Source organism: Euprymna scolopes, chromosome 21 (assembly GCF_053919585.1).
Source record: "Euprymna scolopes isolate OS-2025 chromosome 21, ASM5391958v1, whole genome shotgun sequence".
NCBI classification, from domain to species: Eukaryota; Metazoa; Mollusca; class Cephalopoda; order Sepiida; family Sepiolidae; genus Euprymna; species Euprymna scolopes.
Genome location: NC_136502.1, coordinates 40756498 through 41037233, shown reverse-complemented (window position 1 = coordinate 41037233; position 280736 = coordinate 40756498). Strand labels below are relative to the sequence as shown.

Genomic DNA, 280736 nt, shown 5'->3' with positions numbered 1-280736 from the left:
AAAAAAGATAGAATGAACATGACATTTTTTTGGTATTTTTTTTTTTTTCAGATTAGATCCACCTCCACAATTTTTTTTGAAATGACAACTTTTTCGGTTTGCGACTATACTGAATACGAAAATCACATTGAAATTTTGGAGAAATAATTAGTTATCGAGATATAAAAAGTTGTATTATGCATTGTATTCTTTGGCGGTCATCTTTTATACGCGCGTGCAGTGTCAGTCATAGATGAGTAGATTTGTTTATGGCGCACGCGCGTAAAAAAGATGGCCGCCAAAGAATACAATGCATAATACAACTTTTTATGTCTCGGTAACTACTTATTTCTGCAAAATTTCAATCCGATTTTCGTATTCAGCATAGTCTAAAACCTGTGTATGTCGGCATTTAAAAGAAAGTTGTGGAGGTGGACCTAATCTGAAAATTTACCCTTTTTGTTTTTTATGAAAATAAAGTTTCGAGTTTTTTTTTAACTTATTTAGTTTTGGGGGTTTGTATTACTGCAAATAGCAGTCTGTCCTGTCACGCATCTCTACCTAAAATGGTCTACCTTGCTCCGCCTTAACACTAGATATTGATATCAAGAATATTGCTCTAATTTTTTTTTTTTTTTTTTAAGTGCTCATTTTCTGGCTGCAACCTAACCACACGAAAGAAAACCATGTGATTGAAATTGATTATTAGGTGAAATTGACATTTAACGGTCCTGTAGCAGTCACAGAGAACTATTTTCTCTTGTGGATCAATGCCCCCCTCTGTGTTCTCCAGCCAACGGCTGACCAATCAGCTAACAGGGCGCATTGATTCATCTGGTCCCTATAAGTCTGGAGGATACGTCAGCCAGTCAGATCCGGACCGCCAGCGTAACAACATCTATTCTCTTTCTCTCTCGTCTCCTATCCACCGGACATCTTGCTATAGAATTAACAGTCTCGATTTGAGACAACTGCTATCCAGCGGGGGACGACACGGTACTGACTGACCTTCAACAATCTTAAAAGAACTTCCTTTTTATTCTTCCCTTTTAGCAGCCTGACCTGTCAGTTCCTGCAACAAATAAAATACTCTATATTGTTATTGTTTAAAAAGGAAGTTTCAAACTTCAAGTTTGTGTTTCTTTCGTGCCTTGTTCTTTGCTATAATTTATTAGGAAGGTAAAACAAATTGCCCCTCGCCTAAAGTCCCGTTACACTAATGTCATGCGCATCTGTTCAGTTATTTTTCATTTTTATTTTATTTTTTTCTTTATTTGCAGTGGGAGCAGTGTCAGAAACCGATCTTAATGCGTGAAAAAAAAATTGAATAATTGGACCTCCTATCTTTCAAAGTTTATAACTACTTGAAAAATGTAATTCAAACCCTAATTTTTTTTTCAAAGACCAAAATTTAAAAAAAAATAATAAGTTTAATAGCAAATTATGCAATATTTGTTTTTTAAATCGGTTCTCTTAAAAAAAGATTTGGAAAAAAATCAACGAAATTTTACTTACTTCGGTTATAAAAAATCGATATAAATTAAAAAAATCACTTACCTATAAAAAATACTATTGAATGTTTAGTTCCATTCTTCATTGTTCAGAATTTATCCATATTTATATTTTAAATTCCATTTAGTTTTTAAATAAAAGAATTTTTTAAACGACTGTTTGAAAAAAGTGCCATGACGCAACTATTTTTACGTCTTTAGCGAAAAAACCGGAAGCCGCCGTTTGTCCTCATTTAGACGTATGGATGGAACGAAGGCAGTAAAAACCATACGTTCGTGTTAGCCGTGTAGCCTTGTGCCTGAAGAAATATGTGTTCCCATAGTTTAAAAATAGTTAAATTTTACTTATAAGATTTTGCCTTTAAAAAAAAAAAACACTCAAGGAATTTTTTTTTCTTTTCTCAAAGAAATACATAAATTTTTGATTTATTATATTTTCATTCTCCTTTATCGAGTGAAATTTTTTTTTAAATATCTAAAAAAAAGAAAACATTGAATGAAATAGAAAAAATTATCATCATCATCCATTACTTACTGGACAATATAAGCAGAACATAGACTTCCAATTAAAAAAAAAAAATCAACGTGATTTAAAAAAAAAAAGATTTTACACTTTGGACTTTACAGGTAAATTTCTAAAAAACACTTCTTTTTTTGTTTTAATTTTTTTTGTTTTAATTTACAATATATTATTTATTGATCTTTTGTCTCCAATTTTTGATATATAAAACTTTGGTACGTAAATTAATTATTAAAATTTTAATAGACATTTCAAAATGGGGGGGGGTGAATTTAAAAAAAAACGTTTGTCTAAAATATTATATTTGGTTTATTGGAAAGAGCATAAAACTTCACATTGACCCTGAAAATATCGTAAAAATTTAACCAATAGAAAAATTGAAAGATTTTTAAAGTTTAAAAATTGAAAAAAAATTAACTCATAAAATTCAATTGATTTCATTGCGTGAAAAAAAATAGCTGCACGAAGGCATGTCGGCACTTTGTAAAAGCTGGGGGTTTTTTTTTAATAAAAAATAATATTTCTATTATTTTTTAAACAACTTTAATAATATTTTATTATGGAAGTATATTCCATAAAGAAAATAAACAACCCACTTTTAAAAGAGAAATTACGAGTTTTTTTATATTTTATTTGCAGTTTTGTGTTAGGTGTGTCAAAAATTCTGGTACACCTAGTGGAGTGCTAGGTGTATCAGAATTTTTGGAGAATTTTTGATCAGATAAAAGATCAATAAATAAAATATTCTAATTTAAAACAAAAAAAAGAAGTGGTTTTTGGAAATTTACCTGTGAAGTATAAAGTGTAAAACCTTTTTTTTTTTTTAAACCACGTTGATTTTTTTTTTTTTAAGTGGAAGCTTATGTTATGCTTATAATGTCAAGTAAATATCGGATGCTTACGACAATTTTTTCTATTTCATTCAATGTTTTCTTTTTTTAGATATTAAAAAAAATTCACTCGATAAAGAAGTATTAAAGTATATCAATCAAAAACTCATGTATTTCATTATGAGAATAAAAAAAAAATTTAAATCGGTCGACTGATTTTTTTTGTGTAACAGCAAAAACTTGTAAGTGAATGTGTTCATTTTTTATCTACGGAGGCCCAAAAAATACTAATTTTGGTTTACAGCATGCAATAGAAAGAGGCATTAATTATGTCCCTTAGATGTCACCGGAAGATAAACATGATGAACATCAGATATTTGTCTCTCTTTATTTGAACAGTGAAAAAAATCTGAGTTCACATTTTTTTTTTAATCCTTGTTTAAAAAAGTATTTTATTTAAAAATGGAATATAAGTATAAATATGGATAAATTCTTAACAATGAACAATGGAAGTACTCGTTGAATAGTATTTTTTATAGGTAAGTGATTTTTTTTGAATTTATATATATTTTTTATAATCAAAGTAAAATTTTGTTGATTTTCTTTAAATCTTTTTTAAAGAAAACCAATTAAAAAACAAATATTGTATAATTTGCTATTAAACTGGTTATTTTTTTTTAAATTTTGGTCTTTTCTCCTTTAATTAAAAAAAATTAGGGTTTGAATTACATTTTTCAAGAAGTTATAAGCTTCGAAAGACAGTAAGTCTAAATATTCCAGTGTTTACCACAAATTTTTACTGACGATTTCTGACACTGCTATTGGAGTACATGGTAAAGATGGCACAAATGAATAAACTAGGAAAAAATCCCGACGTTAGTTAAGTTTCCGACGTTTTTAGTTACAAAGCAATTTGGCTGAAGTGACGTCAGACAAATCAGTAGCTACGGATGACCAAAACTGTATAAAAATAGAACTTTTATTCCAACAGTCTTCATTCGATTTTACTAAATATGTATGACTTATTCCCGGTCATTGTACGACTACTGACTTCTCCTGCTGTTTGTTATTTAGAAACAACATGTAAAATTGCTTGAACCAGCAGCAGTCGAATGGGACAATTAGTTGTGCCGGGTTTTTGATTGTGCATAAAGGGGTTTACTAAAATTGTACGACTAATTATGCACGATTATTTGCTCCCGCTGCTGTTTTAATATTAAAGCAACTTTTACACGGACTTGTTCTGGGTTTCTCAACGCAAAAAAAAATCTTGTATTATTAAACTAAAAGATACTTATGTATTTTTGGTACTGCGCAGAAATAACTACGTTATTTTTTCGAAAGCCATTCTTAACATGGGTAGTGGAGGGTATTTTGTAACCATTCTATGCTTCTACCTAATAATTTAATAAAAAATAAATAAATAAAAAGATATTGTGGAATTTGAATTTAATATAAAAAATTTTTTTTTTTTTTTTATTAACGTGGTACCAAAAATTAAGCACCAAATAAACAATACAACGAATTTACTCAAGTTTCAGTCGAGGTTATTTTTGGCAAATATCTTTTTAGCTGCATACCTAAAGATATTTGACAAAAATAAACTTTTTTTTTAATATTCTCCCTTAAGCCATCTTCTCGCAAGTAAATAAAATAAAAATACAACTATTTATGTGTTGCGAGATATTTCAAATTTAGTTATAAATTTCGTTTCAAAGTTTTAGAATATAGTTTGTGTTAAAAAAATCAAAGTTAAAGGAAAAATCAATTGGGTTTATTTAAGATTTAGTTTGAAACTTTTTACTACAGTTTAATTAAAAAAAAAAAAATAGCAGTAGTCGAATCATATAATCTTAAAAAAATGTTGGAGAAAATTTTAAAAAATAATTTCCTTTACTTTTTTTTTTGTTTTGTCAGCAATATGCGCTGCTTGTCCATCCCGCAAAAGGTGTTTATTCCGAAAGCCGTTCTTAACATGGGGCGGTTAGGTAGGTGTATCAGAATTTTTGTAGGAATTTTTGACACCCCTAACACGAAACTGCAAATAAAATATAAAAAACTCGTAATTTCTCTTTTAAAAGTGGGTTGTTTATTTTCTTTATGGATTATACTTCCGAAATAAACTATTAAAGTTGTTTTAAAAGTAATAGAATTTTTTTTTAAATACTAATGAAATTAATTGAATTTTACGAGCTCAGTATTTTTCAATTTTTAAACTTGAAAAATCTATCAAAATTTTTCTATTGATTCAATTTTTACGATATTTTCAGGGTCAATGTGAAATTTTATGCTCTTTCCAATAAACTGAATATAATATTTTAGACAAACGTTTTTTTTTTTTTTAAATTAACACGTCCCCCATTTTCAAGTGTCTATTAAAAAGTAAATAATTAATTTACTCACCAAAGTTTTATATGTCACAAATTGAAGATAAAAGATCAATAAATAATATATTCAAATTTAAAACAAAAACAAAAAAAGTAGTGTTTTTTAGAAATTTACCTGTAAAGTCCGAAGTTTAAAACCTTTTTTTCTTTTTTAACCACGTTGGTTGTTTTTTCTTTTGTTTTTTTTTAAATGAAACCTTGGTCCTTGCTCCTTTAATTGAAAAAAAAATAGGGCTTGAATTACATTTTTCGAGTAGTTATAAGCTTGGAAAGACATGGGGTCGAATTAATTCACGCCTCCCATTTTGAAATGTCTATTAAAAAGTAAATAATTAATTTACTCACCAAAGTATTATATATCACAAATTGAAGATAAAAGATCAATAAATAATATATTCAAATTTAAAACAAAAAAAAAAACGTAGTGTTTTTTTAGAAATTTACCTGTAAAGTCCGAAGTTTAAAACCTTTTTTTTTTTTTTTCTGAAGAAAAAAACACGTTTTTTTTTGTTTTGTTTTTTTAATGAAACCTTGGTCCTTGCTCCTTTAATTGAAAAAAAAAGTTAGGGCTTGAATTACATTTTTCAAGGAGTTATAAGCTTGGAAAGACGGGGTGGAATTATTCAATATTTTTCACAAAATTTCTGACACACCTAGTGGTTAGGGGTGTTTATTCCGAAAGCCGTTCTTAATATGAGAAGGTTGGGGTGGTAATTCCGAAAGCCATTTTCTTATTTCAACCTCCTCATGTTAAGAACAGCTTTCGGAATAAACACTCTTTGCAGGTTGGACAAGTAGCGCACATTGACTTTTCTTTTTCTTTTTTTTTTTTTTGAGAAATGAATCAGTGATCATATCATAAATAAGTTATCATAAAAGAACTTTATGCAATATTATTTTTAAAAAAATAAAGAAAGAAAATAAAGACAACATAAAACAAAATAAGTTTTTTAAAATAATAGTTATTTACTTGCCTCCCCACGAGAGCAGTTAGACACTAATGTTTTATGTGGGGAAAAACTAGTTCCCCTAAAAGAGGCACACTGGATTGGAAATATTGTTTCCTTCAATCTTCAGGGATTTATTCTACTTTTTTTATAAAGATTAGTGCTAATGCAGAGAGTGATCCACGCTATTTTTTAAATCGTATTTCCACATTTAATTAAAGTTTTATATGTTTTTTTGGGTTTGTATTACTGTACACATAGATTCGAAAAAGTTGTCAAAAAACAAATATATAACAAATAAATGTTATCAAAGGCAAGATAAGTTACTTTTCTACCAAACTGGATATATTTTTGTGTTTTTATTCAATGTAACATGTTTATTCAGCTCGAAAACATGCAGTGTTTACCGATGTATTGGATAATTCAAAATGGCGCCAGATTCTCTCTTTAACACGGTAAGTTTGGGAAAAGGTGTTATAAATAATAAACTAGACAAAATACTATTAAAAAACACCGAATATATGTCACCCTATGTCACGGTAACATATAGTGAGCGAATTTCTTACAGTATTTTGTCTAGTTTATTATTTATAACACCTTTTCCTGAACTTACTGTGTTTAAGAGAGAGTCGGGCGCTATTTTGAATTTTCCAATACATCGGTAAACACTGTATGCTTTTCGAGCTGAATAAACATGTTACATTGAATAAAAACACGAAAATTATATCCAGTTTGGTAGAAAAGTAACTTATCTTGCCTTTGATAACATTTATTTGTTATATATTTGTTTTTTGACAACTTTTTCGAATCTATGTGTACAGTAATACAAACCCGTTTTTTTTTTATTATTCAATTGTAAGATTAAAGTACAGAATAGGTACAAAACACCCTCCCCATGTTAAGAATGGCTTTTTAAATAATAACGTTATTATTTCAGCACGGATCACTCTCTGCATGAGTATCAAAAGATTTTCTAATGTTGTTGTTATTGTGGTACAAAATTCAAATTTTTTAAAAAGTTAATTGTAAAATTTAATTTGAAAAAAAAAAAAAAAAAAAAACTCGGCTGAAAGTTGTGACTGACTAAATTCGTTTTGTTTATATTTATAAAGAAATAATTTTGTTTATTTATTTAGTTAGTTTACAAAAATTAAAAATAAAAAAGTGGCACACTGGGTTAAAAAAAAAGTCTCAATCTTTAAGAATTTACCAAAAATAATCGCGACTGTGACTAATAGTTTAACTAGTATTTTAATGTTAGTATTCAAGTGATATTTTTACTAGTATTTTAATAACATTTTTGCGTTGACGGACTTAGATCGCTCGTGTCAGAGAAAATATTTAATAAAAATCGAGAGTTTTCTTTCATAAATATCTTGGCACTTCTGCATGTTACTGACATGAGGTGAATGTCGTTTGTTAGCCAAAGAACATGAGTCGATAACTCTTTCTTTTCTAAAAGTGCGTGCAAACTAAAATTATATTTCTACAATACCTTTTTAGATAATCTTTCTGTACAAAAAAATATACATATTCTTAAACCTCTGTAAATGTTTCTTGTTTTTATATTTATTTATTTTGTTTTCAATTATGAATCACTCATTGAAAAGAAATGATATTAATACATTAAAATTATATTTGATGCATTTTTTTTTATTGAATAATTGTTTCTATTTGAAATTAGTTCACATAAACGCTAGGTGTCATTTATGTTTCGAGGAACATGGGCCGATAACTCCTATAAACGTTTCAGCTTTTTAAAATTCTATTTTGCTACATTGACAAACTAAAATTATATTTTTATACATTAAATCAGTCATTGAAAAGAAATTATATTACTACATTAAAATTATATTTGATGCATTTTTTTTATTGAATAAATGTTTTGATTTTCATATATTTTTATGTTATTTATTTTGTTATATATTTTTGCGTTATCGTAAACACTTGTTTATATTTGAGGTTCACATAATGGCCGCTAGAATCGAGCGGCGCTAGATGTCATTTCTCTTTCAAAGGGGTCGATAACCCGTCTCTTTTTCTAATATGGTACTGTTATGCATAAGTGCTCAAACAAGAATTTTTTGGCACTTCTGCATGTCAGTGACATAAAGTAAATGTGTGCATTTTAGTTTCATGAACGGTGGGACGAGAGCGTTTGTCAGGATTGATAACTCATATTTTTATTTTGATATATGTTATAGACCGACAATCTTACTGTGAAAAAAAAAAATAATTCTAAAAACAATTTATAAATATTTCATGCTCTTTACATATTTATTTTTTATTTTCAGTTATAAATCACTCATTAAAAGAAATACTATTAAAACTTTAAAATTATATTTTGATAGATTTTTTATACTGTCGCAGTTTCAAAATCACCGTCTCCATTTTTTTGTTTTTTTTTCTTCACCCCTACTGTTTTCTCTTCATCTTCCTTTCCTTAAACAAAGGACACAAAAGCTAATGCTTCCTAAACATATGAACAACATCCGGTTTCAGTGAACACATTCGCTTGCCCTTTCTTTCCGTCCTCAAAGCCTTTACGCACGCTGGAATTCAAATTTATCAAGTTTAACGTCAATAATTAAAACAATTGACTTTTTACTTTTAGATGAAATTAATTTAAATGAAATCAACAAACTCCCAAGCCACTTTTAATTGCAAAAATTTCGTTCTGGAATTAATTAGTCATTTGTTTATCTTATGGGAGCAACACCTCTAACATCACTCTGTCTAAATGAATACAGCCCGCCTTGGCGGAGTCAGATAAGATCCGGGTAGGGAGCAGGAGGAGGCTCCCGAAGTTTGACTGCTATCACCAGTCACGTCGACCGAATCCACCAGTTGAGGGATTCCTAGCAGCAGCAGCCGTCTCAGCAGCAGTTCAAACAGCCCTTCTCAGGGCTAACCAACCAGCCCTTATCAGCATTAATAAGTTTTTCTACCACTAATGTGATCCACTACTGCTTGCCTCCTGAGATCCACCAGCAGCGAACTTCATTTCACTCCAGCAGCTCCTGCTCACTCCTGTGACTTCCAGTCTCCAGCAGTTCTTGCTCACTCCTGCGACTCCCAGTCTCCAAAGGCTTTCCAGCACCTCCTGCAGCTTCCCGGCAACCTCGCCTGCGCCTTGCTCCTCTGGTCTACAACCTCACCTGCAGCTTGCTCTTCCAGTCTGCAACCTCGCCTGCACCTGGCTCACTACCGACTGTCCGTTCCTTAACACTGACCCTCCATTCTCAGTGTCACCTGTCTGTTCCTTAACACTGACCCTACGTTCTCAGTGTCGATCGTTCGTCCTTTCTTAAACACTGGCCCTACGTTCTCAATGTAGATCTTTCATCCGTACCTTAACACTGACCCCACGTTCTCAGTGTTTACCGTTCGCCCGTACCTAAACACTGACCCCACGTACTCCGTGTCCACTAACCATTCCAGATTCAGCGATCAACCTTAAACCACACACCTGTTCCAGACCTCCAGTCCTTAGTCTCCTGTAACGTGCGACCTTCCAGACAACCAGCATCCAGATCATACAATCTCAAACCCTATTTCATGCTTTCTTTACAAATAAAAGACAAAACCTCGTCTTTAACCAAACAACCTGTGTTTGTCATTTTTCTTTTGCTCTTTTGCCATTTACTTTTGCCCGTGTCTACCTTGTTAGTTGTTGGGTCGATTGTCCCTAGACGGCCGGCACTACAACAATACAATAAATGTTCTGATTTTCATATATTTTCTTGTTCTTTATTTTATGTGTATGTGTGTATATGTGTGTGTGTATATATATATATATATGTGTATGTTCTCAGTGTCGATCTTTCGGCCGTTCCTTCACATTAACCCTATATTTTCAGTGTCGACCATTCGTCCATTCCTAAACACTGACCCTACGTTCTCAGTGTCGATCTTTCGTCCATTCCTTCAAACTGATCTTATATTTTCAGTGTCGACCATTCGTCCCTTCCTTAACACTGACCCTACGTTCTCAGTGTCGATCTTTCGTCCATTCATTCACACTGACCCTATATTTTCAGTGTCAACCATTCGTCCCTTCCTAAACACTGACCCTACCTTCTCAGTGTCGATCTTTCGTCCGTTCCTTCACACTGACCCCATGTTCTCAGTGTCTACCATTCGCCCGTACCTAAACACTGACCCCAGGTTTTCAGTGTCCACCGAATGTTCCAGATCATCCAGACGCCCAGCTGATCATTCCAGATTCAGCAAGCAACCTTAAACCACGCTACATTTAGAGTACCTGTTCCAGACCTCCAGTCCTTAGCCTCCTATGATGTGCGACCTTCCAGACAACCAGCATCCAGATCATACGATCTCAAACCCTATTTCACGCTTTCTTTACAAATAAAAGACAAAACCTCGTCTTTAACCAAACAACCTGTGTTTGTCATTCTTCTTTTGCCCTTTTGCCCGTGTTTACCTTGCTAGTTGTTGGGTCAATTGTCCCTGGACGGCCGGCCCCGCAATAAGTGGTGACCCCAACGTGATACTTGACACGAGCAAATGGCTGGCAGAGAAGATGGCTGAAAATACAGATAAACCTTAGATCAACTCATCAGCTCCTTTCATACAACTTCCACCGTACAATGTCGTCAACACAAGGAGTTGGTTCATCCAACTTGAGGCGATATTTGCAGCCAGGAAAGTTACACGCCAAGACACCAAGTATGCCTCGGTGGTACAAGCCCTTCCTGAGACAGTAGTGAAAGAAGTGGAATACCTCCTCCTCAACACACCCAACCAGCTCCCATACACCCACCTTAAGAAGCCGTTCTCAAGCACATGGGACATTCGGATGAGGACGTTATTAGAGATCTATTCTCTAGTGTGTCTCTGAGTGACAGAACACCATCTTAGCTCCTGCGTCTTCTGAAAAGTCGCCACAAAAACCACACCATAGCTGAACCCATCCTCCTAGGCCTGTGGACTGATTGGTTGCAATCGAACATTACCCAAGTTCTGGCTCTGGTACCAGTAGATACATCTCTGGATATTATGGCCTATTCTGCCGACAAAATTTTTTCCCAGGGCCACCAAAGGGTCCACCAAGTCGAAACTCTCCCTCAAAACCCCACTCAACACTTTGACGAGGTGATAGCTCAGTTAAGAGCTGAGTTCCAAAACCTGAAACTCTCCCTATTCCAGATGTGACGAAGCCCAGCACCAAATACCCGGAATCAGAGCCTGGCACCACATACCCGGGATCGCAGCCGTACCCGCAGCTCAAGTCAGGAACGAAGTAACAACCCAGATGAATACTGGTACCATCAAAACTTTGGTGACCAAGCCTGCAAGTGCCGACCCCCCTGCAATCACCAGAAGACCCAGGGAAATGAATAAATGAGCAGGCAGTGGCGAAAACCCCTGTTGGTACACAATCACATAGTTGTCTTTTTTATGTGTGGGACCAGAACAATGGCCTAAAATTCCTAGTCAACACCAGTTCAGCCATCAGCGTAATACCACCCGCCAACAAATCCACCTTAAAACCCATCCCATTTCAACTTTGGGCAGCAAATGACGCTATCATAGAAACTTACAGGAACAAGGAATTGATGCCCAATATCGACCTCAGGTATGACTTCAAGTGGTTGTTCACCGTAGCAAACGTTAGAACACCCTTGCTTGGCGCAAATTTCTTGGCATATAATTTGGCTGTTCACATGAAGACGAGAACCCTGTCCGACAACACAACATCTCTCAAGATTACAGGGACTCCATCACGTCTGAACACAACTAAGATTAGCATGGCAACACAGCACGGCCCATTCTACGCAGGAATTGCGGGTTGGTACAAAGGCAATACCTAGCCTATTAAGCCTACTGACACTGGCAAACATCAGACACAAAACTACATCAAGACCGTTGGACAACCTGCATACTCATGGCCGCGACAACTCCCTCGTCACAAGTTGGCATATGCTAAGAAGGTATTTGAGTAGATGTTGGCGGACAACATCATCCATCCCTCAGACAGTCCATATGCCTCACCACTCCACTTGGTACCAAAATCCAACAGGGAAGTCAGAATCTGTATAGATTACTGGAAACTCAACACGTCCACTGTTCCTGCCCGGTATCCTCTCCCACATATTCACAGTTTTGCCTCGGGCTTGCAGGGGGCCTGTATCTTCTTGAAAATAGTCTTGACAAAGGCTACTACCAAGTCCTAGTCGCTCTGGAGGACATTCCAAAGACAGCAGTCACAACTCCTTTTGGACTGTTTGGATTTTTAAAAATGCCCTTTGGACTGTGTAATGCGTCCCAGACATACTAGAGGTTGATGGACAAAGTTCTGCGTTGTTTGCCATACATCTACGCCTACATTGATGACATCCTGGTGGCTAGTAGAGATGCCAATACCCACAAAGAACACCTAAACGAAGTGTTTCACCGTCTAAGACCTTATGGTCTCCAAATCAACCCAGACAAGTGCGAATTCGGTGCACAACATATAGATTTTCTTGGACACCACACAGATGCTCACGGAATCATCCCACTTCCTGCTAAGATAGAAGCCATCCAGGAATTTTCCAACGCCTACATCTATAAAGCAGCTGCGCCGTTTCTTGGGAATGGTGAACTTTTACTAACGATTTATCCCTGGATGCTCAAGCCTCCTCACCTCCCTAATAAATCTCCTCCTGAGGAAAAACAAAGCCATCAACTTGGAGGGTGACCAAGAAAAAGCATTTAAAGCAATAAAAACAGCTTTAGCTAACTTTACCAAGTTAGCGCTTCTAAACGAGAACACACGGACACAGATGCTTCGGATACTAGAGTGGGAGTGGTGGTAGAAGAAGAGTGTGGCGACCAACGCAAACCCATCGCATTCTTCTTCACAAAGCTATCACCAGCTCAGGCAAGATACAGTACCTTCTCGAAAGAGCTTCTGGCAATATATCTCGCCATCAGGCACTTTCCACACCTACTGGAAGGGCGGAACTTCACTGTCTTGACTGATCACAAACCACTGACAACTTCTCTGTCAAACAACTCCGACAAGTATTTGGCCCATGAAATCAGACATCTGGACTACATCTCACAGTTCACCTCTGATATCCAATGTCAAAGGAAGTAACAACACTGTTGCAGATGCCTTGTCCAGATCCAACATTAATACCTTAGAAGACAGCCCGCTCAGCCAAGACCTAATAGCAGAGGCCCAGGGATCCGACTCAACCCTCCCAAGAGTGTTGGCTAACACATCCCTGCAACTACAAGAGTTTCCAGCCCCTTTCAGCAACAGAACGCTATACTGCGATACAAAACTGGACCATCCCAGACCCTACATACTTCCAGTACTCAGAAGGCAAATCTTCAACCACCTTGTTACATCTCAGCAAACGTGCTACAGTCAAACTCACCGCTGATTGTTTTGTGTCGCCTAACATGAATACTGACATTCCTGATTGGGTATCAACATGCCTTGTGTGCCAGAAATGCAAGGTACACAGACACACGAAATCCCCACCAGGCACATTCACCAACCCAGACACACATTTCAGCCACATCCACATCGATATAGTCGGATCTCTCCCTATGTGCTAGGATTGTCAATACCTCTTCACCATGGTCGACCGTTTCTCCAGGTGGCCAGTAGCAGTGCACATCAAAGATACCTCAACTAAAACAGTAGCAAAGACTATCATTCAAGAGTGGATTGCAATATTTGGTCTGGCCGGCATCATCACCACCGATCGAGGTGCACAGTTCCAATCTTTACTCTTCCAGGAATTTACTCAACTACTGGGAGTAAAACACATCAAGATGATGGCTTATCATCCTTGCACCAATAGCCTCGTGGAAAGATTCCACTGGACACTAAAGGATTCCCTGACCACGAAACACCCCACCAGTAACTGGGTAGATGAGCTGCCTCTGATCCGTTTGCCATTCCGTAACTCACTCAAGGAAGACCTAGGTTGTACTCCAGCGGAAATAGTCTTCGGCACGGTAATCTCACTACTCGGCCAATATTTTGTGGACACTATTCCTAATCTCACATCTGCGAGTCCTTTCACTCAGGAACTATGTCATAAAATGGCCCAATTGAAGTACACACCACCCAGGCAACCGTCATCAACAGTCCACGTCCCACATCAGCTACAGGACTGTGAGTTCATTTTCATCCGAAACGATGTGCTAAAGAGACCACTGTACTCAACATACCAGGATCCCTTTAAAGTCTTGAAACGCTCAGAGAACCATCTTACCATCAACTGAGGAAATCGGCCAGACACCATTTCCATCGACAGGGCTAAGCCAGCCTTTCTGGAAAAAACACCACCAGGGACAGAAGTCTTCTCAACCCACTCAGACACCACACCCCTCCCAACAAGCATGCCGTCGCAGCCAACACATCAAGGGGTATATCCAACTCCAGTATTGTCCATCCCCTCAACTAGACACACCCGTTGAGGAAGAAAGGTTACCTTCCCAAGTAAATACAAGACTCTAGAGGTGTAAGCCATGTTTAGTTTCAGAACAGTTTCCGATGGTTCGTTGTTCTACACAAGCCCTGGGAGGTGACTTGTTTGCAGTAGACAGTTCTCGAGTTGGAATCCACAGAGCAAAAGATTCTTCCCATGTTGATACAAAGAAAACATGTCAAATTGCTACAGGAAGGTTTAATATTTATGGAGCAATTCTGTTTTCTGATTGGTTGGTAGTAGAACATGAATTAATTCGATTCGTCAGTTCCTAGCAGCATAGTTTATAAATAGAATCTCCCGACTGTGCGGTATCATACCCCATTATTAAGGCTGAGAGAGTTGAAAGGTGGGTGTCAGTTGTGCGTGTGTGTTGAGTGAGAGAAGCAAGTCTTGACTGGTTCTTGGATGTGCCTTAGGCAAAGAATTTTGGGTTGCAGAAACGACCGTCAGCTCTGACTCATTTTTTTAGTCCAGAGTAGGTCACAATTTAGGCAAGAATAGGATCATTTTTTAGGCTTCTGTGTTCATAACGTAGCTAGTGTGTGATAGAGATCATTAGGCCCCGTTTTAAGTTTGTCCCGTTTTTTTGTTTTTTTTTTTTTTTTTCAGCCCCATTCCCCTCTCCAATTAGGTAACAGATCGCTTGATTCGTCAGAAATGCAGGTTCCCTTTCGAAATTTTCGTAAGAGGTGTTGTAAATAAAGCGTTCGGGCCCGCATCACCTTTCGACTTGCGAATTGGCATATCTGCCACAGTTTAGCAAAGGGGGGGGGGGGGTCTTTTGTTACTAACATTGTAAATAGCCCATTCTAATTTTTGTACATAAAATTTTTATTTTCCCAAACCCCCCAATTTTCATGGGTTTAAATTAGGTTACTATGGTATAATGTTCTTATGGTGATTGACGAAGGATTTATACGCTGATGGATGTATAGTATGAATGCGGTATTATGGTGAAAGTAGAGTGAAAGTAGGAACAAGTTAGGTTAGATTAGTTAGCATTAAACAGCAAAGACCGTCCCTCCCCCTTCCCCCATGTTCGGCCTTGTGCCAAATTTTTCTTTTAATTTGTATTTTTATACGTTTTAAATGAAAACAAATATTTACCCCATTATATTAAAAAAATATTGTAACATCCCCCCTATTTTTTATAATCGGGGAAGTCCCTTTGGTTCATTCTGCTCACAAATAAATATATGTTTTTATATTTAATTATACATAACAAAATTAGAAATCATTTGGATCTTAAAATTTTAACATTTAAAAGACGCCATTTTTAAATGTTCAAATGTCAAACAGATATATATGTGTACAGAGAAGAGAAATAAAAGAAAATGGAATGTATTTTTACCTTAAATGGGGATGGGTATGTGAAAAAGAAGCTTCCTATGATACAATTTATCATCTATTATTTCAGATTCCGTGTGAATAGTTTTATTAGTCAATCATTTTCGACCAGTGTAGAGCGTTTCTTGCACTCTTCCATTCCAAATTTTTATAGTATTTTGCCAATGTATCTCCATTGATTCATCATAATAAGTCCTTTCCTTTGAGTAAAACATACATGAAAATAAAAATGTATGTTCGCTATTTTTAATGGAGTCGCCCTTTAAAGTCCTGTATCTACCTTGGAAACTCTTATGATTAGGTCGTCCACAATTATAGCAAATAATTTTTATACTTTTCTTAGGAGAAAATTTGTTCAAAATTGCATATCTATTATTATTTGATATTGATCAATTATCCAGGGAGAGGGCCTTGTCACAGTTTCAAAATCACCATCTCCATTTTTTTTTTTTTTTTTTTTCACTCCTGCTGTTTTCTATTCGTCTTCCTTTCCTTAAACAAAGCTAATGCTTCCTAAACATATGAACAACATCCAGTTTCAGTGAACACATTCGCTTGCCCTTTCTTTCCATCCTTGAAGCCTTTACGCACGTCGAAATTCAAATGTATCAAGTTTAACGTCAATAATTCAAACAATTGACTTTTTACTTTTAGATGAAATTAATTCAAATAGAATCAACAAACTCCAAAGCTACTTGTAATTGCAAAAATTTCGTTCTGGAATTAATTAGAGTCATTTGTTGGTCTTATGGGAGCAACACCTCTAACATCACTCTGTCTAAATGAATACAGCCCGCCTCGGCCAAGTCAGATAAGATCCGGGTAGGGAGCAGGAGGAGGCTCCCGAAGTCCGACTCATGTTACCAGTCACGTCGACCGAATCCACTAGTTGAGGGATTCCCAGCAGCAGCAGCCATCTCAGCAGCAGTTCAAACAGCCCTTCTCAGGGCTAACCAACCAGCCCTTATCAGGACTAATAAGTTTTCTACCACTAATGTAATCCACTACTGCTTGCCTCCTGAGACCTACCAGCGGCGAACTTCATTTCACTACAGCAGCTCCTGCTCACTCCTGCGACTCCCAGTCTCCAAAAGCTTTCCAGCACCTCCTGCAGCTTCCCAGCAACTTTGACTGCCCCTTGCTCCTCTGGCCTGCAACTTGCTCCTCCGGTCTGCAACCTCACCTGCACCTGGCTCCCTACCGATCGTCATTTCCTTAACTATGACCTTCCATTCTCAGTATCACCTGTCCGTTTCTTAACACTGAACCTACGTTCTCAGTGACAACCATTCATCCCTTCCTTAACACTGACCCTACGTTCTCAGTGTCGATCTTTCGTCCATTCCTTCACACTGACCCTATATTTTCAGTGACAACCATTCATCCCTTCCTTAACACTGACCCTACGTTCTCAGTGTCGATCTTTCGTCTGTTCCTTCACACTGACCCTATATTTTCAGTGTCAACTATTCGTCCATTCCTAAACACTGACCCCATGTTCTCAGTGTCTACCATTCGCCCGTACCTAAACACTGACCCCAGGTTTTCAGTGTCCACCGAATGTTCCAGATCATCCAGACGCCCAGCTGATCATTCCAGATTCAGCAAGCAACCTTAAACCACGCTACATTTTGAGTACCTGTTCCAGACCTCCAGTTCTTAGCCTCCTATGACGTGCGACCTTCCAAACAACTAGCATCCAGATCATACGATCTCAAACCCTATTTCACGCTTTCTTTACAAATAAAAGACAAAACCTCGTCTTTAACCAAACAACCTGTGTTTGTCATTCTTCTTTTGCTCTTTTGCCATTTACTTTTGCCCGTGTCTACCTTGTTAGTTGTTGAGTCGATTGTCCCTGGACGGCCGGCACCGCAACAATACAATAAATGTTTTGATTTTCAAATATTTTCTTGTTCTTTATTTTATGTGTGTATATATATATATATATGAACAAATGATTAATAAAACATGTTAAAAAACATCTTGAAAAAGAGTTAAAAACATATTTAAGTTTTAAAAAAGGAAACACAAGATAAGTGGATAGTCCACTTATCTTGTGCTTCCTTTTTTTAAAATTAAATATGTTTTTAACTCTTTTTCAAGATGTTTTTTAACATGTTTTATGAATCATTTGTTCATATTATAAGCTCTATTTCCTTTTCGGTTTTATTGAGCTTTTACATCTGGCTGAGTTTATTTTACTTGTAAATATTAACTCTTTAATATTTATAATATATTTTAAGTTTACCATTTTGATTACCTTGGTAAACTTATTGTAATTTTTATTTATATATATATATATATATATATATATATATATATATGTGTGTATATGTGTATATATGTGTGTGTGTATATATATGTGTGTGTGTATATATGTGTGTATATATATATGTGTGTGTGTATATATATATATATATGTGTATGTATATATAAGTGTGTATATATATATATGTGTGTGTGTGTATGTATGTATATATATATATATATATATTATATATACTTATTTATTGTTATATAAACATGCTCACATCCCGCTGCTACAAATAGCCACTTGTTTCAATCAAACAACAGATATCATCAGGCAGCGACTTGACTATTCAAAAGTTCAATGAATAATGGATTTTTATTTTAGGTAGGAACTCTTTAAAAGTTGGAGTTAAAAAACTTAAAACACAGAACTTTAATTATAAGATGTAAAGAGGGAGGGGCAATTTAAATAAAGTTAAAAGATTATAATGGAGAGAGAGTGATTAAAAAAAGAAATAGAGAAAGAAAATAAATAGAGAAAGAAAATAGAGAGAAAAATTATATATATAATATGGAGAGGAAAGGAAAAAAGATATAAATGGTTATTCTAAAGAGAATAAAGACTAGAAGGGAAAAGAAAGAATGATGAGATATAGTTAAAGAGAGAAAGTAAGAATTTGACAGTATATAGAAAAAGAAAAAGATCTGCGTGTCAACCAATTTATGAACAATTATACAATTCAGTAATGAGACGTTATTACAAATACAAACAGAAAATACAATCTAAGCGTTAGAAATGAACATGTCAAAAAAGACAGCGGATGTATCCAACCAACATATTTATCATCTCACATACGTCCACGAGTAATATCAACGCAGTTCAAACATACGTCTACAATTAATTAAGCCCTTTATACTAAATGATATAAGTTTAAAGTTTTTGCGTTTTTATTAAATAAATATATAAATAAAAGAAAAAATAATAATGATAAAACAATATTAAAATTATTAATAATAATAATGATAATAATAATAATAATAAAAATAATAGTAATAATAATAGAAAAAAAACAGAATAAAATTAATATTTATTATCTTTTTAATATAACATATTTAGCCATAAGAGGGGATTAAATAAATTAAATAGGACTAATAATTATAAATAATAATCTACTAATATTTATGTATATAATACATATATATATATATATATATATACATACATATACACATACATACACATACACATATATACATATATATATACACATATACATATACACATACACACATATATACACACATGCATATAAGTAAAGGTGTAACTCTAAACTATTAAATTGAAAGTTTAAGCTAGTTAAGTATAACTATAAAGTCATATTAAATCACAAATTAATACATTCAAGACAGTATTACTAAGAACATAGAAACAAGTACACTTACATATAAATATATAAATATATTCAGGAAAAAGAAGTAATTAAATGAACAAAATACTCAAAAGTAGCGACATACAGATAGATAGTAACAAAATTAAAAATAATAAAATATATATGTATATACCCACAGAGAACCAACAGACATACAAAAAAACATATATATATATAAAACATATATACAAAAAATACACAAATAAATGCACACAATCATATACTAATAAACAACAACGCACACACACATATATATACGCACACATAAATATGTATAATTCACATAAACTATATATATAGAAATACATATGAATACAAATTATTTGGTAAGAGTACAGATAGATGCATACACACATAAAAGCATACAAATGGATTGAATAAATATGGGAGGGTATACAAAATAATATAGAAATATATATATATCTAAGTACACACGGTCATAAAATAAACACATAGACACATACATATACACATAGACACGCAAGTATATAAGATAGGGGAAGTAAAGAATGAAACCAGGTGAGGAGAAAGTATATAAATAGTATTTTAATAAAATATAGAAATCAGTGACAATTTTAAATTTATTTAAATTTTATATCTAAACTAAATTACTTAAAAGATGGTTTTTATAATGTTTGCAATTAATTGAATTTTCGTGCTTCTTATTTAATAATTTATCTCTTTCTCTAAAAGTAAGTATAAATAATTTCTCATGAAGACATAGGTAGCAAGGTGAGTTTAAACAAGTGGCTATTTGTAGCAGCAGGATGTGACCATCTTTATATAACAGTAAACAAGTATTATCAGCTCTTTTTATTGAGCACTATCTAACAACCTCGTTGAATTCATTCGTCCATTACTTTTGAATATAAAACAAAACCCGAGTATATATATATATATATATATATATATATTTGTAGTCGTCGACGTACAGTCCTGTTTCATTGTATCACAACTCATCAGTGCCGCGAGACTAACACCTCTCCCAAGTCGAGGACTGAACCTAGAACCATCGCGTTGACAGTCAGCAAGTCTACCGATCGACCCATGGGAGTGGCGCCCGTAAATAATCTCGCCAAATGTCTATGTAAACAAACATCCATCCACCACTTATACAGTGCTCTAACCACTTTGTTTATAAACAAGGAGCGAGTGTCGCATATATATAGATGTATATATATAAAAGTGAAAGTGTCTGTCTGTCTACATTTCCCTACGCAATAACTCTGTCAATTTTCACTCTATAGACTCGAAATTTGATATACAGGGTACTGAGATTTGGGAAAATCTTTGTAATCTGTTTTCGGACAGAAATTTGGCTGTTAAGGGGTCTAAATTCAATGATTTAACCTTTGAGAACTCCAACCAACTCCGCCAATTTGGGGTATAAACAATTGAAATTTTAGATATAGGTTTCTTGGACATGGATCTAACTTAATAACTTGATTTGAGCCCAAAACAATAAATGTTAAGGGGTCATAATAAGGGTCAAAGTTTAAAAAAATTTGACCTCTGTGTAGAGAATAGGAACGACCATTAAGACGGGACACACAAAAGAGTGACACCGTCGTCTGATTAGTAGTATATATAGAGCACGCACGCACACACGCACGGGTAGAAGAACGACGACTACGACGATAGTCGACTCGGAAACCTTACATGGTGCTACGAACAGGATTTATTTTTCAACATAATTTCTTTTGCACGATTTTTGGAGTATAATGGCGTCAGGACAACATGACGACGGCCAATACATGCAGTTGATTCAACAACTAATAAATCTGCAAAGAGAAAACAATGAGCTTCGCAGAGGGAGTGCCTCGAGTCAGTCTAACACCAAGAAACCAGACCGGCCACGTATCGAACATGGATTCACCGACGCGGACTGGGCGCTTTTCATCGAGTCGTGGGCCCGATACAAACAAATGTGCGGCCTTACCGACCCTGTGGAAATCCGCAATGAACTAAGGACAGCCTGCTCAAATGAGGTAAATAGACTTTTATTTGACTTAGTTGGGCTTGGAACCCTCAATTCTGTCACAGAGGAACAACTCTTAAGGCATATACAGTTCATTGCGGTGAAAGGTCTACACCCGGAGGTGCATAGACATAAATTTCATAACATCAGACAACAGACGGGGGAGGGACCCACACAGTTCTTGGCAAAGCTTCGATCCCAGGCACGGTTTTGCAATTTCACGGTTCTGTGCCCCAACGAGAACTGCCGGCAAGCCGTAAACTATTCGGAGGACATGGTAGCTGGCCAACTCGTAGCTGGTCTGGCAAATGCGGAGTACCAGTGTAAATTGCTGGCCGAAGCAAATATTCTAACCACTGTGGAGCAGAAGCTTCACAGGCTGGTTAGTTTAGAAACTACAGAGACGTCTGCTCCTCAGTTGCAACGAGGCTCAGAGGGACATTCGACTTTTGGCCTACTAACAACCGAGAAAAAACCATATCGGAAGGAGCAGCCGCTCAAAACCCCTCAGAATAGTCCTTGTGAAGGGTGTGGGAGGACCTCACACCCCAGTGGGTTAAAAGGGCGGAAGAACTGCCCGGCGAAGGGGCTAAAATGTTTTAATTGTGGTGTCACAGGCCACTTACAAAGAGTGTGCCGGAAACAGGAGAGGTCGACGGCGGAGTCAACAAACGATGCCACACGTCAATCGAATATTTTCGGCAGCAGAATGGAGGGGGCACCGGCATGTTACAATCAAAAATGTAGAATAGCAGCAGTGCCACACCTTGCATGGAGCAGTGGTGGGTTCAGGAGAAGTCCCCCTGAGCCACCACCCTCATTAATGGTCGATGTGTCCCTGATACCAGAGTCCCAGGCTAAATTCGGGTGCGCTTTGGATAAGGGAGTAAGCCGTCGAAAACACCGCATCCAGGCCATTGCAGATACCGGTGCCCAGACGTGTTCGAGTGGCCCAGAAATATTGAAAATATTAGGGTGCACCAGCAGGATCTTGATACACACCACCCACAGGATACGAGGAATCACAGACGAACCCCTAGATATCAAGGGGGTGGTCCTGACTCAGATTAAGCTCGGTCAGAAGGAAACGCGACAAGTGGTCTACGTTTCAGAAAACACGTCAGGATTCTACTTGTCAGAATCGGCCCTCAAAGACCTAGGAGTAATCAATCGCGACTTCCCGCATCGAGTATCAAAGGCCGATTTATCGGCTTCAGAAAGTGGGACAGCACCGTGTGGATGTCCGAAAAGAGAATCCGTCCCGGACAAGCCAGCGAGGATCCCGTTTACCCCCACTGAAGATAATAGGGAACGGTTAGAGAAGTGGTTACGTGAACACTTTAAGTCCAGCGGATTCAACACCTGCCCCCATCAACCGTTACAAGTCATGGTAGGGAGGCCGCTGGATATAACTTTTACCCCGGGGGCGAAACCATCGGCCATACACACACCCATTCCAGTCCCTCATCACTGGAAGAAAAGGGTAAAGGATGATTTGGATCGAGATGTTGCGTTGGGTATTATCGAACCGGTACCAGCAGGCACACCTACGATCTGGTGTTCGAGGATAGTAGTCGCTCCAAAGAAAGACGGGTCACCAAGAAGGACGGTAGACCTACAAAAATTGAATGCAGCAACGATGAGAGAGACTCATCACACACCGTCCCCTTTTAATCAGGTGTCCGTGGTGCCTGCCCAAACCAAAAAGACTGTCTTGGACGCATGGAATGGGTACCATAGTCTGCCACTCTCCCCAAAAGCCCGGGACGCGACCACGTTCATAATGGAATGGGGTCGTTATCGGTATCTCAGGGCTCCCCAGGGTTTTCACGCATCCGGGGACGGGTACACGCGCCGGTTCGATGACATCACAGTTGACATGCCTCGAAAGACCCGGTGCATAGACGACACACTCCTATGGGACAGGTCCTTAGAATTGGCTTTCTGGCATACTGTGGACTATATTACCCATTGTGGTAAAAGTGGGATAGTCTTCAACCCTGGCAAATTTCAATTTGCTGACGATGAAGTTGAATTTGCCGGCTTTGTGATAACCTCGGACGGCGTGAAACCAACTAAAAAAATGACGGAGGCTATTCTCAATTTCCCGACCCCAACGAGCATTACTGGTATCAGGTCCTGGTTTGGTTTAGTTAACCAGGTGTCGTATACATTTGCACAGGCCGATATAATGGCCCCTTTTCGAGAGTTGCTGCGGACAAAGAACCGTAAATTTTACTGGGACGACACATTGAATAGACTTTTAGAAGAGTCGAAGAGGAATATCGTTCAGAAAATCGAAGAAGGGGTGAAAACCTTCGATATGAACAGAGCGATCTGCCTTTCAACCGAGTTCAGTAAGGTTGGCATTGAGTATTTTCTGTTCCAGAAGCATTGCCAATGCCCAACGGAATTAGGTCCCAACTGTGGTAAGGACCACTGGAAGATGATTTTGGCCGGGTCTCGCTTCACGAAAGATGCAGAATCTCGTTATTCCCCTATAGAGGGGGAGGCTCTAGCGCTGATTTATGGCTTGGAGTCTTGTAGGATGTTCATCCTGGGATTCCCAGACCTATTGGTCACCGTGGACCACCAGCCCCTAGTGAAAATTTTCTCGGATCAGATCCTGGAGAATATAAAAAATCCCCGCCTGTTCTCATTCAAAGAGCGGTCGTTGATGTACAGGTTCCAGATTAAGCATGTTCCCGGGAAACTCAACGCAGCACCGGACTGCACATCCCGATACCCGGCGCCGTCAAGACACAGCAGACTAAAGGGCACTGACACTTCCCAGCAAATCGAGGGGAGTATACAAGCATCCATCATAGCTGCATACGCACATGACCCCAAGTTCCGAGCGATCACCTGAGATAGGATAGTCGCAGCTGCAGCCACCGATGAGGAGTGCCAAACGTTGGCGTCATACATTCAAGACGGGTTCCCAAGGTCACGCCACAAACTACCACCAGAAATCCGGCAATTCTGGCCGATGGCAGACCAACTATATTGTCTGGAAGGGGTACCCATAAAAGGGGACAAAATTTTGATACCAAAACGGCTTAGAGCCGAGGCATTACACTCCGCCCATCAAGGGGCGAATGGTATGTTGGCTAACGCCAGACAACAGTTATTTTGGCCTGGTTTAGACGCCAGCATCCGACAAACAAGGGAACCATTAATGCCACCCATAAACCCGGAATTCCCATTTCAAAAGACAGTCACTGACTTGCTAGATATGCACGGGAAAAGTTACATGGTATACGCGGACCGATATACCGGTTGGATTGAGGTCGCACCACTACCATCAGGAAGGGCTGCAGCGGTGTGTAACGCCCTGAGGGTTTGGTTTTGCACGTATGGTGCGCCGGAGGAAATATCATCCGATGGAGGGCCACCATTCGATTCACTAGAATACAAATCGTTCCTAGAAGACTGGGGCGTAAAAAGGCGCATATCATCTGCACATTACCCCCAGAGTAATGGCCGAGCTGAACTGGCCGTAAAAACGGCCAAAAGAATGCTGATGGACTGCGTTGATGGCTACGGACACCTACATCATGATCGGGCAGCACGGGCGATGATGACTCATAGGAATACGCCCAGTCAGGACCTTGGATTGTCGCCGGCGGAAATGCTATATGGTCGAACAGAAAGGGGCCATCTCCCCGCACTTCGCAAAAAATACTGCATCCACAAGCGTTGGACGGAGACCAGAGATTTGAGAGAGAGGGCGATGGCGAAAAGGCACGTACTTAACAAAGAACAGTACGGCATACACAGCCGCCCCCTCCAACAGCTCCGAGTCGGCGAGTCTGTGCAGGTGCAGAATCAGGAGGGACCAAATCCACGACGATGGGCGAAAACTGGGAGAGTCGTCGAGACAATGGGTAACAGGCAGTACAGGATACGGTTGGATGGTAGCGGCAGGATCACATTACGCAATCGCCGTTTCCTCAGGAAAATCAAACCGGTCATGGATACGCCGGAGTATCCACCCACTCAACAACCCCATCAACCACCTCCCCAAACACCAAGAAGGGAGGACAGCAAACCACCGTGCAACATGCATGAGATGATGGAGGTGGAAGAAGCTGATTGTGACACATCAGAAACAGATATGGAGGTGGACCAAGATCCGATCAACCACAAGCCAATGCAGACGAGTCCGGTCCCACGACGCAGCATGAGGGTAACACGAGCACCAAGGCCACTTTCCCCTCAAATGCAAGGACCAACTCACTACTACACGGAATTCTCCAGTCACATGACCACAAAACGACGGTAGTGTGGTCACATTTTATATAAAGGGTATTCAGAGATAGGGCAAGCTTTTTAATCGGTTTGGGTCAAAAATTTGAGTTACCAATATATAAATGTATGTATGTATGTATGTATGTATGTATGTTTGCATGTCTGCCTAAAACTTTCGACAGAGGCGACGGATTTTCACAAGATCAGATTCATTTTAAAGCTTGACCCTTCAGACAACAAATGCCGAAAAATTTGTTAAAACATTAATTTCTCCACTCAACTGGGCACTTTTCTACAGGGAGGGGTCGCTTTTTTCGCCGCATATTTTCGAAAGTCGTCCCCTCTTTTCGATTATCTAGCCTTAATTTAAACCTATGTCACTTCCGGTTTGCCGGTGGTCGTAACAGCAAAGACGTCATATTTCGCCCCCCCCCCCGTTCTTTTCCTCCTTCGCGGTAAGGGTTCAAGCCTGCCTTCTTACTACCACTTTTTTTTTTTTTAGCTTAACACACACCTCCAAACACCCAGACAACGCCGGGCACCCATGCTAGTATATATCTATATATTAGAAAAATAAAATAAAATGTTTTTGTATCAATGTTTTTTGTATTTTACAATATACTTTTGAAAAAAAAAAAAAAAAAAAAAAAAAAAAAACTCTGGCAAACAATACACGGCAGACGCGGATTTCATGTAAAATGTTACCAAATTATTTTATTTTAATTCTGCGACGCCAGTGCAGAAAAAAAAAAACAATAATTTTGTAAAATGTTTTTCAAAATAAAAATATGTACAATATTTTTACATATTTTCGGTATTTTTTTACGACCTGCCCCAGCGAATTATGAACACAACATCCCCCAACCTCCCGATGTTAAGAACGGTTTTCGGAATAAACACCAACACCAACCAACACCAACACCACTAATCTCCCCATGTTAAGAACGGCTTTTGCGGTTGGGAGGGTTATTCTGAAAGCCGTTCTTAACATTAGAAGGTTGAGGGTGTTTATACTATGCTGGGTCAGGCCGCAAAAAAAAAAAAAAAATACATATTTTCTTTTACGCCAATTTCAAAATTTATTTTTAACTAAAACATGGAAGTCCTGTTTACATGCGGAACATTTTATATCAATGCTAAGTTTTTTTGACACCGGTTCCGGCAAACTTCAAATTGCCAAATATTTTGTTTTGCCTACATTTGTAAAATTGTTTGTCATGTTGAAGCGAGTATCCATTTATATTACATAAGCGCCACAGTATTAGGAACCACATTTTCATTATATTATATTTTGTTATAACGAAATAAATATCGGACGTCAGCATGAACGGGAAATAATTTTAAGGGGCACACTTGTTCGGCCAACACCGTTTACGAAAATCCGACTAAAAATTAAATCACCGTCCATATCCTCAATTATCTGTATTTCAATAACACTATGGCCCCTCCCAAATATCCCATAGAAAGGAACATGTTTAGATCATTGACTCTCGAATTTATTGAGAAAATGGAGAATATACCAGCTTTTATAGATTCTGCGTTGGTTGAAAAACTTTTCTTGTTGGGACATAAAAATGCAATCATGGCTGAAACCGATACATCTGATCAAATACGCAAAATAATTGAATACATTGAAAAGAAGTTACCATCGAGATCAGACATCTTCGTAAAAGCTCTACTCCAATCGGATAATGATTATTTAGTAGGAAAACTTCTTCCTGGGATCACGGACATTTCCGACGTCCGGAGACATTTCAATTTGGATAATAAACCATCGGCGATTAAATTTGAGGGAAAATATCAAATAGAAAATTTCCTCAACTTTCGAGTCCATTTTATAAACTATATGTCCGACATGCCAATCTTCATCGATCTCGCTCTCGCTGTTAATTTGTTGACATCTCAACACAAGGATCAAATCTGTTCGATAAAGAATCCCACTGACCAGATACGGCAAATGTGTGATATAGTAGGAAAGAAATTACCCTCACAATCAGACGAATTTATTTACTGCTTGATTGAATCCGGGAATGATTACCTTGTCAATTTGTTAGTAACTGGTTTCACAACGTTGGATTACTCCAAGGGAGCAACAACGAGTCCGGGTGTGGCCGGCAAATCACAAGCAGATGCGAATAATTGTTACGCGATGGAAAATCGAGGACGGGTTCTTATTATTGACAACGTTCACTTTTACGATGAGGAATATAATCGTGAGGGGAGCGAAAAAGACAGAAAGGATCTGGAGGAGTTTTTTAATGGATTGGATTTTGAAGTGATCGTCCAACAAGATTTAACAGCTGAGCAAATGGAAACGGTTTTAGACGAGCAGATTAATGACGATAAAGGTTTAACGGAAGATTGTTTTATCTTATTTATTTTGTCCCATGGCAGAGTATCAGAGATAATTGGTGTCGACATGAATACTATGCACTATTCTGTGATATATGAGAAGTTTAATAATTGTGATATGTGGAATGAGAAGCCGAAGTTAATATACATCCAGGCATGTCAACCGATTTTAAAAGATGAGGACGTGAAGGAAGAAGAACTTGATGCCCAGAAAGTGGAATCATCGATTTATCCCGGGGGTCACACCTATATAATGTATGCGACGATACCCGGGGATTATGCGATGCGGCACACCACAATGGGCTCTAGATTGATTCAATCTTTGATTAAGGTTTACAAGGAAAACTATTTAGAACAGGACGTCGAACGCATGGGGGTTAAGGTGAGACAACTGGTCTATAGGAAACCCGACAGCGAAATCTTGCAAATAGCAGTCTGTCACGCATCTCTACCTAAGATGGTCTACCTTGCTCCACCTTAACATTAGATATTGATATCAAGAATATTGCTCTAATTTAAAAAAAAAAAAAAAAAAAGTGCTCATTTTCTGGCTGCAACAACCACTCGAAAGAAAACCACGTGATTGAAATTGACATTTAACGGTCCCGTGGCATGTCAATGTCGTGCGCATCCGTTCAGTTATTTTTTAAATTTTATTTTATTTTTTTTTTTTTTTTACATTTTTTTCTTTATTTGCTTTACTGCACAAATGAATAAAATAAAACAAATTGCGATGTTAGTTAAGTTTCCTACTTTTTGTAGTTACGAGCTCATTTGGCGGAAGTGACGTCAAACAACTAAAAATATAACTTTTATTCACACTATCTTTATTTGAACTTCTGCAGAATTTGACCCGGATTCTCGGGAATTCCCCTCAAGCGTGGGTCGGCCGTGACGACCGGCAATCATCGGTTTAAGCTGAGCGTTGTTCAAAATGTTCAAACACTAAATTGATTTTTTTTTTTTTTTTTTGGCGGATTTGTACAACCATCACCCACATGCGTAATTTCTATACTGATAGGTTTTTTTAATTTTTTTTTTGGGGGGGGGTTTGTATTACTGTACACATAGATTCGAAAAAGTTGTCAAAAAACGGTACTAGTGCATGAGCTGGTCTGGGCGTGGCTTATCACTCGCTCGGATTTCTCCGTAAAATGACGTCACATGCTGCCATCTGACGGAGAAAATGGACGAGGGGTGGGGGTGGGGGGGCTTACAGAGAGAGAAAACGCGAAAAAATAAATGGCCGACAGGGGGGGGGGGCTAGCAGCGCAAAATACAAGTTTCCAGAATATTTCAACACGAAACTGCTTGAAAAATTAATTCTAGCATTTTCTTTAATTACTATAAAATTAATATAGTGGTAAAATTATTTAAAAAAAGAAAACAGAAGCCAAACCATTTCCAAAAAGGTCAAATTCACGAAATTAGCCATTAAAAGAATAATAAATGGTAACAATAACATTATCAATAAAATTTACTTTCCAACTTATCTGCATCATTCGTTGGTATTTTTAAGTAGTTTTAAGTGCTTTTTATTTCATATCGAATGTTAGAGCGGAAATGCCAAGTTCTAAAATGCCGTAAAACATACCCTGTTTTTTTTTTTTGTTTTTTTTTAAATAATTACTACTTTTTTAAATAGAAAAATGAATGATGCAGGTAAGTTGCAAAGTAATTTTTATTGTCAAATAATAACAGAAAAACTTACCGTAATTATTTTTCACATGCATGGGAGTCAAATAGAAGAAAACTTGTCGTAATGTTTCCAAGGAAAAAAGCTAAACAAAAAAAAAAAATGGACGACCGGGGGGGGGGCTAGCAGCAGCAGAAGCGCCAAATACAAGTTTCCAGTGCTTGAAAAATTAATTAACGAATAACACCGACCACTCTAATTTGTTTTTTTTTTATAGGTAATTGAGGTCGCTGACAACGAATCTGATAGTCAAACTTGGAGCAAATTTACCGTTTGCATGGTATTTACCCCTGAACCCACGAACTACTTTTGACCATTTTGCAGCTTCCGTTTATGCTACGCGCATACAGGGGGGGGATGTGATGTTGGGGGGCGCGCGCCCCCCAACATCACATCCCCCCCCCTGTATGCGCGTAGCATAAACGGAAGCTGCAAAATGGTCAAAAGTAGTTCGTGGGTTCAGGGGTAAATACCATGCAAACGGTAAATTTGCTCCAAGTTTGACTATCAGATTCGTTGTCAGCGACCTCAATTACCTATAAAAAAAAAACAAATTAGAGTGGTCGGTGTTATTCGTTAATTAATTTTTCAAGCACTGGAAACTTGTATTTGGCGCTTCTGCTGCTGCTAGCCCCCCCCCCCCCCCGTCGTCCATTTTTTTTTTTTGTTTAGCTTTTTTCCTTGGAAACATTACGACAAGTTTTCTTCTATTTGACTCCCATGCATGTGAAAAATAATTACGGTAAGTTTTTCTGTTATTATTTGACAATAAAAATTACTTTGCAACTTACCTGCATCATTCATTTTTCTATTTAAAAAAGTAGTAATTATTTAAAAAAAAACAAAAAAAAAAAACAGGGTATGTTTTACGGCATTTTAGAACTTGGCATTTCCGCTCTAACATTCGATATGAAATAAAAAGCACTTAAAACTACTTAAAAATACCAACGAATGATGCAGATAAGTTGGAAAGTAAATTTTATTGATAATGTTACCATTTATTATTCTTTTAATGGCTAATTTCGTGAATTTGACCTTTTTGGAAATGGTTTGGCCTTCTTTTTTTTTAATTTGGCTTCAAATTTGGCTTCTGTTTTCTTTTTTTTTTAAATAATTTTACCACTATATTAATTTTATAGTAATTAAAGAAAATGCTAGAATTAATTTTTCAAGCAGTTTCATGTTGAAATGTTCTGGAAACTTGTATTTTACGCTGCTAGCCCCCTCCCCCTGTCGGCCATTTATTTTTTCGCGTTTTCTCTCTCTGTACGCCCCCCCCCCCACCCCCACCCCCACCCCCACCCCTCGTCCATTTTCTCCATCAGATGGCAGCATGTGACGTCATTTTACGGAGAAATCCGAGCGAGTGATTAGCCACGCCCAGGCCAGCTCATGCACTAGTACCCAAAAAACAAATATATAACAAATAAATGTTATCAAAGGCAAGATAAGTTACTTTTCTACCAAACTGGATATATTTTTTGTGTTTTTATTCAATGTAACATATTTATTCAGCTCGAAAAACATACAGTGTTTACCGATGTATTCGAAAATTCAAGATGGCGTCTCACACCCTCTTTAACACCGTAAGTATGGAAAAAGGTGTTATAAATAAAAAAAAAAAAACTATACAAAATACTATTAAAAACCCGCCGAATATATGTCAACCTATGTCACGGTAACATATATTGAGCGAGTTTTTAACAGTATTTTATCCGGTTTTTTATTTATAACATCTTATCCCACACTTACCGTGTTAAAGAGAGAATAAGACGCCATCTTGAATGTTCCAATACATACATCGGTAAACACTGTATGGTTTTCGAGCTGAATAAACATGTTACATTGAATAAAAACACGAAAAATATATCCAGTTTGGTAGAAAAGTAACTTATCTTGCATTTGATAACATTTATTTGTTATATATTTGTTTTTTGACAACTTTTTCGAATCTGTGTACAGTAATACAAACCCGAAAGGGTGCTCACTTTTTAGTTATAAAGTTCTGGTAAATCAGTCACTCATTTTGTAACCAATAAAAACGCGGGTATATCTAAACCATAGAAAGTAAAAATGACATGAGCCTCTACCGCATTTAAGTCAGAAATATACTTGTTTTTCAAAGAAAAAAAAAGATAGAATGAGCATGACATTTTTTTGGTATATTTTTTCAGATTAGGTCCACCTCCACAATTTTCTTTTAAATGACAACTTTTACTGGTTTGCGACAATGCTGAATACGAAAATCACATTGAAATTTTGCAGAAATAAGTAGTTATTGAGATATAAAAAGTTGTATTATGCATTGTATTCTTTGGCGGCCATCTTTTATGCGCGCGTGCAGTGTCAGTCATAGAATCATAGATGAGTAGATTTGTTTATGGCGCACGCGCGTAAAAAAGATGGCCGCCAAAGAATACAATGCATAATACAACATTTTATGTCTCGGTAACTACTTATTTCTGCAAAATTTCAATGCGATTTTCGTATTCAGCATAGTCTAAAACCTGTGTATGTCGGCATTTAAAAGAAAGTTGTGGAGGTGGGGACCTAATCTGAAAATTTACCCTTTTTGTTTTTTATGAAAATAAAGTTACGAGTTTTTTTTTTTAACTTATTTAGTTTTGGGGGTTTGTATTACTGTACACATAGATTCGAAAAAGTTGTCAAAAAACAAATATATAACAAATAAATGTTATCAAAGGCAAGATAAGTTACTTTTCTACCTAACTGGATATGTTTTTAGTGTTTTTTTTTATTTAATGTAACATGTTTATTCAGCTCGAAAAACATAGTGTTTAGTAAACAGTGTTTACCGATGCATTGAAAAGTTAAACATGGCGCCCAACTCTCTTTGACACGATAAGTTTGGATTGTTATATATATATATATATATATATATGGTGCAAGTCTATAAATGGTCCACAAGTAATCTTCTTTACTATAAAAATCTGAAAAAAATCTTTATAATGTACGTACTTGTCACTGCATGAAGATGTCATATTCCAAAAATCACGTAAATCGATCAAGTAGGTTTTTTTTTATTTAAGAAAATCAAATATTATGAGACATTTTATCAAAGAAAACCTTCACACCATCTTGTTTTTGAATGATACACTGCTCGCGACACCTATTGGGAATGTTTGGAATATAAGACAGCAAGGGGCAGACAATCGATTTTCCACGCTATAGAAAAAAAAACTTGGAAAATTAAGACATTTATAAGTTTTTGAGGATGTTGAAAACGAAAATAACGTTTTAAATTCCAGCAAATGAGTAGTTTCCAAGATATGAAGAAATGTTAGTTTAAAGAATGTGGGGGAACAGTTTTCTATAATAATTTAACGCATAATGATCACCCACTTTATGGCCATCGCTAGTGTAAAACTTGAATTTACGCCGCTGAAATACACATTTGCCGAATTTTTGTTGGAGGAGCATCAACGTGTGGGTGCTCAATTTACGTAAAATTCTCCATATCTTGGAAACTACTCGTTTGCTGGAATTTAAAACGTTATTTATATTATATAAGTTAAAAAGCATGACGGACGGTTACATATGGAAATGTAAGTAAATCGTTTTGTTCCATTTGGAAGGGATCTTTTTTGGTAAAAAAAGTCACTTAAGAATAAAAAAGAAATTCTTATCTTATTATTTTGTTGAAGTATTGAGGCACCACAAAGAGTTATAAAGAAAGAATTGGGCGCAGGCGCACGTACAGTGTTGGATTAGATGAATTTCATCCGAGAAGGGTGCGAAGAGGATCTGTTAAATCATCCTATCATGCTAGGTGGCATTGATGAAACCACCAATGAAGCAAAAATAGTACAAGTGGATGAATCCTATTTCTTTAAAATAAAATACAATAAAGGATGAAGATGAAGAACGACATACAGGTGTTTGGAGCCGTCAAACTTGTGCAACTTAACAACGGTTGACAGTAGGGATCGGGGACACGTTATTCCCAATAATTAAAACGTGGATTCTTCCCAGTGTGATCCACGAAGAAAAACTTTGTGGATCCACAAGATCTAACGACACTCATAAACCATAAAAGGTTTATCGGCACATTCCAAAAATAAACTGAAAAGGGTAGGATCGAAAGGTAATTTTGGGATGCGTAGGATTGAATTTTTGCGGAGACACAGGAACAAGAAAGAAGTGTTTCCGCGCATCATCATATGCATCCAAGAACAATGTCTACTGTAAAATTAAACCAACATTTTATTTTTATTGTTCAATGTTTTTAATTTTAAATTATAAAATAAAACACAGTTAATCATTTTAAAACTTCATATTGCATTATTTCTTTTTTTATTTGTTAAACGACGTGGTTAATTTAAATTAAATTTTAATCACATGATTACATTTTCAATAATCACGTAAATGTAAACAAATCTCTGTTTACATTTAGCAATATACCAATGTCGACCAAACGAGTCCCTTTTAGTGATTATATGGCTTGAGGATATTTGTACAACTAAATGGCAAATCTGCCTTGTTTTTTGCGCGATCTAACTTAGCGATTTGCACAATAATAAAAATCATTTATTTGTGGGCGTTCGAAATGGTTAATCTGAAAAACATGCGAAGGGAATGCGGTCTTGTTTCTGAGCACATATATATTGACTGGAAGAACTTTCTCAGAGAAATTTGCCAGGAGTATTTCCTGAGGAATCCTCAGCAGATCGGAGGCCAAGGGCACACAGTCGAAATAGATGAGTTTCTCTTCAACCGGAGGAAAAAATAACGTTGGGAGAATCCTCGAACCACTCTGGGTCTTCAGCAGCTATGATACCACCAACAAGGAGGGTTTCTTGGTGAACATACCAAACCGAAACACCGAAACCTTCCTTGCAAGAATAAAAAAAATTATATTCTGTCGGAGACCACAGTCGTATCCGACTGTTGGAAAGCCTATAAAAAAGTTAGAGGAGAAGGATTGTAGCATCCGGTGGTGAATCATAGTTTGCATTTTGTAGACCGCATGACAAACACAACAACGAGCCATGACAAAGGATATGGAAGGAAACAAAACAGCGAAACAAGCAAAAATGTGAGACCAACCAGTAGCTTTTAGGTACATATCTAATTGAATTTATGTGGAGACAAAAATTAGGTACATATCTAATTGAATTTATGTGGAGACAAAAATTAGATACATATCTAATTGAATTTATGTGGAGACAAAAATTAGTTACATATTTAATTGAATTTATGTGGAGACAAAAATTAGGTACATATCTAATTGAATTTATGTGGAGACAAAAATTAGATACATATCTAATTGAATTTATGTGGAAACAAAAATTAGGTACATATCTAATTGAATTTATGTGGAGACAAAAATTAGGTACAAATCTAATTGAATTTATGTGGAGACAAAAATTAGGTACATATCTAATTGAATTTATATGAAGACAAAAATTAGGTACAAATCTAATTGAATTTATGTGGAGACAAAAATTAGGTACATATCTAATTGAATTTATGTGGAAACAAAAATTAGGTACATATCTAATTGAATTTATGTGGAGACAAAAATTAGGTACATATCTAATTGAATTTATGTGGAGACAAAAATTAGGTACATATCTAATTGAATTTATATGAAGACAAAAATTAGGTACAAATCTAATTGAATTTATGTGGAGACAAAAATTAGGTACATATCTAATTGAATTTATATGAAGACAAAAATTAGGTACAAATCAAATTGAATTTATGTGGAGACAAAAATTAGGTACAAATCTAATTGAATTTATATGAAGACAAAAATTAGGTACATATCTAATTGAATTTATGTGGAGACAAAAATTAGGTACATATCTAATTGAATTTATATGAAGACAAAAATTAGGTACAAATCTAATTGAATTTATGTGGAAACAAAAATTAGGTACAAATCTAATTGAATTTATATGAAGACAAAAATTAGGTACATATTTAATTGAATTTATGTGGAGACAAAAATTAGGTACATATCTAATTGAATTGATATGAAGACAAAAATTAGGTACATATTTAATTGAATTTATGTGGAGACAAAAATTAGGTACATATCTAATTGAATTGATATGAAGACAAAAATTAGGTACATATCTAATTGAATTTATGTGGAGACAAAAATTAGGTACAAATCTAATTGAATTTATATGAAGACAAAAATTAGGTACAAATCTAATTGAATTTATGTGGAGACAAAAATTAGGTACAAATCTAATTGAATTTATATGAAGACAAAAATTAGGTACAAATCTAATTGAATTTATGTGGAGACAAAAATTAGGTACAAATCTAATTGAATTTATATGAAGACAAAAATTAGGTACATATCTAATTGAATTTATGTGGAGACAAAAATTAGGTACAAATCTAATTGAATTTATATGAAGACAAAAATTAGGTACATATCTAATTGAATTTATGTGGAGACAAAAATTAGGTACAAATCTAATTGAATTTATATGAAGACAAAAATTAGGTACAAATCTAATTGAATTTATATGAAGACAAAAATTAGGTACATATCTAATTGAATTTATGTGGAGACAAAAATTAGGTACATATCTAATTGAATTTATATGAAGACAAAAATTAGGTACAAATCTAATTGAATTTATGTGGAGACAAAAATTAGGTACATATCTAATTGAATTTATATGAAGACAAAAATTAGGTACAAATCTAATTGAATTTATGTGGAGACAAAAATTAGGTACATATCTAATTGAATTTATATGAAGACAAAAATTAGGTACAAATCTAATTGAATTTATGTGGAGACAAAAATTAGGTACATATCTAATTGAATTTATATGAAGACAAAAATTAGGTACAAATCTAATTGAATTTATGTGGAGACAAAAATTAGGTACATATCTAATTGAATTTATGTGGAAACAAAAATTAGGTACATATCTAATTGAATTTATGTGGAAACAAAAATTAGGTACATATCTAATTGAATTGATATGAAGACAAAAATTAGGTACAAATCTAATTGAATTTATGTGGAAACAAAAATTCAGAAAAGATGCTTTTGTCTCTATCAGAAATCACATTTTCCAAAGCTACCCGGTTGGTTAGATTCCTTCCATTTTGTTTCCTCCGTCTCCTCCCTCTTTGCCTCGTTCGTCGACCGAAGTAAAGATTCCTTAAGAAATATCCTCATCTCTAGAAAAGTTCTTTCACCGGCAATGAACAGCCATAAAATAAATAAATAATAAGTTTTCTTGAAAAAACAAATTTTTTTTTTCTGTACTTTCATCTAACAAATTACGGTTTTTGTAAACAAGTTTTACTTTTTTTTCTTTTTTTTTTTTTTTTACATGGGGATCACCACTTATCAAGGCCCGAAGGCCACTCAGAGATAAGGGTTATTGCGTGTACAGTAATCAATGAGATAGTATTGTAGTAATCATTAGTATTGGGGGTTTTGATAGAGTGTCTTACTTAAGGGGGCGGTTTGTCAGGAGTTTGTTTATGTTGGACTTGAAGACGTCCAAGTTGTAGTCAGGTGGGAAATAGGCAAGCGGCAGAAAGTTCCACTGGCGTGCAGTTCTAAGAAAGAAGCTTTGCTCATGGAATCTACGTTTGGATTTAGGCACAGATAAAGAGTGGGGAAAATTATTGACAGTAGTTTCTCGTGACAGATTGGCGAGGGGGGGGGGGAGAGGGATTGGAGCTCAGACGAGCACCTGCCATGGAAATAACGATAAAACAAAGACATGCTCGCAACGTTTCTTCTGTGGGAGAGAGGTTGCAGGGAAGAGAAAGGGGCACCCCCCACTAAACCACAAAGTCTATTTTGTACTCTGTCAAGGCAGGATAGGCTGTTTTTAGCAGCTCCTGCCCAAATGTGGCAGCAGTACTCCATCCTTGGACGTACTTGGCTTTTATACAGATAGAGAATTGCATCAGTAGTGAGATAGCTTCTGGAGCGGTAGAAGGATTTCACCATTTTCCCAGCGTCCCTGGCAACAGATTTGATGTACGTGTTGCATTTCAGATCAGCAGTAAAGGTCAAACCCAGAAGCTTGTCAAAACATGGAGCCTCCCCAAGACGAGAGCCATCCATTTCAATTGATGCCAGACGGGGATCAGAGCGTTGGTGATGTAAAGATAGAAACTTGGTTTTGGATGCATTAAAAGTGACCAGCCACCTCTTCCCCCATTGTACCACGTGCTCAAGATCAGAGGAGAGAGAATTAGAGAGAACTTTGTCATTTACGGCCTTTGATGTGTTGCCATAGATGGTCGTGTCATCAGCATAGATGTCAACGAATGATTTAAGTATGTATTTTGGGAGATCATTGATGCAGATCAGGAAGAGAGTTGGGCCCAGGATTGACCCCTGAGGGACTCCAGCATTAATACTGTGGGCCTCTGATTTCTGCCCATCAACCACTACTCTTATGAACCTATCAGAGAGAAATGATTTAATGATTGAGAAAACATTTCCAGTGATACCGTAGCTGGGAATCTTGTGAAGTAGGCCCTTATGCCATATCTTATCAAAGGCTTTCGGTATGTCAAGAGCAATTGCCCTGGAAAGGAAACTTTTGTCAAGAGATTCACTAATACTATGTGATATAACCGTTAGTACATCTGCTGTAGATCTTGCAGAGCAGAAACCATATTGCATGTCACTAAGAAGGTTGTTTCTGTTGAGGTGGTTGACTACTTCTTTATTTAATATGGATTCCAACAACTTACTCATGACACACAGGAGACTTATTGGTCTGTACTGAGAGGGAGATGACTTTTAACCTGAATTCTTAAATACAGGGCATACTGATGAGGTTTTCCAGGGTGTTGGAAAGCACTTCTCCTTAAAGCAACGCTTAAACAGTTTTGTAAGTATGGGGGCAAGTTCTGGTTAGAGCTTTTTCAGCACTATAACTGGAATGCCGTTAGGGCCAGTTGCTTTACATATTTTCTAAAAAAAGTAAAAGACTATAAAAAATTCTGTTGACCTCCTCCAAAAAAAACTTTACTGAAAAGTTTTGAAAAACAAATGTGCTTGCACCTTACAATTTACGGTTAAAAAAAGTAAAACATTTATCTTTTCTTAAAGAAAAAAAAAAACTTTTGATAAATAATTTGCAAAAAAAAACAATCTAAAAACAAAAATTAAAAAAAAATTATATTCATTCACTTTGCGGTAGGTTTTTGTTATTTTTGATTTATTGCTTTTTTTATTGGGGGGGGGGGTTAGTTTGAAATTAGTCTGCATCTGTTACAGATGTTGTCAACTTAAACCGATGATTGCCAGTTGTGGAATGCCTGACCCATGCTTGATGGAAATTCTTTAGAATCCAGATCAAATTCTGCAATAGTATCAAAACTTTTTAACAAAATTATAAGCTTTATAATAAAAATATGTTTATGAACTGTTTTTTGTTTTTTTTTTACTTTTATAATAAAAATATATTATGGACTGTTTTTCAAACAACAGATGTGTAGGTAATTTTTTTATTTTTTACATCAAACATAAAAATAGAACTGCTATAAACAATATTTGTGAAGTGCTTTTTAATATATTATGAACTGTTTTTTTCTTTTTCAGTAATATATTTATGAACTGCTTTTTTTTCAGTAATATATTATGAACTGTTTTTTTTTTCAGTAATATATTTATGAACTGTTTTTTTTTTTTCAGTAATATATTTATGAACTGTTTTTTTTTTCAGTAATATATTTATGAACTGCTTTTTTTTCAGTAATATATTATGAACTGTTTTTTTTTTCAGTAATATATTTATGAACTGCTTTTTTTTCAGTAATATATTATGAACTGTTTTTTTTTTTCAGTAATATATTTATGAACTGTTTTTTTTTTCAGTAATATATTTATGAACTGTTTTTTTTTTCAGTAATATATTTATGAACTGTTTTTTTTTTTTCAGTAATATATTTATGAACTGTTTTTTTTTTCAGTAATATATTTATGAACTGCTTTTTTTTCAGTAATATATTATGAACTGTTTTTTTTTTCAGTAATATATTATGAACTGTTTTTTTCTTTTTCAGTAATATATTTATGAACTGCTTTTTTTTCAGTAATATATTATGAACTGTTTTTTTTTTCAGTAATATATTTATGAACTGCTTTTTTTTCAGTAATATATTATGAACTGTTTTTTTTTCAGTAATATATTTATGAACTGTTTTTTTTTTCAGTAATATATTTATGAACTGTTTTTTTTTTCAGTAATATATTTATGAACTGCTTTTTTTTCAGTAATATATTATGAACTGTTTTTTTTTTTCAGTAATATATTTATGAACTGTTTTTTTTTTCAGTAATATATTTATTAACTGTTTTTTTTTCCCAGTAATATATTTATTAACTGTTTTTTAATCAAATATAGAAATAGGACTTTTATAATGACACGTTAGTTAAGTTCTGCACACCTTTATTTACAAAGCCATTTGATTCATCATAAACATATTATTGGAAAAAAAAACAGTTCATAAATATATTACTGAAAAAAAAACAGTTCATAATATATTACTGAAAAAAAAGCAGTTCATAAATATATTACTGAAAAAGAAAAAAACAGTTCATAATATATTAAAAAGCACTTCACAAATATTGTTTATAGCAGTTCTATTTTTATGTTTGATGTAAAAAAATTACCAAGATGAGAATAATTGTCCAGTTAATCAAAATAATACAAACATCATGATGTTGTTTGTATACCAAGTGATGATAAGGCTGAACTTGCTAGCCATTCACCTTGGACTCTATCTTAGATTCCAAACAACTCCCTCTCAAATTTCTGAATTTCGGACTGAAGCTACACTTAATGAACTGATTATCTTCCCTTTCTAAAATCTTGAATATCATAAAAATTTGTGAAACTTTCAAAGCATATGATCACAATTTTATCCCTGCTATGGTATTAAAGAAACATTCTTCTTTTTTTTTTTTAAACATAGGAGTCACCACTTATCAAGGCCCGGAGACCACTCAAGTGTAAGGGTTGTTGAGTATACAGTAGTCAATGGGAAAATATAGTAATTATTAGTAGTGGAAATTTGGTAAATTGGATTACTTAAGGGGACGACTCATCAAGAATTTGTTTACGTTGGACTTGAAGACTGCCAAATTGTAGTCAGTTGGCAAACAGGCAAATGGAAAAGAGTTCCACAGGCATTTCTAAGAAAGAAGCTTTGTTCATGGAACCTACATTTTGGTTTAGGCACAGATAAAGAGTGGGAAAAATTATTGACAGTGGTTTCAGCTAGACAAGTGTTTTTCATGAAAGTTTGGTGAGGGAGGGACCATAGAATGGAGCTCAGACGAGCACTTGCCATGAAAATAACGAGGTTACAGGGAAGAGAAAAGGGCATCCCCCACTAAGCTTTTGAGCTGACCTTTGTCTTCTTCAAACTGCTAACAAATACTAATGATAGTTGGAAAATTGCTTCTATGCTACCTATATGATACTTTTGATAAAATCATTGTGAGATTTTCATCTACATTTTTTATTTGTGCCATTTTTCCTATTCATCAACTTGTGCCATTTGTATCGGTGCTATCCTTATGTAAATCCATATTATCGCACCCAAACTGATGGTTAGGGAAGGTCATGTGCCTTTTGATAACTTTTAACATTGACATATTTTTTTTATACTAAAGTTGTATCAGGATTTTGAACAATACAATACATTGTCAAGACCATTAAATTACATCCTATGATTTTATCAGTAAATATTTAGGCACTTGTTCATATTAATGATCTTTTAAAGCAACACATTTCAGGTAAAGACATTATTACATATGTGTCCTAGCGAAATTAATATAAATTTCAAAATTTACAAAAAATAGCCCAGTAGAAGATGGGCTAGATGTATTTTTAGTAAAAATTAGCCACAATTACGTTCAGTTAAAAAATATTGGAGTTAATTTAATTCAGTTTAAGTCAAGGGAAATAAGTCAGTTTGTTAGAGTGAATTGGCCGCATAATTCTTCCACATTAAAACAAAAACATACAGTAAAACTTGTCAAATCGATAAATTCCATTTTTGCTTGTAATTATTTTTCTATTGGATCATTTTTTTTAAATTTATACTAATTTTGACATGACATGTAAGTACATAATGTTTTCACCTGAAATGTGTTGGTTTAAAAGATCAATGTAAATAAGCACCAAAATTTATAATCACAGCATGTCCTTTGTCTCCCAAAACTGTTTCATTAATATTTTTTTTGTTGTTTTGTTCTTTTTTTTCTGTTTTTTTTTTTGGGGGGGGGGGGGGTATTGAAAAACAAAATAAATAAAGAGTTACGGACAAAAAATTAATGAAAAACAATTTATGTTGTTCCGCTTTTCATTTGTGACCTATTTGTGTTAAAGGTTCTTCTGCAGAATACAAATCGTGCTATTTTTTTTATGAGATATGGATTTTCCAGTTAAATTTAATTTTTTATAATCTTTTAAATTGATGCTCGTGCATTATAATCGCATATCAAAAATGCTTTTGAAATAAAATTTATTCTTATTATCACCACAAAAGATGTATTTTCAGTAAGAACGAATTACTATTGTGTAAAAAAGAACATTCTTTTCGATGAAATAAATAAAGGTGGACATGTACAATGCACACGCCTCTTATATATTTTTTTCTTTTCATCTTTGTTCACTTTTTTCTACCAGATTATCCAAGAAAAAAAAAGAAAATAATTCAATATTTAGAGATTTGAAGAGGAGTGCTCAGTTTCTAAATTTTGGTCCATAGTGTTCGCAAGAGAATGAATATTATTTTATTTAGTATTAAGTGTTGAGACATTATGTTGAACCAAGATGGCGGCAGTAAATCAAATTGGTGAAGAATCAATGCAGTCACGATTTCGAGTGTTAAGGAATTCCTAGTAACAAAGACGGTGACGAAGAATCAATGCAGTCCCGATCTTGAGTGTTAAGAGACAGAGGCCGACGGCGAACTAATTGAATCCAAAATTCAACATTTTTTATAACCATTTTTGAAGCTTCTGATTGGTTGATTATTATAACTGTGGTTATAAAAATGATCGTCAAAATCATTGGAGTCATACCCTCATTATAGTCAAAAATATTTTAACATTTAGCATACCATTTACCATATTTCTGTAACCAAGCCGAATTCACAGTGAATCTCATATTTTTTGTAATTTTATCTTGTGTAGATTCTGACTTTTAGCCAAGATATGCACTCACAAAAAGAAATTCAAATTCAAAAGGGGAAATGATGACATAGGTTTTAGAATCAGTTTCCAATAATCTATAACATTCAGATATTAAATCACAATGTTTGGTCATCCAATTATTCATCAAGTGCAGCTTGGTTTAAATCATTATCAGATTAACTTTATAATAACACTTAAATAATAATAATAATATTAATTAAATAATATTTCATAATAAATGACACTTAATAATTAATGTCTAGTAAGTAATAACTAGGGCTAGGACAACAGCATATTCTTTTCATTGTTTTGACTCTCGAGTCTGTATCCGTTGATATCTTATATGCTTTTGTATAGAGTGATGTGGTTCTCGGTTGATTAACTGTGTCGGATATATACTAGAGAGTCAAAACAATGAAAAGAATATTCTCTTGTCGTAGCCCTAGTAATAACAATAATTAAATAACACAATAATAATCTTAATAATTAAATAACATTTAAATAATAATTAATAATGAAATAATGCTTAAATGATAATAATAATAATAATAATAATAATAAATAAGGTATCAGTTCTGGCTGATAGTTGTGAAATGTGACAAAGGAGGAAAGGATCAAAGAGGGAAAACACTGTCTAGACCTTCACTGGATGTATGCAAAGAAGAGTGCTGAGACCTTGGGAATGTTTATTGCCACCAAAGTGAAGACCAATGATAAACAGTTGTTGCAATAATGCAAAGTCATTGGCAAAGATTATAAGAAGAGGTGAATAGTACTAGAAATCTGGGGAGATTTGTTGTCATCCAGACTACAAAGGACATGACCAGTTGTTGCCAATGAATAGTCACTGATAATCGCCTGTGTGAGAACTCCTAGTGAGTTACAAAATAAGGCACTCGAGTTTTAAAAGTTGAAAGTTTACTTTTAATTCGACAGAAATTATTCAATGAACAGGAGTGCTAGTTATAGCCCCACCGTGTGTGTGGGATACCAAGTGGTCTTCACCCCCTGACAACATTGCTAACCCCAACGTTTTTCTGTAGTCTTTGTCTTCTCTTTTGGATGTGTTGTCACTCACACTGGCAGCTTTCTAGAGGGTGCGTATGGGTTCACAAGTGTAAAAAAAAAAAAAATAAATAATAATAATAAAATGACTCAAAGGAAAAATATAGAAAACACATTCCGTTGGTGTCAGTTAGGCTCTGGATGTGTGTGTGACACCATTGTGAGAAATGGCACTCTAATCGCTAACTTTCACATCTTAGTTTCTCTGTCAATGACGAGTCTGTCAATTGATGTCAGCTCATCTCAATCTCCCAAAGTTTTTACGATCTTGTTCAAGCCGCAACCTGTCTTCAACAGCTCTCATTATCATCCACCATCGCAAATCTAAGGCCGTCCGCAAGCCACATCCAATCGTCAAAAAACTATTCCTAAAACTAACTCCAATCTTTTGTTATTGTCACACCTTGATTAACTATCCCATTTTAGCTTTCTTTTGTGTTCCTTTGTAAACAGCTTCTTGTCCATTGTTCTGCTGATAAACTTATTTTCTCATGTTTTTGTTGTTCCCTTTGTTCCCATTCACTGCCACACCTTGATCAACAATCCCATGTCATCTTCTTTTTGTGTTCCTTTGCGAACAACTTCCTATCTATTGTTCTGCTGATAAACTTGTTTCCCCTTTCTTTTGTCACACTTTTCTAGTTCTCCCACGCTTCCCAAAACGTGGGGGAGGGGGTCAATAGTATAAAGTACATGTATGTGTACAGAAAACAAAACATGGATGATATGCTTGTGATACTAAGAAAAAAAAAGAACACATTTAAGATTATTTTAAAAATGTTTTAATTATTTGAAATTTTAATGACAGACAATGTTTTCAGTTTTCAAAGAAAAATGTCAAAAGATGAAAAAAGAAGAGGGGAAAAAATAGGAAAAGAAAGATGAGAGAGAAATAGAAAAAAAAAAAAAGGAAAATCACAGTGCTTGATAATTCAATTATTCATAAAGCCATTCTCAGATTCACTGCTGTGGTAGCAGTATCAGAATTTTTGTAGGAATTTTTGACACCCCTAACACGAAACTGCGAATACAATATAAAAATCTCGTAATTTCTCTGTTAAAAGTGGGTTATTTATTTTCTTTATGGATTATACTTCCAAAATAAACTATTACAGTTGTTTTAAAAGTAATAAAAATATTTTTATTTTTTTTTTAAAACAGTAATGAATTTTCCGAACTCAATATTTTTCAATTTTTAAACTCAATATTTTTAAATTTTTAAATTTTAAAAATCTATCAAAATTTTTCTATTGATTCTATTTTTACGATATTTTCAGGGTCAATGTGAAATTTTATGTTCTTTCCAATAAACCGAATATAATATTTTAGACAAACGTTTTTTTTAAATTCACGCCCCCCCATTTTCACGCCCCCCCATTTTCACGCCCCCCCCATTTTGAAATGTCTATTAAAAAGTAAATAATTAATTTATGTTTAATAGGTTTATATATCACAAATTGAAGAGAAAAGGTCAATAAATAATATATTCAAATTTAAAACAAAAAAAAAAATCAGTTTTTTAGAAATTTACCTGTAAAGTCCGAAGTTTAAAACCTTATTTTATAAGAACACATTTTTTCTTTTTGTCTTTTTTTTTTTTTTTTAATGAAACCTTGGTCCTTGCTCCTTTAATTGAAAAAAAAAATTAGGGCTTGAATTACATTTTTCGAGGAGTTATAAGCTTAGAAAGATAGGGGGTCGAATAATTTACGCCTCTCATTTTGAAATGTCTATTAAAAAGTAAATAATTAATTTATGTTTAATAGGTTTATATATCACAAATTGAAGAGAAAAGGTCAATAAATAATATATTCAAATTTAAAACAAAAAAAAAAATCAGTTTTTTAGAAATTTACCTGTAAAGTCCGAAGTTTAAAACCTTTTTTAAAAAAAAAAAAAACACATTGTTTTGTTTTGTTTTTTTTTTAAATAAAACCTTGGTCCTTACTCCTTTAATTGAAAAAAAAAATTAGGGCTTGAATTACATTTTTCGAGGAGTTATAAGCTTGGAAAGATGGGGTGGAATTATTCACTATTTTCACGAAATTTCTGACACTGCTACTGCTGTGGTTGTTTTTGTTTCACGGCATATCAACCCTTTTTGGGTTGTTTAATGGCAAATACAGTCCTTTTGGTAAAAGTTTTTTTTTTTTTTATATCTTCAAATATTGATTCATGTTTGGTTTGGTCATTATGAAATAGGTTTTGCAAAGATAAAGAAAAGAAAAAAAATGTTTTGGTGAAATTTAGATCAGGAATCCAGCATTTTCAGACAGTCTGATCTGATAGCACCAAATTAGATTCATTGGAATAATACTGAAAGGCGTTTCAGATTTTAAAGGTGGGAGTTCACTTTTACCGCAAAGTTATTTTAGGATACAATGAATTCATTTTAGTTTTCAAATTTTATTTGCTTTTAAACATATACAGAAAAAAAAGGACTCTTCATTATTGTAGCAAAATTAAAAAATTGAAATAATGTATTTCAAGTGAAACCAATGCTATCTACTGAATTGTCATATCACAGTAATGAACATATCCAAAAATTACAAAAAAAAAACGATAAGGTAGAAAATAAATTATTAATGAAAATAATTTCCGAAGACAATTAGTGAAAACTGAGTTCTAATTGTAACAAAAGGGAGGTAAATATATTCTGAAAACTGAAAATCTTTGGCCAATTTAGCAAAATTTAATTTTCGCTAATTTGTGTTAGAAAACTGTTTTCATTAATACTTAATTATTTTACCTCGTCGTTTTTCATAATTTTTTGATATTTTCATTATTGGTTTCACTTGAAATTCAATTTTCGAATTTCGTTAAAATAATGAACAAAAACAAAAAAAAAAAAAATTTATTCTCCAAGATAAATGATTGTTATTCCCCATGATGATTTTTATTTTACATTATAATAACGAAAAAATATTGAATTTCAAGTAAAACAAATGATACATGTTGCAAGTAGTAACATATCCAAAAATTACAGAAAACGATGAGGTAGAAAAATCATGTTTAATGAAAAACAGTTCTCAATAAAGTCTAGAAAAACAATAAAATTTATCCAACGTTTTGAATTACGTTCATTACATGACGTAAGCAACAGACCTTAATTATCTCCCCTGTCAACTTACCTCTTAATTTTGCTTCATTTCACAAATTTCTTTTTTCATCAATAATTATTTTTCTATGTTATCGTTTTTCATAATTTTTGGATATGTTACTATTTGAGACCTGATTACATAGATACCATTTTTTTCACTTGAAATTCGATATTTTTTCTGTTATTATAATATAGAAGCGCTTTTTTATCTTTACGTGATTATTTAATGTGTGACATTAGCAGTCTGAGCTGGGCTAAATAATTTTTTAAGATAAATTATAGCAAATCACATTATTAAATTACCAATAACACGGTACAACAGCTAGTCAGAAGCAAAGTTTGATTTTTACTTTAGCTAATTTATCTGTCTAAAATATTTTTTTTAATTTAGTTTATTTTTTTAGATTTTTTTTTGAATCAAACAAATTGTTTTCACAAACTGAGCATCAACATTTCACGAGATGTTTATATTAAAAGAAAGAAAATAATCTTCTACATCATACTGGCTTGACGCAGATGTCATTTAGAGTTTATGGAGTCTGAGTAGTCAATTTGATTTATTGCTAAAATTCTATTTGATAATTTTCTATAATTGTTTATATTAATATTTTTCACTGATAAGTAAGTATATCCATAAATTTTTGTGCTATTTTATTTTAAACTCAATATTTTGCATGTACCCCAATAAAAATAAGCATCTTTTTACTAAAAAAATATCCGTTTCAACACCTTAGAAAAAGGGGAGAGAATTTTAGGTACTCCTGTTTTTATTAATAAAAAAAATCTATAAATATAAAAGCGAAAATGTATGTGTGTGTTCGCTTTTTTTGTGCGTCTACAAAAGGCTTCTTTCAGAGAAGCGGTCGGTCGGTTCACAACATTTTATATCACATATAAATCGTAATATCTCACAGTTAACAACGAAGCTCGCCTGTCTATTTAATTTGCTCGATTTTGGGAAGATAAATATTCACTATTTGTCGCTCACCGCATGTGGGTTAGTCTTTTTCCTATAACATCTTGGGGGTGGGAAAAAAAAGCGTTCAGCAGTAAATGAATACTATCCCGCAGTCAAACTTGACCTCATTAACTCATTAAAACGGGCACCTGCTAAATCCAACTAATTAAATAAATTCAAACGTGTTTCCGTCCGGTGGGACGTGTTTCCGTCCGGTGGGACAATGGTTAACATCGCACTTTCTTTTTTTTTTTTTTTTTCACACTTTAATTTACAACTTTGCCTCAACGGTTCGGGTTCGATCCTCATACTTACTTTTTTTTTTTTTTTAACCCCCCACACACCTCCAAACACCCAGGCAACGCCGGGTACCCCTCGCTAGTCTATAATATAAAAAGCAAAATGTGTGTATGTATGTGCAGGTGTTTATATGTCTGCCAAAAACGTTCGACACACACGATGGATCCTGACGAGATCGGTATCATTTTAAAGTTCGTCTCGGACGACAAATATTGAAAATTGATCAAAAACATCCCTTCACTCTCAACTAGACAATTTTCTACTAGGAGGGTGGGGGTGGGGTGGGGGGGTCGTTTTTTTCGTCAACATTTTCGAAAGTCATCGTCTCTGTTGGATTGATTAGCCTTAATTCTAACGCTCATGACTTTCAATTTCGCCATGGACCCATCAGCTAAGGCATTACGTTTTTTTTTAAGCTTCTTCTCCTTTGAGCTATGGGTCCAAGGCTGTTTTGTTTTTTTATTTAACACCTTTCTCCACCCAGGCTGTCTACTGTTGTTTTGAAAAAAAGAGAAAGAAAAGAGAAAAAAGAAAATCAAAGAGAAGAAAACGAGAGAGAGAAAGAGTAAAATTCTCCCTCTCTACAATTCAACCATAGACTGACCATAAATTGCAATTAAACTAAAATGATTATTCTTAATTTAAATTTTATTGTTTTCATTAGTTTCTTGATAAAGAGTGAAAATACTTTCGCTAAAAATTTACATTTATGAGGGGGGGGGCAGTAAATATAACAAATTCAACCTGCCATAAATTAGTGTTTTTTAATCAATTCCTTTTTTTTTTTTTTTTTAACTACTAAACCAATCTGAGTAATAATAATTCATTTCAGTATCAATAATTTTGATAATTCCAATAGAATTTAACTAAAATTTACTAAGAAAAAAATGGACTGAAAAGGCTGAAAAAGAAAATCACAAGCAACGTGATCACAGGATTGAATGCATTTCTTTATAAATAGAAAACGAAAGTAAAAGAAAAAAGAAAGAAAGGGGGAGAAGGAAATGAAGGAGATAAAGAGAGGATGGAGAAAGAAAACAGAGAGATAATAAAAGAAGGAGAAATAAAAAGAAAAATACATATTGAAAAAAACAAAGCATCAATGATTTTTTACATGTCCTTTTTGCTTTGAAAGTTTCACTTGAAAGAAATGATAATAGCCTTAATAATAAACTGCAGTTAATTGCAAATAACACTTTTGTATAAAATAAAATGCCATCAGTTTTCAAACGATGAAAACGATAAAGAAAAAAATTGCACAAAATCATGCAACTTGGGTTTTTAAAAAATTACCAATACAATTTAGAATTCATATAAATTTAATAAAATCATTGTCCAGTATTGGAAATAAAAAAAACGTAAAAAACTATACATGTGTGTGCATATATAAATCCATATATATATATATTGATTGATTGATTTTAATCTTTAAAAGGGGCATGACATGAACACTACCTCTCACTTTAACATTCAAATATTGAACTGAATTTAATCCATAGCCATTCGACACCAATTTAAACAGATTCCCATAATTTCAATTTGTTTTTAAAACCCCTTAAATTTTAGACATTTTCTAGAATCAAAATAATGTAATGGATTTTGATAAAAATTGGAATACGGATTCTAGACATAAGATTCATACCTTAATTTTAATCTTCGTAAGGGGGGCAGTAAACTGACATTCTGCTAGTTTACATATAAATTATAAACTTTTCAAAAAAGAAAAAAAAAAAATCAAACGTTTTGAACACAACTTAAAACATTTCATTCTCATGAAAATAGCTTACAACATCTAAAATAAACTATGCCCTAGTCTCAAAATATAAACTCACACTGAACGATTTCAATTTCAATGTTAAAAAGTTTAAAAATAAAATCCACTTTTATAACATTTCTTGATATGAGACTATAAAAACATCTTCATTAATACAGAAAATCCTCAGTGTTCTCAACAAAACAAAGTATACAGTTGAGCCATTCTTGAGCAATCAATAGATTTTCAGCTTTATGAGATCATGTCTATTATGAGATGAATTTAGAGAATGTATAGTCATGGAGCCATGAGAGTTAACTCCCTTTGAATTGAATCGAATACTTGTTACAATCAGTGGGTTGATCATGTGCATTGCTTGACAGAGCCGAATCTTTTAAGTAAGTGCGATCACAGTGCAAACACTAAACAAAAAAACCTATACTATTTCACCACACTGGCGGGAAGACTTCACTCATTATCGTACATCCTGACAAGTGGCATGCAAAAGGATCACGTGGATTGTATCCAGATGTAACTTGCATCTGCAAATGACAGCAGCAATAGAGAACCCATTATTGTGGAGGAAACAGATTCCAGATTATCTTCACAAGGTAATCTAGAAGAGAAACGTCACTAGTATTGACGGGCTGCAAATACTACAAAGCAGCAACAAGAATGTGTTACTATTATTTTGCTTCTCAGCAAGCTTCGTGCAGACATCAAATAGCTTCATCCACCACTGCAGTAATACAAGTATTGACACCGACATGTAATGCATAAAAAGCGGTTAGAATGTATGAATTGTAAAAGTCTCAGTTGGCAAATGGAGTTAACTCTTGTTATGGTCATATGACAATATTCTCTAAATTTATCTTTACAAGTTTCTGGAAAAATAAAAATTAATTTCTAAAAACTGAAACTAAGCAAGTTCCAAGGTCGATGAAAAGTGCATGACATGATTGTAAAGTTTGGAATTTTTTAGATGAACATTGATAATTTTTATTATTCAGACTACTCTTCCCATTTTGCATGTCATTCCCAACATTTCAACCGATGTAACTTTCAATCTTTAGGTGCATCATAACGCGGAAACACCATAAAAAAAATATCTATTATATAATCAACAGTTGTCTGCTTGTGTGCATGTTCAGCTAAAAGTAAAAAACTACAAAACAAAGATACACAAAGCTTATATATTCTTGATCACCATTGTCTTAGATAAATAATGCTTAAAATTTAGAAAAAATTATTCAATCTTTTAACTTAAAATGGCACAGGTTTTGTCAGAGGGGGATTCGGCTTTTCAGCCAATTTATCTACTAAAGGGAAGTAACTGATTTTTTTTTATCAAGGTGTTACTTCCCTTATGCTGACTCATCTCTCAAGAAATTTATATGAGAGTTGTCTGCGTGTATGTCCAGAAAGAGGAAGGCTTGGGTGAAGAGAAAGAGGAGGTGGGGCAGGAGAAAAGGAAAATGGAAGAGGCAAAAGAGAAAGATGGAGAGAGGTAAAGAGATAGAAGTTTTAATAGAAACACATATATATATATATATATATATAACTACTTCATTTACTCACATAAATTTAATATACGAAAGTATAGATTTATGCGTAAACTTTAAGTATTTACTTCAAAAGTGCTCAATACGTAGGTAGAGCTAGTTAGTAATTTATAAAATATATATGGCGACTAAGCTTAGTCGCCATATATATTTTATAAATTACTATATATATATATATATATATATATATATAGTGATGGGATGAGTTTTTTGATTTTGATATAATTACTAATTCTTTAAAACCTCTAAATATTTAGCTATAGGAGTTTTTTTTTGGGGGGGGGGGGATTACCATAAAAATCCACATATGTGCATCTATTTCCGCAAATGTAAAAATCCATGCAGATTTTAGTTTTACTTCTAGTTTAAAAATCAATAAATATCTATCGTTTTATCAACAAAGAAAAATTAAGTTTTAAACAAAAAAATGCAAAATAATGAAAAGAATCGTTTTTGGAATTGGAAATTAGGTTAAAATTTTTCTGATTTTAATACCAATACCACAAAAGTTCTGATTTTTCTGATTCCAATTAATTGTCAAAACATTAATATATAGTAATAAATAAGACAACACATCTAAAACAAGAATAAGTTTAAGCCTCCTAAAATTAATATTTGAATTATTTGCAAAGACCCATTATAACCAGTTTTAAGTAACAGTCTATTGGAGATTAAAGGCTCAATCCTCAGTATGGGCAAGGCTAAGATTAATTACGAATTAGTTAAAACTTCTATCTGGTCCTGTTTGATGGAACGAGAGCAAGCTAGCCGTTTTGACTAAACAAAAGCTTCCATTTGAAATGCAAGTTCGACAAGAGGCACCTGAAAATGTTTGGAGGTTACATCAACTGAAACATTATGAGAACATCACGAATGAGAATAATGGTCCGAATAATCCGATTAATACATGAGTAAAACGGAATGTTATCTCATTAGATGCTATAAAAATATGCAAGATTTTGGAAAAATTTTGTATCATTAAAAAAAAAATATATATATATTAATATATTCTTTGCAATATTTATGGTTATATTTTAAAGCAGCTACTTTTCAAAAATGGCTGCCAAATTTTATTACAACTAAAGACAGTAAATTAATCCAACCTATTTGTTTTCTGAGTTTTGTGGATTATTTTGCAAATCATTTTTTTTTTATTTTGCAAATCATTTTTTTTTTATTTTGCAAATCATTTTTTTTTTTATTTTGCAAATAATTTTTTTTTATTTTGCAAATCTTTTTTTATTTTGCAAATAATCTTTTTTATTTTGCAAATATCCCTAATTCTGATTAATGATTAGCATCTTCAAGCATCTAAAGATATAAACCTCCCTTAATCTTACCATCAACGACAATTGGGAATTTACTATCTTTCTCTGGTAATATGAAGGAAGGGTCTGGGGGGGGGGGGAATCATTGCCGCCTAGATTTAGGGTTAGTGGTAGGATTGAGGGAAGGCATATTTTATTTTGTAAGAAACAAATGAAATCAGACAGCAGACAGTATTTATTAGAAATTAAACTTTATAATAATGGCATATCCAATATAGGATACTGCTGAAGAAATTGTCTTTTATACGACAGAAATTTGTATGAAGTAATCCACAACAGTAAAAAAACAAATTGCAAAATAATAAAAAAGAGAAATAAAAAATCAGACATCAATAAATAGGGTGGATTAATTTGCCTTGTTACTTGTAAAATCAGACAAAACTAATCGAGAAGATTTGGCAGCCATTTTCGAAAGCCAACCACTTCAATATAACCATATTTATGAAAAATGTAATTATTATTTACATGATCGAGACTGGTGTCCACATTTTGATTATTATATTTACAATGTTTCGACTCTCCACGTACTGAACACCTGTTTAGAAGGCCGGTGCGTACAACAGTTGCAACGTTGTGAACATGACAACATGCCAGATAAAGACAACAGTCCGAAGCATGGAAATAAGAACCAAACTTTGTTTTTTCGATTGTGAAGTTCAGCTTCTCTTCTTGAGAAAAGTTTGTATTCGTTGGTCAACCTTTGTAAAGATTCTAAAAGTATTCAAATCTTAACTTTGCATGATGTACAAAGAAGACTGACAGTTTTCTGCTGTGCTGTCCAAATAAGCAGGTTTTGTTTTGAAAGATCCATTATAAATGTCGGATCAGGTTATCTGTTCAGATGTTGCACCAGGCGATCTGTATAGGTGGTGCATCATTTAGATGCTGGATCAAAGAGACTTGTGTTTCTTGCAATGGCTTTAACTGGCGTGTTTCCCTTTGGAGTTACAATTTGATGCCTCAGCCGAATCGGAGTTGTGACCAAAGCTGGCTTAATATGCACATTTTTTACATCACGGATGGGGGTTTTAATTATTTCACGGGGTAATGAGAGTTGGTTTTCTTTGTTACAATCTTGGAGAACTTGGCGTGGACTCGGACTTTTTTTCTCCACATTTATCTGAATCATTGGCAATTGTTCTTTTCTGTACTTTAAGATTGGAGCCGGGCTGAGAAAAACCGAATTCTCCTTTTCCAAGGAAATGGTTGCAGCTTTCACGAACGGTTGTGCTAGCTTTTTGTTGCTGTTGGGGTTGGTCCTATCACATTTTTGTTCTCGTTTCTCAAATTCTTTCCGAAGAAATTTCTGACGGATTTCAGCAACATTAGATCGGCATGCTCCATCTAAAGACCGGTGTCTCCTTTTATGAATCGGAGAGCGACGGAGACAGGTTTCGCTGATGTTCTTCTCCAGTAAACCCCCCTTGTATAAGTTGGGTGAATTCAAGCAGGCCTTTATCATTTGCTTGTATTCAGTCTGGCGTCGGTTTCCTGGGGTCTCAACGGCACCAATCACTTCAATTTTCTCTTCTGTTCTGTGTATAGAAAGTGGACTCGAAACCCTGCGCAAACGCAGACATTTGGTTGGCGTTGGTGCCGAAATGCAAGCATCTTCACTGGCATCAGTACGAAGAGAAGGCTGACCATTAGTCTCTAGGCACCGCGTCCACTGAGGAGATATTTGCCCATTTGTTTTTAGACAATTTTCAGCCGCATTTTCTGTTCTGTCGAAATGTCTCAACAGAACATCAGCCTTCGATATTGCCGGAGAAAAGCATTTCTGCTTCGGAGTTATTGGCTCACACACAAAGGAAGAGGATCTATGACCTTCTGACCCTTTAGGTTTGCTAGTCTGTCGGAGAGATGCATTCACAGATGATTTTCTTTGAAAGGGTTTCTGGTCAACAATAACTGGGGACGGACAGTACATCATACTTCCAGGTTGGATCAAGCGCTCATCAGAGACTTGGGCTCTTCTGAGGATTTTCTTTGTCTCTCCTGTCACCTTTAAGTTCGCAACAGCAGTCGGTCGATGTACAGTCTTTGTATCTGTAGCACTATATGAGCGTTTTTTGGATTTGTTATTAGTCATGCTGCTTCTATGATCGTGTTGAAGTCTATTCAGAGATGTGCGTCTCGTCTCGACAGACTGGGAGCGGGCGTGTAACCGCTGATTTGTATCATAGTTACACGATTTCAAGTTGTATTTATTTGAGCCAGTAATCATTTTTTTGTCACTTGAAGTAGAAGAAACAAGAGGAGTATCAGATTTTTTTGCGGCATCACCGACAAAAATAACTGTACCACCTGAAATAGTAGAAAATCCGTCATCGGAATCAGTGGTGTTCTCGTCACCATTGTCCGTTATCAAAGTGTTTGTTCTATTGCTTATGACAGCGGCTTGTTTTGGTTTTGCAGGGAAACTAAAAATCTCATCGTTTTGAAGATTTCTGGCTACAGATTTCACTGGCGTGTGATTCGCGTTAATCCAAGAATTGACATAATCAGTTGAAACAGGCACCATAGTAGCAGGAGCGGTAGGACGGGGACTGTAGCAACTACTTGTGCTGGAACGCCTCGGCCGATGTTTACCCATTTCCCTGACAGGACACAAGGGAGAAGACGACGGAGCAATGTTCTCAGATTTCTTTTTCTTCATGAATCTACGAAAGGGGCTGGCACTTCGTTTACGTCGCCGGCTTCCTTTTCCATAGTTGACAGACTCTCTACAACGACCAATTTCTTGAAAATCCGATTCTTTAGACATTGTCTCGAGGGGTTTAATTTCTTCCATTTTCTGCAACAGAGAATTAAAAATAATAAAAATGAGATTGATTTGATTATCAAAAAAAAAAAAAACAAAGGAAAATTTCTACTTACAAACTGAGCTTTAGAAATTTCTTTGGTAATATTAAGTTGCTGCAGAAGTTTTACTGATTTAGAATTTCATCTTGAAAATGAAAAACTTTTCTTTTTTTTTTTTTTTTTAGAAATTTTTATTCATAACAATAACAACCTTTGCTCTATAAGTTCTGCCGTCAACAAGATTATGTCTCGCTTGTAAAATTTGAGAGCTAGGAGAATATGTAGGATGGGGCAAGATTTTCCAACCAAATTCTACTAGGTTGGTTTTGTTCTATGGCATATCAACGCTTTTCAGGTTATTTAATGCCAAATCCAGTGATTTTGAAGAAAAACTTTTTAATAGAATATATTTGTTTTTTTTTAAGTCAGCTTCTATTTAACCCATAGTTGGGACTAGTGTTGGGACGATTCCAAAATTTTTTACGATTCCGATTACAGGAAAATGTTGATTAACGATTACGATACCAAGTACGATTCTGATTCTGAAAAGTAATATGGTTAAGCTCAAACATGGAAAAGTAAAGGACTAGTTGTTAAAACTGGAAAAGAAAAGGACAAAATAATCTAGTAAAAAATATAAATTTATAACTTAAAATATTGCAGCATTAAGATGATTATATAATGTTATAAATTGAATTTTAAAAAATTCTTAATGGTGCAATATTTTAAGTTATAAATTTATTATATTTTTACTAGAATATCTTGTTCTTTTCTTTTCCAGTTTTAACAACTAGTCCTTTACTTTTCCATGTTTAAGCTTAACCATATTACTTTTCATGCTCGCATTTTTCTATTGTAATCCATAATTTTTCCAGGCTTCCAGTAAATTCATTTGTTCTTTGTTTAATTTCAGCCTTAGTTTTTTGCCCCCATAAACATAACATATACATATGTAATAACAATGTACGGCAGTCGTCTGCTTTCAATAAAATCCCCTCAATTATCTCCCTTTCATTCTGTCTGTTTCACTTGTTACTTCTCGTTTCACAAGAGCGGTGAATTGGTAGCAACAGTAGTCACTGAAGTGACGTGGTTGCTATGGAAACCAGTCACAAAAAACGTTGCTCATCTCCTTACATTTTTTATGATTTTGAACACTAGTAAATTCATCATAACTTTTGTTTTACCGAACGAAAATTGAAAAATTTTTTTTTCACAATATAGCTGAGAAGGCGATCTATAAACTGTAATAATTGTTTGAAATTTAGTTGAAAATTGAGTGAACAGTGAAGCTTTAAAGCAGTTCTAAATGACTAAAACTGCCACTTAATCATATATTCAAACACTACTGTGTTTGAATGATATATATATACCACTGGGGGTGCCCGGCATTGCCCGGAGTGTTTAGAGGTGTAAAAGAACAACAAAAAAAATACTGTTAGTAGGCGGGCAGGTTTGAACCTATGACACTGAGATCTTGCCGCTGCGCTACGATGACAACGGAAGTGAAAAGCATTTAAATTTAGCGATGTCAATCAAAAGCTGTTGACTCACTGATAATTGGCGAAGAAATGAAAGTGCCTGGGGCCAGTCTTTCGTGATATTTATTTTCTTCACCACGAGGTCGTTCCCACCTCCCAAGTGTCCAAATAAATAGTAATTGTCTAATATGAGGGGTTTTCCACACAGTGATCCAAGCTAATTGTTTTCTGGACGTCCCTGGCACGAAGCCGGAAAACTGCCTTCGCTTTCGGTAGTTTCGCTTTGTTATACTAAAAACCCGAACAAACACGCGAGAAGGCAGAATACCGGGTATTCTATGAAATAAAAGTCGCTCAAATAAAAGATAGAGATGACCTCCTTTTGTAAATCGGAGATATTATAATTTAGAGAGTATATAAAAAGTTGTAAGGCTGACTAAATAAAAACAAAAGTCCAACTGAACATAAACATCAGCTCAAGCCCTAAAGACTCATCTGTCTCTGAGAACCACAAAAACCAACTTGACCGCGAATATGTATAGATATATATCTCTTGATTCATGCCACAAGACCATTTGATATTATCAACTTAAAAAATTGACTAAAAATGATGTCTACCATCTTATATAAACACTACTTTCAGAAAATCTCAAACGGGTCATAATCACAGCATGTGACATTGAATCAAAGTGAACATTACTATTTGAAAGACGTCAGCTCATTCTTGGACGGTCTTTCTTCACCTAACTAAATATTTCTCTCATTGCAGGCCCATTACAATTATGCACTCGACTAAACATGCAGCAATATACATTTTTACATAGAATTTTAGCACAAAATATATTGTATAAGAGTAATGCTGAAACTCCTTCAGAAAAATAAAAAAAAAACAAGTTGCTAATTCTCTTCACCACATGATTGAGTACAGAATTTCCGTTTATAATGTAGTTTTTCATTGACTATTATTATGGGGAAAATATAAAACTTACCTTGGAGTTTTTAGAAGCACAAAGAACTTGGAAAAAAGGTTTCCTTTTTACTTTCCTTGTTGGAGATGTTTTAATTCTGTGAAACAAGAAAACATGTTTTTTTTTTTTTAAATAATCCAAAAGCGAAGTTTTCTGAAAAGACAAACTCTTTAAAAATTCAATTCTGAATCAATTCCTATCCAGTAGAAATTATAGACAATCACACTTGGTCTTAGAAGGCTTTTAAAATATTTTTCAACAGTTTTGAGGACAAAAGATGTTTTCAAATTTATTTGAGGCACCCCAGAATGAGAAAGAACCAAAAAAGACATGTTTTCTCTTTTCCTTTATAATATTTTTATTTTTAGTTGTATTTCTTACGCAAAAAATCGAATATTTAAAAAAATACTTCTATCCAATACATTTTATACCTTTTTAAATTTGTGTGATCACCATCTCTAAACATATTTTTACTTAAATGCTATTTTTCATGTTTGTTTATTGCATTTATACATTTTGCTTAAAAAGTTTTATCAATAAAACATTTTTATTTTAATCTTCTAAATATATAAAACTCAATATATGTGTGCATGTGGCACAATGATGTAGAGCCATTTTTGAGGAGCCTCAGTTCCCCACATTTAGAGGCCTTATACCAGATTTTCCTTGTACTCAAGAGGAAACATATAAAACTGTTTTCATCTCAAAATGTCAGCCAAATATGGAGATTGCCAGATGTTTACAAATTGTCAGTGCAATCGAGGTACAAAAGTCAAGATTAGCTACATAAAATCTTAAAGTGTATTCTTACGTAAAATTTACCAAAGACAAGACTATGGAAACGTAACCGAATGTTTACGTCCACTGCTAAGGAGGTGATGAGGGCATATCTCACTTAAAAATTAAAATTTTGAATTTTAAAAGAAGAGATACGGAGAGAGGATGCAGTGAGAAAATAGTAAATATGAAGAAACCAAAAAAAAAATTAAAAAAAAATAATAAAATATAGCCAAAAATATAAGTAGCTCCCCTACACCTTAATACAAAAAAAATAAAATAAAAATAATAAAATATAGTCATAATTAGGGCTATGACAACAGAATATTCTTTTGCTTGTTTTCATTCTCAGGCATATATCCATTGATACCTTATGTTTTTATGTAGAGTGATGTGGTTCTCAGTTGATTAATTGATAAGGTGAAAAGAGCGAATCAAGGAGGGTTATTTAATTTATTATTTCAATTTTATTTAAAAGGTGTATTTTAACACCATGTACCTAAAATTCCTCATTTTCAGTTCAAAATTGAAAGAAATTTGAGCAGCCAATTTGTCTAGATCAAGTCTTTTCATCGACCATCCGAGCATTTTCCTCGGCAAGCGAGGAAATACTTTCTTAAAATCAACAAATGCAAAGTAGAGACCTTTCCTGGATATCATGTACTTTTCCTGCAGTTGACATGCAATGAAAATGTTATCCGCCTACCATTTCCTTTATGCTCATTATATTGTCGATGTGAGTGTATAAGATACTAGCAGGGAGACCCGACGTTGCCCGGGATTGAATGATGATCAAGTATTTCACACGCCTATATTTTTTTGTCGTCATTGAAATCTGTGAAATCGCCCAGAAGGAAGCTTCACATGCCTCCCTGCAGTAACTTAGTCCAAAATATGTTATTCGACATTGTACTCTAGAGAACCTACTGTTTCTTTTACAAAATTATTTTATATAAACTTCTTTCCAGTTAACGAAAACAAAAATATTAAGAAATTTATGTGCAGGGTTTGAACCTATAAACCATGTCATGCAAAATAAACAAAAACAAAAAGAAAAAAACATGTAAATTTTCAAGTCTTATAAAATTCTTTGCAGTTAATGGAAAAAGAAACATTAAGAAATTTACATGCAGAATTTGAATCTACAGACCACGTCATGCAAAAAAAAAACAAACAAAAAAAAAACACGCTCTTAATTTACCCACAGTAGAATTTTCACAGCCTGTTGTTCTATTATTGTTGCTAACTGATGATATAGAAACAATGGCTTTACCGATGGTAGATAAATTAAAGTAACGATTTTGATTATTGATAATTATCAGGGGTATTCTAAGACAAAACTTAACTTATACAGATTGATGTAGAAAGCACCATGGAAAAAAAAAAATCACTGCCAAAGTTATACACTAAAGTTCTGTAAATTTTAAAAGAAAATCTGTTCAGCCGTTTCGGAGTCTATAAGAAATGAACTCACATACACACAAAGTTAAATTCATATAATTGTAGAGATGCTCAAATCATTTAAATTATTTTAGTAATCCGAGGAGTCACTGTGCTCATGAAAAAGGACTTAAAATACTTGTCGAATATATCTGGTGAACCAAGTGCAAGAAAGATCAAGACAATTTCATATAAAGAGACAGAAATCTAAATTATTTCTTGGTGTCTCTGAAATAGTGGGTGATTTTCTGACCTCTGATAGGATGCCTCATACTCAACAAAAATAAAGAGAAAACAAAATTAAAAAAGAAATGTCTCTTTTCAGGACAATTATAAAATCGTCCTGAAAAGGGGGGGATTAGTCATTTACCTGTTAGGTGTATACGAGACCATGTTTGGCCTAAAATTATGATGATTAGACACATCTGTAACGAAAGAGAAAACAAGAATCATTTTCTGAATTAAATACTTATACAATAATATGCATTTCATGTTTATATCAACTTTCCTGCATGTTTATGGGGAAATTGTTTTTTTTTTTCTTTTAATTTTTTTTTTTATTCAATTTTCATCCCAAACAAGGCACAGTGCCACTTTGAAGTAGGGGTTATTATGGGGGATATAAGTTGCAGGGATACTATGAAGGGAGATGAGTAGCAAGATGTCTGTTCACATTACACTTGAACTTCTGTATGTCAGTACAGCTGGGAAAGTAGAATCCCAGAAGGAAGTTCCAAAGTTTAGCCATTCTGGGGAAGAAACTATTAGATTAGAAGGCTTTCTTACACCTAGGGATCTCTACTGTGAAGGGGTGGGATTTACCTGCTTGTCAGGTTTGTTGGGGGCATTCACGTCTAGGGGGTACAAGTGCTTGTAGTTTGTCAGAGCATTCACCATTAAAGTACTTGTAGAAAAGGCAGAGGGATGCAACATTTCATCAATGGGACAAAGGCTGAAGCCTAGATGACAGTTCAGGATCTATCAGGTTGGTGATCTCTTTTGAACCCTGTCTTTGCAGCAGCCTTGACAATGCTTTCAATGTATATATTCCAGTTCATGTTCCCTGTAAATGTTAGGCCCAGGAGTTTAAAGGAAGTACTTTTGGGTAATGTGTTCTTGCTATTGGTGGTAGAGCAGGTTTCTTGTAATTATTGAAGGAAACAAGCTTGGTCTTGGCAGCATTGAATGTGACCATCCATTTTTGTCCCCATTCCACTACAGATTGGAGGTCAACCTCTAGTGATTCTGCTATTTCTTTAGATATGTGTTCATTTGTTTTCTCCTCGTGCCTGTTATAGAGAGTGGTGTCATCAGCAAAATATGCCCATCTCAGAAACAATTTTATCAGGGAGGTCATTTAAGAATATCAGGAATAATAAAGGTCCAAGGATAGACCCCTGAGGTACTGCCGCATTTTTTTTTTTTTTTTTTTTTATAAAGGCATCACCACATTATCAAGGCCCAGAGGCCACTCAAGGATAAGGGTTAAAGAGTGTACAGTAGAAGTTGGTCAATATAGTAATCATTAGTAATGAAAATTTGGTAAATTTAATAACTTATATGGAACGGCTCATCAAGAACTTATTTACTTTAGACTTGAACAAAACCATATTGTAGTCAGCCGGAAAGCAGGAAAACGGAAGACAATTCCACAGGCGTGCAGTTCTAAGAAAGAAGCTTTGTTCATGGAATCTACGTTTAGGTTTAGGCACAGATAAAGAGTGGGGGAAATTATTGATAGTGTTTACAGCTAGACGAGTGTTTCTTGTGAAAGTTTGGCGAGGGGGGACCATAGATTGAAGCTCAGTTGAACACTTTCCATGAAAATAACGATACATCAGAGACAAACTCGCAACATCTCTTCTGTGAGATAGAGGTTGCAAGGAGGAGAAAAGGACATCTCCTACGAGGCTACGAAGTCTATTTTGAACTCTATCAAGGCAGGACAAGTTCTTTCTATATCATATTGTTTAGATGTACGGCCGTCTAGGACAACCTGGATTTTTCTCTTACATAAGAAGGATTTAATTACATTATGTATTCTTCCATATGATCTAATTTTCATTAGAAGACCACTGTGCCATACCCTGTCAAAAGCCTTAAATATATTGAGGGCTACTGCTCTACCCTCCCCTGTTTTGTCCAGTGTACGGTAAATATGTTTATTCAATTATATTTCACCTTTTATTTATGAAGCTCAAGATATATATATATATATATTTATATATATATATATATATATATACAGGGTGGAACGATAAAAGTGTCGCCCTAAACAAAACAATACTACAACTTTATTTTAAAACTTTTATCGAAAAAATCAATTCAGGTGGCTTGATTATGTAGTAAAGCTGACATTTATTCAATGTAGCCGCCTTCAACCTCAATCACCGCCTTGATATCGATCTGGAATTGGGAGCATGCCTTTTCGCACTGGCAGGAATTTCGCGAATACTCGGTGGATGGTGATGATCAGGCTGGTTTTGGTGTTGTGGGAGGTCATGTTGGTGATGTTCTTGATGTATGACTAAATGAAGTAGTCCAGCAGGTTCGGGTCGGAGGAGGAGGAGTGAGGTCAGTGAGAAAGGTACAAAGTTGTAGTACTCATTCTGAAGCCAAGCCTGGGTCTCTTTGGACTTGTGGGCCAGCATCATCCTGCTACTCTGCCAGCGACCACCTGATTACACCAGGGGATTACCACACTCTTCAGCATATCCAGGTACACTTTGGTATTGACTTTCAAGCCGACTTTGAAGATGTTAGGTGGCGTGATGTGGCCGTCACTTGAAACCACACAAAAGACGATAATCGTGGCCAGAAAGTTTGTTTTCATCACCCTGGGCACGTTCCTGTTATTCACGGCAATCCAGCGATGCATTTTGAGGGTGCTGGCAATGTAATAACTTGGATCGGTAGAGAGCAGGAGTTGTAAAGCAGTGCACCTCCGATCTCGCTCGTTGAACATTGTGTCACTTTCAGACATGATAGAAGGCTCCTATCGCTCTTGGGAGTTATTACACAAATGGCCAACTAGTAGATGGTCTGCAACAAAAAAAAAGAAAACAGGTTTTCATCAAATGGTGACAATTTTATTGTTCCACCATATATATATATATATATATATATATATATATATATATATACACACACACAAGTCCAATCATTGTAGATGGTGATTGATCTGATAATAATCAATTTCGATTTTAGTCATTTCAAAATGAATTGTTCCAAAATCAAATTACATCATCCCATCGAGTAAAACAGTACAATTTTAAATAAATAGATTTAAAAAAGGAGTATTCATTTTATTTATTTGAAGGCTATTCAGCTGACAATTTATGGAAAGGCAGAATGTTTGTTTAAAAAAAAACAATTAAATAAAGAACAGGCATATTTGTTTTATTTGAAGAATATTTAGCTAACAATAACATTTATACAAAGGAGGAGTCACTTCTTCTTAATACTATTGACCTTCAAATTTTTTCTTACTTCAAAACCAATATTTTTAGCAATACAAATTGATGGAGAAAGCATCATGGAATTTCAACAGATCCTGTTGTTGTTTTTTTAGTTTTAGTTTTGCCCCCCCTCCCTCAAATAAAAACAAAAAAACAAGGCATATTGCCACTGAGCATAAGTGGCTACTCTGATAGTAACCTGGGAGTGGATGTAAGCAGCAAGATGTTTGTTCATATTGTGTTTTCATTTCTCCATATTAGTACGGTTGGAGAAATGAAGTAGGAACGGAATTCAAAAGGCAAGCAGTCCAAGGAAAAAACTGAATAGAAAATCTCTGGCATCTAGGGAGCTCTACAAAGAAAGTGTCTGATTTTGCTACTATTTTGGAGGGTTAGGGGTATTTTTATTAAGCAGTACAAGCACAATAAGTTTGTCAGAGCATGTTTCATGAAGTACTTGCAAAAAAAATTACAAGGATGCAACTCTGTGGCGATGCGATAGAAACTAGCGCTTGGCAGTAAAATACTAGTAAAACAGGCACAGGGATGTGAAAATGGGATAACGGTTAGATCTTGTTTGATAGTGTGGGATCTATTAGATTGGAGACATTTTTCTGAACTCTGTCCAATAGAGAGACTAGCAGTTGATGCACCAACCCATATGTGATAACGATATTCCATGCATGGGTGAATTGTGGCGTTGTAGAAATATAGGATACTGTCATGCGCTAGTATTTTTCTAACTTGGTAGAGGGAGCCTACCTTCTTTGCAGCAGCCTTGGCAAGGTCTTCTCTATATTTGTTCCAATTTATGTTACCTGTGAATGTTAGGCCAAAGAGTTTGAATGTTATAAGAAGCAAACACGAGGGGGTTGAGCAATGTAGGGAAATATCTGAACGCCAAACCACTTCCGCTTTACCAGCACATTGCTCTCAATTTCTCTAGTAAGGAACCCGGGGAGGGGGAGTTGTAGTGTAGGGGGGGGGTCAAAATAACAGTAGGCAGTTTAGATGAAGGTGAAGAGGTGTTAAAAAAAAAATAAAATAAATGGTAGTAGGCAGGCAGGCTTGAACTCGTAACACGAAGGAGAAAAAAAAAAGAAAAAAAACGTAATGTTTTAACTGATGTTTCCATCACACAACTGGAAATCAAGAGCATTGAAATTAAGCATAGTCAATCCAACAGTGATGATGACTTGCTAAAATGTTGCTGAAAAAAGCAACCTCTCTTTGTACAAAACTGCCCAGATGCAGGTGACGTAGTGAATATTTTTGGTCAATTTTTCGATATTTGTCATCCGAAGGATCAAGCTTGAAAACGATACTGATCTCGTGAGGATCCATTGTGTGTGTCGAAAGTTTTTGTGAGACACACAAACACACATTTTGCCTTATATATATTAGACTAGTAGGGGTACCCGGCATTGACCGGGTGTGTCGAGTAAGGAAGCCTTAAAAAAAAAAAAAAAAAAAAAAAAAAAAAGTGGTAGTAGTAGAATCAAAACAGTAGACAGCCCGGGTGGAGAGAGGTGCTAAAAAAAAAAAGAAAAAAAAAAGAAAGTGGTAGTAGGCAGGCAGCTCGAACCTGTAACCCAAAGGAGCAAAAGTAGGTGAAAAAAAAAAAAAAGTGACATTTTTGCCAATGCGTCCATGGCAAAACCGGTCATCAAAATTAACGCTAGTCAATCGAAAAGAAGACAATGACTTGCAAAAATGTTGGCGGAAAAACTGACCCCTCCTTGTAGAAAACTGCCCAGTTGAGGGTGAAGGAATTAATGTTTTTGAGGGGGGGGAGGGTAGATCAAAACAACCCGGTTTAAAAAAAAAAAATGTTGTCCAGGTGTTTGGGGGTGTAAAAGAAAAAAAAAAGTTTTAGTAGGAAGGTAGGCTTGAACCCCGATGCGTTGACGTGAAGATGGAAACGAAAGGGGAAAAAAAGCTAGTCACCTAACCATCTCGGCCACAAGGGGAGAAGAAGTGATAGGTGTCTTAAGTTAACGTTTATAAAGTGAAATTAACAGGTGCGAGAAAGTTAAATCACGTGATGTTTGACCTAGTTTCTTCTGCCCCATCATTCGCTTTTCGAAGACGTGGTGATCGAAAAAATATCTTGAAAATAGCGCATAAAAGTCGGGCAAATTAAATACACACACGACCCCCGTTCTTAAGTCGTAGATATTATGATTTAGACATTATATAAAACGTTTTAAGGAGTGAGCCGACCATAAATCCCAGTGAAAAAAGCCTTTTGTGGACACACACAAACACATATTTTCGCTTTTATATATATATATATATAGATTGACAATATAAAAATTATATTCTTGAAGATCCATCTTGACCAAACAAATTTCCAAAGAAATATAATAATTTGAAGTAAAAAAAATTTGAGTGATATCAAAGTGTTCTGCTTGAAAAATATTAACATGTTAGTGAAACAGATTCAATAGGAAAATTAATCTATAATATAAATCTCACCTGTCTGTTTAAATGTATGTATGTATGTCTGCCTAAAAGTTTTGACAGAGATGACGGATTTTCACCAGATCGATATTGTTTTGAAGCGACCCTTCCGATGATAAATATGGAAAAATTGGCTAAAAACATTAATTCCTTCACCGTCAACTATGCACTTTTCTACAAGGAGGGGGGGGGTCGCTTTTTTGCCGATATTTTCGAAAGTCATCTCCTCTTTTCGATTGATAAACCTTCGCCACTTCTGGTTTGGTGATGGACGCACTGGCAAAGAGTCCACTTTTCTTTTCCCATTCTTTTCCTCCTTCACGGTATGGGTTCAAGCGTGCCTGCCTACTACCACTTTTTTTTTTTTTTGCTAAACACACACCTCCAAGCACCCAGGCAACGCTGGGCACCCAGGCTTGTCTATAAATATAAAAGCGAAAATGTATGTATGTATGTGTGTTCGCTTTTTCTGTGTTTCTACAAAAGGCTTCTTTCAGAGAAGCGGTCGGTCGGTTCACAACTTTTTAAAACTTTTTATATCATATATAAATCGTAATATCTCGTAATATAAATCGTAATATCTCACGAAACTCGCCTGTCTATTTAATTTGCTCGATTTCGGGAAGATAAATATTCAATATTTGTCACTCGCCTCATGTGGGTTAGTCTTTTTCCTATAACATCTTGGGGGGAAAAAAAAAAAAAGCATTCAGCAGTAAATGAATACTATCCCGCAGTCAAACTTGACCTCATTTAAAACGGGCACCTGCTAAATCCAACTAATTAAATAAATTCAAACGTGTTTCCGTTAGCATCTCGCGGTGGGCCAATGGTTAACATCGCACGTTTTTTTTTTTTTTTCACACTTTAATTTACAACTTTGCCTCAACGGTTTGGGTTCGATCCTCATACTTACTTTTTTTTTTTTTAACCAACCCACACACCTCCAAACATCCGGGCAACGCCGGGTACCCCTCGCTAGTCTCTTATATAAAGGAGAGTCGTGTTAGTGTGTGTGTGCTTATATGTCTGCTAAAATCTTTTGTCAGCCACATCTGACTGGGTTGAAACTGGTGCCATCTGAAAAGCAATGCCCTGGATGCATAATATGTGAAAATTAAAAAAAAAAACACATTAACTCTGAGGTGGTCAACTGGACAATTTTTTGGAAGAGAGACACACGGGCAATAAAAGATGCTCAATATCCGGAGAATAGCTTCTTTTTGTATTCTGCTGAAATATCGGATGGGGAGGTTGTTACATACTTCTTTTTTGGGGTCAATTACATTTTTGTGTTTTCATCCGTTCTTTTATTTTTGAAATTGTTGTGGGTCTAATGATGGAGTTGACATATAATAATGAAAATATCCTTAGTATAGCAGATGTGTCGAAGCGAAACTTCATGTTGACCCGGGCAACGCCAGGTATCCATGCTAGTTTTGTATATACAGGCAATTTTAAACAGAATGAATTTAACTTTCTTAACAAACCTTTATTTTTGGAGGTCAACTTCTTTGAAGATGGAGTATCCGGCAGCAAAGGTTGCTGAACAATAATGGCTTTCCTAAAATAGAAAATACAAAATTTTTAACGTCTTGACAAGAAAAATAAATAAATGTTATTTCTACATATTAATCAATGTAACCTCCACCCTTCTTCAGGTGCATCTTGGTATGTAACCCTTGATTAAATCCATGGGTAGGTAAGATGCGCTCTCATTCTGTCAGCCATGACTGGATAGAAGTCCTAAGAAATTTGCAATTGTATTTTAATAAAGCCTTCAAACTCTAGTAAAGTGTAACTTTCACAGAATTTTATCAAGTACTTTATCAATCACACCATGAGTCATTGCAGACAATTTTAGGAACTTAAACCTATTTTGTTTCTAGATGTACAATCTTATTACTTATTTATTCTATACTAATATATATATATATATATATAATTTGAGGTTGCTATTTTTCAAAGGTAGTGTAACCAGTGAAATATAAGGAGGTTAATACAGAAGTGCTCAATACGGAAGGAGAGCAAGTTATAACCCCTCCCCCTACAAACTCCATTCCCTAACACCAACATGAAAATGAATGAATAAATACACGGGTAAATAAGTAAATAAACAAATAGGAAAATAAATAAACTAACAAATCGGCACCCAATCAACCCTGTTCTCTGTACAGCTAAACTTCACCCTCATGACCTGTAAAAAAAAAAATTCTTTTGCTGAAAGTTGAATTTCATTTTTCATTAAGAATTTCACTTTTGAAAATAAACATTGTTTCCTGAAGAGGTCTCTAGTTACTAAATACTAGAAGACCAAAATATGCTCATGACTGTGTAGCAACAAATTACTGCTTATGTAAAGACAAATTGAAAATATATGAGAGGTGTGCAATAAGTAATGCCCCTGACCCACTTCCAGTTGTCTGATCTAGCTAAAATTTTGCATGTGCAATGATTTATATCTCTACGGGTTATGTGGTAAATTACAGCTCTGAACTAATTGTGGTTTCTGTTTTACAGGTGTTTGAACTGAGTCAGGTTGAAATGGAGCCTGTTGAATTGTCGAGCAGTAATCCGGTTTTTGTATTTGAAAGGACGCACACCACAGGAGACTTGATGAAATGAAAGAAACTTATGGTGATAATGCCCTATCATATGACCTTGTAAAACGCTGGCATCGTGAATTCAAACATGGCCGGAAGTCTGTGGAAACAGCTCACAGACCTGGTCCCCCACCCCTTCTGCTATTGATGAGGCATCTGTCTGTCAAGTTAAGGCTGCTATTTTGGAAGATCGGCGCATTACTATTCGTCAAATAGCCCAAGATGTCAAGATTAGTACAGGGTCTGTGGAAACTATCATTCATGACCATTTGCATATGCATAACGTGTCTTCCAGATGGGTTTCCAGGTTGCTCACACCATTCCAGAAGCGAGAACACGTCGAGTGCTCAAGAATGAATTTGGAGATGGGCCAAGAAGATGAGTCAAAGTTTTTCAAAAGACTGATTACACAGGATGAAACCTGGGTCCATCACTATGATCCAGAGACCAAAGCCCAGTCAATGCAGTGGAAGCACTTGGACTCACCACCTCCAAAGAAGGCAAGGGTGCAGCCCTCCACTGGCAAGGTCATGCTCACAGTCTTCTGGGACCAGGACGAAATACTGATGATAAATTTCCTGACAAAAGGTACCACAATTACAGGAGCCTATTATGCTTCATTTTTGAGGAAATTAAGAGAAGCTATCAAAATCAAGAGGTGGGGCAAGAACAGCACGTACTCTCCTCCTGCAGGACAACGCTCCAGTCCACAACTCGCATGTCGCCAGATCAGAAGCACGGGCATGTGGTTATGAAGTCCTCCCTACCCTCCTGACCTTGCACCCTCTGACTTTCACTTCTCCCCAGCCATGAACTTGTTTTTGAAAGGAAAGTGTTTCCCAGATGTTGATTTTTGAAGTCACGTCGTGGTTGGAGGACCAACCTGGGATGTTCTACAAAAACGGTCTCCAGAGCTGCATCAAACGATGGGAGAAATGCATAACTCTGGGTGGTTCCTATGTAGAGAAAGACTAATAACTGTGCCAAGTTTCGTTGCTCTACTGCTATGGGAAGTGGGTCAGGGGCATTACTTATTGCACGCCCCTCGAATATCTCCATCCATGCATAGTCTTTGAGCCTCCTGGAGGGGCATAGGCCATCTACAACTTTTTGTAGATGCTTTTGTAGCGACCGAGTTCTTTTTACGAGGTGAGGGTGCTGGCCCCATGCCCAACCTTCCCAGAAGGTACATACAGCGCCTAGCCTTCCCAAATGGTCACCCCTCTGGTACTGGCCAGGCTCAACGTTGCTTAACTTTGGTGAGAACCGGTGTGTCAACATGATTGTGCCATATATATATATATATATATATATATATATATATATATATATATATATATATATATATATATTAAATTAAGGTTTGATAAAACTTGATAAATAGGTTTGCAGATGTATGTAAACTGTGTAGAAGAGGAGACTGTTAGTTTGGTCACATTGAAAAAATAAATGAAAATTCTTGGGTTAGTAGATGTAGAATAATCAAGGTAGCAAGATTAGTTCACAAGGAAAGGTTAAGGAAAACAAGTGATAAGGATGGGTTTGAGAGAAAAAAAAAATAAAGATTTGGCCAGAGATAGGTTAGTTTTAAAGTTAATACTCTTTGAAATGTTGCTATTGATGCTTGTGTTTTCTGTATAAATGTCGAAGAATTGAGAGAAAGAAGGATAAATAAAAACCTGTCCAGTCAATTTCTGAAAGCACCACTGGTTAAGATTCAACCATGGCCAAAGACAGATCTCCTATGGACTCGATTATATATCGGCAATGCACGGCCCATAAATGAATCATATTACTTGATCATTGTGGACAGTTTCACTAAGTGGCCAGGAATCAAGTGCAGACATCAGACTGCAACAAATACAATAAACACACTTAATGAAATTTTAATTTATTTTGCACCCTTGAAAACTTTAGTTAGCAACGATGGAATTCCGTTCATGGGAAGAGAATTTAAGGAATACTGCAAATCGTTGTTCCTTGATCACATGAATTACAGAACGAGAGAAGTTACCCTTGTGTATTTAAAAAAAAAAGAAAAAAAAAAGGGGGTGCAGTTTAAAATCCCATTCAGATTCCTGAGTTTGAAAATGCTGTTTTAATTCCGTCGTTCTTTTTTTAAATCATTGTTTCCAAATTGATCTATTTCTAATAATTAATAAGTTTTGTTTTTGGAATCTGTGTTACAATAATTTTCCAGATAGCAAAGAAAAATCAGTATAAAGAAAAAGAAATTTTGAAAACGTACCGTTTTGACGCAGACAATCCTACGCTAGCCATTTCTCTTGGAGCCTTTCTTTTCCCAAGTATAACTGGAGTCTGCTGGGCATGTTTATCGTTGGAGTCAGTAGAGGTTTCTGGAAGTTTGCTAAGATCTGGAGAACTATGGCTCAAGCTGGACCGACTATTACCACTGCGATGCCAACGGGTGAAGCTGTGAGCAATTGTGCTAACAAAACCTTCAGAACGAAAATGAATAATCATAGGATTATAACATGCATTTCTTTCTTGTTTTCAGTTTTTAAATAGATAACCAAGAAAAAAAACAAAAAAACAAGTGATTTGCACTAAAAAAAAGTATTACAGGCAGGTTTATTTGCATTTAAGATATTAATCATTTTTTTTCTTACCTGACATCTTAAAATCTATAGAGAAGGAAGAGCATGTCCAGAGAATTAGTATATCAACCCACAATGGGTCATTTTAATGCCAAATCAAATTATTGGGTTAAATTTTATTGAAAAGTTTTATTACTTTAATGAAGTTTGAAATGTTGTACAGAATTGATTTTTTGCTGTGCTTTTTTTTTTCAGCTTATCAACACATTTAAAGCTATTTAATGATGAATCGAGTTACTTTAATAATTTTTTCAATATTTATTCATGGAATTAAAATTCATTTAGGATGATACCAATCAAACTTTCAGATTATTCTTGAGGCAACATCTATTTAATCCAAAGAAAGGATTCTGACAGATACTATAACTCCAGATCAGAGTGGAACTGAAAACAGTAATAAGGGGTCGCTATAATATATTCATGGAGTTTTCTTTTATTATTCATGTAGGGCAATCACAGTCATGTTTTTTTGTTTTCTCCGGGAAAAGTCTATTTAATCTATAGATAAAATACTGACAATTTAACAAGTAAATAATCATCATTCAGTTTTTGCACTTAAGTGTTGTGGGTACCCAAGACTCAAAGGTGACCAACATCTCAAGACTGATTTCAATGTGGTTCAATTTATAAGGTTAATGCTAGCCACATTGTAAGCAGTCAATTTAGGTTTTCCTTTGGTCTTCAACACACTCTTGTACCTGGGATATTCAAGCATGTTATTGAGTTGATGCAGGACGTAGCACACTGTACATGGCCAAGCCACCAGAGGTGCTAAACATGCAAGGCATCCAAAATCTCAACACCAAACTTCTGACAGAAAACTGCTAAAGTGATTCTTTCTTGTTTGTTGCTGATCCACCTGATCATGGCAAGATTATCACGTTGAAGCTGTTGCATGTAAAGAAGCGTTTGGAACTCGTGTATGACTGCTATACAAGATGGAGCAAACACAAGCGAAACAGATCTTGTCCAAAGTCCTAAAAGTAATGTTTCAATCTAAGGTTTAGCAGGAGGTCCTTGAACCTTCCCAAAGCAACACAACAGTATTGTCTATATATAAGAACTCCCAATGGACACCAATACGGAACTGTGTAATGGAGTTGGTCACCCAAATTACCAGATTCAGACTCTAAACCTATTACCCGCCAGCATCCCATTAATGAGACACACAAAAATATCTACATTTACAATTAAAAATTTTCCTTAATTCGGCCATTGATGGGTTAACATAAAATAAGCAATCTTTGAACACTTGTTAACATCATGCTGTTGACAATATGTAAACAATAGATGTTATACAAAAGATAACTTCTGTTTGCGGCTGTCAGTCCACAATGTTAGTTTTTTTGTAAGGAGGTGTTACCATCCTCCTGCATACTGAATTTGGTTTTCCCATATGGTCACGTATCTGATGCTGACTAACATGTAATAAGGTGATTGACATTTTTTTTTAAAGTGGTGAGTGAGTCCATTTTCATGCAAATAAATTGATTGGTTGTTTTACGGCATATCAACCCTTTTCAGGTTATTTAATGCCGAATCTATTTATTTTGAGGAACGATTTTTTAATGGAGTATATTTGTTTTTTTAAGTTGGATTTTATTTAACCCATAGTTGGGACCCTAACAGGTACTACCACTCTGGGTCAGAGTGGACCTGGGAGCAATGGCAATTAAAGGGTGGCTCCACACTCCCCAAGACCCGCAAGGTGGGGCCTTATCATCGGATATAGTTTTAGGTCATATCCAGGACTGCAAATAAATTGGCAGTTTCACTTTTTGTTACATGATCCTCATTTGGGCCGTTCATTGTCAAACTCGATCATCCATGTAAATGCTTTATATTTTAAGTTTCCAACATCTTCAATTATTTATAAATTATTTTGCTTTGCAAGCTTATATTTTTTTAAATAAACAATGGTGACTACTGATTAAAATCAAAATTTGGTCAGAGGTGAAAAGATTCCAGGTGATGGGATGAGGAGACAGACAGAGCCAGCCCTCCCGGGATGAGGTAGTTGGAGTTGGATGTTCAAGGAGGCAATTGAGTTTTCTAAGGGCTTGTAAGTCAGTTAAGCCAATGTGCTTCTCCAGTCAAGATGGGTCCTTGGGGCTCTTAGCTAAAGAATTGTGTTGACGGGACTTACATTTTGCTTTGGTCAAACAGAAATCTCTTTTGCAAGTCTGTTATTCAACCAAGGAAAACGAGAACCATTTTAACCTTGACATAAAAATAAATCTTTGTTAATTGTTTTTAAACTGGAATTGTGATTTTTTGTTTGTTGCAACACTAACTAACCCGAACAACAACTTGGGACGAGCACGGCCAACGCAGTCAAAAAACACATACATGTTCATACAGTTCTTGCACGTCCATCGTATTATTCTCATCTAATTTATCTCTATGCAACACATGTCCTCAACCCTCACTGGATATCTAAGGATCATGCATCCTAATATATCATGTCCACACACTTTTTGGTGACGCTGTGAAAGTATTCACCAGACAAACTACTTACCCTGAAGTGAACCACTTCGCCGTTCTTTTTTTTTCTGCCCACTTGAAGGCACTTTAACACTGTCTGGTTCCAAAACATTGCCAAAACAAGCAGTCATTGTCTCTGCTCGCTCAAAGAGTGAGGCAGAAACTAAGCCAAGATTCTTCTCTTCAGATATCAAGAGTTCCAGAAGCAGCGTCTGTAGTGGCAATAATTTCTCCTCCATACCAGTAACCTGACAAACAACAAAGAACTGACATCAGTTTCATTTGGCAATTGTTACATTTAATACTTTTTTGTTGATTTTGAGTAAAAACTGACGATGAAAATTTGAGTAGTAATACACATGAAAAAATTTAAATGGCTTAAAATATTTCAATATTGGTATATATCGAAAGAACTTGATAAGCTAAGAAAGAATCTTTTTAAATTTTTAAATTCCAATTAAAATCAAAGAAGTTATGACTATTTTTATGCCCTGCGTGTTTGGATATTTTCCCCTCTTTAAGACCATATGCGTTTTGTCACATTTTTTGCACTACTTTTTCAGTAGAAATGCTGTATCTTTGTTAAAGCACAAGACTAAGCAATGAAATTTGCCATATAAGTGTATTTTTGTGCAAGGAATCTGAATATGCTACTGAAAATCTCCAGAAATGAATGGTTTCCAAATAATCTGCAGTAAATTCACATAAATATGCTGCGATTGCTTAAAAATGCAACGTATTCATTAAAAGAAAAGAAGTTAGAGAACTCAAAGTTTAGTTGTAATGCATTTTATGTGCCAAAAACTGAAATCGAAATCTAGGATTGGTTAAAAATGAATATATTGCAATATTTCTTTGGTATTATTGTAGTACCCCTCCCCATCTGACCACCTCTCCAAAATATGTGATTCTACCTTTATAGAAAATTGCATGTGAATAACTTGAAAAACTTTAATAAAAGATAAACAAAAATTATTTTAGAATTTAATGTAAAATGATTTCCCATTTTGAATCATTCGAGCGCTTTAGGGCAGTTACCCCCACCCCCTTTTTCCTATGATAGATAAATCCTGGACATATTTTTTTTTGTTTGTTTGTTTTCTAAAAGGCGATTATGCATGGTTTTAAGAGGGTCTTTGTGCAATTATGAGAAGGTAGGGAGGTTGCCACTCTGATTTTGGGTTAATGATAGGCTAAGGAAAATTATGTGTGAACATCCTGAAGACTTGTTAGAAACAAAACAAAAACAATTTTAGAATTTAGAGTGGGGGTTGGTTTCACATAAATGTAAAATAATTCACCATTTCAAGACGATCCTAGCGTTTTAGGACAGTTGACCAATTTATTTGGGGGGGGGGGGGGGAGATTAATCATGTGCACTTTTCTTCAAACGTTTTTATGCTTTTTTTTTTACGTTTATATGAGCTCACAGGGGAAGTTTGTTTAGTGGGGAGCTCTGCCACTTGTACTTAGCGTTATTGTTAAGGCTAAAGATTTTAGGAGGGGGCTTGCCACTCGTACATAGGATTAGACATAGAATTAAGCATTTTTTTTTTTTTAAGGTGTTTTTTGATACCCATTGTGAAACTTTACAAGAATTATGACAAACAGACAAAAATAAATGTTATTTAAAAAAGTGATGTCCCTCTAACAGAAAACATGATGCTTGGAAAAATATCAAGTATTTAAATTCTATTTAAATATAAAAAAAGAAACAAGTTTTTGCTAAAGCTGACAAATTGTTAAAAATTTGGATTAATGTTATTTTGGTTTTTTAATTACATTTCATGTCCTTTCCTACCGTTGTTATTTTTTAACTGAGCACCTCCTACAAATATTTAAATATTGATTATTTAAAAAAAATTTTTTTTTTTAATAATTGGGTAGATTAGTTTCCATTCGATAATAATTCACTGAAAACATTTTTTAAGGGACAAAAATTAGAAGTGTGTTACCGTTCGTAATTGTACACATGAACCAAAAACATAATATTTCACATTTTCGCTTGTTAAAATATTTTAAAATTTACTACTACCCAATTTTTTAAAATATTTGTATAACAAAATAGCTCTAACATGTAAGAATTTTTTTTATAACCAGATTTTTAATTAAAAAAAAAAAAAAAAAGATTTGGAATAAAAATAAACAACAAAAACAAACATCTGTTTACGCCATGTTATCGCTGCTGCTGCTGATACAGCTACTATCACTAATACTACAGAAATCTTGATTCAAATTCATAACGATTTTTTCGGATATTATGTTTTTAAATTGCTATGTACCACTAGAGAAAACACTGTCCAATCATCTTTTTAACGAATAAACATAGTAAAAAGATTGTTTTATTTAATAGTGAGTGTCCGAAGAAATTTTTTTTCAAACTTTTCAATACTCACCATTTTGAAATTTTTTTTTTAACACTTCGGACACTCGAAATTATTAAAAATGACATCTCTTTTGGCGAATTTCCAAATTTCATTAAAAAATTCTTTACAGAAACACGGTACGAATGTTTAGAAATCAGGGGGGGGGGGGTCATTACAAAAACTTACCAAAAATGCTGTTTTATGATGTTCACATTTTTATCACTTTATTTGCTTAAAACTCTAAAAATATATAATGTATGTTATCATTTATTAATTCATTTGAAAGTATATTCATTTCTGAACAAAACGGTGGTATTTTGACGACTTAAAGTGCTTTGGTTTTTAAAATATGACTATTTTAGCAGAAACCCCTTGAAATCTGTGATTATCCAAAGCGTTTTAACAGCCGTGTGTATTGCTAATTTGAGATATTTGAAACACAAAATAATGGCATTTCAAGATGTATTAGTACCGAACAAAAGGAAACAGTATTTACTCTGTTCAGCTTCCTCCAAATTCTCGTAAATATTAAATTCACAAATCATCTCCAATCACATTCATCTTGATCAGGCGAGATGACAATGTTAGGTTTTCCAATTCTAGCAGAAAGGTGTTAATTCCTTCCCACACACAGCACCTGCTATCCCCAAACAATTACCCATCTGGTTTCAAAAGTTTTCACAACCAAGAGTGGTAGTGGGGATAAGCTCCCTTTCCCCCAAAAATGCCCTCATGGTGTGTTTCTAAAATAGCCTTTGACAACCAAGTCCAACTCCTGGCCTTCTTCTGTGATTTAGCTACTAAGCCAAGTGAAACTGTTTCTACTAACTGGGAGAAGAAGGAAAGGCAGTTCACTGGCGCCTTAAAACCAGTCATTTCGGGTGGATGGGCCTTGTTAACTTTGGATGGTAGTTCAACTAGGAGAAGACAACCGATTCAAAACCTCTGTTGCCTTGTGGGATTATCCCATCAGGGGAAAGGCTAAGGGACTAAACCTCAACAGAAACTCTGGTAGTGGAATCCCTAATGCAGCCTTACTTTATATATTGTCATCACCGGCAAATCCTGTGGCGCAGTTAGAGCCAAGCTGTATCAATTCGTCTTTCCCTTGGATCCTCTGGTTTTATGAAAAGGAGAGGAGGAGGGGGGGGGGGCTGCTACACAAGCAACAGCTATCCTTCCATATCACCCTGTGTTCAAGCTATGTAGTTCCATTAGGCGGGAACTGCCACTCCTGAGTTGGACTGCACAGTCATTCCTAGCGGCACAGATACATATCAGAACTACACCAGTGTCTCCTGAGATGGATGGTTGCCAACGACCCAACTGGTACTGACCAGGTACAAAATAGTTTAAATTTGGCAATCTCATGAGAATCAGTATGTCAACATGATTATAGAGAACAAACAAAAGTTTTGTCCTTAATACAAATAATGGCAAATATTAGAAGATTAATCAAATAATGAAGAGTCGCAAAATCATGATTCTTTCCATTGGCATTAGGGATAAAATATCTTTGTTTTTTAGCTAAAGGCAGAGTGTAGTATCTGCTTTGGTGCTAAACTTCATTTCCATCCTCAGTCAGTGAAGGGGAGGTCCTTCTAAAATGATACAATTTTTATATTTTGAGGGAAGTAGATGATCCTAACATTAAAAATCATGCATGTATCTAACTTGGCTTTTGTCGAAAGGTAAGTAAAAAGGGACATCAGGTATAAAAAATAAAAAAAAAATAAAAGTATAATTTCTTTTGTGGCACAATAATAAGCACCTTTTTGTGGAAGCTGGAATCCCCCCACCCCCACATTTGGGAGAAGGAGAGTCCTGTACCTAACTTTTATGGTTCTTGTGGGGAGACACACAAAATCAAAATGATGTTATTGTCTTAGTGGCGTTGTAATGACACTCCATGTCAGAGGACCAAATTATTTATAATATCATCAGCAGTGTCAAATATATCAAGATTGTAGGGTGCAGCGGATGGGACAATGGTCAAATCAACTTAGCTGACATCAGGATTTGTTGATCTAATATTTCTTTGTTTCTTTCTTTTTGATAGGTATTCATGTTTTTCTCTCTGTATCTCCCTCTATCTTTTTTTTTAACATGAGAGAGAAAATTAGCAGTTAAGATTCCAACTTTGGCGAAACAGTCAGTCATACAAAGCCCAGATCAGCCGAATCTGGAGTTGTATATGTTCCTTTGGAAACGAATAAATAGGTTTTATATATAAAACTTTGTTGTTCGCTACTTTTAGACAAGCATTCAATTTCAACATGACAGTTCCCAGTTCTTTGGAGAAAATTAATGACATGTAAAACCCAAGCAAAGACTAAATCCCATCATTTAAAATGAATGTGCCAATCATTTACACCCGGAAAGCTGGTAGCTCCATACAAGGACAGAAAGATTTCTTCCAAGAGACCTCCCCACGACACAGACACATCAAGTTACAGATAACTCACATTTAGTAATTTATGCAAAAATCAACATTTTTTTAATTTAAAAAATAAAATTAAAAATTTTTAAGTAAAATTCTGCTAAAAAGCAAAATAGTATGGAGAAAGTAGAGGTTGCATTTACTTTTGGCAGCTGTGTAACTCTCACTTATTTTGTCCTTAAGTTCTCATATTCTATAAGCAATGTTTCTGACAAAGAGGAAAAAACTGCTGTTTTTATGTTGGGATCTATCTAAGACTAATCAATGGCTATTTTTTTATCTTGAAGTAGTATTTTATTTCATTTTTAGCTCCTTACATTAAGTGGCTTCATGCCTTGTTGGAAGTGATTTCCACAGAAAAGTCACATCCCTGGTATAATTTAATGAAATAATATTTGTATGGAACACTTTGAAAATTAAGTGTATTCATTTATACGCATGCAATGGAATAAATGTATCATGCTGTAGTATGTGTTATGTAATGAATATCTGTAAAGCATTAGAAAGAACATTTTATGAGCTGGTTTCATTTGACCAATTTTCGTTTTTTTTGTTTTTTAAGTAGCTGTAATAAAAAAAAAAAAAATAAAGATATTAAGCTTCCCATGAAGAAAAGAATACACTCATGAGCAAAAAAATGGGCTCAAAGTGAAAGAAGTAAGAAATTGATTTTTCAATATTTTTCCATGAAATTTCTATTTTGCAGATCATTATTATTATAGCATATAATAATAAGTGGAAAAATTTATCCTAAATATGGTAGGACCGCATCTTGGCAAGGATATAAAAAACAAATTGCAGGATTAAGGCAGTCCAAAATGATTTACAAGTAGATTTTTGATATTTTAAGAAAAGAAAAAGTGAAAGCATCCCTTTCTCTAGTGAAGCGAATTGGTCAAAGGTTCGAAGTCGAATGCTTGGTAAAGGGAAATCTGGATCTGGTCGCCCTAAAGCATTCACTTTGAAGGACAACCACAGGCTTGAATTAACTGTTTTGAAGGATTGAAAGAAAACTTATGTTGACCATAACAAAGAATTCAAAACAGGGACTGAAAATTCTCTTTCTAGATATACAATATCTAGACGAATGAAAGAAATGGGATTTTCTTCTAAAAAGTGTGCAAAGAAGCCATTTTTTTCTAAGAAGAACATCAATGATAGAAAGAGATTTTTCTCGTATTATGGCAAGAAAGATAGACTGGTTTTCTGATCAGATGAATCAAGATTTTGTCTTGTTATTGATGCTCCCAAATGGTGCAATCGAAGAACTGGAGAAAGATTTTCACCAAGTTGCATAAAAACGACAGTTAAACATGGAAATGGAGAGATAATGGTATAGAGTTGGGGAACTTATTAGATGTGAGAAGTCAATCAATGTAAAGGAATACATTCGAATATTAGAAACAGGACTGTTACCAAGTATCCAGAAGCTGGGAATATCTCAGAACATTATTTTTCAACATGATAATGGCCCTGCACACACTGATAAAGTCACAAAAAAAATGGTTTTCTGATAATTTAATTAATGTGATATTTTGGCCAGATCAAAACCCCGATTTAAATCCAATCGAGAATATTTGATCCATAATATCTTGTGCATTAGATGGAAGAACTTTTTCGAATAATGGCAAACTGTGGGAAGCTGTGCAAAGCGAATGGAATAGCATCTCTCCTTCATAGTGCTCCACTTTGGTTGAGAGAATGTCTAAAAGGATTAATCTTTTAAAGAAATCAAAAGAGAATGCGATTCCATCCTAAGCATTTATAAAAGTAAATGTCTTGTTCTGTGTTATTAGTCCCATTTAAGTTTCCTTGTTCAATATAGCTTTTAGTGTAATAAAATGTATAAAATTTGTTTGACCCATTTTTTTGCTCATGAGTGTATATGCTGTGAACAGCACCAAAGCTGAATACTTCAGTTTAAATTATCGCATTAAAACAACAATCTAATTAGATGAAATAAAACAAAAAATAACATACGATTAAGATACACAAGTAATTCTAAGAATTAAATTGGCTAATGTTTATTTAAAACAAATGTAATTGTTTATATGACGGCAAAAATAGATAAATAATACATTTTTTAATAAGCTTAGCTGATTTTTCTTTTAAAGTCATTAGCAAAATACATCTCCATTTTACAAATCTTCCAGATCAGAATTAGTATTTTTTTAAGAAACTGAAGCAAAATAGATAATATGCATGCAAAGAACACATGGTGAAAGGATAAAAATTAGTCAGAATCAAATATCAAACTGTCACTTGCAATGCTAGTCCAAAGTCAAATATCCAGCTAACTTAATTTTATATATTAGATGAAGGCCTCATATCAATTCATGAAACTTTGTTAAACAGTTGCTATGTCTTCTCACTCACCTTATCACCTTTGTTATGAGAGTGCATTATACTCGGTGCCATGACAAGAGACAAATTCCTCATGTTCATCTTGTTCTGTTCAGAGGCTGCAGCAATTTTGGCAAACATGTTCATCGTGAAACGCAGGGTACTAAGATGCTCTGGGGGAAGCAAAAGGCAAAGCTTCACGATGGGGCATTCTTCGGATTTGACAGCTTCGCCAGAGTTGTTGTTGTTGTTGTTGTTCCAGAGTTGCATGCATTTAAGGAATGGGTCATGGTAGAAATTGGTCAATAGCGGTTCACGCAATTCACGAAAGAACTGCTTGATGAGGCTGGTTATATCAAATACATTAGCTGAGGATACGTCACATTCATGTTCAATCTCTTCCTATTTAAAAAAAAAAAAAAGAAAGAAAGAACATGTCAAATTTGATATTATGCTTCTAGAATGGTCTACAAGGATCAGTTGTGTTTTTTTGTTTTTTTTTTACACAGGCATCACATTATCAAGGCCAAGAGGCCACTCAAGGATAAGGGTTAAAGAGTGTACAGTAGAAATTGGACAAAATAGTAATCATTAGTAATGAAAATTTGGTAAATTTGATAACTTATATGGAACGGCTCATCAAGAACTTATTTACGTTAGACTTGAACACAACCACATTGTAGTCAGCCAGAAAGCTGGAAAACGGAAGACAATTTCACAGGCGTGCAGTTCTAAGAAAGAAGCTTTGTTCATGGAATCTACGTTTAGGTTTAGGCACAGATAAAGAGTGGGGGGAATTATTGATAGTGTTTTCAGCTAGACGAGTGTTTCTTGTGAAAGTTTGGCGAGGGGGGACCATAGACTGAAGCTCAGTCGAACACTTTCCATGAAAATAACAATACATCAGAGACAAACTCGCAACATCTCTTCTGTGAGATAGAGGTTGCAGGGAAGAGAAAAGGACATCCCCTATGAGGCTACAAAGTCTATTTTGAACTCTATCAAGGCAGGACAAGTCCTTTCTAGCAGCTCCTGCCCAGATGTGACAACAGTATTCCATCCTTGGATCAGTTGTGTAGTGGAAAAAGTACTTAGTAAAATTTAGTTGTAAAGTTACACTCTTCTGGAGATTGAAGACTCAATCCTCAGTGCAGGCGACACTCAAAATACAATTGCAAATTACTTAGGATTTCTAACCAATCACAACTCACAAAATGAAAGCATGCTTTAATCTACCCCCTTGGATTAATAAAGAATTCCGTTTGAAATTCTGTGTACATTCCAGAGTTCAACAGAAAGATTCCGGAGTTTGACAAGATGCACCTGAAGAAGGTTGAAAATTTAATCAACGAAACGTTGTGAAAATAACACTCAAATTGAGAACAGTAATCCGAAGAATCCAAATAATATGAACGTCAAATTTAATCATTCTAAAAATCTGGGATGCAAGTAGGCAATAACAAAAAAATTAGCAATTAAGATGAATTTACTAACAACTAACATCTCCTCCATGTATGTTTGGAAAAAAAAACAGTTTGGATGACATACTAGTGATAAGTATTAATAATATCTATATAATATTCTGCTTGCTCCTTCCTTAGTTCGTACGTTATGCTTGAAGGCCAAACTGCTTCAAAAATAAATTTGGATTTTTTTAAGCAGTTTGGCCCTCAAAAATTGTATTTTGCCTTTTTTCAAAGCATATCGTACGTGTAACTAAGGAAAGAACAAATAGAATATAATATAGAACTGCAGAATATTATATAGATTGAACTATGTAGCACTATTACTTTCTGAGTATTTATTAATGCTTATTAATTTATCTCATTTGGGTCAGTTCTATGTTTAAAATACAATGGACATTATTTTCATAAAAATGTTGATAAATTCATATCTGCTGTGTGTTATTGGTTTTTCAGTCCAAAAAAAAAAAAACTAATTTTTGTATGCTATCCAGAAAAATCTCAGCTTTAGCTAAACATATTTATTGATTAAATATATTTCTTATTCCATGAAATTTCTACGGGTCCTGCTAGATAATTTGAAAAATGTTTAATTAGTGAAATATTAATCTCTGTATACAAAAGAAAAAACAGGTAACTGTTCAAAATTAATTATCAGATTAATTAAGCTGTTGTTTAAGTTTTTCAAAGGTTTTTTTTTTTTTGGAGGGGAGGAAGCTTTTAAAAATTCTTTAAATACAGTTTGCATACAGTGAAAGCAGGTCATTCTTTGATGGAACAATGATTTTCTTGATAAAAATAAAACTACTGTACTTACCAATTCATATATTTGGAATATGATATTTTCATTTCATCACAGGTACATTCATCATACAGATTTTTCTTTATTTTTTAATATAGGAGGAATTTTGAACACAAACCACATATAATAATTTAAGTAAAAATCCATTTTGTCAGAATAAAAAATAAAAGCAGAATTCTGCAAATGAGGCGAATTCTCATCTCAGCTTTTCCAAGAAAAAAAAAAAAAAGAATTTTCTGGCAGGGTGGGGAGTCTATGCAATAATTTCTATAAAAAATTAACCCAATCATCCTTACTTCAACTTTTTTTTGCCGGCTCACAGATCCAGATTTTCTAAATATTCCTTCAACAGAAATATTTTCATCTATAATGGCTGCAGCACGCACCAAAAATCTGGAAAAAAAAAACAAATAATTAAACAAATGAAAATAAAAATCACAAGATATGGAAGTAAAGTGTCTAATACTAAATTAAACAGAAACATTAAACATTACATCTATATCATTTAATAGATTCCACATTTGACATATGAATAGTATCATTGATAAAATTTTTAATTTTTTTTTTAAATATTGGGGATTTTACAGTATAGACAACAAAACAAAAAAAGTGATAAAAAAAATAAAATATATATAAGAAATAAATGTTACCAAAGGCAAGATAAGTTACTTATCTACCATTCTTAAGTTTTGTGTGGTTCGACATATTTTGAAGCATCTATTTAATTCAAAACACAATTAGTGCCGAGTTGGTAAGTTAGAATGACAAGATGACTGATGTCAGCTGTTTATCTGAGAAGTCTCAATAATCACTTAAATCATGAAGATAAAACAAAATACTGACAGAAATTCATGCAATGTCATGGAGACACTTATTGAGTAGATTTCTATCAGTATTTTTTTTATTTGAATTACCAACACTCCGAAGACAGCATGTTCTTGTTAGCCATTTTGTTGTCGGTTTAACTTATCAACTTTATACTACTTGTTTTTTTAATTGAATAAAAGCTTTAAAATACTTTAAAATACAAAAAACTTATCTCAATATGTAGATGGGTAACTTGACCAGGAACAAAGTGTAGTATCTGTTCTGGGACTACACATCACCTTTTCTGTCCTCAGTCAGTGGAAGAGAAATCCTTCATGATTGAAACAATTTTAATTTTTGTTCCTATTCAGACTGCCCCTTTTTTGAGGAGCTGGATTTCTCCCACGTTAAAACGAACCTTATGTCTAACTCTGCCTTTGTGGCGAGGCAAGTAAATAGGAAATTTATGTTATGTATTTGTTTCTTTACCACTTTTTTGTTTTGTTGTATATACTGCAAAATCACCTCAAAACTTCATATTTTTATCAATCACTAATCTTCAAATAGCACATGTCAAAATTTCAGCCTAAAAAAAAATTATGCATATATATATATATATATATACACACACAAAATTATAGGGGAAAATAAAATGGAAGTTGATTCTAGTGGTGGGACGATTAATCGGAATCGGAATCGTTAATCGTAAAAATCGTGTATTTTGGGAGGTATCGGAATCGGAATCGCATCGTTAAAAAATACCTTAATTTTCCGATTCCTTCATTACGATTCTTTTAGTCTGATGTTGAAAAAAAGAAAAAAATTTCCTGATATTTCTAACAGCAAGAGAGAAATAAAAAAGAAACCAAAGAAATTCATTATTAACAGGGCAATGCTTAGTGCCCCTCCCTTACAAGGTTCATTCATTCAGATCTATTGTAATCAAAACTACAAAAGAGTTAACTTGAAAAGAAGTATGCAGGGCTCTACATTGCGAGTAAAAATAAAAAAAACGCTTATCTTTTTGGCGATTGTTTTTTTTTACTGACAAATCTTCTAGTAGTGAATGAAAATGCTTTTTCAACTTATATTTTCTTAAAATAAAACGAGCAAAGTCAAATTATTTAAACAGTAAAAGGTTTAATAGAACAATATACTTTTTTTTCTTTTTTTAAAAGAAGGCTTTTGAAAGAAATATCTCTAAAATGAAATTGATCACGTATTATTTCGCAAAGTTTTGACAGTAGTCGGTTTCTTTTGAAGTTTCAAAAAAATCGACCCCATACCTATCTCTTCCAAACCTAAAGTTATTAAATAACCCCTTCATTAATTTAAGGGTAATTAATTCAATTCAGTCAAGTTTTTTTTTTTAATTTCATTGAAATAAAATCCATTATTTTTTTTTTCTCCAGAAAGATAAAACCCTGAATTTGATTATATTAAAAGCAGAATAATATAATCTTTTTTCTAGAATTTTAAATTGAAAATTAAAAGTGTTTTGCGCAGTTTTTTGCCGAATGAAAAAGAAATTAATATATATATTTTTAAAAGGTTTTGTAATCAATTAATTTTTATGTCTAAATAATATTTACGATTAATTAAATAATTTCATTTTAAAAAGTATTTATAAATAGAATTTTACTAAGGACTTATAGTTTAGCAATATTGAACCGCATCAACCATGTATGAATTGAACACAGTCAACCAAAAAAAAATTCAAAAGAAAATGCGGGTTTGTATTACTGTACACATAGATTCGAAAAAGTTGTCAAAAAACAAATATATAACAAATAAATGTTATCAAAGGCAAGATAAGTTATTTTTCTACCTAACTGGATATATTTTTCGGGTTTTTATTCAATGTAACATGTTTATTCAGCTCGAAAAGCATACAGTGTTTACCGACGTATTGGAAAATTCAAAATGGTGCCCGACACTCTCTTTAACATGGTAAGTTCAGGAAAAGGTGTTATAAATAATAAACTATACAAAATACTGCTAGAAACTCGCTCAATATATGTTATCGTGACATATTTTGACATATATTCAGTGTTTTTTTAATAGTATTTTGTCTAGTTTATTATTTATAACACCTTTTCCCGAACTTACCATGTTAAAGAGAGTGTCGGGCGCCATTTTGAATTTTCCAATATATCGGTAAACACTGCATGTTTTTCGAGTTGAATAAACATGTTACATTGAATAAAAACAAAATAAATTACCCAGTTTGGTAAAAAAGTAATTTATCTTGCCTTTGATAATATTTGTTTGTTATATATTTGTTTTTTGACAACTTTTTCGAATCTATGTGTACAGTAATACAAACCCGAAAATGCATATTTGCATTTCATTATGTAAACTTTTATACATTGGTTTCAAAAATTAAATTCTATAAGTTTTTTTTGTTAACTACCGGTTGGTACAATTTACCGCCCCATCCCTTTATATTTTTTTCTTTTTGTCTTTTTTAGCGGATTATTTTCAATTAATTATCCAAATAAGTGACTAGCTTTAAAACAAAATTTAATAGTAAATTATTTGTTTACAGATAAACTGAATTTTCTAATATGGCTCAAAGTCCAAAAAAAGTCTTGCATGGAAACTTTTTGAAGTTGATGAAGATGATGAGTTGAAAGCCATTTGCAAAGTCTGTCAAATTAAAATATCGCGAGGAATAAAACCATCTAACATGACCACAACCAACATGTTAAAACATTTAACTATGAAGCATCCAAATAAATTGGAGGAGCAAAATAAAAAAGAAAAGGAACAAAAAATTACCAACTAGTCACTCAGAGCAGTTTTATTAGTGAGGGTCGAAATCGCAGTGTCTTTTTTTTTTTGCCTACGTCACCATCTAGGTGTCACCAATTTTTTTTAACCCTCCTTAACTTCAAAGAGTAAATACAATATATACAACTAAAAAAATAATTTTTAAAAATGCTGATTCCATTCATGAAAAATTCTTTTAACTAGAAATTAAAACTTAGGTAAAGATAGCTGACTGACAGCAACAGGAGCACTGGTTAACTACTGAACCACGTGGAAAGGTGTGGGGGGGAGGAAAAAAAAGGAAATTAGATGATGATAATAAATTATGATAACCGTCTTTGAAAGGCACTAAACTCCTAAAATTTACTTCTTTAAAATTTTAGGCGGCACTCCTCGGCGATTTTAAAGCACTCTCTCTCTCAAAAAAAAAAAAAAGATTTAATTTTTAAGGTTGGGAAAGATATATTTATTATAACCAAATTCCTGTATGAAGACTGGATCTACTTTATTGGATGTTAATTTGTGAGATAAGTAATTTTTCAATGTTTAATATGTTTTTAAAGTTTCAATTATCAATTAAATTTTTTTAATTGCATTTATTTTTCAATTTATTTTAAAAAAACAGGGTTTTAAATGTATTTTTCAAGGTAACAAGCTTCGAAAGAAGTCTAATAAAAAAAAATCACTTAATTTTTAATTTCGACAACCCTGAGAATTTAATTATTAAAAAAATATTGAAATGTGACATTTTTTTATTTAACATTTCTATTAGTTCAATTAATTTTCTTTCAATAATTCATTTCACTCAACAAACTTCACCAATTTTTTTTTTTTTTTTTTTTAATCTTTTTCTGTAATTTTGGTAATTATGTTTGCTCAATTTTATCTAGTATTTCATTTGTTTTTTATAGTGGTATCATTTTTATATGTGTTCCTTTGATATACCCTATTTCAAAATTAGTTTGGCTAAACTTATTCTTCACGTTAGAAACAACGTGTAAAAGCAATGAAAAAGTAAGAAAAAATAATAGGTGTTAACTACTCCTTGTGAATTATGGAGGTCTGAAGAACTGCCGTCACAAATACAACTATCAATAGCTAAACAAAAAATCGTTTTTGAAATTCCTTTAATTGTAACTTTTCGCTATACCTACCTTTTGGTATAAAACACAAAAACTTTCGATTAATGGTATTTCTCATATATGGTCGTTAACTTTGGAAAGGTTATTTTGTATCTACGGCGCCATGTCACGTGGTATATATTTTTTTTTCATTACGCACGTTCATTTATAAATTATTAAATCAAATATTTATCTTTTTTATATTTAATTAGTATATATTTTCTTTCTCTTCCGTTATATTTTTTTTATTTAATTCATTAAATCTGTTAATTATGAGGACCAAAATAATGAATCGTGTGTATTTATTCTCTAATTTTCTTGTTTTTGTTCTGTTATATAAATTCTATTTTATTTGTTTTTTCTCTGAAGGATAAATTCTATTTTCTTTGAGTTTTTTTTCTGTATTCCAATTAAGTAAAATAAATTTTCTCTAAAATAAATTTTGCTAATTTTTCCGTTTAGTTTACTATATAATAATTTTATTTAAACCAAAACACGACGGTGTAGACATAAAATATCTCTTCCAAAGTTAGGGAACATATTTGGGAACTACCGACCATAAGTATAAAACTACCTGGTATATTTCAAAACAATAAATTCCTTAGGAATCGGTATCGGAATCGTTAATCAATATTTTCCTGGAATCGGAATTGGAATCGTATAAAAATTAGGAATCGTCCCAACACTAGTTGATTCATAATTATACCAACAACTATTTGATTTACGTGTTTAACAATATTAGTTTTCTAAAGTTAAATTTTAATTGCATTTGAAATCATTTACATTCATGAGAAAAAAAGTTATCTTTTTCTCAATATCTGTTGCAATTTCGAACACAACCTGGAAAATAAATTAGTGAAAGTATTCTATATATTAGTAACCAAAACATACAACTGAAAAAAAAAAAAAAAATTAGCGACTATACTTAGAAAAGCATAAGATAAAAAAACAAAGTGAGACTTATAACAGCACAAAGTTTGCAAGACTCATAGAAAATCAAAGCATCCCAGATTAAAAAATTTCAGTGATAAAACACAAATATTCAGAATTGAACTAAAAAAAACAAGTCGAGCATGCAGGGTCTCCTTCCACAAGTGAAAAATTTACTTTCATCACGACTAATAAAAAGTCCAAGGCATGGTTATTGAGAAAAGTGTGAACAGATGAACGATTTGGGGGCAATTTTACCCCTATAATGCCTAAATGTGGAGGGGAGGGGGGAAATCCATTCTGGCAAAAATTTACTTTCACCATGACTAATGTTTGAGCAAGCTTTTTAAAAAATCCAAGGCATGGTTATTGAGAAAAGTGCGAACAGACAAATAAATGAATGGGAGTGAATTACTAGGTCCAATCCTTCCTTTGTCGGGGAATCAAAAAATGTTCAGAATGCATATCATGTGAATGCTCACGATAAATATGGAAAAAGCTAAAAGAATCTAACGTACTATAATACTTCCCACATCATCCGACCAATATCAATAATTGTCACACAACTGAAATAAAAAAAGGACAGCTTTGATTATTTTTTTTTACAATTTTTGGTACTTCTTTATGAGGCACAATCGAAAATCGTGTTTCAAGTAAAAAAAAAAACAAAAAAGAAAACTTGGATGTACTTACATGTCATGCTGAAGTAAATATTCTCACCAATTAGAGAAAAAAAAAAAAAAAAAAAAAAAAAAAAAAAAAATCGAGAGAGTAAAAGACTGCATAGAACTTTTTATATAAAAAAAATAGACATCATATTTTCTCGATCGCCATTTATTAAAGCAGAAGTACTGGCAGTTATTCAGGGTTCATACAGATTCTCAATGTCTATTTTCAAGGACTTTTCAAAGTTTTTCAAGGCCTTCGCCAAACGAAGTTCAGGTTTCAAAGCAAAATTTGGTATATAAATAATGGGTACTTGTACAGTTTAATCAAGACATTAAAAAATTAAAATACTGAAAAAAAAAAGTTATATTGTACATATTTGTTATGAATGAAGTTCATCAAAAAATTTTTTTCACTTAATTTGATTAAGTAGTTTTTTTTTTTTACAGCGAAAAAACAATTTATTATGATATCGATCAAAAGGTAGCCATGTTTCGATTTTTAGGAAGAAAAGCCAAGGAGGAGGGTGTCGGCATTTCAGACTGAGTTATCTCCCCATGGCATGTTCTAAAATCCAAACATGGCTGCCTCAAGCGCGTCGTCATAAAAGCCTGTTTTTCCGCTGTAAAAAAAAAAAAAATTAAAAAAATAAATAAATAAATACTTGATCAAATTAAGTGAATTTTTTTTTCCAGAGAACTTCAGTCCAAAATGGATACGTACAATATAACTTCATTTATTTTTTTTTTTTTGATATTTTCATTTTTTAATGTCTTGATTAAACTGTACAAGTATTAAATAATGATATAATAAACAAAACCTTAATTAACAACAGGAAAATTATTTTCATTTACATACAAAACAATATGCCTGTCGACAATCATATTTACATTCATTGACTCACTGATATTTGACCAATCAAGCACAATTAAATGATGTTATTTTCCCCAATTATAGATTGATATACGCTGTATTCATTTTACTCTTAAATTTTGAATTTCTGGTATTGTGGATGCAAGAGTTACATCCCTTTATTACAAACCTAACCAATGTTATATATAGAAAAGGGATAGTTTTCTGATAAGCAGGCATAACAGCTATACAGAATAATATGATGTAATTTCAGAATAATGTATTTTTATTTTACTTTTTATATTTAAAAAATAGTTTAATGGTATTTTTATTAATATTTAAACAATAATTTAATAGTATTTCGATTCTATTTTTAATATTGCAACACAAATTTTTACTGGACATGAAAAGTATGAATTTCAAGGCCTTTTTAAGACATTTTCCATATTTTCAAGAATTTTTCAAGGTAGTAATAGAAATAAGGTCTTTTCCAGGCAAAAGGATTTTTCAAGTTTATGTGAACCCTGTTATTGTAAAGGAGGGGAGATAAGTCAGTCTTGTTTAAGCAAGTAAAAATGAACGACGTAATAGAATAAAATCACAATTTATGATAAAATTGATTTTTATTTGTAATTAATCTTCTACTCAATCATTTTTTTTCTAATATTGTATAAGAATATTTGTTACTTGTTTCAGCATGACACAAAGGCATCAAAATGATTTTACTTGAAATGCGATTTTCAGTTGTAACAAACAGTGAAAAAGCAATCAATTTTTTATGTATACGTTTCGAAGTTCGAATAAATGCACCAAAAAAGATGTTATTTTGTCAAAAAAGTTTTCTAAATAGCAACTAAGATGAGAACAGTAGTCTGAATAATACATATCAATCCTCATCTAAAAAATTCCAAAACAAAGAAAAGACATCTTACGAAGGAACGTGTCCAAATTGCTCCAGGTAATAACAAGGGACATAACCCAAGTAATTCTTGAAATGATGCACTTTTTGCGCCTCCTGAAAAGAAAAAGTTGACAAGTCATTAGTTTTGGTATACATCAAAGATGCTGATAGCCACACATCCTGTATCAGGAGTGCATAACATTTTTTAGAGAAACCAGTAAAATTTTAACTACACCCCCCACCACCCACCCTAAAAAATAACCTAAATACATTATAATGCACAAAAAAAACAAACTATCAGAGTGTGAATTCTCTTTTACACACACTCCTGTTTTTGTTTTAATTTTTTTTTTACTTTTTTTATTCATCACCACCACCACCACTTCAAATCAATTATAAGGACAGTCAATCTTACCTACCATTTCTTTGTAACTGAACAATTTAGTTTTATGCTAAATTTATATGGCAACGTGAACTCATTTCTGAATTTTGAGATGAGAATTGATTATTCGTATTATTTGGATTCTTCGGATTATTGTTCTCATCTTCACAACATTTTAGTCAATGTAGCCTCCAGCATTCTCCAGGTGTATCTTGTTGAACTCTGAAATCTTCACAGAATTTTGAACGGAATGCTTTATCTAATCCACGAGGGTAGCATGCGCTCGTTCCATCAGCCATGACTGGGTAAAAGTCCAAAGTAATTTGCAATTGTATTTTTACCATTGCCCACACTAAGGATTGAACCTTCAACCTCCAGAAAAGTGTAACTTCACAACTGAATTTTACCAAGGACTTTACATACTACGTCACAGGTCCTTGCAGGCATTGACCAAAACGTGAAAATGACACTCAAGATGAGAACAATCGTCTGAAGAATCCAAAATAATACAAAGTGAATCCCTCCACTCTCTCACCCTTTATTCTAGAGTGTTGACATGCAATCATATGAAAAAAGAAAACTGGTTTGAAAGTACAAGATATTTATCATTTGGTGGCCCCCAAAGTGAGAGATCATTTTATGTTCAATTTCTATGCAAAAGTCAGACTCATTCGCGAGGGTTCATTTCTGGTTTACCGATATCTTTTATCAGGTTGTTTACATTTCCACAGCCTGAAAGCAGTAAAATCTCATTTGTATTTTTAGATGAATTAACACCGAAAGAAAAAATAGAATCCTTATCTAATCCAGTGACAGTTAATGGGTAAAATTTTACTTTTGCCTTCAATATTTTAAAAAATAATTTGAATTTTATTTTTCGTGCTTTTCAGAATTTCCTCTATATTAAAAAAAAAATAAACAAATGTCTATGATGTAGATATCCACAACAGAAAAAAATTATTTTATTCAGCAAATCACATCAATTGATCAAGTACTTTTATTTTTATGCTTACAATAGTGGGGGTACCCGGCATTGTCCGAGTGTGTGGAGGTGTAGTAAGAACCCCCACCCCACCCACCTCATGAGGAGGTTCCTCAGCGTTGCTTGGGTCGAATAAGGAACCTCTGTGGAAGGAGGAAGGGGAAATTGGTTGAAGGGGGAGAGGACACAACAGTAGTGGCAGGCAGGCTTAAACCTGTAACACGAAGGAGGAAAGGAAAAAAAATCGTGATGTCTTTGCTGATATCTCCAGTCCCACTGGCAGTTCAGAACGTTGAAATTAAGCAAAGTCAATCCAATCGATTGCAAAAAATGGCGACGCAAAAAAAAAAAAAAAACAACCCCTCCTCGTATAAAATTGCCCAGTTTAGGGTGAATGAATATTTTTGGTCAATTTTTTGATATTTGTCGTCCGAAGGGTCAAGCTTTAAAACGATACTGATCTCGTGAAAATCCGTCACCTCTGTCGAAAGTTTTTGCAAGACATACAAACGCACACACATTTTGCCTTTCATATATTAGAATAATTTTTAAGTGATTAATTGGAATTCGTAGACATTACAATAAAAATCTTGCAGATTTGAATTATGTTCAGTTATCTTCCTTGTTTCTTGAAATAATTTTCAAAATTGCTTCATGAGAGTCACTCCTTGTAGGCATAAAATTTGATTTTCTTAAAATTAGACAATTTAATCAAATTGCGTGATTTTTTAAAAATATATTTTCTTTACATAACACGTAGATTTATTTTAATCTTCATTTTTTAATGTAGGGGGAATTCTGGGCCAACACCTTATGTGTATTTTCACCTAAAAATTTCATAACCAAAAAAATACCGTTGGTTAGTTGTTTTGTTTTACGGCATATCAACCCTTTTCAGGTTATTTAATGCCGAATCTGGTGATTTTGAAAAACGATTTTTTAATATAGTATATTTGTTTTTTAGGTCGTACCAAAAAATACCGTAAAAATTAAATTTAACTTAAAAATATGATCTAAAAAAAGTAGCATGGTATGTATTCTAGTTCTATACCCAAGTTCACTCGGTATATTTGTCATGTAGTTTTTGAAATCCTTTTTCATGTGTATGGTTGCGGTAAAATTTTACATTAAGACCCGTCTCACGTTCGTATATAAAAAAATATATTTTTTGTATATTTCGGTGTGCTAAAAATGAATCTGCAAACCGTCTCCGTCGCCAAAAAATAGTTTGCATATGAAGAAATTACTTTTTTGTTTTTGTCTAATTTTAATTGTTCGCCAATACTACACTAGGTGTGTCAGAATTTTGGGGGAATGTTTGACACCCCTAACACAAAACTGAATAAAATATAAAAAAACTCGTAACTTCTCCTTTTAAAGTGGGTTGTTTATTTTCTTTATGGAATATACTTCCAAAATAAACTATTAAAGTTGTTTAAAAATAATAGAAATATCTATATATTAATTTGCTTGTACGTACGGTGTCACGTCATCATCATCGCAAACATTAATTAATGAAACGCGTCATCATCATCGCAAACATTAATTAATGTGAATTATCTCCCTTTATTGTTCACTCTTTATTAGTTAAAAAATCATTAAACCCTTTTATTTTCCAAAACTTCCCGAACAACAACAACAAAAAATATATATGAACTGTCTATTTAGGGTTCTGGATTATTTTAAAGACGATTATGCATAGAAGGTATCGTTCCACAGTTTAAATAGTATTTTACTCACATTTTTAACGATGTCTTCTGTTTATTATTGTAGTGTAATACGGAACGCTTATTTTATTTTATTCAGTAATAAATATATTTTTTACATTTAACGTTACGAGTTCGTTTATTTATTTTTTTTTTACTGTGCCACTTTTTTTTTATTTACTTTTGAGTAAGCCTTACATAACAAAAATATGTTTCGAAATAAATGTTACAAAAGTCAAGAATGACTTTATTAAATAAATAACCAAAGTCACCATTCGCAAATACACTGAGTAACACAGAGTCAAAACATATTTTACGTCTTGTTCAGTTTTGCTTTTGTTTTACGGCATATCAATACTTTTTCATGTTATTTAATGCCCAATCGAGTGATTTTGTAACATTTATACATCTTCACGTTGTTTACATAGTTATTACTTATGTTTTGTCTGTTTTATTTTGCTTATTTCACAGGCAGTCATCATCTTCTAATGTCCACAGATACAACAATTTTTTTTAATATGAAATAAAACACTTTGTTTCATTACTTATGATTTAATTTCTTTAAAGAAATATTTATTTCCTATTTAAAGATTTTCAGTATATTTTATTTAATTGAAGAAATACTTATTGTTCATACATATATTTTTTCCATTATTTTTATTACATTGTTCCTATTTACAATGCCTCCCCACGGGACAGAGTTAGACACCAGTGTGGTTTTTTAACGTGGAGAAAAGGAACAAAAATAAAAATTGTCTCAGTCGTGAAGGATTTCTCCTCCACTGACAAAGAAGAAGAAATTGAAGTGCAGCATCTGAAGAACAGATACTACACTTTGATCTTGTCCCGAAGGTTTTATTACATTGTTAGGTGAAGTTTCAGAATAGTTAACCCCCTTCCCATATTAAGAATGGCTTTTAGCATGATTCTTACAATAGCGGTATCAAAGTTTTTTTTTTCTTATTTTAAAACAAATTATAAAAAAAAGATACAAGACCATTAAATGATTTTTAATATAAAAAACGGTTTCATTAATATTTATTCTCTTGTATCAAAATAGGTTCAAAATAGTTAACCCTTCCCCATAACCGTTTTTTTTTTCCAGTAAAATACTTTGTCTCAATAATTAAGGTTTAAATAAATATTTATTCCTTATTAAAGATTTACAGTATATTTTCCTTATATTTAAAATTCATAATTTGATGAAAAAATAGTGTACAGTTTGTTTGACTTCACTTAATTATATAACATTGACATAAATTTGATAGGTACAACCTACCTCACATCATTTTGATTATCGAAAAATCAAAATTTAACTATACTTCGTAAGATTTACAGAAACACTTCATTTCATATGCATGTAATACACAAGAATCTGAATATTATAGCAGATTACAATGTTTTTATGGAAAAAACGTTTGTACAGAAAATTCAAAGTGTTCTATTTATATTATCAGGAAGTTGTGATGCATTAATTAAAATCTATATCAATAATTCGACTTAAAAAATATTTGTGAATTTCCAAATCTTCATTGAATAAAATTAAAAATAAATAGAAAATTCTATTGCATATGTAAAAGTTGACGGTTGCTTATTTAACTTCATTAAAAGCTATCAAAGTCAACCAAGAGCTGCTCAATAGTCTGGCTTAATGGATCATTTAGCAAGGAATGAAGATGGTTATTCTGGTGCACCAGTTATTCTACCATCTACATTTACAGGAAGTCCTAGGAATCTACAACAGCTTTATCAAGATGAAATGGCAGTTTTCTGTGATCTATTCATTACTCACACGTGTAATCCAAAATGTCCTGAAATATTAAACAACTTGGGGTCATCAGAACTTTCACAAAATCGATATCAACAATGCACAGTTTTTTTAAATTCACAGTTTGACTCCCAAGAAACTGCTGACTGACCACTATTCTCACTCCAAGCAGCTGATCAACGTCCCTGTCACCGCCTCAATCATCACCAGTATTCCTGACAATATCAACAGCATCAGTTACGATCGCATTGACCTTCAATAAAAGTTTAAACTAAAGTTCTTTGTTCTACTTGCTTCCATACGTTCATTTTTGTAATATAACAATAAGGAATTTCTTACTGATGTGTTTTAAAAGATTTTTAACTACCGTGGAATTTCCACGGGTCCTGCTAGTTATTTGTTATTTTTTAAAAAACAGTGTTCACAAAGTGCCTCCGCGCGTTCATCCAGCCATTTTTTTTACGTAATAAAATCCATTGAATTTTACGAGTTAAATTTTTTTCAATTTTTAAACTTTAAAAATCTATCAAAATTTTTCTAATGATTCAATTTTTAGGATATTTTCAGGTTAATGTGAAATGTTATGCTCTTTCCAATAAACCGAATATAATATTCTAGACAAGCGTTTTTTTTTTTTAAATTCACCCCCATTTTAAAATGTCTATTTAAATGAAAATTTTTTTACCTCAAATTTATATATCACAAATTGAAGATAAAAGATCAATAAATAAAATAAGGTAATTTAAAACAACAAAAAAAAGAACAGCTATTTGCAAATTTACCTGTAAAGTCCAAAGCTTAAAAGCTTCTTTTTTTAAAAAAAAACATGTTGAATTTTTTTTTTTTTTAAGTGAAACCGTATAATCTTGTTCAGAAAATTTTGTAGAATTACGACAATTTTTTCTATTTAATTCAATGGTTTTTTTTTTTAGATATTTAAAAAAAAAAATTCACTCCATAAAGAAGAAATAAAATATATTGAATCAAAAACTCATGTATTTCTTTGAGAAAAGAAAAAAAAAAAATCCAAAATTCATCTCATGTCACAGTATTTTTTATACTTGCTTAAAAAAGTATTTTATTTAAAAAGGACATGGAATATAAAATATAAATACGGATAAATTCTTAACAATGAAGAATGGAAGTACCCACTGAACAGTATTTTTTTATAGCTAAGTCATTTTTTGGAATTTATATTTTTCGTGCTAATGCACAAATTTATATATTTTTTTCACGCTATTTTTTAAATCGTATTTCCACATTTAATTAAAGTTTTATGATATGTTTTTTTATTCAATTGCAAGGTTAAAGTACAAAATAGGTACAAAACACCCTCCCCATGTTAAGAATGGCTTTTTAAATAATAACCTTATTATTTCAGCACTGATCACTCTCTGCATGAGTACCATATTTTTATATTCGAAGTAAGTTAAAATTCATTGATTTTCTTTAAATCTTTTTTAAAAAAAAAACGATTTAAAAAAAAAAAAAACATTGCATAATTTGCTATTAAACCTGTTATTTTTTTTTAATTTTGGTCTTTACTCCTTTGATTGAAAAAAATAAAAATTAGGTTTTGAATTACATTTTTCAAGTAGTAATAAGCTTCGAAAGATAGGTCGAATTATTCAGTACTCTTGCATAATTTGACCCGAATTCTCATGATTTCCCGTCAGGCCCAGATCGGGTGAGAACGGCATTCATCGGTGTCACAGACGCAGACTAAGGAAAAAAAAGCAAAACCGAAAAAATACAAATGCAAATTATCAAAAAATAACAAAAACCTACCTTGAAAAAAGCAAATATGTTTCTTTAATTTATTTTAGTATTTATTATTTTTTTTTTTTTGCAAAATATTTATCAACAGCAAGTTATGAAAATATTATCTTCAAGAAAAGTTAGGTGTAAGAACAATGTTTTTGCTTTTCTTTAATCATATTTTTTCTTGTTTTTTTATTTTATTTTCAAGACTGTTTGTTCAGTTAGGTTGAGTTTTTTTTTTTTTGGGGGGGGTACACAGAAATAGAAAACCATGTTATTTTGGGGTTTTTTTTTTTACAGTTGTTAAATGCCAGCAGAAGAACTTTCTTGAGATGAGGATATTTCCTTAGGAATCTTTTACTTTGGTCGACTGTTGATTGGCCATCGACAGCAAAGAGGGAGGTGACGGGTCCCATCACTGATGGGGTAGAGGAAATGGAAGGAAGCCCCCACCGCAATCAGGTAGCTTCGGAAATGTGATTTATGATGGAGACAAAGGGATCGTTTCCAAATTTTTGTCTCCACATAATTCAAGTAAATATGTACCCAGAAGCTCCCGGCTGATCCCGCATTTTTGCTTGTTATACTGTTTTGACCCAGTCTCTCTACGTTATGTTTTCTTTGGTTGAATAGAGATTCATAAATTTCTACAGTGTGCCCTGAGGGCCCCTGGGCCTCTTACGCCCAGGGATTCCTCAGGAAATACTCCTGACAAATTTCTCTCAGAAAGTTCTTCCAATCAGTGTTTTTTTTTTTTTTACATTTTCACCCCAAACAAGGCACATTGCCACTTTGGTGTAGGGGGCTACTATCAAGGGTAACAACTACTGGGGTACTATGTAGGGATTTGGGCAGCAAGATGTCGGTTCACGTTGCACTTGAACTTCTGCACGTCAGTATAGTTCAGGAAGCAGGGACCTGGAATGGAATTCCAAAGTCTAGCAGTTCTGGGGAAAAAACTACTGGAGTAAAAAGATCTTTTACATCTAGGGATCTCTACAGTGTGGGGGTGTGATTTAGCAGCCTGTCAGGTTTGTCGAGGGTGTTCACGTCGTGGGGGCACAAGTGCTTGCAGTTCGTCAGAGCATTCACCATTAAAATACATGTAGAACAGGCAGAGGGATGCAACATTTCGTCGATGGGACAGAGGCTGAAGCTTAGATGACAGTTCAGGGCCTATCAGATTTGCAACTCTCTTTTGAACCTTGTCAAGGAGCAAAAGATTAGTAGCTGATGCACCAGCCCAAATATGGCAGCAATACTCCATACATGGGCGAATGGTGGCCTTATAGAAGTACAGGATACTTTCGGGTGTTAGTAGTTTTCTAGCACGGTAGAGAGAGCCCACCTTCCTTGCAGCAGCCCTGGCAATTCTCTCAATGTAATTGTTCCAACTCATGTTTCCTGTGAACGTTAGGCCAAGCAGTTTGAAAGATGTACTCTCAGACAGGGAGTCACTGGTCATTGCTATAGGTGGTAGAGAAGGTTTCTTGTAATTATTGAATGAAACTAGTTCAGTCTTGGCGGCATTGAACATGACCATCCATTTTTGTCCCCATTCCACTACAGATTGGAGGTCATCCTCTAGTGTTTCTGCCATTTCTTTAGGTATTTGTTCATTTGTTTTCCTGTTGTGCCTGCTATAGAGTGTGGTGTCATCAGCATATATACCCATCTCAGAGGCAATTTTGTCGGGAAGGTCATTTATGAATATCAGGAACAATAGAGGTCCAAGGATAGAACCCTGGGGCACTCCCGCATTTATATCATATTGTTTTGATGTATGACTGTCGAGGACAACCTGGATTTTTCTCTTATCTAAGAAGGATTTAATTATGTTAAGTATTCTACCAGTGATACAGTATGATCTAATTTTCCTGAGGAGACCCTCATGCCATACCCTGTCAAAAGCCTTAGATATATCTAGAGTTACTGCTTTGCTCTCCCCCGCTTTGTCCAGTGAATGGTATATACGTTCAGAGATTACAGTTAGGATGTCTGCTGTGGAACGGGCTAGTCTAAATCCATATTGTTGGTCGGTCAGAAGTTTAGTATCTGTAAGGTGAAAGACTAGAGCTTGGTTAATTAAGGTCTCAAATATTTTGGTAAAAAATGGGAGGAGGCTAATGGAGCGATAATTTAATGGGTCAGCTCTTTCGCCAGAATTCTTGAATACTGGTACCACAGAAGCAGTTTTCCAACAGCCTGGAAAGCAAGATTCATTAAGGCATTTGTTGTAGAGAACTGGAGCTACTTCAGCTGAGCACTTTTTTAATAGCACAGCTGGGATGAGATCGGGTCCACATGCTTTTGAAGTGTCAAGGTTTTTTATGATAGCATGCACCTGAGCAGGGGTGATTTTCAGATCATCTAGCATGGTGTCTGTCTGCATAGGAAATTCAGGTAGGGGGTGGTTGGAAGGGTCCAGTGTGGAGTTTGAGGCAAACCGACTGGCAAGCATGTTAGCTTTCTCGGTTGCTGAGCAAACAACCTTGTGCTTTTTGGTTAGTGGGGGAATTGTTGATTGCCCATTATTTACTACACTGTTGTAGATTTTCCAGAAGTCACGAGTTCCTAGTTTTTGTGCTTCGATGCGCTTTTTTGTGGTTTTCGTAAATTCTCTCTTAGCTGTCACTATTTCTTTCTTAACGTTACTTCTAGCTTCTATGTACTTCTGTCTGTTTGAACTGGATTTATGTCGGTTAAATCTGCGGTATGCATGCTGCCTTTGAGCAATGGCAGTAGCACAAGTCAAAGTAAACCATTGGAGAGAGTGGGGCTTGCTATAAAATTTCCGCATGGGAACATGCGCTTCGATTGCGGTTTTGAACCATTCGATGGTCTCGTTTGCGCACTGTTCAGCAGGAAGAGAAAAATATTTCCCATGGGGCATCTCTGATAAAATCTCGGATGGCTTCCCAATCACCCTTTTTATAATATCTCGTTGTTTTCAGGACTGGCTCTTCAGTTTTGGCTCTAGAGTTTAGGGTGATTTCAACCATTATTACTACATAATCAGCATTCCCAAGTGGGCTGTCGGCATTCGTTATACAATCATCGGGAACTGTGGTCAAAAACAGATCTAGAAGTGATGCATGTTGTTCTTCCTGGTCAGGGGAACGGGTTGGAAACGTAAAAATTTGTGATAGGGAGTGAGATATAGAAGTTGTGTAAGTAGAGAATCCAAGCCAGTTTTTGTGGTGGACATTAAAGTCACCAAATACATGTACTTGTGCGCTAGTGTCAAGGGAGAGTGCTGTGTCTATGCTATCAGAGACTTTGTTTATTATGGTGCAGTCTTGGGTCGAGGGAGAGCGGTAGAGAAAGTAAAAGTAGCTGATGTTGTGTTGCAAGTTTAGTCTAAAGCACATAAAGGCTTGATCATCCGATTCTAGGTTTGTTTCTCTAGTCAAGGGAAGGGTATTACAAATATAAACTCCAAGTCCATGCATGTATCTGTCAGAGTCCTTACAGCAGAGTAGGAGATATCCAGGCATATTAAAGTGGTTAGAGTATGTGTGTTCGGATATAACACCACATTCTCTTCTAATATTTTTTAGGGTTGCTATTTCGAACGCCCATAAATAGATTATTTTTACTATTGTTGCAATATCCAAATTGGATCGTGCAAAAAATGATTCTGTGCACAATGATACCAATTGTCTACATCGTCCATTGGTACACCCCCAGGAGAAGCCATCCTTTACACACGATCTTTTTTTTTTAGTAAACATTTGTGTTTACAATTGATGCAATGGTGCAGGGAAAGCAATTTCTTTTTCTGACAATATGAGATTGTTTGCATGGAGTTTCCATTTGTTTTTCTAGCATGCACAGATTTATTTCCTTGCCTGTCATTTTTCTGTTTGGCGAGTCTGAAAATATAGTTGTTTGTCAGCTTTTTGGGGGTTCAGTCGATTTCTTCCAATTCGAATGTCGTCTGCTTTCATTTACATATCGCTTTTTCAATTGTTATCAAACTCCCAGAAATTGAAGTGCAAAAAAAAAAAAAATATTCAAATTAAATAAATCATTAAAAATAACTAATCATAAATTAAAAAATTACTAAAAACATTAAAAAAAAAAACTTTTTAAAATCGAATTAGAGTTTCAACATTTGAACAATGCTCGGCTGACACCGATGATTCCCGGTCTCGTCCGATCCGGGCTTGACGGGAAATCACAAAAATTTGGGTCAAATTATGCAAGTGTACCAATTATTCAAGTTTTTATCATGCATTTTTAATGACGATTTTTGATACTGCTAATACTATACTGTTACAAGGCAGTTTGGTACGCGAGTGCACATTTAACAGCCTTCGTTTATGCTCGCGCGTAAAAAAAAACATGGCCGCCAGTAAAAACATAAGGGATTACGGGTTTGTATTACTGTACACATAGATTCGAAAAAGTTGTCAAAAAAACAAATATATAACAAATAACTGTTATCAAAGGCAAGATAAGTTACTTTTCTACCAAACTGGATATATTTTTCGTGTTTTTATTTAATGTAACATGTTTATTCAGCTCGAAAACCATACAGCGTTTACCGATGTATTGGAAAATTCAAGATAGCGTCTGACTCTTTAACACGGTAAGTTTAGGAAAAGGTGTTATAAATAAAAAAAACTGGATAAAATACTGTTAAAAACTCGCTCAATATATGTTACCGTGACATAGGTTGACATATATTCGACGGGTTTTTAACAGTATTTTGTCTAGTTTTTTATTTATAACACCTTTTCTCAAACTTACCGTGTTAAAGAGAGAGTCAGACGCCATCTTGAATTTTCCAATACATTGGTAAACACTGTATGTTTTTCGAGCTGAATAAATATGTTATATTGAATAAAAACACGAAAAATATATCCAGTTAGGTAGAAAAGTAACTTATCTTGCCTTTGATAACAGTTATTTGTTATATATTTGTTTTTTGACAACTTTTTCGAATCTATGTGTACAGTAATACAAACCCGGGATTACATTAGATAATAAAGATCTTAATATCCATAAATAAAACTACTTGTCTGCCACCAAAATGTGATATTCATTTTCAGCATACCTGAAAACATGTAAAAGTTGTCAATTTAACGGTGAATGTTGACTTGCAGTTAAAGTAAAAAAAAAAAAAAAAAAAAAAAAAATACCACTTGAAACATGACGGTATTGACATCGTGCGAAAAATGAGGCCTATATTTGCATTTATTAGTGTACTTAATCTTCAGTTTTATGGGCAGCCATTTTAAAGCTGAAAGCTTCAGGATTGAAGTTTTATTTTTAACAAATCAAACAACAGGTGCATTTTTTTTTCAAAAGTTTAAAATACTTAAAAAGTTTAAGCAACGAAATAGTTAGCTTAATCACATAATATAGAAAAGAAATCGAACATAATAAAATAAAAAGGAAATCGAAAGTTTTTGTAATAATATTTAATAATAATAATTAATAAACAAAAGTTAATGGTTAATAAAAGAGAAACTCACGGTTGGAGGTGCCCTCATACAACTAAAGTCCCTCCTGTGTGGAATCTTGATTCCCAGTTTCTTTAAATCATCAACTATCAAAGCTTGCAAGTTTGTAAGAGTATCAAAATTATCAATGTCTCTGATATCTTTGTTTTCTTCTGCCATTGTTGTATATGGCAAAATATTGAATTAAAAAAAATAATAATAAAATATTAAAATAAACTAACGAAGAATATTTTGTTTATGTTTTGCTAATAATGCAGTTTTAGCCGCTACGAGTTTGAATTTGGATCACGTGACAATAATCCGTTACGAGTGACATCTGGCGACAGATTAGAATAATTATTTACAACATAATAAAACGGCAGAGCAAGGGGAGATAATTAACGTGTAATTATACTCTTCAAATTCATCGCTTTTTTTTTTTTTATTTTATTTTTATTATTATTATATAGCTATATTTTTTCTTATTTAGAATTTAACCCCATTAAAAAACAAAAGTACATAAAAATATTTCTGACATATGTATCTGTCACGGAACAAAGATGTCATATTAAAAAAAAAACACGTAAATTGATCGAGTAGTTTTATTTTTAATTAAATATATTAATTTATGAGTAAAAAAAAGAGACTGTCACGCGTCGTCGCTCGTCGTCAGCTTAAAAAATAAAGGTAGCTAAGTCCACAATAATTCAAACTTGCGCGATCAGCCTTGTAATGCTAACAATTTCGCATTAATCGCTTTAAATCGTTTTAAAATGGTTTTCTTTATAAAAAATAAAACTACTTGATCAATTTGCGTGATATTTGGGATATGAAATTTCCGTTCCGTGACAGATACGTTAGAGAATTTTCTGAAGTTTTGTTTTGTTAATTAGGTTGAATTCTGAACAAGAACCTTTTTGTTTCGCATTATAGCAGAAACACACACACACCTATATTCTACCTTGGTAGGTTCTTGGCGGAAAGAAAAAAGTAGACAAGTATTTTAGAATTAGAGTGGGAGATCGCTTTTGCATAATAACATAAAATGTTCCAACATTTCTGGGATATTCTAGTTTTTTAGGACCAGAATTTTTTTTTTTTTTATGGGAGATAACGTCTGTGTGCGCACGTGTGTGTGTGTGTGTGTGTGTGTGTGTGTGTGTGTGTGTATATATGCGTGTGTGTGGGGGGGTGTTTTTCTTGTTTGTTTATTTTTTAGTGAAGGGGCTTATTTTTAGAGTAATTTTGTGTGATTTTACGATCTTGTCAGTCAGATTTAGGGTTAATGCTAAAAAAAAAAATAATAACATGCCTAAAAAAAAAAGGTATAATGGCTCGGAAATGGATGATCATTTGAATTTAAATTTCTATACAAAACTGATCCCTTACTCTAACTTCTAAATTATTTTTTCTTTTTTTTTTTCTTTTGTATTTTTGTTTTTCTTTTTACTCAAGGTGTTCACATGTACTCACCTAAAAGAGTAAAATCTTATTTTGGGAGAGAGAGATTTAGCTGAGCGTGTTAATTTACCTTTTTTTTTTTATATATATATATATATATAGAAATATAAAATGTGTACCCAAACTTTATTTTCATATAAACCAGTCAAGGATATGTGCTCGACACTCAGTTTAACAGGGATGATCCACTGAATCATCAGTTGCCCTGCTCTTTTGGGTTAAGATGTTTTTTTCTGATGAGTTCTTGGAGATCCATCCTCCTAGGCTTTACCATCTCTCTTTGAGAAGAGATTGGTTTCTTGCCAATAGCTTGAGGCGCCCCCATGAGAAATGCTGACTGAGCTACTAAGGTATTTTTAGTAGGGGCCAGAGGGCACTACCTCTGGTAGGCTGGTCTTTTTATTCTCACCTTAGACTTTGTGCTACATTTTCCAAAGTCTTAATTAAATTACATTTTTGGTTTGTAGGACAAAATGAGTCCTAACATGACTTATGTTGTCATAGATTAAAGATTAGATTAGACAAGCCTGTTAAAAGAGAGAGTTCATGTGTGTGTGTGTGTAGTCTGTAGCCATGATGTATTAGTTGTCTCCTTAAAGTAAATAGTAATCACGTTGGCACACCGGCATAATCATGTTGGCACATCGATTCTCATTGGGGCTCCTTGATTTCTGAGAACTTCAACTGAAGTAAAGTGAAACGGAGTTCCACCTTGCTGTTTCTGGTAAGAAATAAGAACCAGTTTTGATGTTTTGTCACTAATTGTTCTAATTTTGGAACTGATTTGTCTTTTCTTGCCAATCAAGGTGGATGGAAATTAGCTATGAGTATGTATGTATGTGAGTGATGAGCTAATTGCCTGTGTATTAATATGCAAGTCTTTTTACACCAACCTAATGCAAAACATAACATAATACAAAAGATTGTGTGTTGATCTGTCATGCAATTGATACAATGTAATCAATCTTTACAAAAGAGAGAGACGTTCAGCACTCATCCTTGTATATTCCATCCTATGTTGGTAAGTTGTCCCTTTTCCTGTGCAGATATAGAGATTGTCTGATTTCCCAACTGTAGTATACATAACATATACTTATCCATGTGAGAAGGCATCATGGTGTAGATGTAAGTCACAAAAATATAAAAATTGTCCCTGAACCATTAATGGTTATTGCAAATGCCAAGCGAATTGTGAAGCGCAATATTTTAAAATAAAATGGTATATCCGTTTAAATCATACAATGTACGTTCACTGCCTGTTATTCTTGACGGTCGACAGAAAGGAAAACATGAGGGTTAAATTTTACTATAGGCATGTATGTGAACACGCACTGGAAAATCTTGAAAGTAAAAAAATTTAGTCGCTTTTCTTTTTGAATGTAAGTATAGTGTTTTATCAAAAATAAACCGATGGAAAAATTGAAAGGAAAACTGTTTAAAAAATAAACCAACAAAGTGGGAGACCAATGATAATTCAGAATAAAGAAAGAAAGATGAAAATAATGTAAAAATGTTGTAAGTTTTCAAAGAAAAAAAATAGTTTGGTAAACCTTTTTTTTGTTGTTGTTTTATTCCAAGAAAATATAATATATTGCTTTCAAATATAATTAATGAGAACAGGCATAAACATTTTGATGCTTTTTCGTTATTGTTGCTAATTAACAAATCGAAATATTGATTTGCAAGTGAAACCAATCGTATCTATTGAATTGCCATGTCACAGTAATGAAAATAGCCATAACTTACAAAAAACAATGAGGGAGAAATTAATGATTAAATGAAATAGTTTTCAAAGAAATTAGAAATTTTAGCTATTTCCCTTGTGTTTACGTCACATGTCACGTGACCAAACAAACATAGCTGCAATCATTTTTTCATGTCATCATTGAAGATCGAAATAATTGTGACACGACAATTAGATATATTACATTGGTTATTGTTGTGATTGACAAACAATATTAGGAGTTATCATGTTTGTTTGTTTTTTTTAATTAAATATCAACTTTTCAGCTGGCCAATTTCACTACAATAATGAAGAAGCGCCCTTTTTATCGACAGACCTGTGCAATGAAAAACCTTATATATTTTTTGGTACTCTTGCATAACTTGACCCAGATCCTTGGGATTTTTTGTCAATTACGATTCAGGCTTGACTGGCAGTCACCGGAGAAGCCAAGCAAAGTAAGAGATGCAGACGAATTTCAAAACAAACAAACTGGAAAAAAATAGAAATACAATTAATATAAAATAACAAAAACCTACTGCAAATTTATTGAATATATATATATTTTTTTTTTCCAGAAAAGTCGCATTTTGTATTGTTTAGTTACTTTCATTTTTTTTTTCACAATTGTGTTATAAAAAAATTGATTTTTTTTTTACCATAAATTGTTAGGTGAAAGTTTTTTCCAAGAAAACTTACATTTTTTATAGTCATAAACGTTTCTCTTTGCAAATAGAATTTTTTTATTATAAGAAAAGGTGAATGCTTTTTATGAAAACTGTAAATTGTTAGGTGAAAGTACAGAATTTTTTTTTAATTTTCAAGAAAATCTACAAATTATTTTTTGTCACACCCCCATTAATTATGCAAAAAAAATGTTGATTTTCAGGTAAAATTCTGGAAGAGTACCATTCTTCCTAATTTCGTCTTTCTTTCAATTTTTTGAGTAGATTATCAGCAATTGCAAACTAACAAATTTAACCAACATGCAAAAACTTCAATAATTAAATATTTTTAAGGGTGGAAACACGAAATCAAATTATTACCCGTATGGTTGAGAGAGATTCTTTTTGATTTTTTGTTTGTTTTTTTTTTTTTCTCGTTGGCGAGAGACCCCCACGCCCCAAATTCCACAATTTTTACTTTTTTTTTTTACTTTTTTTCCTATTACAGACTTAATTTTTTTTCAGGTCATAAAAAAAATTTGAAAGAACATTTTTTATAACTTCACATGAGGGTTCAGTAGTCAATAAATTTCGTATTCAATTTAGTACAACGTTATAATTGAAAAATGAACCTCCACATGAAAAGTTATAAAAAATGTTTTTTTTTCAAATTTTTTTCTTATAGTCTAAAACTTAAGGGCAATCTCACTAACATCCGCCTTTTTTTTTTCGTTTCGTTTTGATCGTTTTATTTTTTACCCTCAAAAAACGAATTTGATCGAAAGAATAATATTCAACAATCGTACTTTATTTATTTTTGAAATAATTTAATTTTAAATGTAAAAATCAATTTAAGTCCAACTCACCATTCACATTGGATATGTTGACATTTTCAATGAATATTGACAGGAAAGCGACCACATGTGGTTAATTTAAATTAAATTTTAATCACATTACTCATATTGTAAACACAGTATGAAGTGAGACGAAAAGTTCCTTTTAGTGATGTCATGTGACGGTGGGCGGTGATGTGATTTTTCTCCAAATAAAAAAATGGCCAGATCATAACAAATAAAACCACCAAATTTATTAAATAAAAATTAAGTATGTTATAATTAAAAAGAAATATATAAAAACACGCATGAGTAAACTTAAAATACTATACCAAAATGTCGAAGCAATCGGTTTGGTGGTTTTTTAGTTTTTAAAAAAGTAACAAACCAGACGTTTCATTTTTATATATATAGACTGGGGGGGGGGGCTTTGTCTGGGCATAAAATACGCTTAAATATGATATTTAAATTTGTCCAGATGTTGTGTATATTATTATAGAGTCGTGATTTCAAAAGTAAAAAAAAAATGTATTTGGGTGCCATCAGTTAGAATCAAAACCAAAACTGTAGCATTCAAAGTTGGTGATGTTACCACTGTACCAATGTGACACGCATATCTGAACCAATTAAAAATAAACCAAGATGAATGCACAAAATGTATAATGATTTTTTTCAATTTTGACCCACTTTTGACCCCTTAAAACCTACTTGAACCAGCTAAAGACCCATAAAAGAATAGTTCGTAAAAAATCCAATCATTTGAGGCCCCTAGTACCATTCTGCGACTTTTAGTTTTGGAAATATGAAGACAAACAGATAGACATATAGCCTTTTATATATTATACTAATATATAAATAACTTATCCTTTATGAGTTCTGATATTTTGGGGGTTAAAATGCTATTAAAACCCAAATGCACTAGTGTCAAATAAATCATATTTTTACAATATATTTCTAAATTGAAATTGGTATTGATTTCGATATTTTATAGATAGCAATAATCATTTTTAGAATAAAATAATATTTGCTAATGGTATAGTAGCAGAAACTTGCAATGAAACGAGTGACCAACAGAAAATATTGTTGTTTGGAAGTTTATCAGATGTTTTAACTTGTAGGGTATTTGATTCCAGTCTACAGATAATGTCGGGTAGTTAGGAGAGAACAAGCACCATTTTGGAGCCTACCTTTCCCTGTAGACTTGTATATAATAAAGTTTATCTTTTTCTTTTCTTTTGTGCGGTAATCCATTCCCATATACAGATAATGTTTGGCTGTCAGGAGAGAATACACAACATTTTTTTTTTTTTTTTTTCGTAAATTCGTGTTCTTCAATATTTTACAGATAGCAATAATCATTTTTATTTTAGATTAAAATATTTTTGCAAAACCTTACTCTAAATTCTATGCTTAAATTCAGAATTATGAAATTTAAATTCTTTAAATCTTTTAAAAATTAATTATTTTTGAGAATGCTTTATTTCTTTGCAATTCTATTGACTATCTCTGTTACATAAGTTTGCGTGTGTGTGTGTTCCTTATAGGCTCCAGAACGGTTGAGCCTATCTTTTGCAAATTTCACTCCAAGCTAATTCATATATCTGGCAGTGTTCTTAGATATGTTTTGTACAGGAATTCATCTAATAAGTATCGAAAATAAAAAAAAACTGATCTTAAAAATAGTCTTTTTTATAAAGAAAGAATAATTTTTACAGGGGAATATTTTTACATTACACCAGCCAAGGGAGATAATAAAATTTCAGCAAATCATTTCTTCTTAAAAAAACAGATTTATTATAATCTGGAAATATAGCTTAGTGTTAGTGCATTCGACTACAGATCACATGATCCCCTGTTCAAGCCCGGGTGTATCTCACCATTTTATTTTAATTTTTTCTTATAAATGAGTTCAATTTACGATAAAAGAAGTGCTACAATTTATAATCGCTGAAAATCATTTCTTCGTTTCTATATTTTAAAAGTAAACATTAATTGGAAGTAACTTTTCTAGGGCATTTATCGTTAAGCCCAAATATCAGCTGAGGTAAACACAGATGGAATTTGATGAGTAATTTTATTATTATTTAAAAATTTTTTTTTGCGAATTAGTCTACGGGGCAAATTATTCCTCATAATATATAATAAGCAATAGAGGATTGATTTTATAATAATATATACGCCATCTGCAGAAATTAAAATATCATGTTTAAGTGTATTGTACGATTGGGCAATGCTGAGCTGCCAGGTAGTATTATATATTATTGAGAAATAACATTTTGATAAAATATTATTGAATTTATTTCCATTTTCTATTTACGAATTCAAGTAAAAAAAAAAGTGCATGTTGTTTATGTTGAAAATATTTAAAAAATTATTACATGTTGAAATTTTGCTCAATTCTAATATATTCTGTTTAGATATTGTAAAGTGAAATATAAGAGGGTGAACATCTAACAAAAAAATAATTCCTCTCATATTTTACAAAAAAACTGCATTTAAGTATAAATTGATTTGTAGAATAAATGACGACAAACGTCCATTCTAACATGTAATAGCAACTTTATTGGTTATCTTTGTTAGTAAAAATGGAGAAAAGGAGAAGATGGTAAATTATGGAAACATGTCCATATGTATGGAAGGAGACGAAAAGTTAGGTAGTTCTGTGGGAGGAGAAAAGAGTTCTGTGGGAGGAGAAAAGAGTTCTGTGTTTCTTCAGATTGGCACTTATAACGATAAGCAAAAATGAAGAAAAACTTTCATATTGCATCTACACAGAATGAAAATTGTATATTCCAAAAATCACAAAAAATTGATCAAGTATTTTTTTATTTACAAAAAAAAAACAAAAAACAAATTTGGCGTTTTTTTACCGATAAATAGCAGACAAGATCATGTTTATCTAGAGAACATAATAGGATGAGATAATCAGTGATTATTTTGACAGTTTCTATGTGCATATGGGTTGTCTGCCCTTGTCCACTGATTTGTTGTACGCTTTTTTGACCCTCATCGAAACTGAGTTAAATTTGATATTATTGAATAAAAAAAACAAAACTACTTGATCAAATTATGTGGTCTTGGGAATTTACATCAGCTGAAACGTTGTGGAAAAAACAACCAAGATGAGAACAATAGTCCAAGCAATCCAAATAATACAAAAAAAATAAATTAATTAAAAACAACGTTATTAATTATCTTTATTAGTATGAATGTAGAAAAGGAGAGGAGGGTTAGTTATGGAAACATAAGTCCATACGTATGGATTGAGATGAAAAGTTAGGCAGTTCATGTTTATTAAGATTGGCACTTACAACGATAAACAAAAATGAAGAAAAACTTTTATATTGCACCTACTTATCATGGAATGAACGTTCATTCTAACATTTAGAAACAACGTTTCGGGCGATGTAACCTCTGACCATCTTCAGGTGCATTCACACTGGATGTTATTGGTGAATAGTGAAAAATAGCATCGTCTATTTCTTTTTTTAATAAATAATTATCAAGCCTCATCTCAAAAATGTACAAACATCATATACAAAATAAAAAAAATGAACCCATAAGAGAAGAAATAAACTTGACGCTATTTCTCCCCCCGACCCCCCCCCCCCCAAAAAAAATTCACTTAATTTCATCAAGTATTTTTTTTTACAGCGAAAAAACAATTTGTTATGATACCGAGCAAAAAGTTTGATTTTTAGAAAAAAAAAAACTAGCATTAAAGATGGGGTGGGAGTGTCGGTGTTTTAGATTGAGTTATCTCCCCGTGGCGTGTTCCAAAAATTCGAAGATAGCTGATTTCAACGTGCTGTCATAAAAATGTATTTTTCCGCTATAAAAAAATAAACTACTTGATCAAATTAAGTGAAAAACATATGTACAATATAACCTTTTTCCATATTTTCATTTTTAAATGTCTCCATCAAACTGTACAAGTACCTTTTTTTAATGTGTGTGAAAGAAACGTACATACAATTCAATTTACTAAAATAATTTTTAAAGAAATATGATATTTTTTAAAATTATTTTATTTGCTTAGAAAAATACAATTTTTGTATACATAACTAATTTTTTGAAGCTCAGCAAAAAGAAAGGAAACCACTCTATGCTGCAGTGTTACTGACAAACAATTATTAAATTGTTGCTTGTCGTAGGTGATAAAATGCTAAAATAGCATTACTTCAAGTAGTTCTCTTGAATGTGTCAGATAAAAAATGCAATGAAGGTTGTTATATATCTACTGGTTTGTGATCACCTTCAGAAAGGGAGGAGCAACATTTTTCAGCATCTTTGACCGTCAGATTACAAAAGAGGAAAAAATATTTTTGCATCTAGCCCGCGAAAATTAAATATCTGTTGGTTAACAAAGGTGATTTTCTGTGATCACACAAATATGACTATTTAGAATTTCAAGGGAGTTAATTCATAGTCATACTAAAAGAAAAAAATTATTTTAGTAGAAAAAGGGAGATAATCATTTTTTATAACAAATTGTAGAAAATAAATTGTTTGAGATTTGTTAATAAAAAAAAATTAAAAGAAAATCTGGTAAGATATAAAAGAAATCAAATTTGAAATGTTGCATAAATTTATCTGTAGCAAAAATATTGGCAAAGAAGAAATGCAAAGTTGTGTCTATAAAAAATATTTCCCGAAAAATGATATGATATGAAAATGTCAGGATTGAAAGCTTAAATGATTTTAAATTAGATTAAAGGAATGGCACTTATATAATTTTAAACTTAGATTTAATTTTATTAGTTGGTTGGTGTTTGTTTTGTATGGTTCAACCTGTTATTTTTTGTAAGTCAGAAGAGATTTACAATAATTTATTAAAACAGTTATACTGTGCATGGCTCAGAACAATAATTTATTTAAGTAATTATTTTTTGAATAGCTCTGAAGAGGTAAACAATTTATTCAAGCAGTTATTTTTTGTATAATTCAAAAGAGTTAAAAAAAAAGTTATTTTTTAAGCCAAGCAAGAATTCATGCAGTTATTTCTTGTATAGTTTGAAACAAACTAATTTTTACATTTATTCAAAAATTAGTTATTTGCATGGCTCAGAAAAGCAGGATAATAATTTATTTGTAGTTATTATTATACAGTTCAAAAGGAACTAAACTAATTTGTTTATTTATTAAAGCAGTTAATTTTTGTATAATTCATAAGACGTGGACAATAATTGGTACCGTGCACTTTTACCACCACACTATTTTTAAATAGTTTTTTCAGGTTAAATTCAAGCTTCACAATATCTTTTTTTTATTATTAAATTGTTAGGTGGAAACATAGAATAGTTGCAAAACACCCTCCCCTCCCCTTGTTAAGAATGGCTTTCAAAATAATGTTATTATTTTAGTATAGTGGCAAAAGTGCACAAGTACCCAATAATTTATTCAAATATATTTTTATATTGCACAGAAAAGCTGAAAAAAGAATTCTTGACAGTTATTTTCACATGGTTGTGAAATTATTTATTTAAGCATTTATATTTTTGAATGGTTCAGAAGAGTTATGGAATAATTTATTGAAGCAGTTATTTTTGTACAGTTCAGAAAAGCTAAACAATATGTTTGTTATTTTCATAGGTTCAGAACACTTGGGAAATTATTTATCTAAGCTGTTATATTTTTAATGGTTCAGAAGAGTTGGGCCATAAATTAATCAGTTATTTTTTTGTATTTTATGTAGTTTTTATGAAAGAAATATTAAATAAATTGCTACTGTAGAATAAAAATAAAAACACAAATTGCTTTTATTATGTAAAAAGCCAACTAATAATGTGTTCATAATTCATAGGGCACATTTATACATTTAATGAATGACAAATTGAAAACATTTTAAATTTTCATTTTTATATATCAAAATCTTTTCACACATTATTTCAGTTTGAATGCATATAATCATTATTTTTAATGAATAATCATTTCATTGTTTGAGTAACTATATGAAAAATTTTATTTTTTGTATGGTCCATAAGAGGTGAGCGATGATTTATTCAAAGTTATTTTTGTATTGTACTGAAATGCTAAACAATAACTTTTTACAATTATTTTCATAGGGTTCAAAACACTTGGGAATTTATTTATGTAAGTAGATACATATTTTAATTGTTCAAAAGAATTAGGCAATAATTTAGTTAAAGTTATTTGATTCACACATTAAAAGTTTGAATGCATGTGATAAATCCTATTTCTTTGAATTGAGAAAAATAGACCTTTTTTTACAGCTAAACCAATTTTGGGGAAGCCATGTTTCTTTTCTTTTAACTTAATATCTTTCCCTTTATAAAGTGAGGTATGTTCATATGACACATATTTGTATGTACAGGATTCACTCCTAAACCAATTAGCCGAACATTATAGATTTTGGAATGCAACTGCTAAGCATCAGTGTGCTATATTTAGTTTAATTTGGTTTTATGCAAAGAGAGTAAAAAGGTCGGGGAGTTCTTCATAAAAATTCAGATACCGCTAATTTTTTGTGAAATGTTAAGAAAAGGTATTAGACATCAATTAATAAATATTCCCCAAATTTCAATTTCTTTAGTGAATTTTAAAGGGAGGTATAATATCAGTACAACTTTGCATTTGAAAATTAAACTATATCAGATTTGCATTGAGTTTGATCTGTAGTCATACTAATGAAAAAAGATTCCCTGAATTTCATTTATTTATTAAGTTTACTTCAGCTTCAGCCTTAAATTTTAGACATTTCCTAGAATCAAAATCATGTAATGGATTTTGATCCAAACTGAAATAAAGATTTTAGACATTTTAGTATCATTTATGTCTTGATTTTAATTTTTTTAAGCTGAGATAAAAGTGGTGTAAAACTGTGTGTTTTTTTTTTTTTGAAGAATTAATTTTATCCATGATATGATGAAGAGATAAAAAGAAAAAAACAGGAGAGAGAGAGAGAGAGAGAGAGAGAGAGAGAGAGAGAGAGAGAGAGGAAGAAATAAATAAAATATTGAGCCAAAAGGAGGGAAAAATATGAATGCAATGTTCTAGTGAATTGTTTTTTTCTTATCATAAAAAAAAGCAGAATTCCGCCGTTTCTGAATTACAAAACAGCAGAATGCCATTAAAAAGCGGAGAACTCCTGCTCCAAATATAAGAACTGTTGGCTAATGCTTTTTAACATAATCATAAAGATTATCTGCATGCTTCTGTGTCACTGATAGTCCCTCACAATTCTTTTGCCATTTTTGGGGGATGGCTTCCTCACCCCAATAAGCACCAGCAATCGCACCAGCCATTGTGGCTATAGTGTCAGTGTCTCCACCAAGAGATATCGCATACATGATTGTGCGCTCATAAGGATTGCGTCCCTGAAAAAAAAATAAAAAAAGTTAAAAATAACAGTTGCAATTAATCAATGAGTTTTTGATATCAAAACTCAAAGGATTTATACTGATTTTGATATATGATAATCAGATCGTGATGTGAGTGGGATTCTACAAAATTCAGTGAATCCCAACCCTCATAATCTGTTTAAAGCCTTAAGATTCACATCAAAATTAATATTTTTACTTTTAATCCTTACAAAATTCAGTGGATCCCAAGTGAATTTTCTTTTTAATTGAAAATACAAGTAACCAATAGCAAAAGTTGACCCTTACTTTATGTGTGTGTGTGGACAGCGAAAAAAACAATCACTTTTTCTCCTAAACAACTCCAATCAGTCTCAACTAAGAAAGTCAAAATCAAGAGAAAGACACAGATTGTATGTGTGGAGGGAAAGAGACAGGAAGTCATTCTTTGATGACACAAAAGTTCCTTACCCTTTTTAAAGCCTACACCATCATCATATTCGGTTTAACATCCATTTTACATATGTGTTTTTTTTATATGGAATCATCACTTATAAAGGCCTGGAAGCTACTTAAGGATAAAGGTTAATAAGTGTCAGATGAGACAACAACATGATGATCAGTAATAGTGAAAATTGGGTAAAAACTGATTATTTAAGAGGCCAGCTCAACAACAATTTGTTTAAATTGCTCAACCAACACCCTTACACACACCCGGGCAATGGCGAGCACTCATGCTAAGGGAAAGTGTGTGTGTGTGTGTGTGTGTGTGTGTGTGCCCGCCAAAAACTTGACAAATGCATCATCGGACTGACTATGACAACATTAGTATTGTTAGAAAGATCAATCTCTCAAAAAAAATATCTAAAATTAAAAACTGGCTAAAAAGATTAATTCTGTGATGGTCAACTGGACCGTTTTTTTACAAGGAGGGGTCACTTTTTGCGTCAACAATTTTACAAGTCATACATCTAGCAATCTCAATGTACATTTAAAAAACGTTATTTCGACCCGTCATATCATCATAAGTCGTGGCTGTGACAGCTAATGCGTTAGATTTTTTGACCTCCTTTTCTTCTTTCACATTACAGGTTCAAGTCTGCATACTGTGGCTTATTTTTTTGTACTTGCTAGTCACTTATAAAGGCTTGGAGGCCACTCAAAGATAAGGGTTAATGAGTGCAATGTGAGACATCACTATGATGATCAGTGATGGTGGAAATTGGGTAAAAATTGATTATTTAAGAGGCCAGCTCAACAAGAACTCGTTTACATTGGACTTAAAAATGACCATGTTATAGTCAGTTGGGAAACAACTGTGTGATATTGTGTTCCATAGAAAAATTATTCTGGGAAAAAAGCTTTGCTCAGGGAATTTTCGTTTAATTTTAGGCACAGATTGAGAGTAAAAAGAAATCTTTGGCAGTGGTTATAGCTATACGAGTGTTTGTTGTGAATGTTTTACAGGGGCAGGAACCACAGATTAAAGCCCGGTTGAGCACACCTGTCATGGAAATAATGATAGAGCTTACTGCTTACATGAGTTTTTTTCTTTTAATCTTTGTTCCAGCTAAACTTTATGTCCATTTCATAAATCGTTTCCAATCCTCTCATCATATTGTTCATCATCCAACTGATAATTTCATTAACCATTATCCTTGAGTGGATTTTCGCCTTGGTCAGTGGTGAATGTGTAAAACATTTTGAAAGCTTCAAGAGTATTTTTGAATTTCACAATAAACCTAAGTCGATCATTTTATTTGACTTTTAAACTTTGATCCAACCCCAGTATTATTTTATATTCGAGCATATGCAGACAAGAACTTGTTTACGTTGGGCTTAAAAACGACCATCTTATAGTCATATGGGAAGCAACAGCATGGTATTGTCTTCCTCAGATAAGCTTTTCTGGAAAAGAAACTTTGCTCAAGAGTTTATCATGTAGTTTTGAGCACAGATAGAAAGTAAGAGAAAATTGTTGACAACCGAGTGTTTGCCGTGAATGTTTTACAAGGGAGTGGACTGTAAAGTGAAGCTTAGTTGAGTACCTGTCATGAAAATAACAATAGAGTGAAGATAGTCTCGCATCATCTCTTCTGTGAGAAAAGGGTAGTAGAGAGGGGAAAAGAACACTGCTTGCCAGATATCAAATGGATGGTCCGTGTAGCTCTTTCCCAGATGTGGCACCAGTATTCCATCTTAGAATATATTTGGATCTTACAAAAATAGATGATCAATTCTGGAGAGGTAGAATAATCCAACTGTTTTTCCGGCGACCTTGGCAACAGATTTGATATAAGTCTTCCATTTCAGATAAAGAGTGAAGGTCAGTTCCAGAAGCTTGTCAAAGCAGGATGTGTTTCGTCAAGACGAGAGCCATTCATTTAAAGTGGAGGACGATGGGAATCAGAGCACTGGTGGGGAAAAGATAGAAGCTTGGTTTTAGATGCATTAAAATTAACCAGCCAACTTTTTTCCATTGCACCATGTACTCAAGATCAGAAAAGACAGAATGAGAGAGATCTTGTTCATTGCCAGCCTTTGAAGTGTTGCCATAGGTGATAGTGTCATTTGTATAAATGTTAGATGACTTTTAGAAATTGACTTCCAAGCTAACTTATCTTTGGCTAAGACTTTATTTACCCATCTTTCTCTAAAGTCTTTTATTATCATTTCCTCCCATGTTTTCCTTGTCCTTACCTTGTGGGGTAACCCTGCTACATCAACTGTTCTATATTTACTAACTCAGGCACTCATGTGCATTTTTTCAATGTGACCATATTATCAAAGTCTCCTGTTCTACACATCTTCCTATACTGTCCAGATTTAAATTTTCTCTGGGGTCATCAGATCTAAGCCTTCCTTTAAGACTCACATTACACATCCATCATATCATTATCATATTTTTCTCCATGCAACACATGTCCTCAACTCTTTTTGACTAGGCTTTGCTTTCATATATCAACACACTGTGTAGACATGCCTGATATACTATTCCCTTAGTCGACACTAAACATCCTGCTGATTAAGAATAACAAAAGTTCTCTGAACTTATTCCATCAACTTTGAATTCTTGCAATCATACCAGCACCTGCTCCACCCTGTGCTCCAACGGTATTCTAATTTAAAAAAAAAAAAAAAAAAAAGAAATGGCACTATGAGATCAGACTGGCTTCTTGACCTGAAATGCACCAAATATTTACGCTACTGTTTTTTCTTTTCCCTTTGCAAAACTCAATCATATTCTGCAAAGTCAACAACCAGAAACAACAATTTTCCTCTACAAAACAATCAAACCAAATACCAAGAAACATAAAAACTTTTTCAAAAATTACTGGATTCAGCATTAAATATCATGAAAACAATCAAATGAATAAATGAATAAATATTTGAATATATAAAGAACTTATAGCATAAAACCTTTTTCCAAAATTACTGAATTTGACATTAAATAATCTGAAACTGTATTGATATGCTATAAAACAAAATAAACTAAAAAAATCCAGAAACATAAAACACAAATTTAAAAGAATCCTCCACATATTATTAGCACACTAGCCTGAGTACCCGGCATTGCCCGGGTGCTTGGAGGTGTGTGTTGAGCAAAAAAAAAAAAAAGTGGTAGTAGGCTCGAACTCTTGACGTGAAGGCGGAAAAGAAAGTAAAAGAAAATCTGACGTTTTACCGCTACTCTATGATGCAACCGGAAGTTCGGAACGTTAAAATTAGGCAAAGTCAATCCAATCAATACGATGACTCGGCGTTGCCCGGATGTTTGTAGGTGTATGTATGGGGGGGGGGGTAATTAATAATCCTGCTTAAATATTATAAAAAAGACGATGTAAAAAAAAAAAAAAAAAAAAAAGGAAAAAAAATGGCATAAATAAACCTGTGTATGGGGGGGGGGGTAAACTAAAGAATAAGCAAAGTAATGAAAAAAAAACGTTGCCAGGGTGTTTAAAGGTGTAAAAGAAAAAAAAAAATAGTTTTGGTCGGGAGGAGGGATTGAACCCGGAAGCCTTGACGCGGAGATGGAGACCAATGCCAACTACTTAACGGTCTCGACCACGAGTGAGCATGTTAAGTTAAGGCTTATAAAGCTAGTAAAAGAGGTTTGATTGACAGGAAGATGCTAAATGAGGTCATCACGGGATCGTTATTTTTAGTTGATGATGATGGGAAGGGGGGAAAGCAGCGTGAAAGCCGAGAACACAACGTTTTTCACTGTATTTATACTAAAATGCAGGACAAACAGGGGACATAGCGAAATAGCGCGAATCTCATAAAAGTCGACGTAAATAAATCTAGAGACAACCAGCGTTCCCAAATCCTACATATTATGATATAGGACCCATATAAACAGTTGTAAGCGATAGTAACGAACCCGGGACTGTGTGCGAGAAAAGCCTTTGCCAGACATACACGAAATGGTCACACACATTTTGCCTTTTATATATATAGATATAGATGTTCATTGATGTAAAGTGGTAAAGAAATTCTGTAATGTTGTAAGAAAATTGAAGTACTAACCTCCAGTCCATTGATTTCCGACAATGCTCGAAGGAAGGCGTAAATGCTGATTGGTATTGAGCCTAAGGCAGTCACATCATGTCCTGAAAATAAATAGATTATTTTTATCATTTCTTTATTAAATATAAAAGTAGATCATTTTATATTTTAGATTTTTATACATTCACTGGTGTTGATGCTGGAAAAAAAATGAAGATGGGTTTTAGGTGCATTAAAATTAACTAGCGACCTTTTTCCCCAGAAGTTCTCACACAAAACTTCATCTATTTCATGTTTCTTTTGTAGGAATTATTGTCAAGATGAGAATTTTAACTAACATGTTTGATGCTCTCTGTTGAAGGCAAGAAAAGGAGACAATCACAAAACAACAAACCCTACCTGTAAAATTCAAGACAAACTTTATTGGTACACAGGATATTATTACAAATCAGTGCGTCCATCTTGCGTCCAACATTAGAGCTGTAGTTGCTTCAATGAAGCGGTAGGTTTTAGTCTTTTTGCAATTCGCATGCTGTCATAGTCTGTTGCAGGGAAGGGTGAATTTAGCTGTGGCCCTAAAAAATTGGTAGCAATGCAAACCGAAGATGAAAAGTTCACAATGATAAGAAAAGTCTGTAATACGATTGTAGATATTATGTCTTATAAGTAAGCCTAATTCATAGGCTTTTACAAATATGTTTTATACTTCATCCACGGCCGAGATCTGAAACATAGGAGCCAAGTCTTCTTCCTAGAAGACATAATAAAAAGGAGTCCTTCCTCCTATGCTCATCTGGAACAAACCAAAAAATCTGAAAAGGAAATAGAAATTGGCGCCAAAGGCATGTGACATGTCTGGTTAGATTCAACCAATCAAATTGATCGATACAATGGCGGTTAGGGCTTGTATTATGACTGAAAAATTTCTTACACTTTGCAACTTAAAGTTGGAACAATGTTTAGGACTAGAAGTGCTTTCCTCTACTTTTCCTCAGCTTTCAATGACTTCATCGCTTCCAGAACTTCGGATTTCTATGCTAATGGGATAAACAAACTTGTTTCTCGTTGGCAAAAAAGTATTGATTCTAATGGTTCTTATTTCAATTAATAAAGTTTATTATGAAAGGAGTTATGATCTTTTGAAGTTGAACGTCAAAAAACATTATTTTTGTACCAACCTAGTAATGATAGAACAAAAACAACATCTCTTCTGTGAGAAAGAAGTTGTGGGGAAGAGAATAGGGCATCACCTAAGTTTTGAGGCCGGTTTTGAATTCTGTAAAGGCAGGATAGGGTGCTCTGAGTAGCTTCTGCCTAGATGTGGTAACACTACTCCATCCTAAGACGTACCTGACTCTTAAACAGGTAGAAGATTGCATCGGCAGCGAGATATCTACTGGAGCAGTAAAAATAATCCAACCATTTTCCCGGTAATCTTGGCAACGGACTTGATGTATGTGTTCCATTTCATATCAGGAGTGAAGGTCAGTCCAAAAGCTTGTGGAGACATACTACTTTCCCAAGACAAGAGCCATTCATTTCAATTGGGGCCAGGTGGCAGTCAGTGCTGATGATGAAAAAAGAGAAGCTTAGTTTTAGATGAATTAAAATTGATCAGCCACTTTTTTCCCCACTGCACCACGTGCTCAAGGTCAGAGAAACTCAGAGATATCTTGGTCATTGTCAGTCTTTGAAGTGTTGCCATAGATAGTAGTGTCGTCTGCACAAATGTCTACGAATGATCTAAGAATGTGATTTGGGAGATTATTGACAAAGATAAGGTAGAAAGTTGGGCCTAGAATGGATCCTTGAGGCACACCAGTGTTGATACTGGCAATGCTTAGCTGGTTAGTAATGGTAGAAATGTGTTAAATAAGTTATAAAATAGAAATTTTCATTTGTGCAAAATAAGATAAAAATGTCAACTGTACCAAGAGTTTTAACGAGTTCCTTCTTTTCAACATCAGACCTTGCAAGAAATTCTTTTATAGCATTCAACTTCTGGCTATAAAGTTTCAAGGAATCTGACCTGTAAAGAAAGAAATAACTTTAATTTTCAAAAGTTAACAAATTAATCTGTTGTACACATATAATTGGAATGCTAACAATACACTATGATAAACTAACGAGGGTGCCTGGTGTTGCCCGGGTGTTTGCAGGTGTTAAAAAAAAAAAAAAAAAAAAAAAAAAAAGAAAGGATGGAACCCGTACCATGGAGGAGGAAAAGAAGGTGAAAAAAGAGTTGGTAATTAACTTTTGCCTGGATGACGAAAAAAAAGAGCTAGAGAGACAAAGGTGGGATCAAAGTTGAACATTCTTGCTAACCATTATGCCATAACGGATAGCAAATTAAGGTAAGAATCACACAGGAGCAGAAATGAATGTCTGGCTGGAGGCCAGTTAAGTTTCCTGCTTTCTGACATTTTATTTATTTGTTTCTCCATGATGTTGAGGAAGACCAAAAAGTGGGAACTCTGGCAGTGTCCAAATAAATAGCAATTGTCTGATATGAAGGGTTTCCCCCACAGTGCTCAAACCTAATTGACTTCCAACTGTCCCGGCCTGGAAAGCCAGGTGGATGCCTTTGCTTCGATTAGTTTTGCTTTATTTATACGAGAAAGACGAACAAACACTCAAAACGAGGGAATTTTTAAAAACTCAGTCAAAAAAAAAAAGAAGATAGAGACTATGTCTGTTTGCAAATCGGAGATATTATGATCTAGGAAGTATAAGGTAACTTCTCCTGGAATGTAACTGATACGAGAAGCTCAACGAAAAAAGCCTTTCAGACATACACAAATGCTCGCACCCATTTCGCCTTTTATATTATAGAAGATTTATTGGAATACTCATAATACATATTATGGTGCATATTTACCAAGACAAGCAACTTCCTGTTTTGAAAGATGTCTGCACTAAATAATGTAATTTTAGGAGAGTAGAAATTGGATCTTGCCTTTACTTTCATCAGCCTTACTTCTTTTATTTTGTACTTTAGTCCTTACATTTCATGAGCGATGTTTCTGACAAAGGAGGAAGAAGTACTGTTTTCTGGATCAGAATCTATTCCATCTAACACTTATTAGCTAGTTTTTGGCTCTGAAGTAGTAGTTTTTCTTTAGCCCATTACTTAAAGTGGCTTCATGCCGTGTCTAGAGCGATTTCCATAAAAAAAAAACTAATCTAAAGCCCCTGCTATATCACATTCCAGCAAGTTACCAATATTACATTCCTTCAAGTTTACATCATGGATAAAATTGTGGGTGAGGTTATACCCACAGTTAACACGTGGTTTCTAGTTTATTGCTTGAAACGAGTGACAGTATGAAGACATTAGAATGGTTACCTCAGCATGGCTTAATTGCAAGAAATTTCCCCGGCCATGGCGAATGCTATTATTATACAGTTTTATTTCATTTGGACAAATGCACATTTTATTTTCCACTACATTTATTTTATTTAAGTTACTTTATGTGAAAAATTTATATTTTGTTAACTATGTTAAGTAAATGTTTCATTCATTTTCTTCTCCATTTATTTAAATTATTTTAATTTAGTATATTTTTAAAAAATATTTTTTTTTTTTTTTACTTTCAGTATTAATTATTTCTGTAAATAAAAATATTTAATTTATTTTAAAATATTACATTTCTAACAAAAAAAAAATTTGTAAATAAACATTTAATTTATTTTAAAAATATATTTATAACAAAAAAAAAATCTTGTTAATAAAGATATTTCAATGAAATATAATTAGTTTCCAGATGTGTTGACCTACATTTTCATCAGGGTTTTCCAATAGGGTTACATTGTTTAGTGCAGTCAATTTCAAAACAGGAAGTTGCTTGATGAATGTATATTTTTGATTGAGATGAGGATTGATAATTATTTTTTGTATTATTTGGAGTATTATTCTCATCTTGTTTTTTTGGGTTTTTTTCACGTTTTGGCCAATGTAACCTCCGACTATCTTCAAGTGCATTCACACTGAATGTTATTGGTGAATAGTGAAAATTGTTTGGTTTATTTGTTTTTCCAATAAAAAAAACAAAAAAAACAGAATGGAGCCAAAATTTAAAAAAGACTTGGCGCTATTGACGTTTTATATTTCTAACAGCTGTGTCTTGTTGGGAAAACTAATAAACCAAACAATTTTCACTATTCACCAATAATATCCAGTGTGAATGCACCTGAAGATGGTCGGAGGTTACATTGGCCAAAACGGAAAAAAAAACCAAAAACAAAAAAAAAAAAAAAAAAAACAAGATGAGAATAATAGTTCAAATAATACAAAAAATAAGGAAGTTGTTTGTCTCAGTAAATATGCGGTTAAATCCATTTGATTTGTTTGTAAAGCCTCTTTAGGCAGATCCACCCTTTTTAACCATCTTCTCGATTCAAGGATTTAAAGAAAAACCAAAAACTTATTTGCATCAAACATTCACACAATTAATACAATATTAGCAAGATCTGTGTAAATTCCATAATACTTTCTACATTAACCTGTATAATTTACTGTTAATAATAATCATAATATTCTTTTTGAAATAATAAATGTATGTCACAGTCAATACTATTAAAAAAAAAAAATACTATTAAAAAAAAAAAAAAAGACCTTTTCTTCTTCCTTAAAAATAATCATCACTCTAACTTTATTTATTTAAATAAAATTCTAACAATTTAATTCTTTTTACAAAAAATAAATATTTTTTGGTACTCATGCACTCATTGATCCGTGCTGAAATAATAACGTTATTATTTAAAAAGCCATTCTTAACATAGGGAGGGGAGGGTGTTTTGTACCTATTCTGTACTTTAACCTTACATTTGAATAAAAAAAACATATCATAAAACTTTAATTAAACTTGGAAATACGATTTAAAAACTAGCGTGGATCAGTAAGTGCATTAGCACCTATTTTTTGTTTTCTTACCATAAAAATAATTGATAGCTAAATATTCTTTAAAATCAATAAAACAGAAGGTCACTGTTTTATTTGACATTATGATAGAATTTAAATTTGGAACAGTTTATTTTAAAATGGGTAAAGTCAAAATGTTAAACTTAGCGTGAACATATTAAACACCAATTACTATCTTTGCTGATTGGACAATCTCATTCTTTTTATATGAAAGTGATACAATATACTCAGACATAAAATACTTTAGCATATTATTATTATTATTATTATTATTATTATTATTATTATATATTATATATATTATTATATATAATACTTTGTATTATTTAGACTAGTGTTCTCATCTTGCACGTTATTCTCACAGCGTTTTGGTTAATGTAACCTCTGACCTTCTTCAGGTGCATCTTTTCAAACTAGAATGTTTCTGTTGAACTCGGGAATATGTAAAGAATTTTGAACAGAACTCTTTATCTAATCCATGGTGGTAACTTGGTTTCATTGTGTTAGCGATGACCGGATGGAAATCTTTAATAATTTGTAATTGTATTTTTAGTGCCGCACATATGGTAAAGTAATAATTAGTTTTAAGCGACAGTTTTCTTCAGGTTGAAAGTTCAATCCTCAGTATTGGTGATACTAAAAATATGAATTACCTCAAAATCATTCAAAATGAATGCTACCTCAAAATCATTACCAATGAATGTTACTTCAATATCATTCAAAATGAATGTTATTTCAAAATCATTAAAAGTGAATGCTATCTCAAAATCATTCAAAATGAATGTTACTTCAAAATAATTAGAAATAAATGCTACTTCAAAATAATTAAAAATGAATGTTACTTGAATATCATTAAAAATGCATGTTATGAGGCGCCTTCAATAAGTTTCCATACTTTTTTGGTACAAGCATTTAAAATTGTCATAGACTCTTGAAAATTCAGTATGTTATTGTTATATATCTTATGAGGTAACTGACCAATTTTTATTGATTTCAAGTTCAAATGAACAGCTACAACAGGAATTGGAATACATCCTATTAAGTCTGATTGTCACTGCAGGTAAATTTCAAAAATGCAATCTGGACGTGAGGACATTTTAGAAGAACGATATGCAATAAAATTCTGTTTTAAACTTGGAAAAAAATACCAGAGAAACATGTGGAATACTTCAGACTGCTTTTGAACTACTTTGCATGAATCGAGTTTCTGAGTGGCATAAAAGATTCAAGGAAAGCAGGGTGTCTGTGAGGGATAATAAGAGGTGTGGGAGGAGTAAGGAAGTCAGAACACCAGAGTTGATTGGCCAAATAAAGAATTTCATGGATGAGTACTGTCATGTGTCTATAGAAACAATAAGTGCACAGTTTGATGTCAGTGTGGGAACTGTAAAAATAATTTGCAAGGAACTGAAGATGCAGAATATTTGCGCATAGTTTGTCCCGAGGGTGCTCCATCTTGTTAAAGACTATTTGACCAAGATGGTCATTAAAACAGTACCTCACCCTCCCTATTGTCTAAACCTTGTTCCCTGTGTCTTTTCGTTATTTCCTAAGCTGAAGGAAAACCTTAGAGGTTGTAATTATGAGACAATTGAGGAGATGAAAGAGGCTGTGATGAAAGTCATTGACACACTAACAGACTTCCATGGGGCCTTCCAGAAGTTGTTGATATGGTACAAGTCCATTGCAGTCAGAGGAGATTACTTCAAAGGGAACTTGAGTTTCAGGCATGTACTATCAATAAAAGTGCCCATGAAAAAAAAAGTCTGGAAACTTATTTAAGGCACCTCATACATCAAAATCATTAAAAATAAGCGTTACGTCAAAATCATTCAAAATAAGCGTTATGTCAAAATCATTCAAAACCAGCGTTACCTCATAATCATTAAAAATAAGCATTAGCTCTAAATCATTAAAAAAAAAAAGAAAAGAAAAAGCAGTACTTCAAAATCATTCAAAATAAGCGTTACCTCAAAATCATTCAAAATAAGTGTTACCTCAAAATCATTCTAAATAAGCGTTACCTCAAAATCATTCAAAATAAGCGTTACCTCAAAATCATTCAAAATAAGCGTTACCTCAAAATCATTAAAAATAAGCGTTACCTCAAAATCATTCTAAATAAGCGTTACCTCAAAATCGTTCAAAATAAGCGTTACCTCGAAATCATTCAAAATAAGTGTTACTTCAAAATCATTCAAAATAAGCGTTACCTCAAAATCATTCAAAATAAGCGTTACCTCAAAATCATTCAAAATAAGCGTTACCTCAAAATCATTCAAATAAGCGTTACATCAAATCATTAAAAAAAAAAAAAAAAAAAAAAGCATTACCCCAAAATCGTTCATAATAAGTGCTACCTCAAAATCGTCCAAAATAAGCGCTACCTCAAAATCGTTCAAAATAAACGCTACCTCAAAATCGTTCAAAATAAACGCTACCTCAAAATCGTTCAAAATAAACGTTACCTCAAAATCGTTCAAAATAAACGTTACCTCAAAATCAATGTTATTTCAAAATCATTAAAAGTGAATGCTATCTCAAAATCATTCAAAATGAATGCTACTTCAAAATAATTAGAAATAAATGCTACTTCAAAATAATTAAAAATGAATGTTACTTGAATATCATTAAAAATGAATGTTATGAGGCGCCTTCAATAAGTTTCCATACTTTTTTGGTACAAGCATTTAAAATTGTCATAGACTCTTGAAAATTCAGTATGTTATTGTTATATATCTTATGAGGTAACTGACCAATTTTTATTGATTTCAAGTTCAAATGAACAGCTACAACAGGAATTGGAATACATCCTATTAAGTCTGATTGTCACTGCAGGTAAATTTCAAAAATGCAATCTGGACGTGAGGACATTTTAGAAGAACGATATGCAATAAAATTCTGTTTTAAATTTGGAAAAAAATACCAGAGAAACATGTGGAATACTTCAGACTGCTTTTGAACTACTTTGCATGACACATGAAACATGACACACTAACAGACTTCCATGGGGCCTTCCAGAAGTTGTTGATATGGTACAAGTCCATTGCAGTCAGAGGAGATTACTTCAAAGGGAACTTGAGTTTCAGGCATGTACTATCAATAAAAGTGCCCATGAAAAAAAAAGTCTGGAAACTTATTTAAGGCACCTCATACTTCAAAATCATTAAAAATAAGCGTTACGTCAAAATCATTCAAAATAAGCGTTATGTCAAAATCATTCAAAACAAGCGTTACCTCATAATCATTAAAAATAAGCATTACCTCTAAATCATTAAAAAAAAAAGAAAAGAAAAAGAAGCAGTACTTCAAAATCATTCAAAATAAGCGTTACCTCAAAATCATTTAAAATAAGCGTTACCTCAAAATCATTCTAAATAAGCGTTACCTCAAAATCATTCAAAATAAGCGTTACCTCAAAATCATTCAAAATAAGCGTTACCTCAAAATCATTCTAAATAAGCGTTACCTCAAAATCATTCTAAATAAGCGTTACCTCAAAATCATTCTAAATAAGCGTTACCTCAAAATCATTCTAAATAAGCGTTACCTCAAAATCATTCTAAATAAGCGTTACCTCAAAATCATTCTAAATAAGCGTTACCTCAAAATCATTAAAAATAAGCATTACCTCAAAATCATTAAAAATAAGCGTTACTTCAAAATCATTCAAAATAAGCGTTACCTCAAAATCATTCTAAATAAGCGTTACCTCAAAATCATTAAAAATAAGCATTACCTCAAAATCATTAAAAATAAGCGTTACTTCAAAATCATTCAAAATAAGCGTTACCTCAAAATCATTCAAAATAAGCATTACCTCAAAATCATTCAAAATAAGCGTTACCTCAAAATCGTTCAAAATAAGCGTTACCTCAAAATCATTCAAAAAAAAAAAAAAAAAAAAAAAAGCATTACCCCAAAATCGTTCAAAATAAGTGCTACCTCAAAATCGTTCAAAATAAACACTACCTCAAAATTGTTCAAAATAAACGTTACCTCAAAATCGTTCAAAATAAACGTTACCTCAAAATCGTTCAAAATAAACGTTATCTCAAAATCGTTCAAAATAAACGTTACCTCAAAATCGTTCAAAATAAACATTACCTCAAAATCGTTCAAAATAAACATTACTTCAAAATCGTTCAAAATAAACGTTACCTCAAAATCATTCAAAATAAACGTTACCTCAAAATCGTTCAAAATAAACGTTACCTCAAAATCATTCAAAATAAGTCTTACCTTAAAATCATTTTAAATGAATGTTACTTTGAAATCATCACGAAAATAAAAATCAAATAAAAAAAATTAAATAAAATAAAAAAATAAAGACAAATGTTTGTTTACGGTGGTTTTTGTGAATATTTTCCAAAAGTTTCCTCTTCATGATAAATCATAGACTCTGTCAATTCCTGTAGAAATTTGTCTGTAGGAAAGGGACTTTCTGCCGTGTTCAGTGCCAAGTGAACGGCCAATGCCTGCAGATATGCACCCAAAATACCCAATTTATGCGTATGAGTTAATCGAGTAATTTTGTCGCTGAGTTCCTGCAAAAGTTCAGATGAGAAAAAAATGAAAAGACAAAGATGATTAAAACATTTAACGATAACAAATGGTAAGAAAATCGCCCTTTTTCACTTAGGGATGTTGGTAACCTTCATGTGGACCCTCTTGTAAGTATAAGTTTTTCTGGAAAGAATCTGAAAAACCAATGCCAACCACAGAATCAAGATGATTCATACAAATTTAATTTTTAATTGCATCCCTTTAATTATTTTTTTAAGTTATCTCCCCCTTAACTATATTTTTGTAATATTCTTCATCATTCAACTGGTAATCCAGTCATTTAGTTAACTTTTATCCTCAGATGGCTTTCAACATTAACAAGCGGAGCATGTAGGGTGTGAGAATTGAAACTCTCAGGCTAACTCAGTTGTCGCCCTTTAACTCTGATACCCGGAGAGTGACACAGCCATGTCACTTCCTGTTTCTTATATTTCACCCTTTTTCGCGCTGGACCCTCAAGCTGTCAAGATGTGACAGAGATGTGACAGAGACCGCTCCAGTGGCATCGGCCACCAACCAACTTTCATGACTAACCCATCAGCCTCTCATCAATCACAAGTAATGTTACTCATTCCTCAACGAACTCTTATTCTTAACAAACTCTTATTCTTTCTATCTATATCCGTAATATCTCTCATGTAAATTTATGTAAATAAATCTGCATTATTTCGCTGATATATACCAGTATGTTTTCGTCATCATTATGCGACCTTTTGCTTTTCAATCCTTCTACCATTCAATCCATTAAACTACACATGGAGATGGAATCGTCTATAACACAACAGACCATCCTTTGCCCTCTACAGGGTCCCCCTCCATGAGTGAAAAATTTACTTTCACCATGACTGCGAAATTTCCAAAAAAACCCATGGCGTGGTTATTGAGAAAAGTGCGAACAAACGAACAGGAGTGAATTACCAGGTCCAATACCTCCTTTGTCGGGGGACCAATAACTGGTGACTCAAGAGTTAAAATCTTTTTTAAAATTAAATTAAAAAAAATTTTTTAATTTAATTACATTAAATAAATATCAAGATGTCTAGATAGATGTTCAATGATACTTTAAAAATAAGATAAAATTAATTAACATTAAAATAAAATTAAAATTATGAACAGAGTTTCTTTCACTCAGTACCATGGAATTGCTTCCCTGCAAACTACAACATGTTAGTCTTCAAATTCAATGTCAGTGGATACTTACAAGTCATCAAAATTTGTGATGTAGTTTGTTTGAAGCATTGTGTGTAATATGTATATAGAAGGGTCATAGAAAGCAACCACAATGCAGGAAGTGGAAATATGCTGGTATCGAGAAGAAAGACAAAAAAAAAACAAAATGATGTTTTCTTAAAAATGATTTAGTTACACACACTAGGTCACTGTAAAGTCCGAACCAATCAGTTGATATCAGTCATGTTGCAAGCCATAAATTACTTCTTTCGCACTCAAACCAGGTTTTTCTTGGTTTACAACGCTCCCATCAAGGTGTGTTATGGAGCCAATACAAGAGGTGGCACATTCTATATGGTCAAGCTACCCCGAGATGCTGAGCACTAGCGGTATCCAAACTCCCACCACTACCAAACTTCTGATGAAGCATAATTGAAGAGATTGTTTCTTTCAGTTTGTTGGCACAGTCGTCTTCTCATTATTACTGTTATCTTTGTCATTGTCCTCTTTTCTCATTTATTTTCGATCATTGCGTTTAACAAGAAAATACTTATCCAATATGGTGGCGTCTAAAATGGAAAATGCATCACTCAGGTGTGTCACCATTAAAATCAGTGAATGATTTGCTTTACAGCATATCAACTCTTTTTTTAGTTATTTAATGCTGACTTCATCTTTTTTGCTAAAAAGGTTTTCATATTTAATATTTTTTCATATTTAATATCTTCAAATATTTAATATTTTTTCATATTTAATATTTTCAAATATTTAATATTTTTTCATATTTAATATTTTCAAATATTTAATATTTTTTCATATTTAATATTTTAAAATATTTAATATTTTTTCATATTTAATATTTTCAAATATTTAATATCTTCAAATATTTAATATTTTTTCATATGTAATATTTTCAAATATTTAATAAATTCTATTTTGCATTTAAATCACTAACTGAATGCCTGGTGTTGCCTACTCATACAATACACTTCAACATGATAATTTATACAGACTGCGTTTGTATTATTTCAGAATCAATCCTCTATTGAATATTATATATTATGAGGAATAATTTGCCTCGTGGACTAATTTGCAAAAGAAATTTAAAAAATAATAATGATAATGCCGTTCATCAAATTTCATCTGTGTTTGTTTACAATATCACGTCAGCTGATATTTGGGCTTGGCGAGCTTAAAACTAGTCTTTCTTCTCTTATAGATAAAAAAGTAGAATTTTTTAGTGGAATATTTTACGTTAAACCAGTGTAACCTTGGCCAGTCTAATGTAAAATGTTTCCCTGTAAAAATTCTTTTTATCTATAAGAGAAGAAAGACTAGATTTAAGATTGGATTTTTTTTCAATTTTCGATACTTATCAGATGAATTTCTGTACTAAACATATCTAAGGACACTGCCAGAAATATAAATTACCTTTGTGTGAAATTTGCAAAAGACAGGCTCAGCCATTTCAGAACCTATAAGGAAGGAACTAACACACACATGCAGTGACTTTTATATAACAGAGATTTGTAGATTAATTTCTTTCGCATATTTAATTAATAAACAGTTAAGAAATAAATAAAATAGGAAATTTCTTTTGCTTTATTTGTGCAACATTTTATCGTTACACAAGACTTTGCAGTCTTTTCATACTTTCGCACGTGTGCATTCTTACCAGTGAGCAACCAAAAAAAAAAATCAAATAAGTCGTTTTATACATATGTTGTGCAGAGTGTTTATGTGCTTGTCTCTCTTTCATAGTCACATCTTTCATTGTTCATGACTGGCCATGATTTTCTTTTGGTTGTTAATCTTCTGTTTAACTTAAAATGAATCTGCCAATGCATGGAAACACAATGGAGGCTTGCGGAGTTTTCAAAGGTTTTATTTAGAGAAAGCAGTTTATTTATTGAGGAGAGAGTCCAATATGATTAATTAGCCAATTTGCTTACTTAATTTTTTAACTTAATCTTAATGATGGCAACGGACAGGCAGAGTCTCGAAGCAACATTCACTTAGATTTCTAAATTATCGAGCGCATCTCGTCTATATCACTCCCAATGAGGGACTGACTTTCAAAAATCTTTTTGTTTCTCTTCTCGAAGGCATGATGTCATCACCTTCCATATTTACAAACCTGCATTTGTACCATGTTTTTGTCTAAGGAGCTTTCTTTGACCCCTATTTTACTCACACCACCTATGGCTGAGTATATTTCTGTTTTCTGCCAAGTTATACTGACATGGACTAATGTAACCCTTGCCAAAATTCAAACTAGTTAACTTAAACTCTACTTACTAGCATAGGATCCTAATATAAAACATTGGGCTTATAGATATTAGATGGGCATAAGTTTACTGTTTTTAAAAAAGAGATTATGTAAATACCCTCCCGATATGATCAAACAATTCCTTCAAGAATCCAGTATCTTTGTCACATTGGTCTAAAATCAACACATTCTATGATAAGATGTTTCACCTTATATTGGACATGACAAATCATGTATCAAACAGGAATAAATGCGATTCTATTATGTTTCTGAATTTTTGAGATGATGATAAATCATATTATTTAGATTATTGAGACTACCGTTTTCATCTTGAATGTTATTTTCACAATGTTCCAGTCAATGCAATCTGTATGGTGTATCCTGTCAAACTCAGGAGTCTTTCTGTTGAATTTGAGAATCTGCACAGAATTTCAAACAGAACTTGATAAACGGGAGTAGTATGCTCTCATTTCTCTCAACCATGACTGGGTAGAAGTTTAAAGTAATTCACAATTGTATTTTGAGTGTCACCTGCATTGAAAACTGAACCTTTAATCTCCAGAAGAGTGTAATTTGCAACTGAATTTTGCCAAGTATGCTATCCGCTACACCATGGATCGTTGCACTCAAAAAGAGAATAGTAGTCCAAATAATGCAAATAATATGAGTGGTTTTTGTATCACCAATACAGAGTCAGGCGATGACAACCTCCTCCCTTTGTGAGCCATGAAAATGTATAAAAACGGACTAATATTCTAATTCTATAGCTATAATATAGCAAACTTTGTAAGAATAAGCATTGTTGTTAACTTACTTTTAGTTTGTGTGAATTTTCTTTATACATAAACAAAGCGGCTGGAGCAATTCTCATTCCACCTCCATTACCATAAGAACCCGTCCCATTAAATTGCTGACTGGCTGGCAGGAAAACATCTTCCATATGTTTTGAAGACCAATCCGAAAATATTTTAGTGACGTGCGCACCATAGTTCCGATCAATTTTGCTCGCAAAATATTCTTTGGCAAATCTGTGAGAAAAACAAAAAAACAGCCATATTATGTTCATTTTTTGATTCTAAAATATCTAAAATATGATAGCATTTTATCTGCAAAAAGGAAATCTATATATATAAAAATGTAATTCTTGGTTCATTATAAGCAAATAAAACCATATTTCTACGTTACCAATTTATTTGAAATTTTCAGACAACCCATCTTTAGAGTCGAGGGATGTTTTTATTTTATTAAAATAAATTTACCTCGCGAATTATTAAAATATTAAATAAAATAAATATATTTTCGTAACGTTAGTGCGAACCTGTTTTGTTGATAAAACTGAACTTCCGGTTCGATTCATTTCACAGCCACGAATTGACGAAACGAAGTAAATTTCATTTTCTGTTTACTCAATAAGTAAAAAAAAACATAATTCATTTGTTTATCTTCCAAACAATTTAATAAACAAAACATGGTACTTATGCAAAAGTACCATAATGATATAATAATAGAATAATAACATTATTTAGAAAGCCATTCTTAACATGGGGAGGACGTTTTGTTACTATTCTATACTTTCACCTAACAATTTAATAAACAAAAGATGGTACTTATGCAGAGAAGGTACCGTGCTGAAATAACGCTATTAAGAAAGCCATTCTTAACATGGGAAAGGGAGAGTGTTCTGTAACTATTTTATATTTTCACCTAACAATTTAATAAACAAAAGATACTACTTATGCAAAGAAGGTACCGTGCTGAAATAATACCGTTATTTAGAAAGCTATTCTTAACATGGGGAGGGAGTTTTGCATCTATTCTATACTTTCACCTAACAATTTAATAAACAAAAATGGATAGTACGTATGCATAGAAAATACCGTGCTGAAATAATGTTATTTAGAAAGACATTCTTAACACGGGGATGGTATTTTGTAACAATTCTGTCCTTTCACCTAACAATTTAAAAACAAAACATGGTACTTATGCAGAGAAGCTACCCCGCTGAAATAATGACATTATTTAGAAAGCCATTTTTAACATGGGGATAGGTGTGTTTTGTAACTATTCTGGACTTTCACCGAACAATTTAATAAACAAAAGTTAAACTTAAGCAGACAAGGAACAGTACTGAATCATTAACATTATTTAGAAAGGCATTCTTAACATGGGGAGGGAGGATGTTTTCTAACTATTCTGTATTTTCGGTGCTGATGCAGAGAGTGATCTGCGCTATTTTTTAAATTGCATTTCCACGTTTAATTAAAGTTTTATGATATGTTTTTTATTCAATTGTAAGGTTAAAGTACAGAATAGGTACAAAACCCCCTCCCCATGTTAAGAATGGCTTTTTAAATAATAACATTATTTCAGCACGGATCACTCTCTGCATGAATACCGATTAACGTTTTGTTCTTTGCTTTTTTTACCATATTTTTTGTTTTTTTTTCAAGAAAACCTTTTTTAACAAAGATTGAAAGTGCACGTTTTTTCTTTTTTTTTACAGAAGTTGTTTTTATATAAGAAAATATGAATGCTTTTAAAGAAATTGGGTACTCGTGTACTGATTGATCCATGCTGAAATAATAACGTTATTATTTAAAAAGTCATTCTTAACATTGGGAGAAGAGGGTGTACCTATTCTGTACTTTAACCTTACAATTGAATGAAAAAAACGATAAATTTTTAGATTAGGTCCACCTCCACAATTTTCTTTTAAATGACGACTTTTGTAGGTTTTCGACTATGCTGAATACGGAAATCGCATTGAAATTTTGCAGAAATAAGTAGTTATCGAGATATTAAAAATTTGTATAATGCATTGTAATCTCTGGCAGCCATCTTTTTTGCACGCTTGCGCGCGTCATCAACAAATCTATGCGCGTAACAAAGATGGCTGCCAAAGAATACAATGCATAAAACAACTATCTATATCTCGATAACTACTTATTTCTGCAAAATTTCAATGCGATTTCTGTATTCAGCATAGTCGGAAACCTTTACAAGTCGTCATTTAAAAGAAAATCGTGGAGGTGGACCTAATCTAAAAAAAATACCAAAAAAACATAAAACTTAAGCTTGGAAATACGATTTAAAAAAATAGCGCAGATCAGTAAGTGCATTAGCACCCATTAATCGACTCACGTAATCTTATTGCCAAATAAGGTCCGGCTACAATGTTGAACGCGCCGTTCACATTGTTTTTTTTGTTTTTTTTTCAAGTTAAATTCAACTTTCACAATATCTTTTTATTTTTTTATAATTACACAATATCTTTTATAATAATAAATTGTTAGTTAAAAAATCACAGAATAGTTACAAAACACCATCCCCTCTCTAAGGTTAGAATGGCTTAAAAAAAATATTAGGTACTCATGTAGAGAGTGATCCGTGCTGAAATAATAACATTATTATTTAAAAAGCTATTCTTAACATGGGGAGGGGAGGGTGTTTTGTATCTATTCTGTACTTTAACCTTACAATTGAATAAAAAAATATATCATAAAACTTTAATTAAACTTGGAAATTCCATTTAGAAAATAGCGCGGATTAGTAAGTTCATTAGCACCAGAAATTGTTAGGTGAAATGCAGAAAAGTTTCTACCAAGAAAACCATTATTTTTATTTTTTTTGCTATTCTTACCAAGGGGATGGGATGATGTTTTGTCACTATTCTGTGCTTTCAACTAACAATTTATTAAAAAAACAAAAGGTAAATTTTCACATTAGGTCCACATCCACAATTTTTAACATGGGTAGGTTGGGGGTGTTTATTCTGAAAGCCATTCTTAACATGGGGAGAATGGTGGTATTTATTCCAAAAGCCGTTTTTAAAAGACGAAAGACAGGTAAAAGGTTAAAACATATGGTGAGGCATGGGTGTTGTTTATTCCGAAAGCCGTTCTTAATATGGGGAGGTTGGGAGTGTTTATTCATGGCCGTCAGTGAATTATAGTGCATAGTACAGGTCTTTATATCTCAAAAACTAATGGCCTCTGCAAATTTTAAATGAGATTTTCTTATTCAGCATAGTCGAAAATTGCGGAGATGGACCTAATGTAAAAAAAAAACACCCTCCCCCCCCAAAAAGATATCGTGAAATTTAAATTGAAGCGCGGTAACAAAAATAAAATTAGACAGAAAAATACACCTTTGGGTTTGTACTTGCACAAAGACTTGAAAAAGTTGTCAACAAAAACAAATATTTTCAAAGGCAAGATAAGTTACTTTTCTACCTAATTGGATAATTTTTAGTGTTTTTATTGGGTTTGTACTACTGTACATATAGATTCGAAAAAGTTGTCAAAAAATAAATGTATAACAAATATTATCAAAGACAAAATATGTTACTTTATTACCGAAATGGATATTTTTTTTGTTTTTTTTAATGCAAAATTTTTATTCAGCTCAAAAAACACAGCGTTTACTGTTATATTTGAAAATTACAAATGGCAGACTGTGTTAACACATTAGGTTTGGGAAAATTAGTTAAAACTAAAAAAAACTACACAAAATACTGTTAAAAACCACTGAATACATGTCTGCCTATGTCACAGTAACATATATTGAGTGAGTTCCTGACAGTATTTTGTATAGTTTTTTTAGTTTTAACTCATTTTCCCAAAGTTAATGTGTTCAACAGTCTGCCGCCATTTGTATTTTTTAAATATACAGATAAACACTACATTTTTCAAACCAATTAAACATTTTACACTAAATAAAAACACTAAAATCTTATCCAGTTAGGTAGAAAAGTAACTTATCTTGCCTTTGATAACATTTATTTGTTATATTTATTTTTCAACAACTTTTTCGTTTCTGTGTTTAGTAATACAAACCCGTTCTATTTACTATAACGTTTAGTCGGCTCGAAGAACAGTGTTTATCAGTGTATTTGAAAAATACAAACGGTGATGGACACTGTTGATGATGTTAAGTTTGAGAAAATTATTTAAAACGAAAAAACTATACAAAATACTATCAGAAACCCACCGAATATGTCAGCCTATGTCACAATAACATATAATTAGTAGGTGTCTGACATTGTTTTGTATAGTTTTTAACTGATTTTCCCAAACTTAACGTATTCAACAGAGTCCGCGACCATTCGTCTTTTTTAAATACATAGCTAAACACTGCGTTTTTGAGCCGATTGAACATTTTACATTAAATAAAAACACTAAAAAATTATCCAGTTAGATAGAAACGTAATTTACCTTACCTTTGCTTTCATTTATTCGTTTTTGAACAACTTTTTCGAATCTGTGTATAGTAACACCCCCCTTACCCAAATATTAATTAAAAACTCACATTTTTGAATACAATAAAAAAGAAAACTATTTAGCGTTTCAATGGTTTAGCAACTTTCGGCTTAATCCACTGAATGTTGGTCGAGCCCAAGCCATGATTGATGGTAACTCCCGAGGATCCGGATCCAATTCTGCAAGAGTACCATATTTTTTTTCATTTTCGCCTTTCTTTTTTTTTACTTTTTAGAGTACTAAGAATATAAGAAACATGCATTTTCTCTTTTTATTAGAATTTTCCATTACACGAAATTAAGCCACAGCAACGCGTGGCAGGGTACAGCTAGTATATTAATAAATCCATCAGGAAAACCAGACATTGCTCAGGATTTAATGAGGGACACTGAATCATTTATGTTTCGGAATTTTTGAGTTGAGGATTGATTATTTTTATTATTTGTATTCTTCGAACTACTGTTCTCATCTTGAGTGTTATTTCCACAACCTTTTAGGTCGATGTAATCTCCAATCTTCTTCAGGAGTCTCTTTGTCAAACTTTGGAGCCTCTCTGTTAAATTCTGGAGCCTGTCTCTCACACTCTGGAATCTGCATGGAATTTCGAATAGAACCCTCTCTTTAATCCATGGCAATTGCATGTTCTCATTCAATCAGTCATGATAGGATATAAGTTCTAAGTAATTCGCAATTGTATTTGGAGTGTCACCTGTACTGAGGATTGAAACTACAAACTGTAGAAGAGTCTAATTTACAATTGAATTTTACCCAGTCATGTCTGACAGAATGAGAGCATGCTACCCCTGTGGATTAAATAAAGGATTTAGTTTAAAATTCTATGAAGATTCTCAAATTTAACAGAAAGATTCTGAGTTCAACAAGATACACCTGAAGAAGGTTGGAGGTTACATCGATCGTGTCCTTTTTCACTATGCTCGTAACGCCATACTGCATTTTATCTTTTTTTTTTTTTTAATCCTTTCCTAATTGAAATTTTGGAAAACTCTTTTCATTAAAATTTGATAGACTTATTTGAAGGTTTAAAGGGTTTCTGCCCCCTCATAGTTCCTTTAGAGGGAGCAGAGAGAGATTCAGCACATTGAGGAGCACATAGAAATTTGGGACCATTTTAACTGTTTTTCCTGGAAAATTTTTAACTCATATCATTTATTGTATTTATTTGCTTCCCCACAAGAGCAAATACGACATGAGGCCATTTTTTTATGTGGAGAGGGGAAGGGGACCTTGAGTAGTAGTAAGAGACCCTTGGTATATAGGGTTGCCCCTACATCGACCAGAAACTTATTACCACAAGGGCAATGGTCTTGGGGTCGCCTCCACATATGGTCTTTAGTCCAGCATCTGCCGGAACAGATACTACATTTTGAGATATTAAATTTTTTATTCACAAGAAAAAATACAATTGGGAAAATGAACAAAAGATTAAGGCACAAGGCCAACTCAAAAAGAAGGGGGGGGGGGGGAATAGTGAAGTTGGTTGGTCCATTTTGTCTCTGTGGAAATTTTAAAGGATGTCTCTCTCACCCAGCATCTTTTATCATAGTTACCTTTTTAAATTTGTATTTATGTGTGTGTGTGGGGAGGGGGTGTTCCTACTTAAACCCAATTTAAAAATTTTTTTATTTATACCAAAAATACAAAAACGATAACAACATTAATAAAAATTTCATTTGTGTCGAGAGCAATGGAGGCAGGGGTGGGTAAATAAAAACGTGGTTAGTAAGGCCCTCCCAACCCCATCTAAAATGCTACACCATCCATTTTACTCTGGTTTGTAAAGGAGCTAGGATTTTGCTGGCAGCCTCTAAATGAAGGGGGGGGGGGCTTAGACAAAGGAGAAAAGAAAAAATTGATGGTGAGGGGTGGGGGTGTTAGTGTATGGTTTGATTTCCTCCAAGACGGGTGGAATTTTGAGAGGTGGGTGCCGAAAGAAAAAAATTGTGGTTTTTTGGAGGTTGGGGATCTTGAAGGCTTTCTAATAAGGACAATCTTGTTACCCTGACACACGGGGGGGGGGGACCAGGAAGGTTTATGCATATCATTTATATTTCATCAAAATGAGATATATTTCAAGTTTTAAGATGAGTTCTGCTGCCTTAAGGTGCACTTTAAGATTTAAGAACACTTCCATTGTCTTCCTATCCAAAAATTTTATATATAAATGCACATTTTTATCCATATTCTCTCTATTAGAAATTTATTGATATAGTGTTAGGATGATTATGTTTAAATATTTAGAGATTTATAAAGAATTGGAATCAAAATCCGTAATTGTGTCAGAATCCAAAATTTAGTATGGAATCGAGAATAATATTGGAATCGTCCCATCATTAATATATATATATATATATATATATATATATATATATATATATATATATATATACTAAACTACCCGTGACCCGTTGGGTCAGTATGTTATATTAGCTATGAAATTCATGTATAAGTGTAACACTTGTGACATAAAGAAAATAGAGGGTTTTTTTGACATAACAGAAACATTTCTACGAAAGTATATTAAAAGGAAAAAAGAATATAGATAGATTTCTATGAGTGGTTCTGTTTATTATAATTGATTATTTTTTTTTTTTAAATTACAGTTACTGAATTATAAGTGGTTGGCCATACTTATAGGTAAATGTGCACTGAACAGATACCATAATACTTATTATAGTTAAATTTAAATTTTGATATATCTGCTTTTTTTTTTTTTTACATCGTTCATTTCTGTATTACGTTTAAGTTATTTTAAACACCACTCTTCTCATGTTAAATAATAATTTCGAAATAATAATGTTAATATTTCAGTGCGCAGGTCATGCGCGCATGCGCAACCGGATGTCGTAAACCGGAAAGTGGGTTACATACATCGTTACAAGGTCATTTGAGTTTTATAATTATATAGATTATGTACATATATATATTGAAAAGTCAAACCCTATTTTAAAAATACTTCTCTTATCCTCGTAAAAACTAATAAAAAGCATATAAATTTCAATGGAAATAATTTTTAATGTATCTTATTTCATAATTAAAAACAGAAATTTTATTAAAGAAAAACAAATTTATTTTTAAACTTTTTATTTTTGTTAATTAACAAGTTTATCAAATTTTTGTTTTTGATTAATTAACATCGTTTCATTGTAATAGGTTGTTTACTTTTTGTTTTGTATACGTTAATTAATAAGCGTCCCAAATTATACCTTACAAAATATTCTTAGTTTTCCTATGGTTATCTCCCTTAGATTGAAATATCTGTTGACATAAGCAGGAGTTTTGTGTGGGTTATAAGGAAGAGATGTTTTATGGTGATGATTTAGTGTTTGCAGGTTAAACAATGGAAGGTTTACTTGTTAAGTTGGAGATTTGGAGAAATGCTACGGAAAGTAAAGGTTTGAGAGTGAAGATTATCAATAATGATCAGTAGTTGTAGTTTTGGAAAATCCCCAAAAAGAGGAAAGCTCCCCTGCTCAATTTGTGGGAAGGCAGTTGGGAGCAAGTCAAATTTTCATGCTACTTATAAGCATTGGATACACGAAAAGTACAATGGAATTACAGGTAGGTTGAGAGATGATAATCAGTTTGTGTACCAAAAGTGTTAAGGCAATGAAGACGGATGTGAATTCACATGTGGAGAAAATACATTTGAATTGCGAGGCTATTGCGTTTGCCTAGATGTTTTGTTACCTTGGTGATACCATTGATACATACTAAGAAACTGATGCAATACGAAGCATTAGGAGTGAATAGAGTAATAGCAGGGAACTCTTGTCATTACTAGGACTATGAAAACAGCATATTCTTTTCCTTGTTTTGATTTTCAGGTATATATCCATTGATATCTTATGTTTTTATGTAGAGTGATCTAGTTTTCGGTTGATTAACTGTGTCTAATTGTGTCGGATATATACTCGAGAATCAAAACAATGAAAAGAATATGCTGTTGTTATAGCCCTAGTCATTACTAACCAGCAGAGCATTACGATGATTAAGTGAAGAGTCTATCAAGCATGTGTAAGTAGTGTTATAATGTATGGAATGAAACCTGACCAGTGATTGTTAAGGATATGTGTTGCATGGATAGAAATGACATGAGAGTGATACAATGTGTTATGTGAGTCTTAGACAAGATTAGATCTGATGACTTCAGAGAAAGATTAAATTTGGACGATGTAGGAAGATGTGTAGAAAACAGGAAGCTTCGATGGTATGGTCATATTGAAAGAATAGACAATAGTTCTTGGGTTGGAAGATGTAGAACAGTTGAGATAACAGAAGCAGTTGGCGTGAAAAGACCAAGAACAAGCTGCGCATACGTGGTTCCCCTCTGGTGCTGCATGTGAGATAACGCCACAAAAAATAGTGAAGAAATCATGAATGTGAGAAGTGTGAAAGGCCAACGTTGCCTTCACATTTTTGCCAAGTTTCAGAAAAATCTAATGCATGGGGCAAAAGTTATAGGATAATTAAGGTATTTGTGACCCCTTTTTGAGCTCCTAGGAACGCCGAATCCCAGTGAAAATGGACAAACGGTGTTGTTTCATACCTTAAGGCATGTACATCTGAATTCAACACTATGGAAAACCACTATATAGACATACATATCAAGTTTTTGAGTAATATAAAAAAGAGCTCTAAAAAGGCATGTTTAAGTCCCAGAGGGATGCAATCCAGAATTTTGCCAGGGTCACCCATATTGAATCTATATTAAGAACAATGGCCTCCACATTTTGGCCAAGTTTCAGGAAAATCTATTGGAACGATCAAACGCTATGGGGACAAAAAGTATCATTTTTGGCCATTTTTTACCTCTTTTGAGCCACTGAGGATGCTGAATCCTAATGTAAATGGATAACGGTACAGTTTCAAATCTTAACACATGTATATTTGAGTTGACCACCGTGAAAAACCACTATATAGTCAAACATGCCAAGTTTTTCTTGAGAAATATGAAAAACGAGCCACAAAAAAGGGGCGTTTTTAGCACTAAAGGTCCCCAGGGATGCGAACCAGAATTTTGCCAGGGTCACATATACTGAATTTATATTAAGAGCAATGGGCTTCACATTTTGGCCAAGTTTCAGAAAAATCTAATGGATTGATCAAAAGTTATGGAGCAAAATGTGTTATTTTTGGCAATTTTTGGGCATCTTTGACCTCTTTTGAGCCCCTGGGGACACAACGGGAATTTTCACAAAAAACATTTTTTTTTTTTACTGTGCACATTTATTTAATGAAATACAATTTGTGACAAAATTTCAAGAAAAACTAGTGGACGGTTATCTGGCAATTGTCCAGACTAATGGATACACGGACAGACACCACTGAAAACATAAGTCCCTCTCCGATAAATTGAGTGACCAAAAAACATAGGAGGAAGTTAAAAAGGAAGGATTTGAGACAAAGAGGGATCAAATAAAGACCTAGGCAGAGATAGGTTAGTTTGAAAATCAATTTCTAAAAGCCATCCAACAAAAGCCAGCATGTAAAATGGATGTTAAGTCGATGATGATGATGATTGCTAAACTGATGATGATGATAAATTAAGGAATAACACGAATGCAGCATTTTCATCTTGTTGATTTTCAAATGATTGATAAGATGCCAAATTCTTCACTTACCGATTAGCCATGTCTTCAGCATTGAATCCTTTATGTTTGAGAAGTGAGGCCTCAATACTCAGGCGCATTTCAGTGTCATCCGTATAGTGGAGTATTTTCGTATCCTTCTTACTTTTATCTACGACAGAAAATAAGAAAGAATAAATAGTTTTCTTACCAGGGCCAAAAGCCACTCAAGGATGAGGGTTTTCTTTTCTTTAACATTTCACTACTGACCTGATCAACTTCATACATCATCATGGTATTGTGTAAGTTGCTTAATGGTGCTGATGGTGGACATGACTATGGACTTTTGGAGGCTAAAAGATCCCATTCAGTTTAAAATGTGGTCATCAATATCACATTGCTGGCTGAGATGTCAGATATCTACAACACAATGTTTTAAATAATTCCATTTCATCCTTTCATTCTGGCAATACTAGCTTAGTCTTTGTCTCTCTCTCTCTCTCTTCGTCCGTTAACAAGGCCACATTTTATTTTTTATTGCTTTTTAAACCCAATGATCATTTTGAACATTCAACATTTCTGTTGAAGTATGACTTACCTGTCTTTTCTTTAGAAGGTATTCCATTTCTTATGTGTAAACAAAACAAAAACAAAGCCCCCCCACACACACACACACTATCACTCAGACAGATTGATTTCTTCTTTCTTTTCATTTCTTAACAGTCTTATTTAAAGGATAAATAAATTTGTGTAAAAATTATGAAAATGTTAATAAATGCAAAAGATTTTTAATTTTGTATTTAGAAACTATACTTATGAATGAAAGGTTTGTTTATTTAAAATTTTGTTATTAAGTATTTCAAGTTGCAAAATCTGCCAGATGATAGCAAGTTGGAAAATTCAGATTTTCTCATTGTTTTGAAAATTTGCGACAGTAACTTCACTTGATTAACTGTAATTTCTAAACTAATAATTGGTGCCATTTGAAGGTTAGTACTTTATAAAAATCAAATATATTTTTTTATTAGTAGCCCCACAAATCCTTTTGATGTGTTTTACTCTGCTCAGTTCTATCCAGGTCAAACTTGATAGAATTCAAACTACATACAGCAAACAAGCTGCTTAGCGATTGGGGTTTGTGATTTTGATTTCTTAATTTGACCGAAGTTTCCCAATCGTTTTTCAAAATTACACTTGATAAGATCATCCAACATTGTGGTCAATACAAACTGGTCTGTGCTCATTGTGAAAGTGACTATCACTTTTTTCAAACCATTTTTAATTATGTCCCTCAAATTTAAACAAACAGATTGAAATGTGTAAGATAGTTATAATGTGTTAATTTGGTACATATTTACTTAATACTAGCAGGTCGCCTGGCGTTGCCCGGTTATAAAATACATTTAAATATGATATTTTTTATTCATGCAGATTTCATAGAGCCAATAATCTATTGATTATTTTACTGTACCCAACATGTAGTAGCGATTTCAAAAGTTTTTAAAAAAATATAATTCGGTTGCTATCAGCTAGAATCAAAATCAAAATATTTAGCACTCTAGTCTTATTTGTCACTGTCTGACCTCACGTGGATTGAGATGGATATCAAAACTCTAAAAATAAATCGATTTTAACACATAAATATATATTTGTGCATGCGTAGAAGAGCACTTTAAGTCGATTTATGCCTGACAAGTTCTTGCTTTCAATTCTGACCCCTTAGCAGCTATTTTTACCACCTAAAAAACCTAATACAATTTGTTCCAAAGGACAAAATCCCATATATATCAAGTTTTAAGTGTAGACTAAAAATTGACAGTAGTTTGGTGGAGATTGTTCCTTACATAGACAGAGAAGATCATTTCATATATATAAGATTTTTATGGGTACATAATTTTATAATACTTTTAAAGAACACCGAACATAGTACCATAATTAATTACTGAGAGTTTTTTTTTTTTTTGTAGTTTAAACATAAACCATTAAAAAGAAACTTGCAAAAAGTTATAAACTTATTTATCGTCTTTATCTAATGTAGGCTTAGGAGAAATATACTTTAGAAGTGTATTTTGGTCTTTTTGAAAGTTTCTTTTTAATGGTTTATTTTTAAACTACAAAAAAAAACCCTCAGTAATTAATTATGGTACTACGTTTGGTGTTCTTTAAAAGTAATATATATATATATATATATATATATATATATATATATATATATATAAAACTAGCTGTACCCGGCCACGCGTTGCTGTGGCTCAGTTTGTTAAAATGGAACACATTCCTCAAGAAAAATTGCATTCCGTTCGTTTATTTACTTTTATTATTTTTGCAATTTTTTTTTATCAATAAAAGTTGTTGCTTTTTTTTTCCCCAAAAAAAATTAATTTTTTGCCATAAATTGTTAAGTGAAAGTTTTTTTGTTTTTTTTTCAGGAAAACTTGCACTTTAAAAAAAAAAAAAAAAAAATTTGGCAGTAAACGTTTCTTTTTGAAAACGGAATTTTTATAAAAAGAACAGATGAATGCTTTATATGAACATTGTAAATAGTTAGGTGAAAGTAGAGAAAAGTTTGATTTTTTTTTTTTCAAGAGACTGTACAAATTATTTTTTTTCAACATGTTAAGAAAAACAGAAAACATACTTCCATCATTAACTATGCAAAAAATAAATAAAGTGGAAAACTTTCTGTTATTAATGTTTGCTAAAAAATAAATATAGTAAACTTCGCTGAAGTGTTAGCATATGCTGCATCTTAAAAAGTTGGTTCATGCTGACAATTAAATAAAATAAACGTCTAAAAATTAGTAAAAATAAGTAAAATCATGAATGACGGCTCTTGGGGGGGGGGTGAGTAAGTAGGAACAACACAATCATTTGTGTAAAATAATTAATATTCGAGAAATTGTAAAAAATAACAAAAATACCCGATACCAAATGCAGTAAAATTCAAGAATCTTTTTTACGTGCTGAAACTATGTTTAAGTTATTTTTATTTCATTTCTTTTATTAAAAGTTGTCTTTCTAACAATTAACTGGTTGCATGTCGTTTAACCATTGGGGACTTCACTATTGGAAAATTGTATAAAAAATCTATGACTATCACTAACTCTACATTTGGGAGTGCAACTCGAACTTAGGGTTAGTGGTAGATAAGTCATTTGTTAGGTGTGTCAGAAATTTTGTGAAAACTATTGAATAATTCCACCCCGTCTTTCCAAGCTTATAACTCCTCGAAAAATGTAATTCAAGCCCTAATTTTTTTTTCAATTAAAGGAGCAAGGACCAAGGTTTCATTAAAAAAAAAAAAAAAAAGGTTTTAAACTTCGGACTTTACAGGTAAATTTCTAAATAACACTACATTTTTATTTTAAATTTGAATATATTATTTATTGATCTTTTATCTTCAATTTGTGATATATAAAACTTTGGTGAGTAAATTAAGTATTTACTTTTTAATAGACATTTGAAAATGAGGGGGGGGGGGCTTGAATTAAAAAAAAAAACGTTTGTCTAAAATATTATATTCGGTTTATTGGAAAGAGCATAAAATTTCACATTGACCCTGAAAATATCGTAAAAATTGAATCAATAGAAAAAGTTTGATAGATTTTTTAAGTTTAAAAATTGAAAATACTGAGCTCGTAAAATTCAATTAATTTCATTTCTGTTTTATAAAAAATAAAAAAATAATATTTCTATTACTTTTTATACAACTTTAATAGTTTATTTTGGAAGTATAATCCATAAAGAAAATAAACAACGCACTTTTAAAAGAGAAATTACAAGTTTTTTATATTTTATTTGCAGTTTCGTGTTAGGGGTGTCAAAACTTCATACAAAAATTCTGATACACCAAGTCATTTGTTTACAACTTTTGAGAAATTAAGCCTCCTTACTCCTTAAGCGATAAGCGGAAATTTGTTTATTATTATTTTTTTTTTCAGTGTGTAAAATCCACTTTTAACAACATATTTGGAAATTAGAAAAATAAAAAAATAAAAAAAAACTTTGTTTTAGCATGTTAAAAGTATTTAGGTTGGTAGATAATTAAATTCTACTGTGTTTGGTATAAGTTTTTTTTTTTGCTGTTGTTTCTTGCTTTTTACAATTTTTGACTAAGGGGGGTTGCTTAGATCGTATTTTAAACTAAACTACGGAGGTTGGAATGCCCCCCCCCCTAAAATGTACTTGGAAAAATCGATTTTATAGCGAGATTTAAGAATGGTTAGCCGAAAAAAAAGGTGAAAAACAAAACAAATAATCAATAAATAATTGTTACCAAAGGCAATAAAATGCTACTTTTTTTACTTACATGAATGAGTTTATTTTATGTTTTAAAGTATTTTCAAGCGCTTTTCTTTATTTTTTAATCTAAAATTGCAGGTGTGTGGGTGCCAAATATTTCCAGATTTTCTAGAATTTCTCACTAGATTGCAAACGAAATCTCCAGATCTAGCGGGAAAACCGCTAAATTGGAAACACTGGTCACGTGACGGTAAGCTGTGATAAATAATTGTCCATAAATAAAAAAAATGGCCTATCGGTACAAAGAAAACCACCAATTTATTATAGAAAAATTAAGTATAATGTTATCATTAAAAAGAGATATATAAAAACACGCATGGGTACAGTAAACATATTATACCAAAATGTTGAAGCAATCATTTATTTAGTTATTTAGACTATTAATTACGAACGAACCAAGAGTTACATTTTTATATATATAGATTCAATCTTATAGTTTTAAGTCTTACAGAATATTTTGGGGAGGTAATATTTTTATATAAGACAATCTTATATTTTGAATAGAATATTTTGCTAGGAGATTAGCCTACATCGAAAATCCATGGACTAAGGAAATTACTTTGAATGCTGTATTCCTTGCTCAAACAATAAATTTTTGTTTTGAAAATTATATTTTCTGAAAGAAATCTAAATACATAACCTGCAATATATATTAATATATTATATATTTCCTAGAGGTAATGAATTATTATATAAAAAAAAATATTTTTTTATATATTGTTATTTTATTCCCTCTTTTTCTTTATTTTTTCTTCTTTCTTTTTCACTTCTTTAAATGCCGTTAGCTTATTTTATTTTTAAATATCATGTGACTAATCTCCCAATTTAAATGTACTTGAAAAGTTTTTTTCCAATTTTCATTACGGACTCTATTTTGTATAAGCAATATCATCTCTAGTTACTTGTAACTAGCTGACTGAAACATGCTCATGAAAGTGTAGCATCATGAATGCTTATGTAAAGCAAATAAAAAGAATATATATAAGAAAAAAATTAATAAAACATGTTAAAAAAAATTTCAGAAGAGTTAAAAACATATTTAATTTTCAAAAAGGAAACACAAATTAAGTGGATTGTCCTTAATCTGCGGAGTTTCGAAAGAAATACTTTCGTTTTCATCAGAGGGTAGGAGTTAGAAAAATGTGGAATCAGATTTTGCTTGCAAAGTATTTAATGAAACTACAAGTAAGCCATAGAGCTTACTTGGTAAAAGTTAAAAAAATAGTGAAGCAGAGGGAATGGGGGGGGGGAGAAAATGATTTCACGTGAATGGATGGTCGAGTGACGAGTAGAATATCCAATAACAGTAAAATCCAAGAAAAGTTGGTAAAAGTTTGGTATCAAGAAGCAAAAATCCAAAGGAATCGTTTTACTGGAAGATATTTCGATGTCATCCAAAAGGCAGAATTCCGTGAAATAGTTTACAAATGGGTACAAAGAAAAAAAAAAAGAGTGAGTTCAAACTATTATTATAAAAAGAAAAATAAATTGTGCATAGAATGAAGAAATGGAGATTTCAAGACGTTTCTGCCGAGGCTGCATTTCTGAATAAAGAAACAGAAATGATGAGCAGTGATGGAGTAATTTTTAAAATAGGCAATGTCGCAATGACCCAGGCAAGATAACATTGAAGTGGTGCAAGATTTAAGGCAGAAAAAAAAGGGATAAATGATATAGACAAGTAATGACTTTAAAAAGAAATTATCAGCAGGAGTCACAAGAATGAAGTGGAATGAGTAGTCTAAGTTAGGGGCTATGAGTCTAATGTGGAAAAGTCAATATCTAATAGATTGAGAACGGTATTTAAAGTTGTGATAAAAAATAAATAAAAGATTTAAAGGGAAGAAATTGGCCGTGCTATAAAGCAAAAACTGAGAACTGCACAAAAATAAATATATTTGCGCAAGTGTGTATGTAAATGCACATAGCAAAGTATAAGTAAACACACATACAAAAATATAAATGTATAGGTAGATAGATATATTTAATTAATTGGAATGCTTATTGAGTTAAGTATTATTTATTAATTTTATTTATTGCAAACAAACACCCTCAACTAAAAAGACGAGGAAAACAGTCCGCAACAAACAAAATTTAAGATTAGATGAATATAATAACATATGCACATAAATACACTCAAACAGAGACTGTAGATGTAAAGCCGGCCAAACATAAACAAAAGAATTACAATTGAAATTATAAAGTTGTAAAGTGCTAAGAAAATATGTAAAAAAGATCTATAATATTATGGAATTATGTATCTGAAGGGTTAATATAAAAGCTATGTAATTTTAAATTTGCCATATTTAAATTTGGTTTTATGTTTGCAATCAGAGATAGTTCGTTTTTAGAGTTTATTATATTGCTACTTTGAGGGGAAGTACTTATTGTTAGTGCTTCGGCTGTGCATAGGTGGCATGACTTAGAGCCTGGAGTATAAGACTTAAACTTTTTTTAGGACAGTCCATTTAACTGAGAAGGGAGTATTATTAGACTTAAGTTTTTTTTAATTAAAGTATTTAAAGGAGGTTTTTTTTTTACATAGGAATCATCACTTATCAAGGCTAAGAGGCCACTTGATGATAAGGGTTAAAGAGTGTACAGTAGAAACTGGACAATATAGTAACCGTTAGTAATGGAGATTCGGAAAATTTGTTAACTTATATGGAACGGCTCATCAAAAACTTGTTTACGTTAGACTTGAAGACAACCATATTGTAGTCAGCTGGAAAGCAGAAAAACAGAAGACAATTCCATAGTCGTGCAGTTCTAAGAAAGAAGCTTTGCTCATAGAATCTACGATTAGGTTTAGGCACAGATAAAGAGTGGGGGAACTAGTGATAGTGTTTTCTGCTAGGTGTTTCTTGTGAAAGTTTGGCGAGGGGAGACTATAGAATGGAGCTCAGCCGAGCACCTGCCATGAAAATAACGATAAAGCAGAGACAAACTCGCAACATCTCTTCTGTGAGAAAGAGGTTGCAGGGAAGGGAAAAAGGACATTCCCCACAAGGCTACAAAATATATTTTGAACTCTATCAAGGCAGGATAAGTCCTTTCTAGCAGCTCCTGCCCAGATGTGGCAACAGTACTCCATCCTTGGACGTACCTGGCTCTTATATAGATAGATAATTGCATCAGCAGTGAGATATCTACTGGATCGATAGAAGGATCCCACCATTTTTCCAGCGGCCTTGGCAATGGATTTTATGTATATGTTCCATTTAAGATCAGAAGTAAAGGTCAAGCCCAGAAGCTTGTCAAAACATGAGGCCTCCTCAAGAGAGCCATTCATTTCAATTGATGCCAGATGGGGATCAGAGCGCTGATGATGTAAAGATAAAAGCTTGGTATTAGATGCATTAAAAGTAACCAGCCACCTCTTTCCCCATTGAACCACTTGCTCAAGATCAGAGGAAAGAGAATCAGAGAGAACTTGGTTGTTTACGTTCTTAGATGTGCTACCATAGATAGTAGTGTCATCAGCATAGATGTCTACGAATGATGTAAGGATATGATTTGGAAGATCATTAATATAGATCAGGAGGGCCCAGGATGGACTCCTGAGGGACTCCAGCATTAATACTAAGAGCTTCTGATTTCTGCCCATCAACTACTACTCTTATGAACCTATTAGAGAGAAATGATTTAATAATTGAGAAGACATTTTCAGCTATACCATAACTGGAGATCTTGTGAAGTAAACCTTTATGCCATACTCTATCAAAGGGCTTTGATATGTCAAGAGCAATTGCCCTAGAAAGGTAGCCTCCATCGAGAGATTCGCTAATCCTATGAGATATAACTGTAAGCACATCTGCTGTAGATCTAGCTGAACGGAAACCATATTTTTGCTGAGATGGCTGATTACTTCTCTATTTAACACAGATTCCAGCAACTTACTCATGACGCACAGGAGACTTATTGGCCTGTACTGTGAGGGAGATGACCGATCACCTGAATTCTTAAATACGGGGTATACTGATGAGATTTTCCAGGGTGACGGGAAGCAATTCTCCTTAAGACAACGTTTAAACAGTTTTGTAAGGATGGGCGCAAGTTCTGGTTGAAGTTTTTTGAGTACTATAATTGGAATACCGTCAGGGCCGGTTGCTTGACTGGAATCAAGGTTTTTGATTAGCTTAGCAACATCACGTACAGATATTTGTATATCACATAGCCTGTTTTCTGATACAGGAGGGAATATTGGAGGTTGGCAGCCTTGATCGCAAAAGTTAGAATTAGCTGCAAAGTTCTTGGCAAAGAGTTTGGCTTTGTCTGATGCTGACGAGATTACCTCAGGTCCATTTATGAGAGTTGGGATAGAGCACACGCTTCTGTTCAGGATTCTGTTTGCTATTTGCCAAAACTGGTGGGAACCAAGCCGCTGCTCAGCTACTTTGGACTTGACAGACAGAGCATACAACTCTCTTGCGTTCTTTATTACTTTTTTACAGTGGTTGCTGGCAGTTCTGAAAGCAGCTTTAGTCTCAGTACATCTATTACGTTGGAAACAATGGAAAAAGTGATTTCTATGCGCAATGGCAGCAGCACATTCCGGAGAGAACCACGGCTGGCTGTTAGGTTTTTGCTGGCAGTTTTTCAAGGGTATGAAACTGTCTATACCTACAATTAACCATTCTGTCAGGTCTGATACTATAGAGGATACATCCTTTTTAAACATGGAACACAGAGGTAGATCTGATATAAATGTGCGAAAGCTATCCCAGTCAGCCATAGAGTATCGATATACTGTACGATGGATAGGTACATCTGGGGACTTATTACATTGCATTTTTATCTTAAGTGATACAACTGAGTGGTCGGAAGATCCAAGTGGAGACAGAACAGAAGCTGAACACAGTTCAGGGCAAGTTGTGAGAAAGAGGTCTAGGAGACTTGCATACTGGCCGTCAGAATCGGGAACACGGATCGGTTCGTGAACAATCTGAGTGAGGTCATAAGCAATGGAGAAATCATGACAGAACCTCCCCTCATCATCGGTCTTGTTTGAGTGAGTTAACCATTCCACATTGTGAACATTGAAGTCTCCACAGACATGAATATTAGCTGAAGGATAAGCAGATAGGGCATGGTCAATTTTCTCAGCTACGTTTTTAAAGATAGTAACTCCGCTGTTGTGGGGGCGATAGAGAGCAAATATAAATGCAGTAGTTTGAGCTAGTGCAACCCGGAAGCACATATAGGGTAAGTTAGGATCTTCCCTGGAGATGTCCCTACCACATGGAATATATATATTTATATAGGCACATATTCCATGCCCATGGCGATCTTGGGGATCAGATTTGGAAGTTAAATTAGAGTATCCTTTAATTACAAACTCATCTAGGGAAATGGTCTGTCCAATGACAGTTTCACTTAGAAATAATATGTCTGGTTTAGTCTCCTGTAATTGGGTTTCAACCTCTGGAAGGTTAGAACGTAGACCCCTGATGTTAGAGAAGGAGACCTGGTAGTGGGGGCCTACGTTAGAAGTGGGAGATCCGGGTTTAATTGTGTTTTTTATTGTACTTTTCATGATGGTGTTTTTGGATTTGTGGACTAGATTGACAGACATGCCTGAAGCAGGGCAGAGAGGGAAAGTAAGAGAGAAATAGAAATGAAGAATTTTTTCTTTTTTTTTGTAGCACATGAAAAGGTAAAGCCATAACAATTACCCACTAATATGGCATCGAAAGGCCCCACCAGAAGCTACTGCATGGTCTAGAATCCATTCACGAAATGGCAATACAGCAGCCCCAGTACTTTGTACCTGCTGATAGGACACCCTCCTTAGTGGTTAATCCAAGGTTCAGGTCCCTGTCTATCAGCCAGGGATAAGCCCAGATAAAACGTTTACTTCCATCACCCTTACAAGTGACATGGCTACAAGGATAGACATAGAAATAGAAAATTTCTGACATCCCTGACGGCTGTTCACGCAAAAATACTGCCAACCTAGAAAACAGCTTTTTCTTCTCCCTTTGTCAGAAAAATCACTCATCAAAAATGAGGACTGAGGGACAAATAAAGAGAAGCGAGAGTAATGGGAGCTGCCGATAACTCATCCACTGTTGCAATATTTTTGATTCATGATGGGGTATGATCCCACACAGTCGGGCGATTCTATTTATAAACGATGCTGCTAGGAATTGACGAATCGAATTAATTCACGTTCTGCTACCAACCAATCATAAACCAGAATTGCTCCATAAATATTAAACCTTTTCTGTAGCAATTTCGCATGTTTTTTCTGTCTTGACACATGGAATTGTCTACTGCAAACCAGTCAGTCACCTCTCAAAACTTGTTTAGAACAAGGATGCTATCAACTCGGAAAATATAAACATTTATAGACAAGAAAAATTTGATAAAAAAAATAAAAATAAATAAAAATAAAACAAAAATATTTATTCGAAAGGAACTTGCCAGATAAATTCAGCACATCTTTCCACAAGAAAACTATTTACACAGTTAATAAAACAATGAAATAAAAATAAAGATTAAAAACTGAAATAAATATAATATTAGCACTTGCATCTAGAAAAGAAATTACAAAATTCATAACTTAACTTGCTATAGAAAGACGTCCTTCGCGTATGCAAATTAGAATTTTAGTTGTTAAAAGAAGATGTGTGGTTTGATATTCTTTTCTTTATTAAAATTGAAGTAGCGCCGATATATGTATGTGCTTTATTAATTGCATGAGGTTTAATATTAATGTGTTGATTTGTACTGGGATTTAATATGGGAAGATAGTTAAAATTTTGTTCATTGTGATGAACATAGGGTTTTTTTTTTTTACATAACAGAAACATTTCTATGAAAGTATATTAAAATGAAAAAAGAATATAGATAGATTTCTATGAGTCGCTCTGTTTATTATAATTGATTTTTTTTTTTTTTAAATTTACAGTTACTGAATTATAAGTGGTTGGCCATACTTATACGTTTTCAGCATCTCAATTGTTCTTCTTTTTTTTTTTTCATGTTTAAATTATCCAAATAAACAATTGTTAATACTGTCTGCTTTTTTTTTTTACATTGTTCATTTCTGTATTATGTTTAAGTTATTTTAACGCAATTTTTTTTTCTTCTCCATTTTTTAATAAACTTACAACCTTTTTTATCTACACTCTTTACATAAATAATGTTGTTTAGTTGTAAGAAAATAGCGACAGTATAGTTGTAATAAAGAATAGCTGCAAAACACCCCCACTCTTCCCATGTTAAATAATAATTTTGAAATAATAACGTTAATATTTCATTGCACAGGTCAAAATCTGCAAAAGAAGCGATTTGTGTTTATTTATCTACGTTGTTATGGGTTAATGTTTATGCATGTATGCGCAACCGGATGTTGTAAACCAGAAAGTTGGTTACATCATTTGTTACAAGGTCATTTGATTTTTATAATTATATAGATTTTAAGTTTGCTATTTTGACATTGTCCAAATGCCTCGATTTGTTTACACAAAGACCATCGCTTAAATATTTCTCATATATATATATATATATATATATATATTAGAGGTATTTAAATGAAATACTCAAATGCCGGAAGAATACAGCATAGAATACAATGAGATGAGTCATTCATTGAAAATCCATCGATTCAGGAAAAGACTTTAATAATTTTCTGTACTCCTTTGTCAAACAATAAATTTTGTTGTAATTATACATAATTTAACTCCAAATTTCCATTAATGATAGATAGACAATATAATAATATTCCAATTTTAATTCGAGTTCATACAAACATATTAAACTGTAAGATAGTTATGTGTTGATTTGGTGTATTAACTTAATATAATATGATAATAATCTAATATATAAAGAAAAGCCTGTAGAGAAAATTGTAACAAGTACAAAAATTACTTGCCTCAAAAACATGTGTATATCTTATAGGATATATAACTGTTGAATAAAATTTTTAAAAAAAAGTTGATGTCAGTTAATTTTATCCTCAACGATTACACTAACGTGATTTCTAGCCAATCATATGCAAATGAGATGCTGTCAGATTTTAATAAACCCCCTTTTTTTTAAAAGACTCAGCTGATACGGAATTTGGAGTAGAGAGCTTTGATAGCAGGGTTCTGAATTTTGGAGTAGGACGCTTCAACAGCAAGGTGTTGAATTTTGGAATAACAAGCTTCGACAGCAAGGTATCAAATTTTAGAGTAGCATGCTTTGACAGTTAGGTGTCGAATTTTGGAGTAGCAAGATGTTCATGTTAGCAGCTGCTGTTGCTAGGAAGAGAAAAATAAATCCATGTGAGACTTTCAAACGACCACCTCCACCAAAATGCTAGTGACAGATAATGACGCAACACTTGTATAGGGTGGGGGGGGGCAGACATAATATGAAGTTAAGGTCTACACTGCAATAGAAGGAAAAATGTTTGTTTGCTGACTGTGTTTACTGTCTTGATTATCCTTTGTTGTTTGGGAATGCTCATTCCCCAGAGTTCGTGTTTTGTTTCCATTTAAACCTGATGTATCTGTGAGAGAATTTATATTAAGCTTGCCACCTGTAGTCCTTTTATAGATATTTTACCACATATTTCTGTAGCTGATCTGTCAGATTTTTTCTGACCTCCTCTCTCTTTGTGTAGCCATTTTCTTGGGCAATGTGCTTTGCCTGATAATGCTATGCTATAATGAACTGTATATCGTAGTGGAAGGATGGCTACAAAAAACATAGTTTCTGACAACTTAATGCGTCATTAGCAGTCGATTGAATGTCGAAGTGAAACACAAGATGGCACCATTTCCACTTATGTGTCGTCGTTATTGTTATCACTAGCTGCTCCTGGAGTTTGGGTGCCTTCGCTCCTACTGATGTAAGTTGTGCTTTGTTTATGTTATAGGTTTGTTGGAGATCTTGTATTTCATAATATATTTCTAAATATGTTTCTCAGTTTAAACAAACAGATTAAAAATATAAACTAAGAAAGTTATTGTATATTTTGGTATATAAGGCAACCATCACATAAGACGAGGTACAAAATTGAAGCAAATTTTAATAAATTTATCATATATCGGTTGTATGAGACGACTACTAAATCATGAAACCATGTTTGCTTAACCTAGGCTAGAGATTGAAACACCTGGTATCTTATGAAATATTGGTTTTTAAAGATGATTTAACTTTAAGGGCCGTCTTATATGCCGAAATATATGGTATGTGTTGATTTGGTATATTTATTTAATGTCTTGTGGTCACATTGGTTCCAAGTATAAAATTTGAAGCAAGTGTACACACAAGTCAGGGCATCGATAGGTAATCTGACTAGCTTATTAATAATATTATTTGAATAAATCTGCTCAGCTGAGCATGAATGCCCGTTCTTCCAGTTGCATTATTAATATGAACAACTTTGTTGACAGTTGGGATAAGGTGAGCAAAGCAATTGCAAACATTGCTTTTATAATCGTTTTTATCGCATGTAGGGGAGGGGGAAGGAGGTGAATTATGTCTGTCTGAAGTGTCAGATATTCTTTCTTATCCACGGAGGTACGAATGACAATTTCCAATATGACTAAGTCAGATGGACTGGAAAAGCTTGGCGGGGTGGGGGTGAGGAGTTGCACACCTCCCTTGCAGAAAAAAAAAATTGACTGGCAAAAGAAAGGTGGATGATATAAATAAATCAAGAAAAGAAAGTTAACATGTTTTAGTAAGGCAGGATTAGCAAGTTGCAATAACCTATACGTTATCAAAAGAAGAAACAACAACAACAACAAAAAACATCTCCCTTATTTATAGACCAGCCATGTTTTTCTGGTTGACTTGTTTTGTCTGAGTTTCGCATGAACGATTAAACTTGCTTTAACTTACTGCTTTTAATGTTATTTTAGTATTTCTATGAGAGAGAGCCTTGAATGTTTCTGATTGCGATTTATGGAACAGACTGGGAATGGCTAAACAGTCATTCATACCCACATTAAATAAAACAACTTTTTCATTTATCTACTTCAATTATTCCACAGCCATTTTGACTAGGAGCAAAGTGTAATATCTGTTCAGATACTATACTTCATGTTTTTTGTTCTCAGTCAATGAAAAAGAAATCTTTTTAGACAGAGGCAATTCTCCCCCCGCCCCGCCCCCCAATCAGAGTAACCCCTTTTGAGGAATTGGATTTTCTTCACATTGTGGTTTAAAAATAAAAAAATAAAAGTATTAATTTGCATATGAGAGGAGTGACTGTGTTAAAACAAATTGGGGAGGATACTGACATGCAGAAGTTCAAGTGTAATGTGAACATACATCTTGCCGCTCATCTCCTTTCATAATACCCCTGCAACTTATGTAGCAGCCCCCTACTTCAAAGTGGCACTGTGCCTTGTTTGGGGTGAAAATTGAAAAAAAAAAAAAGTCTTTGGCAGCAGAGTGAACACGTCAAAGTTAAGAGGTTGAGTGGCAATGTGAATGTTATGAGAGTGCTGTCAATTTTTATTTAGTTTACATGCTAACTCGATGAGAAAGTAAAGTTTATAGAATTCGAGAGCCAGATTTTTTTGAGAATTGGCGTTGTCATGTTATGGAGAGGTGTTAATCATGTTTCAAGAGCCGAACATGAAAGAACGGTTATTCATGGTTTGTTGACCTTTTTGAGTTTATTGCTTATTTTCTTTTTCCTTTTTTAAATTTTTTTATTCATTAAGCCATGCTTGGTTGGTTGGTTGTTTTTGTTTTACGGCATATCAACCCCTTTCAGGTTATTTAATGCCGAATCCAAAGATTTTGAAGAAAAAATTTTTAATAGATTATATTTGTTGTTTTCAAGTCGGTTTCTATTTAACCCATAGTTGGAACCCTAACAGGTACTACCACTCCGGGTCAGAGTGGACCTGGGAGCAATGGTAATTAAAGGGTGGCTCCACACTCCCCAAAGCCCGCAAGCTGGGGCCTCACCACTGGATATAGTTTAAGGTCATATCCAGGACCCCCATTGAGGGACTTTTACCCTCTGCAGGGGGGCAGTCGGTGTATTCTAATGCCACACCGACAGGGCCTAAGCCATGGTCATAAAACCGTTAGCAATAGACAGAGACTACTAAGATAATTAGGGATTGCAAAATACTTAGAAGCATCACAATAGTTAGCCAATACAGAACTCCAAAAATGTGACAGTGATACATGTTCATTCACATAATTCCAATGCAGCATGTTCAGGACTGTAGAACAACATGAAAGGAGATCACTGGTACATCTCTGAGCAAACACCAGTGTGATTATGTAGGGGATCCAATCTGAATGCATACCATTGCAGGTTTGGTCTGTTCAGTCACAGCACAGGGTGGTATTTAAGCATTGCAGTGGGGCAAAAACCATGAAATAATCTGTAGGCAACAGAAGCCACTGTTATATTCTGGCAAGTAGACAGCAGATCTAATTCAAGCAGTAGATATATTCCAGAGGGAACAGGGTCACGGCAGGGAAGATGTAGTATATATCTGATAGCACGAATCTGTAAAGGTTCAAGAGAATCAGAGAACACTTTGCCAACTCAGACAAACACTAGAGACTTATATTCCAAGTGGGGACAAATCAGTGCCTTGTAAAGCCTAGTCAGCAAATTACCATTCATGAGGAATTTGGTAGCTCAGGATATGCAACACATAAAGCTCCCTATTAACCAGTGACCAAAATAGCCTGCTATTGGCCATCAAACCTGAAATTGTTAGATATTATTACTCCCAGATATTTATGACATTTCGAGAATGGTACAAATGTGTCTTGAAACCAAATCCCACTGATAGAAACAGAAAAAAGACATCTAGAAGACAATAGCACAACTGTTTTTGTTGGGTTGAACACCATGCCCCACCCACTCAGATGCAAAAACAAGCAGCGACTGGAAGTATGTAAACGCTATGTCAGAGTCTGGGTGTGACACATAAATTTGTGTGTCATCGACATAAGAGCTTAGGAACACAATCAAGTCATCACAGTTAAAATGAGATGTTGCACTGTCCAATAATGTCAGCATGTCGTTGATGAAGCGCAAAAATAACGTTGTCGCAATAACACTTCCCTACGGCATTCTGAGACAAGAAGCTCAGCCGACAAACAGCCTATGACCAAAGTAGCCTGCACTCATTCAGATAAATAGTTGCAGATCCAAGAGAAGAGCTTGCCTCAGATTCAAAATGATAGTAGTTTCTACTGTAGACTTGAGTGAGGAACGGTTGCAAATGTGTTGGTAAGATCTAAAAATGCTAAAATTATGCACTTCTTAGCCTCACGTTCCTGAAGCCAAGTGCTGATAAATCCTATCCAAAGCCGGCCAGAGGATTAGTTGGCCAAAACGTGGTGAGATAAGAACTATGGAAGGCAGTAATTGCTGGGTGTACAGCTACAAGTCTCAGCATTCTTATCCCATCGCGGTTAATCACCTGAAGAAGGTTAGAGGATGAATTGGTCAAAACATGGTGAAACAACAACAGCTATGAAGATGGGGATAAATAAATACACAAATTACTCATCCAATTAAAAAGTAATATATAACACTTTAGCTATTTTACTAAAACATGATTTTATATAAATAAAAGATTCATCAGGAGTAATGAAATTCCATTTGACTATAAATAACACTGGTTAACAAAGATTTTGGTGTCTTGTGTTTATGGGTCAATTCTTATAGTTTTTGATGCACTAATTTCATAAATGACATTTATTTTACCTGAATTAGCTCTAGTTTTTGAGATATATGATGTGCCGAAAATTTTAAAAAAAAAAAAAACATACTTTTGGCCTAGTTATTTGGTGCTATATGTACTAAGAGCTTATTCAATACAGTTCGAAAAAAAAGCAATGATTTCAAAAATTCAAAATGACATCAAAATCTTTTGTTTTAGCAGAGGATTTCTTAACTTAGAAAAATTTTGTAGATTTGAAACTATAAAAACCAAATATTGGAGACATAAAACAATCTTTTTTATGTTAAAAATATTGTCATTTTCAATTTCAGGAAGTCAGATTGAAAAAAGTTATTTCAAGTTTCATATCTTGATTAAACCTGTTTGAGGTTTTATTTAAAAAGTATTATTTTTTTCAAACAGAATACATTTTTTCACCTGTCTAAGTATGCTATCTCTTTAAAACTGTTGACGATCATTTTACTTTTTCTAGCCTATAATTTCCCTGCCAATATTGTTGATAACTATTGAAAAGTTCATTTAAATACACATGTATCAACTTACTTCGTGATAGTCCGAACTTTATAATTTTTTCTCATTACAGATATAATAACTAAATAAATATACAAAAATGGTATCAAGGATTCGATCCTGCAAGAACCATCCAGATTCATTTTGTTATATTTGTGAAGAGTTTCCAATAAATGGTGAAAAAAATAGCGTGACAGATTTTATTCAAAAAGATTATCATACTTATTTTGGTATGCATTTTTTTTCTTCTTTTTTTTTTCACATTTTCACCCCAAATACGGCACATTGGAACTTTGGTGTAAGGGTCTATCAGGAACATAAGCTATTGGGATACTATGTAGGGAGTTGGGCAGCAAGATGTCCGTTCATGTTACACTTGAACTTTTGCATGTCAGTACAGTTGGGGAAGCAAGGACCCAGAATGAATTCCAAAGTCTAGCAGTTCTGGGGAAGAAACTACTGAAGTAGAAAGCTCTTTTACATCTAGCAATCTCTACTATGTAGGGGTGGGATTTAACTGCTTGTTGGGTTTGTCGAGGGTATTTACGTCATGGGGGCACAAGTGCTTGCAGTTCGTCAAAACATTCACCATTAAAATACTTGTAGAACAGGCAGAGGGATGCAATATTTCGTCGATGGGACAGGGGCTGAAGCTTAGATGACAGTTCAGGACCTATCAAGTTGGAGACTCTCTTTTGGACCTTGTCTAGGAGCGAGAGACTAGTGGCAGATGCACCAGCCCAAATATGACAACAATACTCTATAAATGGGAGAATGGTGGCCTTATAGAGATACAGGATACTTTCGGGTGTTAGTAGCTTTCTAGCATGGTAGAGAGAGCCTACCTTCTTCGTAGCGGTCCTGGCAATGCTCGCAATGTAATTGTTTCAACTCATGTTTCCTATAAATATTAAGCTGAGGAGTTTAAAAGAAGTACTTTCAGATAATGAATCTTTGGCCATTGCTATTGGTGGTAGAGAAGGTTTCTTGTAATTATTGAAGGAAACAAGTTTAGTCTTGACAGCATTGACTGTGACCATTCATTTTTGTCCTCATTCCACTACAGATTGGAGGTCATCCTCTAGTGTTTCTGCCATTTTCTTCGATATGTATTCATTTGTTTTCCTGTCGTGTCTGTTATAGAGCGTGGTGTCATCAGCATATATACCCATCTCAGAGGCAATTTTGTCGGGGAGGTCATTTATGAATATTAGGAATAATAAAGGTCCAAGGATAGACCCTTGAGGCACTCCCACATTTATATCATTGTTTAGATGTACGACCGTCGAGGACAACCTGGATTTTTCTCTTATCTAAGAAGGATTTAATTATGTTACGTATTCATCCAGTGATACAGTATGATCTAATTTTCCTGAGAAGACCTTCATACCATACCCTGTCAAAATACTTAGATATATCTAGAGCTACTGCTTTGTCCAGTGAATGGTATATACGTCCAGAGATTACAGTTAGGATATCTGCTGTGGAACGGGCTTGCCTAAATCCATATTGTTGGTCGGTCAGAAATTTGGCATCTGCAAGGTGATGGACTAGAGCTTGATTAATTATGGACTCAAATATTTTGGCGAAAAGTGGGAGGAAGCTAATGGGGCGATAATTTAATGGGTCAGCTCTTTCGCCAGAATTCTTGAAAACTGGTACCACAGAAGCAGTTTTCCAGCAGTAGACAAGCCTCGGGCTGCACATATACTTTGCGAAACATGTATTGAACATTTGATACTATAGATTCAAGGTTCTCCAAAATCCTTGAGGTTCGGAGTATCAATGATTTGGAGAGAGCCACAAAATCACTTCAACGACTTATTTTTGTGCAATTAATTTAACAGGAATTAATAAGGTGGTGGAAGGGCGGCTGCCACAACCCCTCCCCCCCCCACCTCCACTGCCTCTTACCAAATGTAAACAGAATTTTTGTGAAATATTAAACAGTTCTTCTGTGTGGTTAATGTGGGAGCGTTACTTACGGAAAAACGGTTAATTAAACTGCAGAAGCACCTGTTAAAAACTATACACATCCCCCTCCTAAAATAGAACAAAAAACATAAACTGGCACCCCCCCCCAAAGGTGGCCATAAAGTGGGTGCATTTCTTCATATCTTGGAAACTACTTGTTTCCTGGAATTTTAAACGCTAGTGGTAATATTAAAGGATATTCCGAGGGTGGAAAGAAAGTCCCACCCCACAAAAATGGTGAACACAATGTAGGTGCTCATTTTACGTTAAATTATTATAGAAAAGTGATCCCCCACTTTTTTGAAAACTACTTGTTTGCCTTACTTACTTACTGTTAGGAGAGTAATTGAAGGAGTCAAAGCCAAAAACATTGAGGCAGTTATGATCTTTGTAGATTTCTCCAAAGCATTCGACTCCATACATAGAGGAAAAATGGCCAGCTATTAAAAGCATATGGCATTCCAAGTCATTAATGCTATCATGATGCTATATGAGCACACTCGAGCAATGGTCAGGTCCCCAGATGGGGACACTGAATTTTTCGACATCTGCACCGGGGTTCTACAAGGAGATACTCTTTTCATTGTCTGTCTTGACTTTGTACTTCGCACCTCTATTGATATACACAACACGCTAGGCTTCACTCTAAACGAACCCAGAAACAGACATCATCAATCAGCACACATAACTGATGCATAGTACGCAGATGATATTGCTTTGTTCGCGAACAACACTGCTGATACGCAAACACTGTTACGTAAGCTAGAAAAGTCTGCAAATGATGTTGGTCTCCACATTAATGCGGATAAGACAAAGTTTATGACTTTCAATGTGAAAGGAGAGATCAGGGCTCTGGTTGGATCAACACTGAAAGAAGTCGCTGAGTTTACGTATCTGGGCAGCAACATAGCTTCCACAGAGAGAGATATCGAAGTTTGCATCTCAAAAGCATGGGCCGCATTGGATGGGTTACGTTCAGTATGGACTCCAGGACTAACTAACAAACTGAAAAGGCAGTTCTTCAGGGCAGTGGTAGAGTCTGTCCTTGTTTACGGTATCCAACCTGGACATTCACCAAAAGATTGGAAAGAAAACTGGACAGCATGTGCACCCGTGTGCTGCAAACAGTATTAAATGTATCTTGGCAGGGTAATTCCACAAGGTGGCAACTTTATGGTAACCTGCCTGCCATGTCTAGTGCCGTCGGGGAAGGACGCCTACGATTTGCAGGTCCTTGTCTGAGGAGCAAGTATGGGTTGGTGAGTGATGTATTGTTATAGACTTCACGACATGGACACGCAAGTAAAGGATGACCTGGATCCACGTGCATCCAGCAGGTGGCACGCGACGCCAACTGTGGGCGTGGTGGTCTGGGGCAGCTGATGGAGGGCAGGAAACTCTGGAAAGGAAGAGTCACATTGGTTCTGGCAAGGAGCCCGTGATGATGATGATGCATGACTTGTTTGCCGTAATTTTAAACGTTATTTCCGTTTTCAGCGCCCCGGAAAACCTATAAGTGATAAATTTAAAGGAATTTTAAAGGTTGGAGTAATTCTTCATATTTACCGAAAATATAATTGATTCTCCTTACTCTTTTGACTCCCAATGTTTTGTCTGCTAAAATTTTAATCATATGATTATCGTGTTAGCATCAATAAAAAACATTAATTCAAGTGCCGGTTGTTATGGATTTAGCTGAATATGATATTAAAAATCACGGTATTTTTTTAGATTAGATCCACCTCCACAATTTTCTTTTAAATGACAATTTTTAGAGGTTTTCGACTATGCTGAATACGAAAATTGCATTGAAATTTTGCAGAAATAATTAATTATCGAGATATAAAAAGTTGTATTACGCATTGTATTCTTTGGCGGCCATCCTTTTTACGCGCGTGCAGTGTCAGTCATGAATAGATTTGCTTATGGTGCGCGCACGCGCATAAAAATGGCCGCCAAAGAATACAATGCATAATACAACTTTTTATATCTCGATAACTACTTTTCTGAAAAATTTCAATGCGATTTTCGTATTCAGCATAGGCGAAAACTTTTATAAGTCGTCATTTAAAAGAAAATTGCTGAGGTGGATCTAATCTGAAAATTTACCAAAATCACTTTTTTGGTACTTATGCACTTATGTTACCGAGCTGGCGAGTTTATTGTAACTATTCTGTACTTTCACCTAACAACCGTTTGAATACATTGATTTAAATTTAAAGTCTTGTGTAATTATTAAAAAAAAAAAAAACCAGTTGCGCTTGTGCTTTATTCATTTCATAAATGAATTCGCGTGTACTTTGAAAAAAAGTATTTTAATCAGATTATTATTTGGTTTGTCTTATTTGAATTGAATTGATATATTGCAAAGAAGCCAGCAAATGAACAAAAGTGTTAAAAATACAAACAATAAATGACTAAAAAAAGTTACTTTTCTACCTACATTGCTCATTATTTTTTAGTACTTTTTGAGTACTTCTACAGTTTATCGCCGAAAATGGAGACGCCATTTTTTTTTTCACGCACCTGTCGTTAAAATCTGAGGAAGAAATCAGTATTTTAAACTATGACCGAAGCATGAAATAACAAAAAAATTAAACTACATAATGATTTTTCGGTTTCATTTAAATTAATTTGTTGTTGACCCTTTAAAGTTGCTTTAATTAAAAAAAATGTTTTATAAAAATTATTTATCTGTCTGAAAGAAAAAAAAAGAAACTATTTTATAAAAATCTAATGTTGCTTTCATTACAAAATTGTTTTATTAAAATTATATTTTCTTACACAAACTTTTCAATAAATGTTTTTACAATTATATTTTGGTAAATTTTTATACTGTAAATGTTTTGGTTTTCAAATGACGCTCGCCCAGTTTTCATTTTCTGTTTTTAATATAAAATATATATATATATATATATATATGTTTCATGAAAAACTTTCTCGGGCTGAGATAGACGAGTGCTACCCCACTAGCGAAATATGCATAGGCTCCGATGTTGAACGTTGTTCGGCTGAGGGAGAAGTTATTATTCTTACAAGGAAAGAATTTTTGCATGTGTGACTTAGTTTTATTTATTTATTTATTTATTTTGGCTTGAAATTCGTGCATGATTTTTGTTATTACGATTTTATCTGTTTTTTTTTTACTGTTTTTTTTTTATAGATTTTTTTTTTTCCAGAGTTTATGTAATTATTAACAGGAAAATTGGTGAAAGTCAAAATGGAATCCGCGCTATTTTTTAATATTATTTTCAAGTTTAATTGGTCAATGTCAAGTTTCTTTCCAACTCCTCAAAAAACTTTAAAATGACGACTTTTACAGATTTTCGGTGGTGCTGAAAACGAATATCACATTAAAATTTAGGGCAGATAAGTAGTTTTCAAGATACAAAGAAATTACTTTTCCAAAAACTGGGGGATCACTTTTCTATATAAATTTAAGTTAAAATAAGCATCCGCTTTCTAACCACCTAGTAATTTCTTCTTATAAGACAAATTTAACTGATATTCGTTTTCAGCACCCCGAAAACCGGCGCTGTTTCTTGTTTTTGCTTTTTTCTTTACTAACAGATTTGTTCATTTTTTCATAAGTTAGGACGCTAAATGCTGTCAGTAAGCTTACACGAGCGCCGGTTTACAAAAATATACTTTTGTTTTTCGTTCGTTTTTATTTTATTATTATTATTTTTTTTTAATCTTTTTTTTTTTTTTGAGGTGGGTATTCAATTATAGAACTTGTATAGTTTTTAACAGGTGCTTAGTTTAATTAACCGTTTTTCCATAAGTAACGTGCCATTAACTATTAAAGCAGAAGAATCATTTAATATTTCACAAAAATTCTGTTTACATTAGAGGGCAGTGGAGGGGCGGGTGGTGTTGTGGTGAAGCACCTGTTAACAACTATACAAGTTCTATAATGAAAATTGAACGAAAAACAAAAGTATGTTTTTGTAAACTTACCGACAGCATAATTAGCGTCCAAAATTATGAGATGTAAAAAATTAATGTATCTCTTCGTAAAATAAACAGCGCCGGTTTTTGGGGGTGCGAAACGCAGTTTAATTTGTTTTATGATATGAAGAAATTACTAGGTGCCAGAAAGTGGGTGCTCATTTTACGTAAAATCTATATAAGAAAGTGATCACCCACTTTTTCAAAAAGTAATTTCTTCATATCATGAACGAAGGCCATCAACTCCCCGTGTTTCCTCCTATAACGGACAACACACTCTGCAACATACAAATATCTGTACGTGAGGTCGTCAAGCTAATCAAGAACCTTGATTCCCGTAAAGCAACTGGCCCTGACGGCATTTCAATCATTGTGCTGAAAAAGCTTCAACCAGAACTTGCTCCCATACTTACAAAACTCTTTAAGCATTGCCTTAAAGAGAAGTGCTTCTCAACATCCTGGAAAACCTCATCAGTATGCCCATTCAGGTGATAAGTCATCTCCCTCTCAATACAGACCAATAAGTCTCCTGTGTGTCATGAGTAAGTTGCTGGAATCCATATTAAATAGAGAAGTAGTCAACCACCTCAGCAGAAATAACCTTCTTAGTGACATGCAATATGGTTTCCGTTCTGCTAGATCTACAGCAGATGTACTGTTATATCTCATAGGATTAGCGAATCTCTTGACAAAGGCTTCCTCTCTAGGGCAATTGCTCTTGACATATCAAAGGCCTTCGATAAGGTATGGCATAAGGGACTACTTCACAAGATTTCCAGCTATGGTATAACTGGAAATGTTTTCTCGATCATTAAATCATTTCTCTCTGATAGGCTCATAAGAGTAGTGGTTGATGGACAGAAATCAGAGGCCCTCAATATTAATACTGGAGTCCCTCAGGGATCCATCCTAGGCCCAACACTCTTCCTGGTATACATCAATGATCTCCCAAAACACATACTTAAATCATTCGTTGACATCTATGCTGATGACACGACCATCTATGGCAACACATCAAAGACCGTAAATGACAAAGTTCTCTCAGATTCTCTCTCCTCTGATCTTGAGCGCGTGGTACAGTGGGGGAAGAGGTGGCTGGTTACTTTTAATGCATCTAAAACCAAGCTCCTATCTTTACACCATCAACGCTCTGATCCCCATCTGGCATCAATTGAAATGGGTGGCTCTCGTCTAGGGGAAGCTCCATGTTTTGATAAGCTTCTGGGCTTGACCTTTACTCCTGATCTGAAATGGAACACGTACATCAAGTCAGTTGCCAAGGTCACTGGAAAAATGGTAGGATTCTTCTACCGCTCCAGAAGATATCTCACCCCTGATGCAATTCTCTATCTGTATAAAAGCCAAGTACGTCCAAGGATGGAGTACTGCTGCCACATCTGGACAGGAGCTGCTAAAAACAGCCTATCCTGCCTTGACAGAGTACAAAATAGGCTTTGTGGCCTAGTGGGTGATGCTCTTTTCTCTTCCCTGCAACCTCTCTCCCACAGGAGAGACGTTGCGAGCCTGTCTTTGTTTTATCGTTACTACCATGGCAGGTGCTCGTCTGAACTCCAATCTCTGGTCCCCCCTCGCCAATCTTTCACGATAAACACCCGCCTAGCTGAAACCACTGTCAAAAATTTTCCCACTCTTTATCTGTGCCAAAATCAAAATGTAGATTCCATAACCAAAGCTTCTTTCTTAGAAGTGCACGCCTGTAGAACTCTGTTCCTGTTGCCTGTTTCCCACCTGACTACAACCTGGATGTCTTCAAGTCCAATGTAAACAAATTCCTGATGAACCGCCCCCTTAAGTAAGACACTTTATCAAATCTCCAACACTAACGTACTGTACACACAATAACCCTTTTCTCCAAGTGGCTTCCAGGCTTTGATAAGTGGTGACTACCTTGTAAAAAAAAAAAACAAATAAACAAAAAAAAAAAACTACTTATCTGCCCCAGATCTAAATGTGATATTCGTTTTCAGAACCACCGAAAACTTTAAAAGCCGTCATTTTAAAATTTTTTGAGGAGTTGGAAAGAAACTTGACACTGACTCTTTAATTAAACTTGAAAGTACTATTTAAAAATAGTGCGGGTCAATAAGTGCAAAGTGCACCAGCACCAAATAACATTTCACTGGGTTTCGATCTACATTCCATGAGAGGTAGATACAAGCTAAGGCTTTTTGTTTATTTTTGTTTATCGCCACAATTGCTAATTTTGACTTTCACCAATTTTCCTTTAAAAAAAACAATTAAAAACTCTTCAAACATTGGGAGAGGTACATAAACCATTAAGAAAAATAACGGTAACATAAGTGCATAAGCACCAACAAAATTTTTGTTCTGTTTTGCTTTCATTTTGTTTGTTTGTTAAATCCGGCAAAAAAAATAAATAAATAAAAATAAAATAAAATAAAAAATACAAAAAAATACAAAAACAATAATAATTAAAAAAGAATCCGTAAAGTTCAAGCGAACTTGAAATTTTTATTTTTTATTTTTAAATAAAAAATAACACAAGTATCGTAAAACTTTAAACTTGAAAATAATATTTAAAAATAGCTTGGATTCCATTTTGACTTTCACCAATTTTCCTGTTAATAATTACATAAACTCTGGCAAAAAAAAAAAAAAATATATATATATATACCCAAAACAAAAATAAGAACACAGATAAAACCATAATAAAAATCATGCGCAAATTTCAAGACAAAATAAATAAATAAATAATAAATAACTAGGTCACACACGCATAATAATAAAAAACTAGGTCACACACGCAAATAACTCTTTCCTTGTAAAAATAATAACTTCTCCCTCAGTCGAACAACGTTCAACATCGGAGCCGATGCGTATTTCGCTAGAGGGGCAGGGGCAGGTGCATCAGAATTTTTGTAGGAATTTTTGACACCACTAACAAAAAACTGCGAATAAAATATTAAAAAAAACTCGTAATTTCTCTTTTAAAAGTGGGTTGTTTATTTTCTTTATGGATTATACTTCCAAAATAAACTATTAAAATAAATAAATTATTAAAGTTGTTTTAAAAGTAATAGAAATATTTTTTTTTATTTTTTAAAAAACAGTAATGAATTTTACGAACTCAATATTTTTCAATTTTTCAACTTTAAAAATCTATCAAAATTTTTCTATTGATTCTATTTTTACGATATTTTCTTACATTTTTTGAAATTTTATGCTCTTTCCAATAAACCGAATATAATATTTTAGACAAACGTTTTTTTTTTAATTCACCCCCCCCCCGATTTTCAAGTGTCTATTAAAAAGTAAATAATTAATTTACTCACCAAAGTTTTATATATCACAAATTGAAGAGAAAAGGTCAATAAATAATATATTCAAATTTAAAACAAAAAAATAGTAGTGTTTTTTAGAAATTTACCTGTAAAGTTCGAAGTTTAAAACCTTTTTTTAAACCACGTTGTTTTTTGTTTTTTTCTTTTTCTTTAATGAAACCTTGGTCCTTGCTCCTTTAATTGAAAAAAAAATTAGGGCTTGAATTACATTTTTCGATGAGTTATAAACTTGGAAAGACAGGGGGTCGAATAATTCACGCCTCCCATTTTGAAATGTCTATTAAAAAGTAAATAATTAATTTACTCACCAAAGTGTTATATATCACAAATTGAAGATAAAAGAGCAATAAATAATATATTCAAATTTAAAACAAAAAAGTAGTGTTTTTTAGAAATTTACCTGTAAAGTCCGAAGTTTAAAACCTTTTTTAAAAAAAAACACGTTGTTTTTTTTCTTTGTTTTTTTTTTTTTTAATGAAACCTTGATCATTGCTCCTTTAATTGAAAAAAAAAATTAGGGCTTGAATTACATTTTTCGAGGAGTTATAAACTTGGAAAGACGGGGTGGAATTATTCAATATTTTTCACGAAATTTCTGACACACCTAGCGTATACGTCGGCCCTTTCTCGTTTTCATCAATTAAATCGAAACATTTTCAATTAAACAATTACGGATATATGTTCTCTTTCACTTTCTTTATTTACTTCTTTTTTTTTATAGTTCTTTCCGGAAGTAATTAATATCTAGTTTAATTTTTTTGTTATTTATTTCTAACTTTGACCATAGTTTAAAATACTGATGTCTCCCTCGGATTTTAACGACAGGTGTCCGAAAAAAAAAAAAAAAGGCGTCTCCATTTTCGGCGAAAAACTGCAGAAGTACCAACGAAAGTAAACAAAGACACGCGAAACTTGACGATAACGTATTTTACTCTACAAATTTACCCTATTTTTTGCTCTCATCAATTTCTCAAATTACAAATCAGCCGGTAAATAATTTCATCATTAGTTATCATTGCTTGTTGATTTTTATTTATTTTTATTTTTTTACTTTTTACATGATTTCTTCTTGACTTATAAAAACAGTTGGTAAATTTTTAGATTAGGTCCACCTCCACAATTTTCTTTTAAATGACGACTTATATAGTTTCCGACTATGCTGAATACGGAAATCGCATTAAAAATTTTGCAGAAATAAGTAGTTATCGAGATATAAAAAGTTGTATTATGCATTGTATTCTTTATCGGCCATCTTTTTACGCGCGTGCGCGCGCCATAAACAAATCTCCGCGCGTAATAAAGATGGCCGCCAAAGAATACAATGCATAAAACAACTTTTTATATCTCGATAACTACTCATTTCCGCAAAATTTCAATGCGATTTCCGTATTCAGCATAGTCGAAAACTTATAAAAGTCGCCATTTAAAAGAAAATTGTGAAGGTGGAGGTGAGGTGGACCTCCTGGACCTAATCTAAAAAAATACAAAAAAGGTTCAATACACAAAATCAAAAACTTACCGGCCTCCACATGGTGAACAAACGTCTTTACCGATTCTAGAGTAACCCTTCCTAAAAATTCGAACGGTTCACCAAAACAATCCCCAACGAGGGCTCCAATTAGGCAACCTCGGAAACGGGACGCGAGCGATGCAAGTTGAGATTCGGCCATTTTTGTTGTCAACAGATGAATTATCGCCCTTGGAATCTCCCATAAGTGCTAACGACGGCTGGCATAACAACAACGGCCAAACAGGGAAGCTACCACAGCAAGATATGACACAAGGTTACAAGAGGGAGCGCACAAAAAATTGTGTAGACTATCAACATCACCATCATCACTACCATTATTGTCGTCGTTATCATCACTTGTACATGATAGCATGAGTTAGAAAAACCAGTAAACACGGATATTCAAGTATGGCCAATGTAAATAGTAGGCCCAGCCATTAAAGACGTAACTTGCTGACGTCACAGAATAAAGTATAATGGTCACGGTTAGGAAATAGTCGACTATTTCGAGGATTATTTTAAAACGAACGTATTTTTAAATTAATAATTGAATGTACTTATAAAAAAAAAAAATTACAGTATTTTCCAGCAGAAAATCCTCGCTAATGATTGCACGTGTCCAAACATATAATAATTCCTTATCTTTTGGAAAAGAAAATAGTCACTTTTGGACCAGTTTTATAAATACATCATCAATTTCTTTGTGAACTGAAACAGAAAATAGCAATCGTTGTAATAGTCGTCTATCACCTAATCGTGGCCATCGTACTTTATTCTGCAATGTCAGTAAGTTACGTGACTTTAATGGAAGGGCCTTCTATTTACGTTGGCCATGCTTGAATCAGCAGATATGCGTGTTTACGAAAAGAACTATCTCTGTCCAGGACATTATTCATCCTTCTTTCTCTCATGTTCAGTTTCTGTTATTAAACTCGCTTTTGGGGAATAATTAAGCATTTTTTTTTTTTCTAGTATTTTTTTTTTTTAATTCAGTACCCTAAAACTTTACTTTACTAATTATCTGTTGGTTGGTTGTTTTTGTTTTCGGGTTATTTAATGCCAAATCCAAAGATTTTGAAGAAAAAATTTTTAATAGAATATATTTGTTGTTTTCACGTCGGTTTCTATTTAAACCATAGTTGGGACCCTAACAGGTACTACCACTCTGGGTCAGAGTGGACCTGGGAGCAATGGTAATTAAAGGGTGGCTCCACACTCCCCAAAGCCCACAAGCTGGGGCCTCACCACTGGATATAGTTTAAGGTCATATCCAGGACCCCAGTCGGCGTATTCTAATGCCCCACCGACAGGGCCAACTAATTATCTGTAAAATAGTTTGTCCGAGCCCTTTCTAGTCTCGCACAAAAACACGCGTTCACATCTCAAGCCATTTTTCTTGTCATACACATACGCGCACACAAACATACGTACACACACGTAGATATATTCACGTTCACATACATACACCTACATTCACATGCATACACACACACGCTAACGTACACACATGTATGCACACATACGCGCACACATACACACACATGGACAACGTCACTTCCCCTTTGAAGGAAATTCACACATGCGCAAAAGACCACTGGAAATAACTATAAAAGCAAGAGACCTGAGCTGTTTCCTTCCTTTTCGATTCAGCTTCCGAGCTGAGCGGTTGACGGACCAACTGCTCCTTTTCGGAGCGCGCGCGCCTGCGTGCGCACGTCCCCTGCTACTATGTGTGGGGCAAGAGTCAACAGACAGTACGTACACCTTACACACACTCTCTCTCCATGGCCTGAATTGATTTTCTCTCTCTCTAGAACAATAGACTTTTCCTCTCACCAGCTAACAGTGAGAGACGCGAGCCAAACTGGATTGACTTTCTCACTCTCTCTCTCTACAACAATAGACTTTCCTTCTCACCAGTTAACAGCGAGAGATGCACGCCAAGCTAAACACGTGCTGTACCCTTTCATTTAATTTGTTTCTTCACGAAATAAATTCTAGTTTGTTTAATTCAATTTAACACGTTGTTCGTTTCTTTCTCAATTCAGTTCATTTTAGCTATTTTGTACGACTGGGGGATATGTATAATATATACACCAGTCCACCACAAATTGGTGACTTGAACGTGAGATGAACATGCATTTCCTTCTATACCCTAGACCACAGCAAATTAGTAACACCCGAATGTGAGATCAACACGCATTTCCTAATATACCACCAGTCCACTACAAGTTCCAGAAAACTAATATTTATCTTTCAAGGAATTCTTACAATTAATTTATGTAGCTTTCAACTTTAGATGAATTTCAGAGTTTTCGTAACTGTTGTGAAAATATCTTTTATTATAAGTTTTTTTTTGTTTTTTATCTCATGTCAAACTACAGGGTGGTCAAAAAGTCAGGTAATTACACGTGTTACACAATCAGTGGTTAATCGCTTCCAGCGATTGATAGAGAGAAATGGACGACAATTAACAAAATAAACATATTTTATGTTTGTTTCATTTTATATTTCAATGTATGGCACTTAAATATACGTGTATTGCTAATATAGTTTTTCTTTAAAATGTTACCTGACTTTTTGACCACCCTGTAGATAATTATTTTTTTCCTTTTAGAAATTAACTTTAAGCTATAATCTTTCGAACACAATCAAAAAGTAACCGTAAACTTCTAATAACAAAATATGATAAGCCAGCTTTTAAAATTATGGATCCTATCAGTTTTTGCCATTAAATTGCAAGTACCTACAAAATATACAGTTAAAAAAAATAATTAAGCATAATATATGCAACTGTGTGTGTGTGTGTGTTTGTGTGTGTGAATTTCTTCCTTATAGACTCTGAAATGGCTGAGCAGATTTTTTTTTAAATTTACAGAATTTTAGTGTAATAAGTCTGGTAGTGATCTTAGTTAAGTTTTGTCTCAGAATACCCCCGATAATCGAAACTGTTATTTTAATTTATCTATCATCAGTAAAGCCATTTTTTTTTCCATGTCGTCGCTTAGCAACAATGATAGAACAACGGGCTGTGAAAAAAATTCTACTATGGGCAAGTTGATAGCGTGTTTTTTTTTGTTTTTTTTTTTGCATTTTGTGATCTGTAGGTTCAAACTTTGCACGTAAATTTCTTAAATTTTTTTTTTTCATTAATTGCAAAAAATTTAATAAGACTTGAAAATTTATGTGTTTTTGTTTTGTTTTTTGTTTGTTTGTTTTTGCATGACGTAGTCTGTAGGTTCAAACCCTGCACGTAAATATATGTTTTTCTTTCTTTTTCTTTTTTTCGTTAACTGGAAAGAAGTTTGTATAAAATAATTTTATAAAAGAAACAGTAGAATAATTCGACCTCCTATCTTTCCAAGCTTATAACTACTTGAAAAATGTAATTCAAACCCTATTTTTTTTTTCGATTAAAGGAGCAAAGACCAAATTTTAAAAAAAATAACAGGTTTAATAGCAAATTATGCAATATTTGTTTTTTTTAAATCGTTTTTTTTTTTAAAGATTTGAAGAAAATAAATGAAATTTAACTTATGTCGATTATAAAAAATCGATATAAATTCCAAAAAATCACTTAACTATAAAAATTACTAATCAATGTGTAGTTCCATTCTTCATTGTTAAGAATTTATCCATATTTATATTTTAAAATCCATTTAGTTTTTAAATAAAATAATTTTTAAACGCCTATTATTTTTTAAACAACTTTAATAGTTTATTTTGGAAGTATATTCCATAAAGAAAATAAGCAACCCACTTTTAAAAGGAGAAATTATGAGTTTTTTATATTTTATTCGCAGTTTCGTGTTAGGGGTATCAAAAATTCCCCCCAAATTCTGATACACCTACTGCACGGCAGCATGTGAAGCTTCCTCCCGGGCGATTTCATGGATTTCGATGACAATAAAAATATAGGAGTGTGAAATATTAGTTGATCATCATTCAATCCCGGGCAACGTCGGGCCCTCCTGCTAGTAATATATAAAAAGATTGTAAAAAACATCTTATTTAACAATTATTTTAAAACAGGTGCGTTTTTAACTTAAAATTAAAATCATGTGTGTGACCATCCTTCCTAAACCGTGACAGTGTCTGAACTTTTATCATGTAATGATCATAGGTCACACCGTCAGTCCGTCACGTGACTTTTAGTGATGCCTTTTATTTACGATGATCGTGATTCATCTCGATTTTAACTCATTCACAAATTTTAAGAAGTTGTTTGATAACAAAAATGGCCGAATCTCAACTTGCTTCGCTCGTGTCCCGTTTCCGAGGTTGCCTAATTGGAGCCCTCGTTGGGGATTGTTTCGGTGAACCGTTCCAATTTATTAAAAGTGTTCAACTTAAATCAGTAAAGGAGCTTGTTCATAATTTGGAAGCTGGTAAGTTTTTGATTTTGTGTATTGAACTCTTTTTCTAAGCTGAGAAAAACTATCGGAAAAACTGAAAGTAAAAAGGAATTAAAAATTCCAAGAAGCGTTGATAATGATATGGCGCAAAATAATGCGAGGGTTGGGAATGGCTTTTTAAATAATAACCTTATTTCAGCACGGATCAATAAGTGCATTAGTACCACAAAATGGTGATAGAATTATAAATGTCAGGATAACATTTCTTTCCTACTTTTACAAACAATTTATTTACTTACGTTGGTTTATTTAATCAATGTTATTTTCGCACCATTCAAAATTTATAAATTATAAAATTAAAATAAATTAAAAAGAAAAGTAACTAAACAATTTTTTGATAATTTTTTTTTAAATACAATATTTATTAACAAACAAAATTGAAAAAAAAATTAATGGGTAAATGTTTACTTGAACTACATCAGAACACCGACCAATAAAATTTGTTTTGTAAAAGTGAGAAATTATTTTAATATTCATTTTAAAAAATTGGTATTTTTTTTTAGGTTAGGTCCATCTCCACAAATGTTAAGAACGGTTTTTTGGAATGAACACTCCAATCTCCCCATGTTAAAAACAGCTTTCGTAATAAACACAATTTTTTTTGGGGGGGGGTGAAAATATTTGCCAAAATTTAAGTGATATTTGTTGTCAGCATACACATATACTACTACTACTACTACTACTACTACTACTACTACTAAAAAAAAGTTTAAATTGATTATCGAGCCTTCAAAGACATCGCGGTGATCTTTTCTTGTTCCCCGGCAGCGTTCAACAACATTACTCGTTTTTCGAACCGAAATTATCAGTAAATGGTTTAGTTATTTTTTTTTTTTTATTATTTTTTACCCATCCGCAAATGCTATTATTAAAAAAAAAGTCGATAAAAAGTCGTCATTTAAAAATAAATTAAAAAATTAATTTCAGCATACCCATCCGCAAATGCTATTTAAAAAAAAGTCGATAAAAGTGTCTGTAAAAGTGAGACATTATTAATAAATGTTTAGTAATTTTTTTCTTTTGATATTCATAAACAGTAAAACTTTTGTCAAAATGACAAATAATCGTTTAGTTACTAAGGAAACGTCAGTAAATAAAAAAAAACATGTTCTGTGCGCATGCGCCAGGGAGCGACACGTATTTTTTATGCTGGTCGCCATGTAACTCAACGCCCAAGGAGGGCCTTTAAATTGCTTAAAGGTGATTTTCTTTGTACAAATAAAATTTATTTGATCAATTTACGTGATTTTTAAAATGTGACATTTTCATTCCTTGACGAGTGCGTAGTACTGTAGGGGCACAGTTGCCAACTGAGATTTTTAAAACACGCTAGATCAGGGGGAAAGAAATCTCCAGAAAATCGCTAGATTTTAAAAGTTTGTCGTCTGAAATTTTCAAAAACCGCTAATTCAAAAAAATCTCCAAAAAAGAAAAACACCATATTTTAACTTCCTACCATAAAAATATTATGATTATAGTATACTAGCATGAATGTCCGGCGTTGCCCGGGTGTTTGGAGGTATGTGTTGAGCAAAAAAAAAAAAAAAAAAAAGTGGTAGTAGGAAGGCAGGCTCAAACCCGTACCCTGAAGGAGGAAAAGAACGGGGAAAAAACGTGACGTCTTTGCAAACCGGAAACGACGTAGGTTTAGATTAAGGCTAGACAATCGAAAAGAGCGGAGGACTTTCGAAAATATCGGCGAAAAAAGCGACCCCTCCCTGTGGAAAAGTGCCCAGTTGAGGGTAAAGAAATTAATGTTTTTAGCCAATTTTTCGGTATTTGTCGTCTGAAGGGTCGAGCTTCAAAACAATACTGATCTTGTGAAAATCCGTCGCTTCTGTCGAAAGTGTTGGGCAGACATGCAAGCATACATACATACAATTATATATTGGTAGCTCAAATTTTTTACCCAAATCGATTTAAAAGCTTGCCCTATCTCTGAATACCCTTTATGTAAAATTTCAAATATTTAGACCAGAAATTGTCTTTAGTAATTTGGTAGAGACCGCAGAGGTCAAATTTTTTTTAAACGTTGAACCCTATTATGACCCCTTAACATTTATTGTTTTGGGCTCAAATCAAGTTATTAAGTTAGATCCATGTCCAAGGAACCTATATTTAAAGTTTCAAGTGTTTAGACTGAAAATTGTCGGAGGAGTTTGATAGAGTTCTCAAACATTAAATCGTTGAATTTAGACCCCTTAACAGCCAAATGTCTGGTTGAAAACCGATTACAAAGATTTTACCAAATCTCACTACTCTGTATATCAAATTTCAAGTCTGTAGACTTAAAATTGACAGAGTTATTGCATAGGGAAATGTACACAGACACACACAGAGACTCACAGACACACACACAGACACGTTCACTTTTATAGATAGATAGATAGATAGATAGATAGATAGATAGATAGATAGATATAGATTCAATATATCAAATGTTCCATGTTTTCTCACTATATATTTCTGGAATTATATTGAAGCGATTAGCTCCCCAGAAGGCTTACACATTTTATCAGCTAGTTTTACCTGTTTTTTCAAAGAGGGTATTTTTTTTTTTTTCAAGAAACAAATCATAAACTCAAACAGTGTTTATAATAAAAGTTAAATTGAAATATACTGCAAATCAAGCATCACAATAATGGTGCACCTAAACATTGAATATTGCCGAATAAATTCTCCAATAAATATCGGATGAATTAATATTTGCAAAATAATTTTTTTTTTTTTAAATCCGTAAAACATAGGCACCAAATTTATATGTGAATTAATTGATAGGTTTTTTAACCATTCATAAGAGGAGATTGAGGAGAGTAGGTAAAATGGAAAAAATGGATATCGGGGAAAATAGCACAAGATGAAAATCTTTGAGAATATATAAAAAGGGATACCATTAAGTTTGTCAATTTAAAAAATAAATTATATCTATATTTAAAAGCAGTTGAGAACTCTTAACAATCCCCCTCCAAAAAATGATATTCTGCTTTTTTAGGCGATTACGTGTAGAATATTTTGAAAAAAAAAAAAATTTAGAATTTAAAGTGGGGATCATTTTTTCATATAAATTTATTAAAATGATCCCTCATTTCTGGGACATTCTAACTTTTGGGACAAGTAACTAATCTTTAATATATGTCTAACCCTAAATCTGACTCACAATATATTAACACCACACAAAATCCCCTTAAAAAGTAAAACATGCGGAATTTATCTCCTATAAAAAAAATGCTTAACAGTCTTGAATCCTAAGCCGTTAAAAAGCCTTAGAAATAAGGGTGTTAATTTATATTAAACTAGCAGGGGTGCCCGGCGTTGCTCGGGTGTTTGGAGGTGTATGCTGTGCAAAAAAAGCAAAAAAACAAAAAAAATGGTTAATTTTTTAAAACTTTGACTCCTATTATGACCCCTTAAAATTTATAGTTTCGGGCTCAAATCACTTTATTAAGTTAGATCCAGGTTCAAGGAACCTATATCTAAAATTTCAAGGGTCTAGACCCAAAATTGTCGGAGGAGTTTGGTAGAGTTCTTAAAGGTCAAATCGTTGAAATTTTACCCCTTAACAGCCAAATTTCTGGCTGACACCCGTCACATCGATTTTCCCAAATCTCAGTACCCGGTATTTCAAATTTCGAGTCTATAGACTAAAAATTGACAGAGTTATTGCGTAGGGAAATGTACACAGACAGACAGACACACAGACAGACAGACAGACAGACAGACATGTTCACTTTTATAGATATATAGATTGGACAGCACTTTTCATGCCCATTATTCACAATCGAATATATTTTTATCTGCTCTGCCCTCTGAATATTTTAAAAATGAAAAAGGAATATGATTTAAATAATTGCCAATTTTACAATATTCTTTGATTTTCAATTTATTTGTATTATTTTTACTTTTCCAAATAAAATTAACGTTAAAGTATATCTGTTTTGATACTATACTTTATCTTTTCTATCCTTGGTCAATGAAGGAGAAATCCTTTAAAATTGAAGATCAAAAAAAGATGTTACCCCAATCCAAAGTGCCTCTTTTGATGGGGTAGCAGAGTTTTCACTACATAAAAAAACCGACCTTTGTCATTGTAGGAATTTTTTTTTTTTCACAGGAGGAAAACTTTCTGTTATTAATGTTTGCTCAAAAATAAATACAGTAAACTTCGCTGAAATGTTAGCATAAGCTGCATGTAAAAAAGTTGGTTCATGCTGACAATTAAGTAGAATAATAAACGTTGAAAAAATTATTAAAAATAAGTAAAATCATGAATGATAGCTCTGGGGGGGGGGGAGTAAGTAGGAACAACACAGCCGTTTGTTAAGTGTAAAATAATTAACAGTCAAGAAATTGTAAACAATAACAAAAATCAACAAATACCTGAGACCAAATCCAGTAAAATTCAAGTATCTTTTGTATGTGCTGCAACTGTGTTTAAGTTTTTTATTTCATTTTTTTTTTTTTTCTTTTTTAGTTGTCTGTACAACAATTAACTGGTTACATGTCGTTTAACCATTGGGGACTTCACTCTTGGAAAATTGTATAAAAAAATCTATGACTATCACTAACTCTAAATTTGGGAGTATAACTCGAACTTTTCTTCTTTTTTTAAATCAATTTTCACCCCAAACAAGGCATAGTGTCACTTTGAAGTAGAAGGCTACTATCGGGGACATGTTGCAGGGGCATTATGAAGGGAAATGAGTAGCAAGATGTTTGTTCACATTGCACTTGAACTTCTGTATGTCAGTACAGTTGGGAAAGCAAGATCCCGGAAAGGAGTTCCAAAGTCTAGCACTTCTGGGGAAGAAACTATTAGTGTACAAGGCTTTCTTAGACCTAGGGATCTCTACTGTGAAGGAGTGGGACTTAGCTGCTTCTCGGGTTTGTTGGGGATAGTCACGTCGAGGAGGTACAAGTGCTTGTAGTTCGTCAGAGCATTCACCATTAAAGTACTTGTAGAACAGGCAGAGAGGGATGCAACATTTCATCAGTGAGACAGAGGCTGAAACTTAGATGACAGTTCAATTGGCGACTCTCTTTTAAACCCTGTCCAGGAGTGAAAGACAAGTAGCAAATGACTAGGTGTGTCAGAATTTTGGGAGAATTTTTGACACCCCTAACAAAAAACTGCGAATAAAATATAAAAAACTCGTAATTTCTCTTTTTAAAGTGGGTTGTTTATTTTCTTTATGGAATATACTTCCAAAATAAACTATTAAAGTCGTTTAAAAAATACTAGAAATATTATTTTTTATTTTTTTAAAAAACTATTTACAAAGTGCCGGCGCGCCTTCATGCAGCCATTTTGTTTACGTAATAAAATCAATTGAATTTTATAAGTTAATTTTTTTTCAATTTTTTCACTTTAAAAATCTATCAAAATTTTTCTATTGGTTAAATTTTTACGATATTTTCAGGTTCAATGTTAAATTTTATGCTCTTTCCAATAAACTGAATATAATATTCTAAACAAGGTTTTTTTTTAATTAATCCCCCCTCCATTTTGAATTGTCTATTAAAATGAACATAATTAATTGTCTCACCTCAAATTTATATATCACAAATTGAAGATAAAAGATCAATAAATAAAATAAGCTAATTTAAAACAAAAAAATACAGTTATTTGCAAATTTATTTGTAAAGTCCAAAGTTTAAAACCTTTTTTTTTTAAAAAAACATGTTGATTTTTTTTTTTTTAAATGAAACCTTATAATCTTCTTATATTGCGCAGAAAGTTTTGTTTTATTAAGAAAATTATTTCTATTTCATTCAATGTTTTTTTTTTTAGATATTAAAAAAAAAATTCACTCCATAAAGTGGAAATAGAATATATTTAATCAAAAACTCATGTATTTCTTTGAGAAAAGAAAAAAAAAATTCTTCAACTGTTTTTTTTTTCTTTAACTTATAAGTAAAATGTGACTAGTTTTCATTTATGGAGGCAAAAATTTATTTAAGCGCAAGGCTAGACGACTAACACGAACATGTGGTTTTTACATCCTTCTGTTCATCCGTAGTTCAAAACAAAATGAATCCCCGGTGCAACGTTTGGCTAAACACCATAATAATGTTTACGTAATGGCGGGGTTTTCAAATACTTGTTTAAAAAAATGCTTTTATTTAAAAAATACATGGAATTTAAAATATAAATATGGATAAATTCTTAACAAGGAAGAATAGAATTACCCATTGAATAGTATTTTTTATAGGTAAGTGATTTTTTTGCATTTATATATACATATATTTTATCGAAGCAAGTTAAAATACGTTGATTTTCTTTAAATCTATTTTTAAAGAAAACCGATTTAAAAAAAACAAATATTGCATAATTTGCTATTAAACCTGTTATTTTTTTTTAAATTTGGTCTTTGCTCCTTTAATTGAAAAAAAAATTAGGGTTTGAATTACATTTTTCAAGTAGTTATAAGCTTCGAAAGATAGTAAGTTGAATTATTAAAGTTCTTATCATCATTTTTAATGACCGCTTCTGATACACCTACAGATTCACCAGCCCAAATGTGACAACAGTACTCCATACATGGGCGAATGGTGGCCTTATAGAGGTACAAGACAGTTTCAGGCATAAGTAGTTTTCTAGCACGGTAGAGAGAGCCCACCTTCTTTGCACTTAGGGTTAGTGGTAGATAAGTCATTTGTTTATCTTAGGGTTAGTGGTAAGTCATTTGTTTACAACTTTTGAGAAATTAACCCTCCTTACCCCTTTAGCGATAAGCGGTCATTTGGTTTTTTTTTTTTTTGTTTTTTTTATTCAGTGTGTAAAAATCACTTTCAACAACATATTTTGAAATTAGAAAATCAAAAAAACAAAAAAAAATTGTTTTAGCACGTTAAAAGTATATAGGTTGGTACTGTGTTTGGTATGAGTTTGTTTTTTTTTTTTGTTTTTTTGCTGTTGTTTCTTGCTTTTTACAATTTTAGACTTAACTTTTCTACACTTACCCTAAGTGAATAAATACTTCTACATTAAGCGGAGTGCTTAGATTATATTTTCAACTCCGGTGTTTGGAATCCCCCCTCCCCAAATGTACTTGGAAAAATCGATTTTATAGCGAGTTTTAAGAATGATTGGCCGAAAAATAGGTGAAAAACAAAACAAATAGATAAAAAAAATAGGTGAAAAACAAAACAAATAGATAATTGTTACCAAAGATAATAAATGCTACTTTTTTACCTACATGAATGAGTTTACTTTATGTTTTAAAGTATTTTCAAGCTCTTTTCTTTATTTTTTAAATCTAAAATTGCAGGTGTGTGGGTGTCAAATATCTCCAGATTTGCTAGAAAAAACTGCTAGCCGCTGGATCAAAATTTCCCCTGCTAGATTGCAAACGAAATCTCCAGATCTAGTGGGGAAAACCGCTAAATTGGCAACACTGTAGGGGAATAAGGGCAGACCACACCGGTCAATATGACCTTAATACTTACAACAGTACGTTAGGGACCTCCAACAACACACGCGACAGATTTACCCCCCCCCCCCATATGTAACACGATGTAACTGTAATCTAATTAAATATTGTCATCATAACTTTTGTGCCATTTAAAATAAGAAGCTTCAAATAAATTATTAATCTTTTTTTCAGCGTATGAAAATAATGAAAATGCGAGACCAAAATCGTATTTACATTATCCATGCCTTAAAACAACGTTTCTATGTTGTGATCATTTTGGAAGCATAAACGGTACTTGCACAGTTTAATCAAAACATAAAAAAATGAAAATATCGGAAAAAAAAGTTATAGTGTACGCATCCGTTATGGAATGAAGTTCTCCGAAAAAAAAAAATTTTTTTCACTTAATTTAATCAACTAGTTTTTTTTGTTTTTTTACAGCGAAAAAAAAAACAATGTGTTATGATACTGATCAAAACGTAGCCCTGTTTCGATTTTTAAGAAGAAAAGTTAGTATTTAAGATGAGGAGGGGGGTCGGCGCTGTAGACTCTGTTATCTGCCCACAGCGTGTTCTAAAAATCTAAACATGGCTGCCTCCAACGCGCTATCATATAAATGTATTGTTGCGGAATACGGATGTCGATGTTAGTCCTGCAAACTCCAAAAAATAAAAATAAAGTGTAAAATGGAGTTGAAGAATTAAAAAAGATGACCAAGGTGGAGAATAAATTTTTACAAAATTTATTTTCTCAAAATCGTAAATAAGTGAAAAGAGAAGACCAGAAAGTTTCTTCTTATTTAGTCTCTTCCTGCGACTGAGGTAATTAAATGATGTTTATGTAATGAAGTAGAAAAAGTTCCTGCGACTGAGGTAATTAAATGATGTTTATGTAATGAAGTAGAAAAAGTTCCTGCGACTGAGGTAATTAAATGTTGTTTATGTAATGAAGTAGAAAAAGTTCCTGCGACTGAGGTAATTAAATGTTGTTTATGTAATGAAGTAGAAAAAGTTCCTGCGACTGAGGTAATTAAATGTTGTTTATGTAATGAAGTAGAAAAAGTTCCTGCGACTGAGGTAATTAAATGTTGTTTATGTAATGAAGTAGAAAAAGTTCCTGCGACTGAGGTAATTAAATGTTGTTTATGTAATGAAGTAGAAAAAGTTCCTGCGACTGAGGTAATTAAATGTTGTTTATGTAATGAAGTAGAAAAAGTTCCTGCGACTGAGGTAATTAAATGTTGTTTATGTAATGAAGTAGAAAAAGTTCCTGCGACTGAGGTAATTAAATGTTGTTTATGTAATGAAGTAGAAAAAGTTCCTGCGACTGAGGTAATTAAATGTTGTTTATGTAATGAAGTAGAAAAAGTTCCTGCGACTGAGGTAATTAAATGTTGTTTATGTAATGAAGTAGAAAAAGTTCCTGCGACTGAGGTAATTAAATGTTGTTTATGTAATGAAGTAGAAAAAGTTCCTGCAGCTGAGGTAATTAAATGTTGTTTATGTAATGAAGTAGAAAAAGTTCCTGCGACTGAGGTAATTAAATGTTGTTTATGTAATGAAGTAGAAAAAGTTCCTGCGACTGAGGTAATTAAATGTTGTTTATGTAATGAAGTAGAAAAAGTTCCTGCGACTGAGGTAATTAAATGTTGTTTATGTAATGAAGTAGAAAAAGTTCCTGCGACTGAGGTAATTAAATGTTGTTTATGTAATGAAGTAGAAAAAGTTCCTGCGACTGAGGTAATAAAATGAAATGAAGTAAAAAACTAAAAGTTCTCGGTTAGAAATAACCAATCCTTTATTTTTCTTAAGCAACATAAAAGTCCATCAAGAATCAGAAAAAAGTAAAAATCCATTAGGGTGAAAGTCCATTTACACGTTGAGAATCAAATGATGGGTGTACATGAGTTTAACGTCCTGTGGACAGAATCAATGTTGATGTTTACAGTATGCTGGCTGGGGTTTACTGACTGGTTTTGGCACAAAATGCCCTTTCTATAGATTTCAAACCGGCTCCATGAACACTGTCAAAAAAAATATTTTTGAAATTTTCTTTCTTCGTAATCCAATTGGATCAAAAAACGTCTTTGTGACGTAAAGTGTTTTGGAAGACGTCCGCGTGAAAAGGCAGAGTTTCAGTTTTTATTCCCACTGAATTTGCGTGGGTGTAGAAAGGAAATGTGCGCGTAGCTGAAACGATCTTTACACAGCTGCGCACGCGCAACTGAGTTTTACAGTTGGAGCTGTGCGTCATTTTTCTGTTTGAGTGGATCTCACCGTGGCATTAATCAACAGAAAAGGCCCAATTCTCCTCCACAACAATGCCCGACTGCACATTGCTAAACCGACCCTGCAGAAGTTGAATGAATCGGGCTACAAAACTCTGCCTCATCCGCGATACTCTCCAGACTTCTCACCTACCAATTACCACTTTTTCAAGTATCTTGACAACTTTCTACATGAGAAAAAACTTAAGCGATATCAAAAACACCTTCAGCGACTTCATCGCCACCAGAATACAACATTTTTACGTTACTGGCATAAATACACTTGTTTTGCATTGGCAAAAGTGTGTTAATTCTAGTACTTATGATGGTGCTTATTTCGATCAATAAATTTTTGTTTGAGCTGAGTTATGTTCATCTGAATTGAAAAGTTAAAACTGCAATAACTTTCTTGTCAACATGATACTTGTCTGCCCCGAAATTGAATGTGATATTCGTTCTCTAAAAAAAACTCTAAAAGTCATCAATTTAAAGGTTGTGTTGAGTTGCAGTTACAGTAAAAATTTACCAAAACATGTTTGAAATGTGCAAATATGCAACAAGAATCATGATTTTCACAAAATGGAGTCCAGGCAGGATGCTGCCATGTTTTTTTTTGTTGTTTTTTTTTTATAACTGCTGAAAATCAAAAAAGTATTAAAACATTTTTTTCCCTATTATTACAAACTTATAAATTTATATAAAAATGTTCCTGTCATAATCTTGAAATATACATATTAAAATACATATACATACATAAAAAAAAGCTATACTAATTCCCAATAATACTTAATATTCATCACAACTTGTACCCTGGAAATAGACTTGACAGCAAGTCTGCGACACTGACTTTTGGAAATAAAGAAAAAATAAATAAAATAGACAAAGAGCCTCACAGAGCAGCTGTACATTTCTTTTTATTTTCCTCCTGAAGAAGAGATACTATTCTCGAAAATTAGGGACATCAACATCTACCATCTTTTACGACACATTATGTTGGTAAAAAGTTGGTTGCAAAAGTACTCATCCTTTTTACAATTTTTAGTGATTAATAGTATATCGTACCCATCATTAGGCTGAGTTTAAAATCTCGGTAGTTCAAATTGAGTTATTTTCTTTTATAAAATATGGCAGATCTAGAGAGACTATTTTCGTTTCATTGTAAAATTTTTTTTTTTTTTTTTTGAAAAAAATAAAACTACTTGATCAATTTATGTGACGTTATGAGTATAACATTTTTGTTCTGTGATGGATACATACACTATAATGATTTTTTTTTTTAATGAAGTTGGATTCTAGACTTGCACCCTGTGTATGTGTGTTACTCCTCAAGATGAAAAAAGAATGTATTAAAACGTTTATATACATTGATTTTAACTCCAAAATGTTCTTAGTGTGTGGGAACAATGATGAGAATTAGCAGCGAACCGGATTTTAACGTATCCACCATGAGAGACAAAATGAAAAATCGTCTTTTGCACATGGCTCCACGCATCGCTTCTGCTTGAGAAGAAAAAAAATAAGATAACCACAAAATAGTTATCGACCAATGGCAGAGCTCCGCGCCTAAAATAAACACTTAAAATATCACAGTCACTGGGAGCCGGTTTGCCACTATAAAACGAGGGATTTTAGGGAACCAGAGGAGAGAGGAGGAAAAAGAAGATGAAGACGCCGGGCTGCTAGCTGCTGATGAAAGAAGTCACCTGCTTTCCAGTTACAAGCCAGGACACACATCACCGACAGCAGGATGACCGGCCTACCCCTACCACATCCATCGTCCAAAAGATAAGTTACATTTATGAACATTCATTCCTTGTCAATTCATACATACCTACAAACGTTTTACGAACATTCACTCCTTGTTAAATCGTACATACCTGCAAACATTCTACGAACATTTCACCGTAATACAAACTGTCAAATGTCTCCATCGGACAATCCATTCTTCGTTAAATTACATTCCATCCTACGAACACTTTGCCTCTCCTAATACAAACTGTTAGTAGTAAATAAAATCGGCTCTCAACCTTCAATATTTGTCTGTCTTTAATTATATGGAGTCAGAATCTACATACTTCCAATGTTGTTCATTTCATGTATTCTTTGTTGTGACCTCCATGGGGTCCTTCCTACCCCTAATCCTTTTATAAAAATCGAGGCCATAAGTGTCATAATCTTTATAAATATATACATACTAGTTGTATATACCTGGCATTGCCAGGTTAAAACATTGATGGGTGGAGGGTTTAACCACAAATTAAAGGGGGAAATAACTCTCACAGCTAAATAAATAAACTTACTGTTTTTAAAGACAACTGGTGTCGGATATTAATAATTGAAATGAAATTAAATATAAATTGAATAAAAAATAAGTCAACCTTAAATGATATTTCTAAATAGAACAATTAAAACAATTCTATTACAACAAATAATTAACATGGAGCTAATTATGAAAAATATACTTTCTTTAATGTACAAGATGCAAATGAAGTTACTTCTTGAACGTAGATTTCCTTTGAATAAATAATATATATATATATATATATATATATATAAATTATGCTGAATGAAAGTGTATAAACGTTCGTTTTCAGTATGAAAATTAATTTGTGAAACTATGTACATTTTGTCCATATTAATTAAATTTTGAACAAACAAATTAACAGGAATATGGCTTTATTATAATAGATATTATCACCTATTATTTACAGTGAAATGGACTTTCATTGCTCCTGCAGGTTCTTATACAGAATTCAACCTAATTGAAAAGACAAAAATACAAAAAAAATGTTTATGATGTATATACCCGTCACAGAACAAAGATGCCATATTCCAAAAATCACATTTATTGATCAAGTAGTTTTCATTTTAACTAAGAAAATCAATTTTTAATAGTAAACAAAAAGGACAATTACAGTTTGTGATGGATATGTACATCGTAAAGATTGTTCTGTAGTTTTGCTTTTAAATCAGGTTGAATTCTAAATAAGAACTCTCCCGACACCTTACCATCAGAAAGCACTTTATAAATAAGCATTCCTGTGCCTCTAATTTCAGTGTCAAATTATTCGCCATTCTAAGTAAATCGCTCCTGCTCTATCATTTGAAGATTCTAAAAACCATTTACATTAAGCCTTTGAGGCCACTTCTTTTCAAACAAAAAGAAAATCTTGGTCTTAATATGATTTCTTGGTCTAGAAGAATTCCTCCTTCATTGACCAAGGACAAGAAAAGATTAGTCCTAAGTTCTCAATTTTAATGTCAGTTTTTAATGTGGGGAAAATCCTGCCCCCCCCCACCCCCACCAATTTTGTATTGTCCATTAAAAAATAATTATTTTCCCCTACCAAAAATAATATAACTATAATTGTTTGTCAAAAAGTTTTGTAAATTAAATGAAAAATGCATCCTTACATTAAAAAAATAGTTTCTTTTTTAATGTAATGGAACGATTGTAACATTTTTCCAGATTCCAATACAATTACTGATTATGTTGTAAATTACCAATTCCGATACAATTACTGATTCTGTTGTAAATTACCAATTCTGATAAAAGTACCGATTCTGTTGTAAATTACCAATTCCGATACAATTACCGATTCTGTTGTAAATTACCAAATCCGATATAAATACTGATTCTGTTGTAAATTACCAATTCTGATAAAATGACTGATTCTGTTGTAAATTACAAAATCCAATAAAATCACCGATTCTGCTGTTTATTACCAATTTGATACAATTACCGATTCTGTTTTAAATTACCAATTCTGATACAATTATTGATTCTGCTGTAAATTACCAATTCCGATACAATTATTGATTCTGTTGTAAATTACCAATTCCGAAACAATCGCTGATTCTGTTGTAAAATACCAATTTGATATAATTACCGATTCTGTTGTAAATTACTAATTCCGATACAATTACCGATTCTGTTGTTTATTACCAATTTGATACAATTACAGATTCTGTTTTAAATTACCAATTCTGATACAATTATTGATTCTGTTGTAAATTACTAAATCCGATACAATCACCAATTCTGTTGTAAATTACCAATTTGATATAATTACCGATTCTACTGTAAATTACTAATTCCGATACAATTACCGATTCTGTTGTAAATTATCAATTCCAATATAATTTCTGATTCTGTTGTAAATTACCAATTCCGGCAACATTACTGATTCTGTTGTAAATTATCAATTTGATATAATTAATGATTCTGTTGTTAATTACCAATTTGATATAATTACTGATTCTGTTGCAAATTACCAATTCCGATACAATTATTGACTCTGTTGTAAATTACCAATTCCGAAACTATCGCAGATTCCATCTTGCCGATTGGATCTTGGCCTTCGGGACAAGATCAAAGTGTAGTATCTGTTCCGACAGATGCTGCAAGCAATGACCAGCAAAGACCATATGTGGGGATAACCCCACATATCTGAACTTGGTCAATGTAGGGATCACCCTACAGACCACAGTTACTATCCAGCTCCCATTTCCCACCTCTCGGGAGCTGGTCCCCCCCCTTTCCCTCCCCCTCCCTCTCTCTCCACCTTAAAAAACGGCCTTGTGCCTAATTTGCTCAGTGGGGAAGCAAATAAATCCAAAAGTGTAGTATCTGTTCTTCAGATGCTGCACTTCAATTTCTTGTTCTCTGTCAGTGGAGGAGAAATCCTTCACAACTGAGACAATTTTTATTTTTGTTCCTTTTCTCCACGTTAAAAAACGACCCTGGTGTCTAACTCTGCCCCGTGGGGAGGCATTGTAAATAGGAACAATCGCCAATTCTGTTGTAAATTACTAATTCCGATACAATTACCGATTCTGTTGCAAATTATCAAATCCAATATAATTTCTGATTCTGTTGTAAATTACTAATTCTGGCAACATTACCGATTCTGTTGTAAATTACCAATTCTGGCAACATTACCGATTCTGTTGTAAATTACTAATTCTGGCAACATTACCGATTCTGTTGTAAATTACCAATTCTGATACAATTACCGATTCTGTTGTAAATTAAAAATTCTGATACAATTACCGATTCTGTTGGAAATTAAAAATTCTGATACAATCATCGATCCTGTTGTAAATTACAAATTCTGATACAATTAATGATTCTGTTGTAAATTACCAATTCTGATACAATTACTGATTCTGTTGTCAATTAATAATTCTGTTGTAAATTAAAAATTTTGATACAATTACTGATTCTGTTGTAAATTACCAATTCTGATACAATTAATAATTCTGTTGTAAATTATCAATTCTGATACAATTACTGATTTCGATACAATTACCGATTCTATTGTAAATTACAAATTCTGATACAATTACTGATTATGTTGTAAATTACAAATTCTGATACAATTACCGATTCTGTTGTAAATTACCAATTCTGTTATAAATTACCAATCCTCATACAATTACCAATCCCATTGTTAATTACCAATTCTAATTCTGTTGTAAATTACAAATTCTGATACGATTACTGATTCTGTTATAAATTACCAATTCTGATACAATTATTAATTCTGTTGTAAATTACTAATTCCGATACAACTACTGATTCTGTTGTAAATTACCAATTCTGATACAATTACTGATTCTGATTCCAATTCAATTTAAAATTTCTAAATCAAAAGTTTTTTATTTTTTGGAGGGGTGGGGGAATGCTGCAAAAACTCGTGTAACAGGTGCATATATTGGCATTGGAGAATAAGCACACATTTTTCTGATTTTGATTTTTTTTTTTCAATTCCCAATTCGGATTAATTGTTTTAACACTAGTATGTTTCCAAAATGTCATGTGCTTAGGTGACGGTCAACCGGTGTCGATCAGAGACCATTTCTTTTTTCTTTTTTTTTCTTTTTCTCCGTACTGCTGGGGACTTTAAACCTTAATTAATCCAATTCTTTATTTATTTTATTTTTTCCATTTCTCTCATTACAATCCTCATTCCATCTTATTTTTTTTGTCTTAATCGTAATTATAACTCAGGTTTTACTCTGTTGAGCAACGTTCAAAACCTGATTTAGCATGGTTTAGAAATATAACATTTTCGTTCCATTATAGTATAGATATAGATTTTTCTGCCTTTTTGTTTTTTAATTAGGTTGGATTTTGGACTTGCACCCATCTTTTATTTGTTTCTTGTTTTTTTTTTTTGGGGGGGGGGTTACAATTAGATCATCATAAGAAAACATACATCCCACTTACCTGTGATGTTCATCATATCCCTTCATACAGAGTGTGGCTATCGATGTTTGTGTCGCACTCTGTATAAGGTCATTTATTTACAGTAAAATGCACTATCATTGCTTCCAATAAAACTTATTTTTACTTAAATCCATATTTTAGTAAATTAAATAAAAGGTTAAATGACATTTTTTACAATAGCCAATAAAAAAAAACACAAAGGGAGAGGGGGGGGTAGTAAAAATTTATATACAACTAGTAAATATTACCAAAAGTAAGATAAAGTACTCTTCTACCTACCTGGATAAGTTTTTTTGTATGTTAATTTATTTGAAAGAGTTTGTTTACTTTGAAACTAAAGTAGTGACAAGTCTGTTGAGTTAGAACGAAAAGTAAAATGGCGGTTTCATTACAACCATTTGGACCATCGATAATCAGAAATTAAACAAAATGCTCATATAAAATCATCAATAATATCACCAATCATGCGAAAATATGATCTTTGGTGTACAATATTTTTTTCCATCACAGCTACGTACATCATACAAATATTTCTTTATTTTTGTTTTTTCATATTTAAGATTTCTGAACAATCACTGTTTTAAGCCTCATTTGTTGCTTGCATAAAAGTCTTGTTGCTATTACAAATTATTATGGGTGTTGGCTTTACAGGTTATGTCAAAATTAGCTCCGTATATATTTGCCAAAGAGTTAAACACAAAGTCGTTTTTTAATCTAAATTAAAATAGACAGCACTCCCATGAGATTTGCATTATCAGTTTGACTTTTTAACTTTGATATGTTCACTCTGCTGCCAAACACTTGACTTTATATCTTTAAACCACACAGCCACATGATCTTTAATAATCATTTCACATTAAATAAGCCCATACTTCATACACAACCAGACTTCATTAGCTCTTACGACACTACCAGACAAAATTAGACATTACTATATGGAAAACTCAATTACCTCTCATTATACTGCCAGACACAATTAGACATAATTATACTGCCAGACACAATGAGCCCTTACTACAAAGCTAGTAACAAGTAGCCTAAAATACATAGCCAGACGCAAGTAACCCTCACTACACAGCCAAACACAAGTAGCTATCATTACACAATCAGACACAAGTAACTCTCTGTACACGGACAAACATAAGTATCTTTCACTACACAGCCAGACACAATAGCCCTCACTACACAGCCTGACACAATAGCCCTCACTATACAGCCAGTCACAATAGCCCTCACTATACAGCCAGACACAATAGCCCTCACTACACAGCCAGACACAAGTAGCCCTCACTACACAGCCAGACACAATAGCCCTCACTACACAGCCAGACACATAGCCCTCACTACATAGCCAAATACAAGTAGCCATCACTATACAACCAGACACAAGTAGCTCTCTGTACACGGCCAAACGCAAGTAGTCCTCACTACACAGCCAGACACAAGTAACCATCACTACACAGCCAGACAGAAGTGGCCCTCACTACACAGCCAGACATTAGTAGCCCACACTACATGTCCAGACACAAGTAGCCCACACTACATGTCCAGACACAAGTAGCCCTCCCTACATTGTCAGACAAAAAGTAGCCCTCCCTGTATTTCTAGACACAAGTAGCCCTCATCACACAACTAAGCACAAGTAGCCCTCACTACACAGCCAGACAGAAGTGGCCCTGAGTACATGGACAGACACAAGTAGCTCTCCCAACATTTCCAGACACAAGTAGCCTTTCCTAGCCAGACACTAGTAGTTCTCACTACATGGCCAGGTACTAGTAGGCCTCACTACACAGCCAGACATAAGTGGCCCTCACTACACATCTAGACACAAGCATCCCTCACTACACAGACACAAGTAGCCATCACTACACGTCCAGAAACAAGTAACCCTCCCTATATTGCCAAACACAAGTAGCCCTCCCTCCATTTCCACACACATGTAGTCCGAACTACATTTTCAGACACTAGCCTCGCATACATGGCCATGTACAAGTAGCTCTCACTACACAGCCAGACAGAAAATTTATTTGTTTTAGTTTTGTTTTGTTTTTTGTTTGTTTGTTTGTTTGTTTTTGCATGACGTAGTCTGTAGGTTCAAACCCCGCATGTAAATATATGTTTTTTTTTGTTTTGTTCGTTAACTGAAAAGAAGTTTGTATAAAATAATTTTATAAAAGAAACAGTAGATTCTCTAGAGTGCAATGTAGAATAACATAAATTTTAGACTAAGTTACTGCATGGAGGCATGTGAAGCTTCCTTCTAGGCGATTGCACAGATTTCGATGACAATAAAAATATAGGAGTGTGAAATATTCGCTGATCATCATTTAATCCCGGGCCACATCAGTCTTCCTGCTAGTAATATATAAAAAGATAGTAAAAAACATATTATTTAACAATTATTTTAAAACAGGTGCCTTTTTAATTTAAAATTAAAATCATGTGTGTGACCATCCTTCCTAAACCATGACCGTCTCTGTACTTTTATCATGTAATGATAATAGGTCACGTGACTTTTAGTGATAATGGCCTTCTATTTACGATGATTGTGATTCACCTCGATGCTAACTCATCCACAAATTTTAAGAAGTTGTTTGACAACAAAAATGGCCGAATCTCAACTTGCTTCGCTTGCATCCCGTTTCCGAGGTTGCCTAATTGGGACCCTCGTTGGGGATTGTTTTGGTGAACCGTTCTAATTTATTGGAAAGGTTCAACTTAAATCAGTAAAGGAGCTTGTTCATAATTTGGAAGCTGGTAAGTTTTTGATTTTGTGTATTGAACTCTTTTTCTAAGCTGAGAAAAACTCACTGAAAAACTGAAAGTAAAAAAGAATTAAAAATTCCACGAAGCGTTGATAATGATATGGCGCATAATAATGCGAGGGTTCAGGGGATAATACTATGCAAACGGTAATATCAGATTTATTGTCAGCGACACCGAAAACTTGTAAAAAAAAGAAATTTTATTGGTCGGTGTTCTGTTGTAGTTAAAGCAAACATTTAAATCGCTTAAAGGTGATTTTCTTTGTACAAATAAAATTTAGGTACTCTTGCATAATTTGACCCGAATTCTCGTGAATTCCCATCAAGCATGGATCGGGCAAGGCCGGCAATCATCAGTGTCAGCTGAGCGTTGTAACAGACACAGACTAATGAAAAAAAAACAACAACCGGAAAAAATACAAATGCAAATAATCAAAAATAACAAAAAAATCTTACCTTGAAAACTGAAAATATGTTTATTTCATTTTAGTATCTAATTTTTTTTGGTACTTGTGCATTTAACGAACCAGGCGTAACTCAGAATTTGCTCGGCTTTGTCTGCGCATGACGTCAACAGCCGGATAAAACCGAGCGTTGCCGATAAAATAAAAACAACGCTACAACAAAATAACTGTAAAATGAAATTGTAAAATGTAGAAACATCCAAAAATAAATAAAAAGCAAAAACCTACCGTTCATTTATGTTTTTTTTTATTATTAGTATTATTGTTTGAAATTGTTTTCTGTTTGCAAAATAAATACATATAAAACATTTTGATACTCTTGCATAATTTGACCCAAATTCTCGTGGATTCCCGTCAAGCATGGATCGGGCAAGACCAGCAATCATCAGTGTCAGCCGAGCATTGTTCAACTGTTGAAATGCTAACTCGACTTTTTATTTTATTTATTTAAATTTTTTTTTTCTTATGTTTTTAGTAATTTTTAAGGTGATATTAAGGGGTGGGGAGTTGACTTTTTATTTTCTGATTAGTTAATAATTTATTATTTATTTATTTATTTAATTGAATTTCTGAGAGTTTGATTAGCCAAAAGCACTATCTAAATGGAAGCAGACGACATTCGAATTGGAAGAAAGCAACTAAACCAAAAAAAAAAAAGCTGACAAACAAATATATTTTCAAACTCGCCAAACAGAAAAATGACAGTCAAGAAAATAAATCCATACATGTTAGAAAAAGAAATGAAAACATTGATGCAGACAATCTCATATTGCCAGGAGAAGAAATTGCTGTCCCCCAAAAATGAGGTGCAACAATTGTAAACACAAATGTTTACTTAAAAAAAGATCGTGTGTAAAGGATGGTTTCTCCTGGAGATGTATGAATGGGAAGTGCCACCAAAAGAACTTGACTGAACAACAAGTCTTGAAAATAAAAAAAAAACAAGAAAAAAAAAAATAGTAGGCCTCACTACACAGCCAGACATAAGTGGCCCTCACTACATAGACACAAGTAGCCATCACTACACGTCCAGAAACAAGTAACCCTCCATACATTGCCAAACACAAGTAGCTCTCCCTCCATTTCCACACACACGTAGCCCGAATTACATTTTCAGACACTAGCCTCCCCTACATGGCCATGTACAAGTAGTCCTCACTACACAGCCAGACAGAAGTAACCCTCACTACACAGCCAGACAGAAGTAGCCTACCCTACATTGCCAGACACAAGTAACCCTCCATCCGTTTTAAGACACAAGTCGCTTTCTCACCATTTTAAGACACAAGTAGCCCTCATTATATGGCCAGACAAAATTAGCCCTCACTACATGTCCAGACACAAATAGCCCTCACTAGATTGCGAGACACAGGTAGCGCTCCGTACCTAGCCAAACACAAATAGCCATAACTACAAAACCAGACACAAATAGCCCTATGTACCCATCCAGACATAAGTAGCCATTACTACACAACCAGACAAAGAACCATCACAGACAGACACAAGTAGTTCTCACTACACAGCCAGATACAAGCAGCCCTCACAACATAGTAGCCTTTGTACACATGCAGACACAAGTAGCTCTTAGTACACTCTCAGTACACGGCCAGACACAAGTAACCCACGGTACACATCCAAACACAAGTAGAACTCACTACACAACCAGACACTACACAGCCAGATTCAAGTAGCTCTCCCTACAATTCCAGACACAAATAGTCCTCATTACACGGCCAGGCACAAGCAGCCTTCAATATACAACCAGGCATAGGCACCCCTCACTACATGGTCGGACAAAATTAGCCCTCACTACACGTCCAGACTCAAGTAGACCTCAGTACATGGTTTCACTAAAATATTTTGGCAAGGGAGTGCTTCATTTCTCATTTGCCAACGTTGGAATGCTAGAAGAAAAACGTACAGAAGACACACAATACTAAGATAAGGATAATATTTGTATTGAATTATTAAATTCAACAATGATAAAGAAAAAAATTTTGCAAAATTGATGATGTTTGCGGCTTTAGAAGTCCAACTATAAAGTTCTTTTATGTCTGAGAAACAGACATCCGTTTGAATGTTCAAAATAGGATAGTAAGCTAGTATTTCCAGAGTGGACAGATCAAATGGAATAATCCAAAACATTGTGTGTAAGATATCGGACATCTCAGCCAGCAGTGCGATATTTATGACCACATTTTAAACTGAATGGGATCTTTTAACCTCCAGAAGTCTGTAGTCATGTCCACCATCAGCACCATTAAGCAGCTTATACTATACCATGATGATGTATGAAGTAGTTCTTACCAGTAGTTGAACCTCAAAGACTTGCAGTAAAAGAAAACCCTCATCCTTGTGGCTTTTGCCTTGGTAAGAAAATTATTTATTCTTTCTTATTTTCTGTTGTAGATGAAAGCAAGGGCGATACGAAAATACTCCTCTATACGGATGACACTGAAATGCGCCTGAGTATTGAGGCCTCACTTCTTAAACATAAAGGATTCAACGCTGAAGACATGGCTAATCGGTAAGTGAAGAATTGAGCATTTATAAAAACAAAATAAAAATGCTGCATCTGTTTTATTCCTTAATTGATCATCATCATCGTCATCATCATCCGTTTAGTAATCATCATCATAATAATCATCATCATAATAATCATCATCATTAGTTTTAGAGATTGATTTTCAAATCAACCTATCTCTGTCCAGGTCTTTATTTGATCCCTTTTGTCTCAAATCTTTCCTTTTAACTTCCTCCCATGTTTTCCTTGGTCTTTCCACATTCATGATTTCTTCACTATTTTTTGTGGCGTTATCTCACATGCAGCACCAGAGGGGAATCATGTATGCGCGGCTTGTTCTTGGTCTTTTCACACCAACTACTTCTGTTATCTCAACTGTTCTACATCTTCCAACCCAAGAACTATTGTCTATTCTTTTAATGTGACCATACCATCGAAGCTTCCTGTTTTCTACACATCTCCCTACATCGTCCAAATTTAATTTGCTTCTGAAGTCATCACATCTAATCTTGTCTTTAAAACTCACATTACACATTGTATCACTTTCATGTTATTTCTATCCATGCAACACATATCCTCAACAATCACTGGCCAGGTTTCATTCCATACACCAAACACTACTTACACATGCCTGATAGACTCTTCACTTAATAATGGTAATGCTCTGCTGGTTAGTAATCACTAGGGCTATAACAATAGCATATTCTTTTCATTGTTTTGATTCTCGAGTATATATCTGTCATCAGATCTAATCTTGTCTTTAAGACTCACATTACACATTGTATCACTCTCATGTCATTTTTATCCATGCAAAGCATATCCTCAAAAATCACTGGTCAGGTTTTATTCCATACATCATAACACTACTTACACATGCCTGATAGACTCTTCACTTAATAATGGTAATGCTCTGTTGGTTAGTAATGGCATAAGTTTCTTGCTATTACTCTATCCACTCCTAATGCTTCATATTGCACTGGATCCTCTGTATGTACTAATGGTAACAAAACTAGACAAACGCAATAGCCTCGCAATTCAAATGTATTTTCTCACATCCGTCTTCATTGCCTTAACACTTTTGGTACACAAACTGATTATCATCTCTCAACCTACCTGTAATTCCATTGTACTTTTCGTGTATCCAATGCTTATAAGTAGCATGAAAATTTGACTTGCTCCCAACTGCCTTCCCACAAATTGAGCAGGGGAGCTTTCCTCTTTTTGGGGATTTTCCAAAACTACAACTACTGATCATTATTGATAATCTTCACTCTCAAACCTTTACTTTCCATAGCATTTCTCCAAAATCTCCAACTTAACAAGTAAACCTTCCATTGTTTAATCTGCAAACACTAAATCATCACCATAAAACATCTCTTCCGAACAATCCACACAAAACTCCCAGGATCATGCTTCTTAGATACAAATGAAAACCAACAAACTCAGTACAGAACCCTGATGTATTTATACCTTAACATTAAAGATGTCTATTAATGTGCTGTTAATACAGGTTCTTCTTCTTGCCAATTCTTCTTGGCAAACTCTCTATTGGCCGCCGTGACAGAGGGACACCGAAAAAACAATATAAAGACTCTCCGAAGTAGTCCCTTGATGACTGCCACATTGACCCCCACCAGTGGTCTACTCTTGCTGCTGACCGTGACACCTGTCACTTCCTTTGAGGTATCACGCTGCAGGTGGAAGATCCAGGAAGTCTCAGCAGTTATACCTGATGTGAATTTTGACTGCAGCTGCTGCAGCCAAACTTGCTTGTCCCACATCAGGCTCACCAGTGCCTGCAGTCAACGTGGACACCAACCTTCATAGAATCTTCGTTCACAAAATCAAGCCAAGAATGTGCTGTTAATACAGATTCTTCTTCTTACCAATGTTCTCTCTTGCAGCTTAGGATAATTATAGAACCAGTAGTCCTTTGCTCATACATAATTCTGAACTGCATTGTAAATTGATCAAATAGTTTTCTTTTTAAATAATAAATTTTGCAAGTTTTCAAAATGGTGGGCAAGGCAGCTGCTCCCAGTTATTCATAGAATTTGATTTTCTTATTCAAAAATAAAACTGCTTGATCAATTTATATGATTTTTGGAATATGATACTTTTGTTTCATCACCGGTCTATACATCATGCAGATTTTTCAGCCTAACATTCACAGCGAACATGAGTTGGAACAGATACATTGAGAGCATTGCCAGGACTGCTGCAAAGAAGGTGGGTACTCTCTAATGTGCTAGAAAGCTACTTACGCCTGAAAGCATCTTGTACCTCTATAAGGCCACCATTCGCCACATATGGAGTATTGTTATCACGTTTGGGCTGGTGCATCTGCTACTAGTCTCTCACTCCTGGACAGGGTTCAAAAGAGAATTGCTAACCTGATAGATCCTGAACTGTCATCTAAGCTTCAACCTCTGTCCCATCGATGTAATGTTGCATCCCTCTGCCTGTTCTTTAATGGTAAATGCGCTGATAAACTACAAGCACTTCTACCCTCCTCAACATAAATACATCGACAAGCCCAACAAGCAGCAAAATCCCACCCTTACACAGGAGGAATTCCTAGTTAAGAAAGCCTTCTACTCAAATAGCTTCTTCCCCGGAACTGCTTGACTTTGGAACTCTCTTTCGGAACTCAGCTTTCCTAACTGTACTGACATGCAGAAGTTCAAGTGTAATGTGAACAGATATTTTGCTGCTTATCTCCCTTCATAATATCCCTGCAACTTATGTTCCTGATAGTAGCCCCCTACTTCAAAGTGGAACTGTGCCTTGTTTGGGGTTAAAATGGAATTCTAAAAAGATAAATTACAGCGACATGACAATTCAGTAAATACTATTGGTTTCACTTGAAATTCAGTTTTTGAATTTTGTTACAATAATAAAGAACCCATATTTTAATACTATGATGCAAAGGGAAGTAATTCTGATTTTTTTTTTTTACATATATATATTTTTACATATATATATTTTTTAGATATTTATATATATATATATTTTTACATATATATATTTTTACATATTTATATATATTTTTTTACATATATATATATATTTTTTACATATATATATTTTTCATATTTTTTTTACATATATATATTTTTATATTTTTTACATATATATATTTTTATATTTTTTACATATATATATTTTTTATATTTTTTACATATATATATATTTATTTTTTACATATATATATTTTATATTTTTTATTCTTATATTTGTTTTACATATATATATATGTTTTTACATATATATATATGTTTTTATATATATTTTTTTACATATATATTTTTTACATATATATATTTTTTACATATATATATTTTTTTACGTATATATATTTTTGAATTTTGTTACAATAATAAAGAACCCATATTTTAATACTATGATGCAAAGGGAAGTAATTCTGTTTTTTTTTACATAGTTATTTCCTTTATGCTGACTTGAGTTATGTGTGTGTGTCCAGAGAGAGGAATGGTCTGGATAAAGAAATAGGTGCGAAAGGGATAAGGGGAAAACGGAGGAGAGAGAAACAAAGTAGTAAATAAATAAAAGAAAATAATGGTTCAGTCTGTATGCCATGATAAAAAACACACACACACCCAGTCACATTTGAAGTTTGCTTATACTCTACAGAGTAAGTAAAAAGTCACTTCCTATTTTTAAAATCTTGTAATTTATTCATGAATCATATTTTTTTAGAAACAATGAATAACGCGCATGATATGAGATTTTATTTAGAATTCAATATGTCCGCCACCATTTGACTTTAGTTTCTCAAACCGCTTGGGTATTGCATCAGTTGATCTTCCAAGAAACTTTTGAGGAATGGTGGAAATCAGTTCTCGTAGTCATCTTTCAAATTCTTTTAAAGTTCCTGATTTCTTAGAGTAAATTTGTTCCTTCCTTCCTTTCTTCTTCTTCTTCTTCTTCTTCTTGTATTATGGCATGTTCATTCCATAGATGAAATCATGGTTAGTGTTCTCCAAAGACTTCAGTCCATTGTTGGTCCGATTCCTTTGAAGACATCACATGATTTTTAACTTGGCAGAATACATGAGGTGGGTTGCAATTACCTTCCCCAGTGCAGTGGCATCTGACTTACCTGTTTGCACCTATCCGTTGTCCTCAGATCATCTGCATAGCTGCAGTCAAATAATGTAACTCTTAATACCAATATTAATCTCCTAGAGATTCATCCTCCTCCATGGCCATCCAACATCATGCTAAGATAAACCATTCATGTCGCTTGTTATGGATTTAGTTGAATACGGATGGCGGGTGTTTTGTAACTATTCTGTAGTTTCACATAATTAAATAAGCAAAAAAAGAAACCTTGAGTTTATATAGAGGGAGTTTATTATATATATTCTTGGGTAGGGAGGGTTGACGTTGTGAGAGGAAGGACCATTTGAATAAATGCGCAATGAACTAAATTTGTAATTAGTAAAAATATCTTGTATAACCTGTGTTTTACGTTTGTTCTAATAATGGAACGGTAATTTAAATTTCATTCCATTTTAATCTTTAATTATTTATCCAAAAACGAAAGTAATCGAAAGTAATCAAAAGTAAGTGAAAGTTTAACATTCAACAGTCATATATATATATATATATATATATATATATATATATATAAATAAATATATATATATATATATAAATAAACATATATATATATAAATAAATTTATATATATATATAAATAAAAATATATATGATATATATAAAATATATATATAAATAAATATATATATATAAATATATATATATAAATATATATATATATAAATATATAAATAAAAATATATTCTCTAAATATATATATATATATATATATATATATATATATATAACTACTTCATTTACTCACATAAAATTAATATACGAAAGTATAGATTTATGCGTAAGCTTTAAGTATTTATTTCAAAAGTGCTCAATACGTAGGTAGAGCTAGTTAGTAATTTATAAAGTATATATAGCGATTAAGCTACACTGAGTATTCGGCGTTTATATAAATATATATATAAATAATTATATATATATATATATATATATATATATATATATATAAAATAAAAAGGAACAAACTGTATTATGTGTTCATCAATGTTTCGTCTTTATTTCGAGACTTCCTCTGGATAAATGAGATTAAGAAACAAAAAATACCAGTACAAAATATTTGAAAATGTTTCACGTGCACAGTGTGACGCAGTTCAATTTCAGAGAAACGGAAAAAGACGTTGGAAATTCAAAAAGGAAGGGGAGGGCTGGCGCTGTTAAAGAGAAGGAAATTTTAGTGACGTCATATAGTCGTTAATGTAATTTTAAAACTATGAACGCAGTTAATATTCTTATTGGGAAAAAGATATATCTATTAAAATTCAAATATAAGTTTGTAATAGAAATGAAATGAGTGTTTTTTATGTAATTTATTGATTGAGATTATGTGTTAATTATTACAGGGGGTGTTTGAATGGTGTGAGAAAGTTAACCTGTGTCTAAAGTTAAATAATGTTCTTTTAATAAAAGTTTACTTATTAATGGCACTGTGTTATAGAAACCTCCACGTTGTTTAATAGTGCTTGAAATTGCGATAAGCGCAGATTCAAGAAGTCTCCAGCGCGGTTTATTTGAAATAAATTTAACTACTTTTGCTTGTTTAAAGTCAAAGGTGTGGTTATGTTGCAATGAATGAGAGAATAATGCACTTAGATAATTGCTATTTTTTATATCTCTTTTATGTTCATTGAGCCTTTTTTTACAATTTACGCTGAGTTTCACCAACGTATTTATGATGGCAATTATGGCAAGGAATAGTGTATATACCTCCATTGGAAACTGGTTTGTTATAGAGATGTTTCATAGTTTTTAATATATGTCCTATGGTTAGTGATGTGGTTTGTACGATAGGAATTTTTAGTTTGTTCAGTGTGTTACAGATTATTGTATTATTGGTGTGTGTAGGTAAAAGAAGATGCCTGTTTATGAGAGAAAGGTCTGGTGTGTATGATTTTTCTTGACATACTTATTATAAAATCCAATAATAAACTATCCTTCAAAGTTCACCGCAAAACTACACACAAAAACGATTACATACATTTCTATTCACACCATAATAATAAAATAAAAACAGGGATGATAATTGGTCTCTTCTTACGCGCTTTCAGAATTTGCAGTCCTGAATATCTAGATGAAGAATTCAAATACCTCACAAAAATTTTGAAAACCTTGCAATATCCAACATATTTCATATTGAATGCTAAGAGAAAAGCCACACAAATATTTTCCAGAATAAATAATAATAGAAAATCATACACACCAGACATTTCTCTCATCTGTTTAGAGAGGAAAAAATCCAACTAGCATCGTCAGAATTCATAGATGGACTCTATGAATTCTGACGATGCTAGTTGGATTTTTTCCTCTCTTTGAGGATTTTCCTCTAGCTGAAACAATTTTTAAACTCATTCTGGACTCACAGTAATAAATTTCCTATATACTGCTCTGACTACACACTGAGCACTTTAGTCCGGTTTTTTCACCACTGGTAAATATATATATATATATATATATATATATATATATATATATATATATATATATATATATATATATATATATATTAAATTGTGATTCAACGAATTTTCAAAAAACCCTTATTGAAATGAAGTGTTTGAGTCTCATATCAAAGATTTTTATTATTCTAATCAAGACAAAGAATGTTTTAGAAAGTTTATCTCCTTAACCTATAGGGTTTCGATGTCTACCATTTCATCACAGGAGAGAAAATATTAGCAAATATTTATAAAGGTATGTACCCTATTTGCTAAGGTCAATGAGACATGGAAACACAAAGTCAAAATAATTCATTAGTTAGAAGTCCTGTAGCAAGAGGATTTGAAGAAAAGTATAGGAAAATTGTGGTAAAATCCATGGTGGGCGTTCTTTAAAGTAGTTGGGTAATGATCCAAATCGAAACTCAAACACTTATTTTCAATAAGGGTTTTTTGAAATTCATTGAATCGCAATTTAATTTATTTGCTCTATCTTGCATATCGAGCAATTCTTATTTAGATGGGATAACTTATAGAATATTACCGCCGATAATATTTTGTAAATATTATAATCACAGGTTTCCATACCAACTGATTGTTAAATAAAATTATTCTGAAGTACATATATATATATATATATATATATATAGTCATCCACATACAGTACTGTTTCGCTGTTTCACAGCTCATCAGTGCGGCTAGACAGGCAACTACCTCAAGCCAGGATTGAAACCCGACCGTTTATACGGCAGTCAAGGCTTCTAACCATTACGCTATTGGCGGCTGCTTGAACGAGTAGTGAGTTTAACGATGTTTTGATATCGTCCGAAATACCTCCGCTCGATTTGTTTACACAAAGAGCGTCGCTTATATGCTAATGGTAATTCGTTTTTCACTTCTCAATATGCTCAACTCAAGGTGAGGAGCACTATAGTCATCCACATACAGTACTGTTTCGCTGTTTCACAGCTCATCAGTGCGGCTAGACAGGCAACTACCTCAAGCCAGGATTGAAACCCGACCGTTTATACGGCAGTCAAGGCTTCTAACCATTACGCTATTGGCGGCTGCTTGAACGAGTAGTGAGTTTAACGATGTTTTGATATCGTCCGAAATATATATATATATATACGTCAATTGAATAAAATCACAACCTACATGAATAGAAATTCACTTTTTTGGCGTTAAGCTCTTACAGCTGTTTTGTGAAAGGATGGACAATTACCTCTCTTCCATAAAACTGTAAATCTTCCATCCAGTCACTCCTCAGAGACGCTTACAACTATTCCCAACAAGTTCTTCAATCCGTTGTGAACACGTTTATTTTTCCCCTCCATATTAAATGGAGCTCATATTTATACTTATTTTTTAGTTTCGTACAACTCTTACAGTCAAGAACATCTTCCTATAACTTAGTTTTTAGCCTATTTTGGGGGCACTATTTTAAATGAGTCTCCCTTTTTAAGGATATTCTAATTTAATTTTAGCTTTTATTTAGATTTCGCGGGTTCAAGGAACGAATGAGAAATCAATCAAATCCTGAATTCAGGATCAAGGATAGAATATGTACAATTAAACATGGATTTGTGGTTTTAAAAAAATGGGGGATTCTGTGAAAGTTAGTAAAACAATAAAAACTTCGTTATTTACGTTTAGTTAAAACTTGATAATATTTACCTGTAAAAAATAAAATGTGATAAATGAGTAATTTGGAGAAGTATGAAGCTAACGCTTATAATAATGAGTTAAGGAACTGACAAAAATAACATGGATTTGCGGTTTTAAAAAAACGGAAGATTATATTACACTTAGTAAAACAATACAAACTTTCTTTTTTACGCCTAAAAAAAAAACCTTTAGATCTAAATCACTTCTAAAAATAATGTGATGATAGAAGGATTTAAAAATTATATAAGCTCTAGGTTAACTAGGAATTTAAAATGCTACATTAAACCAAGTTAGGTGTTTCTGTAATTCTATCTTGTATTATAATTATTCATTTATTTATTGTGGGTATTCCTCTTTATCTATTATAATTATAATTTAATTTTACATTATCTCTAGTCTTAGGTTTTTTTTTTTTTATCTTATAGAATACTTTGCATCAAGCCTATTTTTATTTAGTCTGGATTAAGTTTAGATAACAGGAACTTATTTTTATGCAGACATCCAGACATCCTTGGATGATTTCTTTTTTTTTTCGGATGAAAACAGATTAAAAAGTTTTACACATGTCTGAATACCTTATATATCAAACTTCAAGTCTGTAGATCAAAAATTCATTGAGTATATAGGTTGAGAAGTGTCCTCACAAACGCACACACATTCTCACTTTTATAGATATATAGATTAGGGGAGGAGTATAAGAAATGTATTAATAATATGGTGTTATGAGTGAAAAAAAACACAGTCCATCGACCTTCTTCAGATATATCCAACTCTTTCTGTCGAACTCTGGCATTTTTCTGTTGAAGTTGGCAATCCGCATGGAATTTCAAACAGAACCCTTTATTTAATCCACAGAGGTAGCATACTCTCATTCCGTCAGCTATGATTGAGTAAAATTCAGTCATAAGTTACACTCTTGCGGAAGTTGAAGGTCCAATCCTCAGTGCAGTCGACCCTCAAAATGCAATTCTGAATTACTTAAGACTTTTACTCAGTCATGGCTGATGGAATGAGAACATGCTACCCCTGTGGATTAAATAAAAGGTTCCATTTGAAATTCTGTGCAGATTCTAGAGTTTGACAGAAAGACTCCTGAGTTCAGCAAGATACACCTGAAGAGGGTCAGAGGTTACATCGACCAAACCATGGTGCAAAATAACACTTAAGATGAAAACAGTAGTCCGAAGAACTCAAATAATACAAATAATCAATCCTCATTGCAAAAATTCAGAAACATGACAGTGTTCATCACTAAATCCCAGCCAACGTTTGATTTTCCTGATAGATTTATTAATTATCATATTTTAGCTAGTTTAGAATCGAGAAATGAGCATAATCAAATACAGCTGTTTTTTTTTTTTTGTTTTTTTTTTTTTCACAGATTTGCCAAAGAATATTTTGCAAACAGAAATAAGCGTGCCTATGGTGGGCACGTCACTAAAATATTTTCGGCTTGGTCTTCAAAATACATGGTAGATTTTTTCCTGCCAGCCACTCTGCAATTTAATGGGGCAGGCTCTTACGGAAATGGAGGTGGAATGAGAATTGCTCCAGTCGCTTTGTTTATGTATAAAGAAAATTCACACAAACTAAAAGTAAGTTAACAACAATGCTTATTCTTGTAAGGTTTGCTATATTATAAAGTTATAATATTGGATAGTTTATTTTTATACATTTTCGTGACTCATAAAGTGAAGAGGTTGTCAACACTTAACTCCATATTGGCAGTACAAAACCCACTCTTTCATATTATTTGGATTTTTCAGACTACAGTTCTCATCTTGAGTACAAGGATCCATTGCATAGTGGATAAAGTATTTGATAAAATTCAGTTGTAAGGTACAATGTTTTGGAGATTGCAGGTTATATCCTCAATGCAGGAGCCACTCAAAATACAATTGCAAATTACTTAACTGATAGACCTAGAACATGGATAAAGGGTTCCCGAGTTTCTTAAGTTCGACAAGATACACTTGGACAAGTTTGCAAGTTACATCGACCGTAACATGAAAATAGCATTCAAGATGAGAAAAGGAATTCTTAATAATCAAAATATTTTGAATTATTAATACTTATCTCAAATATTGTGTTGATTTTTGCCCTTTATGATAAAAGATACTGCATTTTTGAAGGAATCATTTGATCACATCTGGATAGTATTTTTTTATCCATGTAACGGATAAAGTATTTTGTAAAATTCAGTTGCAAATTACACTCTTCTGGAGGTTGAAGGTTCAGTCTTCAGTGCAGGTGACACTCAAAATACAATTCACACAAACTAAAAGTAAGTTAACAACAATGCTTATTCTTACAAGGTTTGTATTCTATAGCTATAGAATTAAAATATTAGTCCGTTTTTATACATTTTCATGGCTCACAAAGGGAGGAGGTTGTCATCGCCTGACTCTGTATTGGTGATACAAAAACCACTCATATTATTTGCATTATTTGGACTACTATTCTCTTTTTGAGCACAACGATTCATGGTGTAGCGGATAGCATACTTGGCAAAATTCAGTTGCAAATTACATTCTTCTGGAGGTTGAAGGTTCAGTCTTCAGTGCAGGTGACACTCAAAATACAATTGTGAATTACTTAAAACTTCTACCCAGTCATGGTTGACAAAAATAAGAGCATACTACTCCCGTTTATCAAGTTCCGTTTGAAATTCTGTGCAGATCTCAAATTCAACAGAAAGACACTTGAGTTTGACAGGATACACCATACAAGTTGCATCGACTGGAACGTTGTGAAAATAACACTCAAGATGAAAACAGTAGTCTCAATAATCCAAATAATATGATTAATCGTCATCTCAAAAATTCAGAAACATAATAGAATCGCATTTATTCCTGTTTGATACATGATTTGTCATGTCCAATATAAGGTGAAACATCTTATCGTAGAATGTGTTGATTTCAGACCAATGTGACAAAGATACTGGATTCTTGAAGGAATTGTTTGATCATGTTGGGAGGGTATTTACACAATCTCTTTTTTTAAAAACAGTAAGCTTATGCCCATCTAATATCTATAAGCCCAATTTTTTATATTGGGGCCCTATGCCAGTAAGAAGAGATTAAGTTAACTAGTTTGAATTTTAGCAAGGGTTACATTAGTAAATGTCAGGATAACCTGGCAGAAAATGCAAATATACCCAGCCGTAGGTGCCATGAGTGAAGCTGGGATCAAAGGTTGTATCCTAGACGAAAACACGCTACAAATGCAGGTGTTAAAATATGGAAAGTGATGATATCACACCTTTGAAAAAAAAGAAGCAAAATGATTTTTAAAAGTCAATCTCTTGTTGGGAGGAGTACAGACAAGATGTGCCCGATAATTTCGAAATCTAAGTGAATGTTGCTTCGACACTCTACTTGTATGTTGCTATCATTAAGATTAAGTTAAGAAAATTAAGTAAGCAAATAATTAATTGGCTAATTAATCATATTGGTCTCTCCTCTCAATGAACAAACTGCTCTTTAAATAAAACCTTTGAAAACTCAGCAAGTCTCCATTGTGTTTCCATGCATTCGCAGATTCATCTTAAGTTAAACAGAAGATAAATAACCAAGAGAAAATTACAGCCAGTCAGAAACAATGATATAAGCGACTATGAAAGAGATACAAGCAGATAAACACTCTGCACAACGTATGTATTGGAGGATTAATTATTTGATTTGTTTTCTTGATTGCTCACTGGTAAGAATGCACATGTGCAAAAGTATGAAAGGACTATGTGTAAAGTCTTGTGTAACGATAACATGTTACATAAATAAAGCAAAAGATCTTCCTTATTTTATTTATTACTTAACTATTTATTAATTAAATATGCAAAAGAAATTAATCTGCAAATGATTTATATGCAAAATAGAATCTATTAAATATTTGAAAATATTAACAACTTTGGTACTTGTACAGTTTAATCAAGACATTAAAGAGTGAAAATATTGAAAAAAGGTTATATTGTACGTATCCGTTTTGGACTGAAGATCTAAAAAAATTTCACTTAATTTGATCGAGTAGTTTTTTTTTTTTGTAGAACGGAAAAACATGTTTTTATAAGAGCACGTTGAAGTCAGCCATTATGGAATTTTTTAACATGCCATGAAGAGATAACTCCAGTTAAAGCACCGACACTCCCTCCCCATCTTTAATACTAGATTTTCTTCCTAAAAATCAAACATTTTGCTCAGTATCATAACAAATTGTTTTTTCGCTGTAAAAAAAACAAAAAAAACTACTTGATGAAATTAAGTGAAATTTTTTTTTCGGAGAACTTTGTTCCATAACGGATACATACAATATAACCCTTTTTCGGTATTTTCATTTTTTTAATGTCTCCATTAAACTGTACAAGTGTTAAAGAAGGCTTTTGCGTGTTTATTTATTATTTATTTGTTTGTTCACTTTACTATTTCGTTTACTTGTACTTTGTTTTCTTTTTACTTTTACAGGTAATTTTAAGAGTCTGTGTTCTTACATATATGGGTGTGTGTATGCTCTTACGTATATTACGTGCAGTTCACTGTTATATTTGTGTGTGGGTGTGTGTTTTTATCCTTACACCGTTTCTTGCCTTGAAAGTCTTCGAGACATGTATGTGCAATGTAGAATGTGTACATACCTGCTTGCCTTGGCCTTGATGCCTTCTTGGACGCTGGTCTCCATCTCATGGGGAATGGTCACTGCAGACAGATGCATCGATAAACAACAAGATGGATTTGAAGCTTCAATCTTTTATTTCAAGGCAAGCCTATCATCTTGAACCCTGGTTGTCGGAGAGCTGGATCTCCGATCTGCATTGCTCTGCTGCCTAAACCACTCTCCGTCCATGTGGTTGTCAACCGGAAGCCTATGACCATAATTCCCGTGTCACCCCTAATTTCCGGTGCATTCTCTCTAGGTTGATACCTGTCAAACCTAACCTTTTGTGACCCTGCCAACTCGCTGATGGGAAATGAAACTACCTAGATAGCATTTAAGCTGGGATTCCTAATACTACACAAGTACCACTTTAAATATGAAAACCTGTTTAGCAAAATAAATGACGTTGGCATTAAATAACTAAAAAAGAGTTGATATGCCATAAAACAAATCAACCAATGATTTTAATGATGACACACACATGGGGGATATGCTCTCCAGGATAACTCCACCACTGGGAGGCGTTAAAATCCCCCGTCTTGAATTTGCACTCCATGCACATGTACCTTAGCCCTCGTCATGGAAAATTACCACACTGAATGGGAATTTAATTCTTCCTTTTCAAACAATGTTATTTCAAACTACTGTTTTTTTATGCGATGAATACATACACACTTCCACTCTTATGATTATGGTCTGTTCATTTTTCTCTCAGAACAACAAACTGGAAGAAACGATCTCTTCAGTCGTGCTTCATCAGAAGTTTGGTATAGGTGGGAATTTGGATACCTCTAATGCTCAGCATCTCAGGGTAGCTTGACCATGTACAATGCGCCACCTCTTGTATCAACCCCATAACACACCTTGATCGAAATTAGAAGGGATTTGACTGATTGCAAGATGACTGATATCAACTCTTTGGTTCAGACCGCACAATCATTTTAAAAAAAATATCACTTTGTTTTTTTTTTTGTCTTTCTTCTCGATATCAGCATATTTCCACTTCCTGCATTGTGGTTGCTTTCTATGACCCATCTATATACATATTACACACAATGCTTCAAGCAAGCTACATCACAAATTTTGATGACTTGTAAGTATTTGCTGACATTGAATTTGAAGACTAACATGTAGTTTGCAGGGAAACAATTCCATTGTACTGAGTGAAAGAAACTCCTGTTCATGAACTTCATTTTTTTAATGTTAACTAATTTTATTTTATTTTTAAAGTATCATTGAACATTCCAACCAAGCACCCTGATATTTATTATTTTTTTAATATAACTTTTTTTTATTTATAACACATGAGTCACTAACGATCAAACCTGAAAGCCAGGTGATAAGGGTTAATTAGATTGCTGGATGAATGATGAAGAATATTATGAGAGTATAGTTCAGGGGAGATAACTTGAAAAATTATTAAAGGTACACGATACTAAAAATTAAATTTGTATGAATCATCCTGATTCTGTGGTTGGCATTGATTTCTCAGATTCTTTCTAGAAAAAAACTGATACTTACAAGAGGGTCCACATGAAGTTTGCCAACATCCCTAAATGAAAGGGAGACATTTTCTTACCATTTGTTATCGTTAAATGTTTTAATCATCTTTGTCTGTTCATTTTTTTCTTATCTGAACTTTTGCAGGAAATCAGCGACAAAATTACTCGATTAACTCATACGCATGAATTGGCTATTTTGGGTGCATATCTGCAGGCATTGGCCGTTCACTTGGCACTGAACACGGCAGAAAGTCCCTTTCCTACAGACAAATTTCTACAGGAATTGACAGAGTCTATGATTTATCACGAAGAGGAAACTTTTGGAAAATGTTCACAAAACCCACCGTAAACAAACATTTGTCTTTATTTTTTTAAATTTTATTTAATTTTTTTTATTTGACTTTTATTTTCGTGATGATTTGGAGGTAACATTCCTTTTTAATGATTTTGAAGTAACATTTACTTTTAATGATTTTGAAGTAATATTCACTTTAAATGATTTTGAAGTAATATTCACTTTTAATGGTTTTGAAGTAATATTCACTTTTAATGATTTTGAAGTAATATTCACTTTTAATGGTTTTGAAGTAATATTCACTTTTAATGATTTTGAAGTAATATTCACTTTTAATGATTTTGAAGTAACATTTACTTTTAATGATTTTGAAGTAATATTCACTTTTAATGATTTTGAAGTAATATTCACTTTTAATGATTTTGAAGTAACATTCACTTTTAATGATTTTGAAGTAACATTCACTTTTACTGATTTTGAAGTAACAATCCTTTTTAATGATTTTGAAGTAACATTCACTTTTAATGATTTTGAATTAACATTCACTTTTAATGATTTTGAAGTAACAATCCTTTTTAATGATTTTGAAGTAACATTCACTTTTAATGATTTTGAAGTAACATTCACTTTTAATGATTTTGAAGTAATATTCACTTTAAATGATTTTGAAGTAATATTTACTTTTAATGGTTTTGAAGTAATATTCACTTTTAATGATTTTGAAGTAATATTCACTTTTAATGGTTTTGAAGTAATATTCACTTTTAATGATTTTGAAGTAACATTCACTTTTAATGATTTTGAAGTAACATTCACTTTTAATGATTTTGAAGTAACATTCACTTTTAATGATTTTGAAGTAACATTCACTTTTAATGATTTTGAAGTAACATTCACTTTTACTGATTTTGAAGTAACATTCACTTTTAATTATTTTGAAGTAACATTCAATTTTAATGATTTTGAAGTAACATTCACTTTTAATGATTTTGAAGTAACATTCACTTTTAATGATTTTGAAGTAACATTCACTTTTACTGATTTTGAAGTAACAATCCTTTTTAATGATTTTGAAGTAACATTCACTTTTAATGATTTTGAATTAACATTCACTTTTAATGATTTTGAAGTAACAATCCTTTTTAATGATTTTGAAGTAACATTCACTTTTAATGATTTTGAATTAACATTCACTTTTAATGATTTTGAAGTAACAATCCTTTTTAATGATTTTGAAGTAACATTCACTTTTAATGATTTTGAAGTAACATTCACTTTTAATGATTTTGAAGTAACATTTACTTTTAATGATTTTGACGTAACATTCCTTTTTAATGATTTTGAAGTAACATTCGCTTTTAATGATTCTGAAGTAACATTCACTTTTAATGATTTTGAAGTAACATTCACTTTTAATGATTTTTAAGTAACATTCACTTTTAATGATTTTGAAGTAACATTCACTTTTAATGATTTTGAAGTAACATTCACTTTTAATGATTTTGAAGTAACATTCACTTTTAATGATTTTGAAGTAACATTCACTTTTAATGATTTTGAAGTAACATTCACTTTTACTGATTTTGAAGTAACATTCACTTTTAATTATTTTGAAGTAACATTCAATTTTAATGATTTTGAAGTAACATTCACTTTCAATGATTTTGAAGTAACATGCACTTTTAATGATTCTGAAGTCACATTCGTTTTGAATGATTTTGATGTAACATTCAATTTGAAAGATTTTGAGGTAATTCGTAATTGTATTTTTAGTATCACCAATACTAAGGATTGAACTTTCAACCTGAAAAAAACTGTCACTTAGAACTGATTATTACTTACCATACGGGCGACACTAAAAATACGATTACAAATTATTAAAGATTTCGATCTGATGATGGCTAACAGAATGAGACCAAGTTACCACCATGGATTAGATAAAGAGTTCCATTCAAAATTCTTTACATATTCCCGAGTTCAACAGAGATGTTCTAGAGTTTGAAAAGATGCACTTGAAGAAGGGCAGAAGTTATAAGACCGAAACGTTGTCAGAATAACATGCAAGATGAGAAGACTAGTTCAAATAATACAAAGTATTGTTGATATTAATATCTATATAATAATATGCTAAGGTATTTTATGTCTGCGTATATTGTATCACTTTCATAAAAAAAGAATGAGATTGTCCAATCAGCAAAGATAGTAATTGGTGTTTGATATGTTAGCACTAAGTTTAAAATTCTGACTTTACCCATTTTAAAATAAACTGTTCCAAATTTAAATTCTGTCATAATGTCAAATAAAACAGTGACCTTCTGTTTTATTGATTTAAAGAATATTTAGCTATCAATTATTGTTATGGTAAGAAAACAGAAAATATGTATTGTTTGTAAAAAGAATTAAATTGTTAGAATTTTATTTAAATAAATAAAGAGAGAGTGATGATTATTTTTAAGAAAAAAGAAAGAGTCTTTTTTTTTTTTAATAATATTGACCATGACATACATTTATTATTTCAAAAAGAATATTATGATTATTATTAACAGTTAATTATACAGGTTGATGTAGAAAGTATTATGGAATTTACACAGGTCTTGCTAATATCGTATTAATTGTGTGAATGTTTGATACAAATAAGTTTTTGGTTTTTCTTTAAATCCTTGAATCGAGAAGATGGTTAAAAAGGGTGGATCTGCCTAAAGAATAGGTACAAAACACCCTCCTCTCCCCATGTTAAGAATGGCTTTTTAAATAATAACGTTATTATTTCAGCACGGATCAATAAGTGCATGAGTACCAAAAAATATTTATTTTTTGTAAAAAGAATTAAATTGTTAGAATTTTATTTAAATAAATAAAGTTAGAGTGATGATTATTTTTAAGGAAGAAGAAAGGGTCTTTTTTTTTGTTTTAATAGTATTTTTATTTTAATAGTATTGACGTTGACATATATTTATTATTTCAAAAAGAATATTATGATTATTATTAACAGTAAATTATACAGGTTAATGTAGAAAGTATTATGGAATTTACACAGGTCTTGCTAATATCGTATTAATTGTGTGAATGTTTGATGCAAATCAGTTTTTGACTTTTCTTTAAATTCTTGAATCGAGAAGATGGTTAAGAAGGTTGGATCTGCCTAAAGAGGCTTTGCAAACAAATCAAATGGATTTAACCGCATATTTACTGAGACAAACAACTTCCTTATTTTTTGTATTATTTGAACTATTATTCTCATCTTGGTTTTTTTTTTTCACAACGTTTCGGTCGATATAACCTCTGACCATCTTCAGGTGCATTCACGCTGGCTGTTATTGGTGAATAGTGAAAATTGTTTGGTTTAGCTATCAATTATTTTTATGGTAAGAAAACAGAAAATATTTATTGTTTGTAAAAAGAATTAAATTGTTAGAATTTTATTTAAATAAATAAAGGAGAGTGATGATTATTTTTAAGGAAAAAGAAAGGGTCATTTTTTTTTTATTAGTATTGTTACGCCGTAATCCAACCCTACTGGGAACAGTAGAGATGAATGACGTAACAAGTTATGAAAAAAAAAGAAATTTCCCAGGTTCCTTAGCAATGCGTTGGTATGAGAAATGGAAATCCGTCTCGAACACAACAGTAAAATGAAATACACTGGACAACATAGGAATAAACTAAATTAAAATATGATTATTTTCCATTGTAATATGTTTATTAACAGGATTTTTTTTTGTTATATACATTTATAATAATTATCAATCCTCATCTCAAAAATATACATTCATCAAGCAACTTCCTGTTTTGAAAATCGTCTGCACTAAACGATGTAACCCTATTGGAAAACCCTGATGAAAATGTAGGTCAACACATCTGGAAACTGATTATTTTTCATTGAAATATGTTTATTGACAAGATTTTTTTTTATATTTAAAAAAAAAAATTAAATATGTTTATTTACAAAATCGTTTTTGTTAGAAATGTAATATTTTAAAAATAAATTAGATATTTTTATTTACAGATATAATTAATACTGAAAGTAAAAAAAAAAAAAAAAATTTTTTTTTTAAAATATACTAAATTTAAATAATTTAAATAAATGGAAAAGAAAATGAATGAAATGTTTATTTAGCATAGTTAACAAAATATGAATTTTTCACATAAAGTAATTTAAATAAAATAAATGTAATGGAAAATAAAATGTGCATTTGACCAAATGAAATAAAACTGTATAATAATAGCATTTGCCATAGCCGGGAAAATTTCTTCCAATTAAGCCATGAGGTAACCATTCCAATGTCTTCATACTGTCACTCGTTTTGGGCAATAAACTAGAAACCACGTGTTAACTGTGATGTAAATTTGAAGGAATGTAATATTGGTAACTTGCTGGAATGTGATATAGCAGGGGCTTTAGATTAGTTTTTTTTTATGGAAATCGCTCTAGACAAGGCATGAAGCCACTTTAAGTAATCGGCTAAAGAAAAGAAACTACTACTTCAGAATCAAAAACTAGCTAATAATAAGTGTTAGATGGAATAGATTCTGACCCAGAAAACAACACTTATTCCCCATTGTCAGAAACATAGCTGTGATAGAAATGAGAGAACTAAAGTACAAAATAGAAGAACTAAGGCTGCCAAAAGTAAAGGCAAGATCCACTTTTTACTTTCCTAAAATTACATTATTTAGTGCAGACATCTTTCAAAACAGGAAGTTGCTTGTCTTGGTAAATATGCACCATAATATGTATTATGAGCATTCCAATAACTATGAAGTTATTTTTATTGATTTTTTTTTTTTTTTTTACTTATGTTCATCCCTATCAAGACATATTACCACTTGGATGTAAGGGGCTATTATTTGGGACCATGTCTAGGAAAGATTAACGTTAGCTTATGATACATTTGAACTTCTGTATATTAGTACAGTCAGGGAAGCGGGTAGCAGGAAGGGAATTCCAAAGTCTAGCTGTACAAGAGAAGAAACTATTAGAGTAGAAAGCTTTCTGACATTCAGTGACTTCAACAGTGAAAGGGTCAAATTTTGTTGCTAAGCAGGTTTGTCGGGGATATGTATGTTGAGGGGTCACAAGTGCAATGAGTTCATCAGAACACATTCTAGTAAAATATCTGCAAAACAGGCACAGAGATGCAACACTGCGGCGATGGGACAGGGGCTGGAGCTTAGTTAACAAAGTGGGACCTATTAGATTGAAACTCTTTTTTGGACCCTATCCAAGGAGAGACTAGTGGTAGATACACCAGCCTAGAGTGTGGCAACAATACTCCATGCATGGGTGAATGATGGCCTTGCAGGGGTACAGGATACTCTCAGGTATACATAGTTTTCTAGCTCAATAGAGGGAACCCACCTTCTTTGCAGCAGCCTTTGCAATGTCCTCAATGTATTTGTTCTAGTTCATATTGCCCGCTAATGTTAGGCTAAGTTTGAAAGAAGAATTCTCAGGTAAGGTCTTATTTGTCATGGATATCGATAGTTGGAAAGGTTTCTTGTAATTGTTAAAGGAGAGCAGCTTAGTCTTACTATCATTAAATGTTACCATCCATTTGTGGACCCATTTCACTAACAGTCTGGAGGTCGTTTTCTGATGATTCTACCATTGTTTTAGATTTATGTACATCCGTTCTTCCCTCATTCATGTTATAGAGCATTGTATCATCAGCAAATGTAACCATCTCATCTTGTCAGGGAGGTCATTTATGCATATCAGGAATAATAGTGGTCCAACGATCAACTCCTGAGGTACTCACGCATCAATGTTATGCTGCTCGGATGTACATCCATCAATGACAACTTGGCTGGTCCTATTGTCTAAGAAGGATCTAATTATATTTAGTATATTCCAGTTATACTGCATGATTTCATTTTCATTAGCAGCCCTTTGTGCCAGACTTCATCAAAAACCTTAGATATATCAAGGGCTACAGCCCTGGCTTTGCCCACCTTATCCAGTTCATGGTATATGTGTTCAGAGATGACTATTAAAATATCTGCAGAGGAACAACATTGCCTAAATCCATATTGTTTGTCAGAGAGATTTGCTTTTGTGAAGTGGTGAACTAGAGCTTGATTAATTAAGGTCTCAAAGGGGAGGAGACTGGTGGGGTGATAATTGAGAGGGTCAGTCCTTTCACCAGAATTCCTGTACACTGGTACCACAGGGGCCATCTTCCAGCTGTTAGGGAAGGCATTTATTGTAGAGCTTGGAAAGTACAGGAGTTAGCATTTCTTAATTAGTATCACAGGGATAAGATCAGGCCCACACGACTTGGAGGTGTCTAAGCTTTTTATGATATCACAGACATGAGAAGGGATGATTCGCATAGGGAAATTTCTGAGGGAGGTGTTTGTTGGCTCTAAGGTGGAGTTGGAGGTGAATCGCCGGGCAAGCAGTTCCGCTTTCTTAGTTGTCATGCATGCCTGGTTGTTGGATAGTGAGCGAATCACTGATTGCCTTTTATTCACTACATTATTATAGATTTTCCAGAAATCACAAGTTCCTCTCTTTTGTGATCCTATGTGTTCCCTGGTTATTTCAGAATGCCTTCTTTTGGCTGGCACTATTTTTCTCTTACAATGATTTCTAGCCTCTATTAATTTTTGCCTATTTGTATTTGACTTATGATGTATTAGCCAGATGAATGCATGCTGTCTTTGTGCAACGGCAGCTGCACAATCTGAAATGAACCATGAGGGTGAGTGGGGCTATCTAATACTGCCATGTGGGAACGTGTGCTTCAATGCCCACTTGCATCATTCATTTGTCTCATTAGCTCACCGTTCAGCTGGAAGAGAGAATGTATTGGTCCATGGGGCATCTCGGATGTGTTATTTAATGGTTTCCCAGTCAACCCTTTTGTAGTACCTTGTTGTTTTGGACAATGGCTCCTCACCTTCGGGTTGGGATTTGGGAAACACAGACCACTAAGTGGTCTACATTACTAAGTGGACTGTGGGTATTAGTCACACAATCCTTCGGTACTGTGGTGAAGAATAGGTCTAGAAGTGAAGCCTGCTGGTGTTCACGACTTGGGAGGCAGGTTGGGAACATTACTGTCTGTGTGAGGGCTATATAGAAGCTATGAGTAGAGCGTCCAGCTTCATCTGTGCAACCTGAGAAACCAGGCCAATTTTTATGGTGGACATTAAAGTCACTAAATACATGTATTTGGGTGTTATTATCTTAAGAGAGTACTGCATCTATACTATCAGAGACATGATCGATTAGGGTACAGTCCTGAATTGAGAGAGAATGGTAGAGAAAATATAAGTAACTAATGAAGTGTTGAAAGAGTAATCAAAAGCACATAAAAGCCTGGTCATCCAATTCAAGACATTGCTTTCTAGTTAAAGCGAAGGTGCTATGAATATAGACTCTAAGCCTGTGCATATATCTATCCGAGTCCTTAAGGCAGAAAGAGAGGTAACCTGTCATGTTAAAGTAGTTAGAGGGGATTTAAGAGTGTAAGTTAGTTTCACTTAATCCTAAGATATCCAGGGAGTTTACTAAAATGTAAAACTCTACATCATCTAAATTACTTCTAAGCCCACGGATATTTATGAAAGTGAGCCTCAAGGGCGGAGGCAAATTGGTTTTGTTTGGATGATTGTCTGGTTTTATCATGATGTTTGTTTGGGTTATTTCATTACGTTTTTGTTTAATGTCAGCTTGGGGGAGATTTTTGAGCAAAGTGGGTCTGTGTTGACACCAAGTATACACACAATGGTCCATTAGAAAAGTCCAACCTAGAAAGTTGTGGCCTTGTGAAAGCCCACCAGAGCAAGAAGCAAAGTCCCTTTCCATACATAACATGGCACTACAACTATCCTGATATTATACAATTGATGATAGAGCAGCTGCTCTAAGCACTACCAAAGAGTTAGGGCTCCTGTACTGTCAGTCGGAAACAGTAGCCAGACAAATCAGGTATCCTCAACCTCTCAAATGAGCCAAGTGAGCACAAGTGGCATTTACGCAAACCAAATTTGCTCAGTTTGTGAGAAAGAAATTGGGAATAAGGATAGGGAACAGCATTCGATGTCCTAGTAAGGAAACAAGGTCAAGTACAGAATGGCTAGTGAGTCCCTGGTATTGTACCTCTGTGCCTGACTAATTGACAAAAGAGTGTGAAAGCTGGTGATAGGCAGAGCCTACCTACTCCTTAAGCAATTTAGGTTTGCAAACTGGGGAATTTGTTTGAGCCACTGACTCTAGGAAAGTTGTCAACCATGACTGAGAAAGCCTCCCTCCCCCAGTTTTAATATCAAAGTTTTCCTTCTCCTAGATCGATGACATGACAAGATCTACGAATCCATCACACTGAGAGGCGTAACCATGTGCCTTGTTTCTACACCAGGTGTTTCTGCACCCTCGCATGAATGAACATATTGAGTATCTTACTTTAAAATTTTGCTCTATTCTAAATAAATAAGCATAGGATTGGAGATAGGTTCCCCTCTAACATTAAAAAGAAATCATGTATCTATTAAGTATTGTGAGAGAATCAATCTGTTTTTGTAATTAATTTGTTTTAAAGGATATTTAAAATAAGTGAATAGGATATATAGTTAATATCATAAAGTATATTGTTAGCATTCCAATTATATGTACAGGTGAGATAAACTTGTTAACTTTTGAAAATCAAAGTTATTTGTTTCTTTACAGGTCAGATTCCTTGAAACTTTATAGCCAGAAGTTGAATGCTATAAAAGAATTTCTTGCAAGGTCTGATGTTGAAAAGGAAGAACTTGTTGAAACTCTTGGTACAGTTGACATTTCTATCTTCTTATTTTGCACAAATGAAAATTTCTATTTTATAACTTATTTAACACATTTCTACCATTACTAACCAGCTAAGCATTGCCAGTATGAACACTGGTGTGCCTCAAGGATCCATTCTGGGCCCAACTCTCTAACTTAGTAAGGTAGTAGATGTAGAACAGTTGAAGTAGTGGAAAACCTGAGAAGAAGTAATTAAAATGGATGTGAGAGGAAGAGGGAATTTTTTAAAAAATTTTATAAGGGATTCACCACTTATCAAAACCCAAAAACCACTTGAGGATAAGGGTTAATGAATGTTAGGTGGTAGTTTAGTAATCGTTAATGGTGTATATTGAGTAGAATTTCGACTATTTAAGAGGACAGCTCAACAAGAACTTTACATCGAACTTGAAGGCTACTATATTGTAATCATCTGGGAAGCAGGCCAGTGGAATAGTGTTCTACATGAGGGCAGTTCTAGGAAAGAAACTTTGTTCATGGAAGTTGCATTTAGATTTAGGCATATATGGAGAGTGGGGAAAAATTTTGATAGTTGTTGTAGCTAGTCGAGTGACTTTTGTGAAAGTTTTGCATGTTAGGGGGATTATAGATTGGAACTCATTTGAATACTTGCCATGAAAATAATGATAGAGCAGAGATAGGCTCGCAATGTCTCTTCTGTGGAAACGGTTACTATATTGTCCAATTTCTACTGTACACTCTTTAACCCTTATCCTCGTGGCCTATTGGCCTTGATAAGTGGTGATTCCTATGTAAAAAAAAAAAAAAAGAGATTTCAGGGAAGAGAAAAAGCCATCGCCTACTAGGTTTTGAACTCTATCAAGGTAAAATAGAGTGCGCCAAGCAACTCTTGCTCAGATGTAGCAACAGTAATCTATTTTAGGATGTATTTGGCTCTCATATGGGTAGAGAATTGCATCAGCAGTGAGATACCTACTGGAGTGGTAGAATAATCCAATCATTTTTCCAGCGATCTTGGCAACAGATAAATGAAGACCTGGCTAGAGAAAAGTTAGTTTGGAAGTCAATTTTTAATAGTGTGATAAGGTATCGAAGTGAAACAGTCAGTAAGGTTCAAGACATGTGTCTTATGGAGAGAAATGAGACGGGAATAAAACGATGGATGTGTAAGACCAGGAAACTTTGTTGGTTCATTTATATTTGAAAGAACTGATGACAATTTTTGGATTAGTAGACGTAGAACAGTTGAGGTAACAGGTTTTTTATATATAGAAGTCGTTTCCAGCAAGGCATGAAATTACTTGATGTAGAAAGCTAATCATAATAATAAAAAAGGAGAGAAATGTAGAATCACTTCAAGATGAACCAATCTTGAAGGAAAACCCACCATCAGCATTCAATCACCTGGGCTCTAAACATGCAAGTTAAAAAGGAAGTCATTCAAGAGCCCAATACGCCAGGTGTGATGTGATTAAAGAAACAACAATTAAACCTCAAAAAACAAAATCACTTTGATTTTTTCTTTTTGTCTCAAATTTCCACATCTTACATGGTCCCTCTATATTAATAAATATCTAATATCTAAAGTATAGTTAGTCTTTTATTTTTGCTTTGTCATTGCTAGCTTTTTCTTTCTACAAAATTAATTCAATTTTTTGTGTATATAGAAGCAACATGTAAGAAAGAATAAAATGTTAAATTGATTCAATTCCTTCCAAATCGGTATTATTTTCAAATAAAAAATGGGACGTAACTCTGTATTGGTTCATATAGACTTACTTACTTTGAAAAAAATACAATTTGAAAAAGGACGATAAAGTTTAAAAAATAAAAATAAAAACAAATTCCAAGTAAATGCACAACCTGGTCTTATCCGTAGTGATGGTTTTGATGCCAATTCGAGAATATGTTTTCCACAATAAGTCCGATAGAGACTGGTTCATTTAATCTAGGTTGCCTTTCCTTTCTGTCAGGCTGAGATGTAGTTGTGTGCAGTTTAGGAGGTCCACCCTTTAGGTTTTACCTTCTCTGTAAGAAGAGCCTAGTTTATTGCTAATCGCTTGAAATGCCGCTACAGAGGAATGTAGAAAGTGTTGTTTAGGCATATTTTGTAGTCCAGAGTGCTCTTTCTCTTAGGCACTGACTTTTTCACTCCCTACCTTCTTATCTTGTGTCACATTTGGTGGAAGGGAGGTCAATACTAACTCTGTATTGATCTAGACATAGTTATTTTCCTTTATTTCAAATTAAAAAGAAAAATACAGCATATTTAAAAAAAAAAGAAAAGCAAAACAAATTGCAAGTAAACAGGCAATGCTGGGTGGGTACATTATATATTATCTACTATGTAAAGGGCAAATATCTGTGTGTTTGTATGTCTGCTAAAAACTTTCATCATCCACATCGAAGCGGTATGAACGTGGTACCATTAGAAAGAGCAATCTCTTAGACACATAATATCATAAGATTAGAAACAATCGTCAATTATTCCATGTAGAAATGCTTTTGATGCTGTTTCTTAATTGAGCATGCGCAAATGGTCATTTCATTGTTTCATTTTAAGCTAAATTTGCAACGTTATAGCATCTGTGTCATCATAGTTCAGTGGATAGCATGTTCGCTTACAAACTTAACTTTTGTAAGTTCACGCCCAGTACACAGCGTTTTTTTTTTAATTTATTTTTACTTACAAAATTGTGCTTCTGGTTTCACTTCTGGCTGATGGCACCTAAGTTCTTTGTTTTCTTTTCTTTTTTGATGACGCCCTCCCCAACTAGTCTATATATATAAAAGGCAAAATGTGTGTGTGTGTGTGTTTGTATATCTTACAAAAACTTCTGACATACGCAACGGATCCTGACCAGATCGGTATTGTTTTGAAGCTCAATGTCTTGGACGACAAATATCGAAAAATTGGTAAAAAATATTGGTTCCTTCACCCTCAACTGAGCAGTTTTGTACGAGGAGGGGTCACTTTTTCGCTGACATTTTTGAAAAATCATCATACGTGCTTGCAATGACTGGCCTTAATTTGAACGGCAGCGAAGTCGTATGTCATGGTGGTTAAGTGATGTGCTTGTTTTCACCTTTTCCTCTATCGCGTTACAGGTTTTAGCCTGCCTATGGCCTTTTTTTTTAAATTTTTTTATTTTGAGGCTTACATAATGGGATTTTTTTTCCTTTTAAAACAAAAACTGAATTATTTTACCGTTCGCTTAAACTTTTTTTGCTTTTTTCACACCTCTTTCCACCCAGGCAGCATCTATTTTTTTTTTTTTTGTATTGACTCTTTACTACACCACCTCTCCACATCTGGGCAACACCGGGTACCCCCACTAGTCTATTATATAAAGGGCAGTTTTCTCTGTGTGTATGTCTGTATGTCCAGCTAAATGTTAAAAACTACAAAACATGCAGCCATTAAGTTGGTATATTTCTGATCAGCATTGCCCCAGATGAATAATATCTAAAATTAAAAAAAAACAAAAACATTCATTCTTTAGAGAAGGGAGAGGGATCAACTGGGCCAGGTTTCATCAGAATGGTGTCGGTTTTTCAGCCATTTTCAATGTCCTTATATACTCCTTTGGAAAAGGAGTCTGTATAAAGGAGAGTTATCTCTGTGTGTATGTCTAGAGAGATAAATAGGCTAGGCACAGTAGGAAGAGAGTTGTGGATAGGAGAAGGGAAAAACAGCAGAGGGAGAAAAAGAGAAAGGTAGAGAGGGTAGAAAGATAGAAGTCTTAATAGAAATATATTACACTTTTGCCTGGACAATATTGAGTAGCTTTACTATTAAAATATAGAAGAAAATTATATTGAACACAATGCAATTTAGTATGAATGGTTGAAATGATTTTTTTTTTATTTTAATTTATATTAAAAAGAATAGAGAACCATGAGAAGTGCAACAGAGAAGTTTGAATTTTTTTTCTTTTCTTTACTCCAAAGAAATATTTAAAAGCACATAGTAAAAGGAAAAGGAGAGATAAATAATAATAATAATAATAATAATGATGTAACAGTGCTGCTGATACTACCAACAGCCACATAAAACTATACAAATGACCAAGCCGGGTGAGCAGAAGGATATCACAGCAGAGATAAAAGGGCACACGTGAACGAAGAAGTGGTGTTCAAAGAAGTGGGTGTATGGAGAAGTGATGTTCAAAGAAGCAGTGTGTTTTTTTAAAAAAAGTATGTGTTCGAGACATGTGTGATGTCACAGAAGAGATGAAAAATCACATGTGACCGGAGAAGGAGAAATAAACTGTTTAAAAGATTTAGAAAAATTGTGTTGTTGGAAATACTAGATATAAAGGCTTTTGTTAAAAAAGAAATTTGAGTTTTTTCCTGTCCTTTGTCTTTTTGATAAAAACGTGTACAACGTAACAATGATAATAATAAAACACACTACTAAGATATCTTTCAAAGTAACTGCCAACAACTAGGGAAAATATTGATTAGAAAAACCATAAATAATTAGCAAGGAAAAGAAAAAAACCGGGAGGGGGGTACATTCTCAACATACATTCATAAGTTCCAAGTTGTAGGTGTACTCTTTTTGTTTGCACAGAGATGGTTGTCGTAAGGTGATAGAAACGGTATGAATTTGAGAGTTTTTAAATGAGTCTTTGGGTAAGCTCTGTACAAAATAGAGACTTTCTCATCCATATACAATGCAGACGTGGCACTGCAATAAACGGTTACCAATGGTCAAGTCGTGGGCTTGTGAACATCAGGATGCTGGTTATTGTTTCTGTCTGCATATTTAAAGTGGGATATATTGGTAAATTCTCACATAGTCAGGTTTGTAGAGACCATTAAATCGATAAACAACCATGTTATATTGAGTGGAGGGAATACCATCTTTCCAAAAGAAGGGGAAAGAACTTGTAGTTCTAAACACTGCTTCAACTTTTGTTGCAAAGAAACAATGTGAAACACTTGAAGAAATTTTGTGTGAGAATTCCCGACTTTAAACACAAATCCATATATAAATATCAATAGTACAAAACTATTTGCTTTTATTCAAAACATAACATGCATTATTTTTATGTTTTAAATAAATATTTATTTATTTAACATTTCTAATTTTCAGCTTATAAAATAAGTCTCCATTAGAGAAGGTTTAGAAAATACTTTTTTCTTTTTACTTGCCAAAAATTTGGTTGTCAAAATAGAGGTTGCACATGTGTCAAAATAAATAGAAATCCACTGTTTAGAAGCACTATGAAAATTAAATTTAAAACATGATGGCTTTTGTATAAACGAAAAATTAGAAATTTTGAATGAATAAATATTTATTTAAAAAAATAAAAATAATGCACTATCTTTTAACCATCATGTTTTGAATCCCATTTTCATCACGTGAATTTCTATTAATTTTATTCACTTTTATATTTTACTAGCAGGTCATCCGAGATTGGCCAGTCATAAAATATATAAAAATATTATATTTTAATTCGTGCTGATTTCTTATTTATTATTATAGTGCTAATTCTCTATTGATTATTATCCAATATATAATAATTATTTCAAAAGTGATTAAAAGAAAATATGACTTGAATACCATCCACTAGGATCGAAATCAGAACCTTTATCACTCCAGCCTTAATTGTTATATATATCTCCAGCATTGTTACCATTTGAGCTACCAACAAATGGATAGGAAAGGTTAAAAATTAAGCGATTTTAAGCTATGAATGTTTTATTTTTCACATAGAAATAATGTTTTCTTCAGCTTACTCTGACAAGGTCAACCCTCTTAGCAGCAATTTTTGCTGGCTAAAAACAAAATCGAAAGTGTGCTATAGGTCCAAATACCCTATATATCAAATTTCAACTCTGTAGACCAAAGAAACACCACCACACCACCACACCACCACCAGATATAAAGGCTTTTGTTAAAAAAGAAATTTTAGTTTTTTCCTGTCCTCTGTTTCTTTGATAAAATCAATGTGTACAACATAACAATAATAATAATAATAATAATAATAATAATAATAATAATAATAATAATAATAATAAAAATAGATATCTCTCAAAGTAACTGCCAACAACTAGGGAAAATATTGATTAAAAAAACATAAATAATTAGCAAGAAAAAACCAGGAAGGGGTACATTCTCCAAATACATTCATAAGTTCCAAGTTGTAGGTGTACTCTTTTTGTTTGTACAGAGATGGTTGTACATTGTGATCTTTGATTTGATCCAGAGAGGAGTTTGGTAGAAACTTTTTGCACACACATCAACAAAGATCACAATTTAAGACTGTAAATTATACTTTACAAAAATTGGTTGTTTGACAGGATATTCAAAAAAGAAATATTAAGATTTCCTTGTCAAAGAATTAATTCTTGTAAAGTAAAATTTATAGTCTTAAATTGTGTTCTTTAATAACAAGCTCTATTTCATATTTTGGTTTTATTGAGCTTTTTTATTTGGTTGGGATTGCTATATAAATATTAATATTTATATTCTCTTTAAGTTTACAGAAGCTTTTGGCTTGTAAACTTACTTTTTCTTTCTTGATTTAAATATATATATATATATATATATATATATATATATATGTTTTCGGTTTTAAATTCTACACAATTATGCAGAATGTAGAAATTGTGCATGAATAGAATTCAGCATAATAGTGAAATGAAACTAATAATCTAATAAGAAACCATAAAAAATGAATAAGTAGTTAATGAACGCTCATTTTTCAAAGGAATATGCAAATTAGTTAACCTTCATATAGTCGCTTGCATATCCATGACTGAGTATATTAAGAAGTTTATTTTAATACGTTTTAAATATAAAAAGTAGTCTTTTTTTTTTCTTTTTTCTTTATTTTTTTTAATTACATTTTCACCCCAAACATGGCACATTGCCACTTTGGTGTAGGGGACTACTATCAGGGACATAAGCTACTGGGGTACTATGTAGGGAGTTGGGCAGTAAGATGTCGATTCACGTTACACTTGAACATCTGCATGTCAGTACAGTTGGGGAAGCAGGGAGCCGGAATGGAATTCCAAAGTCTAGCGGTTCTGGGGAAAAAACTACTGGAGTAGAAAGCTCTCCTACATCTAGAGATCTCCACTGTGTAGGGATGGGATTTAGCTGCTTGTCGGGTTTGTCGAGGGTATTTACGTTGTGGGGGCACAAGTGCTTTTAATATCAATGTTAGAGCGAGACAAAAAAACTCAAGTTTATAAGTATAATAGATAAAGGAATTTTTTTTTAAACATTTGTTTTATTTTTAGGAAATGATGTGTCTGCTTTCGGCTCAATACCAATCAGCATTTACTCCTTCCTTCGAGCATTGACTGAGATCAATGGACTGGAGGTTAGTACTTCAATTTCCTTACCACCTTACAGAATTTCTTTCCCAGCTTACAGAATGCAATGGACGAACTAATAATATATGGACGATTCTTTTTTAATTTTTTTAGATTTTTTTTTCTTTGTTTTATAGCATATCAACACAGTTTCAGATTATTTAATGCCGAATCCATTAATTTTGGAAAAAAAGTTTTTATGCTCCAAGTTCTTTATATCTTTAATTATATATATATATATATATATATATATATATATATATATATATATATATATATATATATATATATATATATATTCAAATATTGATTTATGATCTTTGGTTTGATTGTTTTATACAGGAAAATTGTTTCTGTTTTTGGCAAGATTGAGTTTTGCACAGAGAAAGAAAAAAAAACAATAATATAAAGATTTGGTGCATTTCAGGTCAGAAAGCCAGCATCATCTCATAACACCATTTTTTAGGTGAGAATATTGTTGGAGCGCAGGATGGAGCAGGTGCTAATGCAATTGCAAGAATTCAAAGTTGACAGAATAAGTCCAGGAAACTTTTGTTCTTCCTAATCAGCAGAACGTTACCAGTATCGACCAAGGGAATAAGTATATCGGACATGTCTGTACAGTGTGTTGATATATGAAAGTGAAACGTGATCAGTAAGAGTTGAGGACATGCGTTGCATGGTGAGAAATAATATGATAATGATACAATGGATGTGTAATGTCAGTTTTAAAGTTAGATCTGATGACCACAGAGGAAATTTAAATCTGGACAGTATAGGGAGATGTGTGTAGAACAGGAGACTTTGATAGTGTGGTCACATTGAAAGAATCCATAAGAGTGCCTGAGTTAGTAAATATAGAACAGCTGAGGTAGCAGGGTTACCCCACAAGGTAAAGCCAAGGAAAACGTGGGAGGAAGTGATAATAATGGACTTTATAGAAAGACTAGCAGGGGTACCCGGCGTTGCCCAGGTATTTGGAGGTGTAAAAGAAAAAAAGGTTTAGTAGTCAGGCAGACTTGAACCTGTGACATGGTGACCCGAAGGCAGAAAAGAAAGTGAAAGAAAACGTGACATCTTATTGCTACACTACGAGGCCATAGGAAGTGAAAAGCGTTCAAATTTAACAATCTCAATCAAAAAGTTGACTTGCTAAGTGAATACGCAGGTGCAGAAATTAAGGTTGGCTGAAGGCCAGTTCAGCTTTCCGCCATTTCATTTATTTGTTTCCCCACAATATTGGGGAAACCAAGCTCCCCCCAAAAAAGGGGGAACTCTCAAATGAATAGCAATTGTCTGATATGAAGGGTTTTCCCCACATTGATCAAAACTAATTGCTTTCAAGACGTCCTGGCACGAAAGGCCGCTGGTGGCTTTGCTTTCGATTAGTTTCACTTTTATTCGAAAAAGCCGAACAAACATACAGCAGAACGGAATAACGTGAATTTTGTAAAAGTCATTCAAATAAAAGATATAGACGATCTCCGTTCGAAAATCATAGATATTACAATCTAGGGAGTATATAAAAAGTTCTAAAATATAGTAACCTCCCCCAAGAACCCTCACGAAAAAAGCCTTTGCTAAACATACAAAAACGCGTGTGGCCGTTTTGCCTTTTATATATATATATATATATATATATATATATATATATATATATATATATATATATATATATATATATATATATAGATGGATAAATAAAGTCTGGGCCAAAGATAAGTTAGCTTGGAAGTCAATTTCTAAAAGTCATCTAACATTTATACAAATGACACTATCACCTATGGCAACACTTCAAAGGCTGTCAATGACCAAGATCTTTCTGATTTTCTCTCTTTTAACCTTAAGCATGTGTTGCAATTGGGAAAAAAGATGGCTGGTTAATTTTAATGCATCCAAAACCAAGTTTCTATCTTTTCACCATTAATGCTCTGATCGTCATCTGGCCCCACTTTAAATAAATGGCTCTTGAGAAAGCACCATGCAAGACAAGTTTCTGAGACAGACCTTCACTTCTGATCTTAAATGGAAAACTTACTTCAAATTCGTTGCCAAGGTTGCCGGAAAAATGGTTGGATCATTCTACCGCTCCGGAAGGTATCTCATTCCCAACACCAACCTCTACCTGTATCAGAGCCAAATGCATCTTAAAATGGAGTTCCGTTGCCACATCTGCAAAGAAGCTGCTCAGACCATCTTTTCTTGCCTTGACAGGGTACAAAACTGACTTTGAAATCTAGTGGGCAATGTTATTTTCTTCTCTCTGCTATCTTTTTCTCACAGAAGAGACGTAGCGAAACTATCTTTGCTCCGTCATTATTTTTGCGGCAGGTGCTCAAGTGAGCTTCACTCTATCGTCCCCATTTTTATAAAACATTCACAGCAAACACTCGACTAGCTACAACCACTGCCAATTACCCTTACTTTCTATCCGTGCGTAAAAATAAACGAAAATTCCATGAGCAAAGTTTTTTCCCAGAATAACTTGTCTGTGGAATGTAATACCTTGGAGCTACTTCCAAGCTGACTATAACATGACCATTTTTAAGTTCAATGTAAACAAATTGTTGTTAAGCTGGCCTCTTAAATAATCAGTTTTTACCTGATTTCTACTATCACTGATCATCACAGTGTTGTCTCACCTGCAGTGGCGGCTCGTGCATGGAGCTGTGGGACTGCAGCACCCCCAAGTTATTTCTACACAATAATTATGATAAAATTAAAAATAATACGTTTGTTTCATTTTTTTATTATTATCATTATTATTATTATTATTATTATTATTTTATTTTTTCTATGTGTACATTATAAAATCATTAACTTTAATGTCGGTATCTCCAAATGCATATAATAACAAAAATAAAACTTGCTTGGAGCTGTGAAATTCACAGTTACACTTTCTTAATGAAATTCTCTTGTACACATGCGCAGATTAGACGCTTTAGGCAGCCGATGAAAGCCTCTTGAGGAACTGTCGCTTGGCGCAGTTCCGTGTCGTGAAATTCGTTGTTTGCTTAGAGTGTGCGCCTGTATAGATATGATAACATTGTTATTGAAAAAAAAAAGGTTTACTTATATTTTTTTAAATTATTATTAAAATCTGCACATAACGTGTTCTTGTACATAAAATATTGTGCTATTTTTTTTTAAATACGCACACTTTTAGCGTTGCGATTTAAGTCGGTAGCAGACGGAAATATATAATATGCAGAAACTGTTTATTTTTATTTATTAAAAGTATTCCGGAATTTAGCAGTGGAGCTAACACGCGGCCAAGGGTAAAAACCAAATATACAATAAATAAATCTTACCATAAAAATAATGTTACTTTTCCATCTACCTGCCTTTTTGTTTGTTTCTTTAAAGTAGTTTTAAATGCTATTTATTTTGCAACAACTAAACTTTACAAAAAAAACTGTTTACATTTTTTCCTAGAAGCAAAAAAGCGAAGAAACAGTTTATGTTGAAAATACATTTTAGTTAGAAATCTTTTTAACGTGTATGTTTTAGATATAAAAAAATTAGCATTTATTTGCCTCCGACAAGGACAATGTTAGAAAAATGGATTTTTTACACAATGTTTGAAAATGTTAGAAAAATGGATTTTTTACACAATGTTTGAAAAATGGATTTTTTACACAAGATTTTTTAATTAAAATGTGTTTGTAAGTAAAAAAAACCACAGTTTTTTATAATTATGCATTTTTAAACTTTACATTGAATTTGTTAGTAGATGGGTCAGATAATACGCATTAAAAAAAAGTAATTAGAAATCCTTCTGGACTGAGACAATTTTATTTTTTTGTTTTTTGGGGAAGAAAGCTACATTAAAATTCGATGTTTTATAATGCTTATATATGACATCCTATTTTCTTATAATAAATCTCCACTTTATGTCGATCTTTACCGGCATGGGAAGGTCAGTAAATAGCCAAGTTTGTTCTTTTTATATAAAAAGCAAGTTGTTAAAAGATTTGTAAATAAAATTTTGTATCTTTAAATATTTTTGTTTGTTTGCTCACTATATAAAAATGTAAACTTTTTTATTTTGCATTTTATTTACAAATACGTTTTGTTATGAATACATCTTTAAAAATAAATTTTGTAAATAAAACTGTTATTAAATAAAACGCTATTTTCAAATAGTAAACTCCTAAATTAACCCTCGTAGGGAGGCAGGTAAATTTCAAAGTTTTTCTTTTTTGTTTTTATAAAAAATAAGTTATTTTAAAAATGTTTTTCGTTTTTTTGCAAAAAAAAAAAAAAAAAAAAACGCAAACTTTTATTTAATCTGAAAAGTGTAAAAGGAATAAATATATATATTATTTTTATTTTGTAAAGTGTACATAATTTAAAAAAATCTTTTTAATAAAATGTTTTTGCGTATTATCCATTTCTGATTGATTATTTGTCTTTGTTATATAATTGAATATTTATTTGAATGTTTGTTTATTATTTGATAAAATATTTATTTATATATTCGAATTCCTTTACACAATATTAAAAAAATACGTAAAATTTTTGAAGCAGCACCCCCACTAATCTCAGGCATGAGCCGCCACTGCTCACCTGACACGCATTGACCTATATCCTTGAGTAGCTTTCAGGCCTTTATAAGTGATGATTCCATAGTAAAAAAAAACACATATGCCCACATGTAAAATGGATGTTAAACCGAATATGATGATGGTTTAGGCTTCAAATGATTCAAAGAGGGTAAGGAACTTTTGTGTCATCAAAGAATGACTTCCTGTCTCTTTCCCTCCACACATACAATCTGTGTCTTTTGATTTTGACTTTCTTAGTTGAGACTGATTGGAGTTGTTTAGGAGAAAAAGTGATTGTTTTTTGCGCTGTCCACACACACATAAGGTTGGGTCAGCTTTTGCTATTGGCTACTTGTATTTTCAATTTAAAAGAAAATTCAATTCGGATCCACTGAATTTTGTAGGGATTGAAAGTAAAAATATTAATTTTGCTGTGAAGCTTAAGGCTTTAAACAAATCATGATGACGTTTGGGATTCACTGAATTTTGCAGAATCCCATTCACATCACCATCTGATTATCATATATCAAAATCAGTATAAATCCTTTCAGTTTTGTATGATTTGGATTCATCGGATTACTGTTCTCATCTTGTGTGTGATTTTCACAACGTTTCGGTCGATGTAACCTCCGACCTTATCAGGTGTATCTTGTTGAACTCGTGAATGCTTCTGTCGAACTCAAGAATCTGGACGGAATTTCGAGCGGAACCCTTTATTTACTTCACGAGGGTAGCATGCTCTTGTTCTGTCAGCCATGATTGGATAGTCGTCCTAAGTAATTCGCAATTGTATTTTTCGGTCACCCACACTAAGGATTGAACCTTCAACCTTCAGGAGAATATCACTTTTTGCAATTGATTTTTCCAAGTACTCTAACAACTGGAAAAATCAGTTGTAAAAAGTGATATTCTCCTGAAGGTTGAAGGTTCGATCCTCAGTGTGGGCGACCGAAAAATACAATTGTGAATTACTTAGGACCTCTATCCAGTCATGGCTGATGGAACAAGAGCATGCTAGCCCCCGTGAAGTAAATAAAGGGCTTCACTCCAAATTCTGTCCAAATTCACGAGTTCGACAGAAACATTCCCAAGTTCAACAAGATACACCTGAAGAAGGTCGGAGGTTACATCGACCAAAACGTTGTGAAAATCACACTCAAGATGAGAACAGTAGTCCGATGAATCCAAATAATAAGAATACCCAATCTTCATCTCAAAATTCAGAAACGTCCTTTCAGTTTTGTATAAAAAAAACTCATTGATTATATTGCAACTGTTATTTTTAACTTTTTTTTATATTATTTTTTCAGGGACGCAATCCTTATGAGCGCACAATCATGTATGCGATATCTCTTGGTGGAGACACTGACACTATAGCCATAATGGCTGGTGCGATTGCTGGTGCTTATTGGGGTGAGGAAGCCATCCCCCAAAAATGGCAACAGAATTGTGAGGGACTATCAGTGACACAGAAGCATGCAGATGATCTTTATGATTATGTTAAAACGCATTAGCTAACATTTATTACATATGGAGCAGAATTCCCCCTGTATTAAAAATTAAAAATAAAGAAAAATCTGTATGATGTATGTACCCTTGACGAAACGAAAACATCTTATTCCAAAAATCATGTAAACTGATCAAGTAGTTTTAGTTTTATAAGGATTTTCTTATTCAAAAATAAAACTAATTGATCAATTTATGAGATTTTTGGAATGCAATGTTATATTTTTTGTCTGTCACAGGTATATACATGACACACAGTTTTTTGTGTTTTTTAATGTAGAGGGAATTATGGACAAGCACCAGTAACTTTCTTGAACTATCCAAAAAATAACTTTGAATAAATTATTGTTTGCCTTTTTGGAGCCATTCAAAAAATAATTACCTAAATAAATTATTGTTCTGAACCATACACAAAATTATTGTAAAGTTCTACTGAAGTACAAAATAATAATAATATGTTGAACCATATAAAATAAAAACAAAATAAATAATAAAATTAAATCCAAGTTTTAAAACGAGATAAGTGTTATTTCTATAATCTAATTTAAAATCATTTAAGCTTTCAATCTTGACATTTTCAGATGTTTTTTTTTTCAGGAAATATTTTTATGGACATAACTTTGCATATCTTCTATGCCAATATTTTTGCTACAAATAAATTTATGCAACCTTTCAAATTTGATTTCTTTTATATCTTACCAAATTTTCTTTTCATTTTTATTTTTTATTAACGGAAGATCTCAAACAATTTATTTTTCTAAGAATAATAATTTGCTTTAAAAAAGTTATCTCCCCTTTGCACTCAAATAATTGTTTTTCTCTTATGAGTATGAATTGGAATTTCCAAATAGTCCCATTTGACTAATCAGCAGTCACTTAAATTTTGCAGGCTAGATGCAAAAATACTTTATCTGTCTTCTTTTATAATTTGTGTTTGATGGTCGAAGACGCTGATAAATGTTGTTCCTTTCTTTGTGAATGTGATCACAAACCAATCAACATCTAAAAAACGTAACTTCACTATGTATTTGACGCATTCAAGAGAGCAGTCTATAGCGAAGTTAAATAAACATATTTCATTGTTAGTCTTTATTAGGTACAGGCAAAAATGTCGGTTGAAAGATAGGGGCACATAGTTTTGAAAGGCGGTTTATCATAATTCTTTTGTAGGTTTCTGACTACTTTTTGATTGTATTTGAAAGATCAAAGTCTAAAGTTAATTACCAAAAGGAAAATAATACTTGTACACGTGAAAAAAAAAAAAATAGTTATAATTAAAAATGTTTTCACAACTAACAATTTCAGCTAAATTTTGAAGTTAAATAAATTCATTGTAAAAATCCTTTGAACGATAAATATTAGTTTTCTGTGTCTATTTCAAAGATAATTAGCAAAGTTCTAAGATATTGAATTCAATTAAAAAAACACCCTGTTTGTACAAAAAATAGCTTAATTAGCCCCGAAAAGTGAGAATCACAAATCATGACAAACGAAAGTTTTGTAAACATGTATTATACGGAAGCCCAAATGTCAGACAGTCGAAAGGCTGTCTGAAAATGATGTTAGGTAGTTTAAAGGAGGTAGTGAGTTGCTGGTTTTCTTTTCTTTTTTTTCCAGCCATACATCTGTACATTCCTATTGTGAACGTTTGTATCATTTTTACCATTTTTTGATTTAATTATTTTTCTATGTTCCTGCTTTTAAATTTAAAAAACAAATATATTTTTTCAAGATTATATAAAAATTATGTTACATCAAAAGTTTCACATTCATTCAAGCAAGAAATATATTAGAATCTTAAAAAAATTATAAAAATTATGCAAAACATGTAATTTAAAAAAAAATGTAGAAATATTTTTTGTAATTATAACTATTTTGTGAAAATATTAAAATAACAATGCTTAATTCAATGATAATATCAGTAGTTCGAGAAATGCATTTTTCTTTGAGTTATATCGAATTTATTAATACATATTTTAGGGGCTTTTTTCGTAATGTTCCTGTAAAAATTTAAAAAAATTTTAATTACTACAATTTACGAAGCTTTATTTTCATAAAAAAAATAAATAAATAAATTCACGCATTGTTCTTTACTACCAAAAACCATAACTTTAGTAAAGATATTTTTTGTTTAAACAAAATAATACATTTCCACTAAGATTCAAATAAAAATAATAGGTTCATTATATTCTGTGATCATTATTTGATAAATACTGAAAATTTCATTAAAATTGGTTAATTTCCTGATTTTTGGTGAATTTTTGAGTAAAAGAAGGGGTCAAAATGTTTATACATTTTGAGCATCAGTATTTATTTTGCATTTTGTACCTAGTCTTTATTCAAGCCACAAAATTCAGTTAGTTTTGCAAGACATTTCCTGTATTCATGTAATAAGGATTTTTTTTATTTTAACCTATTTTAAAGCATTTATTTACAAGTAGTGCCAAGTTCTTGTTTCAATGACAACAAGATGGCAGATGTGAGACAGACATATTTGGAGTCTCAATAATCACTCTAAACTCGAAAATTAATAAAATACGGATAGAAATCCACCCAATAAATGTTAGTTTCTGAATAATGTATTTGTTTGCTTAACCTTTGGAAATTTCAAAGAAAATACCACCTGTGAAGAGATGTATAAATTTTTGTTAATAATTCCTGCAGCTTCCACAGACATTTACTGATTCACATCATTAACTGTCAGCAAATCTTCTCTCAATTGTCATTTCCTGTATAATCATTCAAGGGAAGTAACTCAGACCTCATATTAACAATCTCTCTTTCTTATCAAGCAACACATTTGGTGCTTGTTTGGATCAGTGATCTTTTAAACCAACGCATTTCAGGTGAAAACATTATTATATACTTACATTTCATGTTGAAATTAGCATAAATTACAAAAAATTATCCAGAAGATGATGTGCTGGAAGTATTTTATACAAAACATCAGCCACAATTACGTTCTGTTTAAAAATGGTAGTATGTATTTATTTAGTCAAAATGAGCCATTGCAGTTACCCCCCACCCCTGGATCTTGCAAACTCTCCACCATTAAAACATACAATAAAACTCCATAAATTGCTAAACTTAATAATTTTTATTTTTATTTGTAATTATTTTTCCATTGGATAATTTTTTGTATATTTTGGAATTTATACTAATTTAGACATAACATGTAAGTACATAATAAAGTTTTCACCTGAAGTGTGTTGGCTTAAAAGATCATTATAAACAAACACCAACAACTTCATCTTCATTCTCATAATTGAGAGCGTTCAGTTTTTTTTAATCATTTTTATCCTGTGATTTTTAGGATAATCAGACTTTTCAGCAGCTTCTACTGGTTTCACAATTAAAACATTGATTCCTGATGGAGACACTGACAGCAGAATTAATTTTACTGTATTGTCAAACTTCCCAAATCTGGGATAGTCTATCACAATGTGCCCATGTTTTCTCCACCCATAACATATCCTGGTAGTCATGAAGAGGTACTCTCATGGAATATGGCCAAACTGACCACAGTTGTGATGTGATTCAATAGGTGCCCCTTCACCCCAAATGTTTGGAAGTAAAAGAAAAAAAGAGAAAAAATTATAACAAAAGAAACAGGAAATAGGGTTTATCAGTGGACAAAAGATAGGAAGCTGTTCACTGAGGCAAACGAAAGAAACTTGACATAGAATTGTTGGTCAGGGTGTAGCAAATACGGGAACAAAAGGATCTGAGAGATATTTAAGATTGACAATGGGTTTTATGATACTGAGAAGCAATTTGCAGAGACTAGTGTTTTGCAATGTTTTTATGATTGTGCCTGGTTGATGGCGATTGAGAGTTTTTTAAGAGTTAATAGTTCAATTGGACACTTGATGGCAATTGAGAGTTGGAAGCCATTGATGGCAGCTCTTGGCTTGGACCAAATCGAGAGATCTTGAGCAAACCAAAATGAATTGATCAGCCAATTGACAAATTCAGTCACAATAGTAGATATAAATGTTCAGCTTTGCATGTAGAAGGGCAATGGTGTCCCACTCATATCCAGAGTACAACGAATGTTCACAGAAAGTGTGTATTTTCTTTGGAGTTACTTTTTGTACTTTTTTATATACTTGTCAATGTGCACTCACCTAAATGGCTGCCAATGTGTAAGAGACAGTGATACGGCCATGATAAGAAGAGAAGATGAAGGAGAACAAATCTATGGCACACAATGTTGGGGTTGGCAAGTTGTCAAGCGAGTGATGCTTTTTGTCACAGTAATAGGCTCAGCTGTTGATGTCTTTGTAAAGAGTTACAAGTCATGTGGCACAGTTGACTGCACAGATATCAGTCGTTTGTGAATGCATTCATTCTTATGGCCATCACTTAAATCAAGTATACGGGTTTCCAGGGGCTTCATTCAGAGGTTCTCATATGAGAAGACAGCCTGATTTGAAATCCACACAACCTATCACAATTTGGGCATCGGTTACCGTTGGACAATTATGCATATGTCTGATTTTCATGCCATACTATTCTTGCTTCTCTTAGCTCTTCAGTGTTATGAGCAAATTGACTATGGAATGCAATTTGCTACTGGGACAGTAGCAAAAACTTACTATGAAGACAATAGAAGATATTGTTATTTGGAAGAAATAGCTTACCTTGTAGGCTTATATATAGTTGTGTTTATCGGCTGTTTTCACTTTAGGGTATTTCATTTCAGCCTCCAGATGATGTTGGTTTATCAGGAGAGAATATGCACCATTTCGGGGGTCTTCCACATATCACCCCCCACCCTATTACTGATGTGAGGCCCTGTTATCTGAATTACATTTAAATCAAATGAACTATACAATATAATCAAAAAAGGATGTTTAACAATTTACCATCTCCCATGACCACAAAGTGTCTCACATCATTGTTGTCTGAAGACGAAACATATATATATATATATATATATATATATATATATATATATATATAGGAGCAAACAGTTAATAAAACATGTTAAAAAACACTTTGAAAAAGAGTTAAAAACATATTTAATCTGAAAAGGAAACACTTGATAAGTGGATAGTCCTTAATCTGCGGAGTTTTGAATAAATACTTTCCTTCTCATGAGATTAAATATGTTTTTAATTCTTTTTCAAAGTGTGTTTTAACATGTTTTATTAACTGTTTGCTCCTATTATTAGCTCTATCTCCTATTTGGTTTTATCGAGCTTTTACATCCGGTTGAGATTACTTTATAAATATTAATTCTTTAATATTTATAATAATAATATGTGAATCTTCAAAAGCTTTTCAAGCAGAGGATAAGCAAACTATTTAATTTTACATCGTTTTGTTTGGAATTCAAAGGCTTACAAATATGATAACTGGATTTTTCTGTGCCACACTAAGAAGTTGAGATATAATCAGTGGAAGAGCATAATGTCCGGATTAGTGTTGCATGTTTTTCTGTTTGAGTATCAGAGTTGTAACATCATTAAAATTCGACTTTATGTGAGGTTTCACAATATTTGTGTTGATCTTCACTCTAGAGGAAACTTTGTGCTTTCCAAATTTATGATTTTCTGATTATCTCCCTTTGAACTTTATGAATTGAGTTATTAATAGGGCTATGACAACAGAATCTTATTATTGATTTGACTCTCGAGTATATATCTGACACAGTTAAATACACTTAATCAACCGAGAACCATATCACTCTATATAAAAGCATATAAGATATCAACTGATACACACTCGTCAAAACAATGAAAAAAAACATTCTGTTGCCGTAGCCCTAGTTATTGAATCAAAGAGGTGATTGTAACAGTGACGTTTTATTATCTATAATATCTTTGTTGATATTCACTCTGATTGCACCAATTAAAGCTGGGATAAAATGTTATTATGAAGGAAACTTTGTGCTTTCCAAATTTATGATTTTCTGATTATCTCCTTTTGAACTTTATGAAATGACAAGATTGAGTTGAAAGTGTGATAGTCTTTGAAGATCACCAGAGAGGGCTAATTATCTCCCCTATGTATTTTTTCTCCAATATGATGATCATAAGTTAGATCAATATTTTCCTGGAATAATACCATCAAATAATGCAATACATGATTGCTTGGTTCAGATGTTTATGAAAAATTTATGAATTGGTATTTAATTTCAATAACTACACTCTCAATTAAGTTTCTGAAATTTTTAGATGAGGATTGATAATCTGAATTATTCAAACTACTTTTCTCATCTTGAGTGTTATTTGCATAACGTTTCAGCTAATGCAACCTTCGACTTTCTTCATGGCGTAATGGATAAAGTACTAAGTAAAATTCAGTTCTAACTGACATTCTTCTGGAGGTTGAAGATTTAATCTTCAGTGCAGGCAATACTAAGAATACAATTGTGAACTACTTAGGGCTTCTACCTGATCATGGCTGATGGAACAAAAGCATGCTACCTCCGTTCTGTTCGAAATTCTGTGCAGATTCCTGAGTTTGTCAAGATACACCTAAAGAAGGTCAGAGGTTACATCAGTCAAAACTTTGTGAAAATAACACTAAAGATCAGAACAGTAGTCCGAATAATCTAAACTCTTCATTGTATTAAAACAAAAAATTAATTCTTGTTAAAAAAATCAATTAAAACTAAATAAGTTAGAGTTGGACATCTTATATATAAAGTTGATCACAGGCTGGATATAGAAGTTTTCGAAGAGGTGAATTGCTTCAAGTACCTAGGTCCATCATTTAAACTCGTCAGCCTAACATTCACAAGGAACATGAATCGGGACAAATATATAGAAGACATTGCCAAGGTTGCTGCAAGGAAGGTAGGTTCTCTCTACCATGCTAGAACATTTTTCACATCTACCAGTATCCTATATTTCTACAAAGCCAACATCACTGCGACTGGGCAAAGAGATGCAGATATTAATAGCCGTATCACAAGCACCTACCTTGTCTTCTGCTGCCATTATTCCCGTTTGTGGTCCAGCTGAAAACACTATCAATAATTTCCCCCACTCTTTATCCGTGCCTAAACCTAAATGTAGATTCCATGAACAAACATTCTTTCTTAGAACTGCACACCTATAGAACTCTTCCATTTGCTAGCTTTCCAGTTGACTACAATATGGCCGTCTTCAAGTCCAACATAAACAAGTTCTTGATGAGCCGTTTCCTTTAAGTAATCCAATTTATCAAATTTTCACTACTAACAATTATCATGTACACTTATTAACCATTATCCTCGAGTGGCCTCTGGGCCTTGATAAATGGTGACTCCTTTATAAATAAAAAAAATATAAAAATCAAGATAGTTCCGAAGTTCAGTCTATCAAGCACTTGTCCGCACCATTTTTTTCTATAGTTGTAAGTTCTGGCTGATGAGAGCTGTTGATCTCTGCAGATTGAAGGTTTTTGATCATTTCCGCCTATATCACATCCTTTATATACTCTAGCAACACCTTCCTGCCGAACACGATCCTCCGAGCATGGTCCCTCATCATCTCTCTCTAGTGGGCTCTTTTCATGAAACCCCTTCGCTGGGCTAGTCATGTCCTCCGCTGTCAGCTAAGCGATCTCATCAGAGAAGCTATCAAGCTGGTTCTTCCTTGGAACTGGAAGAAGCAATGCTAAAAACATCGGTCAAAACAGTTAAACAAGATATTGGACCAGTTCTGGGTCTGACAATCTACAGTATTTGCCGTTATAACCATGACTGGCTATCGGTAGTATTAGCATTGGTGATGGATCGCTGGGCTTGGTCAGCTTTTGTGTGAGATGTGGTGAATTCATTGGAAGGAGCCAGCCAACCTGATCCAGGGTGAATGCTGAAACATTGTGAAAATAACGCTAAAGATGAGAACAGTTGTCTTATTTTTTAAGCCCCAACAGGCTTTCCAATAATGGAAATATTGAAGAACTCTTTTTCTGGCACATGCTTCTTTTATTTCTTTCTCTCCGTTACACGTTTTTATTACAGCATCGTTCAGTTATTAATTGTTCTACAGAAAAATTTTAAAAAGCAGACTCCCGCTCCAAAAAAAAATGATAAAACTCAATTATCTAGACTTTTTGTGTGCTCCTTTCTATTTTTCTCACTTTGATGAATCTTTCTGCTTTCCAATAACCTGCCGAACCTTTTCCATTCTCATTTCAATTTTTAACCATATGCATGGAAGATTTAAAGAGGATACGGTTTTCTTTCTTTTGTCTATAACTGACTCAATATCATATGGAAGTCTTCCTCCCCCTCCCCAGATCTGACATTTGACGGGAGACAGTTTGGTTGCACATTTTTAATGGTAGAATCCCCTACCTTTGACCAAGCTGGAGCAGAACAAACTAACCACAAGTCCGAGTGCTAGAACTGAAGTTAACCCAAACACTTGAAACTGGATCAAAGATGTAATAACTAGGGCTATGACAACAGCATATTCTTTTCCTTGTTTTGATTCTCAGGTATATATCCATTGATATCTTATATGTTTTTATGTAGAGTGATGTGGTTCGTGGTTGATTAATTGTGTCTAGCTGTGTCGGATATATACTTGAGAGTAAAAACAATGAAAAGAATATGCTGTTGTCATAGGCCTAGTAAATAACACATTAATGACGATGGTTCAATAAAGTTGTTTTAAATGCTAGAATGAAAGTGTTTTCCAATTCTAAAAACTCTTTTATTAAAGAAGTTTTTTTTAACTACTTTTTTTTTATTTGTATTATTTGAAAAGAATCTGTTTAAATCTGTGATTTATTTGATATTCTCCCCTAACTCAGAATTGATCTCCAAAGATTGATGGCAGGTAAATATAATGTTACCAACGTTTTAATACATATTCTTTTTAATCTTTGGTTCACCCCAAACACTGTTACTGAAATGTAAGGGCTACTGTTATTATGGGACAAATTTATAGGGAGTATTCTAAGTGGAGAGTTGTGCAGCACCATGTTTGTTCACATTACATTTAACTTTCTACATGCTTGTACAGTCGGGGAAACAGGAAGTAGAGAGGAAATTCCAAAATAAAATCCATCCAAAATAATTAGCTATTAGAGTAGAAAATTTTCCAGCAATTCATGGACCTCCATAGTGAAGGGGTGGAATTTGCTGCTAGTGAGGTTGCTCAAAGGTATTTATGCTGAGAGAATATACATGGAATCGTTTGTAAAACAAGCACAGGGATGCCACATTGTGAGGATGGGACAGGGCCTGAAACTTGGTAGACAGCATATATGATCTACTAGGTTTGACACTCTTTTTTGCGCCTTGCCCAAGAGGGAGAGATTAATGGTTAGAGCACCAGCTGAGATATGGCAACAATACCTTTTCTCTTCTCTGCAACCTCTTTCCCACAGAAGAAATGTTGCGAGCCTATGTCTGCTTTATCATGATTTTCATGACAAGTGCTCGTCTGAGCTCCAATATATGGTCTCTCCCTGGCTTGACTTTCATGAAAAATACTCGTCTATCTGAAACTACTATCAATAATTTCCCCTACTCTTTATCTGTGCCTAAACGTAAATATAGATTCCAAATTATTGATAGTAGTTTCAGCTTGTGAAAGTTTGGCAAGAAGGACCATAGATTGGAGTTCAGACGAGCACTTGCCATGAAAATAATGACAGAGCAGAGACAGACTCACAACGTCTCTACTGTGAGAAAGAGGTTGCAAGGAAGGAAGCATTTTGAACATCTACTGGGAGGACTATCGCACCAACCTCGGTGTCCTTCAGTAGGCCAACACCATCAACATCAAAACCATGCGCGAGCCTTTTCTAGTCTCACACAAAAACACGCATTCACATCTCAAGCTATATTACTTGTCATATACATACGCGCACACAAACATACGCACGCACGTCCACACACGTACATATATTCATGTTTGCGTATATACACTCACATTCATGTGTATACCCACACACGCTAACGTACACACATGTACTCACACACGCGCACATGTATGCACACATGGGCAATGTCACTTCCCCTTTAAAAGGAAATCCACACATGCTCAAAAGACCACCGGGAACAACTATAAAAGCAAGAGCAATAAGCAGCTTCTTTCTTTTCCGACTCGCTTTCCGAGCCGAGTGGTCGGCTCACAGCCGCCGCCATTTCGGCATGCGCACCTCACGCCACTTGCTACTATATGTGAGGCAAAAAGCTAACAAACAGTACGTACACCTTATACACTTTCTATCTCCATAACCTGGATTGACTTTCTCTCTCTATCTATCTACAACTTGTGCCGGAGAACACCTCCGCGTAGCTGACTGCTAACATGGCGTACAGCTTTACTGATGTCAACCCTCTATCTTTGTCTTTGTCTACGCGCTGAACTATCATTCCCATTTCTACTACATTACTCACGCCTCTTTCCACGCGCAAACAAACGATGGTGACTCGAACGTGAGATGAACACACATTTCCTTTTCTTTCTACACCACCAGTCCCGCAACAAACGATGGTTACACCCGTGCGAACATAAACACGTGTTATACCTAAAACATTCATTTTTCAACAGTAAATAAACAACACATTTATTTTATCCATCAATTGAGTCTTTGTTTCCTTCATTCCATTCGTCTCATTATTTTCTTTTGTAACGGGATTAGGATATATATATCCTAGTCCTCTACAGCCATTATCATTAGGAACCAGCTGAGGTCCGAAACAACTCTTTTATGGGCAGATAAAATAAGGAAAGTGCACTCAAGGAGGCTAGAAGAAACGATATAAGAAGTGTGGTATCAACACATGCACATGGAGGACTCAGGCCAAGGAAAGGCAAACCTGGAGGCAGACGATCATTTAAGGCATGCTAGCCACCTTCGAGGCCAACTGACGTGCGGATCTCGAGGAGAAGAGAAAGAGGAGAGAGAGAGAAGAACCAATTCTGCAAATGAAAATAGAGCTGCCTACCGTGACTGTGAAAGGCAGTTGAAGGCTAAAATCGGCCTTAACGACCACCTCTGCACACTAAAACCCAGAACACAATCACCATTCTCACTGCTGAGGGGTTGCCAAGATAGAGTGTTACTGTTACTTAGCCAAGCCAGTGCACTTTTCAAGATGCAATTTTGACACGACTTGGTTGAGAATTTCAGGTTTAAAAGATAGTAAAAAAAAAAAACCCTAAGTATGAGGATGGTTGCAAATCGGATTAGGATAAGCTTCGTCATTATTATTATCATTATTATTATTTTATCATTATCATTATTATTATTTTTATTATTATCATTAATATTATGATGATTATTATTATTATTATCATTATGATTAATATTATTATTATGATTATCATCATCATTATCATCATCATCAGTATTAATATTATCATTATAATCATTATTACCATCATCATTATCATCATCACCATTATTATTTTTTTTTACTTGCAAAAGTCTTTTGCAAGTAAAATTGTTGTACATCTTGAAAACCACGTTGGCTTGGCTAAGTAAAAATGACAATAACAAATGCATACAAGAAATAAAGACGCGTGAAAAATTACACAATTAGAAAAGTCAATTTTATTGCATTCAGTAATACTTATTTGTTGTCTATTTGTTTGTTTGTTTGTTTGTTTTTTACCCCCCCCCTGCACAATCACCAAAACTTCAATTTCTTCCCATGTTATTGGCTAGAATTAAACTAAATATTTTCTTAAAACTAAAAAAATGGGAAAAGTAATCATCCCTGCTGGAAATTTCAAATATCAGGCGTCAGCACAAAATAAAATGTAAATTTTTAAAAAGTTTCACAATTTCCGAAAAGATAAAGAAATGGTTACTCGTTCTATCCTACGCGAAGTCTTCAAAAAAGACGTGATCGAATGATCGTGTTAAATTCATAAATTTATTTTAGTAAAAAATATTTTAGTTTTGACTTCTGTCTTTTAATCAAGAAAAAAAAATGAATTTATGTAAATATATATATTAAAAAAAAAAAACAATCATTTTTATTTTAATTAAACACACACACACACACACACACACACACACACAACCAAGAGAGAATTACGGTAAAAACAGCGATTGTTAAGTTCAGACAGAACTAATCGATGTCAACTTTTTCTTTCCGTTTTTTTAAGATATCATAAAGAATGGAGATTATATTAAAGGTTTAAAATTTCATAAAATAGATATGCTTACATTTGAAAAAAATGTTTTATCATTATTCTTATTTTTCTTCTTTTTATTATTATTTCGTTTTCTAATGAAAATATTTTTACTAAATAAAACAGTGTTATGGTAGAGAGTTCAGTGGAAATTAGTAGCAGTAATTCGTAGGAAAAAAATACTTTTCTTTCGCTTTTGTTTCAAAAAAAAAAAAAAGAAAGAACTGCTTCTTGTATTTATTTTTGGATGGCATTAATTGTTTTATTTTTATCGTTTAGATTCGAAGATTTTTGTTGAAAATGTTAATTTTTCCATTAATTCCAATTTGTGCGCGTCGAGGCGCTTTTCCTAAATGAGTAGGTGTTAACTGGCTTGCAAAAGTTTTATACACACATACACAAGATTACGTAGATATTACATATAGGGTTCATTTTACCGACACTTGTATAATGAAGTATATATGTCTAATATCGTTGTGTATGTGTGTATGCATCTATGTAAATTACATATAGAGGTATATAATATATATACTTTATGAGGGGAATCAAAATTATGCAAATTATGACAATTTATTATTCATAACAAAGAATACAAGATAACGTGAATTATTTCACCCCTCCCCTCATATGTCAGTGGATAATTATATTTTAAAAACAATATATATATATATATATATTTCAATTTTCATTAGTATTCCGAACAAGTTTCTTGAGATGAATATAAAATCCCAAAATAATTAAGTTTACAAGTCTGAAAAATTAAAGAGTATTAAGAAAAAAAAGCTCAATATAACCAAAATAGGAAATAGAGCTTAATTATAAAAGAACAAAATTAAAGACTGTAAATTATAATTTTTAAGAATTTACAACTCTTTTTGTTCTTATATTTGTGTGCGTATATATATATATATATATATATATATATATATATATATATATATATATATATATATATATATATATATAAGCATATTCTTTATTTTTACAAACAATTAAAATGCAAAAAAAATATATATATAAACTCTATTTGTTACTCAGTACTAATTCGCCCACTCCTTTTTTTTTTTTTAATATATTTTACTTTTTATCATTCTTAGATGAAAAGTCTCCTATAATAGTGTTTCTTAATAATATGAACATAATATTTCATTTATGACATTATTTTTACTAATTTTGTAGTAGTAAGATTAAGGAAGGAATTTAAAAAAAAAAATACTATTTGTGTTCATTTATACAATTCAAAAAGAAAAAAAAATAAATATGCGAAATTCAAAAATAGAAATTCCAAAAATAATGTTAAATAATTTTTACATCTTCCTTGTCCTGGAAGATGCTTATTAAAAATAGGGTTTTTATTTCTGGCTTTATGCATAATAAGAAAGGAAGAGGAAAAAAAAAATAGGTTATTGTATTGACATTGTGTAAGGCAAAAAAAAAAAAAAAAAAAAAGGAAGACTTTTGAGAAAGAAGGCAATAAAAGTGTTTGCCAGGCGTGACTAGTCGATTTCCCCAACATGGAAGTCAGCTTTCTTCTTCTTCTCTTGGCAAAAGAAGAGAAGTGACCAAATCTATTTTTTCCAAAATCTTATCTCGGATTTTTATAAATTTCCGATGACAAAATAGTACCCCAGGGGATGTTAGAATTTTTTAAAAAAGGCCGATAGGTTTATTTTTGGGAGAGATAAGGCAAAAAAAAAAAAAAAAGGAAACCCACCTTTTTTTTTCTTTTCCCCTTTTCTTTAAGTTCTTTTCTCTTCTTGACAAATTCTTTTAAAATCATTTTTTTTTTTCATCAATCTTTAAAAGAATATTATTTATTTCAAGTCATGATTTGTTCGTGTTTGGATCTGAAAAATAACCGTAAGTTAATTTTTATATCTAAAAATGTTTGTTTGGTGTCTTGTAAGAAATAAAAAAAGAAAGAAAGGAATTCCACTTCGTCCTTTCTTTCATTTCTTCTTTTTCTTCACGAAATTCATTTCTTCCTTTTTAAAAAAACATTTTCTGTTTATATTTTCGACATTTTTAACACAGTTTTCTTCTTTTTCTTGTCTATTTTAAGCGAAAAAGAGAGAAAGTCTCACATTTTAAAAGTTGATTACTGTTTACAAATCCATATTTTATTTCATAGTTATGTATTAAAAACGAAAACATCCGAAATCCTCTGTTTTTCTTTGCTGGTAATTTTTTCGCTGAAATCAAAAGTGCTAAACTAAACGAATTGATTTTCTAACCAAATTTATAAACATTTATTTATTTATTTATTTAATGAAAATTATTATTATTGTCTATATTTAAAGAACGTGTGCTTTTGTATTTCAGATTAAATTGTAATATAATTTATTAAAAATATATTTAAAAAAAAATCAGTGTAATTTTCTGTTTTTCGCTTGTCTTGTAAACAAATATTTAAATATATTTTAAAACTCGTTTTCTTTATCAAAAAAAAAAGAAAAAATATTCGTAATTATATTTTCCTAAAATAAGATATATACAATTTCATTTTTTTTCAATATACGATAAATAATGGTAAACCCTTATTTCTATTAATTCAGTAAAATTATATAATTATTTAAAAAAAAAAAAAAAAGCCAAACACCATGTGTATTTTTTATTAAAAATTATGAAATATGATTAAATTTTATTATTTTAAAAATAATTAAATGATTAAAAATAAACTGTTAATTATTCGATCATTATCAAACCAATAATATAAAAAAAAATAATGAAAATAACCAGAAAACTTAACTTACTGTAATAATTGATTTAGGATCGATACTTTTTGAAAGTTTATTATTATTATTATTATTATTATTATTATATTATTATTATTATTATTATTATTTATTTAATTAATTATTACTTTTTGTATTCATGAAAGATCAATATCACATTATTAGTAACTGTTCAAGTCAGACTCAATCAAATATTGTTATTATTTTATTTTTAATAATAATAAAGAAAAAAAATTAATTTATTTGACTGAATTGGAATCGATATTTATTTGTTTTTTATTAATTAATCTATTCCTTTTTTTTAAATTTGATTATGGAAGATCAATATCGTATTATTATTATTATTATTATTATTATTATTATTATTATTATTATTGTTATTATTATTGTTGTTGTTTTCACGAAAAGACTGTCAAATATATTTTACTAGTTATTTTTTTCATAAATGATTATTTCTGTAAATAAAATTCTATAACACGAAACGGAGGATATATTTTATTGTCTTTTTTTTTAATATTATAAGTTTATTTTGACAGGATTTATTTGTATTATATATTTTTTGTATTAAAAAAGACAAATAATTTTTTTTAAATAACCATTTAATATTTATTTATTAAATAACAATTTTATCGTCATAAAATTTAAAGGCTTTAGATTAAAAAATATATATATATATTTATGTTCTTCATGAGTGTTTGTTTATTTAATTTTGTAAGCATTTATTTCTGACATTTTTCTATATTTATTTCTAAATAACAAAGAAAAGGAACGTCTTTAAATCCAGTAATAAATAAAATGGGTACTCACGCACTTATTGAACCGTGCTGAAATAACAACGTTATTATTTAGAAAGCCATTCTTAACACGGAGAGAGAAGGGTGTTTTGTAACTATTCTGTACCTTCACCTAACAATTTAATAGTAATAAAAATAATGCCGTAAAACTTTAATTTAACTTGAAAATACTATTTTAAAGATAGCGCGGTTCAATAAGTGCATAAGCACCAATAAATCTTATTGTCGATTAACATCCTCAGCTAAATAACCATCCTCGCCAAGGAATGAAGTTCTATTTTTTTAGGCGATTACATGTGAATATCCTGAAAAACTTGGTATTTTTTTACGACCTGTCCCAGCGTAGTATAAACACCCTCCAACCACCCCATGTTAAGAACGGCTTTCGGAATATCCCCCAACCTCCCCATGTTAAGAACGGCTTTCGAGGTTGGGGGTTGTTTATTCCGAAAGCCGTTCTTAACATGGGGAGGTTGGGGTGTTTATAATACGCTCGGTCGCTGGGGCACGTCGTAAAAATTTACCAAAAAAAAAAAAAATCAAAATGAGGAATATGTTACCCGTATAAATGTAAAATGATCTCTTTCCGTACCATTCTAGCGTTTTAGGATACTCGGTTAACATTTTTTTTTTTTTTTTTTTTTTTTTTTTTTTTTAGCTGATAAATTCTTTATTTGGTGAGGAGGAGGTCTGCTTTGTTAAAGCGATTCCATGTAGTTTTACAATCGAAATTAGAATTAGTTGAAAAAAAAAGTTAACTACTGTAAAATAAATGCTAGAATTATACAAAAATAGAATGTTTATTTTATACTAAATTTGTATACGGAACTGATCCCCCACTCTAAATTCTAAAATATATATATATTTTTTTATTTCCGTTAAGTTTTTCACGCTGTTTACGCATAATCGCTAAACAACAAAAAAAGTAGAATCTACTTTTTTGGGGTGGGTAAAGGTGGTAATTGTGTTGGAGGAAAATAAATGAAATAATTGTTTTTTGTTATCTAATCGATAATCTACAAATTTCCATTAGGGTCAAAGTCTAGTATCATTTTCAATTATGATGCTCTCCTAGAGTGAATGTGGTATTGTGGTGTCTGCAATCATTCTAGCCAGAAGTAAGATAATCAATTTTGTTACATTAGACCAAAGATGTTTTACCACACTTTTAATGCCTTGTGCCTAATTTGTTACATTGTATATTTTTTGCAAATAAATAATTCTGGATGTAGTATCTGTTTTGATATTAAGTATAATGTGACACAAGGCCTGATATTGGGATGAGAAAAAAACAGCATTCCAGTGGAAGAGCCAGATTAGCCCTGAAAAGCAGTCCAACAGCCCCATTGGCATTCCTTGGTAGAGGCGCCCCAGGCAGTTAACAATTAATGAACTCTTTCCCAAAGAGAGAAGGCAAAACCTGTGAGAGTGGACCTCCTAAAAGTATCCAAGACATATAACACAGTCTGACAGATAAAAGTAACCAAAATTAGCCAGTCTCTGTTGAACTGATTGTCAAGTATGTAATCACGACAGGTACGACTTTTGCTGTCAAAATTGTTTTCTCCGATTTATTTCTTCATCTTTTTGATCCTCAATCAGTGAAGCAGAAATCCTTCCAAACTGGGTCAATTTTTTAATTTTGTCTGATAAACGTTACTATTGGCGACTTGAATTAATTTTAAGGAAATACATTTCGGAAATTAATCAAAAGCAATTTATTTTGATTTGTCTACTCATTCGTGAACTATTTGTGTTACATTTAACGGAACATTTAAAAGGAAATATAAGCTTGTTAATTTACCATGATTATTAGTTGGGAATAAAGTAATCTAGCATGTTATTTGAAAGAGTGAGGCACCAGACTGGATCGGAAGAGACTAAACTAAATCAAATTAAAATGAGGTTCTTTGATCAGGATTCACACAGATTTGAAAAGTTCTTGAACTTTCACTTTTGCATTGAAAAGACCTTATTTCTATTATTACCTTGAAAAATCCTTGAAAATATGGACAATGTCTTGAAAGGCCTTGAAAATTCTATTCTTTATGTCCAATAAAAATTTGTGTTGAAATATTCAAAATAAAATCGAAATGAATACAATTAAATTATTTTTTAAGTATTAATAAAAATGCCACAAAAATATTTTTAAACATTGAAAATAAAGTTGAAATACATTATTTTGGTATTGCATAGTAGTATTGTGGATACAAGAGTTATGCCCCTTTATCACAAAACTACCTGAGGTAGTTTTGTGATAAAGGGATGTAACTCCATTTCCTTCTGTGGATGGAACTCTTCATTGGCGAATTCCTCTTTTTTTACCACTTTTTCGAATCGCTGTATATTGTAAAACAACCCCTAAATTTTGTTTTGGAAACTTAAATTTTCTCTGGAGAAGGTCTTGAAAAACTTTGAAAAGTCTTGAAAAGTCTTTGGAAATAAACATTGAAAATCTGTACGAACCCTGTTTGATATGACATTTATTTTTGCGCCTTTCAATCCAGTCTAGTGCTTTTTCAAATAACAAAATGTCTAACCTATATAACTTTAAAAGGCAAAATGTTTGTGTGTGTGTGTGTGTTTGTATGACTGCCAAAAACTTCTGACAGACGCATTTGGAACCTGACAAAACTGGTATCGTTTTCGGCCTTCAGATGACATATCGAAAATTGGCCAAAAACATTCATTCCTTCACCCTCAACTGGGCAGTTTTATACAAGGAGGGGTCAGTTTTTGCGTCGCCATTTTTGCAAGTCATCATCTCTTTTCGGTTAACTAGCTTTAATTTCAATCGGTCAATGGTGATGGAGACATCGACTAAGACGTCAGGTCTTTTTTTTTTTCTCTCTCTCTCTTTCGCGTTACGGGTTTGAGCCTGCCTGCCTACTACTACCTTTTCTTTTTTTCTTTTTTTTTTTAGCACCTCTCTCCACCCGGTTCTTGTTGCAACGCCGTAGTGTTTTTTTTTAATTATTTTTTTTATGTGATTTTTTTCCGTTTGCTTCTTCTTTCTCTTTTTCATCCCCCTCCCCCAGCTCAATATTCTTGCTACACCACCTCTACACACCCGGGCAATGCCGTGTACCCTCGCTAGTTCACAATAAATCATGCTACTGTTGCAGAAGGTATCTCACTCTCGACATAATCCTCTACCATTGTAAAGGTCAAATACATCTTAAAATAGAGTACTGTTGCTGTAACAAGGAGGAGCTGCTCGGAGCACTCTTTCCTCCCTTGACAGAGTACAGAACCAGCATCGAAATCTAGTGAGTGATGCCGTTTTCTCCTTCTTGCAACCTCTTTCTCACATAAGAAACGTTGTGAGTCTGTCTTTGTTCTATTGTTATTTTCGTGGCAAGTGCTCAATTTAGCTTCAATCCATGGTCCCCTTCACTCCTGTAAAACATTCACAACAAACACTCATTTAGTTACAACTACTGTCAACAATTTCCACTCTCTCTGTGTGCCTAAATCTGAACGATAATTTCATGAACAAAGTTTCTTTCCTTGAACTGTTCACTTATAGAACTCTGCACTGCAGGTCTGCTTTCCAGATGACTACAACATGGTTGTTTTCAAGTCCAATGTAAAAAAAGCGTTCATGTTGAGTCATCCTCTTAAATAATCAAATTTTATCCAATTTCCACCACTACCAACAATAATGCTGTTATCTCACTGACTACCTTACGCTCATTAACCCTTATCCTCAAGTGGCTTCCAGACCTTGATAAGTGGCGACTCTTGTAAAAGCAAACAAATAATTTTAAATGCTTATAAATTCTATTTAATATATTTTTTTTTCTAATGCAAATATGTTGCAAACGCAAACTGACTATAAAAATAGACTAAAAGCAATGATGCTACACTCAATGTTTTATCAATGTTATTGAGTCAACATGATACAGTGGGGGAAGAGGTGGCTGGTTACTTTTAATGCATCTAAAACCAAGCTCCTATCTTTACACCATCAACGCTCTGAGCCCCATCGGGCATCAATTGAAATGGATGGTTCTCGTCTTGGGGATGCTTCATATTTTGACAAGCTTCTGGGTTTCACCTTTACTCCTGATCTGAAACGGAACACATACATCAAGTCTGTTGCCAAGGTCGCTGGGAAAATGGTGGGATCCTTCTACCACTCCAGAACATACTGCTACATACATACTGCATACTACTGATGCAATTCTCTATCTATATAAAAGCCAAGTACGTCCAACTCGTCTAGCTGAAACCACTGTCAATAATTTTCACCACTCTTTATCTGTGCCTAAATCAAAATGTAGATTCCATGAACAAGGCTTCTTTCTTAGAAGTGCACACCTGTGGAATTCTCTTCCGCTTTCCTGTTTCTCACCTGGCTACAACTTGGATGTCTTCAAGTCCAACATAAACACATCCTGATGAACCGCCCTCTTAAGTAAGACACTTTATCAAATCTCCAATAATGATTACTACGACACTATCCCATTGATTACTGTACACGCAATAACCCTTATCCCCAAGTGGCTTCCAGACCTTGATAAGTGGTGACCACCATGTAAAAAAAAGAAAGAAAACAATTCAAGTCTGTATTGGATTATTCAGGCTGTTGTTCTCATTTTGAGTGTTATTTTTGCAATCCAGCCGATGTAACCTCCAACCTTCTTTAGTTGTATCTTGTTGAACTCATGAATCAGCACGAATTTTGAACAGAACTCTTTATTTGATCCACAGGTGTAGCATGCTTATGTTCTGTTAGCCATGATTGGGTAGAAGTGTTAAGTAATTCACAATTGTATTCTGAGTATTGCCTGCACTGCGGATTGAACCCTCATCCTCCAGAAGAGTTTCTCTTAGAACTGAATTTTACTTAGTAATTTATCCGTTGTGACAGAAAGATTCCTGGAGTTCGATTAAATACATCTGAAGAAGATGGAGGTTACTTGGCTGAAGCGCTGTGAAAAATAACACTCAAGATGCAAACAGTAGTCCGAATAATACAAATTATTAATTCTCATCTAAAAACTTCAGAAATATTAGGGTTTCTTGTTTGCATTTTTAGTTTATATATTAAACCCCAACAAAAAAAAAAAAAGACGGCATGCTTACAGATCATAGAGCGAGTTTGAATGTAATTAGTTATAGATATCGATTGTATATTAATAAATGCATGTTTGCTGTCTGTGTGTCCAAGGCTAAAACTCCAGAACGATTAGGAACCAAATCACAGGAAAACTGAAATTAAACTAAAACTATTTCTAGCTGATCAAAATTAATATCAATTCCCATATGTTTAAGAATTTGAGCAGATATTTGGGGCCCTGTCGGTGGGGCATTAGAATACGCCGACTGCCCCCCTGCAGAGGGTAAAAGTCCCTCAATGGGGGTCCTGGATATGACCTTAAACTATATCCAGTGGTGAGGTCCCAGCTTGTGGGTTTTGGGAAGTGTGGAACCACCCTTTAATTACCATTGCTCCCAGGTCCACTCTGACCCGGAGTGGTAGTACCTGTTAGGGTCCCAACTATGGGTTAAATAGAAACGGACGTGAAAACAACAAATATATTTATTAAAAAAATTTTTCTTCAAAATCTTTGGATTCGGCATTAAATAACCCGAAAAGGGTTGATATGCCGTAAAACAACCAATCAATTCTTTTATTTGGCATTGTACACATGGTCACGAAGAATGGGGAACAAGAGAATTTTCATTATTCTGATCTCACTGTTCATGTTCGTCTGTTTGGCATTGCTCCGTGTCATTAACTAAATTCTTGTTTAAAAAATCTCTTCTTCATTCTTTGATGGAGTAATTCCCTATGTGCGTGCTGCCTGTTTGCCATGTTTGATTGATTCTGACGCAGAAACAGTTCTGTCCTCAAACAATTCTCAATAACGTTTAGAATGATCCCAACTAGAAGAGACATGGTCAACCAACAAAGTGTAACCACAACCCCTCTATGTTGAGAGTTCAAAAAAAATCAGACAGACAGTTTTGGGCATGCTTTGGCTATTATGACCTTATTCTCTGTTAATTTGACATGTAGTCCTGTACAATTTTAGAAGATCCGTCTTCCCAAGTTCTACCTTCTCACCCTTTTGAGAAGGGGTTAGTTTATTGCTAATCACCTGAGGTGCCCCAACTGGGGAATGTTGATGAGACTGCCTCAGGCAATTTCTGTCTAGCCAAAGCGCTCTTCCTCTAGGGTGGTGGCTTTTCAAATCCCACTTTTCTGACCTTGTGTCTAATCTTCCTATTGTGAAAGGAAATATAAATAACCTCCCTCTCAGCACAACTAACAGAGCAAAGGTATACAGCATCAAGTGCTTAAAGAATTATCAAAGACTAGCCTAGGTGTTCGGCATTGCCAGGGTGTTTGGAGGTGTGTGCTGAGCAAAAAAAAAAAAAATGGTAGTAGGTAGGCAGGCTCGAACCCATACCATGAAGGAGGAAAAGAATGTGGGAAAAAAAATGTGACGTGATTGCTGTTGCGTCCATCGCCAAACCAGAAGCGACGTAGGTTTAAATGAAGGCTAGACCATCGAAAAAAGGGGATGAATTTCGAAAATATCGGTGGAAAAAGCAACGCTCCCTGTAGAAAAGTGCTCAGTGGAGGATGAAGGAATTAATGTTTTTAGCCAATTTTTCAATATTTGTTGTCCGAAAGATCGAGCTTTAAAAGGATACCGATCTTGTGAAAATCCGTCGCTTTTGTCAGAAGTTTTCTGCATACATACATACATACATATATGTATACATTCATACATTTAAAAAGACAGGTGAGATTTATATTATAGATTAAAGAGTAGACGGTTTTCATTTTCATTTGGACTGTGGGTAGTCAATAGCTGGAATGAATTGCCCATGACAAAGATGTCAATGATTTTAAGGGACAAACAATGGTCACATAGAAAATATTCCGTCCAACCCATAATAAGGACACTAAACATGAAGCAGGTATTACAGACTTAATCTTTTAGCTAAGGCGGATATGCTTAGTTATATAACAAACCCAATTTCACAACTGTGTTTCTATTAAAATAATTTATATTGCCAATAGTAACGTTCAATTTTTGTTTTGCCCCAAAAGTGTCCCTTTTTGGGGAGCTAGATGTTCTCCCACATTAAAAATCGACCTTGTGTCTTGGTCATCGTGAGGAAACAAATAAATAGAGGCATTATGTGGTTCAATTTCTGATAATCAGATTAGAATATTTCAACTCTGTAGCATTTTAATTTACTAGCAGGAAGACCCGATGTTGCCTGGGATTGAATAAGGAACCCTATGTCCTCCTGTACTCCATCCCCAGGTTACCACACCATATTACTTTTTTCCCCCTTTTCATGGGAATCTGTAGACCTCATAATACTACAACATTATTGTTGGTGATATAAATTATTATAAAAGAAATACAGTTGGGACATTTGTCAAAAACAATTTAATTTGCTTTGCTTCTTCATTTGTGGCATATAAAAAAAAAAAATTAATATGTAATAATTTATTTTTAAGTTTTGGAATTATTGATTATGAGTAAAGTAATGAGGAGTCCAGTATCTTACTTTCTGTCAATAAACAAGATGTTTGATCCGATATTACGGGGTAGAATGATAAAATTGTCATCCTAAAGAAAACAACACTACAGCTTTATTTTAAAACTTTTACTGAAAAAATCAATTCAGGTGACTTGATTTATGTAGTAGAGCTGACATCTATTCAATGTAGCCACCTTCAGCCTCAATCACCGCCTCAGTACGAGTTCGGAACTGGGCGCATGCCTTTTCCACAAGCGCCGGCAGGAGCTCGGTGAATACTTGGCGGAAGGCAGTGATCAGACTGTTGTAGGAGATCATGTTGGTGATGTTCTCAACTTATGACCAAACAAAGTAGTCTAGCGGGTTCAGGGCAGGAGAGGAGAAGGGCCAGTGAGAGAAGGATTTAAAGTCATAGCACTCCTTTTGAAGTCAAGCTTGGGTCTCTTTGGACTTGTGGGCTGGTGCCAAGTCCTGCTGCCACACCCAGGGTCTGTCAACAGCCACTCAATTGCACCAGGTGGTCACCACACTCTTCAGCACACCCAGGTACACTTTGGTGTTGACTTTCAAGCCAACTTCAAATAGGTGAGGTGGCATGATGTGGCCCTCACTTGAAACCACACCAAAGACCATAACCATGGCTGGAAACTTTGATTTCATTACCCTGGGCACATCCCTGTTATTCGTAGCAATCCAGCCATGTATTTTGAGGCTGCTGGCAATGGTCCTGTTGTTATAACTTAGATCAGTAGCAAGCATAAGTTGTACAGCTATAAAATAGCAATATTTTTTGCAATATTCTGGTTATAAAATCACAATTTAAAAAAAAAAAATGTAGTCGTCCAATTGCACCTAGAACATGGCATTTGGACATGGGTAAAGTATGTATGTATGTATGTAACAGAGCTGATGACACTGGTAGTAGCAATAAATGATAGCTAACATATGCAAATGACCAAGCCGGCTGCACGATGTTACATCACAACAGAGACAAAAGGACTTGTTTGAAATGTAGCGATCAAGATGTGTTCAGAGAAGCACGTGTTCAAAACGTGTTTGAAGAAGCAGCGGTATTCAAGATGTGTTCAGAGAAAGAGAAGTGTTTGACGTGAGTGGGGGTGATGTCACAGAATAGACGAAAAATTTACATGGTCAGAGAAGGAGAAATGAATAGTTTAAAGGATGTGGTGTTAGAAATGCCACATATAAAGGTTTTTGTTAAAAAAGAAAATAAGTTTTTTCCTTTTGTTCCCTTGTAATGGAGTCTACAACGTGTTGTGTCCGTTACAAGGTAACAATGTTATATATATATATATATATATATATATGACTACTTCATTTAACCACATAAATTAATATATGAAAGTATAAATTTATGCATAAATTTACTTCAACAGTGCTCAATACATAGGTAGAGCTAGGTAGTAAGTTATAAAATATATATGGTGATTAAGCTACATAGAATATTCCGCGTTTCATCCACGCTTAAGCCTGATGAATGCTAGCGTGGATGAAACGTGTAGCTTAATCGCCATATATATTTTATAACTTACTATATATATATATATGTATTATAACTTTATATATATATATATATATACTAGCAAAAGTACCCGTCGTTGACTGGGTTCAAAAACAGCCTACAGAAAATGGACTCTGATTTATGAAAGTATGATAGGTTATGAAAAGGGAGGGTTGTAAAGATTAAGCTTCGAATTTAGGGGTATCAAAACCAAAGCAAAATATGATGAAAGTAAAAATAAAATAGATAAACCCCATAATTTATTATACCATACCTGTTCACACTGAAACACTTATCACAATATTCTGTGGATCTATAATAAAAAAAACGTTGTTAAACTTTGTGACATATTTCCGTTCTATGGAGGTCAGGTGTGAACGAACACCCCCATAATTTTATCATACCATATTTCTTCAAACTGAAATATAATTATCAAAGTATACTTACGCAGATAGATATGAAAAGTCTTTATTAAAGTTTGTGCCTATTTCCATTCTATGGAGGCCTGTCGGGAACGCAGAGCCCACAATTTTATTATACCATCCCTATTTAAGATAAAACATACTTATCAAAGTATTCTTATGTACATCTATATCAAAAAAACTTGTAAACATATTTTTTTTAATTTTTAAATTTTTTATTTCTATACTTTGTGGACCAGGCGCGAACGCAGACCCCACAATTTTAATGAACCACTGTTCTGCCAGATCAAACATACCCATTCCTGTGTCTCGATACATCTTCTATCATTATATGTAATCAGTTTTTTAAAATAGTCAACCATATAGGAGCCTATTCGTGACCAGACACACACACAGACATTCAGCTTTATAGGGGTAAATGTCAGACATCTGGTTGGATGTCCCATCCCCTAGAAGAAAAAGTTTAAGAAAAATTTAAAAAAAGAGAGACAAACTTTATATTATAGATATATAAAGTCGGTCAATTTAGCTCTTATGCATAGATCATCGTATAATGGTTAGATCACTGTCTGACTGACATAAAGAACATTTAAAATTAAAATGTTTAAATTCAACGTTATTTCGTGCGGTTAATGGTAGCCGAATGGATATGGTCTTTGCTAATCGAGCCAGAGATGACTTCTGTTTCCGAGTTTGAGTCTGTTGACTGGTGTTAATTGTGACACCCTGCACTGAAGATTCCTGAAACAATGAAACACTAGTGTCTGTAGGTATTTAATTATTATAGTAAAAATATAATTATATATATATACATATATTATGAATGCTCAATATATATCTGATAACAATTAATCACTGACATTATAATAAATCCTATTTTAAAACCAAAAGACAAAGTAGTAAACTGGCATGAAAAAAAATATGTTAAGTGATTTAAAAATTTTAAATCATTCAGTTTATTGGTCACTATTTCTTTTTGTTATACAAATGAATATGATTATTAGGCTGTGACAACAGAATATTCTTTTCATTGTTTTGACTCTCAAGTATATATCCGACACAATAAGACACAGTCAATCAACCGAGAACCACATCAGTCCATATAAAAACATATAAAATATTAACGGATATATACTCAAGAGTCAAAACAATGAATAGAATATGCTGTTGTCACAACCCTAATGATTATATTGGTCATGGACCATGTAAAACACCTTTTATTTTACATTTGCAAATACAGATAACTATTGTACCAAGCTCTAATCTAGAATTTAAGGGCAGCGTTGATTAAAATAAAAATGGGGCATTAAATTGACCTGTGTGTATATGAGATGCAACAAAATTAGGCTGTGCTCCATTTTTCTTGACACAAAAACCGAAAACATGTTTCTTCAATGCCTTTGATTCATTTAATTTAATTTCAGTATTCCTCTTTTCTCAGCATCTTTACGAGTTCAACACGCATCTAGAACATGCCACTACAAACGCTGACATTCATTTAAATACAGTTTGCAATGAAGCTTTGTTTTCTGCAAGTTGTTCAACCTTTCAACGATACATTTCTATTTTATAAGCGAGTGGTCAATAAAAACTTTGTGTTTTATTATTAAACTCTAACATGGAGTGCAGGAGAAGAATGTTTAATTAATAATAGGATAATTTGCACGACTCAGAGCAGGACTTTTATAAAACAAGAGATCGTCCAAAAAAAAAAACAAAAAAAACACTTCAAATAAACAATAACAAAATGACTGTGGGTTCAAAATAATTTTACATACGTACATTTTATGTAGATGTTGATCAGGGAAGGATTACAGCACTTTAAGCATTTCTTGTTTTAATCAATAATTTCTTGTCAGCTGTTTCTTTTTAATCTCACAAATTTTATGACAGAAAATATCCAGATCAAATTCTAAATATTTCATCAGATAGGTTCTAGAAATGTTATTGTAGACTGATTTACCATTATATATCCAATTTATTTTTAAAATGCTCTGATTAGAATGTGGTTGGGATGGGGGTGGGGGTCTGTCTTCCATTTCAAATGAGACTGATCTTGTTGCTTATCTTTGTGCTGATATTCTTTTCTTGATGATTCTGGTGCTGTTCTTCCTGATTTTCCTTTGAAAAACTGATCATTTCTCTTGACTCTAAAGATGATTGCTAGAGTTCTTTCTGATCTTCATCAGTCTAAAGCTTCCAGTCCTGATTCCGTTTCTGTTGTCATTCTCAAATGTTGTATTCCTGAACTTTCTTCAAAGTTATTCAATTTTCATTTATCTCTGTCATGTTTTCTTTTTGTTAGGAGACACCGCGCTCTATAACAACCATGAGGGTAAAACGAATAAACACATATCTAAGGCAATGGCAGAAACACTAGAGGAAGACCTCCAGTCTGTAATGGAATGGGGACAAAAAATGGATGATCACATTCAATGCTGCTAAGACTAAACTTCTTTCCTTTAATAACTACAAGAAACCTTCTCAACCACTAATAGCCATGGCTAATGATACATTACCTGAAAGTACTTCATTCAAACTCCCCGGCTTAACGTTCACAGGGAACATGAATTAGAACAGATACATCAAGAGCATTGCTAAGGCTGCTGCAAAGAAGGTGGGCTAGGAAGTTACTTACACCTGAGAGTATCTTGTACCTCTACAAGGTCACCATTCACGTACCAAGATGGCCACTAGCAATAACATAAGAAATGACATTGCTTAATATCTGGAAAACTACTTATTTGCAAAAAATTTAAATGCTATATTCGTTTTCAGCATACGCTAAAACCTATAAAAGTAGTCATTTTAAAGAAAAATGTTAAGGTGGAAACAAGGTAAAAATTTATTGTTTTATTTCTTTGTTTACATATTTGAATTTTCAGTAAAACAATAGAATAGAAATGATGAAAATTACCATCAACTGGTGAATATATAGTTGTTGTTTATCAGGATTCTTGGTCTCCTGGTATTGTGGGAGCTACATTCGAGGATTCATGTAGAGTACAATTTATGGCTGTATCTCAGAAAATAAGGGTATATTTTTTGCCACATAAAGAGGATTTACAAAATTGAAAATTAGACTGGTCCTAAAATGGTCGACTATGGAAATTTCCATCTTTTACAGAAATTCAAAATTTATATGAAAAATGTTCTTCAATTCATTTCTGAGATTAATTCATATTACTCAATTTTTTTCTTTTCTTTGAAGGGAGTAGTAAATACTGGTCATGAATGCTCTTTAGGCATTCAATGGCTAAAGATTTTGGTGGGGAGGCAGGAAAATGCATATTCTCAATAAAGCTATATTTAAATACTAGTATAATACTTAGTTTTGTTCATGAATAGACGCCCAATGTATGATGCCATGCACCAGTTAAAAAAAAAAAAATGAAATTTGTACATCTTAATTTATAGTTCATGGCTTATCCTAAAGAGATACATCAAATTTGACTGCATAATTAGAAAGAGCACACAATTTTACATAAGAGGACCAAGTTTCATGAGAATAGCTTGAACAATAAATAAATGAAGTGCCTTAGTGTTTTATTATATATATTCTTGTTTACAATTAATAAGCAAATCAATTTGTTAAATTTGTTCTAATATATTTTTTGTTCAGTTTTCAAACACACATACAATGAATTTATTCTTAGTTTGCAATAATTTTTTTTCATTTTTTTTCTTTCTCTTTTCTTCATTTTTACACACACACACACACACACACACGCACACGCACACATAAATGAATTTATTTTTAGTTTGCAATAATTTTCTTATTTTTTAAATTTTTTTCAGATGCCTCGCTCAGAAAAAAAACATGGCCACAATAAGGATTTATTCTTCAGCCGAAAAGAAAATCACACCAAATGCGTATAAAAAAATATTTATTTGAATTTAATTTTAAAAACTAGATCATTTCAGTATAAGAAATATAAAAGCTCCTTTTTTTTCTTCTTTTTTTTTTTTTTTTTTTTAAACAAAAAAAAAGAAACAGATTGTGAACCGGATCAATTTTTTTTCTTTTTCATATGCTTGATTTTTGAAGACCTTAATAATTGCTCCCCTCTTGAAATCTTTTGGATTGATTTTCTTTTTTCTTATATTTACACAAAGAAATTGATTTATATTTTTCTATTCAGCAGTTGCATTTATTTATATTCATCATAGATTGCAAAAGGAAAAGACATTTTTTGTGTTACAAGTGAATATTTGTTTTGCAATTTATAGAAACTTATTTCATCCAAAATGTCGATGTATCCAGTCCAACCAGTTTATCCAACCACGATTAATACTCAGTATAATTTTGATGTTGGTACCAAGAGTTTTCCACCAGCTCCGGATCACCAATCTCCGGATCTGCATCAGTCGCCAAATCCACAACTCTCTCCCACGTCACACCATTCGCCAAATTCAAATCAGTCACAAAATCAGCATCATTCGCAGAACCCTCATCCAAATCAAAACCAGCACCACTCCCAGAGTCAGCATCACTCTCAGAGCCAGCATCCCCCACCCCCTCCTCTTCCTCCCCTCCCTTCTTTGCCCCTGAATCAGCATCACTCGCAGAATGACCATCATTCTCAGGGTCCGCATTCTCATGGCCCAAACCACCATCACCATTCCTCCGGCCATCACCACCACCATCACCATCATAACAATTGTGACCACCATCATGGCCATAATCACAGCCATGGTCACGGACACGACCATGGTCACGGACATGATCACGGGCACGGACATGATCACGGGCATGGTCATGGCCACGGGCACAGTCATAGCCACGGTCATGGCCACGGACACGGGCATGATCACAAACATGAATATGGACATGACCACAAACATGATCATGGACATGACCACAAACATGATCACGGACATGACCACAAACATGATCACGGACATGACTACAAGCACGATCATGGACAAGAACACAAGCATGACCACAAACATGATCAAGGACATGAACTTGGCCATGAACATGGGCATGAAGTTGGCCAAGGGCAAGAACTTAGCCATGGGCAGGATTTTGGTCACGTGCAGGACCTTGGCCACGGACACGACCTTGGCCACGGACACGACATTGGCCATGGACACGACATTGGCCATGGACACGACATTGGTCACGGACATGACATTGGTCATGATCACAGCCATGATCACAATCATGGGCACGGACATGATCATAGTCACGACCACAACCATGGACATGACCATAATCATGGTCATGACCACAATCACAGTCATGGTCATGATCACAGCCACAATCATGGACATGACCACAGTCATAATCATGGTCATAATCATCATCACAACCACCATCATGGCCATAATCATGGACATCATCATCACCATCATCAACAGCAGCAACCATATGATCAGAAGCCCAAATGCCATCATCATCACCAGAACTGTTGTTCAAGCCAAAAACCTCTACTTGGTCGGCCACCAAATTCTGCAAACACTGGAAATGCAGGAAATACTGGCAAGCCATACAAATGCGAAGTTTGCCGGAAAAGTTTTAGCCGGAAAGCTAACCTCCAAAATCACGAACACAGTGTATTCTCAGGCGATGGAGAACGGCAACAGCACCACAGCTGCGCTTACTGCCACAAGGTGTTTGCTCAAAAGGCCCATTTGCGCAGTCATGAACGAACACATACTGGTGTCCGCCCTTACACGTGCATGGTGTGTGCAAAAGCATTCGGTCAGAAAGCACACCTCCGTGTCCACGAACGCATCCATTCTGGGGAGCGTCCGTTTAAGTGCCCGACCTGCATGAAGGCTTTCAGCCAGAAGGACCATCTGAGTAATCATATGAGAACGCATTCCGGGGAGCGGCCCTTCCAGTGTTCGCAGTGTCCGAAGGCGTTCAGCCAACGTGCACATCTGAAGAACCATGAGCATACGCATGCAGCGCAGAAGCCATACGTGTGCACGCTTTGCGACAAGGCGTTTGCACAGCGTGTGAATCTGCACAACCACATGCGAACTCACACTGGGGAGAAACCATTTTCCTGCGAGATTTGCGGCAAGACTTTTACACAGAAGGGAAATCTGAAGACTCATCTGCGTACGCATGACAAGAAAAGCTTCAGCTGCGACGTCTGCGGAGACGTCTTCAGCCAGAAATCGTTGCTACAGTGTCATGAGAAAACGCATTTAGTGCAGAGTCTTCCAGATGTCAACGGAATTCCAAGTCGGCCGCAAATTTTTCAGTACAACCTGCCTTGAGCCTTTTTTTTTTTTTTTTTTTTTTTTTTAAATTATTAAAAAAACATTTATGTATTTTCCCCTAAAATAAAGCAAAACAGCATGTGGAGTTGCAGATGCATTATATTTGCATATTTTACTTTCAGAATTAAAGTTGTTACAACCCCCCCCCCCCACCTCCCACCAGGCATTTATTTATGATGAAAATCAGATAATCAACTTGTGTCAATATTTTTCTTTGCCTCTCCTGAACACTAGTTTAGTTTAATAATACTAAGTCAGCAATGACAATACGTGGGTAGGAATAGAATATAGATTTAAAAACGTTTATATATTAAATCGCTTTTCTAGTTGCGGACTGCACAAATGGCTGATGCTTTTCCAGTTCTCTTGAACACTAAGAAGAAAACAGTTTGAAAAAGAACAAACAAGCGAAAAAGGCTTGGCTATAAAACTAAGAGTATATGTATATTGTCACTGCTGAATTAAGTACTATTAGACTGTGATAGTATTTAGGAGAGCTGGAGAAATGTACAAGATTATTAGTTATTAGGACGTTCCGTAGCTAAAAAGAATTTTGATTTTCATAAATCCATCTACTGTAATATTTAAAAAAGAAATAGTTTAATTTGCAAATTTCAAGAAGTATTGGCTAAAAAATATTGAATGCTAACCTAGTTGAATAAATCCTAAACCAGCAGTAAGAATGGTGTATACATACAGAATATAATTTATTATATAAAAGGCAAATGTCTGTGTATGTTTGTATGTCCAGCTAAAATTTAGGCCTACCGTAAGTGAAAGACACCTGATTTTCAATTAATAAATGCCTGCAAAATAAATGAAATATTCCTGGATTTGGGGATTGACATGTTTCGATTGTTCAGATTACTGTTGTCATCTTGAATTTTTATTTTCACAATATTTCAGCTGACATAACCTCCAATGTTCTTCAGATATATCTTGTTGAAATCGGGAATCTGTATGGAATTTCACATGGAATCTTTTATTTAATCTACAGGGTTTGCTTGGCTTCGTTCATGAATCAATTATGTAATGGATAAAAGTACTAAGTAATAATCAGTTCTAAATAGCAGTTTTCTGGGAATTGAAGGTTCAATCCTCTGTATGGGCAATACTAAGAATACATCGCTGACAGAAGGTGAGCAATCTACCTCTATGGATTAAATAAAGTGTTCGGTTTGAAATTCCTTACAGATTGCAACTTTTGGCAGAAATATTTCCCAAGATATGCCTGAAGAAGGTCAGAGGTTGCATTGGCTTAAAGGTGCGAGAATAACATCTAAGGTGAGAATTTGGAATAAAATAAACTGTCAATCTTCATCTCCAAAATTCCGAAATTTTGTAAATGTTTTGCATATGACTACACTCTTTTGTTCACCAAATTGGAATGTCATTACGCTGTGCAGTGTAAATTACTGCCAATGATGATAACAAGTGGAAAATACAAATGTAGATTTATTTAATAAGGTGATGTGGTTTGCTGAGGCATTGTGTGCAACGTGTATACAGAGCGACTATAAGAATATCGTCAGTGCTTAAGACCACACAAGTTTCAAGAGATTTGAAACGCCTCCCGTTTTTGATGAAGAGGTTTTACCTTGAAATATGCAGAACCTGGTTACACACATCAGATCACTATTTAAAAGGAAGATTTACCAAAAAAAAAAACAAAAAAAAAAAAACAATGACTGTCTTCCTTCTTAATACCGGCATATTTCGAGACCCCTGTATACCTAAACTTATTTATTAGTAAAGCTAAACACTGATGGTGTGTATTTGAACTTTATGAAGAGATGATATTGCTCGAGTATATTAAATAACAGGTGTCCCAAGGATGCAGAGCAAAACTTGCATTTCTATTCATGAAAAAAAGAATTTAAAATGAAAAAGAAAAAAAAAGAAAACAATGCTGGCGACCTTTATCAGTCAAGTTTACATTTCTGCAGATTTTTCATTATTATAAAAGCTGACGCTGATAATCATGATTGTAAATTTCGAAAGATTTTTAGACATCCGAAAAATTACACTTCATCATTTAAAACGGACTTGAAACAATGTTTATGAATTGGACGTAATATGATCTCTGAAACAAACAAAAACAAAGTAAATCACTAAATAGCTGTGGTCAACACTACAGAGTTTCTGTAGACTAATTACAAGTAATGCTCGTTGCGTATGCCGCTCATTCTGTCCAAGACTGACACTTACGTGTGGTGCTGCTCTCTGGCTAAAAGCTTGCAGGAAGGACTCTTGGATAAACAAATCTTACCAGCCCTGGATGAATATTTATTGATCTTTAAAAATCTCAGAGGAATATTACTGCCAATGTGAAAAACACGTCACAACTGATTGCATCCAAAAAATAAATTTTATCCTTTTCAAATTTAAGAAGGAATGATGCTCTTAACACACCGCATCCCTCCCGCCCCAGCATACCAAGACATACAGATTTTGGTTGGTTTTAAAAAATATCCCATTAATCAGTTTTATACTTACGAAAGGCTGATCTGGAAAAGAAAGACATGATCTTCACTAAAAGAGGAATGTAATTGTTAGATAATGGCCATTTTTTTGTTTCGGAATTTTTTAAATGACGACTTCACAACGTTTTGACCAATGTAACCCCTGACCTCAGAAAATATCAAGCAAGATGAAAATAGTGGTTCCACTAATACAAATTATCAATTCTGAAACATAATATCAAATCTGTACGGACCCGAAATGATATAACATTGAATGAAGATCAGAGGTTACATCGACCAAAACGTGAAAATAATAACCAAGAGGGGAATAACACTCCGAATAATCAAAATATCAATACGCATCTCAAAAACTCTGAAGCATAATCGCAAATCTCTACAGACCCAAAATGATACAACATGATACAACTGAGGAGGCGAAAATTTTATAAAAATTACAACCAAGATGAGAATAGTAGGCCGAATAATCCAAAATATTCTTTTAAAGTGAATTTCTGTAACTTTTTTTTTTTTTTTCTAAATACTGATTACTCATGGTTCATTAACGAAAAAATAGCAAAAAAAAAAAAAAAATATGGAAGCCAGCGTAGTCAGATTTGCTTTGATATATCATGTATATCTATCGATATAGCATGGATTTCTTCATATTAATTTGACTATTTTTAGTTTTGATGGAGTATCGAAAGTGGCCGTTGGGTTTACTTTCGGCAACCTCGTAATTCTCGCTTCGATCCATGTTATCCTTTAATCTTTACATTTCATGAGTGATGTTTCTGACAAAGGGAGAAGAATTGCCGTTTTCTGATTGGCTCTTGTTTTGAGTGAGTGGTATGTCGAGATTTTCAATCCTCTCATACTATCCCTCATTATTCACCTGTCAATCAATCCTTCTCATTGACACTTGCTTTTGAGAGTTTTTTTTTTATTAACCTTGATAAGTGTTGACTCATTAGTAACAAAATAAAAGAAAAAAAAAATGCATTGCGTAATAACAATACTTGATTTGATTGGATTTGCTTGAGGATAATGTAAGGAGTATACACCAGTTCCTAGGAGGAATCATATACATGGCTGAACCGAAAGTCACGATACCATCCCTTGGAAACTGACACTTATGACCTAGTCTATCCAAGTATTCTATGAATTTTGATACCTTGGACTTACTCCACATCCTTTTTTTTTTTTTTGCCTTGATAACTGATGACTAGGGCTGTGACAACAGAATATTCTTTTCATTGTTTTGACTCTCGAGTATATATCCGACACAATCAACTGAGAACCACATCACTCTATACAAAAGCATATAAGATATCAACGGATACACAGTCGAGAGTCAAAACAATGAAAAGAATATGCTGTTGTCGTAGCTCTAGTAATGATGACTCATTAATTAAAAAAAAGAAACAAAGAAATAAAAATCTACTTACAACATATTAACAAGAAAACCACAACTGTTTTCTGTCAACGAGTATATTACAGGCCATCAAAAAACTCTCAAAATAATATTACATTACAACAGAATAATTCTTATCAAAACATGAATTTTGATATCTTTGACTTGCCCGACATCCTATAGGATAAGAGAAGGTCGTTTTGAGATAGTCGCAAAGATGCTCTGGCTGTAGCAATATTTAATTGCAGGTGTGTCAAAAATAATGTTAAGAATGATATTTTCCATAAGGAAAACTACATAAGAGAATGGAAAATTGCGTTAGGAGTGTGTGTCACAAACCGGGATCACTAGTGTGACGTGGCGAATAAGCTGATCAAATCTTTATCTTTCTTTCTGAACTGTGGGAGAGAGCAGTCGGTTTCATGACAGAGCTCCCGTTTCCATGTGAGGGTATCATGAATATTGTTTACTTGAGAAGAACAATGAGACCCTGATTATTTTGTTGTTTGTGTGCATGTTTTTTTTATTGTCAATTTTCCCAACGCCCATTATCAAGAAACAAAGACAACGAGGAAGAGGCGAGGGAATGAATTTCTGCTGCATGTCGTTTATACAACGAGATTCCATATGAGAAACCGCCATCCAAATAACTTGTTGGGGTTGACGAATCGGTCCTGTATGGTGCTACATGGAGACAAAATTTCTTGCTAATAGTGTTAAGTCGACCCTGATGTCCATTGGTGAATGTTTTACTAAAGGTAAACGAAAACATGCTCTCCCATTCCTTGTCTCGAAAATGAGTACTTCGATGAATTCTCGATGATTTTGTGGAAGACAGATTTCTCATCAAGCTTTCAAAGTGGAGGTAATGGACTTACAAATTTCAAAATAGCTTGGGGCGTAATGAACATTGCCAAAAGGATTTTGCTGTTAACCCTTTATGACCTGGTTGAACTAATTCGTTCAGTCATAAATAAATGAATATAATGGTATAAATAAAATGGGAATTGATTCAAACATGCCTTGTACCGATTAGATGAGTATCTGGTAGATGCCAGATACCTTCAGATTGCAACTGTCCATTGCTTACATTCAGTATGCTGCCATTTAAGAGTAACAATAAATATTTTTTTAATCATCTACATAATAATTCAGGTCATATAGGGTTACTATCCGAAACAAAAAGAACCAAATGAATCTTTAAGTCCACAGATTTACTGTGTTCGCCACTGGTCCCAGGACTGACTGAACATCACTGTCTTGGCTGCTGCATTTGTCTGGGATACTGTATATTTTATGGGATGAGCCAGCTCAACCCATCCTGTGTGAATGTCATCTCGAATCAAAGTTATGAAAAAAAAGGTATTAATTTGTACTGCTATTTCGGAACTTGTATAGTTTAATCAAGACATTAAAAAATGAAAATATCGAAAAAAGGTTATATTGTACGTATCCGTTTTGAACTGAAGATCTCAAAAAAAAAAATTTCACTTAATTTGATCGAGTATTTTTTTTTGTGTTTTTTTTTTTTTTTTACAGCGGAAAAACACGTTTTTATAACAGCACGCTGAAGACAGACATCTTGGATATTTTTCAAAAATTTTGTTTGAATTTTATAGACGCCACAGGGAGATAACTCCATGTAAAGCGCCAGCACTCCCTCCCCATCTATAATACTAGCTTTTCTTCCTAAAAATCGAACCTTTTGCTCAGTATCATAATAAATTGTTTTTTCGCTGTAAAAAAAAAAAAAAAACTACTTCATGAAATTAAGTGAATTTTTTTTTTCGGAGAACTTCATTCCATAACGGATTCGTACAATTTAAACTTTTTTCAATATTTTCATTTTTTAATGTCGTGATTAAACTGTACAAGTACCGCTATTTCTATGCTAATCTGTACTACACTGGCACCAAAAAATTTGGAAAGTGACATCAGTAAACAATACATGGAATTAAATTGAAAACTCAACAAAAAGGGAAAAGGAAACTTTTTGCATAAAATATGATTTTTTTTTTTTTTTTAAATTTTGATTACTGCTGTGTTGTAAATGAAAGTAAGCTTAACATTTTTTTATAATAACCTCTAACACACAAAATATGAATAGAGTGACGGAAACTTAAGGATTCAAAGGTTTTTTTTTTTGTGAGTCGAGCTACAGGAAGTAGAAATAATGCTAACTGGTGACTCCATATTTAAAAATGGTGAGACGTTACATATTGTACTTGTAACAAAATAAATGTAACAAAATAATGTAACAAATTTCATATTTGGTGAAAGATTATTTTCAATATGTTCAAAATCATGTGACTTTGCAATAAATTACTTGTCAGCGTCTACATCGATAATGTGTTTTAAAATAAAATTCAAACGACGGCAAGTAAATGGAAATTTTTTACTAAAACTTTCATCGGCCATTTTTTTTTTTTTTTTTAGTGGAAATTTCTCCAAATATTCAAGATGTTTGAGCTAATTCTAAGCACATTGACTAGGATTTACATCATTTTTTTTTTTTTTTATATCAATCTCTATTGTAAAATGCATCTTGTAAATGCTCCAAGATGTTTTCACTTACAGACTTTCAGGTTTAGACATCTTCCGCCAGCAACCCAAGCATTTCTCAAAAGAAAAGTTCTTCCTCCTCCAAATTTGAATGCTGAAATGGAAAATTCGGTTTTTGTCCAGAATTTCTTCTATATTAAAAAAACGAAAATAAAGAAAAATCTATATTATGTACTTATCCATGACGAAATGAAAATATCATATTCTTTGAGATTTTTTTTTTTTCAAAATGGTAGGCAAGAAATTCACTCTTCGGATCTTCATAAAATTTGATTTTCTTAATAAAAAATAAAATTACTTGATAAATATATAATTATTGGAATATGATATCTTTTAAACTTTTTTTGTTACGGGTATATCTATCCTATAGATTTTTCTTTATTTTCGTTTTTTAATATAAGGGGAGTTCTGGACAAGAACTGAAAATTTAAATTGACTATTAATTTCAGTCGGTCATGTCTCATGGTTAAGAGCAATTTATAAACTATTCAAGGCGTTGCTATTATTGCCTTGTAGAAAAAAGAAAATTCTTGTGAAAAAAATAAATATGACATTTAGCGTAAGAGGTCAAATTTCTTGTTTCTTCCAAGACGGGATTTTAAATTAATCTGTAGAAAATGAACAGAAAATTTTATATCGAGGAAATATTGTTTTCTTTCTCTATTTTTGTGTGTCTTTCCTCATTTATTTTTATTTCTATTAATTTTATTACTTACACAACTGCTCAAAAAAACAATATTTTATCATGACATTTTTTTTTTTTTTTTTTTTACATATATAATTTCATGTATCTATTAAAAAAAGAAAAAAAATATATATGCACACAAATGTTTGTCTATGTCATTGTGGGGAAAATATATTCTTGGCTCAACGTTGAAGAGGATTTTTTTTTTCACTAACATCATTAATTGAAGTCATTAAAAAAACAAAAAAAAAAGAATTTTTTTTTTATTTTGAATGTATATAACTTGCTGGTCTACATATTGCTTGAAGTTCGAACAAATAATTTATATTTGTTATGGTGTGCTTTAACAGTGTATGGGGATGCAGCCTCAATTGGAGAAGCTTCTGGTCTTGCAACATCTCGGTTACCCCTTGCTAAGGCGATCCAACCAGAATTGATCAATTCCCTGGTTGCACCCCAGCAGCAGCAGTAAATCAGCATCAGCACGATGTACATAATTCCTAGTGCACTCTAAAAAATTAATTTATGTATGTGTGTTTGTAAGGCATCGTTGTTGAAAAGTGTAAAGAAGATAAAAGATAAGCAAAGTTCATTTTGTGTTGGAAATATATTTTCTTTTTCTGGTTAGAAATTTTTTAAAATCAGAACGATTACTTTCGACACTTTTAAGATGCCATACGTATATTCCTTCATTATGTTTGCCTTGATTATTATCCATCAACAACAGCCATAAATTTATATCTGCTTTTCTTCTTCGTCTACTTCATTATCAAGGAACATTTCTCCAAACTCTTGCATTCTTAAGAGCACCATCATTTACTAACAATTTATACCGACAACCACCCTCCCACCCAGCAGGTCATATTAGTTGGGGGTCATATCATTAAACACAACTTATTGAAAGATAAAAATTGAATTTTTTTTTTTTTTTTGAATCATACAAATAACGTTAATTTTTGAAAAGTGGATCATGAAGTCTCGTGTTCAATTCTTAGTGTATAAATAGTTAACCATTGTCCACCTGTATGAATAAATAGTATCTCATTGCAAATGGAGGAAAAATGCTTTTATTTATCTGATATATATTTTTGAGGATATATTAAAGCAGTTAGCTCGACAAAATGACTGCCATATTTTTATCAATTTACTTTTGTCTGAATATGCAAATTAGTCAACCTTGTTACATTTAATTCATGTCTAGAATTCTCCTTATATTTAAAAAACAAAAAAAATATATGATGTATGTACCTATGGTGAAACGAAAATATATTCCGAAAATCATTTTTAAGTGATTAATGGGAATTCGTAGGCATTACAACATAAATCTGCTGAGTTTGAATTATTGAGTTATTTCCCTTTTTTTTTCTTTTTTTTTTTTTTTTTGACATGATTTTCAAAATAGCGGACAAGATGGCCGCTCTTCGGTTATCATAAAATTTGATTTTCTCATCTAAAAATAAAACTACTTGATCAATTTGAAAAATCTTCGGAATATGATATTTTCGTTTTGTCACAGCTACGTATATCATACAGATTTTTCTTTATTTTTGTTTTTTTAATGTATGAGGAATTATTTTTTTCTGATTCTTGCAGATTTCTTTATAATTTTTATTTTGCAAATATAAATTTGCTTTTTAATTTTATACAAATTAAATTGTCTTTTTTTTTTTTTTTTTTTTTCAAATTAGTTTGCAAATAATACTTTGTGTTCTGACTTTTGTGGATTTTTTTTTTTAACATACTTAATTACTATTAAAGATTAACACCTTAAAAAAAAAACGAATCCTACCACTAGCTCTATCCAGGTGGCCACTACTTTTTCTTTCTCAGTTTGTCCGGTTTTTTTTTTGTTTGTTTTTTTTTTTCTTTTTCCTGACTTTACAGTTAGTGATAGGATTACATTTTTGTTTCTGGAAGATGCATTTTGTTAAGTAAAAAACAACTAATAATATCAAACAATGTTTATTAAAATGAAATTGAAATATCTTATCATTTTAGCATCATAATAATGGCGTATCCAATATGGAATCTGTATAAATCCTACAACAAATTAATATGAATTTACAATTTTACCAGTTGCAAAGTGAAATAAAACGAATCGACAAAATTTGGCAGCCATTTTTGGAACTAACCGCTTCAACATAACCATTTTTTTGTGAGTCAGTTATTTATTTTTTTTTTTTTTTCAATTAATTTTTTTATATAGGAAGTCCTTGTTTTTGCAACCATTTATAAAAATGAAAACGGCTTTTCATCTATTTTCATGAGTGAAGAAAAAAAAAATGAAAAAAATGTATTTTGTGATGATTGTAATTTGCAGTTTGATTTGTTATTTGAAAGTTTTTTTTATGTAGGAAAATAATTTGTTCATGGTGAATCTATTGTCTTATTTTTATTTATTTAATAATAAAAACAAAAAAAAAAACTCATTTTGACTTGCAGCAAAAAACATGGTAAAAACAAAAAAAAAACTGAATTTTAAGGAGGTCACTACACCACAGATTTTTTAAAACCAATATTGTTTTCAATGTACTTATCGGGTCATGATATGTAAAATTTACGTACAAAGTTCACATTTGTGAATATTTTCATTAGAATAATAATAATAAAAAAAACGGATGATGTATCAGGAATCTTGTTTTCAATCATTTCACTGTAAATTTTAAAAGCTTTTGCAATTTGTAAAAAAAATACAAAAGAGGATAATGCTAAGCCATTTTTTTTTTTTTTTTTTTTTTTTTTTTTTTTTTTTTTACAAAAAATCTAAAACAAATGTTACATGTCATGTTTCGGAATTTTTGAGATGAGGATTGTTTATTTTAATTATTTAGAGTATTCTTCTCATTTTAAATGTTATTTTCACAACATCTTTCCCACAGAAGAGACATTATAAGCCTGTCTTTGTTTTATCATTATTTCCATGGCAAGTGCTCGTTTGAGCTCCAATCTCTGGTATCCCCCTCACCAATATTTCACGAAAAACACCTGTCTAGCTGAAACCACTGTCAATAATTTCCCCCACTTTTTATCTGTGCCTAAATCAAAATGTAGATTCCATGAACAAAGCTTCTTTCTTAGAACTGCACACCTGTGTAACTCTGTTCCATTTGCCTGCTTCCCAGCCGACTACAACTTGGTTGTCTTCAAGTCCAACATAAACAAATTCTTGATGAACTGCTCCCTTAAGTAATCCAATTTACCAAATACCCATTACTAACGATTACAATATTATCCCATTGACTACTGTACACTCCATAACCCTTATCCTCGAGTGGCCTCCGGGCCTTGATAAGTGGTGACTTCTATGTAAAAAAAAAAATTTACCCAATGTAAACTCCAACCTCCTTCAAGTGCATTTTGTCAAACTTTGGAATCAACAAGGACGATGGCACGACGGATATAAGTGCTAAGTAAAATAATCAGTGACAGTCTTCTGGAGGTTGAAGGTTCAATCTTCAGTAAGGGCCAATATTAAAAATACAAGCATAAATTAAGACTTCTACCTCGTCATGATAATTCCCAAGTTCAATAAGATGCACCTAAAAAAGTTCAAAGGTTATATCAGCTGAAATGTTAGAAAAATAGTCCGAATAATACAAATTATCAGTTCTTGTCCAGAATTCACCCTATATTAAAAAAAGAAGAAAAATCTGTATGATGTAATGACAGAACGAAAATATTATATTCTAAAAATCCCATAAATTGATCAAGTAGTTTTATTTTTAACTAAGAAAATCAAATTTCATAAGTAAGGAGCATTTTTCTCATATCGCCATCTTAAAAAGTAATCTAAAAAAAAAAACAAGGGAGATAACTCAACAATAATTTAAACTTTTTTTTTTTTTTTTTTTTTTTTTTAGAAGTCACCACTTATCAAGGCCCGGAGGCCATTCGAAGATAAGGGTTATTGAGTGTCCAGTAATCAATGGGATAATATCGTAGTAATCATTAGTAATGGAAATTTGGTAGATTGGATTACTTAAGGGAGAGGGTCATCAGGAATTTGTTTTATGTTGAATTTAAAGACAACCAAGTTGTAGTCAGCTGGGAAGCAGGCAAATGGAAGAGTTCCACAGGCATGCAGTTCTAAGAAAGCAGCTTTGTTCATGGAAGCTATGTTTTGCCTTAGGCACAGTCAAAGAGTGGGGAAAATTATTGACTGGTTTCAGCTAGATGTTTTATTGTAATGTCTACGAATTTCCATTAATTGCTTAAAAATGATTTTCTCTATGAAAATAAAAACCACTTGATCTATTTATGTGACTTTTGGAACCTATTTTCATTTTGTCACAGGTATATACATAAAAACTTCTTTTTTTTTGTATTTTTTTTTAATATAGGGGGAATTCTGGACAAAAACCAAATTATCTATGTTCGTCTGAAAACATTGTGAAAATAACATCCAAGACAAGAAAAGTAATCCAAATTATTACAAAGTTGTTGGTTGTTTTGTATCAACGCTTTACGAATCCGGTCATTTTGGTAAAGATTTTATATTTCATAAGAAGGGCATGTGTGGCTTGGCATCACTCAACTAGAGCTTCGTTAGCTGCTTGCCAATCATCTATTTATTCCTCAGGTTTCATGAGTGAAGATTTTGACAAAGGGGAAAGAATTGCTGTTTTCTGGGTTGGAATCTATCTAACATTTATCATTTTTTGATCATGAAGTAGCATTTATTTAGTTCCTTACATCAAGTGGCTTCATGCCTTGTCTGGAGGGATTTCCATAAATAAAAAAATAAAAAAGTAAATATAAATCCTAAGTAATAATAGATTCTAAATGATAGTCTGTAGAGGGGTGAAGGTTCAATCTTTAGTATGGATGATAGTAAAAATACGATTATGAATAACTTGAGAATTCTACCTGGTCATGGCTGACAGAATGAGAGCAAGGTAGTTTTGTCCTATTTGAAATTATATCTTCATTGCTGAGTCCCACATGGAGAAAGTCAAAGGTAAAACGTTGTGAGAATAACATCCAAAATGCGAAGAGTAGTCCGAATAATTCAAATTATTACAGAATTTGTTTTATAGTATACTAACCCTTTATAACTCTGATATTTTGATAAAAGATTTTATTCTTATCTCCACAAGAAAGCCAGGAGTGTCATGGTATCATGCAGCAAGATCCATTTTAGCCAACCATCAATTTAAAATTGGATAAAGCTATTCTGCGACTACAATTAGAATTTGCATTACCAATTTTGCAATCCCTATTTTGTTCAGAACACTGACTGCCAGGAAGCATTCAGAGACGTGCAACCAAGCGAATAACCTCCATTGGACACCTGTCATATGCTGGAACGCCTTACCTCTTGAAAGCTTCAATATCTAGCAATTAATTTAGTAAAAATTGACAATATTAGTAACTACCTCATCAACAACAGCAACCTGAGCGGCTTTTTTTTTTTTTTATTATTCATCTATCTAATACATGTGGACATGCCAACAAAGTAAAAAAAAAAAAAAAAATAGCACTATTTCAATTACTTTCAGAAACCTGATGAATGTAAAAAAACATTTTTTTTATTTAATCAAATTTTTATTTTTATAAATTAGATAAATGAAGTGGTGTGAATTTCCAGCTTTTTTAATCATATGCGTTTTTTTTTTTTTTTTTTTTAATTAGGAAAAGGCGAATTTCAGCTTAACTTGCTGGAGTCTCCCTCTTTATTTTTCCCTTGCTATTTGGCTGAATTCAGTTTGTTTTCTTCCTCCGTCTCGCTTTCTTTTTTCCTGGTTTTTTCCTCTCCATTTTGACTTGCCTGCTTTTTCTCTCTTATTGTAACATAGTAGTGTGTGTGTGTGTGTATATATATATATATATATATATATATATATATATATACAGGGTGAACAGAAAGTCCTTGGACCAATTCAAAAGCGGTTTATTAATAGAAAATTACAAAAATATAAATTAAACATGAATGAAAATTATAAGTTAGGAAACCAAGAATAAATTCAAATTATTTATTTTCAATGTGATGTCCCTTCCTTTCGATTAGACGTTCAATTCTCTGTCTGAAGTTACCAACCGAGGCACGCAGCGTTTCTTGAGGTATTTTAGCCCATTCACTCAGAAGAGATGTCTTCAAAGCATCAACACTTGGATGAGCAACAGAACAGACCTTTGCCTTCAACAAAGACCACACCGAAAAATCCATGGGATTCAAATCAGACGATGCAGGAGGCCACATCTCCTTACTCCAGAATCTTGGAAAATGACGTTGGCACCAGTCCTGAGTTTTTCTAGAGGTGTGGGATGGTGTTCCATCTTGTTGGAAGGTGAAAGGCTGATCTTTGAATTGTTTCTTCATCTCTTCAAATGCTGGAACCAAAATATCGTTAATGTAGCGATCTGTGTTGATCTTAACCCCCTGCTCCACGAACATCAAAGGCGACTTCCAAGATTTGTAGACTGCAACCCACACCATGAGGGAAGACGGCTTTTGTCGGCGGAAAACCATTCTCACGGAGTCATCAATGTCTGCTGAAGATTTTGCGTAAACTCTGTCGTTCTGATTGTTAACAGTCGCTTCAATTGTGAAGAGTTTTTCATCAGAAAAAACGATCTCTCGTTCTGCCGTGCCAGCCTTAAGTTCTCCAAGAAGAAGCTTTGCTCTTTCAAGTCTCTTGTGCTTTTGGGCAGGTGTGAGGTACTGTCTCTTTCTCATCTTGTAGGCGGACAACTGGATTTTCGTTTTTTACGATGGTTTTCATCGAGGTCACGCTCACATTCATGTTTTTAGCCATTTGTCTTGCAGATCTCTTCGGGTTCCTCCTTACCCTCTCTCGGACAGCTTTAATCACCTTCTTTGTTCGAGCAGTGCGAGGTCTTCCACTCCTAGGACGGTCTTCAGATGTACCAAGTTCCTTAAATCTGTTCACAATATGGTACACGGTGGATTTAGCCGCTTTCAAGAGCATAATAATCTCTGAGTTTGTCCTTCCCGCGCAATGAAACTGAATTATGGCCTCTCGTTTGCCCATTTTTCTGAAAGTTTAAACAAAATTATTTTAATATTTTTGTTGAAAATAATTAGATCAATAGTTAGACTAAATACTTAC

At 33.3% G+C, this 280736-nt stretch overlaps 5 protein-coding genes across 8 annotated transcripts; 3 read left to right on the top strand and 2 right to left on the bottom strand.

Moving 5' to 3' along the window:
- The first annotated feature begins 27174 nt into the window (after window positions 1-27174).
- LOC145242156 (caspase-6-like) lies at window positions 27175-28976 on the top strand. Its single transcript, XM_080105133.1, has one exon. The coding sequence runs from the start codon at window positions 27331-27333 to the stop codon at window positions 28723-28725; it is 1395 nt and encodes a 464-aa protein (XP_079961259.1). The 5' UTR covers window positions 27175-27330; the 3' UTR covers window positions 28726-28976.
- A 24338-nt stretch (window positions 28977-53314) lies between these two features.
- On the bottom strand, window positions 53315-104091 carry LOC145242155 (uncharacterized). Its single transcript, XM_080105132.1, has 10 exons — window positions 103826-104091; window positions 91775-91857; window positions 83991-84087; window positions 81463-81831; window positions 74315-74528; window positions 71427-71637; window positions 68066-68139; window positions 61025-61079; window positions 58459-58534; window positions 53315-55980 (listed from the first exon to the last, which is right to left on the bottom strand). The coding sequence occupies exons 1-10, from the start codon at window positions 103970-103972 to the stop codon at window positions 54058-54060; spliced, it is 3249 nt and encodes a 1082-aa protein (XP_079961258.1). The 5' UTR covers window positions 103973-104091; the 3' UTR covers window positions 53315-54057.
- A 10342-nt stretch (window positions 104092-114433) lies between these two features.
- LOC145242160 (ADP-ribosylhydrolase ARH3-like) lies at window positions 114434-195951 on the bottom strand. Of its 2 annotated transcripts, none has more exons than XM_080105138.1 (7): window positions 172322-172773; window positions 144129-144246; window positions 134043-134256; window positions 129571-129770; window positions 122234-122331; window positions 120324-120406; window positions 114434-115811 (listed from the first exon to the last, which is right to left on the bottom strand). In XM_080105138.1, the coding sequence occupies exons 1-7, from the start codon at window positions 172470-172472 to the stop codon at window positions 115608-115610; spliced, it is 1068 nt and encodes a 355-aa protein (XP_079961264.1). In that variant the 5' UTR covers window positions 172473-172773; the 3' UTR covers window positions 114434-115607. The 2 variants fall into 2 exon arrangements, with proteins under 2 accessions (XP_079961264.1, XP_079961265.1); XM_080105139.1 differs by lacking the exon at window positions 172322-172773 and adding an exon at window positions 195862-195951 and having other exon boundaries at window positions 115321-115811.
- On the top strand, window positions 171563-235897 carry LOC145242158 (ADP-ribosylhydrolase ARH3-like). 3 transcript variants are annotated; one of them, XM_080105137.1, is made up of 7 exons: window positions 171563-171791; window positions 198279-198396; window positions 208018-208231; window positions 212931-213130; window positions 221755-221852; window positions 229093-229175; window positions 235025-235897. In XM_080105137.1, the coding sequence occupies exons 2-7, from the start codon at window positions 198329-198331 to the stop codon at window positions 235226-235228; spliced, it is 867 nt and encodes a 288-aa protein (XP_079961263.1). In that variant the 5' UTR covers window positions 171563-171791; window positions 198279-198328; the 3' UTR covers window positions 235229-235897. The 3 variants fall into 3 exon arrangements, with proteins under 3 accessions (XP_079961263.1, XP_079961261.1, XP_079961262.1); XM_080105135.1 differs by lacking the exon at window positions 171563-171791 and adding an exon at window positions 176398-176700; XM_080105136.1 differs by lacking the exon at window positions 171563-171791 and adding an exon at window positions 195152-195397.
- Window positions 235898-249036: 13139 nt separating this feature from the next.
- LOC145242154 (uncharacterized) lies at window positions 249037-268232 on the top strand. The gene is made up of 2 exons (XM_080105131.1): window positions 249037-249181; window positions 264108-268232. The coding sequence occupies exon 2, from the start codon at window positions 264558-264560 to the stop codon at window positions 266541-266543; it is 1986 nt and encodes a 661-aa protein (XP_079961257.1). The 5' UTR covers window positions 249037-249181; window positions 264108-264557; the 3' UTR covers window positions 266544-268232.
- The last annotated feature ends 12504 nt before the right edge of the window (window positions 268233-280736 follow it).

Coding starts and splice junctions, on each gene's coding strand:
- LOC145242158 (XM_080105135.1), top strand. CDS start 176,550: ATGGCCGAATCTCAACTTGCTTCGCTCGTGTCCCGTTTCCGAGGTTGC. Junction 176,701..198,278: donor TGTTCATAATTTGGAAGCTG/GTAAGTTTTTGA, acceptor TTTCTGTTGTAG/ATGAAAGCAAGGGCGATACG. Junction 221,853..229,092: donor AGAACTTGTTGAAACTCTTG/GTACAGTTGACA, acceptor TTTTATTTTTAG/GAAATGATGTGTCTGCTTTC.
- LOC145242156 (XM_080105133.1), top strand. CDS start 27,331: ATGGCCCCTCCCAAATATCCCATAGAAAGGAACATGTTTAGATCATTG.
- LOC145242160 (XM_080105138.1), bottom strand. CDS start 172,472: ATGGCCGAATCTCAACTTGCATCGCTCGCGTCCCGTTTCCGAGGTTGC. Junction 134,257..144,128: donor GCTGAAGACATGGCTAATCG/GTAAGTGAAGAA, acceptor TTTTTCTCACAG/ATTTGCCAAAGAATATTTTG. Junction 122,332..129,570: donor AAATATTCACAAAAACCACC/GTAAACAAACAT, acceptor CTTTCTTTACAG/GTCAGATTCCTTGAAACTTT.
- LOC145242154 (XM_080105131.1), top strand. CDS start 264,558: ATGTCGATGTATCCAGTCCAACCAGTTTATCCAACCACGATTAATACT.
- LOC145242155 (XM_080105132.1), bottom strand. CDS start 103,972: ATGGCAGAAGAAAACAAAGATATCAGAGACATTGATAATTTTGATACT. Junction 84,088..91,774: donor CAATTTGGACACGTTCCTTC/GTAAGATGTCTT, acceptor TTTTTTTTCCAG/ATTTTTGGTGCGTGCTGCAG. Junction 55,981..58,458: donor GTGCTTCTAAAAACTCCAAG/GTAAGTTTTATA, acceptor TCTCTGTTGCAG/AAAATGGAAGAAATTAAACC.